The sequence below is a fragment of the Choloepus didactylus genome, chromosome X (assembly GCF_015220235.1).
Source record: "Choloepus didactylus isolate mChoDid1 chromosome X, mChoDid1.pri, whole genome shotgun sequence".
Taxonomy (NCBI): Eukaryota; Metazoa; Chordata; class Mammalia; order Pilosa; family Megalonychidae; genus Choloepus; species Choloepus didactylus.
This window is the reverse complement of record NC_051334.1, coordinates 24,901,449-25,189,806: the sequence shown is the minus strand read 5'-3', so window position 1 is coordinate 25,189,806 and position 288,358 is coordinate 24,901,449. Positions and strand designations below refer to the sequence as shown.

General features: G+C 38.6%; 1 protein-coding gene and 1 pseudogene across 1 annotated transcript; one reads left to right on the top strand and one right to left on the bottom strand.

Moving 5' to 3' along the window:
• Nucleotides 1–1,840: 1,840 nt before the first annotated feature.
• Nucleotides 1,841–2,865, top strand: LOC119522043 (annotated as a pseudogene).
• A 79,008-nt stretch (nt 2,866–81,873) lies between these two features.
• Nucleotides 81,874–202,474, bottom strand: LOC119522042 (histone demethylase UTY-like). Its single transcript, XM_037820762.1, has 2 exons — nt 201,693–202,474; nt 81,874–82,123 (listed from the first exon to the last, which is right to left on the bottom strand). Exons 1-2 carry the CDS (start codon nt 202,472–202,474, stop codon nt 81,874–81,876), a joined length of 1,032 nt encoding a protein of 343 aa, XP_037676690.1.
• Between the last annotated feature and the right edge of the window lie 85,884 nt (nt 202,475–288,358).

The window sequence follows — 288,358 nt, the reverse complement described above, 5'->3', positions numbered from 1 at the left end:
TGATGGGTGGAGGGTGCAGAAGTCGCAGCCTGAAGTCAGAAAAGCAAAGAATCCCAGACCTTGACAGACATCAGTGCGAGGTTCTTAAGTGAAAACTGAGGGGCACCACACCCCAGAAGAGAGGGGACCCCAGAGAGCCCCCCCCCCCACACACACAGGTCCAGGCAGAAGCAGCCATCACCAGGTCTTTGGACTGAGGTGGTGGCCTCAGGTCAGCAGAGGGGAAGTAGTCTACCACCTAACAGGAGTCAAGATAAGATGTTGATTGTGGAACTAAAAGTACCACTGACCCTAGAACAGAGGAGTTACCACAGAGCCCCACCTCTACTAACAGTGCAAGGAAGCCCAGGCATGGCTGTTATTCTCAAGCTCCCTTTTCCTTCCTCCTAGGGGGAGTCTCAGAGAAATGAGGACTTTGATTTAATTATGGCTGACTCAGTTGAGCAGCTGGAGAAGCCCAAGCCCCAGCCAGGAGTCAAAGAAAGGCCTGAATGTTCTGAGAATACCCCTCTCCCCACCAACAGAGTGGTCTGCACAGAGTCCACCCTCTGCCTTCAGCCCTGTAAGACCCTAGGTGGGGTGGATAGAAGTGACTTGTCTGGACTTCCGCCTTTGTTGGTCGTGGGTGTCAACATCTTTGAGTGAGAGGTACGGCCTCAGTTCAAAGGGAGGCGTCTCAGGAGTGGCAGGCCTCAGGAGAGTATCATGAATAAGATATGCTGGGACACTCCACACCCATCCTTCTAGGACAGAGGAGGCCCCACAGAGCCCCCTCCCACCCTGCCTCTTTAACAGGCCTTAGGAGACCTCAGGCAGGGCTGCAAGGCCAAGGTGCCCCCTATTTGGACCTCGAGATCTCAGGGATGTGGGAACTTGGTAAGGGGCGACCTCAGGTGAACAGAGGGAAGATTTCCAGGTCTTACTCATAATCTGGTTGTGAACTCTGAGGACTAAGGAGAACACAGACCCTATATCAATGGGGCACCTCAGAATCCCCCATATTGTCAGATCTGGGAGGTTCAGGGAAAGTTTTCAGGCAGAAGGACTCCTCAATTCCTGTTGAGACTCACAGAGAAGTGAAGGCTTTAATCTGAGAGGGGCAGTTACAAGTTAGCATAAGGAATCTAAGGCCTGCCCAAAAGTTGAACTTTGGATCTTGAGTGAGGACCAGTGGGACCATCCACCATAGGGCCTTAACCTGCCTGTGGCTTGGGAGAAGCTGAGCAGGTGGGGCCACACGTCAGGGTGGTACTGGCCTTGGTATGAGCTGAAGAGAGAGAGGAGCTGCTGGCTCTGCCAGCAGTCAAAGGGGATACCTGAGTGAAGACTGACTGGACCAACCACCCCTGAATAGAAGTGACAATGAAGAATGCTGACCTTCCTCTGCACTCAACCCTTGAAGGGTCATGGCAAGGATATGAGACTGAAACTCCCCCTCACTTCATCATATCAGGTCTGTGGGAGATAAAATCCTTGCTATGAAGGAACAGCCACTGGTTCTGAAGGTGAACAGAGATTACCCCATAGCACAGAAGAGAGGTGGCCCTATTGTCAGCCACTGCTGTCATCCCAGTAAGCCACAGGCAGGCTGCAGCCTAACACTCACTCTGACCTCCTCCACAGGGTTCTCAGGGGACAAGCTGACCAGCAAAAAGGAACCCTGTGGGTTCCTAAAACAGTGTGCTCAGAGAAACCTATAGAGGCAGCCTTCCTTCAAACCACGATAGTATCTCCTGCTGAAGGAGTGCACATCCCCTCATCCTCCCTCCTCCAGTGGGCCCCCACCCCAGCCCCTGCCTCCTGCCCACATTCCTGCCTATTGTCCCTAACCAGGTTCAACATGCCTCATGGTCAGAAGAATAAAATCTGTACCCATAAGAAAAGCCGCCAGGCCCAAGGTGAGACCCAGAGTCTTGAGGGTACTCAGATCCCTGCAGCAGGGGAACATGATTCCACTTCCTCCTCCTCTCCTGTTTTGGAGGGTACATCCAGAGCTCCCCTGCTGTTGGCATTCCCCAGGGGCCTCAGAGAGCCCCATCCCCTACCACTTCCACTAAAGATCTTTCTTGTCCAAGATCTGAAGAAGGTACCAAGTACCAGGATGAGAAAATTCCAAGTTCCCCTCAGGCCACATGCTCCACTGAGAGCTCCTGCAAATATCTCCTAATCAGGAAGGCGAGAATGTTGGTGGAGTTCCTGACAGAGAAGTATAAAATGAAAGAGCCCATCACTAAAGCAGCCATGCTGAAGACTGTCAACAAGAAGTACGAGAATCAATTCCCTGAGATCCTCAGGAGAACCACTGAGTGCATGGAGCTGGTCTTTGGCCTTGAATTAAAGGAAGTCGACCCCAGTGGTCAGTCCTATTCACTTGTCAGACCTCACCAACTAGGGGAGTCTGAGTGGTGGTGGGGGCTTGCCCAGGATGGGTCTCCTGATGACCCTCCTGGGCATGATCTTGATGAAGGGCAACCATGCTACTGAGGAGGAGATCTGGGAATTCCTGAATGCATTGGGGGTGTTTGCTGGGAGGAAGCACTTAATCTTTGGGGAGCCCAGGAGGCTCCTCACCAAAGATTTGGCACAGGAAACCTACCTGGGGCACCGGCAGGTGCCCCACAGTGATCCTTCATGCTATGAATTCCTGTGGGGTTTAAGGGCCCATGATGAAACCAGCAAGAGAAAGTCTTGGAGGTTTTGGCCAAGATCAGTGATACCGTCCCCAGTTCCTTCCCTGCCCTGTATGAAGAGGCTTTGAGGGATGAGCAGGAGAGGGCTGGAGCCAGGGTTCCAGTCAGGACTGGCAAGACTGTCCCGGCCACGGCACGGCCCAGGGCCTCGGCCAGCAGCTCCTCCCACAAGTGAAGTGTGAGGCAGGTTCTTCATTTTGTGGTTGCAAAGGGCTGTCAACATTCTGAGGAGTGAAAGACTAGAGTGAGGCTGGAAGGAACAAAATTCTTATCTTTGTTTACTTTTTCTACATGAATAACTTGTGGGTGTGTATATATATATATTTATTTAGCTTCTGCATGTACATTTATGAAAAACATGGTTCACAGGTTTATTGCTGTTTTGCAGTTTAAGAGTTAGAGTTTTGCTATTTGCAAAACAAACTGAAAACCTTCAATATTTTTCTATCATCCAGAACAAGATAACATGGCACTGGTATAGGGATTTTCATGGAAATGTGAAAGAACCACATGGTAAAATAGGTAGGATCATAAAATAGAGAAGACAAAAGAAAAAGGTGGTCAATTCTTAGTTTGCCTTATTATTTCTGTCTTTCTAAAGTTAAAAGATATATACATGAATCTGTTTAGCTTATTCAAGAATATATGTGAAATTAAATCATAATAAATTATAACTCTTGCTCACTGCTTCTTTTACCCTCAAGCTTTGAACATGTGCTATTTGGAAAGCCCCCTGGCAGTTCTGGGGTTTGTAAGATAAAGACAGAGCCACTGTCCATAGAATCTTACCATAGGAGAAGCAATCATATAAGTAAGACGTTGAGATACTCTCCAGGACCTAAAGGACAATTTAAAAGGAGTGGAGGGGTCCCAGATGAGAGCAGTCAAGTGTAAATGTCCTGAGGCAAGGCCGTTTGGGGCTTTGGGAAACTGCAAGTCCCTCAGAGGGAAGTAATTTTAAATTTGGCTGGGTGGCGGGTTAGATGAGCCTGTGAGAATTGTGTGCAGGGCCAAGCACTCAGATGGTGCATCTCAGAGTTGCAAGACTAAACCTGAAACAGTAAACTGCTCATAGCAGTTACTGTGGTATTGTAGGTAGATTAGAGAGAACTCTCCAAGTGGGCAAGATTCAAGGTGCCCTTTCTCAGTGCAGTTGAACAAAGTACTCACACTAGTTGTTTGATGCACATAATGTTGAGAGTTTCTGAGAACTAAGTGTGATACTCCCTTGAGGTGGGATCCCAGAAGCCGTTGGGCTGGCACTCTTTGCCCTGGGCTAGGAGAATCAGAGTCCACTTATTAAAAGTGCATTTTAATTTGGTTGATGAGTGTAATTTGGCAAAATCTAAACTAGCGCTAGATGTTTGGCAGTGGAGAAATGAATGAAATGAAGGGTGATTAGGGTGGGAAGGCAGCTGGGAAGGAGGGAAGTTCTTGGTCCTCGACACAAATTCTAGAGCCACTGTTTCATTCAGCTGGGGAGACTCTCCCCCCCAAATTAAATAACATATCCTCGAATGGGGGAAATTTTACTTAGTTTTACTTGCTAAGCAGCATTTTGGCTTATTTTGTTTTGTTTTCCAAGAGAATTACATATTCTCTAATGGTTACTGTATTAAAAACAACCAAACAAAAAACCAAAAACCTCTGATGGAAGGATGGTCTCCTCATCTTGGGTCTAAATAAGCACATGCTAACTGCCAATCATTAAAGACCCATTTGCCAGTTACTGTACCAAGTGTTTACATGCATTACATATATTCTAAGGGTTCTACAAGATAGGACTTATCAGACTCACTTCACAAATGAAGAAGTTGCAATTATCTCAAGTTCACATGGCTGGTAAGTGACAGGGCTTGGATTAGATCCCCGGTCTGAATTCCTCTAAAGTGCACTCTGCTCTACTCCTCGCAGCCTGAGGCTGACCTTACATCTCTTAATTCATTTTTCTTCTGACTACTTCAAATCGTATCTCAAATGATAAAAAGAAGTACTTTCTGCCTTAAGTACTGGATTGGAATACATAGCCAGAGCAATAACTATATCAACATAAACGAGGGGTATGAATAAAGAAAATAAAGAGACAATATTCAGTGCCAATATTATCATCTACATATACAAAGTCAGACAAACTCAAAAGATCAGGAGCTCATAAAATCATCCTAGACAGCAACTTCCCTGTGAAAGCCAATAGATTAGAACAGACGTTAAATAAGAGACCAAGTCTGCCTGGTGAAGAGAAGGAAGAGATCAGCATGCTTTTTTCTCTGAGAGCCCACCTCCTGTCCTGGGCTCTTTGCTTTGTGCTGTAGCTTCCCCATTTCACTTTAATCTAGGATGATATAGGACCCATACTCTGCAGCCTTCAAGAGGGAAACTGCTCAAGAGTGTGCAGAAATGGGCAGTATTCCATCAAAGAGGCAGGGCCACAATGAATGGTACTGAGGAGAACAACACCCCAGAATACAGAGGGCCACAGAGACTGGCTGGCACCTGCTCCTGGACCAAGAAAACCCCAGGCAGGGCTGTCAGGCTGAGCATCCCCTCACATATTCTTCAGGATTTTTAGGGACATAAAAGCCTTGGTCTAAGAGGGGTGTCTTCAGGTCAATAGAAGGAGGATCCCAGGTCTTGCCAGGAATCAAAATGATAACCCTCATTGAGGACTCAGGAGATTTGGCCCAGAACATAGGGGTTCCCACAGAGCTCCACCCTTGCCATGTGACAGGAATGACCCTGGAAGGGGAAGCCAGATGTAGCGTCCCCTGCCTTCTCCCTCTGAGGACTCAGGGACCACTTCAGAGGTCTCTGAAAGGTCAGTACCTTGATCTGAGGGAAGCAGCCTCAGGCCAGCCAGGGATGGAATCTGAGGATTTGTTAGGTGTCAAAGTGAGGATCCAGAATGAGGAATGAAGGAACCACCCATCCCGGAAGCCTGGGGGCCCCAGAAAGTAACAGCCCTGCTGCCTGCCCTGCAAGGCCATGGGCACAGTTATCTGGCTAAGGTGCCCTCTCATTTCCTCTGGAGATGTGGGGAGTTTCAGGGAGATGAGGACCCTCTAGTGATAGGGGCCCCAGTTCTGCAGAAGGAGGAGACCCTAACAGGTTGTAGAAGGATTCATGGTGAGGACACTGAGTGGTGATAATTTGATCTTCCCATAACAGAGGGGGCCTCACAGAGACTCCAAATGTATTGCAACCTGACATCCTCTTCTGTGGTCTCAAAGACTTGGGGGACCAGCAACTCTGGAATTGTGGGACCCTACAGAGCAACCCCACCCACAAACCCCACCACCCACCCCGCTATCAGCCCTCAGAATACTTTAACAGCTTGGCCAAATGTAGCTCATCCTGACTTTTAACTAAGAGTTTCCAGAAAGGCGATGGCTTTGGACTGAGGGCAATCGCCTCACATTAGTGGAAGGCAGAGTCTCAGGTGTGGTCAGGAGTCTAGGTAGGGGCCCTGAGTGAGGAAAGAGGGTACCACTCACCCCAGAACAGAGGGGTCTGCATACAGAGCCCTGATGTTCCTGACAGTCCAGGCAGGCCCAGGGCAGAGCTATGAGGCTGAGGAACCCCCTTCATTTCTTCTGGCAATGGGCTCAGGGATGTGAAGTCCTTGGTCTAATGGGAGATGAGCCAGTCCCTAACAAGAACCAAGGTGGTGACACTGAGTGAGGATGACAGAACCTCTCTTGGAACAGCAAAGGCCACACAGAGTCTCACCCCTGCTGTGAGACCTGGAAGACCGGGGCAGGTTGACATGACAAGTAGTCCCACTCATTTCCTTCTAAGGCATTCCACGGAGGTGAGGGACTTGGTCTAAGGGGTCAGCATCAAGTTAGCAGAGGGATTATTTCTAGGTAGTGTCAAGAATCAAGGTGGGAACCCTGAGGACTGAGGGAATGTTTTAATCCCATTTTAGTCACTGAGTTGGTGAGGGAGAGATTCCCACCCTAGGGTTATGGGGATGGCTTAACAACATTTCTCCTCCTGGGTCTGACAGTGTTTTCAGGTGGGAAGAGATGACAACACCTGACCAAGATAAAAAGTGCTGTGCAAACTAAAGTACAAGCCCAACAATGACTGACGGTTCCATCCCAGGCAGCCTTTGCTATATCACAGAACTGGTTAGTTAACTAAAGAGCAGTTAGTTAAAGCTGAACAGTGTCCTCAGTCATGGTTGGAACATTCTGTTCCTGATGCCATCTATTTTAGTTACTTCCTATTACCCTGTTGATGAGAGCAGTGTTCCCATCCCAGGGTTATGAGAATGGCCAAACCCACATCAGCAGCTTATTAGTCACACAGACTCACATCCAGGGGAGGATGACACTGCATGACACACAGAGCCACTTGGGAAAACAGCGAACAACCTGGGGCTGTAGGGAGCAGTCTCTGCAGTATCAAGAGGGTGGGGAGCCTCCTAGTGCCTGTGGGAGGGCATGAGGGGCTTCTTTGAATATTCTGCAGGCTGGCAGGGAACTGGAATCTGCTACTCAAGGATAAGGAGGAATAGTGCCTGGCCCTTGAGAAGGAGGGTTGTTTGACTAGGTATCCTTGTCAGTGGGAGCAGAGGGGGAGGGGAACTTATAAGTAGGCCATTCAAGGTCTTCCCAATTTTACAAGATGTCAAGGCAATACATAATGCTGACCCTTAATTTTAGGCCTTATGGCATAGAGGACCACTGAAACCCTGAAAGCAGGGGTATGCCAGAATCTCTCCCTTACTATCAGTGTTAGTGTACCAGGCAACTCTCACTTCCTCCTAAGGTGTTTCTGGGGATTAAAGGACTTAGTATGAGGTGATAGGCCTGAGGGAAAGAGAAGGACAATTTCCAGGACAAGTCAGGGTGAAGACCTTGAGTAAGGACTGAGGAGAATACCCATTCTAGAATAGAGGGGACCCCACAAAATCTGTCCCCCTCTCAGCCCTGGGAAGCCACAGGCTGGGATAGCCAGATGTGCCACCCTCTCACTTTCAGCCCTGAGAACTCAAGGAGGTGAGAGAATTAGTCTGAGGCTGGTAGACTCAGGTAAGTAGAAGGAGGAGACCTGGCCTTGCCTGAGTGAGGACTAAAAGGGTCACCAATCCCAGAACACTGAGATCCCATAGAGACTTGCCCTTTCTGGTAGCGCTCAGAATCCCAAAACAGCTGTGACAGGATGTAGTTCACTCTGACTTCAACCTCTGGGGACTCAGCATAGTGAGGGCCTTGGTCTGTAGAAGGAGGATTTCCAGGTTGTGCCAGAAGACAAAGTGAGGAACCTGAGGACTGAGGGGTTGAACCCCATAACAACAATGGTACCATATAATCCTTCCCCTATTGTCAGCCCTGGGAGGCCCCAGGCATAGATGTCAGGCAAAGGCATCCCTCACTTCCTCCTCAGGGGAAACAAGGAAGTCACAGCCTTGTTCTGAGGGGAATGGTCCCAGGCCAGAAGAGGGAAGAGTATTATGCCTTCCAAGGAGTCAAAATGAGGACTGCCAGTGAGGTCCCATGGGATCACCCACCATACAGCCTCAACTTGCCTTCTGTGGCTTTCACCTCGGGATACCACAGGCAGGTGTGGCCACATGAGGCAACATTCACTTCCTTCTCTTGGGCCTCAGGGTGATACAGGCCATACTATGAAAAGATAGGCCCCAGGTCAAGAGAGAGAGAAGCCCCAGGCCTTCCTAGGAGTCAAAGCATAGAACCTGAGTGAGGATTGAAGGGACAAGACACCTGTGAATAAAAAGGACAACAAAAAATACAGTCCTTCCTCTGCTTTCAGCCCTTGAAGGCCCAGGGCACTGTCGTCAGCAGCAGCCCCTCCATCACTTCTTCTATCAGAGTTAAGGAAGGAAAGATCCATGGTCTGATGGTAGAGCCACTGGTTAGCAGAAAATAAGTGTCCCAGGACATACCTAGAACCAAGGAGAGTTCTCTGAATAGGAACAAGGAACCCAAAGAACCCAGGACACAGAGGACCCAACAGATCTGTCAGCACTGGGTGTGGTACCTCTAGGAGGGGTAGATGGATGAGGTACCCCTTTACTTCCTCCTTGTGAGTCACAGGGAGTTTTGAGGTATCAACTTCAGAGCAGCAGAGAGGGAGTGCAGGCCCCATCAACATTCAGATCATGATGGTCCTAAATGTGAACAGAGAGGACCCCTCACCTCAGAATGAAGTGGCCCAACTGCCAGGCCTGCTGTCAGTCCCAGTAGATGCCAGGCAGTGCTGGCAGACTGCAGCCTAATGTTCATTCTAGCTTCCTCCACAGGGCTCTCAGGAGACAGGTTGGCCAGGAGAACAGCAGCCTTGTGAGTTCCTAGAGCAGTGACCTCAAGGAAACCCAGAGAATGAGAATGAGCCTTCTTTAAATCCCAAGTCATATCTCCCGGCTGAAAGAGCACACACCATCATGTGCTCACTGACCCAGTGGGCTCGCACCCCCTGCCCTCCTGCCCAAGCTCCTGCCTGCCGTCCCTGAGCAGAGTCATCATGCGTCAGGGTCAGAAGAGTAAGATCTGTGCCCATGAGAAACGCTGCCAGGGCCAGGGTGAGAACCAGGGCCTCAAGGGTGCTCAGGGCACAGCAGCAGAGGAAGGACAGTCCCCTCCTCCTCCTCTCCTGCATTACTTCTCTTTGTATAATCCCCAGAGGCCTCAGAGAGCCCCATCCACCACCACTCCCACTAATGCTCTTTCATGTTCAAGATCTGATGACGGTGGCAAGGGGACAACATGAGAAAAGTCCAAGTTCCTTCCAGGTCCCACCCTCAACTAAGAGCTCCTGCAAAGATCACCCAACCAGTAAGGCAGGTTTGTTGATGCAGTTCTATAACTGAGAGTTAAGAATTAGCAAATAATTATGATTACTGAATCATTATATAGATGCTTTTCTTCCTTTCTCATATATTGTAAAATGACCAAAGGGAAATGTCCAAGGTTGCTGAACTGTGGCCCAGCTGTCTTGATCTTTGATAATGATTATATAACTATATAGCCTTTGACTTATGATTATAAAAACCTTGTGACTGGCCCCCATTTGTACCCCCTAATCCTGCTTTTCAACTTTAGAGCCTTATGATCACAAAAGACATCCCCTAATGTTTTTTAATGAAGGAACTTCAGTCAGCCCAGAACTAACCCATTCCAATTCCTAAACTATCTTGCTAGACAAAGCTGGCTCTAACCAAAATTGGCCTGCCTGACATGCACAGTAGCTTAAACTTTAACTTATAAGTCACCTATACCTCATTATAATACTAAAATTCACACTCATCGTCATATTAAGGCCACCATTTTCTTACATATATTCTGTGACTAAGCATGTAATCAATTTGCGCATGCTCAATAGATCACCTCTAACTACATAATCTAGAGCTATTGTGCTTATTATCCTAAAACCTGCCCATCTTTTGATACTGTAAAACTATCAGAGCTACTGCAATTCAGGGAGACAGAGTTTTAGGCCAATAGGCCATCTGATCTTCTGCATCACAATAAATTCTTTCTTTCTTTGAAGACCTGGTGTCTCAGGAATTGGTTATTTGAGCGCATCGGGCAGAGAACCCACCACTTTTGATCAGTATCAGTTCCTGTTATACAAGTATAAAAAGGCAGACATGCTGAAAAACTGTTAACAGGAAGTACAAAGGGCAATTAATTGCCTGAGATCCTCAGAAGAACCTCTGAGTGCATCCAGCTCAGAATGAAAAGAAGCACTTCACCCGTGGGAAGTCTAGAAAGCTCATCACCAGAGATTTGGTGCAGGAAAATACCTAGAACCCTGGCAAGTGCCTCATAGTGTTCCTCTATGCTATGAATCACTGTGGGCAAGGGCCCATGCTGAAACCAGCAAGGGGAAAGTCCTGAAGGTTTTGGCCAGTGATAACCTCCCCAGGGCCTTCCAGACCCAGTAGAAAGAGGCTATGAGAGATGAGGAGAGGGCTGGAGCCAGAGTTGCAGGCAGGGCTGGCACAACTGCCACAGCCAGAGCATGGTCCAGGGCCTCAGCTAGCAGCTTCTCCCACCCCTAGTGAGATTTGAAGCAGAGAATCTTTGCAGTCAACCTTTTTAGCAGTGGAGGACAGAGGTAGGGCTGGAGGGAACACAGTGTATATCTTGTCTTTAATGTTTCTGTTATAGTTGGGGGTAACTTAGAGATTTATCTCTTTTTTTTGTATTTTTCAAATGGTGTTCCTATGTAGAAGTTTTATTCAGATGGGAAATGATGTTTATAACTGATATGAATCACTCATTTACTACTTTCTCTCAGGTTGAAAAGTTAGAGTTTTGGTGTTTTGTAAAAGAAATTAAAATCCTTCCATCTTTTTGTATGATTCATAACAAGATACCATGGCATTGAAATAAGAATTTTCATGGAAATGTAAAGGAACCATGCAATAAAATAGCTGGTGTAAAAAATAGAGAAAAGAAAAGGAAACGGTAGTTGTTTTCATTTTCCTGGCTGCTAAAGCAAATACCAGGCAATGGGTTGACTTAAACAATGGGAATTTATTGACTCACGGTTTTGAGCCTAGGAGACATCCAAAATCAAAGTGTCATTATATTAGGTGATGCTTTCTCACAGAAGACTGTTGCATTCTGAGGTGGGGGACCCATGATCCTGGGTTCTTGGCTTTTCTTTCAGAGGGCAATGCACATGGTGGCCTCTCCTGGATTCTCCTCTTTCTGGGTTCCCTTGACATTCAGCTTCTGGCTGCTGTCTCTCTGTGACCTTCCCTATAAGGCTTTCAGTAATAGGATTAAGACTCATCCTGACTCAGCTGCACCACACCTTAACCAAAGTAAGCTTATCAATCGGTCCCACTTATAAGAGTTCACACCCACAGGAATGGACCAAGTCTAAGAATTTTCTGGGGTATATAACTCTAATCCATTGCAGTGGTGAGTTCTTGATTTGCCTTATTCCTTTTAATCTTTCTTTTTGTAAAATTAGAAGATGTATACTGGATTTGCTTAGATTATTCAAGAATGGATGAGGAATGTTGAGAAAATATAATTAAAAAGAAAATCCTCTCCCAACCCAGAAAACCTTTCCACAAAGTGTTCTGGTTTGCTAATGCTGCCGTTTTGCAAAACACCAGAAATGGATTGGCTTTTATAAAGGGGGTTTATTTGGTTACAAAGTTACAGTCTAAAGGCCATAAATGTCCAAGGTAGGGCATCAACAATAGGGTACCTTCACTGGAGAAAGGCCATTGGCATCCGGAAAACCTCTTAGCTGGGAAGGCAGGTGGCTGGCATCCGCTTGCTCCCAGGTTGCATTTCAAAATAGCATTCTCCAAAATGTCAGCTTTCAATGGCCATTTTGTCCTCTCTTAGCTGCAGCTCCTCTTCAAAATGTCACTCTCAGTTGCTCTGAGGTCCCTCTGTTTGTGAGCTCTTTTTATAGGACTCTAGTGAACTAATCAAGACCCACCCTGAATGGGCAGGGCCACATTTCCATGGAAACATTCAATCAAGAGGTCACACCCTAATCAAAGGTGTCACTCACAGTTGGGTGAGTCACATCTCAATGGAAACAACCTAATCCAAAGGTTCCAACCTAATCAAGACTAAATACATCTGCCCCCACAAGATTGCATCAAAGAACACGGTGTTTTGAGGGACATAACACATCCAAACCAGCACACAAAGGTAGAAAAGAAACTATTTTTATTACTAAATAAGCATTAAACCACAATGTGTTGCATTACAGGCAATCCACAGAGATTGTTTTTTTGTGGCTAAGTGTATAACATAGACATTCTCAAGATATTTCTGATGTAGGTTTAAATGTGGAGCCAGAAGGCCCCTGGAAGTTATATTAATTTCTTCCCAGGAAATCAGGAGATAAGGGCAATATCTTCCCTGATTACATTGCAAAGATAACAATCCCTTTCTTGAGTGGTGAAATATGCAACAAGCTTATTCAACCCTTTATATGCACTTAAATTTACATATGTTTTAAAAGGACAAAAAAAAAGGCAACTTACAATTACAGGTTTTCTAAAGTCCTTCAGATAAAATTAATTTCATTATTGTTATTTTTATTATTTTAAAATTTGTATTTACCCTTACAGGAATGACATCATGTTAAATAAGACCTCTTACCCATTATCTTTTTTTTTCCTTGACCATTAATTAGCTGTCTCTTTTTTGGATAGCTTCACACTAGTTCTGAGGATGGTAAGAAAGGAAGTCCGAGCCAATATCAATAGAATGTTGTCTTAGTTTGCTAATGCTGCAGAATGCAAAACACCAGAGATGGATAGGCTTTTATAAAAAGGGGGTTTATTTGGCTACACAGTTACAGTCTTAAGGCCATAAAGTGTCCAAGGTAACACATCAGTAATCGGGTACCTTCACTGGAGGATGGCCAATGGCGTCCTGAAAACCTCTGTTAGCTGGGAAGGCATGTGGCTGGTGTCTGCTCCAAAGTTCTGGTTTCAAAATGGCTTTCTCCCAGGACGTTCCTCTCTAGCAAGCTTGCTCTTCTTCAAAACGTCACTCACAGCTGCACTCCGTTCAGTCTCTTTGAGTCAGCACATTTATATGGCTCCACTGATCAAGGCCCACCCTAAATGGGTGGGGCCACGCCTCCATGGGAGTATCCCACCAGAGTCACCACCCACAGCTGGGTGGGGCACATCTCCATGCAAACAACCTAATTCAAACGTTCCAACTTAATCCCCACTATTCTGTCTGTCCCACAAGATTGCATCAAAGAATATGGCTTTTTCTGGGGGACATAATACATTCAAACTGGCACAAATGTTAAAGCCTTGAAGCAGCTATCACATAAGGATGATTGTGAGATGTACTCTAAAGACAAGCAAAAAGAAGAGATGAAGAAGTGGGAGGGTTCAAGATGAGAGCACTCAAGTGTAAATGCTGTGAAGCAAGGGAAGTTTGGGACTGTGGAAACTGCAAGCCCTTTAGTAGGAGATAATTTTAAATAAGATTGCGTAGTGGATTAGATAAGACTGTGAAAATCATGATTCAGGGCCAGCACTCAAATGGAGCTGCTCAGAGTCGAGAGATTAAACCTGAAATGGAAAACTGCTCTTACTTTGGTATTATGGGTAAACCAAGGAGAAATCTCCAACCAAGGCAGAAATAGAAGGGGGCCTTTGCTCTTGTTGACATGGAGTTGAACACTATACACAAAACAGTTGCTTTATATACATTATCTCTAGGCAGTTTCTGAGATATAAGGGTGCTCCTCCCTTGACGTGAGATGCCAAGAAACCTTAGAGTAGGGGAGTCAGAGCCCACTCCATTAAAAGTACACGTCAATTAGGTTATCCTGAGTTTTGTGATATAACCCCATGGGTAGAGAGCAAGTTTTGAAAACCTTTCTGATATTTGCAGCAGAATTTTAATAATGTGTCTGATTTGAGTCTCACTACTGAACACATTACACTGATGAGTGAGCTTGCCTAGGTGGTCAATAACCAAAACCTCCCTTGTAAGATTGGGTGAGGAAAGCTCATAGATATCACTGTGTGGAAAACATCTACTGAACCTGAATTCCTGTTCCTCAAAGCCCCAAAGTCCTTTTAGGAGTTGAAAGTGTTTTTGGTTTTGGTTTTGGTTTTTGGTTTTTGGTGTGTTTTTTTTGGGGGGGGGAGGGGTGGTGGTGGCAGATATGCTCTTTGAATGGCAAAGATAAAATAATTCACCATCTTTCCACTGCCTCTTTTATCAATTCTCTTATCAAGCAAGGGTTTGTTGCCTGACACACACAGAGGCCAACACTATGACATGGGCATTCTGAGAAAAGTGTTTTATTGTGAGGATGACCGGCAGGGATACAGGAAGCAAGGCTCAAACCTGTCTCCCAAATCTGAGAGTTAAGGGAGATTTTATTGGAATGGGAGGCGAAAGGTAGGGAAGGTTTTTGCCATAGTCTAATTGGTTAATTATAGAATTGTCCATATGTGGTAGAGTCGCTATTAGGCTGGATCCTCCTTATTGAAGGACCTCTCACATTTGATTTGCTTCCGATGTCTCCTTGTCCTCATAATCTTGGTTCTAAGGCTGGCAACCTTTGTTCCTGGTGTCTCAAAGGTGGTCTAAAGGACAAGAGTCCATGTTTTGTGCATTCTCAGGCTATATGACCTGTGGTTTAGTTAGATGGCCTGCAAAACAGACACAGAAGTAAAAAGAACAGAGGACAGCCCCATAAACTGGTTTGGGCCTGCCCATGGGTTTCAGTTCTTGCCCCAAAGGAAAATCCTGGGTATTCCTTGTGCCTAATGGCACCTGTAAAAAGTTCTGCATGTTCCTTTTTTTGAGGGTTGTCAGGATTCACAAGTTAAGGTTTGGACCAATAGAAAGAAATGCACTGTCATCCTATCATGACTAGAATTTACTGCAAAGGTCAGTGCACAAAGGGGATATCGAGTGAAGAAGGAAAATCCTCTCTGCTGAGATTTTACAGGATCCTTTTGAAACTTAGATGTGATCCTGTAACAGGAAGTACCTGTCACATAGAAGGCTCTCAAAAAGTTGGAGAATTGCAAGGCAAATTTGTTCTTCTCATAAACCACACCAGAAAATAAATAGGATGGTTTTCATAACAAATTCTAATAATTGTTCTTTATTGAGCACCTACCATGTAACAGTTTAGGGGAGTGACTGCAAGTGCTCATCCATATCCGGTCTTGCTCTCCCTCCTGGGCTTATGGGGGCTCTATATTGCCCAGTCCACCTGTGGTTAAGAAGGGTCCTGGGTGACTAGCCCAAGGCACTGAAGTATGAGCAGAAGCAGTATTTATCATATTCAGTCCAAGGCATTTGATATCCAGTATGCCTTGTCCATGCCTTTTCAGCAGCAAATATGGAATCAGCCTGGATCCCTGGGTTACCTGATAGAGCAGAATCCCTGTCAATCTACCTGGAGAAATAACCTTCTGTTGTGTTAAGCTGTTCAGATTTCAGATTTTGTCTATTACATAGGCTAGCAGTTACTTTATCTGAGTTATACACAGTTTCTATTTCTGTTATCAGGCTTATTTAAATATTTTCATTACAAAGATAAGGGTACATATACAGTCCTTCTGTAGCCAAAACTTCTAACAATTACTAGGAATCATCAGTGTTTGTAGTAGATTCAGTACCTCCTCATTGGTGAACACAATTAACATCTGATGGGTATTAATTTAAAGCTTATGATGATTTTTTCCAACATAGAAGTACTATGAAATATATGTTAAAATATATGAAATATGTCACAATATGAAAATATACCTTGTGCTGGTTTGTATATATTATGTCCCCCAAGAAAAGCCATATTCTTTAATGCATTCTTGTGTGGGCAGACGTATTAGTGTGGATTGGGTTGGAACCTATTGGTTCAGTGTCCATGGAAATGTGACTCACCCAACTGTAGGTGATAACTCTGATTGGATAATTTCCATGGAGGTGTGGCCCCACCCATTCAGCATGGGCCTTGTTTAGTTTACTGGAGCACTATATAAACTCAGACAGAAGGAGCTCACAGGGAGCTGGAGCTGAGATAGACATTTTGAAGATGGCCATTGGAAGGTGATGCAGACATTTTGGAGAACGCCATTTTGAAACGCAACATGGAAGCAAGCAGATGCCAGCCATGTGCCTTCCCAGCTAAGAGGTTTTCTGGATGCCAATGGCCTTTCTCCAGTGAAGGTACCCTTTGTTGATGGACACCTTATGGCCTTAAAACTGTAACTTTGTAACCAAATAAACCCCCTTTATAAAAGCCAATCCATTTCTGGTGTTTTGCATTCAGGCAGCATTAGCAAACTAGAACATACTGTGACTTTTCAACATATATGGGATCACTTTTCTACTATTCTTTTTTTTTTGTGTGCCATATCTGATCTGTCATTAGTCCCAACCAGTGTATTTTAATTCTCAGACATTTTTGTTTGTGCCTTCTGAAATTAATTTAGGATCTTTTCTGTATCTTCCATGTTTCTTTTTTTTTTTTAAAGTTTATGTTATAAAACTTTTTTTTTTATTTTGAAATAAATTCAAAGTTATATGAACAGTTGCAAAAACAATACTAGCCCCATACACAGAATTCCATCATACCCTGACCCCCCCCCTCCCCCGGTAGCTCAATCCACCAACTTTAACTTGCTGTCACATTGCTATTTCTTTCCCTCCCTCCCTATCATCCATCATCTATTGCTCTGTCGTCTGAACATATGAGAGTTAGCTGCACACATCCTTGAGCATTCACTATAATTCACGTATACACTTCCCATGAACAAGAACATTCTTTCATGCAATCCCATTAAGCACAGCTAAGAAGTACAATAGATTCAACAATGATACAAAGCTTACATTCTATATTTCCTTTTCCTTATGTCTCAACTGTGTCCCTTTGAGCCACCTGTCCTCTATCCTCCTGTCCCATCCAAGTTCATCCTTAGTATTCAATTGTCATCTAGTTAGACTGACTTTTTTTTTTTTCACTTGTGGAAACATATATACAGCCTAAATCTTCCCATTCCACTCCCTCCCTAGCCTTTCATTAGTGGGATTAATCACGTTTAGAATGTTGTAATGCTCTTTCCCACCATCCATTACTAGAAATTTCCCTTCACCTCAAACAGCAACCCTACACTCATTTCTTAACTCCCCATTGCCCCTTCCCCCATTTCTCTTAACCCAAACTCTACTTTTCATCTCTATGGTTATATTCTCTGATAATTTCTTTGTGTTTACTGTGGGGCTTAAAATTAACCTCTTAAATCCATATCAGTCTTGTTTTTCTTTGATACCACCTTCACTTCAATAGGACACATAAACTATGTTCCTATACTCCTTCATTCCCTCACCTTTATATAGTTGTCTAAAATTACATATTTTACATTGAGTTCAAAACCACTGATTTGTCCTTAGAGTTTGTGTATTTTATATCATGTAGGAAGTGACTAGTGGAATTACAGTTCAAAAATTATTGACTTCTATTTGTATTCCATTGTGGTTGGAGAATGTGCTTTGAGTATATTCAATTTTTTTTTTTTTTTTAATTTCTTGAGGCTTGTTTTATGTCCCAGCTTATGGTCCCTTCTCGAGAAAGATCTGTGATCACTAGAGAAAAGTGAGTGTCCTGGTGATTTGGGATGTAAGGTACTATATATGTCTGCTAAAATTCTCTATATCTCTTTCTCCTTTCCCTGTCTCTCCTCCAGCAGGGCTCCCCTCAGAATCTGAAGTAGGGCAGGCCTTTCATTGGCAAAGTCTCTCAGCATTTGTTTGTCTGTGAAAAATTTAAGCTCTCCCTCAAATTTGAAGGAGAGTTTTGCTGGATAAAGTATTCTTGGTTGGAAATTTTTCTCTCTCAGAGTTTTAAATATGTCATACCACTGCCTTCTCGCCTCCATGGTTGCTGCTGAGTAGTCACTACTTAATCTTATGTTGTTTCCTTTGTATGTGGTGAATTGCTTTTCTCTTGCTGCTTTCAGAACTTGCTCCTTCTCTTCAGTATTTGACAGTCTGATCAGAATATGTCTTGGAGTGGGTTTATTTGGATTTATTCTATTTAGAGTTCGCTGGGCATTTATGCTTTGTGTATTTATATTGTGTAGAAGGTTGGGGAAGTTTTCCCCAACAATTTCTTTGAATACTCTTTCTAGACCTTTACCCTTCTCTTTCCCTTCTGGGACACCAATGAGTCTTAAATTTGGACGTTTTATTTTATCTATCATATCCCTGAGATCCATTTCGAATTTTTTGATTTTTTTCTCCATTCTTTCTTTTGTTCTTTCATTTTCTGTTCTGTGGGCTTCTCGGACACTGAGCTGTTGTTCGGCTTCCTCTAGTCTTGTATTGTGAATATCCAGAGTCTTTTTAATTTGGCCAACAGTTTCTTTTATTTTCATAAGATCTTCTATTTTTTTATTTACTCTTGCTATGTCTTCTTTATGCTCTTCTAGGGTCTTCTTTATGTAGCTTATATCCTGGGCCATGGTCTTCTTGATGCCCTTTAAATCCTTTGCCATGTTTTCGTTCCTCGATTGTAGATCTTTGATTAATTTTGCAAGGTATACTGTATCTTCCAATATTTTGGTTTGTGTGTTTGGAGTTGGATTCTCCATATCTTCTGGTTTTATCATATGCATTAAGATTTTCTGTTCTTTTTGGCCTCTTGGCATTTGTTTTGCTTGATAGGGCTCTTTCAAGTTGTAAAGAAAAAGGGATATTGATCTAATTTTTCAGGAACACAGTTTGGTGACGTACACTTTCTCTAACTAACCAGCAGATGGCGTCTGTGAGTCACCTATATCCCTCGAGTCAGTTCTCAACCTTTTTTCTGCTTCGTGTGGGGAAATGATTCTTGTGGGTTCAGTTGGAGAACTCAGTTTGGGTGTGTTGCTGGAGCTGTCCGCCCTGAATGTGGGGCGTGTGTACAGGTAGCCAGGGAGGAAGGGCAGTTCTAATGTTCAAATCCCCCAGGATCCCAGAGATTCAAGGCCGCTGCAAAAGTCTAAGCCTTCATTTCAGTTCAGCCCCAGCCTCTCTCTCTTGCTGATCCATAAACCACCGGACTTGGCATAGTGTCCCTGGGTTCTCCGAGCGGATCCCCCCTCCCAGCCGCGCTCCTCCAGTAGCTCAGCCAAGGGAAGGCTGTGCTACGTCATCAGTGCGCGCTGTCCCACAAGGGAAGCCCCGGGCAGCCGGGCCGTGCGGCAGCGCACTCCCAGCCCGAAGCAAAAATGGCCGAGCGGGGCATCTCAGCCCCCCTCCTCCTCACACCGTTCCTCCTTCCCAGCTCTGGGACAACTGGAGGGGCTTTGGGCTGTGGGCACGGCCCCAGGCAGGAGTTTATCCAGCCCTCCAGGGGCTAGCAGCTAGCTGCGGGGTTTCTTTCTGCTTCTGGCTCTCCCCTCCGTTCCCCCGAACCCAATGGTATCTGCTGCGGGCTATCTTCCCGGCCAGACAGCAAGAGGCCAGCCCAGCCCCCTCTTGCTGTGTTTTACTGCGTGGTTCCCACAATTGCTACTGGAGCCGCTCCTTTTTTTTTTTTTAAAACAGCCAGCTGGTCTCCATACGCTGAACCCTGGCTTCCCCAGCCCGCCGCGCGGCTGTGGGTCTTCCAGCCAGCTTACTCACTCGTTTCAGAATGCCGACTCCCGGTTTCACCAAGTATACGGCCCCTCTGGAGCTAGGAGCCCTCATCCAGTTGGTGCATCACTGTAACCAGTATTCTAGGTCACTTTCTGGTTTTTAGCTAGTGTTTTTCACGGAGGCGTTTTTTTTGCCCTGTCTCAGCTAGCCGCCATCTTAGTTCCCCTTCCATGTTTCTTTTTAACATGGTTCATCTTTCCTCTTGTTTCTTCAACATTTGGAATATACTTATAATAACTCTTTTGATGTCTTTGTCCACTCATTCATCTGCATCATTTCTAGCTCAGTTTTGATCAATATAAATTTTTCTTCTCACTATTGGTCATCTTTTCCTGCTTCTTTGCATGCCTGGCCATTTTTATTAAATAGCAAGCACTGTGAACTTTTTCCTTGTTCACACTCATCCAGCACACTTGTGCTGGATATTTTTTTTTCAATAATACATATGCACCATCTTTGTTCTGGGACTCAGTTAAGTTTCTTGGAAACCCTATGATCCTTTCAGTTCTTGCTTTTAAGCTTTGTGGTGTGACCACGTCAGCATAAGTCTAGGGCTGATTGTCATCTTGAGTATTTTCCCTGATGGCCTGAGTATAGTACAGTTTTCCACTCTGACTGGTGGGAACAAGAAGTATTTCCAGCCTGTGTGGAGCCTGGAGTTCTCTCTCTGGGCAGCTCTCTTGAGGTGTGAACTCTAGCCACCTAGTCCTTCTTAGACCTTTAGCTCCATCTCCTCAACTCAGGAAGACTGCCAGTTTTCACCCGAGTTCCTCCTTCCTTCACTGTGGACTCAATGCTGCAAGCTGGGGCAATTAGAGCTTCACCTGCTTGTTTTTTTATTGTTGTTGTTGTTATTGTTTGTTTGTTTTTTGTTTTTTACTCTCTCTGGGCATCACTGTCTTTCATTACTGAATGTCTAAAATCTTGAAAATCGTTGTCATGGATATTTTGCTTTTCTGTATTTTTTTTAGCTGTTTCAGGCAGGTTGTTAAATCTGGTTGCTGCTATTCCGTTATTGTCAGAAGTAGGAGTAGTATAATCCATATTTAAATCCTAAATTATTGTGGCATGCAACTGTCTCAAAAGTACAAACCAACATTTCAAATGCATTCAAATTAAGATTAAGATTGAAACACTTGGTGAACACACTCCAATCTACATATATTCATATAAATATAGTTACCTAAAACTAGGAGAATATAAACCTGCATAGCAAAATATCAGTAATGTTCCCCTCTTGCTGGTGGAAATTTATGTGATTTCTTTATTTTTTATTTATGTTTTCAGTATTTTCCAACACTGCTGAAATATATATGCATTACCTTTATAACATAATATAAATATATTTAAAATGTGATTTAGATACCAAAAATAAATACATATTGCTGGCAAAAGAGACACCCATTAACCACCTCCAGGGGAGGACTCCTACCACTTGGAGGAGAGCAAAAAGATGTCAACCTACTCCAATGCAGGTGTTGGGATCATCAAGAAAGACACAACTTACACAGGCACTGGATGGAACAACATGGCCAGTGGGTTTGGCTCCACAGTTGCTACAGGGGAATGGTCTACATGCATCCCACTCCTGTGTACTGCAGGTGAGGGACCCCACTCCATCCTTGCTAGGAACAGATACAGCAGTGGGGGTGGGCCAGATACCACAAAATGCACCTACATAGCCAAGCGGTCTGCAGGGAAAGTTTAAATATGCTTGGATCAAAGGGGATCCTTTGTGCCAGCAAGCTTCTATCGGCTAGGGTTTAGTTTTATCTACAGGCACTGACAGGGAGAAGGGAGTTAGCCCACAATTATCACCCCAGCCTAAGAGCCAGACTAACACATCTAACCCAGAGCACAGGGTTTATTTGTAGATCAAAACCAAAGCCATTTACTTAAAATCTAACTTTTATTCAAATGTCTCATCCCAATAGGGAGGCTTTCTTATATGCCAGTCCTAGGCTTCCCAGTGGCCAGGCCATTTGCTCATTAATCAGTGAAAATATAGCATGGCTCATTTGCTGGTGTAGCCTGGATAGCCATCCATATTGCATGAAGCTCTGCCCATTGTGCCAAGTATTCTTTACTGTGCTCGGTAACGGACAGGTCTCTCTCAGGTTGGATGGCAGCTATACCCCATTCCATCCTGTTAGAAGTTAAATGGGAGGAGCTATCCGTGACAATGCCATTAAGTGAAGGTAGTTGGGTTGGTTTAAGGTGTTCTGTGTGCCCCACTAATATGGCCCTAACTGCAGCAATTTCCCATCAAGATTTGAGGGTGAAGATGAGTAGGAGTTCACATAGGCAATACATTTATATCAATACTACATTCAGTAGCAGAGGTCATAACAATGGAAGTCTGTAAGGGCCTGAAGGGACCCACCTATGGTCAGGCCTGGGCAAGGGTTCTGGTGGTTGTGGCCTCAGATCACAAATGAGTTTTTCTTTATCCTGGTGCCAAGAGTTGTGGGCATCACAGTCACTTGTGCCCCAGTATCTAAAAGGCCCAATTAATGCAATTTTCCCTCAATCTTCAAGGCAGGAGGTTCTGGGAGCCATGCAAGGAGCTACCACCACTGTTGCCACAAAGTGGAGCCCAAAAAGAGTGTGGTGTGGGCCCAACTGTCTGCCGGACAACATGTAGGCAGTGCTGCCCCGATGTCATTGCTGCTGCAGCTGCTGCTGCTTGAGCGCTGCTGTCTTGGTGGTGGTGACTTTCAAGACACTCTAAAGGAGGGCGTCTACAGTACTGTGCTCCACACAGCACTCTCCTTTACTAACTTCAATGAAGAAGAATGCTGAGCCCTTTGGGATTGCTTTGCCCAGTGGCCTGAAGCGATCTTAGACTGGGTTACCTCACTTCTGTGATGGAGGAGGTAATCTCATTAAAGTTTGAACAATTCACTGTGCTGTGCAGAGTTTATTGGTGTCAAGGATCTTCTTAGTCACAACTCAGCTCATGGGACCTCGGGCAGTCTCTGGTCCCATCATCAGAGGTCTGTGAGCAGTGGCTATGGAACTGCTTCCCTAGCTTTCTTCGAACCCTTTGTTGAATTTCTAATTTGACCCACTAGGCAAACTTGGCTGGGTAATTGATAGCTCAAAAGACCAATGAGCCTCCTCAGAAGCAAAAAGTTTCTGTAAACAGTCCACTAGCACTCCCCAAGACCCATTGTCCTGGCTGACACAGTGCCCTGTGGAATATGTTAGCACTCCCCAAGATCCTCAGACTCTCGCAAACAATCCACTAGTACTTCCCAAGGGTGCTCCGTGGAATCCTTAAGTTTTTTGCTTTCCCAGAATGACTTTGTGTTCAAATGACCACCATGCTTACTGTACTGATTTGTTGAGCTGCCGGGCATCAAAGTGGTCAATTAGGACGATAAGCCAAACTGAAAGTAACAATCAAGACTTTATTCACTCACTGTGACAGTGCAGACAAGAGGCAAAGGGTAAAGATAATGGCTCAGTGTACTACTTTTCCCCATGGAATGGCACCAGAAGTGGATCAGATGACATGCAGCACAGATATTGGAAATCATTTTACTGCTAAGGAGCCCTGAACAAAAGTTTCCTGTTTTTTGTGGGACTGAAGGAGAGCTCTAAGATCAGTTTTTGATATTTGTTTGACCCTAGGAGGGCTCCTCCAATGATCTCATTCCCGGGTTCTCTCCTGCAAACTACACGTTAGCTTGTATCTTCTTGAATTTACGAATCTCCTCCCTATTGCCATTCACTACAACTTCCACTGTTTTTGAGGGTGCTCCTCCAACCCCTGTTGCAGAGGAAGTCTGCAGAGTTCCTCTGCGAAAAGATTAGGAGCTATTTATTTTACTTTTTGTTTCTCTCCCCAAGCAAAATCTATGAGCCAGGGTTCTGGGATTGGGGTGGCCACCTGCACAATTCTCTCTGACTGCCATCCCAACTTTAGGAGCTGAGTGCTCAGTGGAGGGGGAAGGGCAGTAGCTTGAGGTCTCCTGTCTCTCTTGGCATGCACTACCTTCCTTACAAGACGGGGCAAGGGCGATGGGGGCCTCAGTATTCTCAATGGCACCATGTGCCAAGGTAAAACTTGCATTCTGCCAGTGGGGGCCGGTTGGAAAAAGGGAGTCACCACCTCGCCACTATGCTCACTGGGAACTTAGATTCATGAATAGGTAGCTGGGGGACAGGATGAGAAAGGCTCATATCCTGCTTCTCCCTAGAAGAAAGCCTTCCAACTGAGACGGGAGGGAGAGAGTGAGTCCTGTGCACCAATTCTGCCCTTCTGAGCCAAGAGTGGGGAGTGAGGGAGCCGTCTTGGTTCAAATAACATACAGACTCTTGCTTTTCTTAGCAAATAATCATAGGTTTTCTTGAATAGATGTTTCTTCATTTGCTTTATGCCCTTAAGACCATTTTCAGAGGCTTTAAATGTTCTGGTTTTTTTTTTTTTTTTATAATTTTCCATAGTTTCACTGGGGAGCAAGTAGTGGGCCTCTTTATGATGCTATGCTAGAAGTCAATCTCTTATATTTAAAAAAGGAAATTATATTTCCATCTAAAACATATTCTCCCTGACATGACTGAATTTATATCAAAGATTGTATGCAGGCAATATTGCTAGCAAGAAATTACATTGATCACTTTCAATATTATAAATTTTGTGTTTATATGTTTCTAGTCAAAGCTCATAATAAAGAAATTGTTATTTAAAAATATGTTCTTTCTTCACTGCTGCCATTAATTCCAAGTCATGACTGAAATATACTTTTATTTAAGCACTCCTTAATTTTCATAAGAACAATGCAAGGTAAATAAGCATTTCCTTTCATAGGCTCTCATTCAACATAATGTTTCTTAAGTTAACACGTATCTTTCACAAAGTGTATACCATATAAACAGAACTGGGATTTACGCTTGTCATAATTCTTCTCTATTGTAAATGGTGTTATGTTCCTAATTGTTAGATATATTTCACTACATACTTATTTTCTGCATTAACAATTCCTCTATTATAAAGTTTTCACTCATACATTGTCCTGTTAACAAAGTTACTAAAGATTTTGCTCGTGTTGATATGATTCCACATTACTTTTAGGCCTAAGAAATCTTCCCAAGGTATTATCTGTTCAAAGTTCTTTTCTTTTCCTTTTTAGAAGAACCACATACCTATCCTTTCTCCTCCTTTGAGCATTTTTCTTTCTTTATATTTTTAACCCTGACCTTTTTGCTTTCTTATATAATATGGGTTCACACTCTCCAAGAAATAAAAAGGAGAAGTAGCATTTTCCCTATTACTATTTTATATTTCATCTAGCATTTCAGCCTTGGAAATAAAAAAATATTTCTTCTTCCTCCATTTTATCACCTTGTTTCTATAAATGCATTTGCTATGTATCTACGTGATATGCTAGATCTTCCATTCTTTTAAACAGTTACATATTAAAACTAGATCATAAGGTAGTTATAACTATTTTACATGATTACGTTTGGTTATTTTTTCCCTTTATGCCCTTGCTGAACATTGACCATTTCCTTTATTGTCAAAACAGCTGTATACAAAGCCACTTTTGTTCAACATGATGCTTTTTTTAAAAAAATTTCTTAGACTGACATCAGATTTTAAGCTTCTCTGTCACTGCATATCCATATCTCAACAAGAAAATGTCATACTCCTCTACATTTATTGTGATTTGATGGTCAATGTATGGCAATTCTCATGACATCTAACATTACTTTTTCCCCAAGCCCTTTTTATCCTGTATTCTTTGAAAAATGTTTCTATGTCATTTTCTTATACCTTAAATCTCTCCCATTCATAATACTATTTGATTAATTCATTAATATACCTTTACCCCTTTTGTTCCAGAAACAATTTAAGGAGGTTTCCTTTAAAAACATACTGTACTGTAAGATAATATAAAAATTTTAAATCTCAAATGATTAAAAATAAGATAAAAAATGAAGATAGAAATGGTAAGTAGAACCCAAAGAGGAATTTGGTATACAAAATGCTTGTTATGTAGTCCTGTTCATTTGGGGCCTAAATTTGGTCCTAAAGTTTCTAACAGCCAACATCCAAAAGGAGACTCAAATTTGATGAGTTTAAATATGATCAGTAATTTATAATGCCCATAAGATAAAAGCCAAAGTCATTCTCTACCACAGCTCTCATTGCTACTACAGATAGAGAGAGAGAGAGAGAGAGAGAGAGAGAGAGAGAGAGAGAGAGAAGTTTCTCCTGTGGCTCTTTAAACATATGAAGAAGGAACAAGGGAACAATGTTTTCCAGTATACATGGTTCTCAATCCCACCCTTATGGTAAATATGACAACCCTTCACAGGTATAACAGGTGCACAACCATGTGTTGGACTGGCCGGTTTTAGTGGCTCACAGGGATACATGAACCATCTAGGTTTCCAGCCAGTCTCCCTCCAAGAGTCCTCTGTCGAGCTTTTGAGGACTCTCTTAATCTCCTAATGTCTCTTTGCTTTGCTTTTCTTCTCTGTGTGTCCTCTTCTGTTGGCCCTATTCTGCCTCCTTTTGGGAAGGCTCTTGATGATTTTTCTTCTGACTGGCAAGTCTACCTCTTGCCCTAGAGTTTCTTAAGTTTTTCGGTATATGAAGGGACCTAGACCGGATTCTTCACACCTCTTATTGTACAGAGGGGAAACTGCATCCCAGAGGAGGGTCACATGCCTTTGTAAAACTAGATATCAAGCTCTATCTTCATTAGTGTAAAAACCCTGACTTGATAGACTTGAAAATTTTTAAAAAATAATCTGTACGAGCCATTCCCACAGTCATCACATGATCTATTTAGACAATGGTCTGAAGTGTATATATGCAAATATATATAAATAATCTCAAAACGTTTCATTAAAAATACCTGTTTGAGGGCTTACAATAGAATGAATGTCTTGTGTTACTTGCAACATTCTTAGTAACATAAGACATTCATTCTATTGTAAGCCAACAGAGCCATATCACTTCCCTGTGATCCTCTGGAGAGCCACTGAAGCCATGGGGCTGAACTATGGCCTTGGCTTGAAGGAATTTGACCCTACCTAGGCAATTCTATGCCCTTGTCAGCAAAGTGCATGCCAACAAAAATGGGAGTTTGAATTGTGGCAGAGCAATCGACCGATGATTTTCCTGAGAGGTAACTTCATGAAGGGTAACTGTACAACTAAGTAGGAGAACTGGGGGAATTCCTGAATACGTTGGGGCTATAGGCTTAGAAGAATCACTTTATTTATGGAGAGCCCAATAAGATCATCACCAGAGATTCAGTTCGAGAAAAGGACCCGTAGTACTTGCAAGTCCCTAATAGTGATTCTACATGCCATGAATCCCTGCAGGTTCCAAGTGCTCATGCAGAAACCAGCGAGATTAAAGTCTTAGACTTTTGGGCCAGGTCAATGTTACCATCCCCATTCCCATATGAAGAGGCTGTGAGAGCTAAGGAAGAGAGTTGCAGGCAGGCTGGTACTACTGCCACGGCCAGGGCACAGCCCAGGGCACAGCCCAGAGCCACAGCCAGCAGCTCCTCCCACCCCTAGTAAAGTCTAATGCAAGTTCTTCACTTTTTGCTTAAAGAGTCCAGTCAACATTCAAAGTATTGGAGGGTCTGTGTCAGGTTGGAAAAAACATAGTGTATATGATTTTTGTATTTGTTTTATGTGCCATCTTCCTCCCTTCCCCCTCCCTCCCTCCCTCCCTTCCTTTCTTTTTTTCTCTCAGTTTCTTTCTTTTCTTCTCCCTTATTTTCTTTCCCTTTTTTTCTTTCTTTTTAATTTCTAAATGCTTTTCCTGGTAATTGAAGGTTTATGTAGCTTCAGAATGTAAGTTTATAAATCACATAGGTTACCTATTTATTTTTCTGCATCTGTTTTAAGAGTACGAGCTATGGTTCTTTGTAAAACAAATTCAGTAAACTTTCATCTTATTTTACAACTTGGAACTGGATAACATGGCATTCAAGTAGGCGTTTCTTTGGAAATGTGAAAGAACTCAGCAGTAAAATTGTTGGGCTTAGGAAAGAGAGATAAATAAAATGAAAGATAATCAGCTCTTGGCTTCTATAATACTTTTAATTTGTTATTCTTTAATACCAAAGATACATAATTGGATTTGCTTAACTTGTCCAAGAATGTAAGAACAATTAAGTTTTACCAAGTTTGATACTGTTATGGGTTGAATTGTGTCCCCTCAAAAAGATATACTGAAGCCTTAATCTCTGGTACCTGTGCATGTGCCCTTATTTGGGAATAGGGTCTCTGCAGATGTAATCAAGTTAAGATGAGGTCATGCAGGAGCAGGGAAGGCCCTAATATGATATGACTGGTGTCCTTACTAGAAGAGGAGACACAGGCATAGACACATCAGGAGAAGGTCATGTGAAGATAGAGGCAGATATCAGAGTGATACTTCTGTAAGCCAAGAAATGCTAAGGATTGCCCGCAAACACCAGAAGCCAAAAAAAGGCAAAAGAAGAATTCTCCTGTAAAGGTTTCAGAGGGAGCAAGACCCTGCTGACACCCTAGTTCCAACTTCTAGCTTGCAGAATTGTGAGACAATAAATTTGTTGTTTTAAGCCATCAAGTTCATGGTACTTTGTTACAGCAGCCCAAGTAAACAAATACAGGTGCCATGTTCATTGGCTCATTTATTCCCTAAATATTGAGTATCTGCTCTTTGGAAAACACTGCCCTGTTGCTGGGGATGCTAGGATTTTTTCTGATAGAAGTTGGATGTTGGTGAGGTGTTAATGGTAGTCCAGAGGAACCTTAAAAAGATGGAATGAGGAGAAGTTCAAAGTGAGAGCTGTTAAGTGTAAATGCCCTGAGATAAGTCTTTTGGGCATCTGGGAATACTGCAGTTTTTCAATGAGAGTGAAGTTTAAGTTTAGCTATGAGGTGGGTGAGGTAAGGTGGTTGGGGTGGTGAACAAGCGCTAGCCCCTCAAGATGGTGTGTCTCAGACAGTGAATCTAAAGCCTGGAATGCAGAATGGCTCTGTGCTGGTTTGGATGTATTATGTCCCCCCAAACTCCATTATCTTTGATGCAGTCTTGTGTGGGCAGGAAACGTATTGGTGTTGATTGGGTTGGAAACTTTTGATTGGAGGTTTCTGTGGAGATGGGATCACTCAACTGTGGGCGAGATCTTTCATTGGATAATTTCCATGGAGGTGTGGCCACGCCCATTCAGCATGGGCCTTGATTAGCTTACTATAGCACTGTATAAGCTCAGACAGAAGGAGAGAGCTTGCTACAGCCAAGAGGGACACTTTGAAGAATGCACAGAAGCTGAGAGAGGAGCTGAAGCTTACAGAGACATTTTGGAGATGGCTGTTGAAAGCAGACTTTTGCTCCGAAGAAGCTAAGAGAGGACAAACGACCCAAGAGCAACTGAGAGTGACATTTTGGAGAGAAGCTGAAGCCTAAGGAGGAACATCCTGGGAAAAAGCCATTTTGAAACCAGAACTCTGGAGCAGACACCAGTCACATGCCTTCCCAGCTAACAGAGGTTTCCGGGTGCCACTGGCCATCCTTCAGTGAAGGTATCCCCTTACCTCAGACAATTTATGGCCTTAAGACTGTAACTTTGTAACCAAATAAACCCCCTTTATAACAGCCAATCCATTTCTGGTGTTTTGCATTCTGGCAGCATTAGCAAACCAGAACAGGCTCCTAGCAGTTACTCTTGAATTCCAGACAAAATAGGGATGGGGCAAGGTAGGTGTTCCAGGTCCTTGTTCCAGTGCATTTTATTACAGTTAGCAAAGTGATTGTTTTGCATACTCACAAACACATGCTATCTTCCATAAATAAAGAAGGATGACTCAAAGGATGCAACCAAGAATCCACAGGAGAATGCTGACTATATGTGTCCACTGGGATTTCAGAACTGTTATTTAATAACCAGTGAAGCTTTTGTATCTCTGATTTTGCCTGTTTTTAAACAGTAATTTCTATAGTTGTTATCTAATATCTGTCCCATCACTGTACATTTGGTTTGTTGGTACCAATAATTTATCTCTTTTGTTTCACAGGTCCAGAAATAGATGTATTTTGTGCTAAGTTGGTATACTTAGCCACTTAGCAAGAGCCTCTGCACATCGACATGATTTAGATGATGAGATTTGGAGTTTGACCTTGTGTTATAATGGCATCAGACTCTTAGAGATCTTGGGAGAGGGTGAACGTATTTTGCATAAGGAAAGGACCTGAATCAATGGGGACCAGATGGGGGACTGTGGGGGATGGAGTCTAATGTGGTGCCAATGACCCCTACCTCCTAGTACCCATGACATTGTTTTTTCCTTCCCTTAAGTTTGGGTAGGGCCTATGACTTGCTTCTAACAAATAGATTATGGCAAAGGTGATAGAGTGTGACTCCAGTGATTGCATTACATTATATGTCAAAGGAGAGATGTCACTCCCCTGATTACAGACATTATATAACCCACCATTTTGCTAGCAGATAAGTTAATGCTTTCCTGCTTGCCTTGAAGAAGAAAACTGCCATATTGTGACTAGCCTATGGAGAGGACCATGTGGCATGGAATTGCAGGCAGCATTTAGGAACTGAGGCTGGCCTCTAACCAACAGCCAGCAAATATAAAAAAACACCTTAGTCCTGTACACAAAAGCAAATGAATTCTGCCAACAAACTGAGTGGGCTTGGAAGTAGATATTTCTCCAGGTGAGCCATCAGATGAGAACACAGCTCAGCTGGCACACTGATTGTGGCTGGGTGAGACCTTAAAGCAGGGCACTCAACTGAGCTATGCCTAGACTACAGACACACAGAAACTGTGAGATAACAAATCTGTGTTTATTTAACCAGTTACATTTGTAATAATTTGTTATGCATCAATAGGAAACTAATGTAAAAAGAATATTCTAATTTATTTATGCAGATATCAACTATTACTTTTAGTCTTTCTTCTTTCCCTTTGTACCAAGTTACCCAGCCTAAAGTGGTGACAGGCAGAAATAGCCTTATGGAATGTTTGAATAAGTAGGAGTTATTCATTCCTGTCAAGGGTGATGGCAGCTGGAAGGAAGTATGTGGTGCAGAGGTGGGAGCAGGCCTTGTTCTGGGTTGAGAAGCACCTATGGTTCCTATCTTTCCCCAGTTCCCCTGAACTTATCACCCTGTGGGACACCTATTTCTGAGTGATGCCTTCCACATTTAGGGATCAACTGTCAGCATAAAGACTTTCCAACCATTTAGATGGTGAAGAGTCCTCATTTTGACACTTCCAGGACACATCCTGCCTGAATGGTGGTAGTTCATTTTCTTGAGAAAGAGGTCTTTCCAATGAGATCATTCGAAGCTATCTGCCCATTGTGGAATTAGCTCAGGGTCACTACTAGCTTCCAGACCTCTCTCCACTAAGAGTACCCTTGAAGTCAGCAAGGAAAGAAGCCTCTCCCTTGCTCCATTAAGTACTCCAAATCCCAGTTGTGGACCTATACAAGAGGGTATCCAAGCTAAACAGAAGCATATGTTGAACACCTGCACTTGGGCAACAAAGAGAAAGGCCCAGCAACCCAGTTTCCTCACTCCATGAAAGGAGCACTCATCGTGGTGGGAAAGGAGGTAGGACAGTGCTCCCATCTCATGTGGACAAGGTGGAACTGTCTCTAAGTCACTAATGCCTTCTTGGTTCTTTTCAGGGTATCTGTAATCATCAGCACTATATCCCATCTTCACTATGCTCTGGAACAGCCCAGTCCAGGTTACACTTCTTGGAGGTCCAGAGATCAACAATTCAACAGGGGCACGGGAGCAGAGATAGATGCAATGAACAGATCATTAGCAAAGTTAGCTTTTCCGAAGCTACCGCAAAGTCCTAGCATCACTCTTTGAACGTGAAAGGCCATGAAAGTATGGAGGCCAACGATGTAGGGGACATGGGGCTGAAGGAGCTGTCATTTTTCAGAAGGAGTTGCCATCTCTTCTCCTCCTCTCCAGTTCATAACATCCCAGCCCTACTGTTTCTCAACTGACCAATATCCCCGGCCTCTTTTAGTCCTTCTCCATCCAGAGCCCTATGTGACCCATGCTGCTATCTCATTAGTTGATAGAATATACAAAGATTCATTTTGATATTCTCTACTGTTATTTGAGTTTGAACATTTCAATAATAAAAATTTTAAAAGAAGGTGTTAAATGTACTCAGAATTGATTTTTGAGTCTAGTGTGAGGGAGGGCTCCAGTTGCATTTTATTTTCAATATGTGTATCAAGTTATTTCACTACCATTACTTAGTAAGAAGACTATTCTTTCCCCTTCTCTGCAGTGGCAATATTAGTAAATCAGGGGACCATGTACAAGTTGGTGTGTTTTGGGACACTGTGTTCAGTTCCATTGCTCTCTTTGCTTATCTCTGCACCTATACTACACACCACTAGTTAATATAGTGTTTTTAAATAATTCCTAATATCTGGTAGAGTAAGTCCCCATATCTTCTTTTTCTTTTTCAATAGTATATTGAATATTATTGCTAATTTGCAAGTCAATTAAAATTTTAGAATAGCTTGTCAAGTTTCACACACACAGACATTCACACACAAATACTATTGCTTTTTGGGGTGAGGTGGAATTACTGCCATCCATAGATTAAAATTGGGGAAAAGTAATATGTTTACAATATTGAATCTTCCTAACCACAAACACATGATTCTTTATTTGGCTAGGTCTTCATTAATTTTCCAAATTACAGCTGTATTTTCTTCTATAGATTTCTTATGCTTTTCTTATTATATTAATTTTTAGGTACCAGGTACTTTTTTATGGTAATTTACAAATTATGTATTGCTTAATTTCACCTTTATATTGTTTATTGCTGTGCATGTATATGCATACATACATATATATTTATTCAAAAATTCTAATAGTATAAGAAGGGGATATAGTCAACTTGTAATAATTTTGAATACTACATATAAAGGTCTTCAACACTACCTGTATGGAAATCTGAAGTGGTTAAGAGGGGTATCTATAGCCTTAAATATATTTATTAGAAAAAAAATGTTTAAAACATCCAAATGATTCAAAAAGCTAATGAACAGCATATTACACATAAAGAAGTAGAAGATAGGAAATAATGAAAATAAATTTAAATGATGAATTAGGAGACAGTGGAGCCAACTCATGAAATGCAGTTTCTTTGAAAAGATTTATATAACAATTTTCATAAGAATTATCTATTATAAAAGAAAGCAGAAATAAGTGATATTAAGTATGTAAAATTGTAGAAAATATAACTGTAGGAGATTTAAAGATTGAAAGCGAGACTATAAATAAGTTTTGCCATTATTTCAGGATAACACTTGATGGAAAAGGACAAGGTTTTACCTATAGAAGAATTTCAGGTAATAAATGAAAAGGAAAGAAAGAGAATTACCATTCTGCAGCTGCTAATGGATGAATGGAGAAAGGCAATGATCCTCAATGATTGGCAATATCACCAAAGAGAGACAAACAGATTTCATGTATCTCCTAGTGTAATTGCATAGCATCACCTCTGGAGCAGTTTTGCCAACAAATAAACAAATAGCTAAAACTTAATCTGAACAAGCTTCTACCTATAACTATTGGCGATTATTGATTCTGAGTGTCAGGTACGTTGGGTTCATTTTTCTATTCTCTGTACTTCTGTGTATATCGGATAATTTCTACAGCAAAAGGACTTTATTATAGATATCATGACTTGAAATTTGAAAACCCAAGTTAAATGGGACAATTTTAGCAAAATATAAACAACTAAATAGGTTCATAAAGAAATAGAAAACTTTACTTGAACAATACAATCTAAAAATGTAGTTCTACATGTGATAGCTTGGAGACTTTATGGACCCCAGAAAAGTGTGTTCTTAAGTTAATCCATTCCTGTGGGTGTAGATCTATTGTGGGTGGAACCTTTTGGTTAGGTTATTTCAGTTAATGCATGACCCAGGTAGGTCTTAATCTTCTTACTGGAGTCCTTTATAAGATATGAAATACAGAGAAAGGACATAGAAGCTAAGAGAGAAACACAGAAAAAAGCCCCAGAGAAGCTGAGAGAGGAAGCCACTGAAACCAGAAGCTGGAAGCAATGAAACCCAGGAGAGAAGCGAGATATCAGCAGATGTCGCCATGTGCCTGGCAATGTGACAGAGGAACTGAAGATGGCCAGTAGCTGGTATTCAGGGAGAAAGCATCCCCTGTTGATGTCTTGATTCAGACATTTCTCATAGCTGCAGAACTGTACATTTTTAAGTTAGTAAATCCCCATTGTAAAAGCCAACCCTTTTCTGGTATATTGCATTTTAGCAAACTAAAACACTATCCAAGCTACCTCAAAGTGCTCCAGGACCAGTCAGATTTAGAAGCCCATTATGCCAATGGTCAGAGGAAAACTCAACCATGTTATGCAAACTTTTCCATAACATACACAGAGATGGGAAAGTACTCAACCACTTTACCAGGTTAGGTCTCCTTGATCCAAAGACCAGATGAGTATGGTCCAAGAAAACACTTGAGCTAAACTCACTTAGGGACAAATATCCCAAATAAATCCATGGCATATCCAATATAGCAGTGAATTAAATGAAAATAGGCAGGGCATAAGGGAGGCAAAGATGATAGCACATTAAAAATACTGTCAAGTGGGAATCATGACATTAGCAGAAAAAGGAGAAAAAGCATTTGATCATGTGTAGGTAAAGAAAAGTCTTCCATAAAAATTCAACACCAGTTCATGGTATTAACTTTTAGCAAACCAAGATTAAAATGGAGTGCCCATTTTGTAAAATATATAGTAAACATACATAAATGTAAAGTATTACATGCATCCCAATAATGTGAGGAACAAGACACAGATGTATGGTATCAACTCTTCTGGCCCAAACTGGACCATGGCCCCTACACAGCCACAAACAAGAATACCAAAATAAATAAGAGGTAGAAATAAAGAAAACAAAGACATAATAATGGTAACAATATGATACCCTGATTCAAATCATCTAAAGTACACTGCTCACAAATATTCAATTGCATTAGGAATTTAGAAAGCTGGTGCACAGACGATCATTATAGCAAAATCATAAGTCTGGCCACTCAAAATCAATAACTAATTAGAACATTTTTTCAGTTTGCTAAAACTGCCAGAATGCAATAGACCAGAAATGGGTAGGCTTTTAACAATGGGGATTTATTAAGTTACAAGTTACAATTCTAAGGCCATGAAAATGTCCTAATTAAGGCATCAACAAGAGGCTACCTTCTCTGAAGAAAGGCTGCTGGCGCCGGGGTTCCTCTGTCACATAGGAAGGCATATGGTGATGTCTGCTGGTCCTTCTCTCCTGGTTTCTGGTTTCAATAGCTTTCTCCAAAATGTCTCTGGGCATTTTTCTCTCTGCTCTCTCCAAATGTCTCTGCCTTTTATCGTCTCATAAAGAACTCCAGTAAAGGGTTAAGACCCACCTTGAATGGACTGGGTCACATCTCAACTGAAATAACGTAACCAAAAAGTTCCATCCACAATAGGTCTACCCCCACAAGAACAGATTAAAAGAACATGGTCTTTTCTTGGGTACGTAACAGTTTCAAACCAGCACAAACATACAATGGAAAATATACTATGTGCAACAGTAACAATGTCCAAAATATATCTAAAATAAAAGCTTACAGAAATGTACAAGATCATTATGGAGGCAACTATAAAAATTTAATTATTGACATAGGTAAAAGAAATCTCAAATAGAAGAGTATAAATGTTTATTCATGAAGAACAGAATATTGTAAAGATGTCAATTCTACACTTATTTACAGATTTAGTGCCTTATCTGTAGCTGCCACAATGACATGACAACCAAAGCCAGGCTGCTGTTCCCCATGCCCAGAATCAACCCTGGGAAAACTAAAGAAGGAATAACAAAGAACAATATCTACAGCAACATCAAAATGACAAAAATGAGAGACCCTGGAAGGACACTAATTCTGTATTGAGCTAGCACCTGTGTGTGGTCAGGTGGGGGTGTAACCAGAGTTAAGACAGGTCTGTAGCCGGCAATAGAAGGAAGATGACAGGATCAGTTGGATAAATGTTTTAAAGTTCTGCCCTTGTTTCTTTCCAGTGTGCTTTGGGACAATGAATTCTGACTCCTTCAGTGCAGGAAGCTGAGGCAGCATCTCAGACGGGTGCCTGTGCCATGGGGTAATAGGACAGCACAAAAGTTTGGAATAGATAAGCCATTATGACTCCAGAAATTGTGCTAATAACCACTTGAAACCTCTTTAGTGAGTGAGGAGTGGCTTTTTAAATTATTATTTTAATATAATATAAGGAATAGACTAAAATAGAATGCCACCTCATTTCCTCCTTGGAGATTACAGAGAATCAGAGCTCTGTATTGAGAGGGCCAGTCACAGGTTTGCATTGGGAAGAATTTAAGGACTACCAGAGGTAAACTTTGGACCTTGAGTGAGAAATGATGGGACCATCCACCATAGGGCTTTGACCTGCCCGGTATCACCTGTCCTCATCCTGACTTGGAGCATTCCATTTCCCTGGAAGTTACTTCCTTTACCCTGGAAGCCCTCTCATAACCACAGACTATTCTACATAAGAGGAAAATCTTGGATTTTTCTTATGCCTGCTAGAACTGGAAAAAGAGTTTTGCATGTTCAGTCATGTTAAGGGTAGCGGGGACTCAAGTTAATATACTGTCCATGTGCCAGTAGGAAGGAGAACATTCTCATCCTACTGAGACTCGGAAAGTTAGTGCAAAGTTCAGTGCAGAAAGGGACTACTGAGTGAAGATGGTGAACCTTCCACGCTGAGATTTTAGGGGAACCTTCTGAAAATTAGATGTGATGCTTTATTACAAAGCTCTTGTCATGTAGTAGGTTCTGAAAAAGGTTGCAGAATAGTGAGGCAAATTTAGCATTCTCAGAAGGCTACCAATTTTGTGTTTATATGTTTCTTGTCAAATCTCATAATAAACAAAATATATTATTTAAAAGAATGTTCTTTCTTCATTGCTGCCATTAATTTCAAGTCATGACTGAAATCCACTTTTATTTAAACATTCCTTGATTTTCTTAAGAACAATGCAAGGTAAATTAGCATTTTCCTTCATAGGAAACACACAGTGTTTCTTAATTTAACATGTATCTTTCACAAAGTGAAAACTTTATAAACAGAACTGAGATTCATGCCTGCCATAACTCATCTCTAGTGTAAATGTTGTCACATTCCTAGTTGTTAGCAATATCTTGTACATTTATTCTCTGAATTAACAATTCCTCTATTATAATGTCTTCATTCATATATTTTCCTGCTAACAAAGTCATTAATAATTTCTCTCACTTTGATAAATTCCATATTACTTTCGTGCCTAAGATATTTTCTCCCCATGGTATTATCCATTCCAAGTTCTCTTTCTTTCCTTTTTGAAAGAACCACATATCCTCTCTCTTCCTGTGAACATTTTTCTTTATGTTTTGAACCTGGCCCTCTTTCTAAAACTCATTAATCCCTGAGTTGTACCAAATGCTTTTGATCCAAAGGTGATTCTGCAGATTATCTGTCATAGAAGGCATGCACATTATTTGTTTTCTTTTGTCTTCTGCAGTGCAATCATCTTTTTTTTTCCTTTTTAAAATATGGGTTTATATTCTCCAAAAAACATAAAAAGGGATGAATAAATACCCGTATTTTTCCCAATACCGTATTATATTTCAACCAGCACTTCATCCTTGCAAATTCTCCATTTCTTCTTTTTCAACTTTATTACCTTGTTTCTTTAACATGAATTTGCTGTAGATAGAAATGATTTGCTGGCTGTCCCTTACTTTTAAACACTAATGCATTACTACTAGATCATAAGGCAGTGATTATTATTTTATATGATTCTACTTTGTGTTGTCACTTTTTCTCTTTTGGAAAACTCCTTTAACATATATTTCCTGCTGAACATAGACAATTTCCTACACTTTTACTTGTGTCCAAAGCTACTTCTGTTCAATATTCTGTTATTTTATTTGCTTAGACAGACTTTAGACATTCAGGGGCAGAAAAGCCCATGCACATCCATTCTCCACAAGCAAATTTCCTGACTCCTCTGCATTTTACTCTGATTTGATCATCAATATATGGCAATTCTTGTACCATCTAACATAACTTTTCCTCAAGCCCTTTTAAGGCTGTGTTCTTTGAAAAGTGTTACTATGTCATTTTTTCTTCCCTTTACATACTATTTGATTTATTCATTAATAGAGTTGCATCCCATTTCACCCATAAACAATTTGAGGAGGTTTGCTTTAAAAGCATCATGTAGAGTAAGATTATATAAAACTTTAAAATATGAATAATTAAAATTAAAATAAAAGAAAAGAGAGTAGAAATGGTTAAGTAGAAGCCAACAAGGAGGTCAGTACACAAAGAGTTTGTTTTGTAGTCCTGTTCATTTGGGGCCTAAATTTTTCCTATTGTTTCTAATATTGAACATCAAAAAAAGGCACCATTATTATAAGTAATTGATAATGCCTGTAAGAAAAAAAACAAAGTTGTTGTCTAGTTCAGCTGTTCTAGGTACTACAAGCAGTGTGTGAGAGCGAGAGGAATAGACAAAGACAGAGGGAGAGAGAGAAAGAGAGACAATGAGGGGGGGGAGATATCTGTGGCTCCTTAAAAACATGAAGAGGAAACAATGTTATCCAGTATACATGGTTCTCAATCCTACCCTTATGGTAGATATGACAACATTTTTCACAGGTAGCCCAGGTGCACAACTGTGTGTTGGACTGGCCGCTTTTAGTGGCTCAGGAATACATGGACAGTGTACGTTTCCAGCCTGTTTCCCTTATGCTCTGCCAAGCTTTTCATGGGACTCTCTTAATTGAATGTCTCTTTGCTTTGCTTTTCTACTCTGTCTGTCCTCTTCTGTTGGCCTTATTCTGCCTCCTTTTTGGGAGAGCTCTTGTTGATTTCTCTTGTGACAGGCGAGTCTACTATCTGCCCTAGAGTTTCTTAATTTTTTCAGTATATGAAGGGACCTAGACTGGATTCTTTATACTTCTTTTTGTACAGATGGGGAAACTGCATCCCAGAGAGGTCACATACCTTTGTAAATGTAGACATCAAGCTCTATCTTTATTATAATAATAACTCAAGCTTGATGGAATTGAAAATTAAATACATATATATATATATATATATATTTTCTTTTCAGCCATTCCCAAAGTTGTCACATGATCTGTAGTAAAATATAAATCAACTTTCACTGTTTGAGAGGTTACTGTAGAATAAAGAATTGTCTTGTGTTATTTATTGCATCCACTGCTGGCAAGATCCAACAGTGAGATGGATGAATAACAAAGGTTGCAAGCAATATTGTTTATTTCCTTGCATTATTAGAAACATTGGTATACTCTCCCCTTAGCAGATTTTTTCTCTATATCCTTTATTTTTTACCTTCTCCAGCAATCATCACCCCAAGATTATTCATAAGCAATACTATCATATCCCATAGGCTTTTTACAGCCCTGCATTCTGTTTAAATCACTCCCGCTATCAAATGCATATTAACTTCAGGTGGCCCTACCAACTGTAAAGTGGCTGAGAAATGCCTATATGGGAAGAATAACAAGACATCGGTGGACACTACTAATTTGTACCACAATTTGAAGCCTCCCTGTTTATTTTAAACTCTTTACTTTGAAATAATTTTAGACTCACATAGAAATTGTAAAAATAGTACAGATACTTCTGGTCAATCCTTCACCCAGCTTCACCCAAAAACGTCAGTTAACTTAGTGATAGCACATTTATCAAAACTCATAAATTGACATTGGTAAGATATCATTAACGAAATTGCAATCTAAGTCAGATCGCAAAAGTTTTAACATGCACTCATATGGTATGGGGGGAGTGGTTGTAGGTCTATGAAATTTTTCCACATGTATAGATGCATGTAAACATTACCATTGTCAAGAGATAGAAGTGTCCAATCACTACATAGAAAGCCTTTCATGTGCCCCATTTAGAGTCACACTTTCCCCCCAAACTTAACCCATAACAACCTCTGATTTCTTCTCCATCACTATAATTTTGTCCTTTTGAGAATATTATATAAATGGAATATAATGGAATTTTACGGAATTTAAGATTTGATTTTCCAATTGGTTTTTTCACTCAGCACAATAACCTTGAGATCCATCCAGATTGTTTAGTTGTGTGTGTGTATGGTTTTTTTTTCTTTTTTTTTTTTATGGGTGAGTAGTATTTTATCGTATGGATGTAACAGTCTTTTCATGAAAGAGAATTGGGGTTGTCTTTAATTTTGGGATATTACAAACAAAGCTGCTTTTACATTTCCTGTGTGGTGTTCTGAGTGAACATATGTTTTTATTTCTCTAGGGTAAGTTCTCAGAAGGGGTTTGCTTGATCATATGTTAAGTGTGAACTTTAGAAATAGATGCCAAATTGTTCTTAGGTTATCTGGACCATTTTGCATTCCCACTATCAAAGTATGAGAGATGATTCAATTGCTTCACATCCTCACCAAAACTTAGTATTTTCAGTAATTTTTATTTTAGACATTCTGGGATGTGTGTAGAGGAATATTATCATGGCTTAAATGTACATTTTTCCAAAGGAAAGTAATGTTGAATATATTTTCATCTGTTTCTTTGCCATCAAAATATCTCCTCTGGTTAAGTGTGTATTCAAGTTTTATGCCTATTTTCTAATTGGACACTTTGTTTCATACTTTTGAGTTTAGAGTGTTCTTTTCAAAATTTTAGGTACAATTATTTTGATATATATGTGATTTGGGAATATTTTCTCCCTGATTATGGTTCTTCTTATTCTTCTCTTAACAGTGTCTGTCACAGAGCAAAAGGTTTTAATATTGATGAAGTAAAATTTATTGACAGTTTCTTTCATGGATCTAAAGTCCATTCTAAGAACTCTTCATGATGGATGGGGGAGAAGCACGTGCCCTGAAGTTGAGGCAGGTCGTTAGTGGGCAAAGGGAAGCACATGTGAGGGTTGGTAGGAGTACAGGTTTTTTTTTTTTTTGCTTTTTTTTTTAATTGAGATTGTTCACATTCCATACAATTATCCAAAGATCCAAAGTGTACAATCAATTGCCCCTGGTACCATCATACAGCTGTGCATCCATCACCACAATTAATTTTTTTTTCAATTTTTAGAACATTTTCATTACTCCAGAAAAGAAATAAAGACAAAAAAAGGAAACTTAAATCCTCCTATACTCCTAACCACCCCCTCCATTACTGACTCATAGTATTGGTACAGTATATTTGTTACTGTTGATGAAAGAATGTTAAAATACTACTAACTGTAGCACATAGTTTGCAATAGGTATACTTTTCTCCCTATATGATCTTCCATTACTAACTTCTAGTTATAGTGTCATACATTTGTTCTAGTTCATGAAAGAGATTTCTAATATTTGTACACTTAATCATGGACATTGCCCACCACAGGATTCACTGTTTCATACTTTCCCATCTTTTAACCTCCAACTTTCCTTCTGGTGACATACGTGACTCTGAGCTTACCCTTTCCACCACCTTCACACACCATTCAGCACTGTCAGTTACTCTCACAAAGTGCTACCATCACCTCTGTCCATTCCAAACACTTAAGTTCACCCTAGTTGAACATTCTGCTCATAATAAGCAACCACTCCCCATTCTTTAGCCTCGTTCTATATCCTAGTAACTTATATTTCATGTCTATGAGATTACATATTATAATTAATTCATATCAGTGAGATCCTGCAATATTTGTCCTTATGCGTCTGCTTATTTCACTTGAAATAGGGTCCTCAAGGTTTCTTCATCAACCCATTTTTTAAGTCAATTTTTTTCACACCCCATACATTCCATCCTAAGTAAACAATCAATAGTTCCCTGAATCGTCATGTATTTATGTATTCACCACCCTCACCACTATCTATATTAAAGGACATCTCCGTTTCTTCCACAAAGAAGGAGGAAGAGTCAAAGAAGGTACAGAGACAAAAAGAAAAAAGAAAGAGAAAAAAAAATGACAGCTAGGAAGCAGCAAAAGGAAAGACAGCATTAAACTAAAGTAGAATAAAGAGTCAGACAACATTACCAATGCCAAGAGTCCCATACCCCTCCCTTATGTCCCTCCCTTATATGCATTTAGCCTTGCTATATTGCTTTTGTTACATTATAAGAAGCATAATACAATGTTTCTGTTAATTATGGTCTCTAGTTTGCATTGATTGTATCTCCCCCCAATACCTCCCTATTTTTAACACCTTGTAATGTTGACATTCATTTGTTCTCCCTCATGTAAAAACATATTTGTACCTTTTATCACAATTGTTGAGCACTCTAGGTTTCACTGAGTTACACAGTCCCAGTCTTTACCTTTCCTCTTCCTTTCTGGTGACCCAAATGCTCCTAATCTTCTTCTTTCAACCATACTCACAGTCATCTTTGTTCAGTGTACTTACATTGCTGTGCCACCATCACCCAAGACTGTGTTCCAAACCTCTCACTTCTGTCTTTTCCTCTCTGCCTGTAGTGCTCCCTTTAGTATTTTCCGTAGCGCAGGTATCTTGTTCACAAACTCTGTCTTCGTCTGTCAGAAAATATTTTAAACTCTCCCTCATATTTGAAGGGCAGTTTTGCCGGATATAGGATTCTTGTTTGGTGGTTTTTCTCTTTCAGGATCTTAAATATATCACACCACTTCCTTCTTGCCTCCATGGTTTCTACTGTAAAATCTGCACATAGTCTTATCAAGCTTCCTTTGTATGTGATGAATTGCTATTCTCTTGCTGCTTTCAGGATTCTCTCTTTGTCTTTGATGTTTGATAATCTGATTATTCAGTTTCTTGGAGTAGGCCTATTCAGATTTATTCTGTTTGGGGTACATTGCGCTTTTCGGATCTGTAATTTTATGTTTTTCATAAGAGATAGGAAATTTTCATTGATTATTTCCTCTATTATTGCTTCTGTCCCTTTTCCCTTCTCTTCTCCTTCTGGAACACCCATGACATGTACATTCATGTGTCTCACGTTGTCATTCAACTCCCTGAGACGTTGCTCATATTTTTCCATTCTTTTCCCTATGTGTGCTTTTGTGGGTACAATTTCAGGTGTCTTGTTCTCCAGTTCCTGAGTGTTTTCTTCTGCCTCCTGAGATCTGCTGTTGTATGTCTCCATTGTGTCTTTCACCTCTTGTATTGTGCCTCTCATTTCCATGGATTCTGCCAGTTGTTTTTTTGAACTTTCGATTTCTGCCTTATGTACACCCAGTGTTTTCATTATACACTTCATCTCTTTTACCATATCTTCCCTAAACTTTTTTAATTGATTTATCATTAGTTGTTTCAATTCCTGTATCTCAGTTGAAGTGTAAGTTTGCTCCTTTGATTGGGTCATAACTTCATTTTTCTTACTGTAGGCTGTAGTTTTCTGTTATCTAGGCATCTGGTTTCCTTGGTTACCCCAATCAGATATTCCCAGACCAGAATGGGCTCAGATATCAGAAGGGGGCAATATTCAGTATCAGGTCTCCCTGAGGGTATGTCTTAGAAGATTGACACATCCTGTGAGACCTCAAGCAGCTGTGCTTTTCCAAACCTGCCCATCAGGTGGCACCTGTCAGCCCTTAGCTCCTAACTGGTGTAAGGAGGTATGGCCCCCTTAGTCCTTAGTTCCTGTTTTGGCTGTTTTCCCCCAGGTTCTGGAGTCTGGTTCTGAATGGGAGGCCGGTAGTATGGCTGGGCACACCTCTTTCCTATTAGGGAAGATACACCCCCTAGAGAGTTTTCATTTGCATTTCAATAGGCTCTTTGTCTCTCTGACTCTGCTATCTCCACCCTTGTCTGGGTGAGAGAGCTGTGAACTGAAAATGGCTGCGGCTTTCTCCACTGAGCTGCCCAGGTTGAGAGAGAGAAAAAGGGACAGAAAGCCCCCTTCAGGGCCAGTCCACGGTCCCCCCAGCTTCACCTGCTGGCCAGAGATAGCACCTGGTCCTCTGGGCTCTCCCTCCCGGCACAGAGAAGTCCACTAGCTCTTTAAGATCAGTCATCACTAAAAGCCTCTGTCTGCTTGTTGGGGATTTGTAGCTTGTATTGAGCAGTCCACGTTTGCTAATTAAAAACCCCAGTTGGAGGTGGATGGAGGTATATTCGCTTGTTCAGAGAGTGCTGCTGTCTATCACAGTGAGGTTTTGCAGTTCAGGCTGTTGTGGGGGAGGGGCTCTTGGCATGGGTCCTCAGTCCTTACTTACAGATTTTATGCTGCAATCTCAAGGCATTCCTCCCAATCCAGGTTGGTATATGATGTGTGGACAGTCATGTTTGTCCCCCAGCAGTTATTCCAGATTATTTACTAGTTGTTCCTGGTTGTTTATTAGTTGTTCCAGGGGACTAACTAACTTCCACTCCTCTCTATGCCAACATCTTCTTTCTCCCAGAGTACAGGTTTTAACGTTTTGCCCTTGTTTCTTCCCAGTGTGCTTTGGGACAATGAATTCCTACAACTTCAATGCAGGAATCTGAGAAAGCACCTCAGATAATGGGTGCCAGTACTCACGGGGTCATATCAGCATAGCACAAAAGTTTGACTTATTTGAGGTAGTATGACTCCAGCAGATATACTAATCATCTGAAAAGTCTTTACACATAAGTAGTGGCAGTTTTCATTAATATTTTAATAGAATATAGTGAATGGACTAAAAATATCAAATACTGAATATCAGAGTGGATCACACATAGTGATGCTATTTATCTTTGATGGCACTTTTGAGATTATGCACATGTACAGATATACATATAAACACAAAATCACTAGCACATACACTTGGTAGGTATTTCTTACTGCAAATGAGAGTTAAAAAAAATTCACTGCACTGGACTATGCAATGTTAGATAACTGTCAAATACATTAGGGGCTTACAGAATCATCTCAAGAGGACAAGTCTGCCTGGTGAAGAGAAGGAGTAGATCAGCATGTTTTTTCTCTGACAGCCCATCATGTGTCCTGGGACCCCTGTCTTGTGTTGCAGCTTCCCCTTCTGACATCGACCCTGTGATTCTTGACTCATTCTCTACAAAGGATGTAGTTGGGCAAAAGTCAGAGCTTGCAATGAAGTGATGTTATCCATAGATCCTTTAATCAAGGAACACAGTTCCTAGATGAAAATCTCCATGAGAGAGGACTGAGGGAACCACACTCCAGAACAGAGGGGGCCCCCACAGCCTCACCCCTACTGTTCCCTGACAGACTCCAAGCGGCTCCAGGGCCTGGAGTGGGGGGTTGTCTCAAGGCACTGAAGCAGCAGCAGCAGAAACCCCTTCCTCCTCATCTCCCCTTTGCAACTGTACTTCCCATGCTTTTCCTGTTGTTAGGCCACAGAACATTCTCCAGGGCCCTCCAAATGTCAGATGCTCCACATTTTCTCTTGTTGGAGGGAGGGAAAGGGAAAGGGGTCTGATTACTCTAAGAACTAAATCGTTCAAGTAATGACTACCTAGCTACTTCTGGGCTTTCTCTACCCATAATCATATCAAAAAGGATAAAAAAGATTCAACTCTTTGCTCATTTTGAAATACATTTTTTTTTAATTTTCCTTTTGATTCTTTTAGTCTTACTAGTGATTCATAAGCCAAGAAGTAAATTGATAAATCTTCAAGAAAGATTGAGTCTGTGGGAAAATCTAGGCTCAGAAAAATAATTTGTTCATTTAGGCAAGACTGTTCTTTTCTGCCAACACCAAATTTTCAAGAAAGATTCTCTGTTAAAATGATGCCTAACAGAAAACACTTCATAACTTATTTCCTGTGTACAATAAATCTATGGTAATCCTCGTTATGATGAAACCTGGGAGTTTTTGAAGGTCCCCGGTTCCTCAGAAGAGCACTACGGCATAGGTGAAGTGTTATATATCCATGCAGAGCTTCACAATCGAAAACAAAGGGAAAGTGGGAATTCAGAAATGAAGCTTTACCTCAAAGAAACTCTGTACTATATTAAGTAAGTCATCAAGAACTTGCGGGCGACAGAATTGCTTTGGTGATCTCCTAAAAAGGAACTTTCAAAAGTCCAGTGCCTGGATGATTCAGAAAATTTGTCACAGAAGAAAGAACTTGGCAATAGAAAGGTTATCCACCTATTAGAACTATATCCTTTCGGCCAAGTCTAAACATCTGTATGCTCTTTTGTCCATTGGTCTTGGTGGAGCAACATGAGACTTGTCAAAAGCAAAAAACAACAGAAATTTGAACACATTTGGATACAGATGATCATGCTGACCACATTTAAATGAGCTGGAGATTATATTTCTCACTTATGGGATTACCAAGGTAGGTGCAATGGTGAGCAGACAGGCGTAGCTCCCATAATGTAATGACACTTGACCGTACAACTACTTGAGATCTTTTGAATCCTTGGTGGCTGCACGGTGGTGGCTAATCACACTCTGAGAATGCAACACATTGCATAATTTGAAGTTCTCCTCTTATGAGTAATTAGAAGGTTTGAGAATTTCAGAGCCAGAAGGTGCTTTTGGGACCCTTGAGTGGACAGGACATAGTTGGGGGAGTATGACCTTTGGATTCAAGGAACCTGGGTTTAAGTCCAGGCTGGGCAACTCACCAGGAATATAGCATTAATGAGGTCAATTATGTCAATTATATTTAGAGTCTTGATTTTGTAACATGTAAAATGAGGATATTAATACTTCTTGTTTTAGTTTCCTAGGCTGCTCAAGCAAATACCATGAAATGAGTCAACTTGAACAATGGGAATTTATTAGCTTATGGTTTTGAGGCTTAAAGAAAGTCCAAACCAGGTGTCATCAAGGCATTGCTTTCTCCCTGAACACTGTGGCATTCTGGGGTTGGCTACCGGTGATCCTTGGTCCTTAGTTTGTCACATGGCAAAGCACATGGCAGTATCTCCTGGTCTCTCCCTTCTCTTCCAGTTTTGATGATGTTCAGCTTCTGGTTGCTCCATCTGTGGCTTTCTCTCTATTTGCCTGAATTTCATTCTCTTGAATCCTGATTGAGGTGGGCACCTCATTAAAAGGTCTTACTTACAATGGGTTCACACTCACAGGAATGGAATAACTTTAAGAAGATGTTTTTTCTGGGCCATACATAGTTCCAAACCACCACACCTTTCGTAGGAGATAGGAAGTTTAAAACACGAAAACATTGCTTCTTTATGTGTGTGTTTTGTTCATGTGTGCATGCACACACATGCATATGTGCTTGTGTGTTTGTCCTTATAAAATGGTTGAGGTTGTTATAGATTGCAAGGGTGGTTCTGAAGTTAGCAGGAAGATACTGAAGTCTGCAGGTTACCTATGTGGAAGCATTATGTATCAGATTGCAGGTGTAAGAAACCATATGGCCATATAAAACTAGTCCAGCTTCTAATATAGGCAGAAATAGGTTCCCTATGTGTCCTGTTTAGGATGCTTTGAGTGGAAACCTGATTCTGGAAGTTCCCACCTGCTGACCACCCCCCACCCCCACCCCCCAGGATTAAGTAGTGAGAACAGGGGAATCCATTGCATATCAAGGGGAAAACAGAACCAAAGCAGGGGTAGTCTCTGCAATGTCTGGCTCATCCTATGCTTTCAACACTGATTAATGTGTACAATTTTCTTTTCATTTGCTGATGATAAATCTTTGCTTTTAACACTCTGACTGTAAGTGTGCTCTAGAGGGTCTTTTTGCTCAGCCAAGACAACACCTAGTTCACAGAGTTGTTTTGAGGGTAAAACTAGATAATATCCCTGAACAGCCTTGAAAATCACAAAATAAACAAAAAGAGGTGAAGAAAATGCTAATGTATTAACTAATCTCTATTAGAACACCTGCATTTTAATTCAATTTTTCTTCATCGCTTTATTTATACAAGCAGTGATTGTTAATTCTAAGTTAAAGAAAAAGAAAATACTATACATATTATTCTGAAAACTTGTGCGTGGGTAAAGTAGTCTTATATCATGATTTGTAATGGTGTATAGTACTCCATTAGAGGGGCATAACATAGTTCACTTACCCCATTCCCCTTTGTTGGATATTTACATTCTTTCAGTTTTTTCACAATTCTAAGCAATGCTGTAATAAGTATCCTTGTGTCTGTAAATTTATGCATGTATATATGCATATACATATATTATTAAAGAATTTTAAAATATATTTTGACGAATTACCATCTAAAAAGTTGCCAGCAGATTACAAGATGTATATTTCACAATATTCAAGTCAATGATGGCTATTCTCGTTTTTTTGTAATATTTGGCAATTTCATCAGTTGAAAATTATAATTTATAGTGTTTGGATTTGCATTTCTTTGAGTATGGAGCTGTATTTGTTTTTCTTCTCTATTAGCCATTAATATTACTTCCATTAAACTGTAAACTTCATTTAAACTTCCAATAAACTATAAGCTTCATATTTTCTATTCTATTCCCAACATTTAGCACCGTACCAGGCACAGTGTAGCAGTAAATAAATGTTTATATTTGTTTTTTGTAATGATGATTCTGGTCATATTTTTCAGTTGGAGAATTTATAGTTTTTCTTATTAATTCTTAAGAATCTTAATACATGAAATATTAGCAGTTATATAAATATAATGTATATCATATTTTCATATACTAAATAACCCTTTGTACATATGCACACATATTGCTATAATATATTTAACTGCTATAAATGCATATATATATACCAACTATGTATACCTACTATATTATAAATATATGAGATTGTCCACTTGTCATTTGCCTTTTAACTTACATATGAAGTGCACTGTTAAAAATATTTCTAATTATTATTTAGTATAAAATGTCAGCAAACATATCAGTCTTTTATTTTAGTGTAATGCTTTGAGAAGTTTTCTCCTACCCCAAATTATATAAATATATATCCTGTTTTATTCTATTAATCACATGGTTTAAGTTTTTATATTGAATAAAATCCATCTGGTACTTGTTCTAAGGTGTGAGGAGGATTTTGAATTAAAGTTCATCTTTGTCTTTTTATTTCCCACAGCAAGCGCACATCTACCTCTTGGTCCTGATGGACACGCAGGCCATTATTAGCGGCGGCACAAGGTTGCTTTTAAAACCAAAGGTAAGGCAAATACCTGCTGCCAATTCATTATATCTCCTGGTACAACCATGCTCACCAACAACCTGGTCTCTTCTTGTCACAATCCGGGAACCAAAGGCCATGCTGTTGACGATTCGCTGATTTGTTGCCAATTGGCTTTCTTTCTCCCAACTCTGATTTCAGGCAAAGATGCATCAACCAGTCATTAATATCAGTCTATACTTGTTGACCTCCAGTGGAAAAAATAATCCGAATAGCTTCCAGAAATTTTCTAGTGAGCAAGTTGCATTGTCCCTCTGAATGAACTATGGGAAAGAGCGTCACTTTTTATATTATGATGTGGTTATTGTCTCCCATTTTCTGTTACTTTGATATGTTTTTTTTTCCCCTTATTTCTTATGTTTTGTGAGACTTCTAGCAAAAGGTGGGTACAGTTGAGGTCAGGATTAGGGTTAATCCCCAGTATATATGGGGATAGAGTGACAGTGAAGAAAATCAGTCACTATCCTGTATTAGTTAGAGCTAAACTTTTAAACAGAATGATGGTAGATTCATTTGAATTAAATAAGATAGAAGGTGATTTTTCCACCACATAACAAGTAATCCAGACTGGCAGGACCAAACATCTCCACAAGCACTTTCAGGGGCCAGGTTCCTTCTGTCTTTTTACTCTGCCATCCACTGGTTTTCTCTTCTGCATGGTAGAGCTATGTCACTGACACATCCAAATTCCAACCTCGAGCACAGGTGAATGAGAAAGTTTAAGGCAAGCAGCTTTGCCTCTAAGGAGATGACATGAACAGTTGCATGCCAGTGTTATGAGCCTTCTTAGCTGCAAGGGAGTCTGGGAAATATAGTCTGTACCTGAGAAGCATTATGCGTAATTTCGAAGGTTCTATTACCAATAGAAAGAAGATAATAGATATTAGAAGCAATTTAGCAGTTCCCATTAAATTGTCAAGATAACATGTATTTATTGAAATTGCTTTTAAGTTGTTTCCTTTCAAACAAATACAGACATATAATAGCACACAATTGTGCACTTTCTCAACATTTGAGAATCAAGGAGATATATTTTCTCACTAACATTTTTCTTCCTATTCATTTTTAGAATGAGGTCATATTTATTTCAATTCCTAGTTTCACAACTTACTAGGTGTGTTGACCTTGCCTCTTGAACTGAGTTGTTTTTCATCCTTAAATGGTTATACTTAATACCTTGCAGGATTGCTGTGTGACAATTGTGGAAAACTAAGTGAGACAATTTATTATATGATTACATGTGATGATGAATGCAACACTATAATTTCTGTGCTCAAAAGTGGTAGCTATTATTTTAGATGGTCATGTTTCATTGTAATCATTTAAAATATTCACTAGATTTCTTATCTGCAAGACTGTTCCCGTGGCAAATAATATGCATGGTTTGATGAAACTTGTGTTTTGACCTTGTTAGTTTTAGTAGAAGGTTGAGAGTTAAATTCCTTAATGCAACACAGAGAAAATAACTAACTCACACATTGGTTATTAGATGCAGAACCAAATGTGCCAGCAGTCAGTGTAATTCATATGTGGTAAAGACAGCCACTTTAAGACATTTGAGAAATATTTTCCAGTAATTTTCAAAACCTAATATATTCCTGGATTTTTAAAAATCTGTTTGAATATATATAAGAAACAGAGAATGTATTCTGGGAAATTTTAAAACTGTGCATTTATCATATTGATGACTTTGCATTTAGCATTTTTTTCGTAAATATAAGAGAGTGATATAAGGGAAGGAAAAATGTGTACATATTAAACATACAACCTATAAAGCAGGGGACAAAGGACTACTATAACACAATAATGAACTTGTGATTATTGTGCTTTAATTAAAACATTGACTGTTTCTAGATTTAAATAAGAACTCTGAATTATCTTAATAGAAAGCTGTATGTAATATTCTTACACTTATATTCAGGTTAACTTCTGGCATATATACAATGCACTAGATAAGGGATAGAAATAGATTCTATCTTGCATGCCAAATTCTGATCAATGGCTAGTGGTGGCCTGCTGGGTTGTGTTGGTAATGATTCTGAGGTCATGTTTGGCATGAGTGGGAAAGAGCACTGGAATCAGTTAGTGGTGTCTGTTACAGGCACTGCAGAGGAAGCAAAGGCATCTGTTGGGGTTCCTGTTACCTTGCATTAGAATGCAGGCTGCCTCTTCAAGGATTAGTGGAGTGCCTGGAGCAAACGTGTTAACTGTTAGCTCAATTAATAGACAAATGTATACCCTTTTACTGATTTCATTTTCTCTAAAATAAGGTATCATTATGATTTTATTTTAATTATAAAATACTCTCCGTTTCTTTTTCCTAGCCCTTAAGATAATTCATGTCACAATTGACTTATTGAATAAATATGCCCATTTATAAGAAGAAATAGATTATTTTAGAATTGGCAGTAGAATTGACTCTCATTCGGTGGTTCAGTTACTAAGTGAAAGCATATGGTGAAAGTTAAGTATAGTCAAAAGCACACCTCTGACTAAATACCTGCTACACAGTATTGGATGTAGAGTCCTGAGCAGCAGTGCTGTTTTCTCATGCACACCAAACTTTCAGAATTCCTGACTCTAAAGGAAGATAGACAAAGAAAATCTCTATAGAGATACCTTGGCATTCAAACTCTTTTGCCTCTAAGATAGTGATAAAATCCCTAATAGTAAATGAAAGAAGGGAGGAGAATTTGAATGATTAGCGCTCACTTGCTGGATTTACTCCATTCAAATTAACATTAAGCCTCTATCATTTTAATACATATGAAGAGATTTGGATACTGTCTTGAGGACTAAGTGAGATAGTGGAATAGCATTTTATGTAGGCATTAGGTTAGAAAGTCAGTTTACACTCAAGCTGCTGAGTGGTAATGGAGAAAATCATATAACTTCATAGAATGATATGTGTACAAACTTGGCCCTCAACACTACTCCCATATCTTAATTTTTCCTTGTCAGCTTTCTCTCTTTTGCTAACTCCTCCACAGAAGTTATTTCTAATTTTCCCTCTGTGCCTCAAACCTTCCCAGCCACTTTCTCATTAGCTGATGTCATCTCCTACCTAACAAACACAAACCATCCAAATGTAAACTCACCATATGTCTTCCTTCATCTGTCAACATCTCATCTAATGTTCTATCATGTACATAAGGTGTCCTTCTCTCCTGTCTCTCTCTCACTGTGTTTTGTATTCTATTATCCCCCACTTCCTCGGAAGCCTCACCCCATCAGTCATCCACTCTTACCTGAATCTTCAGCGTATCCGTCTCTGACTCTTCCCTAGCAAGCCTGAAAAATGCTCATCTCTCTTCCATCTTAAAAACAGATCCCTTGATCTCACTTCCCTTGCCAGTTCCCACCCTATCCATTTCCTTGTTTCTGCTCTGCAAACTTCAAAAAGACTTTTGCCACACTTCCTTTTCCCATTCCTTACCTCCCATTCACTCCTCAGCTCACAGCAATCTGGTTTCCACTGCTACAAAGTCACTGAAACAGTTTTTCTTATATTACCAATGTCATCCTTGTTGAAATATGATGGGAACTTTTCAGCCTTTTCCTACTGGGTTTCTAGGCATCATTTGACATTGTTGAACACTCCTTTCTTAATGTTCTCTCTTCTGTCAGTCTCCATAACACCATTTTCCCTGTTTTCTTCTTAAGTTATCTGACTATTTACAAATCTGTGCTGCAGACAGTATTTTCTCAGCTAACCCTTTAAATATTGGCATTTCACCTTTAAATATTAGTATTCCTTAGGATTCTTGCTGCAACAGACTTCTAACTCGACGTACTTTCTCTGGACCTAGTACCATAGATTGAAATGTCATCAACATTTTGGGGGCTGATTCTATTGCTTCACTAACCCAGTTATTATTTTCAATCCCCTTTGTTTCTTACCACTTCCAACCTTAAAGGCAATGAAATTTAAGGGAAGTCTCTGGTTGGGAGCTGTGGGATAAAAGTAGAGGAAAATTTGTTGGTCCCATCTCCAACCTTTCCTTCCTTTGAACTCCAGGCATGATGCCTGGATCTGTGGCAGCCAGCTTACCATTAAGAGAACATTAAAAAAAAAAAAAGACCCTAGGTTATAGGAGTACAGAAACCTAAAAAGAGGTGAGATTTTGATGGCTTTTTTAAGCAACTAAAACAATGTGTGAAGCTGCCTGCCTCTGGAGTTGTTTTTATATAAGAAAAACAGACCTCTGTTTTATAAGGCACTATTAGAAATATTTTCTGTTATATGGTGCCTTCCTGACAGATAAAGTCCAAATTGCCGCCCTGAACTCCATTCAGGATAGAGCATTCAGCTGTTGACGCAGCATCTGAGAAATACCTCTGACCTAATAAGTCCTGACTGTCATCTTCTCCCTGCAAAATTGCCTTTCCTCCTGTGCCCTCTTATTAGTGAATGGCACAGAAGCATCAGTGCCATCCTTGCTGTCTCACTTCTGCTTTTTCACTCCCACGTCAAGATCAATAGGATTTTGATAGTACCTCCTAAATATCTCTGACATTTGTCACCTCATCCCTACTCCTGATGTCTTATTTTAGAACATTTCATTGTATTTGTTAAATGTGAACTATAACACTTATACAGATTAGGGCATATAAATACCATACATTATTATAAAGCAATCGTCTTTCTCCCAGTTCCCTCTCCAATGCATTCTCCACATGGTAGCCAGAGTAATGTATCTACACTGTGAAGAGTATTATGCTGTAGACCTATTTTAATGTTACAAAAGCTCCCCACTGTGCTCAGAATAAAGTTCAAACTCTTTAACAACCCATATAATGCACTTCTTGAACCCTGCTCTGGTCAACTTCTCTGGCCTTGTCTCTGGTAGTGACCTTTCTATCTGCCTAGCACCTTGCACTTAGCATTTTAACAGACAGAACTTAACAAATCAGGCTTTACTTTATATCCTCCACCAGATTCTGACCTCCTCCAGGGCAGGAATAATATCTCATTCACTACTCTATACCCAGGGCCTAACACTGCCTGGCCCATAATATTCATTCACAAAATACATGGAGAATCCTGAATGAATGGGAAAATCCCAAGCTTCTCTACAATTAGATCTCTGTAATTTGGCTTTATATTTTAAAATCACTTTGTTAAGTACTAAGTTAATGTTAAGTTTTCATCTCCTAGATGTACAAAGAAATTAAATACAGAAGTGTATAAAGAGGAGAAAATCCTCTTCATCTCTTCTCTAATCCTTCTCCAATCCAGAAGGACCATTTATATCCCTTTTATTGTGTTAAAAAAAGAAAAAGTAGCTTCATGTGTGTTGCACATAGATAGCATCTATATTAGTTTTCTGTTTCTACCATAATAAATTACCACAAACTTATCAGATTAAAACACCACCCATTTGTTAGCTCACAGTTCTGCAGGTCAGAATCAGCATGCATGGCTGGATTCTCTGCTTAGGGCTTCACAAGTCAGCCAACTGTTTTCTCATCTGGAGCTCGGGGTTCTCTTCCAAGCTCATTTCTGTCATTGGCAAAATTCAATCACTTGATGATGTATGATTGATATCTCTATTTCCTTACTGAATGTAGGCTGGGGGCCACTCTCAGCTTCATAAGGCTGCCCACATTTCATCTCATATGGTCCCTCCATCTTCACATCAACAATGGCACGTTGAATCTTTCTCATGCTTCGAATCTTTTTGACTTCTGCCATCAGCTAGAGTTTTTCTGCTTTTAAGGACTCAGATAATTAGATCAGGGCCATTGTATAATCTCCATATCTTAAAGTCGACTGTGCCATATAACATAACATAACTTCAGAAGTGATAGCTCCTCATATTCACATTAGGTCAAGGTATCCTTAGGATTCATATTAGAAATTCTGCCTACCACAGTGTCATTGGCTTACAATACATACTGTTCTCCAAATTCCTTTCTTTTACACTTACAAAATATCTTAGAGATATTTCCATTTTAATTGCCACAATATTTTATAGTATAGATGCAGCTGTGGTATACAAAATCATTTTCCTATTGATAAAAATTTCAATTTCTAATTTTGTTTCATCACATAGTGATAGCATAGTGGTTAAGACCACACATTCTAGGATTGCATATTGTAAGTATATTGAAGTGTTGGCTCCATAGAAGATACATTAAAAATTATTTCTTTCATTTATTAGACTAAAAGTGAATTTTTGACTTTAGGGAAATTATCAAAAGAGCACTTCATAGACAGAGCTAAAGATAGAAATGGTGGTAGGGATGCATAGCTAAACATAGAGGGAATACTTTAAAGTTTAAAATTTACAAATCTAACATTGCTAATTTTTTGCATTTTTTGTTATGAAATGTAGCATATACAGAAAACTAACTTTCAAAGTACAATTTAACAAGTAGAGAGAAAATTTCAAAGAAAAACATTGTTACTTTTAATTTTGATTAACCCTTTGTATCTGATTAGAAGTTACAATATCATAAACCCATGTTATAAAGCTGTTGGTGATGTTTCCATCAGCATTGCCTATGAACTTCAGGGAACGTTTCTTTTTCTGTGTTGTAGTTACTGCTGACATGTCTTTCTAGCCTACTGGCTTAGCTGAGTATAAGTACTGTCTCATTTGTTTTTATTGCCTTCATAGCTTCTGGGACATAAGAGGTGTGCAGGATGTATTTGTTCAAAGTTAAATGAGAACAACGTAAATGGAAGAATCCAGATTCTCTAGATTCTCAAGAGACAAGGGGTGCTACATGGAGACAGAAGTAGCAAATAACAAATTCTGTTATTTGCATTTGACCAACCTATCTGATTGCAGTCTCCAAATACTATCTGCTAATTTTACACTACATGCTTATTTTACTTTCCATGGCTTTGCTCTCCCGCTATCCTAACTAGCTCTCCTACTTTATCTGTGGGATATTAAGGATATTTCTAAAAACTTTTCATTTTGAAAAACAAAGGTAGATTTATAGAAAAGTTGCAATAGTAGTACAGTCACTGTATACCCTTCAGCCAGCTTCCTCCAGTTTTAACATCTTACATTACCATGGGACATTTAAAAAAATAACCTTGGTACAATACTTTATTCAGATTTCATCATTTTTTTTCCACTCGACATTTTTTTTCCTCTTTCAGGATCCAGTCCAGGATCCTTCATTGTATTTATCATCATGTCTCCTTAGTCTCCTTTAAGGATGTTATTTAACCTGTGTCTCAGCATAAATCGAGGATAATATTCATATCAGCTTTATATGTTTCCTTTGACAGAGAAGTGAATGAACAAATGCATAGGGCCTAGGCTATATTATGGCATATAATATTTGCTATAGTGTTAGAAAAAGAGAGGCCATAACTAATCTTGTACTTGACGATTTGTGGGCATATACACTGTTTCTTCTAGATTAGATACTTAGAAATGGAATAGATGGAAAAATATTTACATTTAAAGTTTGGATGCATACAAACAAATTTCCCTCCAAAATGATAGACCAAGATATATTAAATATTCTTTTTCCTATTCCTTCTCTAATAACAGATTATCATTTTCTTGTTTGCTAATTTGATGGGTGAAAAATGGTGTCCTCTAATTCTTTAAACTCAAATATCTCTGGTTTCTAGTGAGAGCATGCATTCTTTGAAAAGTTTATTGGCCATTTGTATTTCTCCTGTGAACTGTCAGTTCATATGCTTTGCACATTTTTCTGTTGGGATCTGTGCATCTCTCTTATTGATTTGTAGTTCTTTCTGTGTTCTGGAAGTTAACTATTGAAATGTTATATGCATTTCAATTATTTTCTCCCAGTTTGACAGTTGAATGTTAACTTTATAGTGCCTTTTTATTTAACTTTGTCTATGGTAGTATTTGTATATGGTAATATTAGTAATCACATTTACTAATATTAATACTTTTCCTTTATGGGCTCTGGTTCTAATGTCTTAGTTAAGACAGCATTATTTACCTCAAGGTTATAGATGTTATTTTAACAATTTTATAAATATTTTAAAGTATTAATTCATGTGGAATTTATTTTTATATATGATATTGAGGAAGGTGGCTTCATCGTATATAAGTTAAACTCTCATACTGTGCCATGCATTGTACCAAATTTCAGTAAAATCATATATTTTAAAAATCAGGCAATTTTATTGTTAGATCATCTGAAATGTTATCCCCTTCCATTAACCCTGATAATCAGAATCACTGTGTTTTAAATTTATTATTAATTTACAAGGATAAATATACTTAGAGAGATAGATGAGAGAGAGAGAACATTCTGAAAGAAAAGCAATCACAAAACACAAGCAAAATTTTGACCATGGCCCTGACAATTATTTTTCATTGATATGTGTTGTATGTGTTTCTCGCTCACTCTCACACACACAAGTACACTCACACATTTAAACTCTCTGAATAACATAAAATTAAGTGTTCTGTTTTATGATTGTGTAAGGTCATTCTTAATGGTAAAAATGTGTGAACTGTGAACAGAATGTCACCTCTTCATTTGGAATGCTAGAAAATTCAACATACTTCTGATTAAAGCATAAGTGAACTGTAGCTTCTGATACATAAACATCTTTATTCATACTACATTAAAATTTAATGTGCAAAAAAATAACATGCAAAAACAAAACAGATTTGACAAAAACTTGGCTTTCCATGTGAACGTGGTAACATTTCACATGCCCATATGATTGTGGAGAGAAGCTTCTCCCAGGGCCTCCTTTACCCTATTCAGCACCATTTTAGAATTTTTTAAAGGCTCCCTCTGGGCAGTTCCCTTATAGCTTGGGGACAGACAACACTTTTGTGTTAAAGTAAAGATGCCCATCTTCTGTAAACCTCGGTTTCATTCAAGGGTGCAGGGCTTAGCTAGCCAAGAGTATGCTGAATTTGTATCCCAACTTAACCCCCATGAACAGGTGCCTGTGTACAGGGCCAAACTGCACAACCTTATGCAGTGGTCCTTATGCCTGCAGCCTCATACTCTTATGATAAGCTCCATTAACTTTGCCAGCCGGAAGGTTGATATACTTGCAGGACATAATCTCTCCTAAAATCAAGTACAGAAAGAGTGAGTAAACTATTAGCTGAGGGAAAATGTCTCAGTCATCTTCATTCAAGACAACCCATTATCAAGATCTGGTATTATCATTGATAATTGATCATATAATCACTGTTAACACTGGTAGAGATACAGCTAATATAAAATCAATCAAAGGAATACATTCACTGTTGTGGGAATAATATCTATTAACTACATATGGTTTTGCATTTATTTCCAGCTACATTTAAGTTCAACTAGTTCTTTGGGTTGACTCTATTATGACTTATTTTACGGCTCCCTGAATGTTGTGATCTAATAATCACTTGACTTAATTATGTGCATGGATAGAAGAGAAGAGTAATGGGAAAAATTATTCTGGGTTAACATGACTAGTGCCTCAACAGGGTCCTAAAGGAAGAGGGAAAATTGTTTGGAATTGTAATTGTCTTCTAAGATTTAAAGGAAATTTCAAGGGCCCAGAGGCTCTCTTTTGTTGATTTAATATCTATTCTGAAGGAGGATCCTAATCAGCCTTTTATAGACCTAGAGAAGATGGAGAATCACAAAAAAGCAAAGACAACAACCCAACAGGCTTAGTAGTCAGCCTCAACATTTCCCTTTTAAAGACTCCCTGAGATACATATCAGTAAATATTTGTTGACTATTGGTTTTACTAGGAAAGGAAATTTGTTTTCTTTCTTCTAGTCTTGACAACAAAATGCATAAAAACTGTGAATATGTTAAGTAGATATTAATTTTTTATGATCACAACCCAGAGTAGATTACTAAATAAGCTACTAAATAAGTCATTTCTTAAAAACTGAACAGTAGTCTTCTGTTTCCTTCCTTATAAAAGTTCTTTGCCTCCCATGAAAAAAAATTAAATAATTCCATTGTGTGAAGCTGAAAGCATTTATTAAGGATCAGTTAAGATTATACGTGACCATAAAGAACACTGGGCATTGCAGTGTAGGGTGGTAGTTGGCCAAAAGGAAGCTGAGGTCCTTTCCTTCAGTTTTCTTTGCTAATGCAACAGTAAATATTCCAGATTCCAGAATTAATCTTCCTCTGTAATCTTCTGCAGCAAGGATTTTTCTTATGCTGTTGGTCCTAAACCTAATAAAAATACTTAATTTTTTACACTTTTACTTTAATTTGAATCCTATTTACCATGGACTCTGATATTTGAGGTAGATGTAGTTTTTTTAACTCTCAAGTATTTATTGGATATTTGGTAACAATAGCTAATGAGTCAATATTTATTTATGTTACTGTTAGTTTAGTATTAATAGATATATTTCCTAAATATTTTTATAATGCAGTAGTGAAAGTGAATTGTAATATTATACACCTCCAATATGGGTCAGCATCTCACTTAAAATGTATAATTCTATCACTGTAATAATGTCAAAAGCAAAGGGAAAATGAGACTGGGTGTCTGGCAGTGCCAAGCCAAGAAATAGTTCATATACAATTGACAGGAGGGTGAATTTACTTTTAAGATGAGTAAAAATCTTTTATTTTAAGGAGAAAGAAGAGGGAAGAGCAGGGTTTTTAAGAATTGACTCCAGCCCATAATAGTGCTTGTGCTGTACATATATCTCACTGGGTAATCCTAACAATTTACTTCATAACGGAGAAATAATTGCCCCAGTTTTAAAAATATAAGGAACAGTCCTAGAGAGGGTGATCAATTGCCCAAGATGGCATACTTAGAGTCAAACTGAGTCAGTCTGATTCCAAATCTATTCTGTTCCCCTACCTCTAGGTCATTTGGGATTGCTGGGGAGGATGGAATGGAGGGTAATAAGGCTAAACATGTGGAGAATCATTAAGAGACTATTGATGTAGATGATGACAAGGGATGCTGAGCTTCTAAAGCAGAGTTGTAGAGGTGGGTGTCAAGAAGAGAGAATGGATATAAGAAATATCTACGAGAACAACTTCATCAGATATGTAGAATATATGGATATCGGAGAACAGGGAGGAAAAAAATGGCATCAAATTTCAGTTTGGGTAATGAAATGAAAGGTGATTTTTATCAAGATTTTAATGCAGAAAAATGTCTCACCCTTTGGATGGGAGGATGAGCAAAATGGTGATTTGATTAATGTTGCTTTTGTTGAATTTGAAATACCCATCTGTCAACTAGATAGAGAACCATGAGGTTGCATAAAAATAAAGCTGACGTAAAAGGTCTGATCTCTTTCACTAGTGGTAATTGGTAACCCATGGAGTATATATAGATTGAAGTAAGAAGATGGTCATGGTAGTACCTTGAGAAACATGAATATTTAAGGCAGGAGTCCGTGGATGGACTCTGAAGGATATATGAATTTCCCTGACTTTAACATTGTGTGTATGTGTGAGGGGTTACCTCCCTTTTTGTAAATAGTGTCCCCAGATTAATTAGATTCTTGAATGCGTATCAAGTGAAAAGATCATCCATGGGCTCTGAGTGTCCCTGCACATGCGTGCTGGGTATGCCAAAGATGAAAAGCCCTGACTGCTCTTTAACCAGGGTTATGTGAACAGGAGCAACTTTGAGGGAGGAGGTAATGTCACATTCCAGGACAAAGAGCGGGTTTACTTACTGCTTGCTCTAAAAAGGAGTGTCATAGTTTGGCAGGCTGCTAAACACACAATAGTTGACTTAAAACAGGAATTTATTGTCTGATGGTTTGGGAGGCTAGGAGTCCAAACTCAAGGTGTTGACAAGGCCATGCTTCCTCCCTAAAGTCTGTTGCTCCTGGTGCTGGCTTGCCACAGTCCTTGGGATTCTTTAACTTGTATCTCTGCTTCCTGTCATGTGGTGATCTCGCTCTCCTTATGTTTGCTTTTCCAGTTTCTGCTGACTTCTGGTTTCTGGCCTCCTTCCTGTGACTTTCTATAACTTTTCTTCAGAAGGCCTCCAGTAATAGGGATTAAGACCCACCCTGATTCAGCTGGGCCATGCCTGTGGAGGATTTTAGAAGATGCTGTTCACATAGGAGTCCACACCTTAACTGATAATGCATCTTCAAAGGGTCCTATTCGCAAATAGCTCACATCCAGAGGAATGCGGATTAAGGTTAAGAACATGCCTTTTGTTGGGGTACATAATTCAGTCTACCACAAGGAGGATTCCTCAAACTCATTGTTCCTCAGTTGTGATGCCATCGCACTGCATGTGGAGCATGAACCTGGGCCTCTTGCATCACCAGCCACCATGGCTAGGGTACTTTGGGGCAAGAGGAACCAACATAAACATACCGGTGTTCATAGGGTTTGCTGTGATGCGCTTTGTCTTTGACCCACAAATCTTGTGTCTTCTGCCAGCATTCATGAAATAGTAACAGGCTAACTTATTAATTCATTAGTTCATAAGTAAAGTAAAATCAAATTCCAGACATGACAAGTTTGAGAGGTGTTTTTTTTTTTTTTAAGTGGGAATGTCAGTGGTGTGAAAATTAAAGTTTAGCCTGCGTATGAACCTGAGAAGTGATGAAATATGAGAGTGTTGTTGCAGAAGCAAAGGAAGTGGGGAATTGCAAAGGAAAAACAAGCAGGAGAGAAAGTGTTGCTCAAACTTACAGAGTTCAAGTAAATAAAGATTGGAAAATGGTAAGTAAATTTGACAGTTAATTCAATTGCAACATCAGAACAGATTCAGAGAAATGGTATGGAAAGTAAATTCCAGAATGACTAGGACAGTGGATCTCAAACATTTTGGTCTCAAGACCCCTTTATGCTCATAGATTATTGAGGACTCCAAGCAGTTTTTGTCTATGTGGGGTACATCTATCAATATTTATATATTAGAAATTAACACAAAGATTTAAAAAATATTATTTCATTTTGAGATAACATAAACCCCATTATATGTTAACACAAATAATAAGTATTTAAAAACCTTTTTTCCTAAAACAGAAGAAAAATATTGAAAAGAGTAGCATTGTTTTACATGTTTGTAAATCTCTAATACCTGGCTTAATAGAAGATAGCTGGATTTTCACGTTTGTTTTTGCATTCAGTCTGTTGCAATATCATTTGTCATGAGGCCTCTGGGAAACGTCAATGTACACTCATGAGAAAATGAGTGAAAGGCTGAATAATGTTTAGTATTGTTATGAAAATAGTTTTGACCTTGTTAACCCCCTGAAAGTTTCTTGGGCATCTCTCCGGGGCCCCTGAATCACCCTTTGAGAACCCCTGGAATAGGAGAAATCTAGGTATTTGTATCTGATACATTGTATTAATAATGCCAGACCACAAAATAGAGGGTAAAGATAGTGCCATAGCATGAAAGGAGCGTGGGGTTCAAAGAAGGGTTACTTTGTTTCATTGGTGCTTTGTTTCTCTGTTAACAAAACCAAATTGTTTTTTATGCAGCATTAAAGCAAAATTTATCTGTTAGAAGACAGTATAGTAGTTGAACTTGGGGAGGCAAGTAGGAAGTGGAAGAGGGCACAAGGAGTCTTCTGGGGTACTGGTACTGACACTGTTTGTTGATCTGAATACCAATTCCACAAATGTATTCAGTTAGTAAAAATTAAAGGGATCACATACTATATCCTTTCCACCTTTACTGTATGTATGTTATACTTTAGTAAAATGTTAAACAGTACAAAAGGAAAGCATAAATGCCAATCTCATTATTTGTACTAATGTTTAAGATTGATGAATAGCTCAATAGACATATGGCTGCAAAAGCATGCATGCACAGTTAAAATTTATATTTGCATTGTAGTACAAAAACTTAGCTTTCTAAATAGTGACTAAGCTGAACATTCATCAGAGTTATGTTACACTTCCGTTTACTTACAAGCTGAATTTTTCTTGGTCAATGACAGTTATTACTGCATACCTCTGAGAGGTCAACTGATTTCATTTCACAGCTCTATTAGAATAGAATCACATCCATCCTTTAATTTTCAGTAAACTTTTTAACTCCGTCAATATTTCTACTTTACAGAATTTCTTAAGGTAGATTCTTGGCTGACTTAACAATTCACTTCAGTGTTACAAAATGATATTAATTAATAGCTCTTATCTGTTTGTATCCACTAATTCCAAGCTCTATATGAATGTGTTGTTGCTGCAATCTGAGAAGATGCCAAAAATAATTTTTTTATATGGCACAGAAAAGTTCCCTGAGGGATGGTTTTCTTATCTATGATTCTCACCTAGTTTGGCCAATTTGCAGGAAAGTCTCTACACCTCTTCAGGGCACATACAAAGCTGTCAATCGGCAGCACTTACACTAACAAGATTTCCTGTTAAAGATAGCACATTTGTCATAAGTAATAGGCTATTGTTGTGGGTTTCTGAGATTGAATATGCTTAACACTTTTGTGAAGGTGGCAAAAAAGTGATCACTCAGTTATCTTGGGTGTCAAGACTATCTTTTTAATGTATCCATGTAAGGTAGAGCCAGTATTTCATAGTTTGTCATGAAACTAGCATTGTTCAAAGTAAAAGCAACTCATTTAATGCCATGACAGTTAAATGAACTAAGAGTCGCACCACTGGACATGTGTTTCAGCAGAGAACCATTTTCTCCTGTTTTAGCACTAGGAAAATGTGCTAAATAACAACAGATAAGTTATATGAAAAGTATAGAATCTTCTTGTCTAGCAATTCCATTAATCCATTGTTTAGTCTTAGAAGATCACTGGGGGTATCTTAAGATAATAAAAGTATCGTAACTATCTTCAATCCATTAAAGGAGCTCATTCTACAATGCCATTACTACCAAGGGTAATCATTCATACCTTCAGATACCTCTTAATTACTTTCAAGTTTAAACTGCATTAATCACCACTCCTTCCTGAATCAAAAAACATGTTGAGATCAGTGAATATCCTGGCAGTGATATTTGCTGGCAGTAGGCTATGGTCTGAAACATCAGTTTACACACACACACACACACACACACACGCACACACACCATGCCAGTTTAGATTAGGAAAAAAACTGTGTTCAGTTTAAACAAGGGTAGTGTGGGTAATGAATTGGGGGAGAAAGAGACAAGATACACAGTTCACTTTTTTTCTTCATTAGAAAAGTTGTGGGTTTACAGAAACATCATCATAAAATACGATTCCGATATACCACCCTATTATCAACATCTTGTATTGGTGTGGAACATTTGTTACAACTGATGATAGCACATTTTTATAATTGTACTATTTACTATATTTTTGCAGTTGTACTATAACTATAGGTTCATTATATCATATAGTTCCATGGATTTTAATTTTTAATTTTTCTTATGTTATCATATATACATTGTAATATTTTCCCTTTCAACCACATTCATATATGCATATATTGCTTATTCTAATTATTTCATATCATACAGTATTTGTGTGATCATACAAATACAATAGAGATCATACAACATACAATATTTGTCCTTTTTTGTCTGGCTTATTTAACTCAGCATGATGTGTTCAGGATTCATCTTTGTTGTCACATGTATCAGAACTTGATTCCTTTTGACAGCTAAATAACATACCATTGTGTATATAAACCACAGTTTGTTTATCCATTCGTCAGTTGATGAACACTTGGGCTGCTTCCATCTTTTGGCAATTGTGTATAATGGGGCTATGAACATCAATGGGCAAACATCTATTTGAGTCCCTGCTTTCAATTCTTTTGGGTATATACCTTGAAGAGGGATTGGTAGTTGATATAGTAATGTTACACCTAAATTTGTGAGGTACTACCATACTATCTTCCACAGTAGCTGCACCATTTTACATTGACTCCAGGTATGAATAAGTGTTCCTGTTGGTCGACATCCTCTCCAACACTTATGATTTTCCATTTTTAAAATAGCAGCCATTCTGATGGGTGTGAAATGGTACCTCATTGTGATTTTGCATTTCCCTGATGGCTAATGATGTTGAGCCATCTTTTCATGGGCTTTCTGGCCATTTATATATCTTCTTTGGAGAGATGTCTATTCAAGCCTTCTGCCCATTTTCTAATTGGGTTGTTTGTCTTTCTGTTGTTTAGTTGAAAGATTTTCTTATACATTTTGGATGTTAAAACGTTATTGGATATGTGGTTTCCAAATATGCTCTTTGAGTAGGTTGTCCTTCCATTTGCATAATAAAGTCCTTTGAGACACAGAAGTCTTTTATGTTGATGAGGTCCCATTTGTCTGTTTTTTCCTTTGTTGCTTGTGCTTTGGGTGTAAAGTCTAAGAAACGATGGCCTAACCACAAAGTCCTGAAAATTCTTCCCTACGCTTTCTTCTAGGAGTTTGATAGTTCTGGCTCTTATACTTAGGTATTTGATCCATTTTGAGTTCCTTTTTGTATAAGGTGTGAGGGGTCTGCCTTCATTTTTTTTGCAGATGGAGATCCAGTTTTCCCAGCACCATTTGTTGAAAGACTGTTCTATCCCAACTGAGTAGTCTTTGTCCCCTTGTCAAAAATCAGTTGACCATAAATGTGAGGGTTAACTTCTGAGCTCTCAATTCGATTGCATTGGTCTAAGTTTCTGTCCTTGTGCCAGTACCATGCTGTTTTTCTTAATAATTCAATTTTATTGAGATATAGTCACATACCACGCAGTCATACCAACCGTACAATCAGTTGTTCACAGTACCACCATACAGTTGTGTGTCCATCACCAAAATTAATTTTTGAACATTTTCATTACCACACACACAAAAGTAATAAGAATAAAAATTGAAGTGAAAAAGAACAATTCAAGTAAAAAAGAACACTGGGTGCTTCCCCCCCCTCCCCCATTTTTCTACTCATCCATCCATATACTGGACAAAGGGGAGTGTGGTCCATATGGCTTTCCCAATCACATTGTCACCCCTCATAAGCTACATTTTTATACAATCGTCTTCAAGATTCAGGGGTTCTGGATTGTAGTTTGATAGTTTCAGGTACTTGCTGTTAGCTATTCCAAGTCATTAGAACCTAAAAAGGGTTGTCTATATTGTGCGTAAGAGTGCCCACCAGAGTGACCTCTCGGCTCCTTTTGGAATCTCTCAGCCACTGAAACTTATTTCATTTCATTTCATGTCAAGGAGATGTTCTCCATCCCACGATGCTGGGTCCAGATTCCTCCCCAGGAGTCATATTCCACATTGCCAGGGGTATTTACACCCTTGGGTGACAGATCCCATGTAGCGGGGAGGGCAGTGATTTCATTTGCCAAGTAGGCTTAGCTAGAGAGAGAGGGCCGCATCTGAACAACAAAGAGGCATTCAGGAGGAGACACTTAGGCACAATCATAAGCAGGCCTAGCCTCTCCTTTGCAGTAACAGTCTTCCCAAGGGCAAGTCCCGTGATTGAGGGCTCAGCCCATCAAACCACCAGTCCCCAATGTCTGTGAACACATCAGCAACCATCAAGGTGGGGAAGCCCAACACCCCTGCATTCTCCCCCAGCAATGTTTACATTAGTGGTAGCATATAATATTTCTGTTATAGTGTCTGGCTTATTTCACTCAGCATTATGTCTTCAAGGTTCATCCAAGTTGTCATATGTTTCAAGACATTGTTCCTTCTTACTGCTGCATAATATTCCATTGTGTGTATATATCACATTTTATTTATCCACTTATCTGTTGAAGGACATTTGGGTTGTTTCCATCTCTTGGCAATTGTGAGTAGTGCTGCTATGAACATTGGCGTGCAGATATCTGTTCGTGTCACTGCTTTCCGATCTTCCGGGTATATACCGAGAAGTGCAATCGCTGGATCGAATGGTAACTCTATATCTAGTTTTCTAAGGAACTGCCAGACTGACTTCCAGAGTGGCTGAACCATTATACAGTCCCACCAACAATGAATAAGAGTTCCATTTCTCCACATCCCCTCCAGCATTTTCAGTTTCGTGTTGTTTAATGGCATCCATTCTAATTGGTCTTAGATGGTATCTCATTGGTGTCTTAATTTGCATCTCTCTAATAGCCAGTGAAGCTGAACATTTTTTCATGTGTTTCTTGGCCATTTGTATTTCCCCTTCAGAGAACTGTCTCTTCATATCTTTTGCCTATTTTATAACTTGGCTGTCTGTACTCTTGTCATTGAGTTGTACGATTTCTTTATATATGCAAGATATCAGTCTTTTGTCAGATACATGTTTTCCAAAAATTTCCAAAAATTCCAATTCCTTTCAGTTGGCTGCCTCTTCCCCTTTTTGACAGATTCCTTTGAGGTACAGAAAATTCTGAGCTTAAGGAGTTCCCATTTATCTATTTCTTCCTTTGTTGCTTGTGCTTTTGGTGTAAGGTCTAGGAAGTGACCTCCTATTACAAGGTCTTGAAGATGTCTCCCTATATTATATTCTAAGAGTTTGATGGTGCTGTCTTTTATATTGAGGTCTTTGATCCACTTTGAGTTAATTTGTGTGTAGGGTGTGAGGTAGGGGTCCTCTTTCATTCTTTTGGATATGGTTATCCAACTCTCCCAGCCCCATTTGTTGAAAAATGTGCCAGTTCAGTGGCTTTGGGGGCCTTATCAAATATCAGTTGGCCATAGATCTGGGGGTCTATCTCCAAATTCTCAATTCGATTCAATTGATCGATATATCTATCTTTGTGCCAGTTACATGCTGTTTTGACTACTGTGGCTTTTTAATAAGCTTCAAAGTCAGGAAATTTAAGTCCTCCCACTTCGTTTTTCTTTTTGAGAGTGTTTTTAGCAATTTGAGGCATCTTTCCTTTCCAAATAAAATTGGCAACTAGCTTTTCCAAGTCTGCAGAATAGGTTGTTGGAAATTTGATAGGGATTGCATTGAATCTGTTGATGAGTTTGGGTAGAATTGACATCATAATGACATTTAGCCTTCCTATCCATGAACATGGAATATTTTTCCATCTTTGAAGGTCCCTTTCTATTTTTTTTTAGTAGAGCTATGTAGTTTTCTTTGTATAGGTCTTTTACATCTTTGGTTAAGTTTGTTCCTAGGTACTTGATTTTTTTAGTTGCTATTGAAAATAGTATCTTTTTCTTGAGTGTCTCTTCAGTTCATTTCTAGCGTATAGAAACATTACTGACTTACGTGCATTAATCTTGTATCCCGCTACTTTGCTAAATTTATTAGCTCTAGTAGCTGTATTATAGATTTCTCAGGGTCTTCCAGATATAAGATCATATCATCTGCAAATAATGACAATCTTCTTCCTTTGCAATTTGGATGCCTTGTATTTCTTTGTCTTGCCAAGTTGCCCTGGCTAGCACTTCTAGCACAATGTTGAATAACAGTGGTGACAGCGGGCATCCTTGTCTTGTTCCTGATCTTAGAGGGAAGGCTTTCAGTCTCTCACCATTGAGTACTATGCTGGCTGTGGGTTTTTCGTATATGCTTTTTATCATATTGAGGAAGTTTCCTTCAATTCCTACCTTTTGAAGTGTTTTTATCAAAAAGCGATGCTGGATTTTGTCAAATGCTTTTTCAGCTTCTATTGAGATGATCATTTGATTTTTTCCTTTTGATTTGTTAATGTGTTGTATTACATTGATTTTCTCATGTTGAACCATCCTTGCATGCCTGGAATGAACCCCACTTGGTCATGGTGTATTATTTTTTTTAACATGTCTTTGGATTTGATTTGTAAGTATTTTGTTGAGAATTTTTGCATCTATATTCATTAGGGAGATTGGCCTGTAGTTTTCCTTTTTTGTGACATCTTTGCCTGGTTTTGGTATTAGATTGATGTTAGCTTCATAAAATGAGTTAGGTAGTGTTCCATTTTCTTCGATGTTTTGAAAGAGTTTAAGTAAGATTGGTGTCAGTTCTTTTTGGAAAGTTTGGTAGAATTCCCCTGTGAAGCCGTCTGGCCCTGGGCATTTATTTTTGGGAAGTTTTCTGATGACTGACTGGATCTCTTTGCTTGTGATTGGTTGGTTGAGGTCTTCTGTTTCTTCTCTGGTCAATCGAGGTTGTTCATATGTTTCCAGGAAATTGTCCATTTCCTCTACGTTATCCAGTTTGTTGGCATACAGTTGTTCATAGTATCCTCTTATAATTTTTTAAATTTCTTCAGGATCCGCAGTAATGTCACCTGTCTCATTTATTATTTTGTTTATATAGGTCTTGTCTCTTTTTTATTTTGTCAGTCTAGCTAGGGAGTTGTCAATCTTGTTATCTTCTGAAAGAACCAACTCTTGGTGTTATTTATTCTCTCTATTGTTTTTTTGTTCTCTGTGTCATTTATTTCTGCTTTAATCCTTGCTATTTCTTTTCTTCTACTTGGTTTAGGATTAGTTTGCTGTTCGTTTTCTAGCTTCTTCAGTTGATCCATTAGTTCTGTGATTTTAGCTCTTTCTTCCTTTTTGATGTATGCATCTAGTGCTATAAATTTCCCCCTCAGTACTGCTTTTGCTGCATCCCATACGTTTTGATATGTTGTGTTCTCATTTTCATTCATTTCTATATATTTAGCAATTTCTCTTGTTATTTCTTTTTTAACCCACTGATTGTTTAGGAGTGTGTTGTTGAACTTCCAGGTATTTGTGAATTTTCTAAGTCTCTGATGGTTATTGACTTCTAATTGTATTCCATTGTGGTCAGAGAATATGCTTTGAATAATTTCATTTTTTTTAAATTTATTGAGGCTAGTTTTATGTCCCAGCATATGATCTATTCTGGAGAAAGTTCCGTGAGCACTAGAGAAGAATATGTATCCTGGTGATTTGGGATGTAATGTTCTATATATGTCTGTTAAATCAAATTCATTTACCAGATTGTTTAGGTTTTCAGTTTCCTTATTGGTCTTCTGTCTGGTTGATCTATCTATAGAAGAGAGTGATGTGTTGAAGTCTGCCACAATTATTGTGGAAACATCAGTTGCTTCTTTTTGTTTTGCCAGTGCTTCTCTCATGTGTTTTGTGGCACCTTGATTAGATGCATAAACATTTATGATTGTTATTTCTTCTTGTTGAATTGCCCCTTTTATTAGTATTTAGTGGCCTTCTTTGTCTTTCATAACATCCTTTCATTTAAAGTCTATTTTATCTGAGATTAATATTGCTACTCCTGCTTTCTTTTGGCTATAGCATGCATGAAATATTTTTTTCTGTCCTTTCACTTTCAATTTCTTTGTGTCCCTGTGTCTTAAGATGAGTTTCTTGTATGCGACAAATTGATGGTTCATATTTTTTGATCCATTCTGCCCATCTATATCTTTTAATTGGGGAGTTTAATCCATTTACATTCAATGTTATTACTGTGAAGGCATTTCTTGAATCAGCCATCCTATCCTTTGCTTTATGTTTGTCAAATATATTTTTTCCCTCTCTCTCTTATTGTCCTTTAATGAGCCAATATTGAATCTCTTTAGTACTGAACCTTTCTCCACATCTCTCTCTCGTTTTTTTGTTTCTCTGTTGGTAGGGCTCTGTTTAGTATCTGAAGTAGGACAGGTCTTTTATTAGCAAAATCTCTTAGCATTTGTTTGTCTGTGAAAAATTTAAGCTCTCCATCAAATTTGAAGGAGAGCTTTGCTGGGTAAAAAATTCTTGGTTGGCAATTTTTCTCTCTCAGAATTTTAAATATGTCGTGCCACTGCCCTTTCACTTCCATGGTGGCTGCTGAGTAGTCACTACTTAATCTTATGTTGTTTCGCTTGTATGTGGTGAATTGCTTTTCTCTTGCTGCTTTCAGAACTTACTCCTTCTCTTCAGTATTTGATAGTCCAATCAGAATATGTCTCGGAGTGGGTTTGTTTGGATTTATTCTATTTGGAGTTCACTGGGTATCTATGCGTTGTGTATTTGTATTGTGTAGAAGGTTTGGGAAGTTTTCCCCAACAATTCTTTCAATGCTCTTTCTAGACCTTTACCCTTCTCTTCCCCTTCTGGGATACCAATCAGTCTTAAATTTGGACATTTTATTTTATCTATCATATCCCTGAGGTCCATTTCGATTTTTTGGATTTTTTCCCCATTCTTTCTTTTGTTCTTTCATTTTCCATTTTGTCGTCCTCCAGGTCGCTGATTTGTTGTTCAGCTTCCTCTAGTCTTGTACTTTGAGTATTCAGAATCTTTTTAATTTGGTCGACAGTTTCTTTTATTTCCATAAGATCATCTATTTTTTTAATTTACTCTTGCAGTTTCTTCTTTATGCTCTTCTAGGGTCTTCTTCATGTCCTTTATACCCTGTGCCATGCTGTCATTGTTTGTCTTTAGTTCTTTGATTAATTGTTCCAAGTACTGCATCTCCTCTTATCTTTTGATTTGGGGGTTTGGGTTTGGGTTATGCATATCATCTGGTTTCTTCATAGGCTTTAAAATTTTCTGTTGTTTTTGGCCTCTTGGCATTTGCTTAACTTGATAGGGTTCTTTTAGGATATGTAGAATTATTCAAAGATTAATCTCTAATTTGTCAGATCTACAGCTTGGTGGCGTAGACTTTCTCTAACTAACCAGTAGATGGTGTCTGCAAGCCACCTATTTCCCTCAAGGCAATTCTTCCTAACTTTGTCTTTGTGGTGTGTGGGAGTCTGATTCTTGTAGGGGTCCCATTGGTGCACCAAGTTTGGGTGTGTTGTTGGTGCTGTCTGCCCTGAATGTAGGGCATGTGTCTGAGCGGTTAGGGAGGGAGAGAAGCTTTAATAATCAAACCTTCCAGGTGTCCCCAGAGATTTAAGGCTGTTGCAAGAGTCTAAACCTTCATTTCAGTCTTGCCACAGATTGTCTCTGCCGCTGACCCAGAAGTCCTTGGTATTGGCATATGGTCCCTGGGATTTCCGAGTAGGTCCCTCTTCCAAGCCGTGCCCTCCTTGGGCCTCTGCTGAGGGAAGGCTGTGCTGTGTCACAAGTGCGTGCCATCCCTCGAGGGAAGTTCTGGGCCGCTCGGCTGTGTAGGTGCGTTCCCAGCCAGCTGAAAGGATGGCTGTATGGAGGTTAATTTCCCCCTTTTCGTACAGCTCCAACTTCCTAGCTCCAGTACAGTTAGCTGTGGGTGTGTGAAAGGCTGTTGTCCTTGCCTGATATTGTGGTGTGTGTGCAAGTTGCTGGAAACACTTCTGTCACACTGGATTTTTTGGCACGGCTCTGGGCTGTGTGTTCCCAGCCCACCGGGAAGATGGCTGTAAGGGGCATGGTTATTTTCCCCTTTGGCTAACCTCTGCCTTTCTCACTCCAAGAGAATTAGCAGCAGGTGCACAAAAGGCTGTCGTCCATGCCAGATATTGAGGCGTACCCACAGCCCATTCCTGCCATGCTTTACTGTGTGGTTCTCGCTGCTGTATCTGCAGCTGCTTCTAGGCAAATCCAAACGCCAACCCATGGTTTCCCCACACCACAGTGTGTCTGCCGGATATTCAGCAGTGTTACTCACTCATTTCAGAACGCAGACTCCCAGTTTCACCAAGTGCATGTTCCCTGTGGATTTAGCAGACCTTATCCAGCTGGTGCATTGCGGGAACTGGTGTTCTGGGTCACTTTCTGGCATTTATCTAGTATTTTTCACAGAGGTGTTTTTTTTGCCCTGTCTCTCCTAACTGCTGTCTTCCATGCTGCTTTGATTATTATAGTTTTGGAATAAGTTTTAAGATCAGGAAGTGTGAGTCCTCCAAATTCATTCTTTTTTTTTCAGGATGGCTTTGGCTCTTCGGGGCCCCTTACCCTTCCACATAAATTTGATAATTGGCTTTTCCATTTCTGCAAAAAGATTATTGGAATTTTGATTGGGATTGCATTGAATCTATAAATCACTTTGGATAGGATTAGCATCTTAACAATATTTAGTCTTTGAATCCATAAACATGGAATGTCCTTCCATTTATTTAGGTCTGCTTTGATTTCTTTAAGCAATGTTTTGTAGTTTTCTACATCCTTGGTTGGATTTGTTCTAAGATATGTGTTCTTTTAGTTTCTATTGTAAATGGAATTGTTTTTCTTGATTTCTTCTTCTGAACTGAATGTTCATTGCTTGGGTATAGAAATACTACTGATTTGGGGGTGTTTAACTTATACCCTGCCACTTTGCTGAATTCATTTATTAGCTCTAGGAGCTTTGTTATATATTTTTCAGGATTTTCTGTATGTAGAGTCATATCTTCTGCAAATAGGGAAAGTTTCACTTCTTCCTTTCCAATTTGGATGACTTTCATTCCTTTTCTTGCCTAAATGGTCTGGCAAGAACTTACAGTACAATGTTGAATAACAGTGGTGACAATGGGCATCCTTGCCTTATTCCTGATCTTAGAGGGAAAGCTTTCCGTCTTTCACCATTAAGTATGATGTTAACTGCAGGTTTTTCAGAGATGCCCTTTATCATGTTGAGGAAGTTTCCTTCTGTTCCTAAGTTCTAAGTTTTTATTTGTTTGTTTTGTTTTGTTTAACAAGAAAGGTCTCTGGATTTTGTCAAATGCCTTTTCTGAAATTCAACTGAGATGATCATGTGATTGTTTTCCTTCATTCTGTTAATATGGTGTTTTACATTAATTGATTTTCTTATGCTGAACCACCATTGCATACCAGGGATAAATCCCACTTGATTGTGGTGTATAATTCTTTTAATGTGCTGGTGGATTTGGTTTGCTAGTACTTTGAAAATTTCTGCGTATCTATTCATAAAAGATATTGGTTTGAAATTTTCTTTTCTTGTAGTACCTTTATCTAGCTTTGGTATGAGGGTGATCTTGGCCTCATAGAATGAATTAGGGAATGTTCCTTCCTCTTCAATTTTTTGGAAGAATTTGAGCAGAATTGAAGTTACATCTCTTCGAATATTTGGTAGAATTCCCCTGTGAAACCATTTGGTCCTGGGCTCTTCTTTTTGGGGAAGTTTTTGATTACTGATCCTTCTATTTCTTCTTGAGTCAAAGCAGTAGTTTGTGTGTTGCTAAGAATTTGTCCATTTTATTTGTATTATCTAATTTATTGGCATACATTTGTTCATAGTATCCTCTTATAGTCCTTTGTATTTCAGTGGGGTCAGTATTAATGTCCGCCTTTTCATTTCTGATTTTCATTATTTGTATCCTCTGTTTTTTTTCTTTGTCAGTCAAGCTAAAGGTTGGTCAATTTTATTAATTTTTTCAAAGAACCCACTTTTGGTTTTGTTGATTTTTCTCTATTGTGTTTCTTTGTTTTTTGGTCTCTATTGCATTTACCTCCACTCTAATCTTTGTTATTTCCTTCCTTCTACTTGCTTTGGGTTTGGTTGCTCTTCTTTTTCTAGTTCTTCCAGTTTCGGAGTTACGTCTCTGATTTGAAGTCTTTCTTCTTTTTTAATATAAGTATTTATAGCTATATATTTTCCTTTCAGCACTCCCTTTGGAGTTTTGGTATGTTGCCTTTTCATTTTCACTGGCCTCAAGACATTTCCTAATTTCCTTTGTGATTTCCTCTTTAACTATTGGTTGTTGAAGAGTATGTTGTTTAATTTCCACATATTTGTGAATTTTCCATATCTTCCTCCTTTATTGATTTCTAGCTTCATTGTGTTCTGTTCAGAGAAGATACAGTGTGTTATTTCAATTTTTAAAAATTTATTGAGACTTGTTTTGTGACCTATCATATGGTCTTTTCTGTAAAATGATCCGTGTGCACTTGAGAAGATTATGTATTCTATTTTTGGGGGAAGAATTCTATATATGGCTGGTAGGTCTAGTTGGTTTAGAGAATCATTCAAGTCTTATACTTGCTTATTGATCTTCTGACTAGAGGTTCTATCTATTATTCAGAGTGGTGTATTAAAGTCTCCTACTGTTAATTTAGAACCGTCAGTTTCTCCCTTCAAAACTGTCAGTATTTGCATCATGTACTTGGGGATCTGCTATTAGGTACATATATATTTATAATTATTACATCTTCTTATTGAATTGACCCCCTTTTCAGTATAGAATTACCATCTTTGACCCTCCCAAGGATTTTTTATTTAAAGTCCTTTTTATCTGATATTAGTATAGCTACACCAGCGCTCTTTTGGTTACTACCTACATGGTATGTTTTTTCCCATGCTTTCACTTTCAGCCTATTTATATCTTTGAATTTAATGTGAGTCTCCAGTATAAAAGTGGGTCATGCATTTTTATCTATTCTACCAATGCCTGCCTTTTAACTGGAGGGTTTAATCTATTTATGTGTAAAGTCACTACTGATAATGTAAGAGTTTCTTCTGCATTTTGCTGTTTAACCTTTGTAAGTCTTACACCTTTTATGTCTCTATTCTTCCATTTAATGCCTACTTTTATATTTATTTGATTTTTTTGTATTTTACCTTCTCTTTTCAATCTGGATATATTTTTCATGTATTTTTCTTGTCATTACCATGGGGATAAAATTTAACATCCTGTGTATATATAGCAATCATTTTTCCTTTGATATCAACTTGACTTCAGTAATATATGCATACACTGTTCTTGTACCCCTCTGTTCTCCCACCTTTTTGTGTGTTTGTTACCACTTACATTTTTGTACACTGTATCTCCAAAACTAAATTCATAATTACTTTTTATGCATGTGCATTTTAGCAACATGTAGAAGTAAGAGATGGTGTTACATACCAATAACACACTACTATAATATTGGCATTTATAATTACCCAAATGGTTGTCTTTACTGCATGTCTTTATTTCTTTATTCAGCTTTGAACCACTGTCTAGTGACCTTTCCTTTCTGTTTGAGGAACTCTCTTTTAGGGCAGGTCTGTTGGTGATGAACTCCCTCAGCTTTTGTTTATCTGGGAATGTTTTAATCTTGCCCTGATCCGAAAGAAAGTCTCACTGGATATAAAATTCTTGGTTGGCACTTGTTTTCTTTCAGCACTCTAGGTATCTCGACTCACTTCCTTCTTGACTCTGTGGTGTTTCTGATGATAAATCAGCATTAAATCTAATTGCGACTCCCTTGTATGTAACAAGAGGCTTTCAGAACTCTCTCCTTGGCCTTTGCACTCGAAAGTGTGATTTATATATTACAGGGTGTATTTCTCTTCATATTTATCCTGTTTGGTGTTCTCTGGGCTTCCTATTTATGCATATTCATGTCTTTTGCTAAGTTTGGGAAGTTCTATGTCATTATTTCTTTGAATATTTCTTCTGCTCCTTCCTTTCTTCTCCTCCTTTGACTCCCATAATGCATGTATTGGTATGCTTGATGTTGTTCCAGAGGTGTCTTAGGGTATTTTTGCTTTTTAAAAAAATCCTCTTTTCTTTCTGCTCCTCACCTTGACTCTTTTCAATTTTCTGGTCTTTGAGTTCTCTGACTCATTCTTCTGCTCTCGAAACCCTCCTGGGAATATTTTATTTCAGTTATTGTGGTCTTCAACTCCAGTAGTTTGGTTTTGGTTCCTTTTAAAAATTTCTGTCCCTTTACTGAGATTGTCATATTATTCATTCATTGTTTCCTGATATCCTTTAGTTCTTTTTCTGTATTTTCCTTCACTTTCTTGAGCATTTTTAGGATCATTTTTGAAAAGTTTTTGTTTGATATAGACACATTATGGGCTCCGTTGATGTTTCCTGGATTTTTATCCCCTTCCTTTGGATGAGCCATCATTTCCTGTTTCTTTCTTTGTCTTGGTACTCTTTTCTTGCACACTGTTCATTTTTATATTTTAAAATGTTAACTCTGGGATTTATTCCCAGAGATGTCTGTTTCTTGATTTTGTAACCAGTTGGTGACAAATCAGAGATTTTCTTGAGCTATAGCCCTCCTATCAGGAAGATCTGTCCAAGGAAAAGATAGTCTGCAGGATCCTTTCTGTCTTTTCTGGGCCTGTGTCTTATCCTGGGCTTGTGCTTCATAGTTGATTTGGAGTTCACCCATTTACAATAGTTTGAATGCCCCCCTGTATTTCCCGGGAGGCAGACCTCCCTCTCCTGGGTGTTTAAAGAAGGCGAGTCTTTTCCCTGAACTCTTTGCCTCTATACTATCTTACACTCCTTTCTTTGTCTCAGACAGCTTTCATCTAGAGGGAAAATTCAGGGTGGATGTGTAAGGGAATGCTGGAAAGGAGTTTCCCAAGTCATTCTTTCTCAAGGAAAACAGGACCAGGGACTTATGAAGGGGGTGCAGACAAGTCCAAAGTGCCCTGTGGGGGGAATCAGGAAGAGCACCAGGAACTTCTTCACGGCTCCCCCAAAGGTGAGCTTTCTTTACCTGCCCAGCAAATGCAGCCCTTCATTTAACTGTTCGCCACAGCTCTGAGGAAGCAGAGTGTCTTTGTCTCCTCCTTCACATCTTTCGTCTGGGACAGGTTGGAACAATGACTTCTATCAGACCTGGGCCACCAGTGATCTGAAGTTGCTAATCAAAAGCCGTGATCAGCAATCAGCCATGTCCACTCCTGGTCTTGGGGAACAGCATTTTTACATGTCTTTCTGTCACCAATGAGTTAGCCTCGGGCTGGAACCCATGGTGGCCTGCCTTGAGAGTGGGGGATGGGCACCAGTGACTACCACACAGAGAGGGCAATTTACTGGTCTTTACCATAATTTGCCAGCCTCTTCTGTACAGTGTTCTACTGGCCTCCAGAGTTTCAAAATACTTGTTTCAGACAGTTCCTGCCTGTTTAATACTTGTTCTGATGGAAGGACTGGATTCTTGTGCTCCCCCATCTTACTACAATCCTCCCAGTGTTCACTTTTGCAGAAGCTTTTATGTTACTGAAGTAATTCCATTAAGTCAATGATCTTCTCTGTGTCAGAGGCAGCTAATTTAAATTGCTATAGCCTGATGTCCTGCCAGTGTGAAATTTCACAGGTAGAAATAGATACAGTAATGGAACCGAATTCTTGAAGTAAACGAATTGGTGTCAAGGGATTTACTTTCAGAAGACTTGAAACAAGTTAATTGCCTAGTCTAAAAAATACATATGGAGTATGTTTGGAAAACATTCAAATTTCAAGATTATGCAAGCTGTAGGAAAGCCAAGAGGCTCTATGGGATAAACCTCCTGCCCCATTCCACTTTATATATGTACTGAGATCTGTAATTCCAGCATTAGCAAGCCTTTACATGTACAGGCACTGGAACAGTTGTTTATAAATGTTTTTATGTATCAGAATCACCTGGAGGGTTTTTTATGACACATATGCCTGGGCTCCACCCTAGACTTTCTGATTCAGTAGGTGTGGAGTGTGGCCCAAGAGTTTTCATTTCTACCACATTCCAGCTGATGTTGAGGTTGCTCGTCCAGGGATCACACTGCGAGAACCAGTGCTCTGGGAAACAGCAAGATCTCCAACGTGTTTCTCAGACTTTACTGTGCACACCAATCTTCTGGTTATGTTATTAAAATGTATACAAATTTCATGGGTACCTTATGAAAATGCAGATTCTTATTTAGAAGGTCTGGTGATGTCACTTTCTCGGTTCTGTGGAAGATGCTTTGAGAAGTAAGGATCTACAGCATTTCTTCTTTCCTCAGTGGAAGAAACTGTAAAGCATGAAGACACTGGTGGGGAAAGGACTGTACAGAGGGAAAGGAGCATGTGCTAAAATCATGGTTAACTCAGAAAAGGGGTGTCATGGTAAAGACAAACTACGCCAACTTCATAGTTTCGCCTTAGTTTGGCACTTTTTCCTCTGAAGCAGTATGGAAGATGAGCCATTTAATGTTATATATTGCATTTATCTGGCTTTGAAAATTAAGTGTTCAGAACCCAATCCAGTAGATTTGAAATAAAACTTTGTTGAGTAACCTATATTCTCTGGGCAGGTTTCTTTATTTTCTGAATTGCAAAAGGAAATCTAATGGGAGCCGTCAAATAGTTCCTTTTTATTTTTTTAACACTAAGCTGAGTTGCTTGTGTGTGTGTGTGTGTGTGTGTGTGTGTGTGTTGCTTTTTCGAACTTCACAGCCATCAATTCTCTAGAGGCAATACCCAGTCTTGAAAGGATCTAGTGGTTACAGATGAATCAGTGCCTAACTACTGCAGAGGCTAATTAGGCACCAAGAAAAAAATGTTTTTAAGTCTTATGCAAATTATGTTTGGTAAAAGATAAAGACAATAATATAAAATTCTTACTCCAAACGTCAAACTAGTGTTTACTGTGGCCTCTATGTTGACATCTACCCCCAGTCTCCAGTGGAGAATTTCAGGTACACACATTAATGCATTTATTATTTCATTCATACATTTTACAAAAATTAAAATTATATGTCTCTTTAAAATATGATGAAAATCTCAGTTTAATTTTTGATTTGCATGTATTTGGAGTATAGGCAGGATGTGCATGTTGATGGAAGCAGTGGTGTCCTACTAACACCCCTAGAGGACATCCCAGCAGTGGTGTCCTAACACCCAGAGGACATCCCACGGCATGCCCTCTGCTCTGGCGTCCTGGGAATTTGCTTAGCTTGTGTTAGCTTGGTAAATTGTACCTGGAAGTGGAGCCTAGTGGAAAGATGACAGCTGCTTAAGGAGAGGAATATAATTGAAGGGTGTGGCATCAAAATGGCAGCAGATGCTGATGGAATGACCCTAAGTAAGACCTAATAAAAGGTGCCTGGAATTCTTCTGAGGAACAGTTCACATCACTAGTTGATATTGAATGTCAATAATAAGATAATTATTAATCAAGATGAGTAATGTAATTCATCTTGATTCAGTTAATATGCTATATTTAATACTACTTATCCAATATAAGTATAGTTTGTATAACTTTTGTATAACTTGACAAAAACAATACTGTAAAAACTAAGTTAATGTGATTTTTTTCCATTTACATAAATTTATGTAATTAAGGTTTTGTTCTTATAGAAATAATGATGTTTGGGCTTTAAGTCTCTGCTTTGAAGGTGTGAGGACAACTATGTAGTATTCACATTATGTTTTTCTTGAGAAATGCCAAATGCTTTTTCGGTATTACTTGTTTATTTTTTGCCTAACTGCTACCTCTTATGATTTATCCTAAAACTAAATATCAGTAAATCTATTACACCATTTTAGTTTTGAGATGCATATGCATAAAATAATGCAATCTATAAAGGAAAAGATGTCAATGTGTTAGAGAAAATTAAAGGGAAATTTCTGGAACCTTGAAGGCCATGCCTAGTTTAGAACAAGAATTAAATCCCAGTGTTTTTAAAATTCTGTCAAGGCAAAATTGTAATCAAATTATTTCTCTGAACTTGTAGATAAACTATGAGCCAAAACATACTTGTAGGTGCTTCACAATTAATCAATTCAATGAAAAGGGCTGGAATACCGTGCCAGATGGCTTGTTACCGTGTGTGTGTGTATGTGTGTGTGTTTGGGTGCTGAGTACTTATCAAATGTAAAATGACAGATTTCAGATGCAACATTTCCTTTTGCCTGGAATTTCAGTTGAAGTCCTAAAGCTGAGGACAATAGGCAGTAAGTATCTTTTACTTTATAGAGAAGTACTGGACACACCCATGTTGTACCTCCTAAAAGAAAGCAGAACAGGTCTGTGTATACGTGAGAAAAGTCTAGAAACTCCAAAGGTGGGTAGAAATAATTTAGTGGGGCAGACGTTTTTCAGTTTAGAAGCTAATACACAATTCTGCTTCACTTTATATAGAGGCACCTGCAAGAAGAGGGGACTGGCTTTTCCTTCCCATGTGGTCATAGAGACTTCTAGGCCCAGCCTGATATAGCATAACAGTGATGAGAAAGTTCTTCAGAGAAGTTATCCTGTTTCCTCTGGAGATGAGGGACATATGTCAACATAGAGACTAGTGCCAGCTCCCTTGCTTGAACATTCTAAAGGCTGATTGGTACAGATGGCTGGAAAAGAACAGAGGAAAACAGTAGAGCAAATCTGAATGCCCCCATTTTGACCCGAGCAAATATATGTTTATTTCCTGTTGAAGAGTTCGCATCCAGTCTAGAGTCCTCTTGAAGGGACCTTGTTCAGGGGAGCTGTTTGCCAGAGGGAGGGGATCCAGCAATAAAATGTTAGGGAGCAAGAGCTCAGAGAGATCAGGAGTGTTAAACCAAAAAGTACATGGCTGACAGAAGGGAAATGTATATTTCAGAAAGCCCCATGGGGGGAATTGCCAAAGAAATCTCAGATAAACCTTATAAAAGATTGGCATTCTGTTGCTTTCCATAATGGAGGGCACAATGGTCAATTTTCGTCAAGAGAGTACTATAAGACCCGGGCCATATAAAACCTGTTGCTTCTCTTCCTCTAATTCTCCCTGATTGTCCATATTAACAATAGGCAGGCTATCAGGCTTGAATACATTTAAAATTGTAGTTGAAATTGGATATAATAATTATATAGTTTTTAATAACTCATTTAAATTAAAGGAAAACCAGGGACTTTTCTTAGAGTGCAAAATAAATACTTGTATTGTTAGTAATAATTTTAATAATTTATATTATTATTATTATTAAGCACCTATTTGCAGGGTATTTTACATATTTTCTGAACCTTTGAAACAACCCTGCACTGTGAGTTTTATTAATCTCCTTTACATGTAAGATCACAGGTCCAGAAAAATTCATTAACTTGCCCAAGTTTATAGAGCTAGTAAATGACCACAATCGAGATTCAAATCCTCCTCTTTCTGACTCCAAAGCTTCATGTGTTTGTCATCCTTCCTTTTTGAGTTCAATTCCCAACTTCCCCATTGCTTTTGGATTTTAAAAATAGCATTCAACTAACACTTATAAATTATATCAGTGGGATGACCAAATTAATTATCTTCTAACCCAGGATATTTTGAGAGTGAAAGGAGGAATATTAAAAATTGCCCCAGGGCTGTAGGCATAATCTGGGCCGTTTGGTAACCTTTTGTATTAATCAAGTTCCAGGTAGAAAAGAGATGACATGCTGGAAATTGCTTAACCGAAAAGAATTCAGGGAAGGAGTAATATGTGGAGATGTGAGTAATGTCAGGCATCTGGTAAGGCGTGGCAGGATTCCCAAGGACTAGCAACAGTAGGCTTGAAAGGGCAGGAAGAAGAGCCGAGCTCACCAGAGCCCTGTGAGAGCTGGAGCCAGGGGTGGGAAAGAGGGGCTGCCTTTCAGAATTGTAGAAGAGAAGGCAGGCAGCTTTGCCACGGCTGGGGTGAGATACTGAGGAAGTGGGCGGGAATACTCATCCCAGCCGCTGTCTCCTCCCACCTTCCAACCTCCTTCTGGTGCCTCTCCTTGGCCAAATCCAACCAGAAGCCAGAGGGCAAGCTGGCTAATGTCCTCATAGAGTTCAGCCTCCTGGGGCCTAGAACAGAGCAGAAAAGTGGGTAGAATGGGTCTAAGAAAAGAAACAGAATAGCCAGTATGTGGGGGCTTTTAATCATCTGGCTTATATTAAACACAAGCAGAATAAATTTAAATACGTAGATGCCTCTGGTCTTGTCCAATATAATGGGATTCAGCATGAAGTTATTCTTACTCCTTTTCCTGCTCTGAATTTGAGCTCCACTATTGCAGATGATCCTGAGAGCAACCCTGCATCCAAATTCTGGTAATTCTTCTTTTTTATTTTGTGGCCAATTTTTATGGCAGCCTGTCTAATAACCAAGTCCTTCTAAGAGGTAATATTATTAGTGATAAAAAGAATGAAACCTGAAGTCCTGCAAACCCGAGTATACCTGAATTCTCACCGTAACTGTGTGACTATATGATCATCACAGTCACTGAGTCTCAGTTTCCTCTTCTGTAATATGGGGGAAATAATACTGACCTCAGTAAGAAATGACATGTGAAATACACTTAGGTGCCTGGAGTTCAAAAATTGGTAGTTTTTGTTATTACTGTTAATATTGTTATTATCATTATTATGATATTTAATTATCCAAGAGAATTGAGTATTCAGTTTTTCCAGTGTGTTGTCCTTAGGCTGACCACCTTTTTTCTTAGATGCTTGACTATCAGCTTTAACAGGATGTTGTCCTCTGCTCATTTGTTGGGATTTCCAATTTGACTTCTCTTCCACCCCAGGATGGCTCAGATTATATGATCTGGCCCTCCCTTCAGCAATAACTAGGTCATCCGGCACATATAGCAATGTATATATGACAGTCACTGAGAAGGAGCAAAGAGTGGAAATGATGGTGGCGATATAATAGCATCCAAGGGAACAAAAAGATAAACTCATTGGCTCATTCAACCCAATAATTTGTTTTTATACCTACAGTAATTCGTAGTTAGCTTAAAATTCTCATTCAGTGTTAGGTTTTATCATGTCTAAGACTAACTTTGAAATTTTGTGGGGTTCACTTGATATATTTATGTATTAATTCATACTTAGGTTCAAGAAAATGTCTGTCAAAAGCATGTAGAGCTATCTGCTTGAACAGCTGGACCACGAGCAAAGAGGCAGGGTAAACAGCTTTGGCTTTTACTCAGTTTTGACTCTAACGTGAATGCATATTCATTACATATTCATTAAGGCTCTTATGGGTAACCTACTAAATTTTTTAAAGTTGTTTTCTCTCTTTCATTCTGTCATATTTGAAAAAGTAAAACAAAATCCCTGAGACGTATTGTTGATCTATCTGTGGAACTCAGAATCTGTTAATTCAAGAGTCACAAATTGAACAAAACACATTTTCTTGTCAGTTTTAGCAGCAATTACTATGTTGTTTAGTATTTATATTATAGTATTCATCTTTGTATTCTTTCTCCCACAAACTCTTCATGTACATCTAACTGAACATCCAGCTCTCTAAAACCGCACCTTTTAAAAGTGACAAGTGAAAACCACTAAAGCCATAGCATTAACTGGCAAGAAGATGTGCTTGTAACAGTATTTAAACAGCATAGTTTCCAAAAGCTCATGATCTTCAGTCATTGCTAACATCTTTTAATCCTTTTCCATCCAGGGCATTGCCAAGTGGAGATTTGGTTAAGTCGATCACTGTAGGTAACTTATAGGTGTACTTTAAAAGGAAGATTATGGAGCCCATGTTTTCAGGAATTACTATTCACAGTGTGTGGTGAATTAATTGCATTGATGGCCCTAATTCTTCACCCTTCCTTGCATCCTTCCCCTTTTCCAAAGAACCTTGCAGTGCCTTCTCTCTCTGAGCAGTCATTCTGCTCCACCCCTTGATTCTGAGCTCTGCCAAGTGACTTGCTTTGATGTTAGCAGACTTGACCCAAAGGGAGGCTTGAAAAGGCACTGACTTGTTTCCACTTCCTCTCTTGCTCATCTGCCTTTGCCTTGAGACCATGCCCACTGGAAACGTGTAAGAGACAACTGAAGAGAACTGAGTCATCTCAATCCACAACCAGCCAGCTCTTAAATGCATAAGCCTCCCAGCTGACAGCCAGACCTCTTACGGGCACAGCTGTGTACCCAGCTGAACCCAGCATGAATTGCTGACCTGCAAAATCATGAGCCAAATACATGATTATTATGGTTTGTTACTCAACATTATTGAGACAATGCATAAGTGATACACAGAGTGTTGTTATCTTTAGGTCTGAGGGGAATTCTGAAAGTAATTGTGATCAGATGAACTGAAGGCACGAAAAGAGGGAAGAAAGAGTCACAGTAAAAATAACTTTTTTTCCCATAGCCTTAGTATGGGAACCTTTGCTTAACAGGTTGGTTCTATTCTTGTCTCGTAGAAGAAAGACGCATTTTACCTAAACAACATGAAGGGAAATAACAAGCCAACATGTTTTATTTAATAGTTACTAAGTCAGAAAGACAAGCATAATATCCTGGGGTGTTGAGACATTATTTTCTATGCATGATCACTAGGCTGCTATACATCAAGAATAATAAACAGAACACCAGTTAAAAGGAACTGCAGGAGGCGGGGCAAGATGGCAGACTGGTGAGCTGTATGTTTTAGTTACTCCTCCAGGAAAGTAGGTAGAAAGCCAGGAAATGCGTGGACTGGACACCACAGAGCAATCTGACTTTGGGCATACTTCATACAACACTCATGAAAACGTGGAACTGCTGAGATCAGCGAAATCTATAGACTGAGGCCAGACACCAGAGAATCTGAGAGCAGCCAGCCCAGCAGAGAGGAGACAGGCATAGAAAAAAAACACGAAAAACTCCAAAATAAAAGCGGAGGATTTTTGGAGTTCTGGTGAACATAGAAAGGGGAAGTGCCCTGAGGAACATATGGAAATCCTGAAGAAAAGCTGATCTCTCTGCCCTGTGGACCTTTCCTTAATGGCCCGGGTTGCTTTCTCTCTTAGCATTTCAATAACCCATTAGATCTCTGAGGAGGGCCCGTTTTTTTGTTGTTGTTTTTTTTTTTGTTTTGGTTTTTTTTTTTTAGTCCTTTTTTCTTTTTCTAAAACAATTACTCTAAGAAGCCCAATACAGAAAGCTTCAAAGACTTGCTATTTGGGCAGGTCAAGTCAAGAGCAGAACTAGGAGAGCTCTGAGACAAAACGCAATAATCCAGTGGCTGAGAAAATTCACTAAACACCACAACTTCCCAAGAAAAGGGGGGTGTCCGCTCACAGCCATCATCCTGGTGGACAGGAAACACTCCTGCCCATCGCCAGCCCCATAGCCCAGAACTGCCCCAGACAACCCAGTGTGACGGGAAGTGCTTCAAATAACAGGCACACACCACAAAACTGGGCGTGGACATTAGCCTTCCCTGCAACCTCAACTGATTGTCCCAGAGTTGGGAAGGCAGAGCAGTGTGAATTAACAAAGCCCCATTCAGCCATCATTTCAGCAGACTGGGAGCCTCCCTACACAGCCCAGCAGCCCAGAACTGCCCTGGGGGGACGGCACTCACCTGTGACATAGCACAGTCATCCCTCAACAGAGGACCTGGGGTGCACGGCCTGGAAGAGGGGCCCACGTGCAAGTCTCAGGAGCCATACGCCAATACCAAGGACTTGTGGGTCAGTGGCAGAGACAAACTGTGGCAGGACTGAACTGAAGGATTAGACTATTGCAGCAGCTTTAAAACTCTAGGATCACCAGGGAGATTTGATTGTTAGAGCCACCCCCCCTCCCTGACTGCCCAGAAACACGCCCCGTATACAGGGCAGGCAACACCAACTACACACGCAAGCTTGGTACACCACTTGGACCCCACAAGACTCACTCCCCCACTCACCAAAAAGGCTAAGCAGGGGAGAACTGGCTTGTGGAGAACAGGTGGCTCGTGGACGCCACCTGCTGGTTAGTTAGAGAAAGTGTACTCCACGAAGCTGTAGATCTGATAAATTAGAGATAAGGACTTCATTTGGTCTACAAATCCTAAAAGAACCCTATCAAGTTCAGCAAATGCCACGAGGCCAAAAACAACAGAAAATTATAAAGCATATGAAAAAACCAGACGATATGGATAACCCAAGCCCAAGCACCCAAATCAAAAGACCAGAAGAGACACAGCACCTAGAGCAGCTACTCAAAGAACTAAAGATGAACAATGAGACCATAGTACGGGAGATAAAGGAAATCAAGAAGACCCTAGAAGAGCATAAAGAAGACATTGCAAGACTAAATAAAAAAATGGATGATCTTATGGAAATTAAAGAAACTGTTGACCAAATTAAAAAGATTCTGGACACTCATAGTACAAGACTAGAGGAAGTTGAACAATGAATCAGTGACCTCGAAGATGACAGAATGGAAAATGAAAGCATAAAAGAAAGAATGGGGAAAAAAATTGAAAAAATCGAAATGGACCTCAGGGATATGATAGATAATATGAAACGTCCGAATATAAGACTCATTGGTGTCCCAGAAGGGGAAGAAAAGGGTAAAGGTCTAGGAAGAGTATTCAAAGAAATTGTTCCCAATCTTCTAAACAACATAAATACACAAATCATAAATGCTCAGCGAACTCCAAATAGAATAAATCCAAATAAACCGACTCCGAGACATATACTGATCACACTATCAAACACAGAAGAGAAGGAGCAAGTTCTGAAAGCAGCAAAAGAAAAGCAGTTCACCACATACAAAGGAAACAGCATAAGACTAAGTAGTGACTACTCAGCAGCCACCATGGAGGCAAGAAGGCAGTGGCACGATATATTTAAAATTCTGAGTGAGAAAAATTTCCAGCCAAGAATACTTTATCCAGCAACACTCTCCTTCAAATTTGAGGGAGAGCTTAAACTTTTCACAGACAAACAAATGCTGAGAGAATTTGCTAACAAGAGACCTGCCCTACTGGAGATACTAAAGGGAGCCCTACAGACAGAGAAACAAAGAAAGGACAGAGAGACTTGGAGAAAGGTTCAGTACTAAAGAGATTCGGTATGGGTACAATAAAGGATATTAATAGACAGAGGGGAAAAATACGACAAACATAAACCAAAGGATAAGATGGCCGATTCAAGAAATGCCTTCACGGTTATAACGTTGAATGTAAATGGATTAAACTCCCCAATTAAAAGATACAGATTCGCAGAATGGATCAAAAAAAATGAACCATCAATACGTTGCATACAAGAGACTCATCTTAGACACAGGGACACAAAGAAACTGAAAGTGAAAGGATGGAAAAAAATATTTCATGCAAGCTACAGCCAAAAGAAAGCAGGTGTAGCAATATTAATCTCAGATAAAATAGACTTCAAATGCAGGGATGTTTTGAGAGACAAAGAAGGCCACTACGTACTAATAAAAGGGGCAATTCAGCAAGAAGAAATAACAATCGTAAATGTCTATGCACCCAACCAAGGTGCCACAAAATACATGAGAGAAACACTGGCAAAACTAAAGGAAGCAATTGATGTTTCCACAATAATTGTGGGAGACTTCAACACATCACTCTCTCCTATAGATAGATCAACCAGACAGAAGACCAATAAGGAAACTGAAAACCTAAACAATCTGATAAATGAATTAGATTTAACAGACATATACAGGACATTACATCCCAAATCACCAGGATACACATACTTTTCTAGTGCTCATGGAACTTTCTCCAGAATAGATCATATGCTGGGACATAAAACAAGCCTCAATAAATTTAAAAAGATTGAAATTATTCAAAGCACATTCTCTGACCACAATGGAATACAATTAGAAGTCAGTAATCATCAGAGACTTAGAAAATTCACAAATACCTGGAGGTTAAACAACACACTCCTAAACAATCAGTGGGTTAAAGAGGAAATAGCAAGAGAAATTGCTAAATATATAGAGACGAATGAAAATGAGAACACAACATACCAAAACCTATGGGATGCAGCAAAAGCAGTGCTAAGGGGGAAATTTATAGCACTAAACACATATATTAAACAAGAAGAAAGAGCCAAAATCAAAGAACTAATGGATCAACTGAAGAAGCTAGAAAATGAACAGCAAACCAATCCTAAACCAAGTAGAAGAAAAGAAATAACAAGGATTAAAGCAGAAATAAATGACATAGAGAACAAAAAAACAATAGAGAGGATAAATATCACCAAAAGTTGGTTCTTTGAGAAGATCAACAAGATTGACAAGCCCCTAGCTAGACTGACAAAATCAAAAAGAGAGAAGACCCATATAAACAAAATAATGAATGAAAAAGGTGACATAACTGCAGATCCTGAAGAAATTAAAAAAATTATAAGAGGATACTATGAACAACTGTATGGCAACAAACTGGATAATGTAGAGGAAATGGACAGTTTCCTGGAAACATATGAACAACCTAGACTGACCAGAGAAGAAATAGAAGACCTCAACCAACCCATCACAAGCAAAGAGATCCAATCAGTCATCAAAAATCTTCCCACAAATAAATGCCCAGGGCCAGATGGCTTCACAGGGGAATTCTACCAAACTTTCCAGAAAGAACTGACACCAATCTTACTCAAAATCTTTCAAAACATTGAAGAAAATGGAACACTACCTAACTCATTTTATGAAGCTAACATCAATCTAATACCAAAACCAGGCAAAGATGTTACAGAAAAGGAAAACTACCGGCCAATCTCCCTAATGAATATAGATGCAAAAATCCTCAACAAAATACTTGCAAATCGAATCCAAAGACACATTAAAAAAATCATACACCATGACCAAGTGGGGTTTATTCCAGGCATGCAAGGATGGTTCAACATAAGAAAATCAGTCAATGTATTACAACACATTAACAAGTCAAAAGGGAAAAATCAATTGATCATCTCAATAGATGCTGAAAAAGCATTTGACAAAATCCAACATCCGTTTTTGATAAAAACACTTCAAAAGGTAGGAATTGAAGGAAACTTCCTCAACATGATAAAGAGCATATATGAAAAACCCACAGCCAGCATAGTACTCAATGGAGAGAGACTGAAAGCCTTCCCTCTAAGATCAGGAACAAGACAAGGATGCCCGCTGTCACCACTGTTATTCAACATTGTGCTGGAAGTGCTAGCCAGGGCAGTCCGGCAAGACAAAGAAATAAAAGGCATCCAAATTGTAAAAGAAGAAGTAAAACTGTCATTGTTTGCAGATGATATGATCTTATATCTAGAAACCCCTGAGAAATCGACGATACAGCTACTAGAGCTAATAAACAAATTTAGCAAAGTAGCGGGATACAAGGTTAATGCACATAAGTCAGTAATGTTTCTATATGCTAGAAATGAACAAACTGAAGAGACACTCAAGAAAAAGATCCCATTTTCAATAGCAACTAAAAAAATCAAGTACCTAGGAATAAACTTAACCAAAGATGTAAAAGACCTATACAAAGAAAACTACATAACTCTACTAAAAGAAATAGAAGGGGACCTTAAAGATGGAAAAATATTCCATGTTCATGGATAGGAAGACTAAATGTCATTAAGATGTCAATTCTACCCAAACTCATCTACAGATTCAATGCAATCCCAAACAAAATTCCAACAACCTACTTTGCAGACTTGGAAAAGCTAGTTATCAAATTTATTTGGAAAGGGAAGATGCCTCGAATTGCTAAAGACACTCTAAAAAAGAAAAACGAAGTGGGAGGACTTACACTCCCTGACTTTGAAGCTTATTATAAAGCCACAGTTGCCAAAACAGCATGGTACTGGCACAAAGATAGACATATAGATCAATAGAATCGAATTGAGAATTCGGAGATAGACCCTCAGATCTATGGCCGACTGATCTTTGATAAGGCCCCCAAAGTCACTGAACTGAGTCATAATGGTCTTTTCAACAAATGGGGCTGGGAGAGTTGGATATCCATATCCAAAAGAATGAAAGAGGACCCCTACCTCACCCCCTACACAAAAATTAACTCAAAATGGACCAAAGATCTCAATATGAAAGAAAGTACCATAAAACTCTTAGAAGATAATGTAGGAAAACGTCTTCAAGACCTTGTATTAGGCGGCCACTTCCTAGACTTTACACCCAAAGCACAAGCAACAAAAGAGAAAATAGATAAATGGGAACTCCTCAAACTTAGAAGTTTCTGCATCTCAAAGGAATTTCTCAAAAAGGTAAAGAGGCAGCCAACTCAATGGGAAAAAATTTTTGGAAACCATGTATCTGACTGATATCTTCCATATATAAATAAATCCTACAACTCAATGACAATAGGACAGTCGGTCCAATTATTAAATGGGCAAAAGATATGAAAAGACAGTTCTCTGAAGAGGAAATACAAATGGCCAAGAAACACATGAAAAAATGTTCAGCTTCACTAGCTATTAGAGAGATGCAGATTAAGACCACAATGAGATATCATCTAACACCGGTTAGAATGGCTGCCATTAAACAAACAGGAAACTACAAATGCTGGAGGGGATGTGGAGAAATTGGAACTCTTATTCACTGTTGGTGGGACTGTATAATGGTTCAGCCACTCTGGAAGTCAGTCTGTCAGTTCCTTAGAAAACTAGATATAGAGTTACCATTCGACCCAGCGATTGCAGTTCTCAGTATATACCTGGAAGATCGGAAAGCAGTGACACGAACAGATATCTGCACGCCAATGTTTATAGCAGCATTATTCACAATTGCCAAAAGATGGAAACAACCCAAATGTCCTTCAACAGATGAGTGGATAAATAAAATGTGGTATATACACACGATGGAATACTACGCGGCAGTAAGAAGGAACGATCTCGTGAAACATATGACAACATGGATGAACCTTGAAGACATAATGCTAAGCGAAATAAGCCAGGCACAAAAAGAGAAATATTATATGCTACCACTAATGTGAACTTTGAAAAATATAAAACAAATGGTTTATAATGTAGAATGTAGGGGAACTAGCAATAGAGAGCAATTAAGGAAGGGGGAACAATAGTCCAAGAAGAACAGATAAGCTATTTAACGTTCTGGGGATGCCCAGGAATGACTATGGTCTGTTAATTTCTGATGGATATAGTAGGAGCAAGTTCACAGAAATGTTGCTATATTAGGTAACTTTCTTGGGGTAAAGTAGGAACATGTTGGAAGTTAAGCAGTTATCTTAGGTTAGTTGTCTTTTTCTTACTCCCTTTTTATGGTCTCTTTAAAATGTTCTTTTATTGTATGTTTGTTTTCTTTTTAACTTTTTGTTCATACAGTTGATTTAAAAAAGAAGGGAAAGTTAAAAAAAAAAAAAAACAAGGAAAAAAAAAAGATGCAGTGCCCTCTTGAGGAGCCTGTGGAGAATGCAGGGGTATTCGCCTACCCCACCTCCATGGTTGCTAACATGACCACAGACATAGGGGACTGGTGGTTTGATGGGTTGAGCCGTCTACCACAGGTTTTACCCTTGGGAAGACGGTTGCTGCAAAGGAGAGGCTAGGCCTCCCTAGGGTTGTGCCTAAGAGCCTCCTCCCGAATGCCTCTTTGTTGCTCAGATGTGGCCCTGTCTCTCTAGCTAAGCCAACTTGAAAGGTGAAATCACTGCCCTCCCCCCTACGTGGGATCAGACACCCAGGGGAGTGAATCTCCCTGGCAACGTGGAATATGACTCCCGGGGAGGAATGTAGACCTGGCGTCGTGGGACGGAGAACATCTTCTTGACCAAAAGGGGGATGTGAAAGGAAATGAAATAAGCTTCAGTGGCAGAGAGAATCCAAAAGGAGCCGAGAGGTCACTCTGGTGGGCACTCTTACGCACACTTTAGACAACCCTTTTTAGGTTCTAAAGAATTGGGGTAGCTGGTGGTGGATACCTGAAACTATCAAACTACAACCCAGAACCCATGAATCTCTAAGACATTTGTATAAAAATGTAGCTTATGAGGGGTGACAAGGGGATTGGGAAAGCCATAAGGACCACACTCCACTTTGTCTAGTTTATGGATGGATGAGTAGAAAAATAGGGGAAGGAAACAAACAGACAAAGTTACCCAGTGTTCTTTTTTACTTCAATACTTCAATTGCTCTTTTTCACTCTAATTATTATTCTTGTTATTCTTGTGTGTGTGCTAATGAAGGTGTCAGGGATTGATTTGGGTGATGAATGTACAACTATGTAATGGTACTGTGAACAATCGAAAGTACGATTTGTTTTGTATGACTGCGTTGTATATGAATATATCTCAATAAAATGAAGATTAAAAAAAAAAAGACATAATGCTGAGCAAAATAAGCCAGGCACAAAAGAGAGATATTGTATGTTACCAGTAATGTGAATTCTGTGAAAAATGTACAATGTTTTATACTGTAGAATGTCAGGGACCTAGAGATACCAATTAGTGGAGGGGGAATGATAATCTAATAAGAACAGATAAACTATGGAGGGTAATCTCAATGTTATGGGAATGCTCAGGAATGATTATGGTTTGTAAACTTTCTTGGATATAGTAAGATCATGTTGCAAGCAATAGAGTTATTTTAGGTTTTTTTTTTCTCTTATTCCTTTGTCTTCTTAGGGGTTGTTAATTTTCTTGGGGTATGGTAGGAACATGTTGAAAGCAATGTAGTTATTTTAGATTATTTGTTTTTCTTACTCCTCTGTTTGGACATGGTTTATTAATTTTCTTGGGGTATGGTAGGAACATATTGGAAGCAAAGTAGTTATTTTAGGTTATTTGTTTTCCTTAATCCATTGCTTTGTTTGAAATGTCGTGGGGTTTTTTTGGTTGTTGTTTGCCTGTTTGTTTTTAATTTTTTGATAAACAAAGTTAAAAAATTGAAAAAAAATCAGTAGAAAAATGGGAGTAAAAACTAAATGACAAATAGGGTGGGATGGGGGGATGGTTTGGGTAGTCTCTTTTCACTTTTATTTTTTATTCTTATTCTGATTCTTTCTGATGTAAGGAAAATGTTCAGAAATAGATTGTGGTGATGAACGCATAACTATATGATCATACTGTGAACAGTTGATTGTATACCATGGATGACTGTATGGTTTGTGAATATATTTCAATAAAACTGAATTAAAAAAAAAAAGGAACTGCAAATCCATCAACAAATTCAGAACCTCTTTTGTACTTGTCAGTTAACCAGGAAACTCAAAATAAGTGGTTCAATGGATTTTTAAAAAAAACTTTTAATTTTGAAATCCTTTAAAACTTGCAGGACAGTGATAACAATAATACAAACCTCATACAGAGGACTCCAATATACCCCTATCCCCCCAGGCATCCAAATCTACCAATTTTAGCATTTTGCCATATTTGCTGTATCATTCTATCTGTGCATCAGTCTGACAGTTTGTCTCTGTATCTATCCATCTATCTGTCTATTTATAAATCCGTTCTCTGAACACTTGAGTACAAGTTGTATACTTTAAGCTCCTTGAGCATTTAATGCTGCCATATGCATTGTCTAAGAACAAGGATATTCACATATGTATCCACCTTAAGTTCAGTTATCAAGTTCATTAACACTAATATAAAGTTACAGTCTATATTCCAAACTTTTCATATGTCCTAATAATGTCCTTTTGGGCTTTCTCTCCTCTCTTGTAAATTCCCATCCAGGATCATGTATTGCATTTACTTGTTTAGGTACTCTTTTTTAAATTGTGGGACTATATATAAAGCATAAACCTTCCCATCTCAATAACTCCCAAACATACTATTTGGTAGGATTAATCACATTCACTATGTCATGGTACCCTCACCACTCCATTACTAATCAATGGATGCTTTAGTTTGTGGGGAATTTATTGCATATTAAGAATGGCTTCCATTTACCAAGACTGTGAGCTTTGTGAAAATTAATCTCTCTGAACCTCAGTTTCTTCATCCATAAAATAGGGCTAATACTTTTACTTATCTCATGAAATTATTGTAAGGGCTAAGAAGACTATGTGTGTAAAACCTTTAGTCCAGTACTGGGGATAAGGATAGGTACATAGTAAGTGTTAGCTGTCATTGTTTGTTTGTTTTTTTTTTTTTTGGTACAATTATCATTTTTATTATTAATAAATACTGGTGAGCAGAACATGAAAAATTGTTTTCTCATTCATTGGATCTCAAAATGTTGGTACTGTGTTAAACTCTGCAGCCATATAGGGCAAGTCTTGTAAAAAATAGATACTTAAATCTTAATAAATTCAGAAATAGAAGTATATCCAAGAATAGTTGAAACACAGAGGAAGGAATGATATGCACATCAGGAAATACTTAAGACAGGAGGTGATATGAATACTGAGCTCTTAAATATTCATAGGAATTTATCAGATAGACATATGAAGCAGAAGGAGATTTTGTTAGGGAGAAATGGCATGTAAAAAATAATTAGGTTGAAAGAACTTGGCATGTTTAAACAACTCAGACAGATGAGAACTATGTGATCACAAAGGTTGTTGTATCACATGCTAGAATGTTGGAGTATACCCCGCAATTTTGGCAGTGTTGGAGGGAGGACATTACCGAAGAGTTTTACAAGGTGTTGATTCATATGACAGTAAAATGAATATTTTAGCAGTAGGCTCAAGGATAGATTTGAAGAAGCAGAGATTGAAGGAAGGGAGGCTGACTGGGAGATGATTGCATTGGTCCAGGTGAGAGATGATGGCTGCCATGTTTAAACTACAGAAGTAGGGGAAGTGAAAAGAGAAGTGGATTGACAGATCTGATGAATGATTGGATGCGGAGAAGGCGTGAGAACAATTTTTTCCCCAGCTCATGGGATTATTCATTGAGATAGGTAGCATACCCAAGAAAAGGAGCAGGCTTTTGTTGAAGCAAAGAAGGAGAAATGAGAGGGCTGTGCCAGAAACTCAGTTGTACATCCCTGGAATTGGTTTGTCTGTATTATGCTCATTTTAGATTTCAAGAAGACAATGATTTAAGTTGGTGGATGAGCAATTAGATATGAGCTTCCCATTATGACATCCCTAAACTGTGGTTTTATACCTAGAAATGCAAGATGATTCATAAAAGGGAAGCAGACAGGACTGTTTAATTCTTAGCATGGATCCCTAAATAACAGAACCTGATTCCTGGGTTAATGAGTTGATAATTTACTTGGGAGATAGAAATCTAAGGCAACATGAATTAGGAAAGGGGAATTCAGACAAGTAAAGATGTGAAGCAAAGTTTGGGTTACCTTCCTGGCTACCATTTTATGATAAGGCAAGAACAGGAACTATAAGTTGCTCAGCAAGTATGTTTGCTGTGTACCCAAGACTTCTCTGCATAGGCTGTGAGGTGAAATTCTGTGATTCACTGCTCATCATGTGGTGTAGTGTCCCATCCAAGTACGGCAGCAGCGAGAAGAGCTAGAAACTGGGCATTGGGTTGGTCTACCTGACTGTGTGACAGGAGCCAAGTGGAAGAATCTAGCCCTTCTGAGGCAAATGACTGATTGGCCCCTCTCTGAAGTAGTGTAATCAAAAAGACTGAATGCATAATCAGAAGGAAGGAGGCAGTGGAATCTGAGGAGGCTCATAAGATTAGTGTTTATGTTCAATACCATGTATCAACATAGGGCAATCTGAAAACCTTAATTGTGAGTGAAAAATAAAGCTGTAAAATTATAATAGAAAACCATTTTCATGAAGTTTAAAATACCAAAACAATGCAACATTTTATATGAGTGCATGCAAATGTTGACAGAGTATAAAGAAAATCATAGGAATGATACATGACAATGCCAGCAAAGATATTACCTGTGTCAAGAAAAAGAGGACTATGATAAGGATAAACTATATAGGAATCGTTAAGCGTATTTGTAATGTTTTTTTTTCTAAATTTGGTTCAGTGATTCTGAGTGTTTTATGCTTTATGTATACCTTCTTTCTATAATGAAATAGTTCATTAGAAAAATGAAATAATAAGAGCCAAAACTTATGGACATTCATGTAAAACTGTATAAAAAGTAAAGAAAAACAAGTAGAACAATAAAAATAAAACTTGAACATACCAAAGAATGGCAGGAAAGAAGCTAAAAGAAACAATAAGAGATCATGTAAAGTAGGGAAAAAAATAGGATTGCATAAATATATCTAAACATATTAATGATTACTCTGAAAATGTATAATCTAATTTCACTATTTAAAAGATAGATTCTCATATTGGTATTTAAAAAAAAGCAAAACCCAGCTGTATTGTATTTATAAAAGATGTTTATAAGATCGAATGATGGTACAAATTGAAAATGAAGGGAAAATGATATCCTAGACATAGGCCAAGAGAGAGGAGGAGGCAATAGCAGCGATCTAAATAAGAGACAAAACATTCAAGGTCAAACAGGGACAGATGGATAACAGCTGTTAAAAATTCCACAAGTGCCTTAACATAAAGAGAAAATAATGATTGTGATGATATCTGCATCTAACTACACAGTTCCAAAGTATGCAAAGCAAATGTGAGACACTCTTTCAAAATAGAGGAACTGGACAAACAAATAATGCCAGCAAGAGGTATTACAGATGGTGAGAAGAAAGAATGGAACTTAACAAATTGACAATTGGTATTCCTAAAGAAAAGATAATAGTAACTAGCAGAAGCAATGATAAAAGATTTATCAGAACAATCCATGTGAACTCAAGGAAAACATCAGCGAACTGTATGTGACAAAATTATGAGAAGGCTCACAAATTGTATGTGACACAATTATTGAAAATCAATTAAATTGAAAGCATATCCTGACTTTTTAAATTTCAAAGATGGGAGAAAAAGGTTATACAAACATTCAGCGGGAATTTTAAGTTACACACAAAAGAAAATGAATCTGACTCCTCCAAATATTCTTTTTCAAGGTAACACATACCAGAAACACTAGATTTTGAGAGAAAAATATTTTTTCTATGTATCTATAAACAGATAAGTATAGATCATATGGTAACATACAAAACATTCGCTTTGGCATACAAGGGCTCAGGCATCTGTCATTACCAGAGCTCCCTTCTGGACAAAACTCTCGAAGACTGAACATGGGTTCAAAGTTGCAGACTCAGCAATGAAATCTAGTTTCAAAGATGGGAAATGAACATTAAAATCATTTAAACATAAATTTAATTAGCATTTCATATGTACAGTTAGAAATAGAATATGTTAATTCTCAAAAGGCAACATTCTATGTAATAATATGATGCATAGATTTAGATTTCATAGCATAGCAACAAACCCCGGACATGAAATAGGTGTAAGTGTCATAATTTTACTTTAATTTTCTGTAATCCATAGTATACTTTTCTGACTTGCTTCTAGTATGTTTAATAATTTTTGTTTTAACCTTTTTGAGGTTTGTCTTTAATTTTCTAATTCTTACTAATTATTTTTATTTTAAAAGATGATTTGCAGTTTAAAAGATGCAGGTACATTGTGATGCAGTGTAAGCACCTGATAATTATTTGCCATTTTTACATGTCTCTTTTAAGTTCATTTACTGATAACATGATAATCCTCTTCAATCAGCAGTTTCATAGAATTGCATTAGTTCAACGCCCAAAGCTTCTGCAGTACCATTTCTGTTGTTTAGCCGGCTTTTTGCCTGAAACTCCTACTACTTGTGCCTACTGTAAGAAAGATGACAATTATAGTAAAAAAAAATAGAAGCACTAAAAAAAGTTGCCGTTTTTCTGAATCTTCATTGTAGGTTGTATTTTCTATTGAAATTCATTTTTTGAAATTAGTTATTAAACAGAAAATATATAGTATCAAGATCAACTGATTTTTAAGTGTACTAGGTTAAAAAAAAGCATGTTTTCATTAGAGTTTGCAAAAATAAAGTTAGGGATGTATGTCTTAAAACTTATCTACAATGATGATGTTTATCATTTCTGTCCATATTTCATTGGTCAGATGCAGCCACATGGCCCCACCTAACTGCTAAGAAGCAGGGACATGTGTGTGTCTCAAAGGAAGAGAATAAACTTGGATATTGTTGAGGAAGCATTCGCTGCCACATTTTTAAAATGTTTTCTACCATCAGGATGCATCCATTATATTTAAGCGGTTGACCAAATCAGAAAATTGGATTTTGTCATCTACTTCAGAAACACAATAAGAAGGCAAACAGTAGTTTTTACTTAGAAAACTGATCAGGCAAGCAGTTAGACTTCATGCCAAGCCTTTCATATACTTAACTCAGTACATCTTTGTCCTAAATCTCTTCCACTGAAAACAGGAAAAAAAAAATATCCTCTACTCTTGGGAATCCATGAGCCTTCTTTATGATAACAATGACATTTTTTCCTATGAAAATTTCCCTGAATTTATAGGGCTTTTAAATTATTTTGGACCAAAAGTTCTTTGTAGAAATGATTTAAGTTTTCCATGATTTGGCATTTAAATTATTATCTGATGGCAAACACATAATGATCTAGGTTATGCGTAGGCCCTGGGCTCAAAGGATGATGAAGCAAAAGAAAATAAGCTACAAGTGGTATTTATTCTTTCTCTGTACAGAATTAGTGTGATTTAAGGGGTACAGCAATGGTCAGTGATAATGCTGCAATTAATGGCTCTCAGATGTAGAATTCATACTCCTGGCTCAGGGCTGAGCTTCTATGTGAAAAATGTAACCATTTTACTCTTATATGACTGCATTCTCTTTTAAATAAGGGGTTATCTCTCTGCCTGTTTCGGTGAATAAAGGTTTAGTGAAAGATATCCACAGCTGTTTGTTTATGCATTGTCTATGGCTGCTTTCCTGCTGTAAAGGCAGAGTCAAAAGAGTAGCTGCCACAGAGAACATAGGTGGCAGGCAAAGCTAAAAATATTTACTGTTTCAGCCTTTACTTAAAGTCTGGGGACCCCTGCTTTCAATCCATGAAGTGTGAGCGCTGAGTTCCCTTTCACCATTACAAAGCTTTCATTTACATCCCACAGCAAACAAACTAAAAGCTATTACAATCTAAGTCTAACACCTGGTTAACAATGTCAGTTGTTCAGATTCAAAAAGATTCAAACTGAAATTGAATTAAGGAGGATTAGGAAACCTTATTGAACCAGACCTCTTTGTAATGATTTTCTGCCCATGGAGGCCAGTTTCGAATGCATTTTATGGTTGTCTTACGTTTATAAATATGTGAACACAAAGACAAATTGCTTCTAAAATTAAGGTTTTTTGTCTCAGATATTTCCTACCCCAAATGATGTAAGTTTTTATCATTGTAAATAGTTGGAAAAATATGTATAAAGGAGCTTTAAAATGTGGCATAAATCTTACTGCTACCTGAAACATGGTTTAAATAGTGGGCCTGAAAGGAGTTGCTAAAATAAGGCTTTGCATCCTCAAACCTGTTTGTGCATTAAATAATGCATTAGGCAGTTGAATTTAAATGGCACATTTTGAGGGGCTTAATTTCCATTTTAATCAGAAGCATTAAAATTGTATATAGCATTTTATTCTTTAAAAAATATCTAAAAATGTGGTGCAAACCATTCTTATCATATGAATTTATATAAAAGGACATTGCTAGGACCATTAAAAAGCAGCAAATGATGTTTCATTATTTAAGGTCTTCTCACTTAACTATTAAAAATTAAAATAAAAAACCATAATGACAAATGCCAACTTCGGGCTAAAAATTACAATGGATGAGTTTTGTTTCCCTCTGAGATAACACATATTTTATAATGTAGTATCAGTCTACACCAGGTTATGATTTATTTATTTTTGTTAAAGTTGGGGCTTCTCCATGCTAGGCCCCATATTACAGTGATGGAAGTGGCAGACCTAATCTCTGCTATCTTGGCACTAACAACCAAGGATTAAAGGCAGGTACTAAACTGGTCTCCATAAACCAGATGGGAGTTTTGAAGGAGAGCTGATTGCTACATTGCTACAGAAGGGATAACCAATCCAAGTTTAGGCTAGAAGTCACGTGAAAACTTTTTTATAGCAATGTCTCTGATCCTTTACAGCAGCATTAATGATTAACATGAATTAAGATGCAAACTAAAATGTAAATATGTGTTAGGTTTTTCGATTGGGAAGAGAAGACACCAAAACATCAAAGGAGCTTTATTGTCTGGCCGTATGCAGGCGGGCTGAAGCCTAAGATGGTGACAGCCCCAGGCGAGGGGAACAGTAAGGCTTGTATAGGATGGTTGGCAGGAAGTTCTTTGTCCAGGGTTGGGGAGCTGGCAGGTCCAGGTTGGCAGTTTCTTAGTGGCTACTTTGGGGAAGTGGGGTACCTTCAGATTTCCATTGGCTGGTTTGAGAGCGGGATCTGGGGAGCCGGGTCTTGGGAGCAGGAAATCTTAAAATTTTAAACGTTATTGCAAACTTGCGGGATTCCGAGGGTGGGGGTGGGGGGTGGTGGCTCATCACAGACTTGCAGAATTTCTAAGGGCAGGGGTGGGGTGATGGCCCAGGGCCTAAACCTAACAATATGCATGTGAAAAATTTTAGTTAAAGCCTGTGTTTGGAGACTGCCCTGTAAACATGTTGCATTGAACTCCTAGAGTTCAGATAGCTTTGAGGGATGGCCACATAGTCTAAAAAGAAATCCATCAGAGGGCAGCCTTGGCCAAAACTATGAAATAGATGATTTGCTGTCAACATTCCCTGCCACCCAACTTATGATCATTTTCCTATTTGAAGTTTCCCCCAGCTGTTTATTAGCTTTGTGCAGCAGCCATAACTTTTTAGGGCAGTGTTTCTAAAAATATTTTAGTAGACCAACTACAGCAGACTCAGTGGGGTGCTTGTTACAATATACCATGTAGATTCCTCAGCCAAATTTCTTTCAGTCTTAACTATATGATATTCTGAGGGAGGTGGGCCTGGGAATCAGACCTAGAAAGTAGGCTGATGGCAGGAGGAGCATTCTCCCTTGGAATTAGATGTTGCTATTTTAAGAGAATTCTTTATGAGAAAATTACTTAACCTGGAGTACATTGTCAAATTGGTAGAATTTCAGGTGAATTGGGAAGGCTATATTGATACAAGGGAGGGGCTTTTCTTGTATTTATCTACTTATGGTGCAAATTAGGTATTTGGAGGCTCCACACTCACTGCAGCTACACATGTGACTTTGACTCTACCAGCTTAGATTCCCCTTCTGTGGGTTGCCTAAAAGAAATTTTCTAACATGGTAGGTTAATAGCATATTTTCCTACAAGTTTATGCAGTATTTTAGAGATTTCACACATTTTTCCGTTTTTAGGAAAGCAATGAATGTTAGGTTAGTGTGACATTTCTTACCATGTCAGAGTGGGAGAACTGAATGACTGGTTTAAATATTTTACATAATTGTGTACATGGGCCCTGTGACTTTGGATATGGTTATTTCCTTATGTACTTCTTTTCACCAAATACAGTTTCTCTCATAAAACAAAATCTTCAACTGCTTTTTTTCCACTATGTAAACCATCTAGAAATATAGCAAGCCAGTTGAATTATTGTTGCTACAAATAAAGCCATTTTGTTTAAAGTTGTTTTTGTAGAACATCATTTACTGACAAACTGGTGAGAACCAACTAAATTGAAACCTAGACCAGTGTATTCTATGAAGATTAAGAAATAAAGCAAAAGGGGAGCTTTATTAGTTGACTTATCAGAATAAGGAGAAAGAAATTCCTATAGTAAATGAGAAAAAAAGGCTATTAGAATTGTAATTTTTATGTGTAACCTAGATAAAACTGCCTGGGAAATTAAAAATGGGAAAAGAATCATTAATATATTGAACACTTACTGTGCTGTGTACTTGACACCAATGATCTCATTTAATCTTCATAATAACCCTGGGATGAGTGTGTTCTTAATTTCACAGTTTGTAAATGACAAAATGGAGACACAAATATTAAACTTGCCATACTCTGTATCCCATGAAGTTTTACTTATATGCTGCCTGGTGGCTTAGAAAAATGGTGGATAGCCAACGTCATTCAGTGCTACAAACAAAATCAATACAATTGCTGAGGAAGTTTGCATTTCACTAGCTGAAATGGAGTACTGCTTTTCTTTAACCAACTCAATATAGTGAATGAGATCATTGCCAATATAATATAAAAGTAAATCCAAGTAGTATAGTCATTTTGACTTCAAAATTAAGTGATTGAAATATTGTCTCCTTAAAACTAAACTGAAGAAACAAATTAAGAATTTAAGGATATACTTTTATGTAAATTAATGGTTTTATTTTCTTTATTGATTTGTCTAATTATTATTGCATCTTTACTTTTAGAGCTTAATTGAATGTTATGAGCTTCTTTAAAACATATTTTGTTTCCAGTCATGATTTCTGTGGAAAGATAATATTTTTTAATCTATTTTCTCTGATTTTTTTCCTTATGCAACCAGAATACTCCACTCCTCAGGGAATTTAGTGCTATATCTAGAGACCAAGAGAGAGTCACTGTTTAACTTCTGAAATCTAATAGTGCTTCACAAAGCAAATTTTTAGGAAAAAGTGTTTTGAAAACCAGGTTTTCATTTGCAAGAGTCAAGCACTAGAGAGGGAAAAGAAAAAAAACCCAGCTAGGCTAAAGATGGAACCTGAGCCAGTGGGCGCCTGTGACCAGTTTCCAAAATTGAATTCTGGAACTGCATAAGCTTCCATTTCTAGGGTCAGGATTAGTTGCTGTGGAAGAGGAGAAATGGAAATGTTGTATACAGGCAAAGAATGTTCCCTCTTTATCTTGAAGTTTCCACATGGCCCATTTGGGTTAACAAGTTCTGTGAAAGCTAGTCAACAGCATGGGGTAGAGGATTGGGATAAGGATGACCTTAAAACTGGAAATCTTGGCAGGGATCAGGGATATCCAAAGCAGGTACTTCCCCATATCCAAAGGCAGTGCAGAAATAGCTGTAGCTTTTATGTTAACCAATATCCAGAGACCATGTGGGACAAGACCTTTCAGTGGAGGCCACTGGGGTATATAGTACTGACTGTTCACCCCTGATGACATATTAAAATTCTCACTGTCCCCATATACTATTTTGGGAAAAGGAGAAACCTTGGAATTCCAAAGAGAAACCTTGGAATTTGCTCAATACAGACCACATTAATTCTAAAGAGGCTCACATGTAAATTGGAGATGATTAAAATGTCAAAGAAATCAAGACTAGTTAGAGGTGACAACAAGTGCTTTATTCAAAACTACTGCAATAGGGAACCCTCAAAAGAAAGTGACTCCCTGATCAAAATTTATTTGGGTTGTTGCTGATATTCTCACAAACATTGAGGACTGACTGCTTGGGATGTGCAGCCCTCTATCATGGGACTTGCCCTTATGAAGTTCATTACTGCAAAGGAGAGGGTAAACCTGCTTATAATTGTGCCTAAGAGTCTCCCCCTGAGTGCCTCTTTGTTGCTCAGATGTGGCCCCCTCTCTCTAACTAAGCCACCTTGGTGGGTGATTTTGCTGCCCTCCTCCCTATGTGGCATCTGACTCCCAGGGTTGTAAATCTCCCTGGCAATGCAGGATATTACTCCTGGAGATAAATCTGAACTGGGCATGATGGGGTTGAGAATATCTTCTTGACCAAAAGGGGGGATGCGAAATGAAACAAAATAAAGCTTCAGTGGCTGAGAGAATTCAAACGGAGTTGAGAGGTCACTCTGGTGGACATTCTTACGCACTATGTAGATAGTATTTTTTGGTTTTAATGTATTGGAATAGCTAGAAGTAAATACCTGAAACTATCAAACCCCAACCCAGTAGCCTTGACTCTTGAAGACGATTGTATAATAATGAAGCTTACAAGGGGTGACAGTATGATTGTGAAAACCTTGTGGATCGCACTCCCTTTATCCAGTGTATGGATGGATGAATAGAAAAATGGGGACAAAAACTAAATGAAAAATAGGGTGAGATGGGAGTGATGATTTGGGTGTTCTTTTTTACTTTTATTTTTTATTCTTATTCTGATTTTTTCTGGTGTAAGGAAAATGTTCAAAAATAGATTGGGGTGATGGATGCATAACTATATAATGGTACTGTGAACAGTTGATTGTATAGCATGGATGACTGTATGGTATGTGAATATATCTCAATAAAATGGAATTTAATTAAAAAAATTATTTGGGGGTTGTTAAGGGGTAAGGGTCAGAGTAGAAAAGTACCAGGAGACCCAGTTTGCTGACTGAAGAGTGTTCATACATTGTGTCCTGTTTCAGTATTTCTGTGATTTTAAAAATTATCTAGCTGTGGTTCACGACGGTCCATGTAATCTGATTGCCACCATCTCTTCCTAGGTATTTATTACTCCTCAGAATTTGTGGCAAATACCTGTTTTTTATCAATTTCTGAAGCTGCCTTTAGGCACAGAATTTCAATTCGAAGTCCATGAGTAGGAAAGCACAGTTTTTTTACCAAGATAATTGTAAGTAGGAATATTACAATTTTTCCCACTTACAGATTAGAAATAAGAACTCATGAGCAAAGTGAATTCTATTAAAGAATTTTATTTTAAAATTAATATTTCTATATATCAGAGTCTGTAACAAAATTTTAAAACTGTTAGGTTTGAAATCAATGGTAATCATGTTTTAGTCAAGCATGCTTTTGCTTTATTTTTGAGGAATATTGAAGCATGCATAATGTGGTATTCTACAGTCACATACACTTTTGATTATATGTGTAGATTATCAAATCAGATGTTAAAGAGTAAACTCACTTCTTAAATGCTGAAACTTCATAAAGAGATTACTTATACAATGGCTTTATGTAAGAGACAGTTTTAGGCTTAAATTTAAAAATATATACATACATATACATATGAGAAAGAATGGGAGTGATTATAGTGAAATTTTCAATTATGTTCCTGGTGGGAAAATTGAGGTATTTTAAAAATACAGTTCTGTATTTTTCCTATTGCAAAAGATTTGCTCTTTCTAAAAATAAGTGCTATGGTAAAACTTTTAAAATAACTGTCTCCAATTATATTCTGATTCTTTGAATAGTTTGATATTTATGATGTTTTATTGCTTATTTCTTATCATGAAGGACTTTCAAATTATCTTTAGATGGAAATTTATATATCAATAAAGAGTAAAGATTGCTACAAACACTGAGTAAAAATGTTAGGCCACAGATTAATACATATTATACAATACTATTTTTATATGGACCAAAAATATGCAAAATCAAACAGTATATTTTTAGCAATACAAACAAATGTGACAAAACTATTTTTAAAAAGTAAAGAAATGAGGCCATCTGGCACATCTACTTCTGGAAAGGAGAACTAGAAAATTATTACCAACCTTTCTGTGATGAAAATTAAAAGAATTGGGGGAACTTTTAAAAGTAAATTCATAAACATGTCAAATAGCTAACAATAGAATAAGAAATTACCAGAGCAAGATATGTGTGTGTGTGTGTTTGTGGGGTGGGGCAGGGGGTTAGTTTGCCAGATCTGTGATAAATACCATGCAATGGGTTAGTGTAAAAATATATGACTATATCGTCTCATGGTTTTGAAGGCTAGAAGGCTTTCTTCCTCCTGGGTTTATTAGAGTTCTGGTGCTGACTTGCTGGCAACTCTTGGGGTTCCTTGGCTTTATCTCCTCTTCCCATTATGTGGTGATGTCTTCTCTCTCCTCTCTTCTGGATTCCTGCTGACTTCTGGGTTCTGGCTCCTTCCTGTAGCTTTCTCTTTGTAAATCCTCCAGTGTTCTGGATTAAGATCCACCCTCATTCAGTTAGGTCACCTTAATTAAAAATAACATCTTCAAGAGGTCCTATTGACAGTGGGTACACATCCACAGGAATGCAGATTAAGATTATGTACATGTCTACATTTGGGTATTTAATTCATTCTACCACAGGGGAGATTACAAGAATCAACAGAGGTAAGCTTAGCACTAAAAGTAATTTTTCTCCCTGAGAGCATTTGCTGCTTGGAAAGAAACAGCTGTGAAAGTGAGCTGCAGCTTTTAGTGACCTTGTGGAAGATAAAGAAGCACATAAAAAACAAGACACCAACGTGAGAACCAGGAGAACAGACAGACCACAGAAATCTGAAAGATATTAGAATTATCAGAGTATAAAATAACTATGATTTTTATAATGTATTAAAGAAAAGCTACAAAATATATGCAGGGAACAAATAACTATGAACATGACATAACATATATGAAAAGAAACAAAAAAGAATTACCAAAACAGAAGAAGAAAATAATTAAAGTCAAGTATTAAATTATGTTTAACAGATTAACTCAACTGAAGAGAGAATTAATTAACTGGAAGCAGGTCAGAAAACATGTAAAAAGAGAATTAATGGAACTGGAAGATAGGTCAGAAATATTTGCAGAATACAAAACAGGAACAATAATTAAAAATGCAAAATAGAGGATAAAATAAATGGAAGCAGTAAGAAGCTGTGATTTATGATTAATTTCAGTCTGAAAGAGGGAAGAGAAACTATTTAAAGAGATAACAAGTGAAAAAATTTACCAAAACTGATGAAAGATGCCATACCACAGATTCAAGTAACCAAATAAATCACAATCACAATCAAACACATATAAGCACACGCATACACACACATACTCTCTCACACACTACATTCAGTGGCATAGCTTAATGAAAGAAAGAAAAAAAAACAAAAAGAAGCTTTGAAAATCATCTAATGAGGAGGATTGTGGGAAGATGACTGAGTAGGAAGCTCAAGGAATTAGTACTTCCACCAAAACAAATATTTAACTGATAGGCTGTGTCTGAATCAACTATTTTGAAACTCCAGAGTCTAGTAGAGCACTGTGCAGCATCCAGGGGAGAGCAGGAGGAGGAAGTTGATAAATTGCATTAAATACCTGTGAATTTCACCCCCTGTGCAGTGGCTACCATCCCCCATTTCCTGCCTTGTGGCAAGCAGCAGTGGGGTCTGTAGTCCCTACTTGGTGTGGAGTCAGCTATTATGGGTCTCTGGCCTTGTTCTGGCTGGGAAATACTAACCTAGGAAATTCCTGTCTCCCCTGCTCCAGAATTTTCTCTCCAGGCAAAAGCAGCATGGGACAGCTAAGGCAGTGAAAGAAACAATTAAGTCATACAGTTCTGGGCAAAGGCAAAACTGCTTTAAGTCCTACATTAGAGCATCTAGGAGATGGAGAAAGTCTGTTTCATAGGGAGTAGAGGAGGCATTGAAATTCCTGTGAAAGGAAATCTCCTAAGGACACTAGCAAGCAGAAGCCCAGGACAAGACACAGGCTCAGAAAATACCCTATGCTTTGCTTCTGTCTTAGGCTGATCTCCTCTGTAGGAGGGCTGAATGCTGAAGGATAGCACCAGCCAATACAAAGCCAATACAAAGCCAATTTGAAAAGATGGTGAAAGGTTATTTTTGTTTGTCTGTTTTTGGCATTGGTTTGTTTGGTTTTCTTACCTTCTGATACTCAAGGAAATCTGTTACAACATGAGGGATACATAGTGAAGTAACAGGCAGCTCATGGACTAAATCCCAGAGTTAACACTTTAAGTTATTAAAATGTGCAATCTGCAACAAAAGATTTAAGGCAAACAAAGAAATAAGAAATGATGGCTCATCCAAAGGAACAGGATAAAAATCCAGAAAGCAACAAGAAGACGACCAGACTGTGGGCATACTAGACAAAGCCTTTTTAAAAAAATGATCCTGAATATGCTCAAGGAAATGAAGGAAAATACAGAGAAAGAACTAAAAGATACCAGGGAAACAATGAAGGAACAGTATGAGAATCTTGATAAAGAGAAATATTCAAAAAGAGCCAAACAGAACTATTGGAGTTGAGGACCACAGTATCTGAAATGAAAAATTCCCAGGAGAGTTTCAACACTAACAGAAAAAAGAATCAGTGAACTTGAAGACAAAACAATTGAAATGAGTTAGGCAGAAGACCATAATGAAAAAATAATTAGAAAAAGTGAAAATAGCATAAGAGTCCTGTGGGACACCATCAAGCGTAGCAATATATGCATTATGGGAGTCCCAGAAGAAGAAGAAAGAAGGGGTCAGAAGAATATTCAAAGAAACAATGATAGAACACTTCCTAAATTTAGCAAACGTGAATATGCACATCCAAGAAGCCCAGTGAGTCCCAAATTGGATAAACATGAAGAGAAAGATGCCCAGACACAGGCTAGTCAAACTGTTGAGTACAAAAGACAAGAACTTGGAGAACCTAAGATGGCAGCTAGATGAAACAGGGCAAAAAAAAACACCTCTGTGAAGAATACTAGCTAAAAAGCCAGAAAGTGACCCAGAACACCAGTTCCGCGATGCACCAGCCGGGCAAGGGCTGCTAAATCCACAGGGACCGTGCATTTGGTGAAACTGGAAGTCTGTGTTCTGAAGCGAGTGAGTGAGCCGGCTGAAAGTCTGGTGGCTGCACTGCAGTGTGGGGAAACCATGGGTTGGCATTTGGAGACAGACTAGTTTTAAAACAAAGAACAAAAAACAAAAAACCTGGGAGCGGCTGCAGGTATGGCGGTAAGAACCATGAAGTGAAGCGCAGCAGGAGCAGGCCTTATGAACGCCTCAATATCTGGCATGGAAGATAGCCCTTCCCACATCCGCTGCAAATTGTCTTGGAGCCAGGAGGGCAGAGGGGAGCCAAAAGGAGGAAGAAACCACGCCCCTTGCAGCCATCTTCCCAGTGGGCTGGGGACACTCCTGCCTGGGGTGGGAGCCACAGTCCAGAGCCACGCCAAGAAACCCAGTGTGATGGGGATTGTTTACCGCAACACCGCACACACACCACAATATCAGCCGTGGACAGTGGCCTTTAGTGCACCCACAGCTAATTGTCCTGGAGCTGAGAAGGCAGAGCTGTGCAAAAAGGGGGAAATTAACACGCCGCATTCAGCCATCTTTACAGCAGGCTGGGAATGCCCCTGTATGACCCGGCACCCCAGGGTTTCCCTGGATGGCCAGCGTGCACTTGTGATGTGGCACAGCCTTCCCTCAGCAGAGGTCCTGGTAGAGCACGGCTGGGAAGGGGAACCCGCTTGGAAATCCCAGGCACCCTACGCCAATACCAAGGACTTCTGGGTCAGTGGCAGAGATGATCTGTGGCAAGACAGAAATGAAGGTTTAGGCTCTTGCAACAGCTTTAAATCTCCAGAAACACCTGGGAAGTTTGATTATTAAAGCTGCCCTGCCTCCCTAACCACTCAGACACACGCCCCACATTCAGGGCGGACAGCACCAACAACACACCCAAACTTAGTGCACCAATTGAACCCCACAAGAAACAGACCACCAAATACCACAAAGACAAAGCTGGGGAGAACTGACTTGAGGGGAATAGGTGACTCTCAGATGCCACCCGCTGGTTAGAGAAAGTGTACACCACCAAGCTGTAGATCTGACAAATCAGAGATTGGTGCTTTTCAGATCCTGAAAGAACCCTATCAAGTAAAGCAAATGCCAAGAGACCAAAAACAATAGAAAATTTTAAAGCATATGATAAAACCAGACGATATGGAGAACCCAAACCCAAACACCCAAATTAAAAGTTCAGAAGAGACACAGTACTTGGAGCAAATGATCAAAGAACTAAAGACAAGCAATGAGAGCATGACACAGGATATAAAGGACATGAAGAGGACCCTAGAAGAGCATAAAGAAGAAATTGCAAGACTAAATAAAAAAAATAGATGATCTTATGGAAGAAAAAGAAACTGTTGACCAAATTAAAACGATTCTGGATACGCATAGTGCAAGACTAGAGGAAGCTGAACAATGACTCAGCATCCTTGAGGACCACAGAATGGGAAATGAAAGAACAAAAGAAAGAATGCGGAAACAAATCGAAACAATCGAAATGGACCTCAGAGATATGATAGATAAAATAAAACTTCCAAATATAAGACTTATTGGTGTCCCAGAAGGGAAAGAGAAGGGTAAAGGCCTAGAAAGAGTATTCAAAGAAATTGTTGGGGAAAAATTCCCAAACCTTCTACACAATATAAATACACAAAGCATAAATGCCCAGCGAACTCCAAATAGAATAAATCCAAATAAACCCACTCCAAGACATATTCTGATCAGACTCTCAAATACTGAAGAGAAGGAGCAAATTCTGAAAGCAGCAAGAGAAAAGCAACCCACCACATGCAAAGGAAACAACGTAAGACTAAGTAGTGACTACTCAGCGGCCACCATGGAGGCAAGAAAGCAGTGGCATGACATATTTAAAATTCTGAGAGAGAAAAATTTCCAACCAAGAATACTTTATCCAGCAAAATTCTCCTTCAAATTTGAGGGAGAGCTTAAATTTTTCACAGACAAACAAATGCTGAGAGATTTTGCTAATAAAAGACCTGCCCTACTTCAGATACTAAAGGGAGCCCTACCGACAGAGAAGCAAAGAAAGAAAAGAGAGACAGAGAGAAATTTAACAGACATATATAGAACATTACATCCCAAATCACCAGGACACATATTCTTCTCTAGTGATCATGGATCTTTCTCCAGAATAGACCATATGGTGGGACATAAAACAAGCCTCAATAAATTAAAAAGAAATTAATTTATTCAAAGCACATTCTCTGACCACAGTGGAATACAAATAGAAGTCAATAACCATCAGAGACTTAGAAAATTCACAAACACCTGGAGGTTAAAAATGAGGGGGAGATTAAAACATTCCTGGATAATCAAAAGCTGAGGGACTTCATCAACAGATCAGTCCTATAAGAAATGCTAAAGGGAATTGTGCAGGCTGAAAGGAAGGGACACTAAACAATTGACTAAAACCACATGAAGAAATGAAGATTTCCAGTGAAGATCACATGGTAAATATGAATACCAATACTATTGTATTTTTGATTTGTAACTCCACTATTTACTTCCTACAGGATCTAAAATACATAAAGTGTAATGATAAATCAGTGGTTTTGGACTCAATGTAAAATATGTAATTTTTGATAAGAACTACATAAAGGTGGAGGAATGATGGAGTATAGGAACATAGTTTATGTGTTATTGAAGTTAAGTTGGTATCAAAGAAAAACAAGATTGTTAAGAGCTTAAATTTAAGCCCCACGGTAAACACAAAGAAAGTATCGGAGAATATGACCATAGAGATGAAAAGTAGAGTATGGGTTATGAGAAGTGGGGGAAGGGGCAATGGGGAGTTAAGAAATGAGTGCAGGGTTCTGTTTGGGGTGAAGGGAAATTTCTAGTAATGGATGGTAGGAAGGTGATGGCATTGCAACATTCTAAATGTGATTAATCCCACTAATGGAATGCTAGGGAGGGGTTGGAATGGAAAGATTTAGGCTGTATATATGTTTCCACAATTGAAAAAAAAAGTCTAAATATATAATGACAATTAAATGTCAAGGATGATCCTGGATGGGATCTGAGGATGGAGGACAGGAGGCTCAAAGGGACACAGTTGGGACATAAGAAAAAAAAAGGAAATATAAAATGTAAGCTTTGTGTCAATGTTGAATTTCTTGAACTTCTTAGCTGTGCTTAATGGGATTGCATAAAAGAATCTTCTTGTTCATGGGAAATGTGTATGTGAATTGTTTGTTTTAAGGATGTTTGCAACTTGCTCTCATGTGTTTAGAAGACAGAGCAATAGATGATGCATGATAGGGAGGGAGGGAGGGAAGAAAGAAATGGTGGTGTCACAGTGCGGTCGCAGTTGATTCGTCTGGGGGAGGGTGGCGGCCGGTTGCTAAATCCTAGGCTCCCAGGATTGCTCCGAGGGTACCGGCGGCGGGGGCTCTTTCCCGGAGGCGAGGGCGAGGCGGGGGACTTGGCCAGGTCCCCGGCGGGAGGCGTGCAAGTATGGAGGGCGGCGAGAAAGGAACAGGCGGGACACGTTTCTTTTAGGATGATGAAAACCAAGAGAGAGAGAGCTTTATTGGGGGAGAGTACAAGCTTATATGGGGCGGTTTAGAGGGCGGGGTAGCTGTAAGGGTTAAAGGCTTGGATTGGTTCTGAGAGGACGCGGAAGCTGTTTGTCACGGGCAGGAGTTGCTCTGGCAACGGTGCATGCGCACTGGTGGTGGGGGAGTTGCTCTGGCAATGGGGAGTGTCCGGGCAAGATAACGGGGTGGGGAAAAGGCGGTTCCCTCTGGCAAGCCTCCCCTAACACTGGTATTTTGGGTGAGGAAATGGGGCCTGCCTCCGGCCTCACTTTCCCAGGCCCGGGGGGCTGTGGAGGGCGCACTCACCCGTACCCACTACCCTCCCCAGGGGTGGATCCGGTCCCCCAGCCCAGGCCCGCCAAGTTAAAGCACGTAATCAGTGTCCCGCATTTCCCCCTTCTTTTCTAATTAAAGGAAGAAGCTTACCGGAGAGGTCCGCTAAGGGATGAGGGAAGGGGGGAGGTCGGGGAGGGGAAAAGGGGTTGACGGTGGCTCAGCGAGGCTGGAGCTCGGCGTTGGTGTGGCGCCCGGGCACTCGACAGGGGCCTTGCTGCTTGCGGGATGGACGAGGGTGGGGGGTTTAAAGTTGGAGGTTCAGAGAAGCTGGAGCTCGAGGTTGGTGCGATGTTCAGGCGATCGAGAAGGGCCTCGCGGTCGGCGGGTTGACCGGTGGCGGTGAGGTCGCGGAGGGTTGGTTGTCATCTCGGAGTAGGGAGCGTCAGAGGTGGCGAGTCGCTGGTACTGGACTTGCACGAACGAGGAAAAAATAGCATCCGTTTGTTTCCTTACAAGCTGGACAATTCTGCGGATAATGCAGGGTCCTAAGGTGAGAGCTAGAATAATCATTAGTAGGGGGCCGAGGAGAGGGAGGAGGTATGGGAGGAGGGGGGTAAAGATGTGGGACCAATAGCTGGTGGCTTCACGGTCTCTTTTGCGTTGTTCCAGTCCCTCTCGGACCTTTTTTAGGCTGTCCTCGGCGAGACCTGTGGAATTGGCATATACACAGCACTCTTCTCCTAGGGCGGCGCAGAGGCCTCCTTCTTTGAGGAGGAGAAGGTCGAGACCTCGGCGGTTTGGAGCACTACCTCAGAGAGGGAATTGACAGAATTTTTAAGATGGGAAATAGCGTCTTGTAGGTGACGAATGTCCTCGTCAACAGCCGCCCGGAGGTGAGTTAGGGCCGAGCCTTGACTGGCTAATGCAGCGATTCCGGTGCCAGCGCCTGCAAGACCTAGGAGGGAGGCAATCGTGAGGACAGTGATGGGTTCTCGCTTTTGCTGAGTGGCAGGAACTGCAGTTCTTTCCAGGCGGAGGAAGAAGTCTTCCTCGCTGTGGTATAGGACCCTAGGGATAAGGACAATTAGGAGGCAAGTTTCATTAGTTGTATTGAGGGTTTGCACGTTAAGGCAGGGGGTAAGTCCTGTAGAGGAGCAGAGCCATTGAGAGGAGTTATGAGGAATGAGAAATTTGGCAGAGCTGCTGGGAGATGAGTAGCTGGCACAGGCAGTGAGGCTGGGAGAGTTACTGGAGCGAGGGCAGATGCACTTTCCTGTAAAGGAGACTGAATGAAAGGTTAGGGGGACGGCAGAGGTATTCCAAATACATTTCGAGGGGCTGTCCTCTGTGTTTTCTGAAAAGGAGAGGTTGGAGGCGACTGGCTCATACAGGGAGGAGGAGGTGGAGAGGCAAAGCCAACAGGAGGAGGTAAGATTGGGGTTGGAGGAATTCACTGAGGTGAAGGCCGCTTGGATAAGGCCGAGGAGGGGAGAGAAGTGAGAGGGGGGCAGAAAAGGTTGGGGTGGTGGGGTTGGCGATGCGTTGTTTGCAGCTGAGGTGCGGCTGGTTGGAGCTGAGGTGCGGCTGGAGAGCTGTGGAAAAAGGGGGTTAATGACTTTATTGGGACCAATGGCAGAGGGGTTTTTTTTATGAATAACAAACACTGGCGAATTATAGGGACTAGTAGAAGGCTCTATGTGGCCAGCATCCAATTGTTCTTGGACAAGGGCTTGGAGTGCTACTAATTTATGCGTGGGAAGGGGCCACTGCTCCACCCATATAGGTTCCTCAGTATCCCACTGCAGAGGAACGGGCGCTGGAGGTGTTAAACGAGCAGTGGCGCACATTATTGGGGGGGGCTGCGTGGTAAGCACTGCCCCAGAGGCAGCGAGGATGTCACGGCCCCATAAAATTTGGTCTATGGTGTGTAGAAATAACGGGCGGAAGGTGCCTGAGTGGCCCTCTTCATCCTCCCACTTAATGGGCCTTATGGCCTGAAGAGAGGTGGAGGTACCAGTGGCTCCCACTACCGAGGGACCATCGAGAACCATGCACATGGTGGCATACTGAGCGGGCATGCAAGAGACCTCTGCCCCTGAATCGAGCGTGCCCGTGTACCATTGCCCCTCTATTCTTAACTTACGAGTAGGCTTTTCTGGGGTGATAGGGACTGTCCAGAGAAGCGTTTTACTGCCGGTGAAGTGATTAGTTTTATTAGAACCGGCCGGCACGCTGCCTCTTAGGGGCGGGGCTGAGGCTTGCCCCACTTGGAGTTTAAAGCTTGCTCAGTGCCCTGGCGCTGACTGCCGTCAGGGCACCAGGGATAGCAGAGGTTTTTTAAGCTATTCTTGCTAAGATCTCTGGGGCTGCTCTTGCAGTCGCGCGCCCAGTGATAGCCACGCTGGCAGCGTGGGCAAGGAGTGGGAGGGGGGCGCCCATTACGCTGCATGAAAGGTAGGCGGTTGATTTCTGCATTGGGGCACTCCCGTGCAAAATGACCGCTCTGCCCGCACTTAAAACAACCGGTGGTGGCGGCTAAGGCGGCAGTGACAGTGCCAGAGACAGCCTGGGCTAGGGACGCGGCAGCTGGGTCAAAGGCGCTGCAGGCGAGAACCCAGTCATCTAGACTTTTTTCCCTCAAGGGGAGAATGGCTTGCTTACAGGGGGGGTTAGCCCCTTCTAGAATGAGTTCTCGGGTGAGAGCTAGCTGGGCTTGGGGGTTGCTAACTTTTCTAGCGCAGGTTTCTTCGACTCTGGATACGAAGGTGGCGAAAGGTTCGTTTGGCTCCTGGAGGAGCTTGGTAAAGCTGTCAGGTCGACGGGCAGAGCAGTTGGCAAACGCGCGTAAGGTGATGCCTCTGAGGATAGTCCAGAAGGTGGCAGGGACATTAATATAAGCAGACGCATTTAGAAATGCTCCCGTGCCTAAATAGGCTTCGGGGGGATGATAGACTCCAGTGGCTGCGTCTTGCTCACTTTGCTTAGCTGCTTCCGCCTGGAAGTGAGCACGCCAATCAATAAACTGGCCGGGGTTAAGAATGGAACGGGCAAGCGAGGCCCAGTCTTGGGGGATGCAAAAGTCCATGCCGAGATCCTGCAGTATTTGGGAAGCGTATGGGCTACCCAACCCGTCCTCCTTGACGGCCCTGCGAAGCTGCTTAATAGTATTAGAGTCAATGGGATACCAGTCATACGGTTTCTGTGGTGTGGGGGTAAGGTTAAGAGGAAAGCAGCGAAAGGCACGAGAGAAAGGAGGACGCGCTTGCAGAGGGCTTGGCGCGGGAGTGGGGGTAGGGGGAGCGTTGCCCCAAGGGTTGCCTTGAGGTGTAGAAGGCAGCCAGGGGTTGTTAGTCGGCAGGGTGGGAGGAGCGGCGGCAGCTGCCGGTAGCGGCTCCGAGGGGGAGCTCGCCGGAGGGGGAGGCGGAAGTGGGAGGCCCCAAGAGTCGCAAGACGGCGGCACAGTGGGAGTGGCTAAGGCATAAGATGGTGGACTAGCTCCACCCTGTGAAAGGGCGGGGCCCAAGGCATAAGATGGCGGACTAACTCCGCCCTGTCAAAGGGCAGGGTAAAGCGCATGCGGTTTCCGGCCCAGCTTAGGGCTGACGTCATCGCCGGAGCACTTCCTCCCCTCGATGGAAGAAGAAGGAGGAAGTTCGCCATCTTGGCGAGGCTTAGTATTGCTTTGTTTTTGGGGGGTGATTTCGAGTGCGTTGTTAATTTGCTCGACTAAGGATTCTGTGTCTGAATCGTGGTCTACATTAGTATCGCTGTCTGAATCTGTTGGCTGGGTTGATAGGGCCTCCTTGGATTTAATGGGGCCTCGATCAGGGGGGAGGGAGCCTTGAAGGCAGGAGCGGACGGTTATTAAGGTGGGGAGCAGGCCGGGAGGGAAGCGCTTGCTCTCATGTTCCATGGCGTTGGTGACCCGATCAATAAGGCGATCATAAGTAACAGGGTCCCAAAGATGGCAAGTGGTAAGCCATGGGTTAAAGGGCAGCAGGAGGTCCCAGTATACCTGCAGCTGCCGGACAGACACTTTACAGCGATGTGTGTCTAGGAGACCCGCCAGAGCGCGAACTTGGGGTGCTTGGCGTGCAGATAGACGATTACCCATAGCGGAGTGAGAAAAGAGAAAAAAAAGGGGGGTTGTTTATTGAGTAAAGAAAATGAGGTAAATCGTGGCCGCGAGGCTGAAAGAGACGGTGAGAATAGAAGGCAGGACCCTCCAGTAGCGAGAGCAGTTTGGGGGGGCAGTTGCAAAGAGGCACACCGCGCTAAACAACGAAACAAAGACACAGAGGACCACAGCAAAGTAATGGAGGGGAAGAGGGAAAGCTACTGGAGGAAGAGTGTTAGGAGGAATGTGGGGGATATAGGAAGAGAAGATGAAAGTTAGTCGGGGGCAAGAGTTAGGTTAATGCGGGAAAGGAAGAGCGGCCCGGGCGCGGAGCGGCGTGGGAGGGGCGGCTCCGCGGGGCGGCGAGGGAGAGGCGGCCCTTACTTTGCAGGCGAGGAGAAGGGAAGCTGGAGAGGCGTCCGGGCGAGCGGGTGGTTTTACTGGACCGCTGTGTAGAGAGGACTTTTAATTCCAGGTGCCCCACGTTGGGCGCCAGTTGCGGTCGCAGTTGATTCGTCTGGGGGAGGGTGGCGGCCGGTTGCTAAATCCTAGGCTCCCAGGATTGCTCCGAGGGTACCGGCGGTGGGGGCTCTTTCCCGGAGGCGAGGGCGAGGCGGGGGACTTGGCCAGGTCCCCGGCGGGAGGCGTGCAAGTATGGAGGGCGGCGAGAAAGGAACAGGCGGGACACGTTTCTTTTAGGATGATGAAAACCAAGAGAGAGAGAGCTTTATTGGGGGAGAGTACAAGCTTATATGGGGCGGTTTAGAGGGCGGGGTAGCTGTAAGGGTTAAAGGCTTGGATTGGTTCTGAGAGGACGCGGAAGCTGTTTGTCACGGGCAGGAGTTGCTCTGGCAACGGTGCATGCGCACTGGCGGTGGGGGAGTTGCTCTGGCAATGGGGAGTGTCCGGGCAAGATAAGGGGGTGGGGAAAAGGCGGTTCCCTCTGGCAAGCCTCCCCTAACACTGGTATTTTGGGTGAGGAAATGGGGCCTGCCTCCGGCCTCACTTTCCCAGGCCCGGGGGGCTGTGGAGGGCGCACTCACCCGTACCCACTACCCTCCCCAGGGGTGGATCCGGTCCCCCAGCCCAGGCCCACCAAGTTAAAGCACGTAATCAGTGTCCCGCATCACAGGATGTTAAAGTTGTTGGAACTAGGTATCGGGGTAAGGGGGTCAGTGTATGCTGGAGTTCTGTGTATGGGGTTTGTGTTGTTTTTGCAACTGTTCCTATCAGTTTGAATTTATTAAAAAAAAAAGACAAGAACTCTAAAAGCTGCAAGAGAAAAGAAAATTTTTATGTACAAGGGAGTCCAAACAAATTAAGTGCCAAGTTTTTATCAGAAACTATAGAGGCAAGAAGGCAATGTGGTGAAATTCTTAAAGTGCTGAAAGAACACAATTTCAAACCAAGAAATTTTTATTTGGGAAGACTCTTTCAAAAATGAATGAAACATTAAGGCATTCCCAAGCAATCAAAAATTGGGTATGTCTTCACTAGATATATCCTATAGGCAATGCTAAAGAGAGTTCTTTGGAATGAAAGGAAAGGACAGTCGACAGTAGATTGTAGTTACAGAAAGATGTAAAGACATCCAGTAAAGGTAACCATACAGGTAATGATAAATGCCAGTACTATTAATTGTATTTTTTGGGTATATAACTCCAGTTTTAAATTTTACAGTTTCAAAGATGCAACTGATTAATATTAATGATAAATCTATGGTTTAAAAATACAATATATAAAGATATAATTTGTAACAAGAACACAAAAGGGTAGGGGAAAAGTGGAGTATAGAATCAGGGTAGGTATGTGCTATGGAAGTTAAGTTGGTATCAAATCAAATGAATTGTTATAGATTTCAGAAGCTAAATTGTAGCCCCATTGTAACCACAAAGAAAATATATGAAAATATATACACAAAGAAATGAGAAAAGACTCAAATAGTACAATGAAAAAAAAATATTTATGAAAGTAGGTAATAACAGAAGAATTGAGGGACAAAGAATGTATAAGACTTAGAAAGACCATGTAGTAAAATGGCAGAAGAAGGACTTGCTTTATCAGTAGTTACTTTAAATGTAAATGGGTAAAACTCTCCAGTCAAAAGGCAGAGATTGGCAAAATGGATAAAAAAGCATGACCCAACTATATGCTGTCTGCAAGGGACATACCTTTAATTCAAAGACACAGGTACACTGAATGTGAAAGGATAGAAAATATGTATCATGCAAGTAGTAACCTAAAGAGAGCTGTGGTTGTGATACTGATAGAAGATAAAATAGACTAAGTCAACAATGGTTCCAAGGGACAAAGAAAGTCACTACATACTGATAAAGGGATCAATTCAATTGGAAGATGTAATTGTAAAGATAAATATGTAGTATATATGCACCTAAAAGCAGAGCCCAAAAATACATGAAGCAAATATGAACAGATTTGAAGGATAAATAGTTCCACATTAATAGTAGAAGACTTCAGTACACCACTTTCAATTATAGATAGACCATCTAGACAGAATATCAGTAAGGAAATAGAAGAACAGTACTATAAACTGTACTATAAACCAACTACACCTAACACACATACATAGGACACTTCAGGCAACAGCAACAGAATCCACATTCTTCTCAAGTTATGGATCATTCTACAGAATAGACCATATTGTAGGTCACAAAACATGTCTCAATAAACTAGAAATATCAAAATCTATAAAGAATCTACTCTGAACATAATAGAATGAAGCTAGCAATCAATAACAGAGGGAGAACTGGAAAATTCATAAGTTTAAGGAAATTAAACAACATATTCTTACCCAACTAATTGATCAAATAAAAGATCACAAGGGAAATTAGGAAATATCTTGAATTTCCTAATTCAAGGAATTAGAATGAAAATGAAAATATGACATACCAAAACTTATGGAATGCAGCAAAGGCAGTGCTGAGGCAAAGTTATAGCTGTAAATACTTACATTTAACAAGAAGAAAGATAAATATCAGAGACTTAACCTCACAACTGGAGGATCTAGAAAAAGAAGAGCAAACTAGATGCAGAGCAAGCAGATGGAAGGAAATAACAAAGAGTAGAGTGGAGATAAAGGAAATAGAGCAAATCAACAACACCAAAAGCTGGTTCTTCGAAAAGATCAATAAAATCAATAGACTTAGCTAGACTAACAGAAAAAAAGAGAGACTACACGAATAACTAAAATTAGAAATGAATGGGGGGACATTACTACTGACCCCACAAAATATAAGCATTGTAAGAGTATAGTATGAACATTTGTTCACCAACAAATTAATAACCTAGATTAAATGGAGAAATTCCTAGAAATGCAAGATGAAATAGACAGTCTCCCCAGACAAATAACAAGTAAAGAGATTGAATCAGTAATTTGTAAACTTTCAAACCAGGAAAAGTCCAGAACCAGATGGCCTCACTGGTGAATTTTACCAAACATTCCAAGAAGAATTACACCAATCCTGCTCAAACTCTTCTAAAATTTGAAAAGGAAGGAACATCTCCTAATTCATTTTGTGAGGCCAGTATCACCCTAATACCAAAGCCAAATAAAAATACCACAAGGAAAGAAAATTACAGACCAATATCCTTTATGAATATAGACGTAAAAACCCTCACGAAAATACTAGCAAATCGAATCTAACAGCACATCAAAATAATTATGCACCATGATCAGGTGGAATTTATCCCAGATATGCAAGGATGGCTCAACATAAGAAAAATCAAGTAATGTAATACACTGCATGAACAGAATGAAGGAAAAGAATCACATGATTATCTCAATTGATGCAGAAATGGAATTTGACAAAACCCTGCACCCTTTCTTGATTTTAACACTAAGAAATCTAGGAATAGAAGGAAACTTCCTCTGCATGATATAGAGCATTTATGAAAAAACCCAGTGCTAACATCATATTCAATAGTGAAAGAGTGAATACTTTCCCTCTAATATTGGAAACAAGGAAAAGTTGCCCACTGTCACCACCGTTACTCAACATTGCACTGGAAGTTCTTGCCATCACAGTTAGACAGCTAAAAGATATAAAAGCCATCCAAACTGGAAAGGAAGAAGTGAAAATTTCCCCATTTGCAGATAACTTGATCCTATATGCAGAAAATCCTGAAAACTCTGCAGAAAAGCTACTAGTGCTGATAAGTGAATTCAGCAACATGCAGAGTACACCACCAACATCCAAAAATCAGTACTGTTTCTATATACTAGTAATAAACAATCTAAAAAGGAAATTAAGGAAAAAATCCACTTATAATAGTATCTAAAAGAACTAAACATTTAGGAATATATTCAACCAGGGATATAAAGTACTTATACATGGAAAACTACAAAACATTGCTGAAAGAAATCAAATAGCACCTTAATAAATGTGAGGACATTCATGTTGATGGATCGGAAGACAAAATTTTGTGAAGATGTCAATTTTACCTAAAACAATTTGCAGATTCAATGCAATCCCAAACAACATTCTAGTAGCCTTCTTTGCGGAAATGGAAAAGCCAATAACCAAATGTCTATGGAAGGGTAAGACAGCCAAAACCGTCTTTAAAAAGAAGACTGAATTTGTATGGCTAACACTTCCTGATTTTAAACCTTACTTCAAAGCTATAGTGGTCAAAACAGCATGGTACTGCCACAAGGACAGACTTATAGACCAATGGAATTGAATTGAGAGTTCAGAAATAGACCCTCACATCTATGGCCAAATGGTTTTTTGACAAGTGTGCCAAGTCCATTCAACAAATGGTGGTGGGAAAACTAGATATCCATATGCAGAAAAATGAAGGTGGACACCAACCTCTTACCATATGTAAAAATTAACTCAAAATGGATCAAAGACTTAAATATAAGAACCAGAACTATAACTCTCCTAGAAGAAAATGTAAGGAAGCATCTTCTGGACCTTGTGTTAAGTAATGGTTTCTTAGACTTTACACCCAGAGCATGAGCAACAAAAGAAAAAAAATTAGGTAAATTGGACCTCATCAAAATGTAAAACTTTTGTGTATCAAAGGACTTCATAATGAATGTAAATATACAACTTACAACAGGAGAAATTATTTGGAAACCATGTATCTGAGAAGGGTTTGATATCAAGAATTTATAAAGAACTCCTACAACTCAACAATAAAAAGACAACCAAATTTAAAAAGGAAAAAGTCTGGAATAGACATTTCCCCAAAGAAGATATACAAATGGCCAAAAGCATGTGAAAAGATGTTCGACATTATTACCCATTATGTAAGTGGAAATGAGGTATCATTTTACACCCACTAGAATGGCTACTATTAAATAAGTGAAAAATAATAGTGTTGGGGAGGATGTGGAGGCGTAGGAACATTCATTCTTTGCTGATGGCTGTATAAATAGTGCAGTCAGTGTGGCAAACAGTTTGGCAGTTCCTCAGGAGGCTAAGTATAGAAATACCTTATGATCTGGCAATCCCACTACTAGGTAGACATCCAGAAGCACTGAAAGCATGGACTCGAGCAGATATTTTCACACCAATGTTTATGGTAGCGTTACTCATTATTCACGGGTGTCAAAAGATGGAATCAACCCAAGTGTCCATCAACAGATGAATGAATAAACAAATTGTAGAATACACATACAATGGACTATTATTCAGCTTTGGAAAGGAACCAAGTTCTGATAAATTCCACAACATGGATGAACCTTGAAGAGATGTTGAGTGAAATAAGCCCGACACAAAAAGACAAATACTGTATGATCTCACTGATTTGAAATAATTAAATAATTAGAATAAGCAAATTCATAGAGTCAGCAATAGGATACAGGTACCAGGGGCCAGATTGGAGTTAGGGAATGGGAAATTGATTCTTAATTGGTGCAGGGTTAATGTTTGGGTTGATGGAAAGGTTTTGGTAATGTATAGTGGTAATGGTAATACAATGTTGTGAACATAATTAACACCACTGAATTATATATCTTAATGTAGTTAAAATGGAAAATTTTAGTTTCTGTATATTTTGCTAGAAGAAAATGTTTTTAAAAAATTTAAGCAACCCTAAGAAAACTGTGGACTATAATTGATATTACAATTATAATCTTCCCTCATCAACTGCAACAAAGGTGCCACACTAATACAAAATGTTAAAAAATGGGGTGGGTTTTTGGAAACACTACATTTTCCTCATGATCTTTCTGTAAACCTACAATTCTCTAATAAATAAAATCATCTAATGAAAATCAGATAACTCTCAAAAGAGACACAAACTTTGAAGTGATTTCTCAAGAGCCACCATGAATTCAGAAGACAACAGAATGATTTTCTTCACTTTCTATAAAAAAAGTAAACCATGTATCCAGGGAAAACACTCTTCCACAACAAATATTAAATAAGGACAGTTTTGGAAAAACAAATTAAAAAAAAAAGAAGGTAAAAGTAGAATTTGCCACCAGCAGACCCAATCTAAAGGAAACAGCAGAGATTCACAAAGGAATGAAAACTAAAAAAAAAAAAAAAAATTGAATAAAACAAAAATAATAAAGTCTGGTCTTAAAACATATAAAATAATAATGTACAATAAAATAGTATATAAGTCAAATTACAGCTTAATTAAATTGTTCTGTTTATTTTTTAATTTTCTCAGAGCAGGATGAAGTTATCTATTAACATTTTGTCATAAGATTTTAAAAAGTAAGGGCATGATAAACATGTAATTTAGAATAGCAGTTAACTTCTGTAGGAAGCAAGATGAAGATATAAAATAGGGCTACAGATAAAATCGTTATGTTCTAATTCTTAAGTTGGATGGTGGGTTCTTGGTTACTTATTTTATTATTGTGCTTCTTAATTTATACATATTTCGCATAAATTTTAGTATGTATCAAATACTACATAATTATATAAAAATTACCAATAATATTGGCCAAAAATTGAAAATTGTATTACACAAAATGTTGGTCAAGCAAACTAAGGTATGAATAAAAGAATTGAATTTTGAGAAATTTGTCAACCAAATATTTTAACAATGTGTATAACACAAATCAAGTTATCTCATATTATTTTGATGATTTTTTGAGTATGATTAATCCAATTTACTCAACTAACGTTCCTCCAATAGATTCTAATCTCCTTTGCCTGAAAGATATAACAATGTTTTTTTCTATTCTCTTCAGACATAACACATTCTGGGAAAGCAATGCATATTTCATAAATACTTATATAATTCTGGATATATCCCTCACCAATGTTGCAAACTTAGCACCAAGTAAAATCAGCAAATGTGTGTCCTACTTTAGAGTAAATGAGTGCATTGCTATAAATATACTTTAATTTATGGATAGACATGCTCATGCCAAAAAGATAGTATATTTTCATCATTTTCATAAATAAATGTGGACTGGTAGACTTTATATCTTGTTTATGTCAAACATATAGGAGCCATTTATATGGAAATTAATTCTTTTTGCTTATCTGTTTGATATAAAATTAAGTTTGTTTCTGCTTATATTCAATTGTAGTGTTTGCTTTTCACCCTTTTTATTTAATGTCTTCTGAATATAAAATATAGGGTTCAAAACTATTTTATACTATACGTATATGCACACACAAAAGTGATGAACTCTTCTATATAAATGCAGGTATACATATAGTACTTGGTTGATTTCAACAGTTTATTATAATCTATAGCAATTAATGCATGTAGTTTTTTTTTAATTAAATTCAGTTTTATTGAAATATATTCACATACCATACAATCATCCATGGTATACAATCAGCTGTTCACAGTACAATCATATAGTTATGCATTCATCACCACAATCTATTTTTGAGCATTTTCCTTACATCAGGAAGAATCAGAATAATAAAAAATAAAAGTAAAAAAGAACACCCAAACCATCCCCCCTCTCCCACTCTATTTTTCATTTAGTTTTTGTCCCCGTTTTTGTACTCATCCATCCATACAGTAGATAAAGGGAGTGTGATCCACAAGGTTTTCACAATCACATTGTCACCCCTTGTAATCTACATTATTATACAGTTGTCTTCAGGAGTCCAGACTACTGGGTTGGAGTTTGATAGTTTCAGGTATTTACTTCTAGCTATTCAAAACATTAAAACCTAAGAGGTGTTATCTATATAGTGCATAAGAATGTCCACCAGAGTGACCTCTCGACTCCATTTGAAATCTCTCAGCCACTGAAACTATTTTGTCTCATTTTGCATCCCCCTTTTGGTCAAGAAGATACTTTCAATCCCACGATGCTGGGTCCAGATTCATCCCCAGGAGTCATATCCTGCGTTGCCAGGGAGCTTTACACCCCCGGGAGTTGGGTCCCATGTAAGGGGGAGGGCAGTGAGTTCACCTGCCGAGGTGGCTCAGTAAGAGAGAGAGAGAGAGGGCCACATCTGAGCAACAAAGAGGCACTCAGGGGGAGACTCTTAGGCACAATTATATGCAAGTTTAGCCTCTCCTTTGCAGTAACGAGTTTCATAAGGGCAAGTCCCACAATAAAGGGCTCGGCACATCAAACCGCCAGTCCCAATGTTTGTGACAACATCAACACCTGTCCATCGAGGAGGTCCAACACTTCTGCACCTTCCCTCAGCTTCTGGGGGGGGGGCTGTAAATATATTTTTTATTCTCTGCCCAAATTACTCTGGGATGTGTCACTATTTCACTCTAACCTATACTAACCTACCGTGTCTCACTTCCTATTCGAAGTTCCATGTAATTGTGCTGTTTGAACAAACTGACTGTAGAGTTATACTGCTTAGAAAATATAGATCCTGCCCAAATAGACATCTCTTCTCTTGGTCTCACATGGAAGTTCAGGTTTTGAAACATGCTCAGTTTGACCTTTACCATTTTGCCCGGTTTGCCCTAGTCTTAACCAGATCCAATGCATGTAGTTTTTAACAAAAATTAGTTTCTAGGTTCTCATATAATCCTTTGTACACTACTTTATTCATCATCCTAGTGAGAATCAAAACTCCCTTACAGGTTATTTTAACAATTTATTGTAGTATGCTGGTATCTCATTTATTGGCAGAAACTCATCTAGGAAACTCACTAATTTGGAACACAACCATAGATACAAAGATACTTGGAAAAAACTTCCATGTTAAATTATTTTGCAAATAATAGTTTTTTAGACACTCTCTGGAGAATAACATCACCAGCTCTCAAACAGAGCCTATTTACTCAGAATTTAAATTTAATTATAACAAACTTGGATATTTTGTTTCTCAGAGGAGAAAATATTAAAAGTAGAAAATTGTAGTGTATAAGGGAGTAGAGGAGCTATCAGGATGCAGTCATAGCAACTCTCTGAGATAGCTTTAGGCTAATAGAGGGAGGACTTAGACTTAGAAAGCCTTTAGAAAGTACAACCCACTTGTGAACCAATGACTGTTTTCCCTGTCAAAAAAGAACAAAAGGAATTAAACAAGTAAACACTAAATTGGAAACATAAGTAAGTGAACATAATTCTATTACAAATTCATCATATAACCACAGAGAAAAATTAATAAATCATTTTTTGTATCCAGGACTATGATTAGATACTTAGTGAATATTTTTTAAGTTCAAAAATCAATCTACAGTTGAATTTTGAATCTTACATATTAAATTCATTGCTGGTTATGATATTAGCATAGTGATTCCAAACTACATTGTATATATCTTGGGGTAGTGCAAACGATTAATATATTGATGTTACTATAAACCTTATGGGTTTTAATAGGGTATTATAAACCTAGTTTCTCACTGAGGGAAAAGAGAGATACATCTAAGGAATGGGATAAAGTGAGGAAAAGCCTGTGGGGTTGGATTTGAATTAGAGATATTAGTGTGACTTCCTTATGTGTATATTCTATCTCTGTCTGCTGAAAGAGCCTAGAAGCAATGACACCCTTTGTAGTGAGCACCCCTGTATCAGTCTGGGACCAATCAGGAGACAGAACCATAGTGTGGGTTAAAGAGGGGAAGTTGAATAAAAACAATTATTCAGCTATAATAGTAGAGTGACTATAATATACGGAAGCTCTCCACGGTGCCTTTGGGCTGAGTACATAGGAAAGGACAAACTTGGAAGGGGGGCCCCAACCCACAGCCAGGTTTCAGACCTTGTTGGTAAGGTGTAGTCCAGCCAACTAGAGAGCAGAGAAGCTCTCTGGTTTGCCCAGGCTGAAGTTGGTAGGCAGTCCCTGAACAAGCAGGAAGCAACTCTTCAGAGTATAGGCGAAGGACTGGCAATCAGCAGGTGATCTGCAACTGGTGGCTTGTATGTGCAGAGTAGGAGAACCTTCCGAACTACAGGTGAGCAGCCTGGGCGCCTGCAGAGGGAATCAGCTGGCCCAGGCAGGAAGCCAACGAGGCACCAGTTTTGCCAGGCCTAGGGTACAAGGTTTCTGGGAGACCACTCGCTATGGATGTGTGGCTGGGCAGAGCTCCATCGGATGTCCACCCACCCATACCGCTGGTCCACATGCAGCAGGAGGACTCTATCCTCCAGCATCCCTCTTTTCCCCTCTACTGAGAAAGGTTAGCATCATGTTCACTTTGTAGGAGGAATGCTTAAAAGAATTCTATTACCATGGAGCATATGTTAAAGTGTACAACTAGAACTGAGAAACAATGTATCAATAACTGTTACAACATCTAATACTCAAATTTTTGTTTCTAAATCCCATTACTCACTAAAAAAGAATCAGGGCTCCTTTGAGAAAGACTGAATCTAAGTCTGAAATAGGGAAAGAACTAAGTGAGCTTGGAACTTGTGGAAACAGAAGCCAAGAGCATGTTCAAATATCAATGGGGCATGTCAAAAGGGGCCAGGTTTAAAGGCTCCCACTGACCAAATTTGGTTCAATTGAGCATCAGAAAGGATATTGGCAGTAAAGGCTATACTCAGAGAATTGGGGGAAGCCCACTGAGTCCCTAGTAATACTTCAACAGAGGGAATGATGAGGAAAGGAAAGTTCTTTTAATAAGAAGGTCAACTAATAAAAGCAGAAGGAATAAAATAGAGTCACAATTAGCAATGAGCAAAATGAAGATTTAGGCAGGGATCACCAAGGGATGATAAATGTTCTGAATTAGTTAAATTGGACTTTAGGTTTGGGTTCTGGGTGGAGGTCAGGTGTGATGCAATGGGAAACTGAGGGCATAAAGCATGAGAAAAGTTTGTTACAGGTCCTAGAAAGGGGGAGTTACCATGATGGGAGTAAATGGGAAGTGTGAATGGCTCAGGGTGGGTTGGGGTGGCTTGGGGTGGCTCAACAAGTAGAGCAAGAGGGATCCATGGGCTTGTGCCCTTACTGTGGTCCAGGGGTGGAGGTTAGTAGATTCTCTGTGGGGGTCAAGGATTGGTTGGTTTAAAGCAAAGGTGCACAAAAAGGGGAAAAGGAATGAGGAGTCCCAGGGTGCTAGTAGAGGTTAGCTTTTCATTAGGAACCTGCTGGGGGTTTTGAGTGTGGGTGGTATGGGAGGTGGCAGCAGATGTGGGATTGTACTCTGGGGAAAGTTTCTACCCCAGGGCTGAAAAGCTGCTATTTACTAGGCCAAAGGTCAATGTTAAGGCAAAGTGGCTTAGCAAAAGTAAGGTGGATGCCAAGGCAGCACATACAAAATTTTGATAGTTATAACACTAAAACCATTGGGAGAAAAGTTGTTGGGGAACTGAATATTCACAAGACCTAAAAGTGTCACCCCACATGTTGTGTATTATTGCAAAAGGAAAAGGGTACTTGCGGTCGCAGTTGATTCGTCTGGGGGGGGGGTGGCGGCCGGTAGCTGAATCCTAGGCTCCCAGGCTTGCTCTGAGGGTACCGGCGGCGGGGGCTCTTTCCCGGAGGCGAAGGCGAGGCGGGGGATTTGGCCAGGTCCCCGGCGGGGGGGCGTGCAAGGTGTGGAGGGCGGCGAGAAGGAACAGGCAGGACACGGTACTTTGAGGGATGATGAAACCAAGAGAGCTTTATTAGGGGAGAGCACCAGCTTATATTGGGCGCTTAGGGGGCGGGGTAGTTGTAGAGGTCAAAGGCTTGGATTGGTTCAGAGAGGGTGCGGAGGTTGATAGACAAGGGGCGGGAGTAGTTCCGGTGACTGTGCATGCGCACTGGCGGTGGGGGAGTTGCTCTGGCAACGGGGAGTGTCCAGGCGAGATAAGGGGGTGGGGAAAAGGCGGTTCCCTCCGGCAAGCCTCCCCTAACGGTGGTATTTTGGGTGAGGAAATGGGGCCTGCCTCCGGCCTCACTTTCTCAGGCCTGGGGGGCAGTGGAGGGCGCTGTCGCCCGTGCCCACCACCCTCCCCAGGGGCTGATCAGGTCCCCCAGCCCAGGCCCGCCAAGTCAAAGCACGTAATCAGTGTCCCGCAGGTACTTATATTTATGATGAGTAAATCTGGAGAACTCCAACTTAGCCACCTTATCAACATAGTCCCAATAATGGGGCAAGCTGACATTATGTGCCTCCTTGAGATAATGCAAAGGAAAGTACACAACATCTCTGTAGAAATCTTACCAAAAAATGTTTAATCTGAATCTAATCATGTGGAAACAATTAGATGAATCCGGATTGTAGGACATCCTATAAAACAGTTGACCTGGATAATTCCATACTGTGATGCCATGGAATACAAAGGGAGTTGTACACTTCTAGATCAAATGACACCTTAGTAACATGCTGACTAAATACAATGCAGAAGCCTAAATTTAAATATATGTACATGTAAACATTATTTGGAATAATTGGAAACCTAAGTGTGGTTTACATGTTAGGTAATATATCATTGCTATATCGATACATTTATGTTTGTGATAATGATGTGGTTATATATTTTGTTCTTAAGAGATCCATGCTGATATATTTATGGGTAAAGTGTCATGATATCTGCAATTTATTTTCAAAATATGTGTGTGCATGTGTTTACATGCACATCTCTCTCTCCTCATAAACTTTATGGCATTTGTGGGCATGGACCATCACATACTTTTGTTTTTTTGCATAACTCACAAGACATAGTGTATTTCCTGGCACTCTAAGAGCTACAAAACTAAAGCAAAATAAAATGTAAACACTCTTTGGAATTGGCAAATTTACACTCTGAGACATTCAGTAATTTCAGCTGCGACCAAAACAAAATATTTTCACTTTAGAAAAATTTTTGATTCAGAAGGGTGAGGTTAGATATCCCAGTGATGGCTGCCAAACTCTCTTTAGGATTGACAATGGGAGGAAATGTGATTTTGGAACATACCTATCTCCCTTATTAGGAATTTGTATGACTCGTAAAATATGTGCAATAATGATTTCACAGTAGTTGAATTAAGACTGCTGTTACTGTACTGTGTGCTTTTGCTCCGTAATTCCTTTGCTACAAAATTTCACTTTCTCGGGAGGTAGCTTTCCATTAAAATTATTTTTCTCATTGAAATGAAATGAAAAGCTCCCCTAACATGTCTTTTGTAAATGTAGCAATTTTATAACATGTCTACAGATTCATTGACCCATCTCCCATCAAGTAATGAGGTCTATATCCTCTCCCCTTGAATCTTGGCTGTTCTTAGTGATTCACTTCTAAACAGTAGAATACAGTGAAGGTGATATGACTTCCAAGGTTAGGTCATTGCACACAATGCTGCTTCCACCGCACTCACTGGGGCCTGTACTTGTGGAGTCTTGCACTGCTGTGTAAGAAATCTGACTACCCTGAGGTCCGCATGCTGTGAGAGAGCCCAGGACACATGGAGATGCTCTGGTAGTACTTTGATCCCCAGACCCAGCTGAGGTCCCAGCCGACAGTCCGCATCAAGCACCAGAAGTGAGAATGAAGACACGTCCAGATAATTCCAACCCCTGGCCATTGACTCACCTCCATTATGGAGTCTCCCTCGCCAAGGCCCTAGGCATTTTGGAACCCAGCCAGGCCATTCTCGGTGCACTCTCTGAATTTCTGGCCACTGCCTCCGTGAACATTTTACTATAATCATTTTAAGCTTCTGAATTTGGGGTTATTTGCTACATAATAGTACCTGGAAGAGAGGATCAAGTTAATGCTTTATCTTGCTGGAGGAATTAGTGACAAAGCTTTTATTTTGTGTAGTACTTTATCATCAGATCTAGGCAAACTACAAAACTACACCAAAGCAAACTGGGTTTTCCATGCAAGACCGTATGATCACAGGGACCTTTAGATACTTGTGTAACTATACTAATCTTCCACCCAAGTTCATATAGGCTTATAAGCAGCATCATGGCAACCAGGTTGACAGGTGGTTGACCACTCATGCATGTGCCCTTGCTTGAACAATCAACACTACTGACTGAATTTCATCAACCCCCAAAGCACACTGTAGAAGCTTTGTCATTTGTAATCAGCATTTTCTAATTGCAAAGGCAACCGTAACTTTTAAAAACTAATTTTATTGAGATATGATTCACATACCACACAATTCACCCATTTAATGTGTACAATTCAGTGGTTTTTGGTATATTCACTGATATGTGCAACCATCACCACAGTCAGCTTTAGGCCATTTTCGTCATCTCAAAAAGAAACCCTGTACACTTGAACTATCACTGTTACATACCTATCTCACCCCCAGCCCTAAACGACTGCTAATCTCCTTTCTGTCTCTATGGATTTCCCTATTTTTGACTTTCATATGAATGGATCTTACAGTAGGTGTCTTTTGTGACTGGCTTCTCTCACTTAGTATGATGTTTTCAAGGTTCATTCACACTGTAGCATGTAGCAGTACTTCAGTCCTTTTTAGGGCTGCATAATATTCCCTTGATTGTATATACCATTGTATATACCACATTTTGTTTATTGTTTTGTCCATTGATGGACATTTGGGTTGTTTCCACTTTCTGGCTATTAGAAATAATGTTGCTATAAACATTTGTGTACAAATTTTTGTGTGGATATATGTTTTCATTTCTTGTGGATATATCTGGGAGTGGAATTTCTGGGTCATATGGTAACTTTATGTTTTATCGATGAACTGCCAAACTATTTTCCAAAGCAGCTGCCCCATTTTACATTCTCCCCAGCAGTGTGTGAAGGTTCTGGTTTCTCCGCATCCTCACCAATACTTATTGTTACCTGACTTTTTTATTTTAGCCATCCTAATGGGTGCAAAATGGTATCTTACTGTGGTAGCATAAGCTTTTTGTTTGGCAATGCTTACTACACGTTGGATAGAATTTCCAAAGTGATATAAGAGAACTAATTCTTGTTCTCTGATATTTAACTTAAATAGCTGTCAAAGTGATTTCCTGTCTTGTCCCCTCTAATTAGATTATACACTCCTTGAAAGCAGAGCCGTGTCTTTCTCAGTTACAAATCTATAGTAGTACCTAGCTGAGCTCAGCATTTCCCTGTAGGTGATCAAGGTATAATTGGGTTAGTAAAATTCTAAACAAGGATAGCCGGTGTTGCTGTTGTTGCTGGTGGTGGTGTGGTATGCGGTGTGTGTGTGTATGTGTGTGTGTGTTGAAGAGCAAAAGTAAACCCATGTCTTAAATGGTATAATGAAAAAAAAATGCCTCATTTAAATTTCTGCTGCTAAAACAAATGAGTGGACCTAACAAAAGAAATTTATTACTTCATGGTTTCAAAGGCTAGAAGGCTTGCTTCCTCCTGGGGTTGGTATTTCCTGTCTGGCTAGCAATCTTGGGGGTTCCTTGGTTTTTATGCTACATTCAATGCACATGGTAGCATCTTCTCCTTTCTCTCCTGGGTTCTGTTCACTTCCAGCTCTGGCTTCTCTCTGTGGCTTCCTTTCTCTGTGGACTTCTCTATAAGGTCTCCAGTAATTGGATTAAGACCAATCCTGATTCAATTGGGTGGCACCTTCATTAAAAAGAACATCTTTCAAAGGTCCTATTTACACTGGGTTCACACCCACAGGAGTGGATTAAGATTAAGAACATGATTTTCTGGGGTACATAAAACTTCAAGCCACCGCATGCCTGTTTTTTCCGTTTCTACAGGAGAATCCTGACAAGTCTGTGCTCATAGCCAAGGCCTGAAAGAGTCATTCCAACAATTTTAAAGGCTTTTGGGAAGTAAAATTTTGGAGGGTATCACTAAGAAAGGGAGACATTCACTTTGAAATGTATGCACTTTGGAAAACATTGACTTTAAAAAAACTTGAGCTCATGTATATTCCTTTAGAATTTTAAAACAAAAATTGATACTCTGCACATCTTTAGATTAAAATGGTCTTTCGGATTTCACCCTTTGAATGCCAAGAATAATATTTATAGCAGAGACAAGTGTGGTACAAAGGGGTTTGTGATGGCTTTAGGATTACAATTTTTTCATGATTTTGAAATTCCATTCAGAAATCTAGGGAAGTCACTCACTAAATACCTGGAACTTATCTTATACCCTTGTAGACATTTTGTATTAAGTTATTGATAAATTCTAATACAATTATAAAACCATAGGAGGTTTGAAAAAAAAAAAAAACCTTAACAGTGCTGTTTCTTACCCCTTTGCCAAAGTTTAGCCCCCCCCCCCCACCAGTTCATCTTTACATTACTGTAAGGGTCCTGCTGCCTTCTTTTTTGCAAACCTTTTTCAAATTGAGGTATAATTGACATACAGTAAAAATTCACAGATTTCGCCTATTCAGTTTGGATGAGTTTTTGACAATTTGCCAAACTCATGTAACCACCACACATAGCAGGCTGTAAAACATTTCCATTACCACATAAAGTTCCTTCATGCCCCTTTCCAGACCTATTCTGCCATTAATGCACTCCACTCTTGGAATCAACAACTTTCTGATTTCTGTTGCTGGAGATTAGTTTTGCATGTTCTAGTCCTTCATATAATAAAAGCCTACAGTATGTAATATTTTATGTCTGGCTTCTTTTACTGAATAATGCCTGTGAAAATCATCCATGTTATTGTTTGCATGAGTATTTTATTCCTTTTAGTTGCTCAGTAGTATTCCATTGTATAAATATAACACACTTTTTCATTCATTCACCTCTTGATCGTTTAGGTTGTTTTTAGTTTTTGATTATTATGAATAAGGCTTCTAGGAATATTGTTTTACAAATGTTTTATGGGCATGTATTTTCATTTTTCCTGGTAAATACCAAGAAGTAGAGTGGTCAGATTTTGATATCAGGATCATGTTGGATTCATAGAATGAGTTGGGAAGTGTTTACTGCTCCTTTAATTTCTGTAAGTGTTTGTGTAAGATTTCTTCATTAACTGAAAGAATTTACTGGTGAAGCTTTCTCTGCATCAGTTTCTTTATATGAAGGATTTAGTTATGAATTTAATTTCTGTAACACCTGTAAAGATATGCACATTTTTATTACAACTTATATTAGTTTGGGTAACTTGTTTTTTTAAGAGACTTTTTCCATTTCATCCAAGTTATTGTATTTATTGGCATAATGTTGTCTTTAGTATCCCTGGTTATTTTCAAGTCACTGACAAGTAATTGCAACATTTGGGCCATCTCTGCATCTGCATCTACTTATATTGAGTATTTTCTCTTTTGATCACAGATCATACTTTTTCTTCTTCCTGTTTTTCATAATTCTTTATTTTATGCCAGGCATTGTGTATAAAAGAACAATAGAGAATGAAATAATACTATTATTTAACTCCCAAATTGGGTAAGCCTGTTTTGTCAGTTCAGTGGAGTGGGTGACAAATTCATTGTAACCTGTTTTTGAGCTGGACTTGGACTTTGGGGCAGCTTTAGTTAGATTCAATTCTTTACTATCTTTCAGTATTTTGAGGGTGGGAATCAAGAATTTTAATTCAACAAATATCGTGAGCACCAGTTAAGGCACTGAAGTTTCCATTATGTTTTTAAAGCCGACAGTCATCTTTCTAAAGTGGAGGAGATCACTGTCTGCTTTATGGCCCAGCTTTCAGATTTTTGGTACCTTGTAAAGTTCTCTTTGCTTACCAGTACCCTCCACAGGATTTCTGCACATCAGGAGATCGCTCCATCCTGCTGCCTCACTCCCCGTTTTCAGCAGTTGATATTCTGCTTTGGTAAACCTGAGGTGCCTTGAAGGATTGTTTTTTGTTTGTTTGTTTGTTTCAGTACACTTGCCCTGCACTAAATCTTTGGCAGGCAGCTAGAGTTCACTTGATGAGTGTTTGCTGTGCCTTAGAGTGAATTCTCTCATTTCTCCTACTCTGAACTCAGCCATTAGGTGACTGCTGTCTAGCACTTGGAGAACACAGCACACCTTAGAGATAATCTCTCTTAGTCCTTTTTCCTTGTTACAGTGTACTACTCTTATACATTGGGCGAAGGCCTGTTAAAACTAGCTGGGAGGGCAGGGCATTCTCACTCTGTGACTAGAGCTCCTCAGGATTCTAATATATCATGTCATCCCACTCACAGCCATTAAAGGCTCATTAAAATTTGGCTGGTTTCTCCTTAATCTCATCTATGGCAAGTTTTTTCTCCTTCCACTGCTTTATCATGGTGAAGGCAAACGTGTACCTCTTGTCTTCTAAGAACTTGTCACTTTCTGGAATTTAGTCTACATGGGTTTATTTGCATCCTCAGCTCTCTAATAGGATTACAAATTATGCATGTTTAGCTTATTCTTTTTTAATGCAATTTTATTGATACATATTCACACACCATACAACCCATCCGAAGAATACACTTACTAGCTCACAGTATCATCACATAGGTGTGCATACATCCCCATGATCAATTTTAGAACATTTTCATTACTCCAGAAAAGAAAGAAAAAGAAAAAAGAAAACCTGGGGGAACCTAAGATGGCGGCTAGGTGAGACAGGACAAAAAAAAAATCTCCGTGAAAAATACTAGAAAAAAAACAGAAGGAGACCCAGAGTACCAGTTTCAGCGATGCGCCAGTTGGATGAGGCCTCCTAGCACCACAGGAGCCGTATGCTTGGTGTAACCAGGAGTCTGCGTTCCGAAATGAGTGAGTAAGCCAGCAGGAAGACCCGCAGCCGTGCTGCAGTGTGGGGAAGCCGGGGGTTGGTGGCTGGAGACAAACTGGTTCTTTAAAAAAAAAGGGGGGGGGGGCGGAACCCAGGAGTGGCCACAATTGCTGATGGTGGAAACCGTGCGGCGAAACATGACAGGAGCGAGCTGGGCCGGCCTCTCTGTGTCGGCCGTAGAGGATAGCTCGCGGCAGACACCCTCGGGACCAGGGGAGTGCAGGGGAGAGCAGGAGGGAGGGAGAAGCCCCGCGGCTTGTAGCTAGACCCCAGGAGGGCTGGATAAACTCCTGCCCGGGGCCGTGCCCACAGCCCAGAGCCCCGCCAGTTGTCCCGGAGCTGGGAAGGAGGAACTGTGCCAGGAGCGGGTTGTGGAGACACCCCATTCAACCATTTTTGTGTCGGGCCGAGAGCGCCCCAGCACCGCAGGGTGGCCCGGGGCTTCCTTTGAGGGATGGCGCACAGTTGTGACATAGCACAGCCCTCCTTCAGCAGAGGTCCTGGAAGATCACAGCTGAGAACGAGGACCCGCTCGGAAAACCCAGGGACGCTGCGCCAAGTCCGGTGATTTGTGGGTCAGCGAGAGAGAGGGTGTGGGATGGATCCGAAATGAAGGTTTAGACTCTTGTGATGGCCTTGAATCTCCAGGAACACTTGGGGGGATTGAATATTAAAACTGCTCTGCCTCCCTGGCCACCCGGACACACGCCCCACATTCAGGGCAGACGGCTCTAGCAACACACCCAAACTGAGTTCACCAGCTGAACCCCACAAAAATCATTTCCCCACACACAGCAGGGACAAAGTTGGGGAGAGCTGACTTGAGAGGTATAGGTGACTCACAGACGCCACCTGCTGGTTAGCTAGAGAAAGTGTATGCCACCAACCTGTGTTTCTGAAAAATTAGATTGGCACTTTTTTTTTTTAACAACTCGAAAGAACCCTATCAAGCAAAGCAAATGCCAAGAGGCCAAAAACAACAGAAAATCTCAATGCATATGATAAAACCAGACGATATGGAGAACCCAAGTCCAAACAACCATATCAAAGTATCAGAAGACACCCAGTTCTTGGCTCAATTAATCAAAGAACTACAATCGAGGAACGAAAACGTGGCAAAGGATTTAAAGGACATCAAGAAGACTATGGCCCAGATATAAGCGACATAAAGAAGACCCTAGAGGAGCATAAAGAAGACATTGCAAGAGTAAATAAAAAAATAGAAGATATTACGGAAATAAAAGAAACTGTTGGCCAAATTAAAAAGATTCTGGATATTCACAATACAAAATTAGAGGAAGCTGAACAAAGACTCAAAGTCCTAGAAGCCCACAGAACAGAAAATGAAAAAGCAAAAGAAAGAATGGAGAAAAAAATCAAAAAAATTGAAATGGATCTCAGGGATACGATAGATAAAAAAGAAAACCCAAACCCTCCCATACCTCTCATCTCTGCGTTATTGACTGAAAGTATTGGTGTGGTATGTTTTTTACTGCTGATGAAAGAATATTAAATATTACTATTAACTATAGTCCATAGTTTGCAATAGGTATATTTTCTCTCATATATCCCTCTATATTAACTCCATATAATATTGTCATACATTTGTTCTAGTTCATGAAAGAACTTTTTTATATTTGTACAATTAATCACAGACATTGTCCACCACAAGAGTCACTGTGTTACATATTCCCATGTTTTAACCTCCATCTTTCCTTTTGGTGACGTACATGACTCTAAACTTCCCCTTTCAACTGCATTCACACACCATTCAGTACTTGTTAATTATTCTCACAATAATGTGCTACTGTCACCTGTATCTATTTCCAAATATTTAAGTTTGATCTAGTTGAACATTCTGCACATATTAAGCAACCAGTGCCCAGTCTTTAGCCTCATTCTTTGTCCTGGTAACCTATATTCTGTATTTTTGTCTGTGAGTTTAGATATTATAATTAGTTCATATCAGTGAGATCATACAATGTTTGTCCTTTTGTGTCTGACTTATTTCACTAAAACATAATTCTCAAGGTTCATCCATGTTGTTGTATGCGTCAGGACTTCATTGCTTCTTACTGCTGAATAATATTCCATTATATGTTATATACCACATTTTTTTTGTTCATTCATCTGTTGATGGACACCTGGGTTGTTTCCATCTTTTAGCAATTAGGAATAATGCCGCTGTGAACATTGGTGAGCAAATGTCTGTTCGAGTCCCTGCTTTCAGATCTGGGTATATCCTGAGTAGCAGGATTGCTAGGTTGTAAGGCAACTCTGTATACTTAGCTTCCTGAGGAACTGCCAAACCGTCCTTTACAGTGGCTGTACCATTTTACATAACCACCAGCAATGAATAAGTGTTCCAGTTTCTGTGCCCTTACTCTTAATGGTTTCTTGAAGCAATGGTTTCTTGAAATTTTCTGTATACTACCCAAAGTGGAAGTCTCTGCTGCTTCCTTTAAAAATACCTATCAAATATAGTTTACTGCTCCTCTTAAGCAGCTATTCCCTATTCCAATAGCTATTACTCGTAAGTATCCAAGTTTTTCCTCTGCACATAAATTCTGAATGAAGGCCTTGGACATGTTTCTATCTCAGTGTCTGACAGAAAGCAGGATAATGATATCTTCTTAAAAATAGCAAAACTGTGTGGCATTTATTATCTTACAGTTTTGTCAGTCAGAAGTTGGATACAGGTCTCATTGAGCTGAAATCAAGATGTGGGCAGGGCTATGTTCCTTCTTCAGTTTCTAGGGGAGAATTTATCACCTTGACTTTTTCAACCTCTAGAGGCTACCCTCGTTCCTTGGCTAGTGGTCCCTTTCCCCTTTTTCTAAGCCAGAAAAATTGCATCTGTCTGTGAATGTGGACCCGGCATCGTGGGACTGAGAGTATCTTCTTGACCAAAAGGGGGATGCAGAATGAGACGAAATAGTTTCAGTGGCTGAGAGATTTCAAATGGAGTCGAGAGGTCACACTGGTGGACATTCTTATGCACTATATAGATAACACCTCTTAGGTTTTAATGTATTGGAATAGCTAGAAGTAAATACCTGAAACTACCAAACTCCAACCCAGCAGTCTGGACTTCTGAAGGCAATTATATAATAATGTAGATTACAAGGGGTGACTGTGTGATTGTGAAAACCTTGTGGGTCACACTCCCTTTATCTAGTGTATGGATGGATGAGTTGAAAAATGGGGACAAAAACTAAATGAAAAATAGGGTGGGATGGGGGACATGATTTGGGTGTTCTTTTTTCACTTTTATTTTTTATTCTTATTCTGATTCTGATGTAAGGAAAATGTTCAGGAATAGATTGTGGTGATGAATGGATAACTATATGATCATACTGTGAACAGTTGATTGTATACCATGGATGACTGTATGGTTTGTGAATATATTTCAATAAAACTGAATTAAAAAAAAAACAAAAAAAAAACTAAAGGACAAATGGGGTGGGATGGGGGGATGATTTGGGTGTTCTTTTTTCACTTTTATTTTTTATTCTTGTTCTGGTTCTTTCTGATGTAAGGAAAATGTTCAGAGAGAGATTGTGGTGATGAACCCATAACTATGTTATCATACTGTGGACAGTGGATTGTATATCATGGATGATTGTATGGTGTGTGAATGTATTTCAATAAAACTGAATTTAATAAAAAAAAGAATAAATGTACAGTTATATATTACAAAAAAAATTTGCATCTTTCTGACCCTGCTTGCATAGTCACATCTCCCTCTTGACTTTCCACTTTTGCTTCCCTCTTTCTCTTATAAGGATCCTGATGATTGCGTTGGATATAACTGGATAACACGAAACAGTCTCTCAATTTTAAGTCTAGGGGATTAGCAATCTTAATTCCATCTGCAACTGTAATTCCTCTTTGCCATGTGTATTAGTTTCCCAGCTACTGTAACAAATTACCAAATACTGGATGGCTTAAAACAACCACAATTTACCTTCAGAGGCTAGATGTCTGAAATCTAGGTGACAGCAGGGCCATGCTCTCTCTGAAATCTCTAGGGAAGACTCCTTCCTTGCCTCTGCCTAGCTTCTGGTGGTTGCCAGCAGTCCTGGGATTTCCTTGATTTTAGATGGATCACTCCAATCTCTGCCTCTGTTGTAATGTAGCCTTATCTTAATTTGATTACATCAATAAAGACTCCGTTTCCAAATGAGATCATGCTCACAGGTTCCTGGGATTAAGCCTCCAATGTATCTTTTGGGGGGACTTAATTTGACTCACAAGAGGATATGGGTATCTCTTAGCACCCATTATTCTGCCTACACATTCTTCACCTCTTATCTTCCAAAAATCTCAGAAAGTGATTAGGTGTCCTTTCTTCAAGAATCCCGCAGTCTAATTCTTCAGGAGTTTGCAGCTACTATGATTAACTCTAATTTTACTCTCATGAAAAACCTACCATGATTTAAGAAAAAAATCTATAAGTAAAGATAACATCATCCCGAAACCCTAAGGTTTAAATCATTTTTAGCAATATTAATAATTTTCACTGGATAGATATGTTTTCTATACTTTTTTTGTACATAAATATACAAATAAAATGCATATAGAAATTTAACCTTAAATTTTCATAAATAAATGAAAAAGTAAAAGTAAATTATAAATCAAAGCACTTACTTTGTCAAATAATATATTGGCAAGTCATGACTAACATGAAGTATTGTATCGCTCATATTTTGTTCTGGAGACATACTATGGGGTAAATAATATGCTGAGAATTGTCTGGAAGAAGCAGGTCATATTTTATAATATTCCAAGCATTTTAATGGAGAGCTATTTATCACGGTTTTCTATTATCTCTTGGTATTTGAACCATAAAGGTAATTAACTAGGAATAAGTGAACCGAATAATATGCCTACTCCCGTCCATCCTTTATCAGCGTGACTTTATGGTGCACAGTGGTAGGAGAAATGTTTTAGCTGGGAGGCAAAAAAATAAAATAGTAATGATTTTATTATTGAATGCTTTTATGCCTCGGAAACAATGATTCAATAATGTGAGCCAGGCCTTGAGACTTAAAGCTGTCAGGGTCACACCTGAATTGCATGGCAGTTCCTTTGCCAGCCCCAAGCATTCTAACTCAAAACTTCTATTTGGAACTATCACTAAAATCACTCACGTGTTTAAATGACACCTCACACTGTTGCACACTATTTATCATGCTCATTTATTATAAGGATTGATGGCTAGAATTAAATTTATAAGATATTATCTGTGAGACCCTTGACTATTTACAGAATGATTAATTAGAAATAAATATAATAGCAATAAACTCTCAATACAAATAGCAAGCTTTCATTTGTTTGTTTTTTTCTAATTTTGAGGAGCACAACATCCAGGAGATTATTGTATAGTAAAATGCAACAAAATAACCTGAAGGATGAACTCATCTTTTTTTCCTTGAGGAGGGGGAACTGGGAGTGGGAAGAAGGGACATATAGATGCAGGTCATGAAGAGAAAGTAGAAACTAAAACCAAAAGAAAGGAGCCAAATAATTTAATTAGGTCCCACACAAGCAAATGGTTTACTCAACTAATCTCAGGGATATTTGACATCTGTTTAAAGTTAAAGGTCAAGTATCAGGGAATAGGGAGAGAAAGGAAGAAAGGGTACAAAAATACAGATCTAGGGCCATCATTCAATGATAGCCCCATACTTAATACAACTGTGGAGCTTTGTATCTGGCCTCATACCTGGATTTTCTTTTTTTCTTTGTCAGGGAACAATTCAGGCGAACGCATTTCTTGTCATTCTAATGTGTGGCCTGTCTTAAAAGTTTTGATATTAATCTATAATTTAAAATTTCTGAGTCCAAATCACAGAATGAGAAAACAAAAGAGTCATGTATATCAGTGAGCATTAAAAGGAGTTAAATGTGTGTAAAGATTTAATTAAACTTCAGGGTTTTTTAGACTGTCTCTCACACAGGCCAGGTGATATTGTGGGGAATAGGTGCACATCTAGTTAGAGGCATCAAGACATGGCAAAGGAAGTCAGATTATAGAATATTGTAGAACATTATAAAAGTAAAGTATATTATTTCAACTTGCTGGAGAAAAATCAATACATTGCTAGATTGACTTTTTAAATTTTAACCCTTTTGTTTGGCTTTGTTCCTGTCTAGCACCTAAAAAATTGCTTGGCATGTCAAGAGTCAATTTAGAAAAACAGATATAGAAACAATTGTTATGAAAGTTCTACCATTCATAATTCGGGGTGATGGTGGTGTAATACATAAAAACAAGGCCATCTGGTTTTTTATTCATACCACTATGGCAAATGATATCTAAATACAATAACAAAAGTTGTTAATATAGTAATTATATATAACTGTAAATTTCCTCATTTTATGACCTTTATTATTTTTATTCAAACATAATTATTTGTGATATAATGATGAATATATATACATTAAAATATATGCTGCACATGAATTAGCAAAAAGAAAAACCATAATATGCTTGTGTTGTTATTAAAGAATGTCCTTTGCTTAGAAAGCAGTTTAAAAAATCCAAGATCTGTAGTTTCAAATTATTAGGTGTTTATTCATATCATAAAATAATAATATGCTTTTGAAAAGATATAAAAAGTGGTTCTTAGGAAGACCTCCTGAAATTAATTTAAAATATGATTTAATTCACAGACACACACGCATGTCAATCAGTACCCAACCTTTACAGAAGCACTCATGTTGTACACAGTAATAATAACCTTTTGATATTTGTCTGGATTTGCATAGTATATTTTTTGAAAAATTCATTTTTTCATTAGAAATAGTTTTCAGTTTTAAGCAAAAGTGAGCATGCTAGGTGTGTTAGAAAACCACAAAAGTGACATGATTACTATAACATGATCCAATTAAAAGTGCAAAGTCATTGTCATTCTACTCAGCAAGCACAGTTTTTGTTTTTTATCCCAATATCTCATTCTGTTTAATGGCATCAGCAGTTCTGGTTTTTCCCTGGGACATACATAAGAAGACATAGAGCTCCTGTTTTCTAATACGCAAGAAACACGTTACATGTATAGTCATTCAGCTATGTTTTTCATTGGGTAATACTGTATTCTGCATTTGCTTACTTTTTGTGTATTATCTACATTTCTCTTATCATAATCACCAGCTTTCTGCTCTTTCATTATTTTGCATGCTAAATATTAGGGTTTTCCATCCCCCATTGCTATTTTTGGAGCTTTCAATGTTTTAATCACTTTTAATTTAAAAACAAACTTACATATTTTATCTTTCTTGATTTTTATCACATCTCTTACAGTGTTTTCTAATAGTCGGACAAAATGTTACCTTGAAAATGCAATCTGATATGATGTTTAAATAAAAGCATCCAATTTTACTTTTATTCTTTTAGTTCCAATGGCACTACACAATTGTAAATATTCTTGAACTTCTCCCAGGGTTTTCCCTCCGTTAAAACATGAAATTCTCTAAGATGGCTAGCATAATGTGTTCTACTTCAGGCATTTTCTGACTTAACATGAGAAAGAATGTAGTATGGCAGAAAAGTATGAACCACACAGATTTAGGTTGAATTCCTGTCTCTTAACAATTAATAGTTGTGCCAATTAGGACAAGTTTATTAATTTTTCTAAACCTCATATCGTCCTCTCTAAACTGAGAAAATAACATGCCCACTTTCAGGGATCTTATGAGATGTAAATGAGAGAATGTATATAAAGGACTGAACAATAGTAAAGCTTTATCAAAATGAAATGAGTAAGGTCCAAAAAGCTCCCTGAGATACTGCACTGTCTCTCCATGACTTAGCACCCCCTCCAATATTTCATTTTGAAAAAATTAAAATTTAGAGAAAAATTCAAAGTTTTATGGTAAACACCTGTATAGCCCTCCATGGGTTGTACCATTAACATTTACCTATATTTTCTTTATCATCCATTCATACCTTCATCCATCAGCCCACCTTATTCGTCAATGAATTTCACAATAAATTGCAAACTTCTCTACAATTCTACCCTATATATTACAGCATAAATACCATTTTTTTGTTTGCAGTTAACTTCTTTTAGGTAAAAACCACACACAATGAATTGGACCAATTTTACGTGTACATATATTGAGTTTTGTCAAATGCATATACTTATGTGACTTAAACCCTTATCAAGATATAGCACATTTTCCCTCAGTTCCCTTCTCAGTCAATCCCATCATGACTTTTTTTTTTTAATACATGGATGATTCAGAAGCAACTTGTACCACTCCTGGCCCCACCTCTGACTATAAGACAACAGAAAGAAGCTGAAAGGGTTAGGTGGACCAGCAGAGGACTGGAGTTTTCAAAAGAACAACATCAAAGCTGGAGGTCTTGAGACAGGATATGATGATTATAGTGGGGGTCAGCAGCTCTAGATGCCAGTGTTTGCCCAAAGAGGAGAAGATTCCAGTCAGTTCAGAGAAGACAAAGCACCACCATCTTAAGGTAAGTAGTTCAGTGTTGCTTCCTTTCTGTAGCAAAAGCACAGCTATATGAGACTAATGTTAATCAGTAGATTGGTGTAGTCATAAATATAGGACACTACTATTAAAACATTCCTTTAACGTGAATTATTAAGTAACTAGGATGTCCCAAATATAAATATGGCTTTCCTCAAGTAAAATTGATCCCCTTCTTCATGGTAGTTACCACCACCGGGCATGCATGCTCATCTATTTAGTTGTTTCTGTGTGTTGGGCCCCACTACAGTGGGTTCTTTCTATTTTAGTCATTGCTGTATTTCCTCAGCCTAGAATTATGATTAATATAGATATTGTTAAATAATATTGGTTGAACCAGTTTACAGCTGACTGGGGAGAAAGATACACAAGTAGTTTACTCACATAAAAATTACTTCCCTTTCTTTAAGAATTAGTTTAATTACTGTTTTGTCCTAATAAAATATATACATAATGATGTTATCATACATATATACTAAGCTATAACCAGGCATTATACAATGTTTTATCGTATTAAACCCACAAAGAAGGGCATGATTCTACTCTAGGCCAAGTGAATTTTCTAGATAATCCAAATTTACCCTTTAATACTAAAATCTTAAATTGAAAAAAAAAATCTTTCTAAGACGCATTTTAACAATACCATGATGACTAATAAAATATATCAAAATTAATTGTAACCTCTTTGTAAAAAATAAAGGTTGTAAGGATGCACATCAATTGTTTTACCATGTTAAAAGGGAACTGTAATTTAGGGGGTTTTAGAATATGTGTGACTCACTATCCCCACCCTCAAAGTACTCAGATTGCTCTTCTGTCATTTTGTTTACCTCCTTCAGAATATTATACTTGTTTTCTACTTTCTCCTGCACTTTTAGTTTAGCAGTTATTAATCTTGATAATCATCAGTATACTGGTTAAAAGATAACACTTCATTTTTTTCTCATCATGTCTTTCAGAGAGCAGACTTAAAAAAGTTTTTATGTAGTCCAATTCATTTTTTTCCTTTCATAGATTGTGCTTTTTGTGCCCTCTCCACAAAAAAATCCTCACAATCCAAAGTCACAACCACTTTCTCTTACGTTTTCTTCCAAGAGCTTTATAGTTTTAAGTTTTACATTTTTAAGCAGTTTTATTGAGATATATTCTCATACCATGCAAGCCATCCAAGGTGTACAATCAGTGGCCCTTAGTACAGTCAGAGTTGTGCAACATTAATCCAAAAAGAAAAACCCCACACCCCTTAGCAGTCACCTCTCTAGCCCTCTTTCCTTCTCCAGCCCTACATAACCACAAATCTAATTCTGTCTCTATAGATTCCTTTGTTTTTAAAGAATACTAAAATATTGCTGCTGACTATAGTCCATAGTTTGCATTAGGTATATTTTTCCCATGCACCACCCTATTATTGACACCTTGTGATAGCGACATGTATTTGTTTTAGTTCATGAAAGAACATTCTTATTTTTTGTACTATTCACCACAGACATCATCAACCACAGGGTTCACTATGTAATGTAGTCCCATGTTTTATCCTCTAGCATTCCTTCTAGTAACATATATAACCTGAAACTACCCGTTTCATCCACATTCACACACACAAAATACAGTACTGTTAATTATGCTCACAGAAATGTGCTACCAGCACCTGTATCCATTTCCAAACATTTACAATCAACCTAAATAGAAATTCTGTGCAAAATTAGCATCAGCTCCCTATTCTCTAACCCCATTCTATCACCTGGTAACTTATATTCTAGATTCTAACTTGATGAGTTTGATTATGTTTAGTTCATATTAGTGAGATCATAAAATATTTGTCCTTTTGTGTCTGGCTTCCTGAACTCAACATAATGTCCTCCAGGTTCATCCATGTTGTCGCGTGCATCAGGACTTCATTCCTTTGTGCAGCTGAATAACAGTCCATAGGATGTATATACCACTCTTTGCTTATCCATTCATCAGTTGATGGATACTTGGGTTATTTCCATCTTTTGGTAACTGTGAAAATGCTGCTATGAACATTGGTGTGTAAATGTCTGTTCACATCCTTGCTTTCAGTTCTACTAGGTGTATACCTAGTAGTGGGATTGCTGTATCATATGGCAGTTATGTACTTAGCTTCCTGAGGAATGGCCAAACTGTCTTCCACAGCAGCTGCAACATTTTACATTCCCACCAGCAGTGAATGAATGCTCCTCTTTCTCCTCATCCTCTCCAAATATTGTAGCTTTCTGTTTTTTAGTAGTGGTCATTCTAGTAGGTGTGAAATGATATCTCCTTGTGATTTTGATTTGCATTTCCCTGTAGCTAGTGATGTTGAGCATCTTCTCATGTGCTTTTTGGCCATTTTTATTTCCTCTTTGGAAAAATGTCTGAATCTTTTCCCCACTTTAAAATTGGGTTCTTTGTCTTTTTATTGTTGAGTTGTAGGATTTCTTTATATTTTCTGGATATTAAACCTTTATTGGATATATGGCTTCCAAACATTTTCTCCCATTTCACAGGCTTCTTTTTCACTTTCTTGACAAAGATCTTTGAAATGCGAAAGTTTTTTAAATTTGAGGAGGTCCCATTTATCTTTTTTTTTTCATTGCTTGTGCTTTGGGTGTAAAGTCTAAGAAACCATTGTGTACCACAAGAACTTGAAGATGCTTCCCTATTTTCTTCTAGGAGTTTTATGGTCCTGATTGTTATATTTAGGTCTTTGATCTATTTTGAGTTACTTTTTGTATAGAGTGTTAGGTAGGGGTCCTCTTTCATTCTTTTGGATATGGATATCCAGTTCTTCCAGCACCGTTTGATAGATTATTCTTTCCCAGTAAGGTGCACTGGGCAGCCTTGTCAAATATCAATTGTCCATAGATGTGAGGACCTATTTCTGAACTCTCAATTCAATTCCATTAGTCAGTATATTTATCTTTAGGCCAGTACCATGCTGTTTTGACCACTGTAACTTTGTAATATGCTTTAATGTCAGGAAGTGAGTCTTCCAACCTTTTTCAAGGTGTTTTCAGCTGTTTGAAGCCCCTTACCCTTCTAAATAAATTTGATATTTGGCTTTTCCAATTCTACAAAGTAGGCTGCTGGAATTTTGATTGGGATTGTGTTGTATCTGTAAATCAATTTGGGTAAAACTGTCATCTGAATGATATTTAGTCCACTAAACCATGAACATGGAATGTCCTTCCGTTTATTTAGGTCTTCTTTGATTTCTTCAAGCAACGTTTTGTAGTTTTCATTGTACAGGTTCTTCATATCCTTGGTTAAGTTTATTCCTAGATATTTTATTCATTTAGTCACTATCATAAATGGATTTTTTTCTTGATTTCCTCCTCAGATTACTCATTACTAATATATAGAAACACTACTCATTTTTTGCGTGTTGATCTTGTAGCCTACCACTTTGCTGAACTCGTTTGTTAGCTCTAGTAGCTTAGTTGTAGGCTTTTGGGGACTTTATATATACAGGGATCAAGTCATCTGCAAATAGTGAAAGTTTTACTTCTTCCTTTCCAATTTTGATGACTTTTATTTCGTTTTCTTGCCTAACTGCTCTTTCTAGAACTTCTAGCACAATGCTAAATCACAGTGATGACAGTGGGCATCCTTGTCTTGTTCCAGATCTTAAAGGGAAAGCTTTCAGTCTTTCATGATTGAGTATGATATTAGATGTTGCTTTTTCATATATGCCCTTGTCATGATGAGGAAGATTCCTTCTATTCCTTTCTTTTGAAGTTTTTTTATTAAGAAAGTATGCTGGATTTTGTCAAATGCCTTTTCTGCATCAATCAAGATGATCATGTGGTTTTCCTCCTTCAATTTGTTAACGTAGTGTATTACATTAATTGATTTTCTGCTGATGAACCACCCTTGCATGCCTGGGATAAAACCCACTTGATCCTAGTGTATAATTCTTTTGATGTGTTGTTGAATTCTATTTGCAAGTATTTTGTTACAACTATATTCATTAGAGAAATCGGTCTGTAATTTTCTTGTAGTATCTTTATCTGGCTTTGTTATTAGGGTAATGTTTGCTTCATAGAATGAGTTAGCTAGTATTCCCTTATTGTGAATTTTTTTAAAAAGTTTGAGTAGGATTGTTATTAATTCTTGGAATGTTTGCTAGAATTCACCTATGAATCCATGTGGTCCTGTGCTTTCATTTGTTGGGAGGTTTTTGATGAGTGATTCAGTGTCTTTACCTGTAATTGGTCTAGAGAGGTCTTGTATTTCTTCTAGTCAGTGTAGGTTTTTCTGTGTTTCTAGGACTTTGTCCATTTCCTATAAGTTTTCTAATTTGTTGGCATACAATTGTTCATAGTACCCTTTTATGATTCTTTTTATTTCTGTGGGTCAGTATTGAGGTCCCCTTTCTCATTTTTAATTTTATTTATTTGTATCATGTCATTTTTTCTTCTTTGTTGATCTAGCTAAGGCTTTGTCAATTTTATTGTTCATCTCAAAAACCCAACTTCTGGGTATTTATGCTCTCTCTCTTTTTTTGTCTTCAATTTCATTTAATTCCTGCTCTAATCTTTGTTAATTCTTTCCTTCTGCTTGCTTTGGGATTAGTTTGCTGTTCTGTTTCTAGTTTCTCCAGGTGTGCAGTTATGTCCTTGATTTTAGCTCTTTCTTCCTTTTTAATGTAGGTATTTATGGCTATAAATTTCCCTCTCCGTTTTCTCTCGTAAGTTTTGATATATTGTGTTCTTGTTTTCATTTGTCTCAAGATATTTACTGATTCCTCTTGCAATTTCTTTGGCCCACTGATCGGTTAAGAATGTTTCTAAATATTTGTGAATTTTCTAGTTCTCTGGCTGTTACTGATTTCCAGCTTCATTCCATATGGTAAGAGAAAGTGCTGTGTATAATTTCAATTTTTTAAATTTGTTGAGACCTGTTATGTGACCCAACATGTGTCTATCTTGATCTTGAAGTCTTGAGAAGGACATGTATATTTTGTTATTTTGGGATGTAGTGTTCTGTATATGTCCTTTAGGTCTAGTTCATTTATCATATTATTCAAGTCCTCTGTTTCCATATTGATCTTCTGTCTAGATGTCCTATCTGTTGATGACAGTGATGTACTGTAGTCCTAAACTATTATAGAGACATCTATTTCTCCCTTCAGTTTTGCCAGTGTTTGCCTCATGTATTTTGGGGCACCTTTGTTAGGTGCATAAATATTTGATTGTTATTTCTTCTTGGTAGCTTGCCCCTTTTATTAATATATACTGCCCTTTCTTATTTCTTATAACAGTTTTACATTTACAGTCTATTTTATCTAATATTAGTATAGCTACCTCAGCTCCTTTTTAATTACTGTTTGCGTGGAATACCTTTTTCCAACCTTTCACTTTCAGCCTATTTCTGTCCTTGGATCTATGGCAAGTCTCTTGTAGGCAACATATCAATGGATCATATTTTTTTTTCAATCTGTCAATTTGCATCCGTTGGGGAGTTTAATCCATGTACATTCAGTGTTGTTACTATAAAGACAGTATTTACTTCAGCCATTTTATCTTGTGGCTTTTATATGACATATCTTATTTTTGTCTCTCTTTTTACCCTGTAAGTTACCATTACTGATAATCTTTATTTCCATACTCTCCTCCAAGTCTCTCTCTGGTCTTTTCCTTTCAGTCTACAGAACTCCCTTTAGTATTTCTTGTAGGACAGGTCTCTTATTGATGAACTCTCTCAGTTTCTGTTTATCTGTGAAAATTTTAAACTCTTCCTCATTTTTGAAGGACAGTTTTGCCAGACAAAGAATTTTTGGCTGGCAGTTTAACTCTTTCAGTACCTTAAATAGATCATACCACTTCCTTCTCACCTACATGGTTTCCAATGAGAAACTGGAACTTAGTCTTATTGAGGATCCTGTGTATGTGATGAATCGCTTTTTTCTTGTTGCTTTCAGAATTCTCTCTTTATTCTGATTAGAATGTGACTTGGAGTAGGTCTATTCGGGTTATTCTTTTTGGAGTACATTTCACTTCTTGAATATATATATTTAAGTCTTTCATAAGACTTGATAAATTTTTGGCTATTATTTCCTCAAATATTCTTTCTGCCCCTTTTCCCTTCTCTTCTTGTGGGACACCCATGACACATATGTTTGAGTGCTTCATGTGGTCATTCAGTTCCCTGAGACCCTGCTCAATTGTTTTCCATTTTTTTTTCTCTATATATTCTGTCTGTATGATTTCAGATGTTGTTTCTTCTAGTTTTCTGATCCTTTCTTCTGCCTGTTTAAATCTGCTTTTGTATCCCTCTAGTTTATTTTAATCTCTTCAGTTTTGCCTTTCATTTCCATAAGTTCTGTTATTTTTCTTTGCATGGTTTCAAATTCTTCTTTATGCTCACCCAGTGTCTTCTTAATATCCTTAATCTCTGTAGCTATATTTTCCTTCATCTCCTTCAATTGATTCTGTAGATTTGTTTGAACATCTTTGATTAGTTCCAAATTCTGTGTCTTCTCTGACTTAGTTTTTACTTTTTAATTTTTTCCTTTGACTGGGCCATATCTTCTTGTTTCTTAGTATGGCTTTTAATTTTTGCTGATGTCTAGGCATCTGATTCTCTTGATCAGTTTGCCTTGATGGTCAGTTTCTCTCTCTTCCATGGGTTTTATTGTTTATTGGCTTTGTGTTAATGCTCTTCTTTGACAATTGGTTCAACTTATTCTAGAGCTTTAGAATTGCCCATGTTTAACTGATGAAAACAGTGCCAGGGTCCCATGAAGGGGGTGCAGGCCAGTTCCAGTGTGTCCTGGGGAGAGGATCAGGAAAGAAGCCCCAAAGCCTTTTTTTGTTGGCTCCTTGAAGCTGCACTTTCCTGGCCTTCCCAGCAGATGGCACTCTTTGGAAAACTATTTCTCACAGCCCTAATGAGGAAGTGTGTTTTTTAACCTCTGCAGGCTCCACCCCTGGCAGGTGCATTGTTGAAACAATGTCCATGGGGAACCCTGTCCAGGGCAGGCTAGAACTGCAGTTCAGAGCCAGGACCCAGTGTTCCAAACTCACCAATCAGAAGCCATCCTTGGCACTCCACTTTGCACTCCACCCTCCACCCCACCCTCATTCCTTGGGCGGAAGGGCTCTGGGGAGGAAGGGCTCTATGTCCCTCTCTGTGTACAACTGCTTGCCTTGAGTGTGGAGGTGGGTGCTGGCCACTGCTGTGGTGTGATTCACTCATAGTTTTTTCTCTGCAGCTTCTCAGGCTTCCCATCCTGTTCTTTTCTGGATCTTGTGCAGTGCTCCCCTATCCTCTGGAGCCCCAGAACTGTTGTTTTCAGGTAGTTTCTGCCTATCCACTTGCTGCTTTTAGAGATGTGTATACTTCAGCTCTCTATTCTGTCATCTTCCTGGAAGTTCTCTTTAGTTTTACATTTATACCTATCATTGATTTTGATTTAATTTTTGCCTTTGGTATGAGATAAAGTTAAAAAAATTGTTGTTGAATAGGGATGTATTAGATCATTACTGAAAAGATGCTTCCTCCATTATATTGCCTTTTCTCCTTTGTCATTGATCATGTATGCATGGTTACATTGTCTCTGCACCATATATTAACCATATGTGTGTGCCCACTTTTGGACTCTCTGTTCCTTTATATTGATATATATGTCTATCTATAAGAGTTCTTGGTCACTGTAGTTTTACAATAGGTGTTATGATCAGGTAGTGTGAGCCTTCACATCTGTTCTTTTTAAAGTCATTTTGGCATTTCTGGGTATTTGCATTTCCATATACACTGTTTTTCTTTCTCATATTCCTGAGCTGTTTGGTAACCAATGTTTGAAAACTGTTGTCTCACCTATTTGGTTTGGATTCCAATTGTTAAAAGTAGGAGGGTAAATCCATTTCTTGTTTTGACCAGAAGCAGATGTCGGCTTTTCTTTTAATATGCAAATAAAATCACTTTAATCCTTACTCTGCTAGCTACCTAATATCATATCACTTCCTGAGGTTTGTTCAGGAATCAAGAGGAGAATCTTTCCATGTGTGCCAGTTTAGAAATATTATATCCCCCCAAAAGCCATGTTTTAATCCAATCTTGTGGGATATTTGGATTAGGTTGTTTCCATGGAGATGTGACTCACTCAACTGTAGGTGACACTTTTGATTAGATTATTTCCATGGAGGTGTGGCCCCACCCGTTGAGGGTGGGTCTTGATTAGTTTACTGGAGTGCTTTAAAAAGAGCCCCACAGGCCCAGATGGTCACTGATGCTTTGAGATGCTAGCCCAGAGTTTGCTCTGGAGAAGCTAAGAGAGGACAAAATGCCCCCAAAGCACCTGAGAGAGATTTTTGGAGAAATGCTTGGGAGCTGATGCTTAGAGATGCTTGGAGACATTTGGAGATTCTAGCCCAGAGACATTTTAGAGAAAGCCATTTTGAAACCAGAAATCCAAGTCAAAGGATCAGCAGACGCCAGCCATGTGCCTTGCCAGCTAACAGAGGTTTTCTGGATGCAATCAGCCATTCTTCAGTGAAGGTAGCCTCTTGTTGATACCTTTATTTGGACATTTTCATGGAGACACTAAGCTAAAGATGAACAAGAGCTGATGGAAGAGCTGAAACACAACTCGGGACCAGCGGATGACAGCCACATGCCTTCCCAGATGACAGAGGTGTTCCGGATGCCGTTGGCCTTTCTTCAGTGAAGGTATCTTCTTGTTGATGCCTTAGTTTGGACACTTTTATGGCCACAGAACTGTAAATTTGTAACCTAATAAATCTCCTTTATAAAAGCCAATCCGTTCCTGGTATTTTGCATAATGGCAGCATTAGCAAACCAGAACAGATTTAGGCTTGCTGGCTGAAGAAGTGAAGGTTCTCTCCCTTCTCCCTAAAAAACCTTCAACTGATTGGATTAAAGGCATCTGAATGAATTCTCTTATGTAGAAGACATGCCTTTTGTTGATATAATCAGCTGCAGATGCAGTCAATTGACTGATGATTTCATAAACCAGCCTTCTGGTTTATTAACCAGCCACAAATGTCCTTGCAGTAACGGTTAGTCCAGTGCTTGCTTGCCCTATGGAATTTTCACTAGTGAATCCTGCCCTACAGAATTTGGACTCGTGTATCTCCAGAGTTGAGTGAGACATTTTTATAAAATTTCATAGTTACAGATATCTCCTGTTAGTTGCTTCCCTAGAGAACCCTAACTAATACACCATGTCATAATTTTGCCTTCTTACCTTGCTTTTTACACTCCTGCAAAGTTTCTCCAGCATCCCTTATGGCTGCCATGTCAACACTTTATATATTCTACTTCTCTCTAGACTCTCCACTTCCCCAAATGAATACATTCCTTCCTCCAGTTCCTATGGTAGTGCTAAGAACAAAGCTGATACTAGAGTTGCAGTGATAAACAAACCTTTACTCAAAGATGGATGTAAAAAAGACATTACAGAAGGGCCAGAAACTTTGCATATCAGATAATACCATTTCTGATGTTTCACATGGGGAATTCCTTACTGAGTTTTTTTCCCTTAATCTTGGCTCCCTATATTAGAATTCTTCTCCTTGGAATCAATAGGTGTCTAATCATTTCTCTCATATCCTCTTTTAAATCATTTCCAGATTCTTTCAGTAAGCTGGTCTCTCAGATACCCGGAAAAATAAAGGCATTCTTTTAAAATTCCTCAAATAAAATAACCATGCTGCATTAGTGTTCAGAGAAATATTGTCTTGAACTTTGCCAGTTTGGCTTTTTCTTTAGCTTTATTTCAATAAGGCCCTTTAAACTCACTTCCCTAAATAAAAGCACTTTCCTCAAAAAATGATTTCAGGATGACATCTTTAGCAATACACAGAGCCTTTTGAAGTGGCAGTTTTTCTTACAGAGCCTCTCAGGTCCCAGATCAATTTCTTAGGCAGGATTAAAGATCAAGGGACCTGTGCTTTTTTCCCTAAATGTATATGTGTATTTTCCAGAGATGGAGAGAAGGGTTATTTTCCTCTTTCCCAGGCAAACAAAGGGATAGCAGTGTTTTTTGCCTTCCATCACATTATATTGCTTTAGGACACCAATTTTGTAGGGAAATGAAAAATTGACTCTAGTCCTTTCTATAAATACAGTTTAAAAAATAATAGGATATTATTACACTTTGACAGCTTGCCAAATAGGTTTGCTTAAAAACTAAATCACCTGTTAAACAATAGGAACTTTGGTGTAACAATATAAATGGTTTATATATGCTATTTTCTGATTAACATGTGTTTTCTCTCCCACTGGGATTAAAGTAGAAAGTCTGTGTGTTTGAAAATAGACCCAGCTGTCAAATAATTAACTTTAACACAATTGGAAACTAAATAAGCATGCTATTGCTTTTCTCAGGCTTTTTTGTCTTTCTTCAGATTTCTGCCATTTACTCGTTAATTGCAGTTTCAGGGCATTTTAGAAAAATATACAAAATCCTCTATAAGTATTTTATATAAGTACAAATTTTGATCCAAAATTTTTTCAAACATACTATTTCCCATTCATTAAATAATTGGATTTGTGAATGCTGCAATTTTTCTCGAACACTAAATTTAAGAATGACAAAGGTTTTGTCTTCAGCCTAGACTTTCTCTCTGGTGACCTTATTCACTTTGACATTTACTATGACCTCTTTTCTCTAAAGGTCTTAACTCACAATTTTAAAGACTTATTTTATGTCTCTGTCTTCTTCTTGAACAACATTCCAAACACTAAAACTCATTCTTGTTCCTAATAAAGTTGCTTTTCCTCATTATTTTATTAAACTGATCAATCAATAAATAAAATAAAATTGTCATGCTTTTTGCTGTTACCCCAGTATAAGACTTTAGAATCAGTGGTGTTTTCTTTTCCCCAACCCTCATATACTATTAGTTATCTACTGATGTAGCATTTACTTCCCTGTCTCTTTCCCATCTACTCCCTCCTTTCCTCTCCCACTCATCCTTGTGCTACAGGCCTTATTCACTTATGGATTATTACAGGAAACTCTCTACTGGTTTCCAAATTCAGTCTACACAAATCAACTGGATATGTTAATTGTAGTTTATTAAATCTCTACTGTGATTATAAATATGCTCAAGGATTCAAAAGAAAAGAGGAACATAATGAGGAGGGAAATGGAAGATATAAAAATAACCCAAATTAAACTTCTACAAATGAAAATTATAACATCTAAAATAAAAATTTCACTGTATTAAATTACAGCTGAATAGACCTGCAGACATAATAATAGACATAATAAACAACTATCCAAAATTAAGCTGAGAGAGAGGGAGGGGGAGAGAAAGTGAATAAATCAACAGCCTCAGTGAGTGGTAGAGCATATGTGTAATTGGAGTCTCATAAAAAAGAGGAAAGCAGCATGAGAATGGGGTGGGGTGGGGGAGGTAAGGAAAGAGAGGAGTATTTAAAGAAATAATGCCAGAACCTAAGATGGCGACTAGGAGAGACAGGGCAAAAAAACACCTCCATGAAAAATACTGGATAAAAGCCAGAAAGTGACCCAGAACACCAGTTCCAGCGATGCACCAGCCAGACAAGGTCTGCTAAATCCACAGGGACCATGCACGTGGTGAAACTGGGAGTCTGCATTCTGAAACATGTGAGTGAGCTGGCTGAAAGTCTGGTGGATGCACTGCAGTGTGGGGAAACCATGCAGTGAAGCCTGGCAGGAGCGGGCTATGCCAACGCCTCGGTGTCTGGTGTGGAGGATAGCCCTTTCCACACCCGCTGCTGATTGTCTCGGGGCCAGGGGAGCAAAGGGGCACCAAAAGGAGAAAGAAACCATGCCCCTTGCAGCCGTCTTCCCGGTGGGCTGGGGACACTCCTGCCTGGGGCCGGACCCATAGCCCAGAGCCATGCCAAGGGTCCCAGAGTGACGGGGAGTGTTTCCTGTAGCACTGCGCACATACCACAGTATCAGCCGTGAACAGTGGCCTTTAGTTCACCCATAGTTAGTTGTCCAGAGCTGGGAAGGCGGAGCTGGGCGAAAGAAGGGAAATTAACATGCCCCATTCAACCATCCTTACAGCAGGCTGGGAACAAACCTACATGGCCAGGCGGCCCAGAACTTCCCTTGAGGGACAGTGTGCACTTGTGACGTGGCACAACCTTCCCTCAGTAGAGGCCCTAGAAGGGCATGGCTTGGAAGAGGGACCCACTCGGAAATCCCAGGGACCGTACGCCAATACCAAGGACTTGTGGGTCAGCGGCAGAGACAATCTGTGGCGAGACTGAAATGAAGCTTTAGACTCTTGCAACAGCCTTAAATCTCCAGGAATGCCTGGGAGGTTTGATTGTTGAAGCTGCCCTCCCTCCTTAACCGCTCAGACACATGCCCCAAATTCAGGGCAGACAGCACCAACAACACACCCAAACTTGGTGCACCAATTGGACCCCACAAGAATCAGACCCCCACACACCACAAAAACAAAGTTGGGGAGAACTGACTTGAGGGAAATAGGTGACTCGCAGATGCCATCTGCTGGTTAGTTAGAGAAAGTGTACGCCACCAAGCTGTAACTCTGACAAATTAGAGATTAAACTTTGAATAATTCTATGTATCCTAAAAGAACCCTATCAAGTAAAGCAAATACCAAGAGGCCAAAAATAACAGAAAATTTTAAAGCATATGAAAAAAACAGATGATATGAATAACCCAAACGCAAACACCCAAATCAAAAGATCAGAGGAGAAACAGTACTTAGAACAATTAATCAAAGAACTAAAGACAAACAATGAGATCATGGCACAGGATATAAAGGAGATGAAGTAGAGCATGGCACAGGATATAAAGGAAATGAAGAAGATCCTAGAAGAACATAAAGAAGAAATTGCAAAAGTAAATAAAAAATAGATGATCTTATGAAAATAAAGGAAACTGTTGATCAAATTAAAAAGATTCTGGATACTCATAGTACAAGACTAGAGGAAGCTGAACAACGAATCAGTGACCTCTAGTACGACAAAACAGAAAATGAAAGAACAAAAGAAAGAATGGGGAAAAAATTGAAAAAATCAAAATGGACCTCAGGGATATGATAGATAAAATAAAATGTCCAAATATAAGACTTATTGGTGTCCCAGAAGGGGAAGAGAAGGATAAATGTCTAGAAAGAGTATTCAAAGAAATTGTTGGGAGAAAACTCCCCAAACCTTCTACACAATATAAATACACAAAGCATAAATGCCCAGCAAACTCCAAATAGAATAAATCCAAATAAACCCACTCCAAGATGTATTCTGATCATACTGTCAAATACTGAAGAGAATGAGCAAGTTCTGAAAGCAGCAAGAGAAAAGCAACTCACCACATACAAAGGAAACAACATAAGACTAAGTAGTGACTACTCAGCGGCCACCATGGAAGTGAGAAAGCAGTGGCATGACATATTTAAAATTCTGAGAGAGAAAAATTTCCAACCAAGAATACTTTATCCAGCAAAGCTCTCCTTCAAATTTGAGGGAGAGCTTAAATTTTTCACAGACAAACAAATGCTGAGAGATTTTGCTAATAAAAGACCTGCCCTACTTTGGATACTAAAGGGAGCCCTACCGACAGAGAAACAAAGAAACGAGAGAGAGATACGGAGAAAGGTTCAGTATTAAAGAGATTCATTATTGGTTCATTAAAGGACAATAAGATAGAGAGGGGAAAAATATATCTGACAAACATAAACCAAAGGATAGGACGGCTGATTCAAGAAATGCCTTCACAGTAATAACGTTGAATGTAAATGGATTAAACTCCCCAATTAAAAGATATAGATTGGCACAATGGATTAAAAAATATGAACCATCAATATGTTGCATGCAAGAGACTCATCTTAGACACAGGGACACAAAGAAATTGAAAGTGAAAAGATGGAAAAATAGTTCATGCAAGCTACAGCCAAAAGAAAGAGGGAGTAGCAGTATTAATCTCAGATAAAATAGACTTTAAATGCAAGGATGTTGTGAGAGTCAAAGAGGGCCAGTACTTACTGATAAAAGGGGCAATTCAACAAGAAGAAATAACAATCATAAATGTTTATGCACCCAATCATGGTGCCACAAAATACATGAGACAAACACTGGCAAAACTAAAGGATGCAATGAATGTTTCCACAATAATTGTGGGAGGCTTCAACACATCACTCTCTTCTATAGATAGATTAACCAGACAGAAGACCAATGAGGAAACTGAAAACCTACACAATCTGATAAATGAATTGGATTTAACAGACATATATAGAATATTACATCCCAAATCACCAGGATACACATTCTTATCTAGTGATCACGGAACTTTCTCCAGAATAGACCATATGCTGGGACATAAAACAAGCCTCAATAAATTTAAAAAGATTGAAATTATTCAAAGCACATTCTCTGATCACAATGGAATACAAATAGAAGTCAATAACCATCAGAGGCTTAGAAAATTCGCAAACACCTGGAGGTTAAAAATGAGGGGGAGATTAAAACATTCCCGGATAATCAAAAGCTGAGGGACTTCATCAACAGTAGATCAGTCCTATAAGAAATGCTAAAGGGAAGTGTGCAGGCTGAAAGGAAGGGACACTAAACAATTGACTGAAACCACATAAAGAAATAAAGATTTCCAGTAAAGATCAGATGGTAAATGTAAATATCAATACTACTGTGTTTTTGATTTGTAGCTCCACTCTTTACTTCCTACAGGATCTAAAAGACATAAAGTGTAATGATAAATCAGTGGTTTTGGACTCAATGTAAAATGCGTAATTTTTGACAAGAACTACATAAAGGTGGGGGAATGGAGGAGTATAGGAACATAGTTTATGTGTCCTATTGAAGTTAAGTTGGTATCAAAGAAAATGAGATTGTTATAGACTTAAGATGTTAAATTTAAGCCCTACGGTAAACACAAAGAAAGTATCAGAGAATATGACCATAGAGATGAAAAGTAGAGTATGGGTTATGAGAAGTGGGGGAAGGGGCAATGGGGAGTTAAGAAATGAGTGTAGGGTTTCTGTTTGGGGTGAAGGGAAATTTCTAGTAATGGATGGTGGGAAGTTGATGGCATTACAACATTGTGAATGTGATTAATCCCAGTAGATGGAATGCTTGGGAGGGGTTGGATTGGGAAGTTTTATGCTGTATATATGTTTCCGCAATTGAAAAAACAGTCTAAATATATAATGACAATTAAATGCCATAGATGATCCTGGATGAGATCTAAGAATAGAGGAAAAAAGGCTCAAAAGGATACAATTGGGACATGAGAAGAAAATGAAATATAGAATGTAAGCTTTATATCAATGTTAAATTTCTTGAACTTCTTAACTACAGTTAATGTGATTACATAAATGAATATTCTTGTTCATAGGAAATGTATATGTGAATTATATTATTCAAGGATGTGTGCAACTTGGTCTCATATGTTCCGAAGACAGAGCAATAGATGATGGATGATAGATAGGGAGGGAGGAAGGGAGGGAGGGAAAGAAAGAAATGGTGATGTGACAGGATGTTAAAGTTGGTGGATCGGGGTATTGGGGAGGGGGGTCGGGATATGCTGGAGTTCTGTGTATGGAGTTTGTATTGTTTTTGCAACTGTCCTGTAAGTTTGAGTTTATTTCAAAATAAAAAGTAAAATAAAAAAGGAAGAATGCCAAAACATTCACAGATTTGAGAAACTATATACGTATAGATCCAGGCATTTCAGTGAATCACAAACAGGATGAACACATACATACTCACACATGTACACATACATACACATATACACCAAGGCACAATATAATAAAATTGCTGAAAAACAGTGATACAAAGAAAAAATTAAAAGCAGCTTGTTGTTCCACTCCTAGGGATTTCCCCAAGACAGCTCATCCAGGCAGTAATTTTGCATTTTTGGGTAAAAAAGCCTGCTACTGCACTGATTGAAGTCCATGATTATTTGGCCTTAAAGAGAGATAGAGAGGGTCCTATTCTTTGAAGTATGAGACTCCTGGACAGGCTATAAGAATTCGAATCCTGTTACTGGCAAAAAGAAAATGTGCAGCTGCTTTCAAGAATTAGACAACATTCCATGTGAAAGTAAAGTTTGGAATAATGTTGAGTTGCCCAAGTATCACCCTGAATAGGAGTCCCATAGATTCTTCCCTGTATAAGATGTACATCGGGAATTGATTACATTGAATTGTTTTATCTAAATTTCTCCTAAATCACAAAACATTTTAGAATTTGGTTGCTAAATTATGGGAAAAGGAAAAAAAAAGACTTGAGCTGTTGGAACAAGGATGACTAGTCTGAGAAGACTTTTGAGAGTAAGGATGCTATTTAGGTTATCTTGAGTCAACAGTTCCTAAAATGCTGTCTGATACAGTAAATATTTGCTGAGTGTGAGAAATGTATGAGAACTGTTCTGGCTGTAGGGATGATCCTAAGACCCAAGGATGTGAATCAATACGCAGTAAGATCCAATGTCACTCTCCAAAGAATGCCAGAAACTAGTTGGATGGATGGTAGTTCTATGTCGCAGGGAATTGTTTTAGCATGAAGCAACAATCCAGACAGTGACTGGAGGTATTTAGAAAGCAGAATTCAATTACTACTCTAAATAATTCCTTCATTTATAAATTTCTCTTCAAAAATCACCGGAAAGTGATTTTTTGCACCAGTCCATGACAAAATCCTGCCAAATGAACTGATAAAGTAAGATGAGGGTTTCAGATCTAGAGTTTGGCGGGTATAGTGTATCTTGTAGTATGTCAAATACTAATTGAGTACAGTAGAATTAATTCCACTCTCCATGTTCTTCTGAGAATAAGACCCTTGCACACTCAGGCAAGAAACTCTCAGGACTGAGTGATGAAGCTGAATTTCCAGATTGGTGGTCTACAAACCCTGCAGTGGGGAGTGGAATCCAAGATTTGGATAGGATAAAACTGGAGATGAAGCTTGTCACGATTTGGGATAGCCAGGAATCTTTCTGTGCATGTGTGTGTGTGTGTGTGTTTCATATCGCCCCTAAATTCTATAACATTTTTTTAACTTGACTTCACTAACTTTTGCTTTTCTTCACTAATCTCACTTATTCCATGAAATAAGTTTGGATGCCTATTCTGTGAAAAAGGGATTCTCGCATTCTGCCCTTGACCAACCTCTCCCATCCCCTTTCATAACTATAGCACCTTTAACCAAAACTCTTCTTGATTTAATAATTTATCTCTTCAGATTTGCTTAAAATGGCACAGATTTTCAGTTTCCTCTCCCAAGTCTCAACAGTTGAAGTTTGTTGCCACCTAATGTTCTGTATGCAATTAATTAGGGCTTAATTTTAGAGTCTTGGGAGGACTCTCAGGTTCCAAGGAGCTCTACATCTTGTCATGCATGTCTATATGGAATTGCTAGGTTATACTTGGCATTTCTTCTCTGCTGTAAGAAATCCAGACCAAGTTATGATTTTTGCTGTCAGCTTATGGATAGGGAACTATACCCATTTACCTTCTTTTCAACACGTAACCTTTTCTAATGGATTGTGAAGTATAATCATGTGTAATTAATTCCATTGTCTTCCATTTGAACAAAATGCTTTGAGTTTAATATATTTTTAATAATTATCAATCTTGTTATACACTTGAAAGTCCTTCTTTGTTTCTGTCATTAATGGAGTAGAAGGTTATCTTAATCTGTGTGCATCTATTTATGTAGCGATAAGTAGAAATATATTCTAAGGGAGATAGTTACAATGCAGTCCTAGATGTATTTGTTATTTAAATTACAAAGCATGTATTTGCCTTAAGGACCAACTTACAGGCTTTTTTGTTTGTTTGTTTTTAATTTCAAGCAACTGGACAACTATGTATTTTTTTTTTTTACAATACAGGGACATATCTGATGTAAGATTGAGTCATCTTTAGGTTTTAAGAGTCATGTAAAAGTCTTGCATTTTTGCTAGATTTTTAAAGTGATTCACTACTATCTCAAACTATACATCATTCTAATCCAGCTGTGTATGACATTTTAGACTGATGGGGTGAAAGTCACAAGTCCTATGAGGCTCAGTTCCCAACAGATCTTTAAGTTTCAAGGCTATAATTCAGTCTGATTGCAGGACCCAAACTTTAATGATCCCGGCATATGTCTGCATAGGCTTAAGACTTTAAAACCTTTACCCTTGAGTCCTAAATTTATTTTTGCAAACATCCATGTTACACTTATTTTAGGACCTTTAAGCTGTAATGACAATAACAGTAGTAGTGGTAGAAGTATTAATATTGATACTAGGCTGATAAGTATAAGAATAATGCAGGTGTTATATTTTAATTTCAGGAAGCCTTTTATTTTCAGAATTACCAAGGATGCATGTTTAGGAACCTCCTATGATTCTCATCCAAGTGGCAGATACTAGGATTGTTTGTTGCAGAGCATATGATCTCATGAGCACATAATCTGTGTTGTCACATGAGCACATAACCTGTATCTTCATAATATAGATTAATAGATCATTTTCATTTTCACATCATGCTGTAGAACATGCTCCAGGTTTCTTTCTCTCAAGGCATTCTGTTTGAACTTATAACAATGACTTGAACAAAGGCAGAGAACGTGAAACCGTGTTCAGGGAGAATGTAATAATAATATAATTGACAGCAGAAACAACATTCCAAACATATTGGAATAAAAACCGAAGTCCCCAAATGAAATTTAACTGAGATAAATGTAGAGCCTTTTAATTTGATTTTCAAATAATAATTACTCAAGGTAGAAGATCAGTAAGAAGTGGATTGACAACAGTCAAAAAGCCAAAGAGCATAATATTTCAATTGTCAAGAAATTCAGTATGACACAGTTCCAAAAAAAAAAAAACAAAAACAAAAACCAAACCTACAAATAATAATTAAAAAAAGCTAACATGGAATAAGATTACTTTACAGAACTAGTATCTGAAATAAGTGAACTGGTATCTCACTATTTTATGTTGATCAGACTGGATCATAAGTTTTTGTGTTCACTTCTAGTACTACATTTTAACAGACTCTTTGAAAAGCCATAGGTATAAAGAGAGGAGAGCATAAAATAGCGGAAATACATGTGAGGATCATTAAAATAATTCAAGAAAATGAGTCTGAGTAACAGAAATACAAGTTACCAAGTACCACAAAGGGAGAACAGAAAGAATGTCGATCATAGAATGACCCTTCCTTTTATAAATGAAGGGAGTTTGCCCTAGATACCTTGTCAAAATCAGAAGGTGCTTGTTTCAAACCCATGCAGAATTTCATGACATGGATAGTATTCATTTCCAACACAGCATACTGTGTTTTCAGATAGCTTAAGAACTGCTGTGTGGAAGCAGAGGTGGACAAATATAACTGGCAGATGATAGACTGGAAAAAGATAGAAGTTTCTCCTGAATAATTCACAAATGCTTTGGCCAGCAGTTCAACTGCTTGCATTTATCTTATGGATATACTTGCAGAAGTGGACAATAGAAACAAATCGCTGCTGCAGAATTTTTTGTCATAACAAAATAATAATAACAATAATAATGATAAAGAAACAGCCCACAACAGGCTTGTATCAACAGTATACACCTCTACTGATGGAATAATATTTAGCTGCTAGACAGGCTAAGGCTGAAGAATCTGGAATTCTTTGAAGAGAGAAAAGGAGATCCAAGGCAGACATAATAGTTCTATCTTGAATATCTAGAAAGGTGACCGAGGGGTGGGACAGGAGCTAAATAAATCATTGTCATCAGTATGAATGAAATATGTGGAAGTCATGTGGAAGCAAAATAACTCTTGTTCCCTTTGGTTCCAGAAGGTCAAAAGAGAACCAAGAAATGGAAAATGCATTGAAGTAAATTTCAGGTGAATTATAGGAAAGTTTTTTTCAATATTTAAAACTGGCCAAAAAATGGTATAGTAGTTTAAGAAATTAGTGTTCTATCCCTGGATGTGTTTAAGCCTAAGATGAGTATGCTTATTATGATGCAAATAATATGGACGCACTTTAAAAATTAACTGTGTGGTTAGACTAGGAAACTTAAAGTACGACATTCTGCCTTGTAGACTGGCTCGATCACCGATTAGTTATGCCATCTTGGGCAAATCATATAATAGTTAGAACTTGAATTCTTCGTCTCTAAAATGGGAGTTTAAAAAAGAGAAGAAAGAAATTGGAAGATTCTTTTTGCCCTTTTCAGCAGTAAAGCTTTACATTTTATTTTGTCGTTCAGTGTTAAATTAGTGATAGCTCAACTGATTACATTTCTACAGTGCCTATTATCTCAATTCACATGCAGCTCAACTATGCATGGGGAAGAGATAATGATTCAACTTAATATGCTCATCCCTAGGAGCAATACAATGGGACTCTAGTTGCAGCACAGCTGCACAAACAATTTTAGGATCCTGAGGGAAGGGTGTTCTCAGTGAAACTCAGTAGGGGAAAAAAGGCGCTTTAGGTTAGGCATCAGAGCCAGAAGTAAAGATGGCTGGAATGACATCTCTCACCCTCTCAGCACCATTTTTATACAAGTCCGGGGGCCCTGGGTCTGCTGGTATTCCACAGAAGCATTCCATTACTGGCTTTCTCTTGATCTGTTCCTCTTGCCCTCTCGAGTTTTCGAGTAAGGTGCATCGTGTGAGAAGATGCTTTTGTAATGACAGTGAGAGTTTACTTGCTAATTGCTGTGACCCGAAGCAGAACCAAAGTCCTCTTGGTGGTAGTGGTACAACACAGAACAAGGCCTTGGGAATGAGCCATCATAAAGGAGGAGTGAACAAAATAAGCACCAGATCCTGGGTCTTTAATCATCCTGTGGCCTTGGTGGCTTTGTGACTCAGAATGTATAATTTTCTGTGGCTCATATTTGATGTGTTGATGTGGATGTGTAAGAGAAAAAAAAGCAAAGGACAAATAATGAGGAAACAAGGAAGTGCAAAAATGCTGTGCCTCCATGATGCTGTAGTTCCCTTAAAAGTAATCTCCTTGTTGTTTTATGGGCTATAAAAAAATCTTTGAATACTTCATTCTCTCACAAATTGCTCCTTAGATTTAAGTGTGGGCTCATAACAATGAAATATTTAACAACAAAATGTCTTTTAATGGATTAACTCACTGGAGGTCTGCAACACTCTGCATATCTAATTAGAGACTGGCAAAGGGGAGGGAAGATGTAAAGAGCAGAGGGCAGCATGTTCAGGAACTTGCTATGATTCTCATCCAAAGGCAGAGGATTCATTTTCAGCGTTCTGTAGGTTTGAAGTACTGAATGTGAATGGGTGAGAAAGAGGAGGAAAAATAAGACTTCTTAAAAATATTAGGAAATTTTATGGCATGGATTTCAATTGTGTTTTTTTTCCTTTTTAGTGTTTTTCATGACAATGAGCTCCAATATCACATGAGTATAGAATAACCTACAATATTAAGACATTGACCTTACCATATTTTTATGACAGTAATTAACCCTCTGTTTGGCAAAGGAGATGTGATATAGTGAACAAGATTTTAAGTAGAAGGCCAGGTTTTAAGTACAAGCCATCGTGCTTAATTATTGTTTGAACCAAGGCAAGTCACTCAATTTCTCTATGCTTCAGTTTACTCATCTCTAAAATGTGTATAGCATCCCTTTATTTAACCTCATGTAGATAGTATTATAGATTTATTAAACATTTTAATAAATGTTTCTTTGAAAGCACTTTTTAAAATGCAGTTTTATTGAGATATAATCGTATGACATATAATCCATAATCCATCCAAAGTATACAATTAATGGCTCACAGTATCATCATATAGTTGTGCATTCATTGCTACAATCAATTTTAGAACATTTTCATTACTCCAAAATAAAGAAAAACGTGAAAATAAAAAAGAACACCCAAAATATTCCATACCCCTTATCCCCCCCATTATTTATATATATTTTTGTCTTCATTTTATTACTTATCTGCCCATATACTAAATAAAGGGATTGTCAGTCACAAGGTTTTCACAAAACATGGTCCCATGATAAAAGCTATATAGTTATACAATTATCATCAAGAATCAAGTCTACTGGATTACAGTATTACCTTCTAGCTATTCTAATATGCTGGAAAAAAAGGAGTATCTATATAATGCATAACAGTAACCTCCAGAATGACCTCTTGACTCTATTTGAAATCTCTTAGCTACTGAAACTTTATTTTGTTTTGTTTCTCTTCCCCTTTTTGGTCAAGAAGGCATTCTCAATCCAACAATGCTAGGACCAGTCTTATCCTTGGGAGTCATGTCCCGCATTGCCAGGGAGACATACTCCTGGGAGTCATGTCCCACGTAGGGGAGAGAGTAGTGAATTTATTTTCAGAGTTGGTGAAAGCACTTTTTAAACCGTGAAGTTTATGTAAAATTCTAAATATTTATTGAGTCCCTCTGACAGAAAAATAATTGAGGAAATAAATTTTTAAAATCATAATTCATTCAGTCTATATAGAATAAGCCCTTAGATCTGTTAAACACTTTAATAATTGGCTTAATTTTTTACTTTTAATCTCACTTATTTTTGAGAGCATTTTCCTGGATTATTGACAATATTGAAAATATATTGTTAACTCTTGGTTATTTGGTACAAATCTTAAACTGATAATTAAATGGTCGTAATCATAAAACATGATCTTCTACAGAAATGTAACTGGAGAGTGTATATCTCCATTGATGAACAGAGGCCACACCTTATTCAGTTATTGTCGCCAGCCCTCCGCATGGGATTTCTGTTATAGAGTAGTTTTCTAAGAAGTGGCTAAGTGATGCTGATAATGGCTCTTCCTAGTTTACAGAGCTCTTTCATATTCGTTATTTCATTTCACAATCACCACAACCCTGAAAATCACAAAATGGCAAGATTTAAAGGGCTTGGTGACACCTAATACTAGTCATTAATTTATCATTTGAATTTCCCTTACACATTCTGTGCCAGTTGGTATATATTATGTCCCCCAGAAAAAGCCATATTCTTTGGTGCAATCTTGTGGGGGCAGATTGATTAAGCTTTTTGATTAGGGTGTGACCTCTTGATTGTATGTTTCCGTGGAGCTGTGACCCACTCAGCTGTGGGTAATACCTTTGATTAGATTATTTCCGTGGAGGTATTCCCCTGCCCATTCAGCGTGGGTCTTAATTAAATTACTGGAGTCCTATAAGAGCCCACAGACAGAAGGAGCTCAGTGCTGCAGCTGAGACATTTTGGAGATGGCCTTTGAAAACAGACTTTTGCTAGCCCAGAGTTTGCCTGGGAGAAACTTAAGAGAACACCCCCAGACACCTAGAGAAGAATGTCCTAGGAGGAAGCCATTTTGAAACCAGAACCCTGGCGCAGACCACAGCCATGTGCCTGTGCCTTCCCAGATAACAGAGGTTTTCCAGACACCATTGGTGTTCTTCAGTGAAAGTAGCGTATTGTTGATGGCTTTGTTTGGACACTTTTATGGCCTTGGGACTATAACTTTGTAACCAAATAACCCCTCTTTATAAAAGCCAATCCATTTCTGGTATTTAGCATAATGACAGCATTAGCAGACTGGAACACCTTCTTACCAGCTGCGCATCCAGTTTATTTCCAAACACTTGTGATGGTGGGGTACTTCCTACTTCCTTTTTGGGGGTTTTCATTTCTTCACTTCTTAGCCACTGGAAAAGTTGCTTAAATAACATAATCTCTCTGAACTTCTGTTTATAACAGTGGAGTAAAATGAACGTAAATACCAATTCATGGGGCTACTGTAACAAGCATATCAAATAAAATTTCATAAAGGAAAGTTCTTTGACAATGGGAAGTTTTCTTATAAAATTAAAGTTCCGTGATCATATCATATATCAAGTGTGGACAGCTTTGGTGGTGATATCATTCTAGCTTTTCTGTTACTGGTTCTATAAAGCATAATGTCACCTCCACTGTGAACTCTTCCTTCAGTCTCCCAGGCATAGTGACAGCTTTGTTTCATACATTTTGTTATGTTCCTACTATAGCCCGTGTCACTTTGTATTGCAGTATATTCATTCATGTATGTGTCTCCAAAATAGACTCAGAAATCCTAAATATTAAAATTGTCTTATTCATGTCTGTGTCTCCAGCATTTTGCGTAGTCCCTGTCACACAATAGGTATTTAATGGATGAAAGAATGATTCAATGAATAAATGGTGTGAAAACACTTCTCCCCCTAGCTTCTACCCACTAACCTCAGTTTAACCTCTAACAATTTGAACTTGAAGATGCTTGAAGATTTTACAGGGTTTTTTTTTAAATTAACAATACTATATCAGAATTACACTGCCTATTTTATAGTTTAAGTTTATAGTAAGATTGATGAGTTATCAACAAAAAATGACCTCTCAGTAAATATGCTATGTTGCTGTCATAGTGTGAACAAGAAACTGCATTTGGTTTTATCAAGCCATCAACTATCAGCAAGCTTGAAGACAAGAAAATTGAAATGAGTCAGGCTGAGGAACAAAAATAAAAATAAAAATAAAAAGCAAAAATAAACTCAGAGACCTATGAGACACCATCAAGCATACTGTGCCAGTTTGGATGTATTATGTCCCTCGAAAAGCCAAACTCTTTAATGCAATCCTGTAGGAACAGACAGATTAGTCTGTTGATTAGGGTGGAAATGTTTGATTGAATTATTTCCATGGAGATATGGACCAGCCCATTCAGACTGGGTCTTAATTAAATCACTGGCGTTCTATAAGAGAGCTCACAGACAGAAGGAGCTCAGAGTGGCTAAGAGAGACTTTTGGAGAGATGTTTGCTGATGCTTTCAGATGCTTGGAGACATTTGGAGATGCTAGCCCAGAGTTTGCTCCAGAGAACCTAGGAGAGGACCCTGATGCTTAAATGCACAGCAGCTGAAGAAGCTAAGAGAGACAAGCTCAGAGACATTTTGGAGAAAGCCATTTTGAAATGCAACCTGGGAGCAAAGGACCAGAGACACCAGCCACATGCCTTCCCAGCTGATAGACGTGTTCTGGACACCGTCAGCCTTTCTTCAGTGAAGGTATCCTCTTGCTGATGCCTTAGTTTGGACACTTCTATGGCCTCAGAACTATAAATTTGTGACCTAATAAATCCCCTTTATAAAAGCCAATCCATTTCTGGTATTTTGAATAACAGCAGAATTAGCAAACTGGAACACATACCAATATACATATTTTGGGAATCCCATAGGCAAAAGAAGGAGAGAAATGAGCAGAAGGGATATTCAAATAAAAAATAACAGAAAACTGCCCAAACTTGGCAAAAGACATGGATATGAATATTTAAGAAAGCCAACAAACACCAAACACGATAAACTTAAGAAGAAATATGCCCAAGACACATGGTGGTCAAACTGTTGAATGCAAAGGACAAGGAAAGGTTCTGAAAGCTCCAAGAGGAAAGCAGTGTGTACAGTGAAGTACCAATTAGACTAAGTGCCAATTTCTCATCAGAACCCATGGAGGCAAGAAGGAAGTGGATTGAAATACTTAAAGTGCTGAGAGAAAACAATTGCCAAACAAGAATTTATATCTGGCAAAACTTACTTTCAAAAATGAGGGGGAGATTAAGAAATTCCCAGATAAATCAAAGCTGAAAGAATTCATTACCACTAGACCTGCCCTACAAGCAATTCTAAAGAGAGTCCTTCAGACTGAAAAGAAAGGACACTAGACAGTGTATCAAACAAGATAATGAATTAAAGACCACTTGTAAAGATTATCATATGGGTCATAATAAATGCCATTAATATTGTATTGTAGTTTTTGGTATGTAACTCCACTTCTTACAGGTGCTAAAATGCAAATGCATCAAAAGTTACGACAGATTTATGGTTTTGAACATACAATGTATAAGGATATAATTGTAACAAGTACAAAAAAAGGTGGAGGGATGGAGGGGTAGAAGAACATTGTATGTGTATGCTATTGATGTTAATTTGGTGTCAAATTAAAAAGTTATTGTTATATATTGGGATGTTAAATTTTAAACCCATCATAACCACAAAGAAAATATATGAAAAATATATCCAGAAGGAAATGAGAAGGGGCTTGATATGGTACAATACAAAAAAGCAAATAAACATGAAAGTAGGCATTAACAAACGACTTCAGGGTTAAAAAAGGTGTTAGACTTACAAAGATAAAATAGCAAGATGGTTTAAGAAAGTCTGGCATTTTCAGTAGTTACTTGAAAGGTAAATGGATTAAACTCTCCAGTCAAAAGGCAGAGATTGGCAAAATGAATTAAAAAAAAAAAAGGCACGACCCAACTATATGCTGTTTACAAGAGACTCGCCTTAAATTCAAAGACGTATGTAGGCTGAAAGTGAAAAGATGGAAAAAATATACCATGCAAGTAGCAACCTAAAGAGAGCTGGGGTAGCTATACTGATGTGAGATAAAATAGACTTTAAATCAAAAACTGTTAAGAGAGACAAGTTCATTATGTTCAGATAAAAGAGTCAATTCAGCAGGAAGGCATAATTATAGATATATATGCACCCAGCAGTAGAAACCCAAACTATGTGAAGCAAATATTGACATATGTGAAGGGAGAAATAGATGCTTCCATATTAATAACAGGAGACTTTAATTTACCACTCTCAATAATGGATAAATGTCTAGACAGAAGATCAGTAAGAAAATAGAAGACTTGAGTGGTACTCTAAACCAACCAGAACTAACAGACATATGCAGAACACTCCACCCATCTGCAGCCACACACTTCCTTCAGTAATTGGTAGCTGTTCTCTTTTTTTACTTTGATTATGCTTGCCAAAAATATACCTATTTTCTTAGACTCATCACATAAGCTATTTTGGGCTCTGATGATCATTTTTATTTTATGTTTGTTTTCTATTTCATTTGTTTTTGCCCCTTTTTTATTTCCTTCTAATATTTGATGGCTAATTGTGCTGTTCATTTCCTGTCTTTTTATGTTAGGTGTTTAGGTTATTTTCATTCTGTCTTTTTTTCTAACATAATCATTTTTGGCTCTAAATTTCTCACTAAGATCTACTTTAGTAGCATCTTGTAAGTTTGATGCATATTATGTTAATTTCATTTCCAAATATTTTCTAATATCATATTATTTTTCTTTGATCCATGGGTTGTTTGAAAATATGTATTTTTTAATTTCCAAGGTCATGGATATTTAAACTTACATTCTTATTTCTAAAAATTTAAAATTCAATTGCATTGTGGTCAAAGAGTGTGATCTGTATCACTTGAAATTTGCTGAGAGTTGCTTTATCACTTAGTACATGATTAGTTTCCTTAAATATTCCATGTGTTCTTGAAGCTAAATGAAAAAAAAATTTATTTATTATCCTGTATGTGTTCATTAGATCAACCTTCTTAATCTCCTGTTATATGATCTGTGATATATTCTTGATGTATCAATTACTGAAGAAGGGGTGTTGAAATCTTCTGGTATGTTGATATATTTGTCTATTTCCTCTTAAATGTCTATTAACTTTTGGTATTTTGCTATGAAACCATGTATTATATACACGCAGTTTAGAAGGTTATGTCCTCTTGGTGAATTAAAACTTTTATGATTCTGACCTGACCCTCTTTATTTCAAGTAATTCTTTTTTTCTGTTTGAGTCTAGTTTGTTTGCTATTCATATATCCATACCAGCTTTTCTTTTCATCAGAACTTGCCTGATATGTATGGTTCTACCCTTTTAGTTTCCAACATGTATAACCTAATGTTTTTAGGGTGTCTTTTATAAACATGTGACTAAATTCATGACTGAATATCTTTACTTTTAACTGAATAATTTTGTCCATATGATTTATTATGATTATCTGTTCATTTTTTATCTTTATTATGTTTTCTATGTGTCCTGCTTTTGCTTTTTTTTAAAATTATCTTTTTCCTTTCTGCTTTTATTTTTTATTGTTAGAGGCTCTTTTTCTTCCATCACTTCATTATTTCCTTCCACTATTTTACAATGTATACTCTGTGTAATCCACCAGTTCTTACTTTTCATATTTTAAGCACTAATTTCAAGGTAAGCAAATATCCTCGCTATTGTGTTGCTTTCCTATTCTATACGAAAGGTTTATTCCTCATTTAACATCTTAGTGAAGATAAAGCCTTCCTATTAGACTCCCTGGCTTGGGCACTCCATAGATTTTTTTCCTCTCTCCTAATCCTGATCAGACAACAAGAAAAAAGCTCAGGGTCACTAGGCTTTTGCAGTTAACCCCACCTCCAAAACTCATTTCAACACTCATCTTCCAGTTTTACCATTCTCACTTTGTTTTGAACTTGAAATAATCCTTTAAAAAAATTTTCACAGCTTGGAAGGTATTTAATTGTTTTCTTGCATTTCAGTAAAATCTTTCTAGCTGTTTAGGATGGTTCAGGATATCAATCCATCATATCACCAGAAACTGATATTCTTCAGAAGAACTTTTTAAAATTTCTGTCTTGTGAGAATGGGGCAGTCACGTTTAAAAACTTTAAATATAATTTTGTCTATAGATTTCTCAGTATCTTTTATTGAGACTTTAAAATATTAACATTTACAAATTAAAATTACCCATGGGATCTTTTATATGGCATTTGATTTGAGCTGTTCCAGGGTGGAATGAGGTAATGTACTTCTGAATCCTTCAGGAAATGGAATCTCCTGTTCAACTCTTCTTTGAATATGAATGCCCTTTCTGATTCCAGAGGGAGTCAGAAAAATGAAAGGCATGTTTATGGAAGTTAGAACCCAGAAAGTAAAAGTTGATGATCTAAGAAGTAGCAGCAGTGCAGGAACTGCTGGAATTGCCACCAGACAGCCTTCCTTGACAAAATTGAAAATCAACCATGTGGACTGGAAAGACTATAATAGTATTTTTCACACTGACATATGATCTGAATTTAGAGGCTTTTGCAGATATGGCCAATCTTTTGTGATTAGGGTCACCTCATTGTTAATCCAGTTCTACTTCTGAGCATGTAATAAGGACGTAGCTTAAACTTTTTGCTAGAATGGTAGATAGGATGGTGACAGTTTGTTCTAGTTAGTATTAGATGATACAAAACGTATCCCATCACCAACCTCTCTTAATTAAAATGCCTAGTTTGCCCTACAGGATTTTACGTTCAATACATTGCATGCCTGGAGAAATAGATTCTGTGTTGCTGAAAGAATTTTTTGAGAAAGGGCTGCTGAAATTCCAGAAATCAATCCTAAATGGACAGGTAGTTGGTCCTAAAATCTGGCTGCTCTGTGATTAATAAAACTGGTTGGCAGCAAAAAAAAGAAAGTGCTGGAGATTTCTATGCTCCATAAAACTGCTCATTAAATCACGCTTCATACGAAATTGATTGTGACAAAAGAGTTTTCTTTGCAGATATCCTGGTTCTTTCTGATGGGAGAAAATCACAATTGTGAAAGCACATATGTATTCTCACACATTTTTCCCTGTCAAAGGCAGACAGAAATTCAAACGGAAGGCTAATTTTCCTGAGGATAAATCAGTGCTGTTACTCTGTAAAGTGAAAAATTCAAACTGGGGCCATCTTGTTTAAATTAGGGCATGGAGCAGTGTGCAGAAGGATTCTCATGTTTGTTGCAAAAATATCATAAATAATTTAGTTAAAAAGTAAAACAGTTGGAAAAATCCATTAGCTATACACATTAAGAACTTTTGGAATAATTGAAGGATTAGCAGCACCAAAATAATGACTGTTTCATAAAAATGGATTGCTAACTTTATTTCGTATAGGCACACCCACAATAAAAATTGCCTAACTTGCTAAAAATTTTATTCATTTTAAACGGTCCAGATCCATATTTCTAAACCAGTATAGTAAGCAATACATAAGGCAGAACTGGGACTCCCTTTTTCTGTATGACTTAAATGTGTTCAAATAGTTCTTTGATCTTTATTTGTGAATATTTCTTGAAACTGTGAATTCAAGTACTTTTTCCCATGCTATCCTAGTAACAAGTGGACTGGCTGCTATACACTTAGATGATTACATAACCTTTTGTTGAATACAACCCAGCAGCACCCAAAAGAACCTTGGCATTCTCCAAAGAAAATGAGGATCAATATCATAAATCTTTGGTGAATTAAACTTTTAGGCAAGCAAGGCAAATCACCAGGAAAGCAGCTCATATCAGGACTTTTCCTCTGTTCTTAATTTTTATGTGTTTTGGAGACAGAACATATTCAGTCTGAACCTTTTGTAATCGTATTTCCATAATTTGCAGAAGGCCTTTATATGCATGCTTATGAAGTGAATATATAAATGTAAATAAACCCCATTTTTACTAATTTCAAGGTTTGGTGCAAAGGAAAAAGAGGAAAATCAGTGAATATTATATGAAAAAGATGAAAATCTGTAAAGAAAGAAATTTCATTTTTAATCTCTGAGGGTTGCTGTTCTCTGATTGTGCATGCTCCACTACCTATGTTCATAATGTTTTGATTTTGTTGATTTTCCTTTTTCTGACTGATAGAAAAGGTCGCAGCCAAAAGAGAAATACATGTCCCAAAACTCCAGCTCCACATTACCTCCTCTGTGCAGCCTATGTCTGTTTTCTCAGAGTTAATCATGTTATTTTGGTAGTATATATCGCTTTTGTTTATGTTTATTTTCTTTTTTGTTATTTTCCATTCATACAGGTAGATATCAGGTGTTCTTCCTCTTTGCATTGCTGGGGAAAGAGGAAGGGAGACAGGATAAATGTAAAGTAGGAGAAATCAAGTGCTGTCTTTCCTTTTCTAAATAGTTATACATGAATGGGAGCTTCACCTTCGTAATCTTAATAAGGTTAAGGCCTGCATTACCTAGAACGCTATGGTTGTCTCAGGAGTGATCTCCAATTGTGAAAATTATTTTCTGATTGCATGATACCAATAACAGGCAACAGTTTACATGGAAGAGACAAATGAAGCTGCATATGTGTATATATATTTATATTCCTGAGAGTTGGGGAGAACATTAGAGAAACCAACCCTGTGTGTGTGCATGGATTTTCCCCTAGTAGCTCTGCTAGGCTAAGCAAGTGAATAACTTTTGCTCCAATACTATTTTCATAAAAATAAATATATTCTTTGTCTAAAGAAAATATGTTGAAAAGAAAAAAAAATCCACTTGATTTCTCTGTTTACTCTGAATAATTAGTAGTTTGGCAAGAAGGGGAAGTTTGTGGGGAGATGGGATCATTTTTCCTCCTCCTTGGGGGTAATAATTAATGAAAATGGTACCATGTTCTTTTTGATGCTGGCTGGTCTCTGAAAGGGTAAAGTCCAGTAAAGGTGTGTGTATCCTACCAACATGATCTATGGCGGAATGAAAGGCTTTATGATGGTCATAAATCTCACAGCCTCTGAGTAAAAGTCCAGAGCAGGCGCTTGATGCCATCTGCCTGACATATATAAATGACGCATTTTCTGCCGGAGCCACAGCTCATCTCCATAATCCACACAACTGCTGAGAAGACAAAGTGAGAAATGCAGTCTATCCGATGCCGTGGTGGAAACAAAATAAGCTGCAGTTAATCATTTATTGACCTCCCCAAATAATCAGCCCGGAAGGTAAATACCAACAGTGGATTGCAATGATCCAGGGAATTTTGTGGGAAATCTTGCATTTATAAATAAAATCATGAACAACGACCAACACTGGCATCTTTTTGAAAGCATCAGTATTATACACTTCTTGTATTTCACTAGAATTTCATCCTAAGGAATGAAAGTTCACCTTATTTGTGAAGCTATTACAATAGTAACATAACTTTGGTTTAAACTTTCAGCAGGTACTTTTTCTTAAAGAACACCCAAAACTCCCAATTCAGTTGAATTTTACAACCGAACAAAAGATTGCTGTAGAATTTCAATTAATTTGCTTAGTCTGGGAAGTTGGCAGTTCATGGTATGTGTGACAGATGATAGAAGATCATTTTTGGCCTATGGAATTGGAGAGACATGCTAATAATATGGAAGCACCCTCCATAACATCCCACTATTTCATCTGTCTTCCCAGTGTTAAATTCCCAGCAAAGGTCTCTGTGACAGTGAATGCTCAGGAAACCAAGCAGTGGTCTGCTTTCATCTTAGAAAGGATGGTAGTCATTCTTCAGTGAGGTGAATTTTTTTCCACAGCCCCAAACCTCATCTTCCCTTCTTTCATGCTGTTTCCTCCAAACTAACTGTCCTCGTATCTCACACTATTGAGGAAGTAAACGAAGGCTGGGAATGTGCACAAGGAAAAGTTGTTGACTTCCCTTTAGGCAATGATTAAATGTATGTTTAAATGGAAGAAGCTAGACAAAATGACTTTCTAATTTACCAGACCCCATACCTTGTAATTAACCTTTCTACATTCAAATACATTTTGTTGTTTTAGAGATCGCATCTATTTATGGTTTTAATCCTCTGTCTCATACTTGGAACAGGAATACATATTTGATATAATGCAAAATGTGTAATAGGTATACACATGTTCTAGTTTGCTAATGCTGCAGAATGCAAAACACCGGAGATGGATTGGCTTTTATAAAAAGGGGGTTTATTTCACTACACAGTTACAGTCTTAAGGCCACAAAGCGTCCAAGGTAACACCTCAGCAATCAGGTACCTTCACTGGAGGATAGCCAATGGCGTCCGGAAAACCTCTGTTAGCTAGGAAGGCAGCTGGCGTCTGCTCCAAAGCTCCGGCCTCAAAACGGCTTTCTCCCAGGATGGTCCTCTCTAGCAAGATTGCTCCTCTTCAAAACATCGCTCCCAGCTGCACTCAGTTCCCTCCCCCCGAGTCAGTTCATTTATATAGCTCCACCGATCAAGGCTCACCCTGAATGGGCGGGGCCACGCCTCCATGGGAACATCTCATCAGAATCATTACCCACAGCTGGGTGGGGCACATTCCAAGCAAATCCAGCCATCAACCAAACGTCTGCCCCACAAAACTACAAAGACAATGGCATTTGGGGGACACGATACATTCAAACCGGCACAGCTCACCAGAGGCTGATTTCAGCAGAAGAAGGTTTTAATAACCAAGTGGATAAAATGACCCATTTGGTGGATACCAATCAGCCTCTTTCCTCAGCAACTCCTGTCATTGCCCAGTGGGCTCATGAACAAAGTGGTCATGGTGGTAGGGATGGCGGTTATGCATGGGCTCTGTAACATGGACTTCCACTCACCAAGGCTGACCTGGCCACAGCCACTGCTGAGTGTCCAGTTTGCCAGCAGCAGAGATCCACACTCAGTCCCTGATATGGCACCATTCCTCGGGGTGATCAACCTGCTACCTGGTGGCAGGTTGATTACATCGGACCACTTCCATCATGGAAAGGGCAGCGATTTGTTCTTACTGGGATAGACACATACTCCGGATATGGGTTTGCCTTCCCTGCATGACATGCTTCTGCCAAAACTACGATACGTGGACTTACAGAATGCCTCATCCACCGTCATGGTATTCCACACAGCATTGCTTTGGACCAAGGAACCCACTTCACAGCAAATGAAGTGAGGGGATGGGCACATGCTCATGGAATTCTGTGGTCTTACCATGTTCCCCATCATCCAGAGGCACCTGGGTTGATAGAACGGTGGAATGGCCTATTGAAGACTCAATTATGGCGCCAACTAGGTGGCAATACCTTGCAGGGTTGGGGTAGTGTTCTGCAGGAGGCTATGTATGCTCTGAATCAGTGTCCACTCTATGGTGTTGTTTCTCCCATAGCCAGGATTCATGGGTCCAGGAATCAAGGGGTGGAAACAGGAGTAGCACCACTCACTATCACTCCTACTGATCCACTAGGGAAATGTTTGCTTCCTGTCCCTGCAAGTTTAAGCTCTGCTGGTCTACAGGTCTTGGTTCCAAAAGGAGGAGTGCTTCCACCAGGAAACACAAGAATAATCTCATTGAACTGGAAGTTAAGACTGCCGCCTGGCCACTTTGGGCTTCTGATGCCTCTGAATCAACAGACAGGTAAGGGGATTACTGTACTGGTTGGGGTGATTGATCCTGACTATCAAGGGGAAATAGCACTGCAACTACACAATGGAAGTAAAGAAGAGTTTTCCTGGCATACAGGAGATCCCCTGGGGCGTCTCTTAGTACTACCATGCCCCATGATTCAAGTCAATGGAAAACTGCAACAACCCAATCCAGGCAGGACTACCAATGGCCAAGAAACTTCAGGAATGAAGGTTTGGGTCACCCCACCAGGCAAAGAACCACGGCCAGCTGAAGTGCTTGCTGTGGGTAAAGGGAACATGGAATGGGTAGTGGAAGAAGGTCGTGATAAATATGAACTACGGCCACGTGACCAGTTACAGAAACGAGGACTATGATGACATGAATATTTCCTCCTCGTTTTGTTATGATTATGTTTGTATTTGTCTGTAAAGCAAATATTTTTCTTTCTTCTCTGTCTTATCCCCTTATCATATCGCATAAGCTGTAATGTTCATTTTGAAGATATGGTTTTAGGTGAGGTGTACAACTGCCAAGTTGACAAGGGGTGGACTGTGATGGTTGGGTTCATGTGTCAACTTGGCTAGGTGGCCTAGCTGTCTGGTTAAGCGGGCACTGGCCTGACGATTGCTGTGAGGATATTTGAGGCTGGTTAATAAACCAGTGGTCTGGTTTTTCGGATCATCAGTCAGTTGACTGCAGCTGACTGATGACTCATCAAGGGGCTTGCCTTCCACAATGAGAGAATGCAGTTGGCTGGATTTGGTCCGGGTGATCAGTTGGAGGCTTATAAGCCGGACGGTTAGAGAACCTTCACTTCTTCTTCGGCTGCTCAGTGAAGCATTTCCTGGGGAGCTCGTCAAAGTTGCCGGTTCGTTTCCTGAGGAGTTCGTCAAAGTTGTCGGTTCGTTTCCCGAGGAGTTCGTCGGACATCTTCCTTGGAGTTGACAGTTTGTTGACTGCTCTGCAGAATTTGGACTCGTGAGTGCCCACAGTTGCATGAGTCACTTTTACAATTTGATAATCAGAGACATCTCTCATTGATTCTGTTTCCTAGGAGAACCCTAACTAACACATGAGCATTCCAATGGGACACAAATATCTTCATGTTGTTTGCCCACTCAGAAATGTGTATCCACATACCCCTTCCCCAGACTTCTTTGTCACCAATCTTCCAATCATGTTCCTTCCAAGTCCCTGACCATCCAGGCAAACCATTAGCAACAGCCCAGGAATCAGTATACAGACGTACCTCTGGCCAGTTCTCCTTCCAAGCAAAGTGAACAACCAGGTGCACTGCTCGAAGTTCTGCCCACTGGGAGGATTTCCCCTCACCACTGTCCTTCAGGGATATCCGAGAAAGGGGCTGCAGTGCTGCAGCTGTCCACTTTCGGGTGGTACCTGCATATCGTCTGTAAACCAGGCCCGAGTCTTCTCTTCCTCAGTCAACTGACTGTAAGGAACTCCCCAAGATGCCATAGCTGTGGGCTGGGAAAGAGAAGGTAAGGTGGAAGGAGTGGGGGCCATGGGCATTTGGGCCACTTCCTCATGTAACTTACTTGTACCTTCAGGACCTGCTTGAGCTCTGTCTCCTATATACCATTTCCATTTTACGATGGAGTGCTGCTGTGCACGCCTAACTTTATGACTTGGTGGGTCAGATAACACCCAGCTCATGATAGGTAACTCAGGTCTCATGGTAACTTGGTGGCCCATGGTTAAGCGTTCTGTCTCTGCTAAGGCCCAGTAGCAGGCCAACAGTTGTTTCTCAAATGGAGAGTAGTTATCTGCAGAGGATGGTTAAAGCTTTACTCCAAAATCCTAAGGGCCTGCGTTGTGATTCTCCTATAGGAGCCTGCCAAAGGCTCCAAACAGCATCTCTATTTGCCACTGACACTTCCAGCACCATTGGATCAGCTGGATCATATGGTCCAAGCGGCAGAGCAGCTTGCACAGCAGCCTGGACCTGTCACAGAGCCTCATCTTGCTCTGGTCCCCACTCAAAAGTAGAAGCTTTTCTAGTCACTTGGTAAATGGGCTGGAGTAGCACACCTAAATGAGGAATATGTTGTCTCCAAAATCCAAAGAGGCCAACTAAGCGTTGTACCTCTTTTTTGGTTGTAGGAGGAGCCAGATGCAGCAGCTTATCCTTCACCTTAGAAGGAATATCTCGACAGGCCCCACACCATTGGACACCTAGAAATTTTACTGAGGTGGAAGGCCCCTGTATTTTTGTTGGATTTATCTCCCATCCTCTGCCACACAAATACCTTACCAACAAATCTAGAGTAGTTGCTACTTCTTGCTCACTAGGTCCAATCAACACGATATCATCAATGTAATGGACCAGTGTGATGTCTTGTGGGAGGGAGAAATGATCAAGATCCCTGCGGACAATATTATGACATAGGGCTGGAGAGTTGATATAGCCCTGAGGTAGCACAGTGAATGTAAACTGCTGGCCTTGCCAGCTGAATGCAAACTGTTTCTGGTGGTCCTTGCTGACAGCAATTGAGAAAAAAGCATTTGCCAGATCAATAGCTGCATACCAGGTACCAGGGGATGTGTTGATTTGCTCAAGCAATGATACCACATCTGGGACAGCAGCTGCAATTGCAGTCACCACCTGGTTAAGCTTACAATAATCCACAGTCATCCTCCAAGACCCATCTGTTTTCTGCACAGGCCAAATAGGAGAGTTGAATGGGAATGTGGTGGGAATCACCACCCCTGCATCCTTCAAGTCCTTAAGAGTGGCATTAATCTCTGCAGTCCCTCCAGGAATTCGGTGTTGCTTCTGGTTCACTACTTTGCTAGGCAGGGGCAGCTCTAGTGGCTTCCACTTGGCCTTTCCCACCATAATAGCCCTCACTTCAGGAATCAGGGAACCAATGTGAGAATTCTGCCAGTTGCTGAGTATATCTATTCCAATTATGCATTCCGGCACTGGGGAAATAACCACAGAATGGGTCCGGGGACCCACTGGACCCACTGTGAGACGGACCTGGGCTAAAACTCCATCAATCACCTGACCTCCATAAGCCCCAACTCTGGTGGACCAGAGTGACATTTTGGGTCTCCGGGAATTAATGTCACTTCTGACCCGGGTCTAATAATCCACGAAATATCTGATCATTTCCTTTTCCCCAATTCACAGTCACCCTGGTAAAAGGCCGTAGGTCCCCCTGGGGAAGGCTGGGAGGAAGATAAACAGTATAAATTTTTGGCAATGTGACAGGGTCCTTCTCCAAGGGTACCCGGCCTTCCCTTCATTCAAGGGGCTCTGGATCTGTAAACTGTCTCAAGTCTGGGAATTGATTAGGGGGCCGTGACTCTCTGTTTTTGTAATTCAAGGGAGACTTTTGTTCATGTGACCTAGAATTCTTCTGCTTATATAGTTCAAACAAGAATTTAGTTGATTGTCCATCTATTTTACTACTTGGTACTCCATGATCCACTAGCCAACGCCATAAGTCTCTGCGAGTCATATTATTTTGATTGCTGCTTTGAGCCTGTTTTCCATTATGGTAGCCCTGTCCACCTTGTCTGTGGTGATTAACCGCAGCCACTTGGCTTCTGCTGACTCGGGACCCGATTATCCCCATTGTGTTTAAGGATTCCAGCTCAGTGACAGCAGTTCCTGCAGTAATATCTGACCTACAGAGAAGGGTGACTACAGAGCTCTTCATGGATGATGGAGCTAGTTTCACAAATTTATTCCTTACAGTCCTGGTAAAAGGTGTGTCCTCTGGAAATTCCAGGGCTGTGTGAGCAGGTCTTCCATGATAAATCCACTCTAACATTCCAATCTCTCTAAGCCTTTGAATCCCCTCCTCCACATTGTACCAGGGCAGTTCTGGCATTTCAGCCTCTGGTAATGCCGGCCACCTTTTGATCCACATTTCAGCCAGCCACCCAAACAAACTGTTGACACCCTTTCTAACCCCTCGAGCTACAACATTGAATGCAGAATCTCTGCTTAGTGGGCCCATATCAGTAAATTCAGCCTGATCCAACCTTATATTCCTTCCACCATTATTCCACACTCTGAATATCCATTCCCACACATATTCCCCTGGTTTCTGTCTATATGAGTTGGAAAACTCATACAGTTCTTTTGGAGTATAGCGTACTTCCTCATGGGTCACACTTTGTACCTCACCCTTTGGGGCTTGTTGGAACTTGAGCCTAGTTATAGGTCTTGAAGCAAAAACTGGTGGTGGGGGTGGGTCATGAAAAGAGTTAGAATTATCTCTCAAGCCATTCACCTCAGGACACTCTGTTGCATTTTCATCTCTTAAAACAGGATTAATCTCTCCAGACAAAAGAGTGAGGGCTGCTTCCTCAGGGGAGGTGATCACAAGATTAGCAGGCATTGAAGGGTTAATCTCCTTAGGTGGGAGTTGCCTGGCAGGCTCCTTAGGGCAGACTGGAGGTAGAGAAGCTGTTTCCCCAGGACATCCCTCTACAGGTAATTCTAACAATGACCCAGCAGAATCCAGGGTTCCAGTGTCCTTACTGTCATTATTATCAATCCATATGTCCCCATCCCAAGTTTCCGGGTCCCATTCTTTTCCAATCAATGCCTTTACTTTAACAGCAGACACCCTGAAAGGTTGAGATTTTAGTTTACGCTGTAAATGTGCTACTCGCACAATAAGAGACTGCATCTGATTTTCAGAAACCTCCAGTCTGCGGGCACAGGAAATAAGATTTTCTTTCAGGGCACAGATGGAACCCTTTACATCTGTCATACGACATTCACGTTTTGAATTTGAAGCCTTTAGCTCATCCCTTTCTCTTACAACTGTATCCAAAGTATCTAAGAGCAGCCAGCCAACATCATTATACCTCTTAATACTGCAAAACTCTGTGAAAGTGTCAAAAACACTGTCACCCAGATACTCGCTTTGTACTAGAGCACAATTAGGAGAATCAAATGGTGCTATTTTGCATATTTCCTTTCCCAACTCCTGCCATGGACTGTTAGTGCCCTCTTGATTATTGGAAATAGAGTCATTAGTGCCTCTGAATCTAATCAGAATAGAAAACAAATTGTAAAAGCCCATTTTAAGATTCCATTTCTCAAGAACTACTTCCGGTACGAAGTTGTATTAGTTAGGGTTCTCCTTGGAAACAGAATCAATGAGGGATGTCTCTGATTATCAAATTGTAAAAGTGACTCATGCAACTGCGGGAGCGCACGAGTCCAAATTCTGCAGAGCCGTCAACAAACTGTCAACTCCAAGGAGGACGTCCGACGAACTCCTTGGAAACGAACCGACAAGTTTGACGAACTTCTCGGGAAACGAACCGGCAACTTTGATGAACTCCTCAGGAAACGAACCGCCAACTTTGATGAGCTCCCCAGGAATGCTTCACTGAGCAGCTGAAGAAGTAGTGAAGGTTCTCTAACCGTCTGGCTTATAAGTTTCCAACTGATCACCCGGACCAAATCCAGCCAATTGCATTCTCTCACTGCGGAAGCACGCCCCTTGATGAGTCATCAGTCAGCTGCAGTCAATTGACTGATGATCCGACAAACCAGCCCATTGGTTTATTAACCAGCCTCAAATATCCTCACAGCAATCGTCAGGCCAGTGCCCGCTTGACCAGACAGCTAGGCCACCTAGCCAAGTTGACACATGAACCCAACCATCACAACACATATGTACATATATTTATTTGTATTCTTATTAGCAGTCTAGCAGTTATTAACAGAGAACAATTCTAATATCTCAGGATTTTTTGTTGGGAAATAAAAGCTCATATTTTGGCCAGCTCAGGTAAATGTTTTAGGCTTCAGACATAACATTCAGCCCCTTATTGATGGCAGTGGAACCTTAGATACTTTCACATTTTATGACTTAGCTTGAATGCAAAAACAATTGAATAGATGACCACGAAGACCCACAGCTAGTACAACATTCACTTCAGCTCTTATCTGTAATCATGTGTGTAGAAAGATATTTTGCACAGAGAGGTAAAAATGGGCACATTCAAGTTACCCTAGGTATGATATGATACATTTACAAGACTGAAGTTAGTGATGCCGCCTGATACAATAAGTAGTCAGTTGTTTATCATCAAAGATATTCTTTTTTTCCCTTTAGAATTTTTAAATTATATTCTCAATCTAGTACTTGTGCATAGATGTTACTTTTCTGTAGATTTCCAACACCTACAGCACAAGGAACAGGACTTCAGCTCTGGTTTTATCTCCCAGGGGACCACAGGACTTCATATATGCTGCTGTGCACTAACTCTTGCTGACTACTAGGTTGTTTAAAAAGCAAAGGATTAGACCTAAGTCCATTCTTTTCTTGTCACATCTTGACAGCAATGGAGAGAGGCTTTTGCTTGTTAGCATAATCGCACTTCCTCACTCCTACTGGCTCTATAGGGGCACAAAGATGTTCCCTTGTACTGCCATGCCAAACACTCCTACACATTCTCACCCCTACTGCCAGCCACCTGCCAGGTCAGATTCAACATTCTGCATGCTCCCAAGAATCCCTCTGGCTCTGCCAGGTGCCGCTTGCCAACTATTAGACCTTGGACCATTAGCATTTCCAGTGGGAGAACTGGGTAGAAAGAAGCCCAATGTTGAAAGTTGTTGGCTATGCTTTTAAACAATATATATTATTAAAAGATGATGCCCTGACAGTGAGTTTTCTATGGAGAAACCGGTGAAACTAGGTCAACAAATATAAACTATCCAGGCAGGCAAACCACACAGTAGAGAAATAAAAATCAGTTGAAAGATGGTCCAAATATCCAAAAAGATGTGCTATGTAGCTGCATCTTATATAATATTCTATGTGAAAATAAGAATAAATAGATCTTTTTACTTAGCTATTTATAATTTAATTATGCATGGTTTTAAATTATAAAAAATTTCAAACATGTAAAGAACACAGAAGAAAATATAACAGAAATATGTGTGCCCACCACTGTAGATTGAACAGATGATGCCCTCATGCCATATAAGCTTTACATCTTTGAAGAAAAGGAGTAAAGTATTTCCAATTATAAATGTAATATAAATTCATTATTAAAAATTTAGAAAAAAGAAAAATACAAAGTAGAAAAACTGTAATCAAGGTAGTCTTATATTTTGAGGTATGTTATACCTGTTTTTAAATTTGGATCATATGGTAAATGTTTTCCCATGTAAAAGTATTATTTTATAATATGATTCTCAGATTTTTTGATCTCATAACTGATTCATTTCTTCCTCTCAATCCCCACATCCAACCCTTCAACAACACCCACCTGCTGTAACACAAATGCAAGTGCAAACTGCATGCTTTCTTCCTTCACTGTCTTTAAAGTTTAAAGATATTTTCTGAATGCAGAGTGGTCCATGGGCCAGCAGTGCCCCCATCACCTGAGAGCCTGTTAGAAATGGGGATTCTCAGGCCCCATCTCACACCTACAGATCAGAATGTGAACTTCAACACCATTCGTGAGAATCACATGAGCAATAAAGTTGGAGAATTCCTCTAGTAAAAATTAACACCATCTTTCATCTCATTAGGCTTCTAAAGAAGCTTGTCTCCCTGATAACTTCTTTTCCCACACTAAACCCCATTCTCCTCTCCTTAACTAAAGTAATTTTTCTAAAGGGTTAAATCAGTTAATATTTCCCTGAGAAAACTCTCCAATGATTTGCACTGGGCTTAGAACAAAATTCAAATTCTTTAGCAAGGTTTGGTGATTCCCTTCCTACCTGTCTCTGACTGGGAAAATAAGACTGTTTCTTTGATGACTACTGACAGTTGGGCAACTTTTACTGTTTTCCTTGGGAAACAGTAAAAGTTCTTTGGGTTTTTTTCTTTTAATGAAGTATCATTAAAGGAACTCATTTTCATGAGTTCATGGAAATTTTTCATCTCATTTTCCTGTGTGTCTGTTGCAATGCTTATAATTTTCTAATTAATTACTAAAATTTTGGTGAATTTTATGTATCTTCTAAAAGAATATCCATTTTCCCCCAAATATTAATTCAATAATGTTTACTGTTTATAATCACCACTTTTTAAAAACTATGTACTCAATTTTTACATGCCTGGATATCTCTCTGGGTCTTCTAGACTCTGTCAGTTATGGAATTAGTACCAGACTCTTTTAAATATTGTAGCTTAACAGTCATTTATAATAATTGATAATGAAAAAAAATTGCACCATACTTTATTTTTTTTCAGAAGTTCCTGACTATTTTAATGACTTTTTTTCTGATAAACTTTTAAAATCGTGTTATCAATAACTAAAACAAAATGAATAGATTTATATTTATATTGCATTAAACTTACATAGTAGTTAAAAGTGGGAAATTAAAGGTTATGTATGTGTTACTAGCATAAAAGTTTTAAAAACTCCTTGGAACTGTACAACACAAACAGTGAACCCTAACTTAAACCATGTACTATAGTTAATAGTACAATTATAAAAATGTGCCTTTATCAGTTGTAACAAATGTTCCACACCAGTGCAAGATGTCAATAATAGTGTGGTCTATGGGAATCCTTTATTTTAAGCATGATTGTTCTGTAACCCACAACTTCTCTAATAAGTAAAAAATAAATAGTTAGAAAAAAGGAAAAAACAAAAAAACCACCTGGCCATAGTAGTTGGGAAACAAGGAAATAAAAAGATAAGTAGTTCCCAACAGGAACAAAGTAAGAAAACAAACAAATCCTACATAGTAACTTTGGAAGAATTGTAATCTTTATGTTATGTAGACTCTTTAATCCAGAGGCAAGTATTTCATGTTCCTTGGTAACATGTTGCACTTTTCTTTATAAACTTAATGTGTATTTCTGTTACATGTGTGCCTTGAATTCTGAGTTTTAACTGTTATTTCAAATGAGTTACTAAATGGGCTTTTTTAAAATTTACTTAGTTTATTTTTAATTTTTAAAATTCTTTTTAATTTTTATTTTGAAATAATTTCAAACATGTAGGATAGTTGCAAATACAATACAAACCCCATACAGAGAATTCCAACACCCCCCCATCCCCAGATATCCATATCTACCAATTTTACGTTTTGCTACCTTTGCAATACCTTTCTTTCTCTTTCCTTCCTTCCTTCCTTCCTTCCTTCCTTCCTTCCTTCCTTCCTTCCTTCCTTCCTCTCTCCATCCCTCCCTCCCTCCTCCGCCTCTCACTTTCTTTCAACTATATCTATTATCTTCCTATCAATTATCTATCTACCCATTTATCATCTTCTGAACATTTGAGAGCAGGTTGCATGTATCATACTCCTTGAACTCATAACACTTCCATGTACATTTCCTACGAACAAGGATATTCACTTATGTCATTAACTGCAGTTAATTCAAGAAAATTAATATGGATATAAAGCATAAATTCTATATTCCAATTTTTCCTTATGCCCCCTTTGAGCTTTTCTTCTCCATTCTTAGATCCACTCCAGTATCATATATTGCTTTGATTGTCATTAACTCTTAATTAACTTTTTTTAAAAAATTAACTATGTCCAAAAAAAATTTTTTTAAAAGATATACAATAAAGAAACATTTCAAACAAACCATAACACGGGAGTAAGAAAAAGACAACTAACCTAAAATAACTACTTTACTTCCAACATGTTCCTACTCTAGCCCAAGAAAATAACCTAATATAGCAACATTTCTGTCAATTTGTTCCTACCATACCCATCAGAAATTAACAAACCATACTCATTCCTGGGCATTCCCAGAATGTTAAATTTACCCATGATAACTTATCTCTTCTTATTGGGTTATCTTTCCCCCTTCATTAATTGCTCTCTATCGCTAGTTCCCCTACCTTCTACATCATAAACCATTTATTTTAGGAGTTAACCTCCAAGTGTTTGTGAATTGTCTAAGTCTCTGGTGTCTATTGACTTCTAATTGTATTCCATTCTGGTCAGAGAATGTGCTTTGAATAACTTCAATTTTTTAAAAATTTATTGTGGCTTGTTTTATGTCCCAGCATATGGTCTATTCTGCAGAAAGTTCTGTGATCACTAGAGAAAAATGTGTATCCTGATGATTTGGGATATGATGTTCTATATATGTCTGTTAAATCAAATTCATTTATCAGATTGTGTAGGTTTTCAATTTCCTTATTGGTCTTCTGTCTGGTTGATCTATCTATAGGAGAGACTGATGTGTTGAAGTCTCCCACAATTATTGTGGAACCATCCATTGAATCCTTTAGTTTTGCCATTTTCTGTCTCATGTATTTTGTGGCACCATGATTGGGTGCATAAACATTTATGATTGTTATTTCTTCTTGTTGAATTGCCCCTTTTATTAGTATGTAGTGGCCTTCTTTGTCTGTCATAACATCCTTGCATTTAAAGTCTGTTTTATCTGAGATTAATATTGCTACTCTTGCTTTCTTTTGGCTGTAGCTTGCATGAAACATTTTTTCCATCCTTTCACTTTCAATTTCTTTATACCCCTGTGTCTAAGATAAGTCTCTTGTATGCAACATATTGATGGTTCATTTTTTTTGATCCATTCTGCCAATCTATATGTTTTAATTGGGGAGTTTAATCCATTCACATACAATGTTATTACTGTGAAGTCATTTCTTGAATCAGCCATCCTATCCTTTGGTTTATGTTTGTCAGATATATTTTTTCCATCTCTCTCTTAATGTCCTTTAATGTACCCATACTGAATCTCTTTAGTACTGAACCTTTCTCCATCTTTCTCTCTTCTTTCTTTGTTTCTCTGTCGGTAGGGCTCCCTTTAGTATTTGAAGTAGGGCAGGGCTTTTATTAGCAAAATGTCTCAGCATTTGTTTGTCAGTGAAAAATTTAAGCTCTCCCTCAAATTTGAAGGAGAGTTTTGCTGGATAAAGTGTTCTTGGTTGGAAATTTTTCTCTCTCAGAATTTTAAATATGTCATGCCACTGCTTTCTCGCCTCTATGGTGGCCACTGAGTAGTCACTACTTAGTCTTACGTTGTTTCCTTTGTATGTGGTGAATTGCTTTTCTCTTACTGCTTTCAGAACTTGCTCATTCTCTTCAGTATTTGACAGTATGATCAGAATATGTCTTGGAGTGGTTTTTTTTTTGATTTATTCTATTTGGAGTTTGCTGGGCATTTATGCTTTGTGTATTTATATTGTGTAGAAGGTTTGGGAAGTTTTCCCCAACAATTTCTTTGAATACTCTTTCTAGACCTTTACCCTTATCTTCCCCTTCTGGGACAGCAATGAGTCTTATATTTGGATGTTTTATTTTATCTATCATATCCCTGAGGTCCATTTCAATTTTTTCAATTTTTTTCCCCATTCTTTCTTTTGTTCTTTCATTTTCTGTTCTGTGGTCCTTGAGGTCGCTGATTCATTGTTCATCTTCCTCTAGTCTTGTACTATGAGTATCCAGAATCTTTTTAATTTGGTCAAAAGTTTCTTTTATTTCCATAAGATCATCTGTTTTTTATTTACTCATGCAATTTCTTTTTATGCTCCTCCAGGTCTTCTTCATGTCATTTATATCCTGTGCCATGCTCTTCTTCATGTCCTTTATATCCTGTGCCATGCTTTCTCCAAGTACTGTGTCTCCTCTGGTCTTTTGATTTGGGTGTTTGGGTTTGGGTTATCCATATCATCTAGTTTTATCATATGCTTTAAAATGTTCTGTTGTTTTTGGCCTCTGGGCATTTGCTTTACTTGATAGGGTTCTTTTAGGATGAGTAGGATTATTCAGAGATGAATCTCTGATTTGTCAGATCTACAGCTTGGTGGTGTACACTTTCTCTAACTAACCAGCAGATGGCATCTGCGAGTCACCTATTCCCCTCAAGTCAGTTCCCCCCAACTTTATCTTTGTGGTGTGTGGGCGTCTGATTCTTGTGGGGTCCAATTGGTGCACCAAGTTTGGGTGTGTTGTTGGTGCTGTCTGCCCTGAATGTGGGGTGTGTGTCTGAGTGGTTAGGGATGAAGGGCAGCTTTAATAATCAAACCTCCCAGGCGTTCCTAGAGATTCAAGGCTGTTGCAAGAGTCTAAAGCTTCATTTCAGGCTCGCCACATATTGTCTCTGGCACCGACCCACAAGTCTTTGGTATTGGTGTATGGTCCCTGGGATTTCCGAGTGGGTCACTCTTCCAAGCCATGCCCTTCTAGGGCCTCTACTGAGGGAAGGTTGTGCCATATCACAAATGCACACTGTCCCTCAAGGGAAGTTCTGGGCCGCCGGGCCGTGTAGGTTTGTTCCCAGCCTGCTGTAAGGATGGCTGAATGGGGCATGTTAATTTCCCTCTTTTCGCACAGCTCCACCTTCCCAGCTCCAGGACAGTTAGCTGCGGGTGCACGAAAGGCTGTTGTCCACACCCAATATTGTGGCATGTACCTGTGTTGCTGGAAACACTTCCTGTCACACTGGGTTTTTTGGTGCGGCTCTGGGCTCTGGTTCCGGTGCCAGGCAGGAGTGTTCCCAGCCCTCTGGGAAGATGGCTGCAAGGGGCATGTTTTTTTTCCCCTTTTGGCTCACCTCTACCTTCCTCGCTCTGAGACAATTAGCAGTGGGTGTGCGAAAGGCTATCTTCCACGCCAGATATTGAGGCGTTCGCACAGCCCATTCCTGCCGCACTTCACTGTGTGGTTCTTGCTGCCGTATCTGCAGCCACTTTTGGGTTTTTTTAAAAAAGAACAAGTCCAAATCCAAACACCAACCGTTGGTTTCTCCACATCACAGCTTGGCTGCCGGATATTCAGCGGCTTACTCACTCATTTCAGAACACAGAGTCCCGGTTTCACCAAGTGCAAGGACCCTGTGGATTTAGCAGACCTTGTCCAGCTGGTGCATTGCTGGAACTGGTGTTCTGGGTCACTTTCTGTCTTTTATCTAGTATTTTTCACAGAGGTGATTTTTTGCCCTGTCTCTCCTAGCTGCCATGTTAGGTTCTCTCCCACTTACTTTATTTAAATTAGATAATTAGATTTATCTATCTAGGTATTTTTCTTATATTATTTACTTCTAAATATAATTTCAATTCTACCACTTTACTGAATTCTCTAGAAATAGTTTTTGTTAAAATCTCCTGGATAATTGGGTAGATACTTATATTGTCTGAAAATAATGCTATACAATCACTCTGATCACATCTCAATTTTTGAGTTTACATTATTAAAATGGCCTGAATTTTTGAAGAATGATAAATAGTAGAATTGCTGGGCTCCTTTTTGGGGGGAACTGATTTTAATGGATGTTTTTTTCAGCGTTCTGTCATTGGTGTGATTTTTAATTCTTAGTTGGAGGAAGGTATTCTCTGTCATGATTAGGAAATATCTTTATCTTATGACGAGTTTATCAGGAATCTTCCTTTCCTTCTCTTCCGTTTCCTGCCTTTTTCTTAATTTTCCTTTCCTTGCCTTAGCATTCTTATCCTTTTTTAGAGCCATGATTAGATTTTTAATTTCTTCAACACCCTTCTTTTCAGTGCTTCCTTTAACCTACTGATATAATTAATTATATTGATAAAATTCCTGTACTCCTGAAATACCAACTCAGTCTTGGTATGTTCTTTTACTGATATCAGACTGGATTGAATTTCTTTTATGTGCACCAAATTCTATGCTTTTCTGGTGCCTCCCAATTTTTTTTTCTTCTTTACTTTAATGATCTATTTTGCTTTGCTTTTCCCTCAAAGAATTTGGAAGTTATGCTGTTTATTTTGTTTAATTATACTTATCTTCTTTTAATTTTAAAAACTGAGAGATATCTGCTGACAAATCCTAATGAAAAATGAGGTATTTGCATTCATATACTTCATTTCCTCCTGTCATCCTGGGATTTGGTTTTTTTTCTTTTTTGTTCTGCTTTATTATATTCAAATGACTAGGTTTTTATTTTGTAATTTCCCTTTAGGAATTATAATATTAGATTCTTTTTTTACAGTAAGTAAAATAGTAATATATATTTCAGACAATTTTAGCTGGATTTAAGATTCATCATCAATACTTCAGTTAATTAAGTTGGCTGAGTAATGACCTCACATAGATTTTCCAAGAATTGTTTGTGGCTGCTACATCTTCTGAATCCTTGCATATTTGAGAACATTTTATCTTGTTACAAATGAATGGAAAATTGCATAGGTATAGAGTTTTTGGGTCACAGCCTTTTTCTTTAAAATTTTCTCTGCTGTCTCAGTAGTGCACATTGTCAGTTGCCTGACTAGTATCCATTGCTTTCTTCTTTCCTAACTCTTAATTGTGTTCATTTATTCCACTCTCCCTACCCCTCGCCCCCACAGCCCATCCTGAGCTTCTGATTGGCCTGTGGTGATCTTATAATTATTGACAGTGATTGGGTCAGGGCTTGGTATGTGACTCAATTCTAGCTAATAAATCATAAATGTACTGGAGAATGCTGGGAAAAATTCATCACCCCTTAGCCAAAATGACAAGAAGAGAGAGTCTCTTGTTCCCCTAAACGTCTTTATGTTTGGCTATGCCTAGAATTCAAGGTCAAGTCTGATATCTTTCCCCTTGCTTTTCTGTAAGTGTGCTTCTAGGATTTGATTTTTTTTATCCGTCAGTTTTAGCCATTTTAGCATAATATATTTGCATCTTGATCTCTGTTAATTATTCAGGGAGCATGAGACATGTTGATTGTTTTAAATAACTGCTCCAAGCCTTCCTCTATTTCAGGAAATCTGTCCTCTAGTATTTTAGGATTTATTTATGATCTCTTCTTCAAAATTTTGGGAATGTTGTATGTTTGGTCTTCCTTGTGGTTCTACATATCTGCCATATTTTTTCACTTTTTGATCTACCCTTTGTAGATATATTTTATGTGATTTTATTAAGCTTGTTTTTAATGTTTCCTATCCCTATCACTTTAAATAAGTCCTCACATTAATTATTACATCCACCGTATGAGGTAGGTACTGATGGTCCTCTTACCTATGAGATCCATTTATAGAAAATGAAATTAAAGAATAGATATGCCAAATAATTTTCCCAAAGAAATATTATCAGTTAGACATGCAACCATGATTCAAGCTCAAGTCTGTCTGACTCTGACTCTGAAATCTTAAATACTTGGGGTCTGAGAAGCAGGGTAGTGTAAGAGAGAGGATTCTGGAGTCATACTGCCTGACTCAAACCATGCTTTTAATATAAAATATATGATGTGATATGATATAATTGTTAACAAAATATAATAGCCTATAATATAATGCTTCCCAGCAGCAAATGTTTACCAAATGATAAGTTGATTAATTAGTATCTTTTATTGCATCTCTGCTTCCTAAGTAGGGAGACTGTTGAGTTACAGTGACCAGGCTGGCTCACTGTCTCTATACATCTCCAACCTCTTTCACAGGATCCCTTCCCATTTAGCCACTAACCCCACCATAATTTGATGAAAACTGAAAGTATTTTGGAGTCAGATATACCTGTTTTCAAATCCTGACTCAAACACCGTGTAGCAGTATCTTTGGACTAGTCATTTGCTTCACAGAGCCTCAGTTCTTGTACCTTTTATAACAGATGGTGTCCATGCTTCACCCATATGCCCTGACTGCTGGTTCCCATGCATGTTTTACAACTTCCTACTACAGATACCTTCCTGAGGGCTTTCTTGGACTACAGGAGCATGTTCAGTTTGTGTATGGAACAGAACAGAAGTGCTGGGTTGTTGGTGTCCCTAGACATAGGCCTCAGAAAATGGTGGCTATAAGTTGGAGGTTAACGACCTAGATTCCTCACCCCTTGGATGGGGTAACCATGGGGCATGTTCTACAATATTATTCAGACATCCACTTTGTGATTGAACTCCAGTTGCTCACAATAGTGACCTGCTCATTAATGTACCTTTTAATGGCTTACTTGCCTTCCCAGCTAAGACACCTGTATCTGTGAATAGTAATGGTAATAATTATAACACACATTTAATTGAGCATTTAATAATATAGGAGACACTGTAGTAAGGCCTTTATGTGCATTCTCATTAGCCAATTGAGAACATATTATCATCTTAATTTATAAGGTGATATAACTGAATCACAGAATGGTAATAACTTGTCAAATCCTACAGCTCTGTGCTAAAGTGAACCAAGACACTAATTCCAGAGCCTTGTACTCTTTGGTCATTGTACTATATTTTCAGCTAGAATGGTGGAAAATAGCCATTGTCTAAGATGTAAAAATTAGCTGAAACAAGGCCTTGTAAACCTTAGTTTTTCTTTCCAATAAAGGAAAGAGAAAGGATTTATAAACATGTTCGGATGGATGGTCTGAGATTAGGGTCATATTTGTGTTGTTGGAAGATCACAGGAGGGAGGCAGGAGAAGACTAGTTAGAGGTGCTTGCAATAGTTTAAGGAATGGTTGACTCTGTTAAAGAAATAGCAGTGGCAATGGAGAGAAGGAGATGACTTTTAAAGACATACAGAACATAGTATTAGCTGTACCTTATGATGCATGGTTGGTAGCTGTGAGAAGAGAGAATGGCCTCAGAACTTTCCAGGTTTCTGACTTAAGCAACCAGGCAGCTGAAAGTTATGTTTACTGATTTGGAGAGCCCAGAAAAAGAAACTGTTTTAGAAGGGAGTATAGGTATACTTAAGAAGTACCAGTAAACAATAAATTATAATATGGAGCAAAATACATTAACATAGGGTAAATACATTTGGGACATGATCAGTGAAGGAAGAGAATTCTAAGCTGATAAATGAAGAATGAAAAGGTACTAACTATATCCCTCCATGTCCTATACATATCTTGGCTACATTTATAGCCTTTTTGGAAGCTACTTCTCTCACAGTTTTTAACATGTTATAATCTGAGGCGACTTCTCTTCAAAGTTTAATGCCTTAAACTTCTAATAACAAAATCTCTAATAACATTAAACATGTAGAGATTAATAAAATTTAGTATAGCCATCCATCTCTTCCTCCCTCTGATTCTCCCTTCTCCACTGACAATGTAAATACTCGTTCGCATATCAGATGAAAGTTAAAAGGCCAGTCAAATACAGAGCAGTCTTAAAGCACACTGAAGACCAAAATCTTAAAGCACACTTCAGCCAGAAGTCATTCAGAGAAATGCCTTCCAGCCTATTCCTCCTATTCCAAAATACCAGAATATTAAAATTTATTCTAGAGATTTGATTCTACATTGGCAGACATATGGGATTTTCTCTTCAATGAAATGTGTGCCCCAATATTATTCTCAGGACTAAGATTTTTCTGTCCTAGGGAAGGTCCTAAAGGTCAGTGCAGAGACCTACACAGCATACCTGCATGTGGCAAGTAAGACAATAGACCAGGGTACCTGGTTGATTCACACTCATCATAGGATGGGCTTTAGCCATGAGCAACCCTGCCATCAGCCACCTTTGAAGATTCACACTTCAAAATCCATTAGTACTCAATTCCTAGGCAATTTGTTTATTATACCAGTATGTTAGACAGAATTATCCACCCCCTCCTTTCCCCCACAAAGATGTCCATTTCCTAGCTCCCAGAACCTGTGAATCTGTTACCTTACATGGAAAAAGGATTTTGCAGAGGTGATTAAACTAAGGATTTTAAGATGGGGAGATTATCCTGGATTATCTGGGTGGGTTCAGCATAATCACATGGGTCTTTGTAAGAGGGATGCAGGGAGATTGGTGTTGATAAGAGTAAATGTAGGTGCAGAGGCAGAGGTCGGAAAGGAGAGAAGATGCTACAATGCTGGCTTGAAGATGGAGGAAGGGGCCACGAGCCAACAAATGTAGGTGGCCTTGAGAAGTTGGGAAAGGCAAGGAGCTGGATTCTCTTAGGGTCCTCAGAAGGAATGCATACCTGTGAACACCTTGATTTTAGCCCAGTGAAACTGATTTCAGACTTCTGACTTCCAGAATTTTAGGATAATAAAATCGTGTTGTTTTAAGACACTAAGTTAGTGGTAATTTGTTATCACAGTAATTAGGAATCTAAGGTAGTGGTAATTTGTTATCACAGTAATTAGGAATCTAAGGCAACCAGCAGATTGCTGGTTGTGACAGACAGTGGTGTTGTTCAGGTGTTCTGAAGAGTCATTCTAGCTGCATTGATACATCCTACTGTGGAATGCAATCTACCAAATATTAAGTGCTACTTTTAATTCACATAGTTTTTTATGTTTTCTGTATATTTTCTGGATGAAGGAACTAAGTCATGCCATAATAAAATGTAATAAAGCACCCAGTAAAATTACTGAGAAGTGTCTGCCAGCCTTAGTGCTATGTTGTCCAATCCAGTAGCCACAGTGGCCATATCCACTCAAGTTTAAATTAAATAAAATGAAACTTAAACTTTGTTCCTCAGCTGCACTAGCCATATTTCAAGGTCTCAGTAATGTGTGGCCAGTGGCTACCATATTGGACAGTGCAGATTACAGAATATCTCCATCACCATGCTGCTCAGGAACACCTTTATGTTTTTCCTATTTAGCCATAGAATCTCTCATGATTCCCACTTCCAGAATGGACAGTGAAATCTTAAAATTGAGAGCACATTTACACTGATGATAATTTCAAATTTTTATTTTAAAAGGCCTAAAGCAAAACATCAGAGCATAAATTATAATGACTTTCTGCCTCAGCAAAAAATAAATTGACATCTGGAAAATCAGGAGATAACAAGAGTGTACAGCTAACATGTAAGAGTGTCAAAACACCTTTGAAAAAGTGAAAACAGGAACAACAACAACAAAAAGGAATCTGGCAAGAAAGAATCAAAACCCAAAACTGGAACTAAGCAGTCATTGTAAATTAAAGGAAAAAAATTAAACTCAAACATATAGACACACACACTCATACACTGACACACACACACACACACACACACATACACATGTTGGTTTCCCTCCTTCCTTGGAGAGGATGGCAAAGGGTCATTAGAAAGCATTTAAACAACCATGAATTCTACTTTAAACAGAAATCATTAGTTCAATTGCCTTGGTTTTTAGAAAAATCTCCCTGTAATAAAGTAATCAGGTGAAACCAGGATCTCTTAAGCTATAAAGGAATTAATACTGACTCGTGGAGTTTTTGTACATACAGGACTGAAGCTGAAATTATGCATAAGGGAATCTCATTATAATGATGGAGAAGTGGGCAGAGCTAATACATAACTTGCAACTACATCTGCAGCATATGGCTTTTTTGCTGCACGGTAACATTGATGTTAAGGAGCATGCATTGCAATAATGCAAAAACCTTGTTACCAGAAGTTTTAGAGGAAACAAAGGAGATATACAGAAATGCTTCAGGCTGTCAGAATAGCTGGGTGATGGTAGGAAGATGAACATTACCACCTAAAGTGATAACTACAATGTCTTGAGGAGGAAATGGGGTTTCTGGCTTGGGGGAGAGGAAGCATAAAGTTGTGCTAGGGTAGGAAAGGAAGACTAGTTCTGTAAATGAGTAAGTGACAAGATGCGGACTGGAGTAACTCAGATGGAGGTGCTACCAAAAGGACACTGAAAGACATAATGCAGAAGCAGCCTGTCACGTGTAGTGAACAGTTAAACAACCGAGGTCTTCTGGAAAAGCAATCAACAGCTGAACTTGTTTTCTTTGAGGACCCATCTAGCTGCCTAAGGACAGCAAACTGCAAGTGACATCAGCTGCTGGGGAATAGCAACTGACTCAAAAAGAAGAAAACAGTTCATTATTTTCAAATGTCTGTAATTTCTTCTTTCCGCTTTTTCATATTTAAGTCCTTTTTCCGACTTTCATAGATGAAATCAGTATATGCATCAGTTTCCCTTTATGCAAATACAATAGCATGATAATAATTACATATATATTATTGAGTTATTCTTTGACAGGTAGAGTGATGGAGCATTTAGAGGGAAGCTTTGCCTGAGCAGACCTAGGTTAAAGCAGGATACACTACAGATCCCTGAAGAAGATGGTTATGATTTTTTTGTGTGTGTGTTCACTGAACATTTTATTTACTAGTTTTCAGAGTAAACAGTGGATGTATAAAATAATCTAAAAGAAACTTTTAAAGTACCATCATAAACTTATGAAATGCAAATATCTGATGAGTTTCAAAATATTTGCAGTTATTGTTCTTATTGAAGCTCAACTTATCCCATTTGTGGCTAACACTATTTCTGAGCCTATAACATGACTTCAAAAGGTAGCTCAATATTGCTTATTTCTGTCATAAAAAGGAATCTAGGTTCTTTTGAATGGAAATGATATTTGAAACCACATCTAGGGTATTCACTACTATTGAGCAGATCATTGTTTTTAGATTTTCCTGGTGTATCCAATAAGGAAATGTTTTCTTTCACTTTTTAAAGACATAACATTTCACAAGTGAATAATAATATATCAAACTAACTTTTAAGGATATGGTTTTAATTAATTTTTCCCTTTTGCTATTTATTTTCCCTATCTGCTGCCAATGTTAGCTTCCAATGACATATTATTATTATTGGCTGTACACAAACATACATATTCATTTGTACCCATAGAATGGATTTATAATAGCATAAAATATTATCATTAAAAACAGTGTTTTTGGAAATGGTGTTTTGTACTTAGATAAAATCTGACCAGGGATGTAAAGACAACTTAAGAGTGCTGAACAGTTAGTTATTTTAAATAATTTCTTTCCGTATGGTTATTCCAACAAATAAAAAGTACACTTCACTTGTTTAATTGTACTTTTGATTTAGACATTTTAAAATTTATCTTTTTCTGATAATGGTGTAAAAAGATACAGAAAGCTCTATAGTCAAACACACAAAGCAATATGTAAATTCAAAAGGTTTTCCTCTACTCCAGTCCATTTAATTATGCTCTTTCCACCACATTCTTTGAGATGACTAATTTTTTATCATATTTTTTATTGTGGAATATAACATATATACATGGAAGTAATAACTTTCCAACTGCAATATAACAAGCAGTTAGAAAATTTCAGAGAGTATTATAGGTTATAGTTCGACAGTCTCAGTTATTTCCTTATTATGAAATATACACAAAAAGGTAAATCTTTCAAAGTATGATTTCACAAGTAGATATAAAAGGAAATTTCCAAAGTTGTAATGAGATATAGTATCATAGTAATAGTTATTTCCTTATAGTGAAATATAACATATATATAAAAAGGTCTAGCTTCAAATTAGAATTTAACAAGTAGCTGTAGAACAAATTTCAAAGGATGCTAAGTCTTAAGAGTTCCACCATTTCAATTTTTAACTTTTAGCTATTCTAATACCTTAGCAACTAAGAAAAAGGAAATTATATAAATATTTAGTATTCTTAATCCTTCTTAAATTCCATCTTATCGGTTGCTACTCCTTCCTCTAGTTTAATCACTTAAGGAATCTGCAGGGATTTCTAGGCAGTGACCACCCTAACCTGATGTCTAGGCAGTGACCACTCTAACCTGTTCATGTTGGAAAGGGGTGTCAACTTTATGAGCAAAGGGGACACATCTAGCTGATGTTCAAGAGGCTATAGCCTCTGGGTTTTATGACACAGCTGGCATGGGAACACTCAGAAACACTGAAGTTTCTGAAGAATAAACTCAGTGATTGCAACTTTTATCAGGTCTCACATAGGAATGTGAGTATCCTTTAAGGTTTTGGGAATTAACTATCCACTTGGGCTTATCTTACTATAGTCATTTGGCATATCCAGGGGAAGCTTGCGTAGGAGTAACCTCCAGGACAGCCTCTTGACTCTATTTGACTTCTCTTATCCACTAAAACCTTACTTTGTTGCCTTTCTTTCCCCCTTTAGGTAAAAAAACAAACGCATTCTCAATCCCTCAATGTCAGGGTCATTCCTGGAATCCATGTCCCACATTGCCAGGAAGGGTCATTCATCTTAGGGATCCTGTCCCACATTGGGGGGAGGGTGATGAATTTATTTGCAGACTTACGCTTAGAGAAAGTCCACGTTTGAGCAACAAAAGAGGTTCTCTTGAGATGACTCCTAGCATAATTATAGGTGGGCTTAACCTCCCCTTTACAATTACTGTAAGTTTCACAAGCGAGCCTCATGATTGTGGACTTTACTTATAAAGTAGGGTGCTCCTAAATTCACAAAGTATATCTTATGTTCATGATAATCCATCCATATTGACTGCTCTCTCCAAGTTCTGTGGATTTGGGGGCCTTATCAAAAATCAGTCAAGTGTACATCTGGGATCTATTTCTGAACTCTCAGTTTAACTCCATTGATAGTCTATCTTTATGCCAATACCCTGCTGTTTTGACCACTGTAACTTTACAGTTGGTTTCAAACTCTGGAACTCAGAGTCCTCCCACTTCATCCTTCTTTTTTAGAATGTTTTTGGCTATTTGAGTCCCCTTTCCCTTCCAAATAAATTTGATAACTAGCTCTTCCAAGTCTGTGAAGTAGGTTGTTGCAATTTTGATTAGAACTGTGTTGAATATTTAGATCAGTTTGGGTAGAGGTGACATCTTAACAATGTTTAGTCTTCATATCCATGCACATGGAATATTTTTCCACCTATTTAGGTCTTTTTTTATTTCCTCTAGTAACATTTTGTAATTTTCTATGTAGTCATCTTTTACGAACTTGGTTAAGTTTATTCACAGGTACTTGATTATTTTAGTTGCTATTGTGAATGGAATTCTTTTATTGCCTCTTCAATTAGGTCATTGCTAGTGTATAGGAACATTGCCAACTTATGTGCATTAATATTATATCCCACCACTCTGCTGAACTTTATTAAAAGCTCAAGCAGCTTTGTGATTGAATTTTCAGGCTTTTTCAAATATAAGATCGTATTATCTGCAAATAATGAGTTTCTTCCTTTCCAATTTGAATACCTTTTATAGCTTTGTCTTGGTGAACTGCTCTGGCAAGAACTTCTAGCACAATGTTGAATAACAGAAGCATCACTGGGTATCCTTGTGTCATTCCCGATCTTAGGGGGGAGGCTTTCAGCCTCTCACTGTTGAGTACTATGCTGGCTGTGAGTTTTTCATATATGCCCTTTATCATATTGAGGAAGATTCCTTCAACTCCCACCTTTTGAACTGTTTTTATCAAAAAGAGATGTTAAATTGTCAAATGCTTTTATAGTGTCTAGCGAGATTATCATTTGATTTTTCCCTTTCATTTTGTTAATATGTTGAATTACATTAATTAATTTTATGTTGAACCACCCTCAGAAATGAACTCCACTTGGTCATGGCGTATAATACTTTTGCAGTGCCTTTGGATTCAGTCGGCAAGCCTTTTGTTTAAGACTTTTGCATCTGTATTAATTAGGAAGATTGAACTATAGTTTTCCTTTTTTGTGGTGTCTTTATCTTGTTTTGGTATCAGAATGATATTAGCTTCATAAAAAGAGTTAGGCAGTGTTCCTTCTTCTCCAATTTTTTGAAAGACTTTGAGTAGGAATGGTGTAAATTCTTTTTGGAAAGTTTGGTAAAATTCCTGTGAAGCAATCAGGCCCTGGGCTTTTATTTGTAGGTAGATATTTGATGACTGATTGGATCTCTGTGCCTGTGATTGATTTGTTGAGGTCTTCTCTTTCTTCTTGGGTCATTCTAGGATGTTCATGTGTTTCCAGGAAGCTGTCCATTTCCTCTAAATTGTCTAGCTTATTGGCATACATTTTCTCATAGTATCTTCTTTTGACTTTTTAAATTTATTGAGGATCTGTAGTAATTATCCTTTTCTCATTTCTAATTCTGTTTATTTAGGTCTTCTCTCTTTTTTACTTTATCAGTCTAGCTAGGAGTCTGTTAATCTTACTGATCTGAAAGATCTAACTTTGTTGTTGTTGTTCTCCAGCTCATTTATTTCTGCTTTCATCTTTGTTATTTCTTTTTGTCTACTTGCTTTAGGGTTATTTTGCTGATCACTCTCTAGCTTTTTCAGTCGTTCAGTTAGGTCTTTAGTTTTAGCTCGTTATTGCTTTTCATTCTTTGACTGTTTTCAGTGTAAGATCAAATATATCCAAACTAAATGACAGAACGCTATATACTGTGCATTACTTGGGTGTGTGTGTGTGTGCAGACGCATGCATTTTCCACCTCCACAATATGCAATATTTTTATGGAGATCTTTCCACAAAAGTATAGAGAAGTAAACATATTCCTCATTTTCTTCAACAGGTGACTTTTGGGGTTCATACAGGTGGGCAATATGAAATTGAATTTCAGCACTAGACAAAGTGCAGGGATTACAGTCAACCAAAGCTAACTGAAGATGCTTTAAACTAGACTCATAGTCTGTGTTCACTTTGAACATAATCCCAAGTCGTAAATGAATTTCCTTGGCTCGACAAAAGTTGGGATCAATGTAAAGCACCTCCTGAAATGCTTTAATTGCCCACTGAAATGCACTGTAATAAAAGTAGACCAAACCAAGCCCATATAAAAACACAGCATTCTTCCAGTAGTCAGATTGCAAACTATAGTATCTCTGATAAGCAGATAATGCTTTTGGATAATCTTCCAACAAGAGGTTGAAGTGACCTAACTGACAAAAGAAATCAGACTCCACTTTTCCTTCAGCTTTTAAAATTAAAGATTCGTAGTAGCGAACAGCCTTGTCCAGTAAGGTTTTTGCCCTGGCGTCATCTTCGTGAAACCTCACGAACCCGAACAGGCGGCTGTCTAGTCCTTCTAGCGCTTCCATCTCCTCAGCTGTCAGGCTGGTAGTCCGCTCCTCGCTCTCGCTGCTTGCTTTTCCCGCCGCCATTTTCTTTTTCTCATCACCGAAAGCTGTCGCGGCGGTAGCGAGCAACACTCCGCAGGATTTCATGAAAACGCAACAAATTTACAACTCCAACGCCGCTACCCCCACCCCCACCACAATCAAATGCTGGTAACAACAGCTTCGTTAGACTAATACAGAAACTTCATAGCCGCCTCTTCCGTCGCGGACAGCAACGACGAAAACTCCCAAAGTGATGGCGAGGGCGGCGGCTGAAAGGGCCGCAGGGCCGGAATGGGGTGGTACGGTTCCTAGAGCACACGTCAATGAAGACCGAAATGCGCGGATCTGTGGACACCAGAGGAATTCGTTAGGTTTACAAACTTTCCAGGCACCACGACAAAGTTGTTACAATTTTTCCACAATGTGAAGGCCACGCCGCTGCCGTGAGCCCCCAGCACCACGGGCTCAGCCAATCTACGGGATAATCTTTTTTTGTCATACAGACTCCTACAATAGTCATTCGGCTAGTCAATTTCGTATTAAACTCAGAATGAGCAGAGAGTTTATGTGGACGTGGGGAATGCAGAACTTCATTGCCCTGAAATAGGTAAAATGTCGGGATTTACCTGCACACCAAAATGATTCCCCATTGCTTCTTATTTTTTTAAATAAGCTTTTTGTTTTAGAATAGTTTTAGAATAGACATTTCTCATATACCACACATCCAGTTTTCCCTATTATTAACATCTTGCCATAGTATGGTATATTTGTTATAATGAACAGTAGTGAATATGTTGTTATTATTATTGACCAAAGTCCATACTTAAATCAGATTTCCTTAGGGTTTTTTTTTATCTTCATTTTATTGAGATATATTCATATACCACGCAGTCATACAAAACAAATCGTACTTTCGATTGTTCACAGTACCATTACATAGTTGTACATTCATCACCTAAATCAATCCCTGACACCTTCATTAGCACACACACAAAAATAACAAGAATAATAATTAGAGTGAAAAAGAGCAATTGAAGTAAAAAAGAACACTGGGTACCTTTGTCTGTTTGTTTCCTTCCCCTATTTTTCTACTCATCCATCCATAAACTAGACAAAGTGGAGTGTGGTCCTTATGGCTTTCCCAATCACATTGTCACCCCTCATAAGCTACATTTTTATACAACTGTCTTCGAGATTCATGGGTTCTGGGTTGTAGTTTGATAGTTCCAGGTATCCACCACCAGCTACCCCAATTCTTTAGAACCTAAAAAGGGTTGTCTAAAGTGTGCGTAGGAGTGCCCACCAGAGTGATCTCTCGGCTCGTTTTGGAATCTCTCTGCCACTGAAGCTTATTTCATTTCCTTTCACATCCCCCTTTTGGTCAAGAAGATGTTCTCCGTCCCACGATGCCGGGTCTACATTCCTCCCCGGGAGTCATATTCCATGTTGCCAGGGAGATTCACTCCCCTGGGTGTCTGATCCCACGTAGGGGGGAGGGCAGTGATTTCACGTTTCAAGTTGGCTTAGCCAGAGAGAGAGGGCCACATCTGAGCAACAAAGAGGTATTCGGGAGGAGGCTCTCAGGCACAATTATAGGGAGGCCTAGCCTCTCCTTTGCAGCAACCATCTTCCCAAGGGTAAAACCTGTGGTAGAGGGCTCAACCCATCAAACCACCAGTCCCCTATGTCTGTGGTCATGTTAGCAACCATGGAGGTGGGGTAGGCGAATACCCCTGCATTCTCCACAGGCTCCTCAAGGGGGCACTGCATCTTTTTTTTTCCGTGTTTTTTTTTTTTTTTAACTTTCCCTTCTTTTTTAAATCAACTGTATGAACAAAAAGTTAAAAAGAAAACAAACATACAATAAAAGAACATTTTAAAGAGACCATAACAAGGGAGTAAGAAAACGACATCTAACCTAAGATAACTGCTTAACTTCCAACATGTTCCTACTTTACCCCAAGAAAGTTACCTAATATAGCAACATTTCTGTGAACTTGCTCCTACTATATCCATCAGAAATTAACAGACCATAGTCATTCCTGGGCATCCCCAGAACGTTAAATAGCTTATCTGTTCTTCTTGGACTATTGTTCCCCCTTCCTTAATTGCTCTCTATTGCTAGTTCCCCTACATTCTACATTATAAGCCATTTGTTTTATATTTTTCAAAGTTCACATTAGTGGTAGCATATGATATTTCTCTTTTTGTGCCTGGCTTATTTCGCTTAGCATTATGTCTTCAAGGTTCATCCATGTTGTCATATGTTTCACAAGATCGTTCCTTCTTACTGCCGCGTAGTATTCCATCGTGTGTATATACCACATTTTATTTATCCATTCATCTGTTGAAGGACATTTGGGTTGTTTCCATCTCTTGGCAATTGTGAATAATGCTACGAACATTGGCGTGCAGATATCTGTTCGTGTCACTGCTTTCTGATCTTCCGGGTATATACCGAGAAGTGCAATCGCTGGATCGAATGGTAACTCTATATCTAGTTTTCTAAGGAACTGCCAGACTGACTTCCAGAGTGGCTGAACCATTATACAGTCCCACCAACAATGAATAAGAGTTCCAATTTCTCCACATCCCCTCCAGCATTTGTAGTTTCCTGTTTGTTTAATGGCAACCATTCTAACCGGTGTTAGATGGTATCTCATTGTGGTCTTAATTTGCATCTCTCTAATAGCTAGTGAAGCTGAACATTTTTTCATGTGTTTCTTGGCCATTTGTATTTCCTCTTCAGAGAACTGTCTTTTCATATCTTTTGCCCATTTTATAATTGGGCTGTCTGTACTATTGTCATTGAGTTGTAGGATTTCTTTACATATGCAAGATAACAGTCTTTTGTCAGATACATGGTTTCCAAAATTTTTTTCCCATTGAGTTGGCTGCCTCTTTACCTTTTTGAGAAATTCCTTTGAGGTACAGAAACTTCTAAGCTTGAGGAGTTCCCATTTATCTGTTTTCTCTTTTGTTGCTTGTGCTTTGGGTGTAAAGTCTAGGAAGTGGCCGCCTAATACAAGGTCTTGAAGATGTTTTCCTACATTATCTTCTAGGAGTTTTATGGTACCTTCTTTTATATTGAGATCTTTGGTCCATTTTGAGGTAATTTTTGTGTAGGGGGTGAGGTAGGGGTCCTCTTTCATTCTTTTCGATATGGATATCCAACTCTCCCAGACCCATTTGTTGAAAAGACCATTATGACTCAGTTCAGTGACTTTGGGGGCCTTATCAAAGAGCAGTCGGCCATAGATCTGAGGGTCTATCTCCGAATTCTCAATTCGATTCCATTGATCTATATGTCTATCTTTGTGCCAGTACCATGCTGTTTTGGCAACTGTGGCTTTATAATAAGCTTCAAAGTCAGGGAGTGTAAGTCCTCCCACTTCGTTTTTCTTTTTTAGAGTGTCTTTAGCAATTCGAGGCATCTTCCGTTTCCAAATAAATTTGATAACTAGCTTTTCCAAGTCTGCAAAGTAGGTTGTTGGAATTTTGTTTGGGATTGCATTGAATCTGTAGATGAGTTTGGGTAGAATTGACATCTTAATGACATTTAGTCTTCCTATCCATGAACATGGAATATTTTTCCACCTTTTAAGGTCCCTTCTATTTCTTTTAGTAGAGTTATGTAGTTTTATTTGTATAGGTCTTTTACATCTTTGGTTAAATTTATTCCTAGGTACTTGATTTTTTTAGTTGCTATTGAAAATGGTATCTTTTTCTTGAGTGTCTCTTCAGTTTGTTCATTTCTAGGATATAGAAACATTACTGACTTATGTGCATTAACCTTGTATCCCGCTACTTTGCTAAATTTGTTTATTAGCTCTAGTAGCTGTATCATCGATTTCTCAGGGTTTTCTAGATATAAGATCATATCATCTGCAAACAATGACAGTTTTACTTCTTCTTTTCCAATTTGGATGCCTTTTATTTCTTTGTCTTGCCGGAATGCCCTGGTTAGCACTTCCAGCACAATGTTGAATAACAGTGGTGATAGCGGGCATCCTTGTCTTGTTCCTGATCTTAGAGGGAAGGCTTTCAGTCTCTCACCATTGAGTACTATGCTGGCTGTGGGTTTTTCATATATGCCCTTTATCATGTTGAGGAAGTTTCCTTCAATTCCTACCTTTTGAAGTGTTTTTATCAGAAACGGATGTTGGATTTTGTCAAATGCTTTTTCAGCATCTATTGAGATGATCAATTGATTTTTCCCTTTTGACTTGTTAATGTGTTGTAATACATTGATTGTTTTTCTTATGTTGAACCATCCTTGCATGCCTGGAATGAACCCCACTTGGTCATGGTGTATGATTTTTTTAATGTGTCTTTGGATTCGATTTGCAAGTATTTTGTTGAGGATTTTTGCATCTATATTCATTAGGGAGATTGGCCGGTAGTTTTCCTTTTCTGTAACATCTTTGCCTGGTTTTGGTATTAGATTGATGTTAGCTTCATAAAATGAGTTAGGTAGTGTTCCATTTTCTTCAATGTTTTGAAAGATTTTGAGTAAGATTGGTGTCAGTTCTTTCTGGAAAGTTTGGTAGAATTCCCCTGTGAAGCCATCTGGCCCTGGGCATTTATTTGTGGGAAGATTTTTGATGACTGATTGGATCTCTTTGCTTGTGATGGGTTGGTTGAGGTCTTCTATTTCTTCTCTGGTCAGTCTAGGTTGTTCATACGTTTCCAGGAAATTGTCCATTTCCTCTACATTATCCAGTTTGTGGCCATACAGTTGGTCATAGTATCCTCTTATAATTTTTTTAATTTCTTCAGGATCTGCAGTTATGTCACCTTTTTTATTCATTATTTTGTTTATATGGGTCTTCTCTCTTTTTGATTTTGTCAGTCTAGCTAGGGGCTTGTCAATCTTGTTGATCTTCTCTAAGAACCAACTTTTGGTGATATTTATCCTCTCTATTGTTTTTTTGTTCTCTGTGTCATTTATTTCTGCTTTAATCCTTGTTATTTCTTTTCTTCTACTTGGTTTAGGATTGGTTTGCTGTTCATTTTCTAGCTTCTTCAGTTGATCCATTAGTTCTTTGATTTTGGCTCTTTCTTCCTTTTTAATATATGCGTTTAGTGCTATAAATTTCCCCCTTAGCACTGCTTTTGCTGCATCCCGTAGGTTTTGGTATGTTGTGTTCTCATTTTCATTCGTGCATATATATTTAGCAATTTCTCTTGCTATTTCTTCTTTAACCCACTGATTGTTTAGGACTGAGTTGTTTAACCTCCAGGTATTTGTGAATTTTCTAAGTCTCTGATGGTTGTTGACTTCTAATTGTATTCCCTTGTGGTCAGAGAATGTGCTTTGAATAATTTCAGTCTTTTTAAATTTATTGAGGCTTGTTTTATGTCCCAGCATATGATCTATTCTGGAGAAAGTTCCATGAGCACTACAAAAGTATGTGTATCCTGGTGATTTGGGATGTAATGTCCTGTATATGTCTGTTATATCTGATTCATTTATCAGATTGTTTAGGTTTTCAATTTCCTTATTGGTCTTCTGTCTGGTTGATCTATCTATAGGAGAGAGTGATGTGTTGAAGTCTCCCACAATTAGTGTGGAAACATCAATTGCTTCCTTTAGTTTTACCAGTGTTTCTCTTATGTATTTTGTGGCACCTTGATTTGGTGCATAGACATTTACGATTGTTATTTCTTCTTGCTGAATTGCCCCTTTTATTAGTATGTAGTGGCCTTCTTTGTCTCTCAAAACATCCCTGCATTTGAAGTCTATTTTATCTGAGATTAATATTGCTACACCTGCTTTCTTTTGGCTGTAGCTTGCATGAAATATTTTTTTCCATCCTTTGACTTTCAGTTTCTTTGTGTCCCTGTGTCTAAGATGAGTCTCTTGTATGCAACATATTGATGGTTGATTTTTTTTGATCCATTCTGCGAATCTGTATCTTTTAATTGGGGAGTTTAATCCATTTACATTCAACGTTATAACCGTGAAGGTATTTCTTGAGTCAGCCATCTTATCCTTTGGTTTATGTTTGTCATATTTTTCCCCTCTGTCTATTAATATCCTTTATTGTACCCATACCGAATCTCCTTAATAATGAACCTTTCTCCAAGTCTCTCTGTCCTTTCTTTGTTTCTCTGTCTGTAGGGCTCCCTTCAGTATCTCCAGTAGGGCAGGTCTCTTGTTAGCAAATTCTCTCAGCATTTGTTTGTCTGTGAAAAATTTAAGCTCTCCCTCAAATTTGAAGGAGAGCTTTGCTGGATAAAGTATTCTTGGCTGGAAATTTTTCTCACTCAGAATTTTAAATATATCGTGCCACTGCCTTCTCGCCTCCATGGTGGCTGCTGAGTAGTCACTACTTAGTCTTATGCTGTTTCCTTTGTATGTGGTGAATTGCTTTTCTCTTGCTGCTTTCAGAACTTGCCCCTTCTCTTCTGTGTTTGACAGTGTGATCAGTATATGTCTCAGTGTGGGTTTATTTGGATTTATTCTATTTTGGGTTCGCTGAGCATTTATGATTTGTGTATTTATGTTGTTTAGAAGATTTGGGAAGTTTTCCCCAACAATTTCTTTGAATACTCTTCCTAGACCTTCACCCTTTTATTCCCCTTCTGGGACACCAATGAATCTTATATTTGGACGTTTCATATTATCTATCATATCCCTAAGGTCCATTTTGATGTTTTCAATTTTTTTCCCCATTCTTTCTTTTATGGTTTGATTTTCCATTCTGTCATCTTTGAGGTCACTGATTCGTTGTTCAACTTCCTCTAGTCTTGTACTATGAGTGTCCAGAATCTTTTTAATTTGGTCAACAGTTTCTTTAATTTCCATAAGATCATCCATTTTTTTATTTAGTCTTGCAATGTCTTCTTTATGCTCTTCTAGGGTCTTCTTGATTTCCTTTGTCTCCCATACTATGGTCTCATTGTTCATCTTTAGTTCTTTGAGTAGCTGCTCTAGGTGCTGTGTCTCTTCTGATCTTTTGATTTGGGTGCTTGGGCTTGGGTTATACATATCGTCTGGTTTTTTCATATTCTTTATAATTTTCTGTTGTTTTTGGCCTCGTGGCATTTGCTGAACTTGATAGGGTTCTTTTAGGATTTGTAGACCAATTGAAGTCCTTATCTCTAATTTATCACATCTGTAGCTTCGTGGAGTACACTTTCTCTAAGTAACCAGCAGGTAGCGTCCTTGAGCCACCTGTTCTCCAGAAGCCAGTTCTCCCCTGGTTAGCCTTTTTGGTGAGTGGGGGAGTGAGTCTTGTGGGGTCCAATTGGTGTACCAAGCTTGGGTGTGTAGTTGGTGTTGCCTGCCCTGTATATGGGGTGTGTTTCTGGGTGGTTAGGGAGGGGGGGTGGCTCTAACAATCAAATCTCCCTGGTGATCCTAGAGTTTTAAAGCTGCTGCAATAGTCTAATCCTTCAGTTCAGTCCTGCCACAGTTTGTCTCTGCCACTGACCCATAAGTCCTTGGTATTGGCGTATGGCTCCTGAGACTTGCAAGTGGGCCCCTCTCCCAGGCCGTGCACCCCGGGTCCTCTGTTGAAAGATGACTGTGCTATGTCACAGGTGAGTGCCATCCCCCCAGGGCAGTTCTGGGATGCTGGGCTGTGTAGGGAGGCTCCCAGTCTGCTGAAATGCTGGCTGAATGGGGCTTTGTTAATTCACACTGCTCAGCCTTCCCAACTCTGGGACAATCAGCTGAGGTTGCAGGGAAGGCTAATGTCCACGCCCAGTTTTGTGGTGTGTGCCTGTTATTTGAAGCACTTCCGTCACACTGGGTTGTTTGGGGCAGTTCTGGGCTATGGGGCTGGCGATGGGCAGGAGTGTTTCCTGTCCACCAGGATGATGGCTGTGAGCGGACACCCCCCTTTTCTTGGGAAGTTGTGGTGTTTAGTGAATTTTCTCAGCCACTGGATTATTGCGTTTTGTCTCAGAGCTCTCCTAGTTCTGCTCTTGACTTGACCTGCCCAAACTACAAGTCTTTGAAGCTTTCTGTATTGGGCTTCTTAGAGTAATTGTTTTAGAAAAAGAAAAAAGGATTAAAAAAAAAAAAAAAGGCCCTCCTCAGAGATCTAATGGGTTATTGAAATGCTAAGAGACAAAGCAACCAGGGCCGTTAAGGAAAAGTCCACAGGGCAGAGAGATCAGCTTTTCTTTGGGATTTGCATATGCACCTCAGGGCCTGAGCTCTGCCTTTCCCCTTTCTATGTTCACCAGAACTCCAAAAATCCTCTGCTTTTATTTTGGAGCTTTTCGTGTTGTTTTTTTTTTTCTCTATGCCTGTCTCCTCTCTGCTGGGCTGGCTGCTCTCAGATTCTCTGGTGTCTGGTCTCAGTCTATCTATGGTTGGAGTTTGGATCAGTAGAATGAGTTTCCGATAAGGGCTGCCACTGCAGTTCTCCCTTCTGCTTCCCGGAGCTGACAGCCCCTCCTCCCACGGGACTGAGCCTGGCAGGGAGGGGCGCGGGTCCCCTGGCTGCAAAAACTTACAGATTTCGCTGATCTCAGCAGTTCCATGTTTTCATGAGTGTTGTATGAAGTATGCCCAAAGTCAGATTGCTCTGTGGTGTCCAGTCCACGCAGTTCCTGGCTTTCTACCTATTTTCCTGGAGGAGTAACTCCATAGGGTTTTTGTTTTGTTTGGGGTTTTAAAATTTTTTTTAATTTTTTTTATTAGACAAGTTGTGAGTTTACTGAACAATCATGCATAAAATACAGGATTCCCACATACCACTCTACCACAGACACCCTGCATTGGTGTGGATCATTTCTTATAATTGATGATAGCACATGTTAACAACTGTGCTATTAATTAAATTCCATGGTTTAACATAAGGCTCACTGTTGGTGTACTGTTGTTCCATGGATTATTTTTTTAATTTTATTCTGTTACCGTATATAGCATTTCCTCCTTTTAATCATATTCAGACATATATTTCAGTGCTGTTAAAATTCACAGAGTTATGCAACCATCACCACCATCCACTACCAAAACATTTCCGTCATTCCTGATAGGGACCCTGTACATTTTAAGCCTTAACTTCCCATTCCCTATCCTGCCCCCTTTCCCTACCTGTTCCCTGGAAATCCTATATTCTAGATTCTGATTCTGAGTTTGCTTATTCTAATTGTTTCAGGTCAGTGAGATCTTACAATATTTGTCCTTTTGTGTCTGTCTTATTTCACTCAATATGATGTCTTCAAGGTTCATCCTTGTTACGTGTGTCATCACTTCATTCTTTTTTATGGTTGAATAATATTCCATTGTATGTATATACCACATTTTATTTATCCATTCATCAGTGGACATTTGGGTTGCCTCCATCTTTTGGACATTGTGAATAATTCCCCTATGAACATTGGTGTGCACATGTCTGTCTGAGTCCTGCTTTCAATTCTTTCGGGTATATACCTAGTAGTAGGTTTGTCAGGTCATATGGTAGTTCTATACTTAGCTTTCTGAGGAATCACCAGACTGTCTTCTAGAGCAGCTGTACCATTTTACATTGCCACCATTAATGAAAGAGTGTTCCTGTTTCTCCGCATCCTCTCCAACACTTGTTAATTTTCCATTTTTTTCATAGCAGCTATTCTAATGGGTGTGAAATGGTATCTCATTGTGGTTTGGATTTGCATTTCCTCATGGCTAGTGATGTCAAGCATGTTTTATGTGCTTGCTGGCCATTTATATATCTTCTTTGGAGAGATGTCTGTTTGAGTCTTTTGTCCTTTTTTAAATGGGGTTGTTTATCTTTTTATTGTGAAGCTGAAGGATTTCTTTATATATTCTGAATATTCATAATCTGATTTGTGGTTTCCAAATATTTTCTACTGTTGTATATGTTGTCATTTTACTTTAATGACCAAGTCCTCTGAGGTACAAAACTTTTTCATTTTGATGAGGTCCCATTTATCTGTTTTTTCTTTTGTTACTTTTGTGCTTTGGGTGTAGTGTAAGAAACCATCACTGCCTAACGCAAGGTCCTGAAAACGCTTCCCTACATTTTCTTCTAGTAGTTTGATAGTTCTAGCTCTTATATTAAGGTCCAATCCATTTTGAGTTGGTTTTTGTATATGGTGTGAGGTAGGAGCCTTCCTTTTTTTTTTTTTTTTTTTTTTTTTTGCAAATGGAGATCCGGTTTTCCTAGCACCATTTGTTGAAGAGACTATTCTTTCCCAATTCAGTGATCTTTGCCACCTTGTCAAAAATCAATTGGTCATAAATGTGAGGTTTGATTTCTGAGCTCTCAGTTCTATTCCACTGGTTGATACATCTTCCTTGTGTCAGTATCTTGCTGTTTTTATTCCTGTGGCTTTGATACTGCCAGAAGGACACATTTATCTTATGTATTTCTCATGATTAGACTGGGGTTATGTGATTTGTTGAGAAAGACCAAAAAAGTAACATGCCGTTTTCATCACATCATACCAAGGGTATATACTATCAATATGACTTATTGTTGACGTGAACCTTGATTATTTGGCTGAGGTAGTGTTTGTCAGTTTTCTCCATTGTAAAGTTACCCTTTTTCACATTTCCATACTGTACTTTATGGAAGGAAGTCGATATTCCTAGCCAACACTTAAGAAGTGAAGAATTATGCTCCATCTCCTTAAGGGCAGAGTATCTATAGAAGTTATTTAGAATTTTTCTGAATAGGGATTTGCCTATTCTCTACCCTTTATTTATTCATAAAGCATTTATTTACAGCAGTATGGGATCATGGATATTTATTTTATACTTTGGATTATAATCTGATACTTCTATATTTATTTTGCTGCTCAAATTATTTCAGCTTTGGCTTTTGGAGCTATTTCAGTTGGCTCTTGTGTCCCCTTGACATACCTCCACCGATGTAGTTTTGGGTTTTGTTGTTGTTCTTGTTTTTAGCACTTCCTTACATTCTGAAACTACACAATGCTCCATGTGTATCTTGTATATTTTCATCCCATGTCCTGGAATCAGCCATTTCTCCATGGAGCCCTGGTTCCTTTTATTGGAGAATACTATTAGAAACTAAGATCCAGGTGCTAGGTGTACTTGTTTCTACTGGGGTTTCATTGCTTAGGCACTCTGCGCTGACAGAGCAGGGAACTATATGTGTGTATACAAACCTGAGTATATACACATATCTATAAATATTCCTGTAAATAAATATATTTGTCTGTTAAGCGAATTCATAATGATGTGTCTGATGTGATTTGGAAAGCCATATGGACCACACTCCCCTTTGTCTAGTTTATGGATAGATGAGTAGAAAAATGGGATGGGGGGGGAATATACCCAGTGTTCTTTTTTGCTTTAATTTTTATTTTTATTATTTTTGTTTGTGTGGTAATGAAAATGTCAAAAATTAATTTTGGTGATGAATGCACAATTATGTAATGGTACTGTAAACAACTGAATGTACGCTTTGTTTTGTATGACTGCATGGTATGTGAATATATCTCAAAAATGAGTTAAAAAAATAATGATGTGTCTGACTCTAATCATTACTACATGGATCATTCTAGCCTTATCTGCTTGTTCATCTGTAACCTCCCTCTCTTTCAGGGAGAATGATGCTTCCCACCATCCATGATCCATTTATTAATTGTCTACTTCCAGTATCCATATATAGTAATAACAGAATCATTAACCTGAGCCCCCGTGGGAAACAACTGTATCAACTTAAGTACATTGCTTTCATACAGTACAGTCTTAGAGACTCCACTTATTTCCAAAGTTATTTAGGTCAGCGTGTTTTGCCCCCACCCCCTTCACCCAACTTCAGAGAAGTTATTTCATACATTCATAACACAGTTACATTGTTTTGTCACATTCTGAATTCCACCTGCAACAAGCCTTGTATATGTGGCATAAATCTCATTTAATTGTGGTGTATAATTCTTTTTATATGTTGTTGGATTTGATTTTTAAATATTTTGTTGAAGATTTTTGCATCCAAGTTCATGAGAGATACTGGTCTCTAGTTTCTCTTTCTTGAATTGTCTTGAATAGTAGGGTAAGGCTGGTCTCACAGAATGAACTAGGTAGCATTTCCTCTGCTTCTGTTTTCTGGAAGAGGTTATGTAACAGTGGTATCATTTCTTTCTTAAATATTTGGTAGAATTCATCACTGAAACCATCTGAATTTGGTGCATTTTTTTGGGAGGTTATTAACTGTCAACTCAATTTTAATAGCTATAGACCTATTCAGATTCTGTGTTTTATCTATAGTTTGTATCTTTCAAGGGATTGGTCAATTTCATCCAAGTTATCAAATTTGGGGGCATAGGGTTGTTTATATTATTCTTTATTATTCTTTTAATGTACATGGGATCAGTAGTAATGACCCTTGTTTCATTTCTGATGTTGGCATATTGTACGTATTATTTTTCATCTTGATTGTACTGGCTAGAGGTGTATAAATTATATTGGTTTTTTTTTCAAAGAACCAGTGTTTGCTTTTGTTGATTTTATCTATTGTTTTCCTATTTTCAATTTCATTTATTTCTGTTCTTATTTTTATTATTTATTTTCTTCTGCTTACTTTTTGCTTAAATTGTTCTTCTTTCCCTACTTTCCTAAGGTGGAAGTTTTGATTATTGAGGTTTTTTTTTTAATTGACTTCTGGGCTTTCTTCTTCTCTAATATATACACTTATTTTTATAAATTTCCCTATAAGCCCTTTTGCTGCATCTCACAATATTTTCCCTCTAGCATTATATTTAATTTTTTTATTAGAACAGTTGTAGGTTTATAGAAAACTCCTGCAGAAAGTAGAGACTTCCTATATAACTCCCCTCACATACACAGTTTTACCTGTTATTAACATTTTGCATTACTGTGGTACCTTTATTAAAATAGATGAAACAATGTTTATATAATTATATTGTTAACAATGACCAATGGACTGTATTTGGGTTCCCTCTTTATGTATTACCTGCATCCCACAAATTTTGATAAGTTAAATTTTCATTTAGTTTCAAAATATTTTTAATGTCACTTGAGATTTCTTCTTTGATCCATGTGTATTTCCAAATTTGGGGGAAATTTACTCTTTCTTTTATTGATTTCTATTTTAATTCCTTTGTAGTCTGAGGGCATACTTTGTATGATTTGTATTCTTTAAATTTCTTAAGAAGTGTTTTATTGCCCAGAATATGGTGACTGTTCCATATGCATTTGAGAAGAAGGTGTATTATGCTGTTGTTGGTGAAGTATTTTATAAATGTCAATTAGATCAAGTTGATTGATAGTACTGTTAGGTCAATTATACCTTTATTTATTATCTGTCTGCTGGAATTGTCAGTTACTTATAGAGGTGTGTTGAAATCTCCAACTATGGTAGTGGGTTTGTCTGTTTCTCCTTTCTGTTATATCTTATTATACCTCTCATAGCTTGACACTTTTAGGGTATTCACATTAAGGACTGTTAGTCTTCTTGGAGAATTGACCCCTTTATCATTACCTAATACCCTTGTTTATCCCTGATTATTTTCCTCATTCTGAAGTCTGTTTAGTCTGAAATTAATATAGCTACTCCAGTTTTATTTTGATTAGTTTTGGCATGGTGTATCTTTCTATACCCTTTTACTGTAACCTGTCTTTGACCTATCTGAATCTTTATATTGTTCTTTTTGAGTTCCAGGAAACTTTTTCTTTGGAATGCTACAATTGAATTTCCTTAACGTGCTTATTAGTTTTATGTTTAAAATGTCATCTGCTTAGCACTTCTGTTTTATTAGAAAACAACTTTTATGTGCCATGTTTGCCCTTCTAATTTTGTTGCTGGCTCCTCTTAAGCGCATTGCTATTTACTTTTGCCTACGTATTTCTCTGTTCACCCTATGCTGTCACATAAAGCTTTTGGGCAAATATGGTTGCCAGGCAAAATGTAAGTATCAGTACTGTTCCGGATAATATTAACAGTCTAGTTTCAAGTGACACATTACATCAAAAAGTGGGTAGGAGAAGAAATTGAAGTAAAGGAATTCTAAAATATTTTATTTTATGTAGGCGAAATCCCAAAGAAGCTATGCACCTTTGACTTGGATAATTAGAAAAAATATATTAAAGTATATTATTAAAACTGTAAAGATAACAACTACACTGAAAACAGATGAAAAGCTATCAAATCCACTGTGAAAAAATAAGAATAAATAAAGCCTGTCTAGGTTTTGGTAAATATGAGACATGAAGTTGAAAAACTATGTAAGTTCGGAAAGAAGCAGAAAATCATTATCATTTGCAATTGACAGCTTCATACCTAAAAATATGAAAGCTAATAAAAAATGCTTAAAATGGATTTTAAGAAATCAATAAATTGACAATTTAATTTCAATAATCAATAAATTATACAGAGGAAAAAGGATTCCATTCAAAGTAGCCAGCACAAAACTAAACAGAATCAGAACAATTTCACCAGCATCAGCAATTTCAACAATAGCAAATGTTATCCCAAAGTTTTATCTACAAAAAATATTAGGGACATAACAAAGAAAAATTTGAATAACATGAGTAAAAATTTGCTAATACACAAAAAGTAGGTTTAAATGAATGGCAAGACATACCATGTAACTGAATGGAAAGAGAATAACTGATTCTTCGTAAATTAATTTACTGCTTTAATTTAGGCCCTATTAAAATTCATTTTGAAAAGCCCAGTTGTGAATATAGATGTGAAAATTTCCAAATGAAATATTAGTAAATTATATCCTCTAGAGGATAAAAAAATTATAATACAATGTGACCAATTTGAGTATATTATAAGATTGTAAGGGTAGTTTAACATTAGCTATCTTCAAAGATCATTCTCCACAATAACAGATTAAAGGAGAAGAACAATATTTTTACTCTATAGAGGCAGAAAATGTGATAAAATTCAACACCCTTTGGTGATAGGAGCTCTTGGCAAGCTAGGAATAGAAGTGAACCTCCTGAACCTGATAAAGGAAAACTACCAAAAACTAGAGCAAAGCATTCCTTATAATTAAGAAACATTAGAAACATTCTCTACAAAGTCAGAAGCAAACAAGAAAGGCAAAAAGAAAACCCATTAGTGCTGTTTCTAGTCATTATTTTTTATTTTTTATTTTTTTAAGACATGAACTTTACTGGAGGACTTAAGTACAGGAGAAATCAAACAGCTCCAAAGGCAGCGGTTCAGAGTATAGAAGTAGTGCTCTGCAGTTAAGTAGGAATCAACAGGGCCAGTTATAGGGGCTCAAGACAAAGACACTCTATTAAGTATAAGAACATGGGTACAGCAAGGGGTCTCGTGATGAAAAGATTGCTGTCAAAGTACACAGGGGAGAAAATTACAGGTTGCTTTGTAGATAACAGTAAACATGATAACATTTTAAAGTTTCCAGGAACAGGGAGGGTATAGATTAACATCCTGCACAGAAGGCGTCTGTTTTCTTGTGTACATTGACCATCTGTACATTCTTTTCTCCTTAGGGAGGGCAGTTAAACTTTGATTAACTGTTTTAGGTCACATAGGCTGCTGCAGGCTTGAGTTTCACAGAAACCTAGGGAACGGCCGGGTTCTGGGCTCCCACAATCCACACTCACACAGCAGTCTGCATTGACCATAGGTCACACATTGCATCCATAGCCCACAGCAACAATACAGTAAGCAACAGAACATGAGAAAATTAGCATATAGAGAAGGAAAATCCATTAACAAGTAGCATCATGGCCAAGATAAAGAATTAAGCCATCTTGACAAAGGGTCATCAGCCAAATGTTCAATATTTTGTATATAATTTTGCATATGATTTAAAGCTTTTGTGATGTTTTTAGAATTATTAGGTATATATACACAATATTGGATATTTATTAGAGCACAGGTACCATCTTGAATGTCACAGAGGATATCTGGATCCATTCTATTTTGTAAGAATATAAAATACCTTTCTAAGTTGTGTAGTTTCTTCATCTAATAGTGATATAGTTGATTTTGATTCATTAAGTGTGTGAGCAGTGTAGTTAGCTAAAGTAGCCATGTGTTTTTCAGTTACTATGATGGCTCCTCTTGAAACAAATATAGCTAACAGATAACACCACCAGGCAGTCTGCTTTATTTGATATCTAGTTTTTACCGTTTCCCAAATTGCTGGGTTTGTGCAGTAGAGAGTCATAAATTGTAGCTGGCACATAGGGTTGCCCCTGTGTGTATCGTCCAATTCAATCATAGGACAAGTAAGTCCAGCTGTTTTGCTCAAAGGTCCAGAGCCACCCTTTAGGAGAAGGGTAGGCCCAACTTTTATTAGTAGCACTTTGCCATTGGAAGTGGCTGATGTTCTGCAGACAGATGGTTACATTGCAGAGTTCAGGAGGCAGCCATCCCATGTCTTTATATCCTTCAGTGCACTCCATGCACATTGGAGTCACCTTGTCTACATTTACAGTTTCAGCAGTAAGCCATCCTAACCCATCAAAAACTGAGTATCGCGGTAATGGTCAGGACTTATTAACTTGTTCCCAAACTAGAGAATATATGTATGATTACATTACAGACTTAGAAGGTAGAGGTTTTTTTGAGGAAGAGAAAGAAAAGAAGTCCCTCCAGTGTTCTCAATGTCAGCATCCTGTCCCACATTGTCCAACCGGCAGCACCAACAGTCCATGGAAGCCCAGAGGCACCCAAAGATGGCAGATCAGTGCATACCCAGCACTGAGACCTGTTGTGTGAATAGGTTACAGCAGAGGCCCACTGGAGAAATGTATTTCTTACAGTGCTATGGGTGAAAAGAAAGCTGTTTATAGGGAACAGTGAGGGGCAGGTTTTGATGATCTAACAATATACAAGCTAAGCTTCCATTTGTAGATAAAAGGGTTCCAGGTGAGGGGGTTTTAAATACCATATATTCCCCCCTGAAATTGCAGAGAGCCCTCTAGAGTCAGATGTACAGTCAGTTGGGGATAAGGAATGTCCACAAAGTCATGCATACTATTCCTTGGGGTATGGGAGATCCCAGATTAGTGATACAAATAACCTTTGGCATTTTATGTATTATCTGTGACATAATATTTAAATTTTGTATGATTCCAATACTCCATGGACTTAGGATTCCCAACCACCGAGGCTGCATTGGCCAGAACCGTGGTCAACTGACTTTATTTTCTCCAGTTTTTAATGCTTGTGGCAAGGCAAGAGCAAGTTATTACCTTGTTGTGGCTGTAGCTTCACTGGTCCCTTTACCTGTATTCATAGGGCCTGCATGGGTCCCACTGTTACTAACTCAAAGGGAGCAGAGGCAGTGGCCCATGGTCTTGAGTTGAGACTGGTTAGAGCTGGATACAGTCCCCAGGTCCATTGCTGCAAAGACTGGTTATCATCTTTTAATTGTCCTTTTAAAAGCCTGTTCATTCTTTCAGTTAACCCCGCTGCCTCACAACTAAGGCAGGTGAAATGTCCATAAAATGTCATGTTCTGTGGCCCAGGCTTGTGTCAATTGTCTGGTAAAGGGAGTTCTCTTATCACTGTCCACATGTGTGGGGACCCTAAGAAAAGCACTTCATTTTTCTAGGCTATGTATTATAGCTCTTTGGTTAGCTTTCGCCACTTGGAAGGCCAGTAACAGTTCAGTGGCTGTTTCTATGACTGTAAAGGCATACTTTGCCCCTTCAGCTAGAGGAAGAGGTCCAGTGTAATCTACCTGCCACCAGGTGACTGAGATCTGCTCGCAACTGATGTGGCTGACAATTCTTGGTTATCTCAGTGAGCAGGAGGAGCAAGCATCCATGATGTCCTTCAGCTGTTGTCTTGTGATGGGCAGCTGGAATTGTTGTACCAGTCTCCATAGAGTTCGGTATCCATGGTGTCCTAGTTTTCTGTGAAACCACTCAGCAGCCTCTTGTGATGTTGACTCTAGGCTACAAATCTTTGCTAGAGCATCTACTTCAATGTTGCCTGGTCAAGAGTCAGTGTTATGAGTCAAGATGTAAAAAACCTTATGCTTGTGGCAGGCAGTTCAGACATCTTCCCACGTTTCTTTCCCCTATAAGGGGTGGTCAATGATGGGCCATTGTTCCTGCTTCCGTGTGACCATCCACACCATCAAGCCTCAGTACACAACCCAGTTGTTAGTACAAATGGTTAGTGCATCTCCTGGTTCATGAACAATGACCATACAGCTTTTAATTCAGCCCACTGATTGCATAGTCCCAGTTTCCAACCATACAGTGTCAGTATTAGTCAAACAGCTACTGCCATCCAGGTGCACATTGCCCCAGTGCTGATCCATCAGTATACCAGGTAGAATCAGGTATATTTCCACATCCATCAGCAGTCGGCACAGAGATAGCCATCTCAGGAACATCAGCAAGGAGGTGTAAACGTTGCTCTACCACATAGGAAACTGGTCCTAGAATATTGTACCTGTCTGCGCTTAAAGGGCTGCTGTTGAAAACAGTGTTGCAGCAGATAAGCTTTCCATCTGGTCACAGTGTTAAGCTGAGAACTTCCCGAGTGGGGTTTGGTGGTGGTGTCATGCCCACCCCTGTATGGGAATGGCTGTCCATAGCATTACAGGACATTTTTGGGTCAGTCCTTCAATTTGCAGTAATGCATTATAGGCAGCACAGTTGTTTTTCTTAAGAGCTATACTGCAGTTCAGCTCCTTTCCATAGTTGAGACCCAAAATCAGTGGGAACCTGTTTTGCCTGTTGCCTTTGTCGCAAGCCCTACCCAAAGCCGATTTTGGTATTGGCCACATCCAATTCACAAGGCACATTTTGATCCACCTCCCTTAGGGCTTGAGCCTATGCAATAGCTCATTTAGCTTTTTCAGAAGCAGCCTGCTATGGAACATCCTATTCCTGTGTTTTTCCTTTTTAACCAGGGTATAAACAGGTTTTAGGATTTGTGCTAGATGGGATATAAATGATCTTCAATAACCCAGTAAACAAAGAAAGGCGATTAATTGTTTTGGAGTACGTGGAGTGGGATAACTTTGCACTTTCAACAATGGCTGAGGGAATAATTTTAGAGTTACCTGACCAGACAACACCCAAGAATTTGACAGAACATTCAGGCCCTTGTGATTTGTCCTGATTCACTTCCTATCCCTGGTTTTCAAGGTGTGCCACTACAGCTTTAATGGCGGTTTCTCATTCTGCAAGAGAGTTACTGGTCTGCATAAGATCAACAATGTAATGGAAAAGGGTGACCTCTGCCGGGGTTTCCATGTTTTTAAATTGTGGGCTACTAAACTATGGCAAATAGTGGGACTATGGAGGATCCTTGCAGTAGGAAAAAGCAAACCTTGAAAATCTTTAGGAGAAAATCTAAAACAATGTTATTTCTGACCTTGAGTTAAGAAATAGTTTATTAAGCTAACCAAAAATAAGTTTGCTAAATCCAACTAAATTAATATTAGGAATGTTTGTTAATGAAGACTGTGAAGAAAATAAGAAAAAAATAAAAGCAACACAGAAGCTAACCATAACACATATAACTTACTAAGTATTAGTCTTTAGAATGCATGAAGAATCCTACTAATCCTGAGAAAAAAATAAGCATCATAACTTCCCCAAACATAAATAAACCAAACACATGAACAGGTATTTCACAATTATGACCAATATATACCATGCAGTCAGCAACATGAAAATTTAAGACTATGTCATAACCTGGGGTCCTCAAAAAGCCTGAATAATATGAGTTACTTTTTTGGACAGTGCAATCCCGTCTAGCTGGAGTGCAAAACAAAGAGAACAAAACAAGGAAGCAAAGAGCCTATATTGAGGCTGTATTAGTGAGCTGGTTGTGGCTGGGTGTGACATTCATTACTCAGTCCTGTAGGATTGTCCTCTGAGAAGGTGTTTAACTGTATCTCAGGTTAGTCCATCTGTGGAGTGGAAGTGGGGAAGGAGAGAGTGTACCCACCAGTTCCCATATTGCCTGGTCAAAGTTCAACCCATGGGGCACATGCATGGCTATAGAGCAGAGACCCATTAGCATCCCACAATTTGGCATCAACTTGAAATTCCCAGGCTGTAGCAAAGGTATGTAGCAGAGTGCTATTATTTTATGCCTGCTTGAAACGGATAGAAGGGCACACTGCCTGTCCAGGAGCAACAGAAAAAAGAGATAGTGATGGTGAGAGGATCTAAAGTGGTTCGTAAAAAGTACCTGATAAATATACAAGATACCATTTTGTACCCGCTATATTAGCAAAAATTAAGAAGTCTACCTACTTCAATTGCAGGAAAAGACATAAAACAATGGTATTATGTTATATGTTGCAGTATACTTCTCTAGATAATTGAGAACTGATCTTGTAAAGTTGAACATTGATATTCCTATGACCCAGCAAATAGCCCTAGGTATATGAAGGAGAAAAACTCTTACTTGTGTTTACCAGGAGACAATGTGCAGGAATTTTCATAGTAGCACAATTAACAATGGCAAAATCAGAAAAAGTCCAAATGTCCAAGAGACAGAAAAATAAATAATTTTTGTGTTATCATCTCAGTATGAAATGTATAGTGGTGAAAATCAGTCACCTCTGGTTCTACACAACTATATGAATGGATGTCAGAATCATAATATTAAGGAATTACAGAGCAAGTTCCAGTACTATTGGGATCATTTATGAAGCACAAAAAAAAGCAAAACTATATATATGTATAATCATATATTTATTTAATAAAATATGTAATCATATATATCATATACATGATTGCACATGTATACCTATATATACTTGTGTACATATACAGATATACATATACATGTGTATGTATATATGTATATGGTTGAATTATGTCCCTCAAAAAGATATATAGAAGGTCTAATCCCCAGTACCTCTGAATATGACTTCATTTGGGAATAGGGTGATTGCAGATGAAATTAAATTAAGATGAGGTCATGCTGAAGTAGGGTGGGCCCCTAATCCACTGTGACTGGTGTCTTCATAAGAAGAGGAAGAGAGACAGACACAGGGGAGAACCCCGTGTGACCACTGAGGCAAACATTGAAGTGCTGCAACACCAAGCCAAGGAATGCCAAGGATTGCCAGCAAATACCCAAAACTAAGAATAAGCAAGAAGGGGTCTCCCCTACAGATTTCAGAGGGTGCTTGGCCCTGCTGACAACTTGATTTCAGACTTCTAGCCTCCAGACTGTGAAGCCATAAATTTCTGTTGTGCTGAGCCCCCAGGTTGGTGGTAATTTGTTACGGGAGCCCTTGGAAATTAATACTACACTTGCACGCGTGCACACACACACGTATGTGTAGGTATATATGAATGTATATACACGATTATGTGTTTGTGTTTACGTATGTGTGTGTATACGTGTGTGGCACAAAGGTCAATGCAAGTTGGTCATATTCTCATTTTACATTTGGGGTGTAAGTTCATGAGTATTCATTGTTTTGATTTAGAACTTACAGATACACACACCTGCAAATACACAGATATATATATACATACACACATTCTTTTTTGCATGTATCATAACATTTTAAGATATATTAAATAAAATAATTGTTTAAATCTGTACAAAAAAAGCTTAAAACAAAAATGAGATAGCCAGTAAAATGTTTACAACAAATATAGAAAGTTAAGTCTAAATAATCTTAATACATAAAGCTCATATAAATTAATTTTAGAAGTGTGTTCTAGGCTGTGTTAGGTTGGGATATGACCTTGGATAAGGCCAATTCCCTGTGGTCTCTGACAGTTCCCAGGGCTGGAGGTACACAGTTGTGAGCTGTCGACAGCCAACACTCCCAGCTGCTAGAGGACTGAGTGTTTCAGCTCCAAAGGAAGATCTAGGCAGTGCAACATAGCATCAACTCCATCTTTTTCCTGACAAGATTGCAAAGCAATTCATGTCTCCTCCCAAGCTCAACTCACAATTTAACATAGAAATAGGGTAGGTCAGAGAAACCAAAATGGAAAAGGGCTCATGTATAATTTTGTAAAACTGTACGATTAAAGTTAAAAGGAGAAAAGTAATGCAAATAGATAAACTGGAAAAAAATGAGTAAACCAATCCAAATATGACAGTATTTGAAATAAAAAGTAAATATGTTTTCCTAGCATTTTTAAACACAGAGCCCTCGGATTGGATTTTTTAAAGTCCAGAATTGTCTACAAATAGGTACATAGTAATGTTGAAAATAAAATGCATATATATAAAGAACTCTAGATGGATATAAGACCTAAATGTGAAAGATACAGGTCTAGAAGTAACAGAAGAAACTGTGAGAGAATATCTTTTTGGGGCATAAAAGATAAATAAGCTAAAAAATAAAGCACACATCATTGGATTAAAATGGATTTAATTAAATAAAAACTGGATGTTTGTTTTCAAAGAAGAATACTATTATATGTATCAGGATGAAGGTATTTTGCAGTGTTTACAACCTCAAGGGATTAGGATCCATAATATTCAAGGAACTCCTGTATGTCTATAGGAAAATGAGCAAAGTGTAGGCAATTCATATATGAAAAGATGCTCATCATCACTACAAATAAAACAAAAGGGCAAGTAAAAAAGGAGATGCCACTCAACACCCATCAGATTAATAAAATTGGAGATTGATTAAGATAAAGGTTTTGCAAGAATGAGAAATGGGCCCCTGTTAGAAAACTGACAGAAGCTTTCTGGAGAGTAATCTGCCAATACCGAATGAAATTATTAAATATGGACTCTATTTTCTGTTGGGAGGTGAGGAGCCCCCCTACTGAAATAGACAGTGTGCTTTTCAGTCTGGCATATTGTTGAATCTTCTTTTGAAATCTCTGGTTAACCTGGCAAAATTGCCTGTTATTCTTTTGCCATCCATTCTGTTTCAAGCTTGTTTGGAGGTGTTTGTAGGCAACTGCAGTTAATCATTTTCCCTTAACCAATTAAAGATCCTCCTCTCGCATCTTTCCCTGAAGACAGTTTTGGGAGAGTCACACAGGATCAGTGAAGGAGGAGAGAGGGATACCCTTGTAACAGTGGGATCAGCCAAATTATCCCTCGTAATAAACAGTGACAGAGTTGGATTTATGTTACTTTTCATGTGCTTATAGAGCTCGTTAATATACCTAAAGGGTCACTACAGTAATGACTTCAGGATTTGGACAAGCAGTTGAAATTCAAGTTGACATTTAAAGGTATATCATATCTCTATAACAGTACATTTAAGCAGAAATTTTTTTTTGTTTAATTTACGTCATAGTTTATTATTGGTTCAAAATCTTAATCAAAATGTTTATTAGTTTACTCTCTGGAGAATTCTAAATCAAAAGGCATCTTGATTTTCATCAATTTGTGAATTAATTTGTGAATTGATTTTATTTAAGCTCAGAAAACATCAGCAGATGTTTTGTAAACCTTCATTTATCATTATCTGTCAAAGGATAAATAATATGTTTCTTTAAAAATAGAAGTTTTGTAAAGAAAGAGTAAGTCTGTGCACTGGAATCTGACTCAGGATTCATCCTAGGAATTAGTGCTTAGTATATTCTCCTTTTTAAAAAAATAGGATAACATTACTAACATGAGTTTACAGTCCTTGAATATACAGCCTAATTTTCTCTGAAAAATTTCACATCTCTTTTTCATCCGTGAATACTGTAATTTCACATAGATGTCAGATTAACTAAATAATAGTGATGGACCAAAACCAAATCAGGTGCCAAGTCTCATTCATCAATTATCTAACCATTTTTCATATTTTGATCAGCTTTTATGAAGTATCACTCAGAGTCTAAAAAACATCTTTAGTAAATTCCATCATGTCACTTTTTAAAAAGTAATTTTAAAGTCATGGAATCTAAGGCAAAATACATACATTTTCTTTGTCTAGACGTATGCAATCTATTATTGTATAAACAATTGTGGGGATTCAAAATTATTTTTAATAAATGAGTTTATTTCACAGTTTCCAAAAGGGCTTGGACCAGGACATGTTATTAAATTTAATTTGATAAAATGATTGTTTTATTTAGTTTAGATCTATGAGAAATTGTGTCATCTTAAGACAGTGATCTTGTGCAACACTGAATTATACACTATGCCCACACACAGACAGACACACACACAAAATTTAATCTGACTGACCCTTTTCTGAACAGTGAGGAACCAAAATAATTTTTATTGTTAAATTCTTTGCCCATACAAATGACAAACATTTGTTCTGCCAAGAGCAGAAATTGTTTCTCTTTTCACTAAGGCTTTTGTTTTTCTTAGAAAATAATGCTTTTATTTCCAGTAGAGTTGGTAATTATAAAATCTCACTCCTGATAGCTCAGTTCAAAAATGGTTATGGTATTGGCATAACAGATGAAAAAAATTAAAGTAAGAAGCATCTGTTTCTCTGCAAAGATAAGTTTTAAAATAGTTGGGATTAGAGTACAGTTTTGATGATATTCATTAAGAACCTATAAAATCCACTCACAAAACAGATCATTAAGTTATTATTATGTTTTTTTAAAAATGTGGCACAGGCAACCTGTGAACATAGCATTTCCTAGCTATCTGTCTTCATCCAAATTTGACCTTAGCAATAAAGTTGTGTTAATGCCAATAGAATGTAGATTTAATGCGAGTTTTGATATTTTACTAGAGTGGTAAAAATCCTAAGTGTCCACTAAGGTTAAGTTCTGGTACCCCAAAGCAGAAGATCTCATGTTGTAATTGCCGTTTTCCTTTTACTTCACTCAGTGATCTATTATATCAATTTTGTTCAGAACTGGAAATTGCGTTGGTAGAATGAGTAATAAAACAATTTTTATGCAGTTAATTCTCTAATAAACCAAAAAATCAAGTAACTATTGAAAACTGACAAATCAGAGAAAGAACTAGTTCTGTGGCGATAATTCAATTTAGGTGACTATGTCTAAGTCAGCACTGGAAAACAAAAACCCTCAAAGAAATTCCGTGGCAAACACAGGCTGGCTTGCTACCTAGGTAGGTAAGCTAAATCTGGAGTAAGGACAGTGGGCAGGCAAAAAGGGAGAAGCTAGAGAAGTTTACTCGACCATTTTTCAGTTTCCCTTTATTGGTTTTCTGTAACTTTTCTCATGGTTCTCATGAAATGCAGGCTGTCTCTAATTCCCATACATTTTCCTCCTTTTAGGTGTCCACCAAAATGTATACATTCTCTATGCCATATGCTCAGATAGTGTCTTGAGAGTGAATATTCTAGACAACATAGTCCTTGTGCTTCTCGGCTCTGTCTTATTTGGTGTACCCCAAATCAGAAATTTCAGTTAGGATATACAACTTAAAATTTATAGTTGTTTGGGTGGTTTTTAATACATCATGTTCTGACTAGCAATTCAGAAGTTTGCTCCAGCAAAACCCAATCACTCAATTAAAATTTATTGAATGATTATTTTTATCAGAAATGAGAAATCATAAGCAATGCATTATGGATATTGTTTATGCAGTATCCCTATGGTTGCAGAACCATAATCAGCAAATACATGCTGAAAGCTCTTGGCTCTACATAGAGAATGAACAGCATTTATTTGTTTTCCATTAAAATAAAATATTTAAGATAAATCTAGATCATTTTTATGCTCTGTTTTAACCTATATTTTAATTAATGTATCAGTTTCCTATTGCTGCTGTAAGAAAATACCACACACTTACTGGTTTAAAACAACACAAATGTATTTTAAAGTTCTGGAGGTCTTCAATCTGAAATGGGTCTCACTGGGCTAAAATCAGAGTGCCAGCCAGACTGCGTTCCTTCCGGAGGCTCTAGGAGAAAACCCATTTCCTTGCCTTTTCCAGCTTCTAGAGGGTGCCTGTATTACTTGGCTTAAGTCTCTTCCTCCATCTTCAAAGCAGGCAATAGCCAGTTGAGTCTTCCTCACATCGCATCACTCTGACACTACTGTCATCACATCGCTTTCTCTGACTCTGACTCCTATTTCCCTCTTCTGCTTTTAAAGAACCTTGTGATTGCATTGGGCCCACCCAGGTAATCCAGGATAATCTCACTATTTTAAAGCCATCTGATTAGCAACCTTAATTCCCCTTTGCCATGTAACCTAATGTATTCATAGGTTCTGGGGTTTGGAACATGGATATCTTTGGGGATCATTATTCTGCCTACTGTAATTACTAACTACTAGTTCAATTTTGGCAGATAAGAGAGATAATATTATATAGTTAGGATTGGTTGAAATTTTAGCATGAATTAGTCCAATTATATTGGTTACAAACCATCTTCAAAGGGTATTTTAATTCCATTCCCTAACCCACTCCTAGACCCCCTCAAACCACAAGAATCAGACTTGGTGTTTAGTCATCCAGTTGTCATCTGGAGAAGTATTTGGCTTCTTGGAAGTGGTCTGCTAGGGACTAGGAGTTTGATGTGAAATTCAGCAGGGGTGAAGAAGAAGGAGAATGTTTACCCCTTACTCATCCTGCAGTCTTCAATTGGTCATTCTTTTTCATCTGTCTTTCCAGAGGCCAGACAAATGCAAAAGAGTAAGCCCTAAGAATTCAATTAAGTAGCCCTGAAGCCATATGTACAACAGAACAAATCAGCTACTTAAAAAGTCTCAGCGTTTTTTATTTGAATTCTGAGATGCACTTCCTCCAGACACGGTTCTATATAAAATTTTGAAACTGCAAATGATAAATGTGACAGGGCTCTATTTTACAATTTTAAATTAAATTAACCATTATATTATTAATAGAAACTTCGATATCTGCATCAATAATTTTTTAAGATTTATCTTAACTAAGATAGAGAGGAAAATGGATTGCTGACACTTTATGAATGCTAATTGAAATGCCAACACCACACTTTCCTTAAAAAGATATTTTGTCACACTTTACAGAGGAAGAGATAATTTCAGAATTTAGAGCACTTTGTGGGTTAAAACAGGGGTGGGATTAATTGCAACAGGAGAGAGACGAGCCAGTTTAAATATAACTAATTAGGAGGTGAATTTTATAAGGAAAACATATTGATAAATTGGACATTTCTGATTCTTTTTTGTTCCTCTCTTCTAGCAAAATACAGAGTCATTGGATAATTATTGAATGTTTTAACAATTAAATTAGATGTATGCCAGTATAGACTGAAAGTTAAAACTCCAGGAGATACCTATATCTTTATCTCTTCTTTAAATTTACAGCACTAAATATTATACCTTGTTCAAAGCATGCATTTTTACTTGACTAGCTGAATGAGATGGAATTAGCATTGTATTTCTGATAATAAATAAGTCTAAATTTAGAATTTGTACATTAAACCATTCATTATGTTTCCACTTATATAGCATCTCAGAACCAAAGATCTTAAATGTATTCTGTGCATGAATTTCATATCTGTTTATATCTGATGAAAGAGATGGAAATGAGTCTTTCACTTCACCATCTCAAATGACAGCCTGCATGTTGTTAACCAGATGAAAAGAGAAAACCTCTGTCAATTGTTTAGCACTTCCCAAATAACTATATAAATGTTATAGAGTGGATACAATATCGGCACAATTTAATAACTAGTATTTACTTTTCATTTGGAGGATTTGGCATCACATAGCTGGCAAGTCAATAGCAATCAGTGAAAAGAACATCTGCCTCTTGACTCCTGGTTCAGCATTGCAAGCAATGGCAGTTGGTAGCACTAGAATTGAAAATATATACTAAGAATGATTTTGAGGCAGTAGGCAAAGGACATTCATTTCATGACAAGAAAAATAAATGAGAAATCTACCAAGACAAGCAGAATAATTTAAAAGCACAGGATGTGTTCCATTTTGAAAACCACTTTCTACCTAAATATGTATAAAGTTGGACCCGAGTAAACATCAGTGGCCAATACGTGGATTTTCTTTTATAAATGGGCACAAATAGTGTAGTGTCAGGACTTCGAGATATCTCCTTTTTCACTAACATTGCTGTTTTAAAATCTGATTCCAGAAAAGGATAGGATTTTGGTTACTTAAGCTGCAGGGTGAATTACGTCAATGTGTTACAATTCCTGGTAATATTTACTGAGATACAATGCCTCATAATTGAAAGAGCACCAGCATTACAATCAGAAGGATGTGCATGTTAATCCCAATTATGCCACTTAATTAGCTGTGAGACCTTGAGAAGATTTATTTACTTCACTGAACTTGTTTCCTTTCTTGAAAGTAATGGTAAATAAGGTCTACTTTATAGCAGTGTTGTGAGAATTAAAAGTGATATTGAATTTCAGATGGCTTTCTTATATAAGAATTCAGCAGATGTGGCTATTAATATTGTTGTCTTACTAATATTATTTTTGTTATGTTTATTCTTCTCATCATGTCTTTTCACCTTAGTGCAGCCTTGGGAAAGTTACTTATTCTTTTGTTGCCGTAATCTCCAAATGTGTAGAATGGAGATAATAACACTACCTAGTCCTGAGTAATATGAGGTTAAACGAGTTAATGTATATATATATATCACATAGTAGAATACTCTGCATGCCAGAAGTGCCATGTAAATGTTAACCATTGTTATTAGCTATAGAAAATTTACATTCTGTAAGCATCAGTGAGAAGATTGGGGAACTATTTGAGAAGTATAAAAATTCAGGCAACTTAAATGCTGATTTCTTCTGCTTACGCAGAAGCTTGATCTCAGTGGCCAGTTCTGTAGTGTTTAAAGCCTGCAGCATCTTCTCCTAGATCCCGAATTAACCAGATGAAACAAAACAAAGGAAAAGATTCAAAACTAGAAATATGGACAAATCTCATGGTTTAAAGTCTAAATGTCAAGCATGAACATCTGAATCACAGTGTTATGCAATTACAATTATTGAAGATATTTTGGAAGTTTGGCAGTGACACCCTCCACCCAATCACCGAGGAGACCGTTCCAGAAAACCGTTGTGAGATATTTTAATCTCTTCCCCTATAGGCATCCTGTTACACCCTCTCCAGGGCATCTTGCAACACCTTCTCCCTGCCCCTGTCAGAAAAATAAGTGCTGTAGTGAGTTATGGTTACTGGTTGAAGTCAGCTATGTCTTTTCCTGTGTTAGGCTCTCAGAATCTCTGGTTGAAAGCGATGATTATTTTCACCTTTGGTATTTGGCAGACATTTTCTTTTAATTCTGTTTATTCATATCAATTCTCTTCTGAATAATCATACTCTAAGTATATATGTCATTGTTAAGTTGGAAACTTATTAATAAAACATTTGAAGATGAAAATCCTGTGGAGATGGATTAAGGTGACTTGTTCACAGCTGAGATTTAATTTCAGAGCTTAATTAGGCGTTTTGTCCACTAGATATATAATGTTTTCTTTTGGGGGCATAAGAAATTAAATGACTCACAACAATTGACATTGAAGGGTATTAAATGTTTACAATGATAGGACAAAGCTTCTACTAAGTGAATAATTAAGAGTATTGGCCAGGTGGCCATTTAATTTAAGTTTCTCAAATTAACAGGAACTACTTAATAACAAAATAGGATGTGTGGAGTCATGGAATATGTGCTGGATTCTTTTTTATCTAAGTTTTCTTGGAGTAAATTAATATTTCCCTTGGCAATAAGTTAAAGGAAGATGACTTGCACAATTTTCTTAATGAAGGATTGACCCAATTATTTGCCATATTCTTTGGAAAATAATGTCATGGCTGCTAAGTTTTAAAGTATACGAAGGATTATTTTCCATACCATGAGTATATAGACATTATGTGCAGCCATTGAAGCAATAGTAAAAACATGATTTTAAAAATTAAGTCAGGTAGCAGTTTAAGAACTTAAAATAAGCCAGATGTTACCATAATTATCTCACTTTATCCCCCCTCCCCCAAAACCACCCTGTTATTGATACTGTACTAGTGCGTTTTGCACATTAAGAAACAGACTTAGACAACTTATGTGTCCATGGTGACTCAGGTGATAAGCTGGGTAGAGCTGGGGCTTGAAAACAGATATGCTTAAGTCCAGACCCTCCACTCTGGACTGCTAAGGCACAATTTATGTGGGCACCATAGGCTGTTTAAAGATGGATAGAGACATTGTGAGTCTAATTCAACCATTGAGACTTTCAAAGAAAGGGCAATGGAGAGAGTGCTTGTCTGGTAAGGATGTCTTTCTTTATTCTCTTTAACTTATGCAGTTGCATCGTAATGGATGAGATGGACCTGTATCTTTCTCCCCATTTAGAAAGAGTTCACTTGGCCACTTAATATAACTAGAATGTACTTATTGGAGGTACTCATAGTTGCTTAATTCATGGCAATCGTCTTTACATCCACATTCTCATTTCAGAAATCAAGTGTATATTTACTGCCAGATTATTTATTCCACTATGAACACAATTCTGGGACCACTCTTGTTAATTGTTTAAGGTTAAAAATAAATCAAATCAATTTGTAATAATAATAGGCTGTATTCTAAGCTGTCTATATGCTATAGAAATATAAATAATTCAACTGTTCAGAAAATCTCTGTGGCCCACAGAGAAGGAAATATACAGGGCAGCAAGATAAAAGGTTTATTTTCTAGCTGAGTGCTACAAGTTTCCCTATTGCCTCTAGGATCTCAAGCAACAGAAATCAATTTTGTGGGTATTACCAACAGGCCAGCTCCCCTTATAGTTTAACACTTTGTATTATGGCTTTTTCTCTCACCGATGTGAAAATCGTTACAAGCAGTACTTGTTTAGCAAATTTTGTCGGCCTGATGACAAGATAGGGTGAATGTGCACTGAAGGAACTTGCAATTTAAAAATATTTGATAGTTGGTCCAGGTATCATTTATTCCCTCTTTTGAAAAATCCATGGAAGAAATTCCTGAAAATACATACTTTTGTTTGTCCTCTCTTATAGATTTGTATTAAAATTGCTTGCACTTACGATGATCATTGACAGATTATAACTTTTATTTTGATTGTTACTATCATAATATGGTGGAATTTTAATTTCACATTCCTTTGAAATTTTCTTCAAGGTGCACACTTTAAAAAGGAAGGCAAATTTGAGGATGACTGTGGCTAAAAATCCCATATATGAAGCCACTGTCGTGCTTGAAAGTCAGATTGACAAAGAAAGAGCTCATTTCTATTCTGCGTGGAAACTCAAGAAACCCTCAAACAGATAGGAGAGTACCTTCCCAGGCCTACATAGTCATTCAATAATCCATTTAACAAAGTTTAGTACCTACGCTGTGTTTAGCACTGGTACTATGTAGCAGAGGCTAACAGTGTTCCACCAATATCCCTTTGGCATATGCCATTTCAGTGCATCTCAGCAAACTTCGGACTGTCTGTACTTTTGACTCTGAGGGCTCTCTCTGGCCTCTGAGGCTCACCCTGCCTTCCCACAGCCCATGCTGGAGGTGCAAGCATATTAGTGCAATCCATGCACCCACCCTGCAAGCAGCCAGTATTTACTCCAGTTCCCTCACCTCCTTGGTGGGATACCTCTGAGGTGTCATCCTGCACAGCCTCCCTGAGCTCTCTGGGCAGATTAAGCTTCATTTGCCCACAGTGGTAACTGGCCTGAAAACCTACCTTTTTTGACTTTCCTCCCATCCCTGCCTCACTTTCTCACTCTGCTACTGGTTGTTGTCTGTGATAACCTCCCACTCAAATCTTTGTCTCAGATTCTGCTTTTGGGGGATCCCAAACCAAGATATGATACAAAGATAATGAAAGCAAGATCCTTCATAAAGAGATTGGGAAAGAATAGTCAGAGAACCAGCAGACAGTAGTGATTCTGAAGCTGAAGGAAAATGAAGCTTCACAAAAGGTTCAAATAATTTAAGTCCTGCAGTGTTCATAGCACTGGATTTAGTCCTTTGGGGGTTCTTGGTGATCTTTGTGCAAGTATGTGGCAGCCATGAAGACTGGCTGCTCAGATCTCCTTTCAAGAGAGACCCTGCTGGAAAGAATGTAGTTGGCCAAAAGCCTCCAGTTGCCGTCCCATTGGGATCTTCCACAACATTCATGTCAAGGCCACCCTCTCCTATGTGATGTAGCTGCATCCATCAGGGGTCTGCCAGAGAAGCAGAACCAGCAGGATATTGACTGCAAGGAATTGTCTTATGTGATTGTGGGGGTTGGCTAGGCAATCTGAAATCCATAGGGTAGCCTGTCAGGAAGGGCAGGGCAGACTGTCAAGAAGAGCAGGCTGGAAACTCAGCGGCAGCGCAGAAGTGGAATTTTTTCTTGCTCAGGGAAACCTCAGTTCTGCTTTTAAGGCCTTTCAGTTGATGGGATGAGGCCCACTCAGACTATTGAGAATAATCTGTTTTACAAATGTCAGCTGATTGTAGATTTTCATCACATCTACAAAATACCTTCACAGCCACACCTAGATTAGCATTGGATTGAATAACTGGGGACTATAGCCTAGCCAAACTGATACATGAAACTGACCATCATAGCAGGGGTACTAGAGGTAGGCTATTTCTTCACAATGAGGGACCCCTCCAGTGGGGCCTGGTGCTCCCTGTTAGCCTCGCTGAGGCTTTCTCAGAGCTGTACTGAAATCTGTGGCTCATTCTATCCCACCCTTCTTCCTCTCTTCCTTCATTTCAGATATCAGACTTGCATCATTATCTGAGGCTCTCCTGCCCCCTGCTCCCTCTCCCCTTATCTTTCACAAACATTTCCCCTAATAAATATCTTGTACTTCAAATCCTGTTTTGTCCCGTGCTTTGAGGAGAACCAACCTTACTCAGGAAATGGTCTGAGAAAGCAGGTGGTGAAGTGAGGTTTGGGAACTGAAGAATTCACCACCCAGCTGGCAAGAATACCATGCCCAGTGCTTTGTGAGGCACAGATAGTCCCTGGAAAAGGGTAGCAGCCCAAATGTTAAAACTTTCACTTGTGCTGACCTACAAGAATGTCCCAGGGGAAGGGAACATCCTTGCTGGTATGATAATTCCAGCATTTGAAAGTTATGGGAGGAAAAATGCATACAAGGACAGTGAGGTTGGTTGATTATTGTTCAGCTGTATTAACACTTTGCAGAGGGGTAATGAGAAACTGAGGGTAGTTAACAAATGAAGGCAAAGCATGTGAATGCTAAGTGAGAGCTTACATATCTCTCCTATATGACTGGCCTAGGCCTACCCACAATGCCAGACTGAGAAGGGTATGATGAGCAAGTGCTCAAACCCCTTAGGAGTGAGGGTTGAAGGCACACTCCATAGCTGCCACAGTCCACCTCTTCCATCACACAGATCCACTTCTGCACACATGTTCAGCAAGAGCTCCTCCAAAGTTGCTGTGAGCTTCTTTTCTGAAGTTTCAGAAACTTAGAAGAGGGAAGTTAATGAGACAATCTATAGCCACCTAACCTATTATGTGAGGTCCCATCATCCCAATTGCTTACAGCTAACCAAACTCTGTGACAGTCTCTGGTGGATGTTTTAGTTTGCTAAAGCTGACAGAATGCAACATACCAGAAATGGACTGGTTTTTACAATGGGGATTTATTAACTTACAACTTACATTTCTGCAGCCATGAAAATGTCCTCAAGAACCAGCATGAGAGAAAACAGTGCCCTAAGGAGAGATCTTTTTGGAAGAGTTTCTCTCCTATGATGAGGACACTAAAATAACAATGCTTTTGGCTGGGAAGAATGGCATGGGGAATAGAGTAAGAAAAAATTCTGGAGTAGCAAGCCCTATCCAGAAGAAACATATCGGGTGTGTTTGTTTTTATATAAGCAATACATACTAATATGTATCCTAAGGGAATATTCAAAATATGTGAAACTCATGCATGAAGGTATCCCTCATAATGTTGGTTACAGAATGGGAAAAATGGGAATTACTTAAATGTCTAATAATAGAAATATACCTTATCAAACACAACAGAATATTATCCAGCCACTAGAAACAATCTTAGGAAGCTGATACAGTAATGCAGAGAAGTGCTTTGCTATATATATTGTTCAATTCAAGAGTAGAGCTAATTCAAGAAATAGATATACAGTAAAAAAAAAAAAAAACAATGTTAATAGAAGGTGAACCAAAACTTTACACACTGAGTTGTTAAAATTTATTTTTCCCTTTACATTGCAGTGCCTGATGAACTACATGAAATGCACAATTTAAAAAATGATTAATAACATTGAGCAACGGGATGATTTGGAAATAGTCACGAATTAGACGGATTTTAAGTGGATTTATAGAACTTCAATTAAGGTCTATAGGTTATATTATAAGCAGCTTTCCTTGTGTGCTCATAACATACACACATACACACACACTATCATCATCATCTCCCAATCTATGCATTAATGCCTTATAAAAATATTATCTGTCAGATGGAAACTGCATATTTGGATGTTCTATTGAAGGAAAAATTGCTCCCTCAATAACAGTTAACATGTACATGATCTTGATATTATCAGTGGCTATTGTGTCTATTAAAAAAAAGGTGTTATTAGGAAGTAGAATTAGGGCCAGAGAATATCTGACCAGGGAGATATTTGAGAAAATAATGTAAGGGCTCCAGATAATTATCAAACATATGCTCCTCAGAAGAAGAAAATTGCATAAATTGTTATGTCTTACCTCAATTTATCCCACTTAACCTGAAAATTTCACAATAGTGTGTATACTTGCAGAACACTGTTTTGCACTTAGATTTTATTTTCAAGATGTAAAAATTAAAAACCCCAATATCAAATGTACAAGAATATCCACTTTATATTTAAAATTAGTTTCTTCTGAACAAGAAATATTTCTCATGCCTCTCAATCTAGATGAACTCTGAACAGATAGTTGAAGTTTATGAACTTCAGTTATACATTTCACCAGGAAAAGAATGGAAATGCAGATTCATGGGAAATAGTTTTTTCTTTTCTTTTTATTTAATGGCTTCAATTTCCTTGCTGCAAAATGAGAAAAGTAAAATGCTGAATGAGAACCTATCGTGGAATGTCCTCACTAAGGAATCCCTCCTACAAGCAAAGTGGAGAAACTGAGCTCATTCCTTCAATTAAAGGTCAATGTACTGGTTTGCTAAAGCTGCTATTATGCAAAATACCAGAAATGGATTGGCTTTTATAAATGGGATTTATTAGGTTACAAATAACCTAAATTCTAAGGCCATAAAAGTGTCCAAACTAAGGCATCAACAAGAGGATACCTTCACTGAAGAAAGGCTGATGGCACCCGGAGCACTTCTATCAGCTGAGAAGGATGTGGCTGGCATCTGCTGGTCCTTTGCTCATGGGTTCTGATTTCAAAATGGCTTTCTCCAAAATGTCCCTGGGCTTCTGTCTCTCTTACCTTCTCTCTTTCAGCCTCTGTGCATCCTTGCTTGTTCTCCCAGGGCATTTCTCTCTAAGTGTCTGGGAGGTCCTCTCTTAGCTTCTCCTTGACAAATTCTGGGCTTCATCTCTTAGCTTAGTATCTCCAAACTTCCTTCTGTCTGCATCTCACACCATCTCCAAGCGTCTGGGTCTGTGTTGGTTCTTAGCTTTTCCCAGGGGCAAACTCTGGATTACATATCTCTCCAAAATGTCTTTCTCAGCTTCTCTGAGCTCCTTCTCTCCATGAGCTATCTAAAAAGACTCCAGCAAATTAATCTCTTGATGGGTGGGATCACACCTCTGTGGAAATGATGGGATCAAAAGTTCTCACCTACAATTGGGTAGGTCACATCTCCATGGAAACAACCTAATCAGAAGGTCCCACCCTAATGAAAAGACTGCTAAGTCTGCACCCAGAAGATTGCACTAAAGAACATGGCTTTGGGCGGGCAGAATAGATTCAAACCAGCGCAGTCAATAAAGCAGGATTTTAGAAAAAATTTCTGAAGTTGCAAAGTTTCTCACGGGGGAAATAAAAACCCAAGGGAACTGGGCTGAATGATTGTCTCCATTTTTAATGTAATGTTTAAGAATCATAAGTGCAGTCCAAATCCATCCAGATTCCAGAATGCATAGTGCCCACGGGGAAGTGCTCTGGAAGTGGACGAAACATTTGGTCACTTTTCTGCCTATGAAATGAAAAGAAAAATCTATGTTTCTCAAAGTGGATATTTTATCATTTCTGTTCAAATAGCCAGTAGTGGAATCACCCTTCCTCCTATCCCAGAGAATCTGTTAGCAAAGTTCAGAACATCCTAATTCCCTCAGTTCCTTTTTTTTTAAATAGAGAAGTTGTAGGTTTACAGATAAATCATGCAGAAAATACAGAGTTCCCATATACCCCCCTCACACAGATTCCCTATTGTTAACATTTAGCATTAGTGTGGTGTCTTTATTACAATTGATGAACTAATTATACTATACTTACAATTTAACTATACTCCATAGTTTATCTTAAGGTTAAGTGTTTGTGTTGAATAGTCCTGTGACTTTTTAAAAATTTTATTGTAGTAACATGTATATAACCTAAAATTTCTTCTTGTAGCCCCATTCAAATATATAATTCAGTGGTGGTAATTATATTCACAGTGTTGTGCTACCATCACCACCATCCATTACCAAAACTTTCCATCACCCCAAAAGGAAACTCTGTGCTGATTAAGCATTAATTCCCCAATTCCGGTTACCACCCTGGCCCATGGTGACCTGTATTCTACTTTCTGACTCTATGAATTTGCTTATTCTAATTATTTCCTATCATTGAGATCATATAATATTTGTTGAAAAAAGTCTGGCTTATTTCATTCAACATGATGTCTTTAAGGTTCATCCTTGTCGCGTGGATCAGAACTTCATTCCTTAACATGACTGAATAATATCCCATTGTACGTATATACCACATTTTGTTTCTCCATTCATCTGTTGATAGACTCTTGGGTTACTTCTATCATTTGGCAATTGTGAATAAAGCTGCTATGAACACTGCTGTGCAAAAGTCTATTTGAGTCCGTCCTTTCAGTTCTTCTGGGTATAAACCTAGAATTGGGATTGCTGGATCATATGGTAATTCTATATTTAACTTTTTGAGGAACTACCATACTGTTTTCCACAATGGCTGCAACATTTTACATTCTCACCAACAATGAACAACTGTTCCTATTTCTTCACATCCTATGCAACACTTCTTATTTCCATTTTTTTTAAAAAATAGTAGCCATTCTGACATGTGTGAAATGGTATCTCACTGTGGTTTTGATTTGCTTCTCCCCAATGGCTAATGATATTTAGCATTTTTTCATATGCTTTCGGTCATTTCTATATCTTCTTTGGAGAAATGTCTTTGCCCATTTTTCAGTTGGGTTGTTTGTCTTTGTGATGTTGAACTGTGGGTTTTTTAATTATAAATTCTGGATATTAAACCCTTATCAGTTTTACGGTTTCCAAATATTGTCTCCCATTCTGTATATTGTCTTTTATTTCATGATGAACTCCTTTGACGCAAAAACTTTTAGTTTTGATGAAGTCCCATTTATGTATTTTTTCTTTTGTGCTGTGTGTTTGATGTAAATCTAAGAAACCATTGCCTAGCACAAGTTTGTGAAGATGCTGCCCTATGTTTTCTTCTAGGAGTTTTATAATTTTGATTCTAATATTTAAGTCTTTGATTGATTTTGAGTTAATTTTTGTGTGTAGTGAGAGGTAGGGTTCCACCTTCAATCTTTTGCATATGAATATCCAGTTTTCACAAAACTATTTGGGAAAAGACTATTTTTTCCCCATTGAATGGACTTTGCACCCTTGTCAAAAATCATTTTGCCATAGATGTGTGACTTTATTTCTGAACAGGCATTCTGATGCTTTTGGTTTATATGTCTGTCCTTATGCTGGTATCATGCTCTTTTTTTAATTCATTTTCATTGAGATGTATTCACATACCATGCAGTCATACAAAATAAAGCAAACATTCAATTGTTTACAGTACCATTATATAGTTGTGCATTCATCACCAAAATTAATTTTTGACATTTTCATTACCACACACATAAAAACAGTAAGAATAAAAACCAGAGTGAAAAAGAACAACCAAAGTAAAAAAGAACACTGGGTGCCTCCCCCCACCCCCAATTTTTCTACTCCTCCATCCATAAACTGGACAAAGGGAAGTGTGGTCCATATGGCTTTCCCAATCACATTGTCACCCCTCATGTAATACATTTTTATACAATCGTCTACAGGATTCATGGGTTCTGTGTTATAGTTTGATAGTTTCCGGTATTTACTGCTAGCTATTCCAATTCATTAGAACCTAAAAAGCGTTGTTTATATTGTGTGTAAGAGTGCCCACCAGAGTGACCTCTCAGCTCCTTTTGGAATCTCTCTGCCAATGAACCTTATTTCATTTCCTTTCACATCCCCCTTTTGGTCAAGAAGATGTTCTCCATCCCACGATGCTGGGTCTAGATTCCTCCTTGGGAGTCATATTCCACGTTGCCAGGCAGATTCACTCCCCTGGGTGTCTGATCCCACGTAGTGGGGAGGGCAGTGATTTCACCTTTCAAGTTGGCTTAGCCAGAGAGAGAGGGCCACATCTGAGCAACAAAGAGGCATTCGGGAGGAGGCTCTTAGGCACAACCATAGGGAGGCCTAGCCTCTGCTTTGCAGCAACCGTCTTCCCAAGGGTAAAACCTGTGGTAGAGGGCTCAACTCATCAAACACCAGTCCCCTATGTCTGTGGTCATGTTAGCAACCATGGAGGTGGGGTAGGCGAATACCCCTGCATTCTCCACAGGCTCCTCAAGGGGGCACTACATCTTTTTTTTTTCCTTGTTTTTCTTTTCTTTTTTTTTTTTTAACTTTCCCTTTTTTTTTTAAATCAACTGTATGAAAAAAAAAAGTTAAAAAGAAAACAAACATACAATAAAAGAACATTTCAAAGAGACCATATCAAGGGGGTAAGAAAAAGACAACTAACCTAAGATAACTGCTTAACTTCCAACATGTTCCTACTTTACCCCAAGAAAGTTACATAATATAGCAACATTTCTGTGAACTTGTTCCTACTATATCCATCAGAAATTAACAGACCATAGTCATTTCTGGGCATCCCCAGAACGTTAAATAGCTTATCTGTTCTTCTTGGATTATTGTTCCCCCTTCCTTAATTGCTCTCTACTGCTAGTTCCCCTACATTCTACATTATAAACCATTTGTTTTACATTTTACAAAGTTTACATTAGTGGTAGCATATAATATTTCTCTTTTTGTGCCTGGCTTATTTCGCTCAGCATTATGTCTTCAAGGTTCATCCATGTTGTCATATGTTTCACGAGATCGTTCCTTCTTACTGCCGCGTAGTATTCCATCGTGTGTATATACCACATTTTATTTATCCACTCATCTGTTGAAGGACATTTGGGTTGTTTCCATCTCTTGGCAATTGTGAATAATGCTGCTATGAACATTGGCGTGCAGATATCTGTTCGTGTCACTGCTTTCCGATCTTCCGGGTATATACCGAGAAGTGCAATCGCTGGGTCGAATGGTAACTCTATATCTAGTTTTCTAAGGAACTGCCAGACTGACTTCCAGAGTGGCTGAACCATTATACAGTCCCACCAACAGTGAATAAGAGTTCCAATTTCTCCACATCCCCTCCAGCATTTGTAGTTTCCTGTTTGTTTAATGGCAGCCATTCTAACCGGTGTTAGATGGTATCTCATTGTGGTCTTAATTTGCATCTCTCTAATAGCTAGTGAAGCTGAACATTTTTTCATGTGTTTCTTGGCCATTTGTATTTCCTCTTCAGAGAACTGTCTTTTCATATCTTTTGCCCATTTTATAATTGGGCCGACTGTACTGTTGTCATTGAGTTGTAGGATTTCTTTATATATGCAAGATAGCAGTCTTTTGTCAGATACATGGTTTCCAAAAATTTTGCCAAGGGCAAGTCCTATGGTAGAGGGCTCAGCCCATCAAACTACCAGTCATCTATGTCTGTGAGTACATCAGTAGCCATCGAGGTGGGGAAGCCCAACACCCCTGCATTCTCCACCAGCTCCCCAAGGGGGGTCTGCATATTTTTTTCATTGTTTTTTTAATTAACTCTTTTTTTAAATGAACTATATCAAAAAAAATTTTTTAAAAAAAGATATACAATAAAAAAACATTTCAAACAAACCATAACAAGGGAGTAAGAAAAAGACAACTAACCTAAAATAACTACTTTACTTCCAACATGTTCCTACTCTACCCCAAGAAAATAACCTAATATAGCAACATTTCTGTGAACTTGTTCCTACCATACCCTTCAGAAATTAACAGACCATAGTCATTCCTGCGCATTCCCAGAACACTAAATTTACCCACGATAGCTTATCTGTTCTTATTGGGTTATCTTTCCCCCTTCATTAATTGCTCTCTATTGCTAGTTCCCCTACATTCTACATTATAAACCATTTATTTTCGGAGTGTGTTGTTTAACCTTCAGGCGTTTGTGAATTTTCTAAGTCTCTGATGGTTATTGACTTATAATTGTATTCCATTGTGGTCAGAGAATGTGCTTTGAATAATATCAAATTTTTTTAAATTTATTGAGCCTTGTTTTATGTCCCAGCATATGGTCTATTCTGGAGAAAGTTCCATGATCACTAGAGAAGAATGTGCATCTTGATGATTTGGGATGTGATGTTCTATATATGTCTGTTAAATCAAATTCATTTATCAGATTGTCCAGGTTTTCATTTTCCTTATTGGTCTTCTGTCTGATTGGTCTATCTATAGGGTTGAGTGATGTGCTGAAGTCTGCCACAATTATTGTGGAAACATCCATTGCTTCCTTTAGTTTTGCCAGTGTTTGTCTCATGTATTTTGTGGCACCATGGCTGGGTGCATAAACATTTATGATTGTTATTTCTTCTTGTTGAGTTGCCCTTTTATTAGTATGTAGTGGCCTTCTTTGTAAGGCATTTCTTGAATCAGCCATCCTACCCTTTGGTTTATGTTTGTCAGATACATTTTTTCCCTCTCTATTATTGTCATTTAATGAACCAATATTGAATCTCTTTAGTACTGAACCTTTCTCTGTATCTCTCTCTCCTTTCTTTTATTCTCTATCGGTAGAGCTCCCTTTAATATCTGAAGTAGGGCAGATCTTTTATTAGCAACATCTCTCAGCATTTGTTTGTGAGAAATTTAAGCTCTCCCTCAAATTTGAAGGAGAGCTTTGCTGGATAAAGTATTCTTGGTTGGAAATTTTTCTCTCTCAGAATTTTAAATATGTCATGCCACTGCCTTCTCGCTCCCATGGTGGCCACTGAGTAGTCACTACCTAGTGTTATGTTGTTTCCTTTGTATGTGGTGAGTTGCTTTTCTCTTGCTGCTTTGAGAACTTGCTCATTCTCTTCAGTATTTGACAGTCTGATCAGACTATGTCTTGGAATGGGTTTATTTGGATTTATTCTATTCTGAGTTTGCTGGACATTTATACTTTGTGGATTTATATTGTGTAGAAGGTTTGGGAAGTTTTCCCCAACAATTTCTTTGAATACTCTTTCTAGACCCTTACCCTTCTCTTCCCCTTCTGGGACACCAATGAGTCTTGTATTTGGATGTTTTATTTTATCTATCATGTCCCTGAGGTCCATTTCTATTTTTTAAATTTTTTCCCTATTCTTTCTTTTGTTCTTTCATTTTCCGTTCTGTGGTCCTCAAGGTTGCTGATTCATTGTTCATCTTCCTCTAGTCTTGTACTATGAGTGTCTAGAACCTTTTTAATTTGGTCAACAGTTTCTTTTATTTCCATAAGATCATCTATTTTTTTATTTACTCTTTCAGTTTCTAATTTATGCTCTTCTAGGATCTTCTTCATGTCCTTTATATCCTGTGCCATGCTCTCATTGTTTGTCTTTAGTTCTTTGATTAATTGCTCCAAGTACTGTGTTTCCTCTGATCTTTTGATTTGGGGGTTTGGGTTTGGGTTCTCCATATTGTCTGGGTTTAACATATGCTTTAAAATTTTCTGTTGTTTTTGGCCTCTTGGTATTTGCTTTACTTGATAGGGTTCTTCTAGGATATGTAGGATTATTCAAAGACAAATCTCTAATTTGTCAGATCTATAGCTTGGTGTCATACACTTTCTCTAACTAACCAGCAGATGGTGTCCACGAGTCACCTATTCCCCTCAAATCAGTTCTCCCCAACTTTGTCTTTGTGGTGTTGTGGGGGTCTGATTCTTGTGGGTCCAATTGGTGCACCAAGTTTGAGTGTGTTGTTGGTGCTGTCTGCCCTGAATGTGGCGTGTGTGTCTGAGTGGTTAGGGAGGGAGGGAAGCTTTAATCATCAAACCTCCCAGGTGTTCCTGGAGATTTAAGGCTGTTGCAAGAGTCTAAAGCTTCATTTCAGTCTCGACACAGATTGTCTCTGCCGCTGACCCACAAGTCCTTGGTATTGGCGTGTGGTCCCTGGGATTTCTGAGTGGGTCTCTCTTCCAAGCTGTGCCCTTCTAGGGCCTCTGCTGAGGGAAGGTTGTGCTATATCAGAAGTGCATGATGTACCTCAAGGGAAGTTCTGGGCCGCCGGGCCGTGTAGGTTCATTCCCAGCCTGCTGTAAGGATGGCTGAATGGGGCATGTTAATTTCCCTCTCTTTGCACAGCTCCACCTTCCCAGTTACGGGACAATTAGCTGTGGGTGCACGAATGGCTATTGTCCACACCCGATATTGTGGCATGTGCATGTGATGCAGGAAACACTTCCTGTCACACTGGGATTTTTGGCGCGGCTCTGGGCTGTGGTGCTGGTGCCTGGCAGGAGCATTCTCAGCCTGCCGGGAAGATGGCTGCAAGGGGCATGGTTATTTTCCCCTTTTGGCTCACCTCTGCCTTCCTCACTCCGAGACAATTAGGAGCAGGTGTGCGAAAGGCCATCTTCCATGCCAGATATTGAGGCGTTCACACAGCCCATTCCTGCCACGCTTCAGTGTGCAGTTCTCGCTGCTCTATCTGCAGCCACTTTTGGGTTTTTTTAAAAAGAACCACCCCATCTACAAATGCGAACCCACGGTTTCCCCACACCACAGCGTGGTTGCTGGATATTCAGCAGGCTTACTCACTTGTTTCAGGATGCAGACTCCCGGTTTCACCAAGTGCACATTCCCTGTGGATTTAGCAGACCTTGCCCAACTGGCGCATTGCTGGAACTGGTGTTCTGGGTCACTTTCTGGCTTTCATGTAGTATTTTTCACGGATGTGTTTTTTTTGCCCTGTCTCTCCTAGCCGCCATCTTAGGTTCTCTCGCTCTTTTGATTACTATAGCTTTATAGTAAGTTTTATAATCATAAAGTTTGAGTCCTCCAATTTTGTTTTACATTTTCAAGGTTTTGGCTATTTGGGACCCTTTTTTAAACCTTCCATATAAATTTGATGACTGTCTTTTCCATTTATGGAAAGAAGGCTATTTGAATTTTGATTTGGTTTGTTGGAATCTGTAAATTGCTTTGGGTAGAACTGACATCTTAACAATATTTAGTCTTCTAACTCATTCCTTTTAAAGGACACAGAATGTCCTTTCATTTATTTAGGTCTTCTTTGATGACTTTGACAATATTTTGAAGTTTTCCATGTGCAAGTCCTTTATGTCCTTGGCAAATTTATTCCTAGATACTTGATTCTTTTAGTTGCCATGTAAATGCATTTTTTTCTTGATTTTCTCCTCACATTGTTCATTACTACTATATAGAAACCATACTGATTTTTGCATGTTGGTCTTGTATGCTACTGCTTTGCTGCATTTGTTCGTGGGCTCTAGTGGCTTTGTTATGTATTTTTAAGGATTTTCTGTATATAGGATCATGTCATCTGCAAATAGGGAAAGATTTACTTCTTCCTAATTTGGATGCCTTTTATTTCTTTTTCTTGCCTAATTGCTCTGGCAAGACTTTCCAGTACAGTAACATAACAGTGGTGACATTGGGCATCCTTATCTTGTTCCTGATTTAGAGGAAAGGCTTATAGTCTTTCACTGTTGAGTATGATGTTAGCCATGGGATTTTCATATATGCCCTTTATTATGGTGAGGAACTTTCCTTCCATTCTTATTGTTCTGAGTGTTTTCATCATAAAGGGTGCTGGATTTAGTCAAATGCCTTTCCTGTGTCAATTGAGATGCTCATGTGGATTTTTTCCTTCATTCTATCAATGTAATATATTACACTAATTGATTTTCTTATGTAGAACTACACCTTGCATACCTGGGATAAATCATGGTATAATTCTTTTAATGTGCTGCTGGATTCTCTGTGTTAGCATTTTTTGAGGATTTTTGCATCTATATTCATGAGGGACATTACAAGAACTACTATTATTATAAAGATATGGCACATAGTGTAATGCAAATGTTCAATGAATATTTACTGCACAAATTAGTTCATAGAGAATTCAGGTTGGGGAAGTTGGGAGAAGCCTCTCTTTTTGTCGTTTTAATTGACAAAAGAAAAGACAAACTGGAACTTTATGAAAATTGGATCTGTCTTCTGATGATAAACTTCACTTAGTTGTCTTGTGAGCCGTCAATTCAACATGATATTATACTAATTAATTTCCTCCATAAACGAACACTTATTTCTGATTTTGTCTCAGTTTTGAATACCATTATCATCCAATTTCAATTTCAAAATTCCAGAGAGGCCTGGGGAACTCCAGATAGAGTGTTATAACTGTCCATGGGAAAAGTAATTATAGCCTGATTTGGGGTAGTAGCACTATGTATAAGGGACCAATTAAAGAAATACTGCATTAGAAGATTTTCTGTAATGAAAAGCTACTCCCAAATTCCTGACTTACAGAAACTGAGAGATAATACATATTTATTAATTTTTAAACCACTATTTTTTTTTGGGGGGGGGGAGGCAATTTGTTATATAGCCATAGATAATTAATAGAGTATTTTTATTGGATAATTGTTTTGTATCACTGGATCTAGCAATATGCTAAGATAATATCTTTTCTGAATGTTCCATGTCAAGGCCTCTGTGCCACTTAGTAAGGAAGGTTTCCAGTGTCAAATTAAAGTGGATTCTTTTTAAATCCAGCAAATAATTCGATCATAGTTTCAGTATTTTCAAAATATTCAGTCATAATGTCTATTCTGTCTATTCCACTTCTCTCCTAGCCAGGTACCTCTATTCTTAAGTCCTAGTGTAGACTAATTCCCGTCTTACAATGCTGGATGGCTGTCATGCCAGGGCTTCCTGCACTTATCTCCTGGGGGTGTTTCCACCCTTTCCTTAGAAGAAAGAGTAGGGGAGGAGTGGTTAAAATGTGGCTGTCATGATCTTTTATGAGAATCAAAGGGAGGAGGCTGGGATTATTTTTTCACATGGTAAATCTTTACTTCATTTGAAATCCCACTGCTGTTTTTTACTCCATAAAAATCATTACTTTAAATAATATTTATTTCATATGCCCTGTGTGTGCAGTCTATTTTCTGTAAGTTCCATGGAGCGGAAGCTAGCTGGGAGGTTTTAGTTTGGGGTCTCTCAAAAGGTTATTGTTAAAATGTTGGCCAGGGCTTCAGTCATCTGAAGGCTTGACCGGGGCTGGAGGATCTACTTCCAAGGTAGCTCACTCATGTGGCTGGCTGAGTATCAGTTGGTACTGAATATTGGCTGGGGACTCAGTCTCCACCCTCATGGGCCTCTCTCCAGGAATGCTTGACTGTCCTTTTGACATGATGCCTGGCTTCTTCCACATTAAGTCATCCAAAAAATCACAAACGGTAATGGAATAAGAAATGGAGGTTTCAGATGTTCAATAGGAAGTATAAGATGAGTAGAGGAATTGAGATTACTGGTACAGAACTAACTTGGGGGGAGCAGAATGAGATTATGGGCTGGTGCAAATAGCTAATTGTTCATCATCAACAGAGGAAGTCATAGGCAAATTGTCAAGTTAATAAATCAAAAATGGTCACATAATCATATTTAGAAATGAGGCAGTAGTCATAAACTGAAAGCAGAAACTGTTCACCTAGATTACTTTGGGGATAGTATGAAGGTTGAGATGATTGAAGACAGTGATTATTGATTTTATTATGCATATTTCTGTACTATTTAATTTTAAAACCCATGCGTGAATGACTGTGACAAAATTATTAAAAGGTGATTTCTTAAAGAATGAATAAAATAAACTATTTTTCAACAAAGGAATTTAAACAAAGTATCAAATAAGCCTTTAGATTGACATTTTATTTCTCTGTATGCAAAACCTTTGTTTCCTGTTATTGAGGAGTGGATTGCCAGGATTTTCTCTTGCTTTCTGGCACTCAATGGAAGTCACATATATCGCCCAGATAGGATCATACATACAAACAGCTAACATTTATTGAACATTCAGTATGTTAGTTACCATGCTAAACTTTTCATATCAATCAATACGTTTAATCTTCAAGGAGATTATTTTGTAGCTTGTCCAGTGACTCACAGGTATTAAGTGCCAGACTCAAGAATCAAGACTAAAGAGTGAAACACCTGTCTTTCTGAACAAAGAACAGATGTTCTGAATCTATTGTCTTAAAAAGAAAATTGGGCAAAAAGGTACAGAGACTGGAAAGAGGGAGCAGTTATAAAACCATAGACATGGTGTTAAGTTTTGGAAAGGTGTGAGACATTGTTCTGATGTTCAAAGAGGTAGTTTCAGCAGAGGACTCTTGGATAATACCAAATTGAACAAGTCTTTCCTCAAGGAAGAATAAAAATTTCTGTGGAAAATCATAACTTTTTCACATGCACCCTCCTTCATCTCTGAATCCATCCCACACTTCCTGCAGGAAGGATATTTTTAAAACAAAACTATGAGTATGCCATTGTCTTTGGTAAAACGTCAAAATACACTTATTACCTGCACAGTAAAGCTGAGGTCCTTAGCCTGGAACTCTCCTTCGTCTGGCAACTTCTTACCTTGTCATGTCCTATTCCACCTCATTCTGCACAATGAATAGCAATTTGCTTATATTACACAAGTATGGCCTGCTATTTCAAGTCTTTGTACTTTGCTCATGCTGTTTTTTATACTAAAAACACTCTGCTTCCTTCTTCATTTTTCTGGTTTTTATTTGCTCTCAAAATTCAGTTCAGGCATCAGCATCTCTTGTTAGGTTTCCTCCCTACTTCTCACCATCGCCTGTTCCCAGTCTGGGTTCCCATACTACCCGATGCATAATTTTATCCCTCACCTACTATCCTGTACCGAAGGTGCCTCTTTTTGTGTTGACCTCACAAACCAGATCATAAGATATGTGTGTCGACCTCACAAACCAGATCATAAGATATGTAAGGATGGGAATATATCTCCTTTATATTTGTATCCCAATGCCTAGCAACATATCTTGTGCATAACTTGCATGCAGTAAAATCTGATTATATTTCCCAGGATGTCCTTGTTTAATAAATATTTATTTAGTGCTTATGAAATGCCAGGTACTGAGGCTTAATCACTGCCCATAGGATGTTCACAGATTAGTGGTAGAGGAAGTCACATAAATCATTTCAACCAATGTGATATGGCAGCACAGATAGGGTTGTTAGGTATGGGGGATGGAGTTAAGGAAGAAAGCAACTATCTTTAAATATCATTGGTTAAATAGAGTGGAAAGGTACCAGCACTATTACCTTTAAGTTACTGAGAATTCTGCAAATCACATTTTAATATGACCTTATCAGACAAGATGTTTACTGGACAGTGTCCCCTTAAGTCAGACCATTGATTCAATGCCACAGGAACAAATAATTATGGAGGTTTCTATATAGCTGTCATTTTGATTCACTGGCACCATGTTGGTATACAATGAATTTTGCTTTCATTGGTCCCTTGGTTCTTTCTGTCCTTCTGGAAACACAGTTGAACAAGAAATAAATTCTGGTTTGATCAAATGATCAAATGATAAGAGGTTTTCCATTTTGATTTGCACAACTATCTTTGGAGAAAAGACCCACAAAAGTAATAAGCTATGTGGTCATCTGGCTTCACATTTCCTGGCGCTCTCCTGAAATCTAGGAGAGCATATGTGAATGATCATCCCTGGTCATGTTTTTCCAAACAGGAAGGGGTGAATAATTTGAACTGTGACACTCTGAAGGGTAGACTTCATGATCATGCCAAGTAAATAGGAAAAACTTAAGATTCAAAATTCAAAACCTATTGAAAATGAAGCATTTTGACAAATATAATTACATACTATGACTTTGAATGTACCACTTAGCTGATCTCCACAATCAAGACCAATGCTGTATGTATTATCCAAATTGAATATAATGTGAAAAGTTCACTGTGACTTTTAGTAAGTTTTAATTATGGGGAGTAAATTTTAATAGGCTTCTCAAACAACCTGAATTATACCGTATATTTATGCTGTGTCTTTGTCAATCACCTACTTCCAAACGTATCTCTATCACAAGTACTTCACGTTCTTCCTTATGTAGACTTTCAAATTAATTCTGACTATTGGTTTATCCTACACCAATTTCTCATAAATTTCCAAAATCTTTTAAAGATTTAGACTCATGCAGACCAGATTATACTTCATCACCAAAAAGCCCAATTGTGTATACTTCACATTATATATTAAAATTTAGATTTTCCCTATGGTCCTGAACTAAAGCCTTTTTTTTTTTTTAAATATACTGGAGCATTTCTTTGGGAGGCTGCTTCTGGAGTCTTAAAATAATAGTAATTTTAAAGCAGCTTTAGTGCTTATGTAGTAGAAACACAGGAATGCTAAGAGTGGTTTCCATCATTTCTCTTCACCCTGACACAGTTGTAAGAAGGTTTATGAAGTTTCACTTCAGTCTCAGATACTCCCACTCCTACCCCATCAACGGGAAATTCTAGTGAAACATTGCTAAGGCAAGTATGCTGTAATGAAGAAGTAAAGTTAAAAGATGGTATAGAAAAATGTCCACTGGTCATTTTAAAGTTGTACTCTAGCAAATCCTAACCTGTTAAAGAAAAAGTGAAGAAATATATCTCTTAGGAAAAATATTACCAAGGATCTTGATCAATATGTATTTGTGAGTTGTAACTAATCTCATGTTCTGTTTCCATCCATATGGAGATCACCTATGCCACTGAAATTCATACTCTGCAGTTTTGCTTACCAATTATTTGACCATTTAATGAAGCCGTTTCTCAAATACAATCATTGTTTTAATTCACTCAGTTCTTCTGGGAAGCCAAAATACTTGAGCGGAAGTTCAATAGCGGATAATGCATTATCAAGTCATTTAAATCATGCCATCAATCACTGAGCAAGGAAATAAAGTACCTACTTTGTTCTAGTCAATGTTTTTGGTATTGACACAGAGCCCAGGAAAGTTGCATTATCAAAAAAGTTTCTTTGGAGAATAGGACCTTTTTTGGTATTATTTTATTTTGTTTGCAGAGATGTGTTCAGAAACATCCATGGGTAGCATTTTACCAGAAAATAATCTGTCTTTTATAGGTTGACGTGAAAATATTACTGCATTCTAAAGCATTCAGTATGGAACAAGTATCTCAGGCAGTAAAAATCTGTTATATTATACAATGGACTGATGAGTTGCAGAAAGATGTCATAGATTTTGAGATTTGCTTCCCTGTTAAAAATATTTCAAAAATATCCTTGATATCAGAAAAAAATTCAGTTAAACTTGAAATTATATTTAAATGTAAGGGAAAGCAGCTCATAATTAGCATAAACATTTGGGAAGATTGCTGGCAGATAGTTTTTCTATCCTGTTAGTTTCACTGCCTAAGGCTAAGCTATCAAGCCTGACCTGACCATTTTAGCGGCTGACAATAGATGTGGAGAAAGTTTAGTTGGGGGTCTAAAAATACTCCTTTCATAAAAGCCAGAACTACATTTTGAGAACACAGACATAGAAACATTTCTTTGTTTCTCCTTTCCCTATTCGCTCTGTATCACTAGTGATTTAGTTAATTAACACTTCATCCAAGGATTACATCTCCTAGAGGTTCAGAAGAGTGTGAAATTGCCCTACTGCAATGACAAGGATGAAGGAATAGCTATTACTTTACACTTGGGTTTAAATTTTAATGTTTTTAAAATTTAATATTTTAAAGAAAACTTTATTCTGGTAATACAGAGGAAGATTACTCTATGATAGTGATTCTCAAAGTGAAATCCCCAGACCAGCAGCATTGCCGTCATTTGGGAGCTTGTTAGAAATGCAAATTATTGTGCCCCATCCCGGACCTACTGAATCAGAATCTCTGGGACTGGAGCCAAGCAATCTGCATTTTAACAAGCCCCCCAGATGATTTTGATGCCCACTAAAGTTTGACAACCACTGGTCTATACAACTCCCTCACTGGGTTGCATGTGAATATTTTAATTAGGAATACAAGAAGGCTTAGGTTAAATTATTGGTTAGTAATTTAAATCTTTTCATTGCTTTGGAATGTAAAACAGACTAGTTCAAACCCTATAAACACTATAAAAATGGAAACATGCAAATCACATTTATGCATGCAACTGTTAGATATATTGATTTTTTCCCAGCTGTTTCCCTCATGTTGCATATGAGGAGACAAAGCCAGAATACCTGGCTGAAAATGAATTAGAACAATGAAAGTAAAAGATAGTATTAAAAACCTGATAAATTCTACAACATACAATGTAGATATAAAACAGTAAGGGTTGCAAAATGGCCCACATGGTACCAAAATTACCAATGGGCAAAATATTCAGGGTTAATTAATAGTCATTGTGACCACTTTTTTTTTTTTTTTACCAAAGTATCATATTGACCACCTTGCTTTCAGCCCAAATTAATTCAATTGGATTATATATTCAGACCAGGCTTGTGAAGCCTATTCCAAAACCTCTACAAATGCTAAAGCCAAAGCTCCATGCAAAACATTAAAATGATTCTGAATTTTTGAGTAAATGCTACATTAGGACCAAAAAAAAAAAAAAAAAAACTGAAAAGGACAACAGTCATGTGCCCACCTAAACCATGAAAACATAGTCTATAGCAAAACATCTTCATTCCTAGTTATAAAACTGAACACTGTCTTCAAATTCATTTACCCAAGGACATAGAGTAATAAAGCTTTCAATTCGATGTGGTTCTTCGGAGAGTTCATGTTCTTCCAGTTCTTTCTGGATATTCCTTTACTTTTCTGTTCAGGATCATAGCATAAATAAAGCAAAATCCTTTGATTTGCTTTAAAGCATTTTAATTGTGGGAATTCATTTTGTGTGCCTGATTGTGTTTTATGATTTATAAAATACATAATACTTTATAAAGGGTGTTCTTTGTATTATACCATTTTTCCTCACAGCAAGACTGTGAGATAATATTTTCATTTTTGGATGAGAAAACTGAGGCCATGAGAGCTCAAGAGCCTTGCTGAAGATCACCCAACTAGCTAACCTTCAAAGATTTGATTTACTTTTAAAACAGTACTCTTTGTACTGCATCCTAGTTGTCTTGTTCAATTATGGGCCTCAATGAGCATATATGGTAACTGGAAATTGAAAAATAACTCTACTCAGACCCTCCTAGACAGTATTAGTCATAGAGTCAAGTTAAAATTCCTGGAGGGTGGGGGACTATTATAGTGTCTTCTTAATAAGTATACTGTGATTCTGGCCTCTTTTAGTTACAAGTGTCAGAAATATAGCCCAAATTAGCTTAAGATAAAATGGATTATTGTCTCCAGATCTCTGCTCATCCTCAGCTGAGTACAGATATGTGGTACCCAGCCTCCAAGATGACCCCCGATGATCACCATCTTCCAGTATTCATACATTTTTGTAGTCCCCTACTACACTGAATCCTACCTGGCCCCGTGTGACCAATAGAAAATGGCAGAAGTGACCATGTATGCCTTCTGAGGATAGGTCATAAAAGGCATTGAAGCTTCGCTGGTGGCCTCTTGAATGGTTCCCTCTGGGGGAAGCCTCTCACCAGGCTGTGAGGAAACTCAAGCAGGAGGAATCTTACAAGGATAGGAACTGAGGCCCCCAGCCCACAGCCAGCCATGTGAGAGAGCCATTTTAGGAAATGGATCCTCCAACTCCAGGCAAGGCTTTAGATGAGTGCAGTCCGGGACTTATTTGACTGCAACTGCATGAGAGACCCTGAGCCCCTTCCAAATTCTTCATCCACAGATGCTATGAGAGATGATAAATGAATATTATTGTTATAAAGCCACTGTGTTTTAAGATGATTTGTTATCCAGCTCTACTAACTGATACAAGTTGCTAAAAGATTATATTCAGGAATCTATCTCTTGCCTTCACTCAGTTCTGTTTTCCTCCATATTGGCTTCAATCTCAAGCACATTCCCTCTCTATGTTAGGTCCAGGTTCTCATTTTCTTTCCCAATAGTTGCAGCAAATATCCCAGGTAGTGATCCCATTAGGCCATCTTTGGACCAATAATTAAAGTCTATGGGAGGCAGTGTTCTAATTAATCAGGACTACCCACTCCCCTGGGAATGGGATTTGAAAATTCTCATCTGAACCACACAGGCAAAGAGTAAGGGAAGGGTGATTTACCAAAGGGAAATTAAATTCTGAAACCAAAATGTGGAACATATATAGTTGGCCAAAAACACTGTACTTAAACTATACAAGTGTAGAATATAAATGAAGAAAAATAAGGTACTATACATAAATACTTTTAATTTAAGATACTAAAAATAAAAACAGTAAATTATCTTTGCTTTCAAAGTTGTAATCAAGGACATAATTCATCATTTTTAGTTGTAGAGAAACAGAAAGAAGGAAAGAAAGAATGTAAACCAAGTAATAAATCATTTTTCTTATCTCACTAAGGGCATTAATAACCAAAATAAAACAATAAATACACCCCTCTCCCCTACACAAACACATCTCAATTGTTAAGTTATGCATTGTACTCAAGGGTGTTTTAATCCATCCTTTTTGAAAGAACAGCATTAAATTAATTGGGTAACTTTGCTTGGTGGTCAAGCATGATGTTAATGAGATTGAGATTATGGTTCAAATTTTGGCCATAGCCAATTACCTTAGCTGTGTATATCACAGGTCTTGAGGAGAGCTGGGAAAAATATTTGTAAGGCAGGCTGTCTCTGCTTCAGGAAAAATTACCTGCAGTAGTTGTCACAGAGTTGAGGATCAAAAGAAAGATTATGGCATGTGAAAGTACTTTATAAACCATCAAGCACTAAATAAATTTGAAATTATTATAGTGACAAGATACAGCTAGTAAACATATATCACATGAGAAAGGATTGATCGTTCAGCTTTACTCTTTTGTTGTTTGCTGGTGTAGGTATGTTGGTTTTGTCTGTTGTTGCTTTAAAAAGGAAAGGAATAAGTAAAAATATATATATAACAGCTAGATTGTACTATCAGGCAAAGAGTAGACTAGTAATTTCCAAAAGAAAAAAGTTTTTGATTTTGTTGAGATGTCAATTGTAATACTTTGTTTCATTAAATGCGATTCTGGCTGTGTCTCAAACTCCCCAGTTTACATTTCTCTGTATATTATCAGAGAAAATCTTTATGTAGTGTTGGGTATGTGCAAAGTACTGTGGGAAATGTTAGAACAACTAACTACTTGTAATTATTAGATATGTACCTTGCCATCAAGGAGTTTACCATATAGACCATTTTATCTTTTCCAATTAGATGGTAAATACCTTTATGACAGTAGCGATATCCTATTCATTTCTGTAGATTAATTTCCACATCACTTAGCATCATGCTTTATTTGTAGAATGAGTTTACTTATGCAAAGACAACTAAGTCTGCACTACACTCAAATGTATAGCAATGCTACAGAAACTCAAATGTGTCTGAGCTCACAGATGGAGTGAGAAATTTGTGCAGAAGTTGAATGACAGGTTTGTTTCATGGGTGTAGAACTGGAGAGGACAAACAGCATTCTCAAGTGTATCACAGCAACCTCTAGAATAGATATTCTCATCTCCATTTTCCAGATGAGGACATTGATGTTCAGAGAGCTGAAAAAAACTTGCTTAGTATCACAGCTTATAATTGATAGAGCTAAACTTCAGGTTTAGTCAAAAGGAAGTAGGTATGGAAGTGAGAATGAATAGACCTATTTCCCTGGACCATAGTTCTTATAAGGACAGTAGAAGCAGCTCATTTTAGAGTGTAGGTGATAAATAGTCAAAGTAAGAATTGAGTGGCATGCTAAAATTTTTGAAATCCATTCTATAAGCAGTAGAAAGACATTCAAGATTTCTGGGTATTGTATGACAAGTGCAAAGCCATGATTTAGAAAACTCAATTATCCATGATATTTGGAATGGCCAAGATATAGGAAAGTTTTAAACAAATTAAGAGACTGTTATATGCGGGTGACTGAGCTTGTACCTCAACTTACCAGGCCTGGGCCAGGGGACCTGATATCACCCCCTGGGGAGGGTAGTGGGTACGGGCGTTTAGTGCCCTCTGCAGCCCCCCCGAGCCTAGGAAGCGAGGTCAAGGCAGCTCCCTTTTCCTCACCCAAAATGCCACTGGCAGGGGAGGCTTGCCGGAGGGAACCGCCTTTCTCCCAACCGCCCTTTCCCCACTTCCTTATCTTGCCCGCACACTCCCCTGTGCCAAGGCAACTCCTGCCACCGCCAGCGCACATGCACCGTGGCTGGAACAACTCCCGCCCGCTGCAACGGCTCCTGCGTCCTCTCAGAACCAATCCTAGCCCCTCTCCCTTCAGTATTGCCATTTAAGGCTACTTCACCTCCTTTCCAGCCCTGCCCTTCTTACCAGCCTATATAACCTGTGATCACCCCTGAATAAAGTCTCTTTGGCGCATACTCCTACTGGATGAAGAGTGTCTTGTCCTTATCGCCGCCCTCCACACCTTGTACGCCTCCCGCTGAGGACCTGGCCAAGTCCTCCGCCTCGCCCTCGCCTCCGGGAAAGAGCCCCCGCCGCCGGTACCCTTTAAGCAGCCCCGAGAGCTGAGGGCTCAGCTACCGGCCGCCACTCCCCCCAGAAGCAGTAACCGCGACCGCAACTGGTGCCCCGTGTGAGGAACGTCTCCACACAACAGTTCGGCAGGTCGCCCGCTCGCCCGGACACCTCTCCAGCTTCCCGTTTCCTCGCCTGCAAGGTAAGGGCCGCCTCTCCTTCGCCGCTTCCGGAGCCATGTGAGGTTCACCGCTCCGAAGCCGCTCCTCCCTTCCCCCACGCTCTCTTCGTCCTCTTGTATGCGCACTTCTATGACCCCCGTTCCTCCTAACGCTCTCCCTCTTCCCCTCCATTACTTTGCCGTGGTTCTTTGTGTCTTTGTCTCCTCATTTGGCGCCGTGTGCCTCTTTGCAACCGCCCCCCCCCCCCGACTGCTCCCGTTGCCAAAGGGCACTGCTTTCCGCTCTCGCCGTCTCCTTCGGCCTCGCGGCCACGGTTTATCTCATTCTCTCTGCTCGGTAAACAACCCCCCCTCCTCCCCCCTCAGCTATGGGTAATCGTCTATCTACGTGCCAGGCACCTCAAGTTCGTGCTCTAGCGGGTCTCCTAGACACGCATCGCTGTAAAGTGTCTGTCCGGCAGCTGCAGGTATACTGGGACCTCCTGCTGCCCTTTAACCCATGGCTCACCACTTGCCATCTTTGGGACCCTGTTACTTATGATCGTCTTATTGATCGAGTCACCAACGCCATGGAACATGAGAGCAAGCGCTTCCCTCCCGGCTTGCTCCCCACCTTGATAACCATCCGCTCCTGCCTTCAAGGCTCCCTCCCCCCTGATCGAGGCCCCGTTAAATCCAAGGAGGCCCTATCAGCCCAGCCAACAGATTCAGATAGCGATACTAATTCAAATCATGACTCGGACACGGAGTCCTTAGTCGAGCAGATTAACAACGCGCTCGAGGTGACTCCCAAAAAGCAAAATAACACTGCGCTACGCCAAGATGGCGAACTTCCTCCTTCTTCTTCCATCGAGGGGAGGAAGTGCTCCGACGATGACGTCAGCCCTAAGCTGGGCCGGAAACCGCATACGCTTTACCCCGCCCTTCCACAGGGCGGAGCTAGTCCGCCATCTTGTGCCTTGAACCCCACCCTTTCACAGGGCGGGGCTGATCCACCATCTTGTGTCTTAGCCACGCCCACCGCGCCGCCATCTTGCGACGCTTGGGGCCTCCCACTCCCGCCTCCCCCTTCGGCGAGCTCCCCCTCGGAGCCGCTACCGGCAGCTGCCGCCGCTCCTCCCACCCTGCCGACTAACAACCCTTGGCTGCCTTCTACACCTCAAGGCAACCCTTGGGGCAACGCTCCCCCTACCCCCACTCCCGCGCCAAGCCCTCTGCAAGCGCGTCCTCCTTTCTCTCGTGCTTTTCGCTGCTTTCCTCTTAACCTTGCCCCCACCCCACAGAAACCGTATGACTGGTATCCCATTGACTCAGATACTATCAAGCAGCTTCGCAGGGCCGTCAAGGAGGACGGGTTAGGTAGCCCATACGCTTCCCAAATACTGCAGGATCTCGGCATGGACTATTGCATCCCCCAAGACTGGGCCTCGCTTGCCCGTTCCATTCTTAACCCCGGTCAGTTTGTTGACTGGCGTGCTCACTTCCAGGCGGAAGCAGCTAAGCAAAGTGAGCAAGACGCAGCCATTGGAGTCTATCATCACCCCGAAGCCTATCTAGGCACGGGAGCGTTTCTAAATGCGTCTGCTTATATTAATGCACCTGCCACCTTTTGGCCTATCCTTTGGGGAATCGCCTTACGAGCATTTGCCAACTGCTCTGCCTGTCGGCCTAATAAATTCACCAAGCTCTTCCAGGAGCCGAGTAAGCCTTTCGCCACCTTTGTCTCCAGAGTCGAAGAAACCTGCGCTCGAAAGGTAAGTGATCCCCAGGCCCAATATTACATGTGCCCATCCTCAAATCCTGGAAAATCATACTGCAATTCCCCCAACGAGTACTACTGTGCATACTGGGGGTGTGAAACATTAGCCACTAATTGGAAGCCTCCTGTTCCTAATCAATACCTTACCTTAAGGTGGACCCCTCCAGGGTGCAAACTCCCTACAGTTAACTGGCTCGGCCAAGAAAGTGAGGGATCCTGCACACATCTTAATCTTACAGTGCAGCTCCCCACTAATCCCTCCTGGTTACTCGGTCAAACTTGGGGCTTCAGAATCTATGAAAAAGAAGTCGACCCAGGATCACTTATTCTCATAAAAAAAGAGGCTGCAAACCAACCAGGCCAAAATACTGCATTAAAAACACCCTCTGGCATAGGTCCCAACCAAGTCATTAACCCCCTTTTTCCACAGCTCTCCAGCCGCACCTCAGATGCAAACAACGCATCGCCTACCCCACCACCCCAACCTTTTCTACCCCCCTCTCATTACTCCTCTCCCCTCTTCAGCCTTATCCAAGCAACCTTCACCTCACTAAATGTCTCCTACCCCAATTTTACCTCCTCCTGCTGGCTCTGCCTCTCCACCTCTTCCTCACTGTACGAGCCCGTTGCCTCCAACCTCTCCTTTTCAGAAAGCACAGAAGACAGCCCCTTGGAATGCAATTGGAATACCTCTGCCGTCCCCCTAACCTTTCATTCAGTCTCCTTTACAGGAAAGTGCATCCGCCCTCGCTCAAGTAACTCTCCCAACCTCACAGCTTGTGCCGACTACTCATCTCCCAGCAGCTCTGCAAAATTTCTCATTCCTCTTAACTCCTCCCAATGGCTCTGCTCCTCTACAGGGCTTACCCCCTGCCTTAACGTGCAAACCCTCAATACAACTAATGAAACTTGCCTCCTAATTGTCCTCATCCCTAGGGTCCTATGCCACAGCGAGGAAGACTTCTTCCTCCGCCTGGAAACAACTGCAGCTTCTGCCCCACTGCAAAAGCGAGAGCCCATCACCGCCCTCACAATTGCCTCCCTCCTAGGTCTTGCCGGCACTGGCACCGGAATCGCTGCACTAGCCAGTCAAGGCTCCGCCCTAACTCACCTCAGGGCAGCTGTTGACGAGGACATTCGTCACTTACAAAACGCTATTTACCATCTAAAAGATTCTGTCAATTCCCTCTCTGAGGTAGTGCTCCAAAACCGCCGAGGTCTTGACCTTCTCCTCCTCAAAGAAGGAGGCCTCTGCGCCGCCCTAGGAGAAGAGTGCTGTGTATATGCCAATTCCACAGGTCTCGTCGAGGACAGCCTGAAAAGGGTCCGAGAGGGACTGGAAAAGCGTAAAAGAGATCGTGAAGCCACCAGTTATTGGTCCAGTTTTTTCACTCCCATCCTCCCATACATCCTTCCTTTTCTTGGCCCCCTATTAATAATTATTCTAGCTCTCATCTTAGAACCCTGCCTCATCCGCAAAATTGTCCAGCTTGTAAGGAAACAAACGGATGCCATTTTTTCCTCGTTCGTGCAAATCCAGTATCAGCGACTCGCCACCTCTGACGCCCCCCACTCCAAGATGACAGCCAACCCTCCGCGACCTCAACGCCACCGGTCAACCCGCCGACCGCGAGGCCCTTCTCAATCACCTGAACATCGCTCTCGCCTCGAGATCCAGCTTCTCTGAACCCCTGAACTTTAAACCCCTCACCTTCGCCCAGCCCGCTGCAGCGAAGCCATTGTCGAGCGCCCGGGCACCACACCAACACTGAGCTCCAGCCTCGCTGAGCCACCGTCAACCCCTTTTTCCCTTCCCTAACCTCCCCCTTCCCTCACCCTTAGCGGGCCTCTCCGGTAAAGCCTCTTCCTCTAATTAGAAAAGAAAGGGGAATTGCGGGTGACTGTGCTTGTACCTCAACTTACCAGGCCTGGGCCAGGGGACCTGATATCACCCCCTGGGGAGGGTAGTGGGTACGGGCGTTTAGTGCCCTCTGCAGCCCCCCCGAGCCTAGGAAGCGAGGTCAAGGCAGCTCCCTTTTCCTCACCCAAAATGCCACTGGCAGGGGAGGCTTGCCGGAGGGAACCGCCTTTCTCCCAACCGCCCTTTCCCCACTTCCTTATCTTGCCCGCACACTCCCCTGTGCCAAGGCAACTCCTGCCACCGCCAGCGCACATGCACCATGGCTGGAACAACTCCCGCCCGCTGCAACGGCTCCTGCGTCCTCTCAGAACCAATCCTAGCCCCTCTCCCTTCAGTATTGCCATTTAAGGCTACTTCACCTCCTTTCCAGCCCTGCCCTTCTTACCAGCCTATATAACCTGTGATCACCCCTGAATAAAGTCTCTTTGGCGCATACTCCTACTGGATGAAGAGTGTCTTGTCCTTATCGCCGCCCTCCACACCTTGTACGCCTCCCGCTGAGGACCTGGCCAAGTCCTCCGCCTCGCCCTCGCCTCCGGGAAAGAGCCCCCGCCGCCGGTACCCTTTAAGCAGCCCCGAGAGCTGAGGGCTCAGCTACCGGCCGCCACTCCCCCCAGAAGCAGTAACCGCGACCGCAGTTATATCATTTATTAAGTAATGAGTGCCTGCAATAAAATATGCAAAATTCTTAATTAATCCCATGTCCCTTGTCACACCCCAAAAACCAAATGTTTCAGTTTAATATTGTCTGTGCTTAAGGATACAATTGATCACCTCTTAAAATACACAAAACAAATTATTATTATTTTCATAACTAAAGATTTAACTTAAAGCCTTATTTCTTTTATTATTTGACAAATCCTCTTGCACACATAAACACACACGTGTGTGTGATATATTAAAATGCAAAGATCTTAACCACTATCTTGATACGTTGCACAGCATTAACTCTATGAACAAGATTCTTTTCAAGGTTTATCTTCATTCATACCTTTTACAATGATAATTTTTTGGCAGAATGAAGTTTTTGGGCAATTTTACAAAAACACTAATCAGTATTAATTGGGAAAAGCTATTCTCTCAAGTTATAAGTTTTCTTCATATTAATTTTTTTAGAACTTATAAACTATTGATACAGCCCACCTATGTATTTTGAATGTATATGAACTTATCATAATTTATCATGATGTAGCTTAGATTGTAAAAGGATATCTCTAGTCGGTGCATTGAAATCAGCTCTTTGGGGACAAAGGCAGAAATAGAGAGACCAGATCTTACAGTAGAAAGCTGATAAATTATCATAAATTCTAGGGAGGTAACTATGGAGAATTGAACTGCTCAGCTTCCAGATACAATTTGAAGATAGAACCAGCATGATGTGGTGATGAAATGGATGTGGAGGATGAAAAAAAATAAAGAATGGCTTTAATAATGTTGGCCTGAGTGATTTGAAGACTATAATTGCTTTGAATTGAGGCAGGTAGGGATAAGAGTTTTAAGAAGAGTCAAGAATTTGAACATATTGTATATGAGATATATAGTAAATATCCAAATGGAGAGATACATAGACATTTGGATTCAGTAGTCCAAGTTCAGTAGAGTTCATGAGAAGGAGCAGGCCTGAAGATATACATGTGGGAAACATCAGTATATGCAGTATATAGAAATTAAAACCTTGGGATGGAAGAGACCTAGGAAGTGAATATAAACTCCTCTCAAATATCATACCCTTGGTTCCAAGTAGATGTGTTCATGATCAAGTTTCACGATCAAAGAAACTTCCTTTATTATAGATCTTGCTAGCAATGGATGTGATGGAAATGGCTCACCTGTTTCTGGACTCAAATTTTATTACAATTGTCAATATATCTCAAAGTAGGGCCTCCAGATATTTTAACAGACATCCTGTATTCTCATAACATTTAACCCCCTTCATCTCTGTAGTAATCTGATATCTGCTTTTCAGTGTTTTACCTTCTGCAAGATTGTATATTAAAAACAGTGTTTTTTTTTTTTCCATTGGCTAGCCCATTAAAAGCAAGGGGCCATTATTAACTCAATTGCAACACCATGATTGTAGATATATCAAGTATGAAACAGATGAAATATTCAAATTGGGTAGTTTGAGGGGTGTTTAATGAAAGCACAATTTACAATGGTATGGAGAGGATGTAGGAAATGCCCCAGGACAGTTGCCATGCTCTGGTGCTAATCACTGTAGGGTAAAATGTTATCACCCTATGCTTGAAGAGATGAGAAGAGCATGACATTTCCAGAACCTGGAGACAGAGAGCTGTGTGTAGAAGGGCAACGGACAGGAGAAAGCAAGAATAAGGTTAGGCAACCAGCTGCATGGAGAGAGGAGAAATACCCTAATTTCTCATTTTTCCTGCCTTCCTATCTGTGGGTTCTCCTATCTTCTAATAGCTCCAGTTGACCACCCAACAAACCCAAAGATCAAAACACTCCATACAGCAGCCTCCTGGGGTAACATAGCAAGGCAGTAAAGGTGAACAGTGGATCTGGAAGGGCAGGTGAAACATCCAGCTGAGTAGAATTTTAATCATTGAGGACTTAAAACATTTCAGGTTAGCATCTACTGATGAGAATAGTACAAGGTTACTTTTCCTATATTAAGTATTATTTCCAACTTACCTTACTTGACCATCTTACTGTAATTTCCAATGCAGAATAGTCAGACAGAATTTTAACAGACTGTTAACACAACAGAGCAGGAGTTGTAAATGGTAGAAAATATCAAATAACTGGGTAACTGAAGACTTGTTTCATAATAATAGATTGACTAAAATTATACATTGCTGAGCTGCTACTGACTAGTTCATAATCAATTTTCAGACATAGATAACCAGATAGAAATTTACAGTAGTAAAGCTGACTTGGTTAGATGTGGTCTTTGTGATGATTATTCCATTAGGCATGTTAATTTAAATATTAAATTTAATTAATTTAGTTGCAAGTTTTGAATGATACTTGTCATGTAAGGACTAAGAGGCTGCCAGACAACAATGGATTTATTCCTTTAATTGCCTAGTTAAGAAAGATCCTGTAAAATTCTTCCCAACTGTAATTTAAGAACAAGAGTTTTTCATTATTTTATAAAAGTCATTAAATATGATGAATTTTTATTAACAAATTCATATCTTAAAAGATTGTAACTTTATTTGAAGATTAAATTTTCTTGGCTACAGAAAAAATTACAGCATGTTAATAGGTTAAGTATAAATGAATGAAGAATAAAAATTATTTTCCCTGGGAATTCATATGGCAAAATCAGGTAGTAAATTATATCATGGAACATGTATTCCTTCCATAAACTAAATATTAATAAATGTTATAATATGTCCAGCTATAACTCAAATTGAACATACTTTTTTTCAGTATTCACAAAGGAGGAAAATAAATGTATTTGACTTGTCAATTTATTTTAAAGAGCTAAAGTTGTTCTTAACCCTCATAATTCAGGAGGCCTTGATCATGACCCAAGTTGGAAACATCAGCACAGACATATCATTGCATGGAAGGATTTAGGAATTGGTGGTGCCAAGGCTAAGGAATCAGCCAAGATCTTTTTAGGGGTAAAAGGACCAAAGATCAAATAGGACTGGATCTCCACTTCTGGTAGTGGCTTGAGGATTAATTAGATTTAGAGCCATGGACTGAATTCTTCACTGATACTAGGACCAAGTTACCTACCTGATGAAATCAGTGACAGAAAGGTACCTTTTATCACTCTTCTAATGGTAAAAAATTAATAGTAGAATACAGCGAGGCAATACATGCAAGACCACCTGTCTCAATCCTTCAGAAAGGAAGTTTTAAGTCATCCCACAAGGTCGAGACTCAGAATTTGTTGAAGTTTTATCTACAGGAAAAGGGAACATAAAATGTATAGGAAAATAAGGAACTTATAATACGTAATCATGTGAGCTGTTGCTGAAAGGAAGACTGTAGTCATGCATTTTATTTATTAATATAAAATATTTTTCTCCCTCTCATCTCTTGCCATTTTATGTATAAAGTTCATTGTTGATAATTTACTTTATAATTGAAATGCTAAATAAACTAAAAGATATCACATGGGAATAATAACTGAGCTAATAAAGCAACATATATCACCCAGAAATGGATAGAGTTATTTATGGGCAAAGTGATCATTAATTGTTCTAACTGGGAAGTTGTTAGAGTCAAAGGAGATGTTAAAATAAAAAATTATGGCTTTAAGAAAATTTGACTTTTTGTGTTAGTGAACCTATAACATGGTTCTATTTAAAAATTATTTTGCAAAATTATTTCTAAAAGAAAATAACACATATCTGCTCAGGATTTTAACTATAACTGTTTCTAATTCTGTGTCATTAGTATTTTTCTAAAGAATGTATTTGTTTCTATGTGGTCTTTTTTAGAATTTTTTCAAAAAATTATTTGCACCTTTGTGTTTCATGGCTAAAAAATTGGAGGTGGTGACAACCTAAAATGCTTCTTTGTAGACTCTAATAATTTTAATTGAGAAAAGTGTCTATACTGGTGCTGAGTGCCTGGTATTCTCAGAGCAAATTCTGCTAAATTTTTGGGCCTGTTTTTCATGCTGAAAGTTGTAAATAGTTCATTGCAAATATTTTATTTTTGCATTCATTCTGAGTAACTTTCTTTGCCAAATATTTTTGCAAGACAAAACTCATCAAATAAGGTGCTTTCTTCTATGCTGCTTTTGAATATTCACAGTAATATTTTATCTACAGAGAGGAGTAACCACTGAGCTCTTCAGGGATGACGGAACTGCTCTCACAAATTTTTTCCTCACAGTGTGGGGAAAGGTGTGTCATTTGAACATTCTTGGGGTGGGTGAACAGCTCTCACATGATAAGTCCACTCTTACATTCCAATCTATCTAAACCTTTGTATCCCTTCGTCTATGTTATACCAGAGAAGTTCTGACATTTCAACTTCAGGTAATGTTGACCGCCTTTTGGTCCATGCTTCATCCAGCTACCCAAACAAATGCTCAGAGCCCTTTCTTACCCCTTGAACTACCACATCGAATCCAAACTGTTTGCTTAGTGGGTCCTTGTCAATAAATTCAGCCTGACCAAATTACCAAATTTTATGTTTCTTCCACCATTATCCCATGCCCTTAATATCTATTTCCACACATATTCCCCTGATTCCTGTTTATATAAATTGGAAAAATCATGGAATTCTTTTGACGTGTAGTGTAGCTCCTCATGGATCACAATTTGCGTCTCACCCTACTAGTCCTGTTGGGCTTCAGTGTAACATAGGTTTGGAAGAAAAGATGATTGGTGGGAGTGGGTCTTGGGAGGAATTAGCAGTGGCTTGCAAGCCAGTTACTTCAGGTCATTCAGTGGCAGTTGCACTAAGGTTGATCTCTTCAGAGGGAATTGTGAAGGCTGTTTTCTCAAAAAAGAGAGTTACAAGTTTATAAAGCACAGCAGTGTTAATCTCTTCAGGTATAGGGTGGATGGCTGATTCTTAAGGGCAGACTGGAGGTCAGGTGGCTGATTCTTCAGGTCTGGCCATTACGGTTTTATCTGGCCAAGACTCAGCAGAATCTAGGATTTCAAGGTACCCATGATCATCATTATCAGCCCATATGTCCCATTCAAATTTTCAGAGTCCCATTCCTTCAGTGCCCTCACTCTAAGAGTAGACACCCTGCAAAGTTAGGAATTCAGTTTATTCAGCCACTCACACAATGAGCTCTGGGTCTGGTTTTCAGAAATCTCAAAGACTGCAATAAAAGAAATGAGTTTGTTTCATGTCCTTCATGCTGTGCTTAAGCTGGGAATTTGAAGCCTTGACCTCGTTCTTTTCTTTGACAACTGTATTCACAGTATTTAGGGAAAACCAGCCAACATCATTATACTTTTTAACACTACAAAACTCTTTTATGTTATCAAATCCACTGTCACCCAGAGCCTTGTCTCTTATAAGCATTTGAGTAGCAGGATCCAATGGTGATATTTTGCATATGTCTATTGTCAGTTAACACCCTGGACTTTCACTGCCATCTTGATCATTGGAAGTAGAGTCATTGGTGGCTTTTAATCTAATCAAATTAGATAATAAATTCGGAAAATCTCAGAATCATGTCAGAAATGTAATCCTTAAGACTCAGGTTTCTCAGGAATGACTTCTGATACCATAGTCTTTTTTAACAGGGTTCTGCAGAGAAACTAAACTGACAGTGTATAAATATATGTATGTGTGTGTGTGTGTGTAAGTATCAGATTTATTATAGGACTTGGCTCACACAGCCATGGGTATTTACAAGTCAGAATTCCATAGGACAGGCTGCAAGTTGGGAATGGCAACTCTGATACGGTTTCAATTAATTCCCCAGAAGAAGGTAGCTAGCTGAAGGAGAGAGAGAAATTCTTCTTTCTGACCGCTGAAATCGTAAGTTTTCCCATAAAGTTCTTCAACTGATTGTATGCGAGTTCTCTCATTGCTGAAGGCAATCTCCTTTGTGGATTGTAGATGTGATCAGCCATAGATGCAGTCAACTGACTAATGATACCCTTATTGTAACAATCTGGCCAGTGCTTACTTGACCAAACAATTCAACACCATAACCTAGCCGTGTTGACACATGAACTTAACCATCACAGCTTTCCTATAGATTTTGGAGATAATGCAAGTTAAATTTAGTAGAATCTTTTAGAAAAATGTTACATTAACAACATATATGGTGAAATGATTTTCAGTAGTGGAGTTTGAATAATTGAATATCCATGTACGAGAGAGAGAGAGATGTAAATCCAATATTATAAAATGGTACATCTAATTTGGACAACAATTTGGCAGAGTTGAAAGTAAACATACTGTATGATCCTGCCATTCCACTTGTAGAAGAGAAATTGAAGCATATATCAGTACAGAGATTTGTACATGAATGTTCATAGCAGCATTTTTTTTATTACCCCCAGACTGGAAACAATCTAAATCTCCATTAACTGGTGAATATATTATCAAATGTTATCATATACATTCAATGGAATACTACTCAGCAGTAAAAAGCAGTGGACTATTGATACATGCGACAGCATGGATGGATCTCAAAATAATGTGCAGTTAGAAAAACCAGAAAAAAAAGAGTTTATACTCTAAGATTCCATTCATATAAAAATTCTAGAAGGTGAAAACTAAACTATAGTGATAGGAAGCACATCAGTACTTGCCTGGAGATAGGAAAGGTGGTCATGGGCAATGAGGGGCTGAGGAGAGGAAATACAAATAAGCATGAGAAAATTTTGGGAGTTGATGTATGTGTTCATTATCTTGATTATGGTCATGGTTTCATGGGTGTATACACATGTCAAAATTATGCAGATTTTACATTTTAGATATGTGCCAGTTATTGTATGCTCAATATACCTCATCAAAGCTTCTAAAAATGCAGTCGCTAGATTTAGTCATCTAAGCTACTGGTAAGTGAGGTGATAGCAAAGTCAAAAATAACAAGAGAATTTACTAACACATTTGATTAAATAAAATAAAAACGTGTCAGTCTCGAAAAATACCAGTAAAAGAGTCAAAGGCTATTGACAATTTGATTAAAAATATTTGTAATATATATGTCATACAATATGTCGATATTTTTTAGGTATGAAAAGTGCTTAGATTGAAGGATGAAATTAAATGGAATATTAAAAGACATGGTATGCAAATCAGTAGAAATAAAATAAATCATCAATAAGCATATTTTAAAAATTCTACCTCACTAGTTGGAAAAGAAATGTACATTTAAAACTCATAAAGCATTTCTCAACCAAACTGTCAAAAATGTATAGAAATAATGTTAGTACCTTGTGTTATCCTTATAGTGGATATTTGGTTGTTCCCATATATCAAAGGGAAATTAGTACAAAATTCCTAGTGTTCTATTTGTCAATATATCTCAGAGTCTTTAAAACACTTTATCAGCAATCCTACTTCTAGAAAATCACCCCCCAAAATCATTATGGATATGTCTACGTATAAATATTTAGCAGCAAATACATAAGAAAACAACTTATGTATCCAAAAATAAAAGATTAATCTGGTGCATGCATAGGATGGAATACATTGCAGCCTCATGTTTATTGACATTCAAATAGCATGGCATAATATTTAGAATGCAGATTTTGAATGCAGACAAACTATGACACTGCTGAATACTTTCATATTTCATTATGATGCATAAGTTGTAAACCAATCTAAGTCTCAGCTTCTTGTGTGAAGATGGTGATAATTACAGCACTTATCTTACAGGCATCTTCTGAATGTTAAGGTTGTAGAAGGAGTGGTCATAGTGCAATGTCTGGCCCTAGTGTGAATCACAAATGTTAGCCACTACCATTATGTGAAAATGTTTAAAACACTATTTGTTTTTCATTTTTATAAATAAGTATACACGTATATTAACAGTAGTTACCTCTGAGTCTTGGAGTTATAAATAATTTTAAGAATCTTCTTCTATCACTGATTTTACAGTGAGTGAGTAGAAAATGTGCCATTTAAAAATTTCTTTAGTAAATTCATGAAAACATACATTTTGGTAAAGTGACAAAAATAATTTCAATGATGTTTAATAATGTTCAGTTTGGAGTATTTGGGACTATCAGTAATTTTTAATATCTTTTTTTCCAAAGTTTCTAAAATTTTGTACATTTATAAATAGGAAAAGACAGTAAATAAAAGATTTATTAATATGTCAAACATTTAATTTGAAAATGCACTTAATTGGAAAATTAATGTTTTAAGTTCATTAAAGGGATAAATTAATTGTTAAATAAATGCAGTAAAAATGCCATATTTTTAAGTTCCTCCAAAGAGTCAGATACCATAAAAATAAATTGTGGGTTTTAATTCAATAAAATATTTTGGATTGATTTTAATAAATAGTGATCAATCAACATGTCCTCTGAACTTATTCAGGTACTTTTGGACCTTTAAATAGAGCAGGATCCAATTGCCAATGAAATTGTTTCCTTATTTATAATAAGGAATTAATATAAAATAGGGTTAATAGATTTTCCTAACTGCCACCATAGGATGTGGTGATTAACATAAAATAGAATATGGAGAAAAGTCCTGATAAAATAAATATCCTACAGAAATATAAAGCATTTTTATCATGCAAATCACCAAATATATGTTCCATATTCTGTCAGTAATGGATTAGTTAAAAACCAACTGGATTAGTTAGGATAAAGGCTAGCTTCTATAACAAAGATAAAAAATTACAGTGGCTAGAGGTAGACAGAAATGTATTTTTTTCTCATACGAGCTGGAGATCTAGGGTGGAGCTATGGCTCAGCTCGATGAAGATATTCAGTGATGAAAGTACCTTCCAACTTGGTATCGCACCATCCCACAGCATGTAGCCCTCCTCTGCACGGTCAGTGTTCACTACCTCATTTGTCTTCCAGCCCATGTGAAAAGGAAAAAGAGGAAGTCCAGATCAAGCAAAAATTGTGTGTGCTTATATGTTACTAGTGAGAACTTAGTTATATGGCCACACATGGCTGTAAGGGAGAGAGGGTGTATAGTTTCCTATTGGGTTGCCCTATTTAATCAGGGAGAAGTGTACAACAGATTTAAAGGGGACAACATAGCAGTCTGACACATGACCCTACATAATGCATCTGTACACTGTTTGAATGAATTTCCTGGAATTCATGATGAAATTTGCTTTGTGCCCACATACAGACATACCTCAGAGCTACTGCAGGTTCAGTTCCAGACCACCGCAATAAAGCAAGTATTGCAATAAGGCACATCACATAAAATTTTTGGTTTCCCAGTGCATGTAAAAGTTTGTTTATACTATACTGTAGTCTACTAAGTATGCTATAGCATTTTGTCTAAAAAACAATACCTATGTCTAAAAATTAATACCTTAATTTTTAATGTAATTTTATTGAAATAAATTCACATACCGTATAGTCATCCAAAGTGTACAACAGTTGTTCACTTTTATCATACAGTTGTACCTGCAACACCACAATCAATTCTTGAACATTTTCATTACTCCAAAAAAATAAAAATGAAAATAAGGATAAAAATAAAAGTAAGAGACCGCTCAAAACATCCCATACCTTTCCTCCCCCCATTTAATTTTTTTTTAATTTTTAATTTGAAATGTATTCACATACCATTTGAGTAAATTGACCATACAAGTTAAATTATATAATGTGCTACAGAAAATATAGATTTTGCAACATATAACCATCTCTTCTTTTGGTCCCACACAGTAAGTCCCAAGTCAAGGCTTGATTTATTAAGTAGTGGGTTCCTATCTTGACTTAATATATATTCTATCCCAAGATAAACAGTCAATTTCTTACATTATCTTCACTTAGTTGTACAATCATCATCACTCTCAACTTGAAACAGTTATTGTAATGTAATACATTCCAGAGCTCTTATTTGCTGCTAATTATTCATTCCTAGTATTAATGCATAGTTGGTAAGATATTCCTATTAAATACAGTCATTAATATGTAATGGATAGTTTTTCCATACCACTCTGTTGTTAACCCTCTGCAGCAGGGTCATACCTTATAAGTATATCATGTTAACACTTATTTAGGTTTGTGGTGCTATTCTCTGGGTTACTTGCCTTTAAAGAACCATTTATGAACATGTTGATCTTCAGTGTGTCACTGACATTTATAATCCCATTAATGAACCATAGTCACTCCTGACCATTCCTATATCATTAACATCACCCTCATTATCACCTCTGTACATATTAGATTATTGTTCCCCCTTCACTAGGTTCTGACTATCCCTAGATACCCTATGTTCTACTTTTTAAGACACCTATTTTACATTTTTCACAGAGTTCACATTAGTGATAACATACAATATCTCTCCTTTGGTGTCTTGCTTATTTCACTCAGCATTATGTCTTCAAGGTTCATCCATATTGTCATACGTTTTGTGACCCTGTTCCTTCTTACTGCTGCATAGTATTCCATTGTGTGTATATACCACATTTTGTTTATCCATTCATCTGTTGAAGGATGTTTAGGTTGTTTCTATCTCTTGGCAATTGTGAACAATGCCTCTATGAGCATTGGTGTGCAAATATCTGTTCGTGTTACTGCTTTCAGATCTTCTGGGTATATACCAAGACGTGAAATTGCTGGAACATAGGGTAACTTGATATCTAATTTTCTGATATCTAGTTTTCAAACCGTCTTCCAGGGTGGCTATACCATTATACATTTCCACCAGCAATGAATAAGAGTCCCAGTTTCTCCACATCCTCTCCAGCATTTGTAGTTTCCTGTTTGTTTAGTAGCAGCCATTCTGATTGGTGTGAGGTGATATCTCATTGTGGTCTTGACTTGCCTCTCCCTAATGAGTGAAGATGAACATTTTTTCATGTGTTTTTTAGCCATTTGTATTTCCTCTTTGTAAAAATGTCTTTTCATAACTTTTGTTCATTTTATAATTGGGCTGTTTGTACTGTTGTCGTTGAGTTGTAGGATTTCTTTCTATATGCAAGATATCAGTCTTTTATCAGATACATGCTTTCCAAATTTTTTTTCCCATTAAGTTGACTGTCTCTACCTTTTTGACAAATTCCTTTGAGGTACAGAAGCTTTTAAGTTTGAGGAGTTCCAGTTTATCTATTTTTTCTTTTATTGCTTGTGCTTTGGGTGTAAGGTCTAAGAAGTGACCTCCTAATACAAGGTCTTGAAGATGTTTCCCTACATTATCTTCTAGGAGTTTTATGGTACTGTCTCTTACATTGAGGTCTCTGATGCACTTTAATTTTGTGTAGGGTGTGAGGTAGGGGTCCTCTTTCATTCTTTGGGATATGGATATCCAGTTCTCCCAGCCCCTTTTGTGGAAGAGACTCTTATGTCCCAGTTTAGTGGATTTGGGGGCTTTATCAAAGATTATTTGACCATAGATCTGGGGGTCTATTTCCGAATTCTCAATTCAATTCCGTTGATCGATATTTCTATCTTTGTGCCAATACCATGCTGTTTTGACTACTGTGCCTTTATAGTAAGCTTCAAAGACAGGAAGTGTAAGTCCTCCCACTTCATTTTTCTTTTTTAGAATGTTTTTAGCAATTCAAGGCATCTTTTCCTTCCAAATAAATTTGATAACTAGCTTTTCCAAGTCTGCAAAGTAGGTTGTTGGAATTTTGATTGGAATTGCATTGAATCTGTAAATCAGTTTGGGTATAATTGACATCTTAATGACATTTAGCCTTCCTATCCAAGAACACAGAATATTTTTTGATCTCTTTAGGTCCCCTTCTATTTCTTTTAGTAAAGTTGTGTAATTTTCTATGTAGAGGTCTTGTACATCCTTGGTTAAGTTTATTCCAAGGTACTTGATTTTTTTAGTTGCTATAGAGAATGGAATCTTTGTCTTGAGTGACTCTTCACTTAGGTCATTTCTAGTATATAGGAACATTGTTGACTTTTGTGTATTAATCTTGTATCCCACCACTTTGCTTAATTTCTTTACTAGCTCAAGTAGCTGTGTTGTCAATTTCTCAGGGTTGTCCAAATATAAGATCATATCATCAGCAAATAATGACAGTTTTACTTCTTCCTTTCCAATTTGGATGCCTTTTATTTCTTTCTCTTGTCAGATTGCTCTGGCTAGAACTTCTAGCACAATGTTAAATAATAGTTGTGACAGCGGGCATCCTTGTCTCATTCCTGATCTTAGAGGGAAGGCTTTCAGTCTCTCACCATTGACTACTATGCTGACTGTGGGTTTTTCATATGTGCCGTTTATCATATTGAGGAAGTTTCATTCAGTTCCTCCCTTTCAAAGTGATTTTATCAAAAAAGGATGCTGAATTTTGTTGAATGCTTTCTCAGCATCTATTGAGATGATCATTTGATTTTTCCATTTTGATTTCTTAAGGTGCTGTGTTACATTGATTTTCTTATGTTGAACCAACCTTGCATGCCTAGAATGAACTCCACTTGGTCATGATGTATTAATTTTTTAAGGTGTCTTTGGATGTGATTTGCAAGTATTTTGTTGAGAATTTTTGCATCTATATTTATTAGGGAGATTGACCTGTAGTTTTTCTTTCTTGTAGCATCTTTATCTGTTTTTTGGTATTAGAGTGATGTTGGCTTCATAAAATGATTAGGTAGTGTTCCATTTTCTTCAATTTTTTGAAAGAATTTAAGTAGGATTGGTGTCAGTTCTTTTTGGAAAGTTTGGTAGAATTCCCCTGTGACACATCTGGCCCTGGGCTTTTCTTTGTAGGAAGCTTTTTTTTTTTAAATTCGGTTTTATTGAAATATATTCACATACCATACAGTCATACATGGTGTACAATCAACTGTTCACAGTACGATCATATAGTTATGCATTCGTCATCCCAATCTATTTCTGAACATTTTCCTTACATCAGAAAGAATCAGTAAGAATGAAAAATAAAAGTAAAAAAGAACACTCAAATCATCCCCCCATCCCACCCTATTTGTCATTTGGTTTTTGTCCCTATTTTTCTACTCATCCTTCCATACACTAGATAAAGGGAGTGTGATCCATAAGGTTTTCACAGTCACACTGTCACCCCTTGTAATCTACATTATTATATAATCATCTTCAGGAGTCCAGACTGCTCAGTTGCAGTTTGATAGCTTCAGGTATTTACTTCTAGCTATTCCAATACATTAAAACCTAAGAGGTATTATCTATATAGTGCATAAGAATGTCCACCAAACTGACCTCTTGACTCCATTTTGAAATCTCTCAGCCACTGAAACTGTTTTGTATCATTTTGCATCCCCCTTTTGGTCAAGAAGATATTCTCAATCCCACGATGCTGGGTCCAGACTCATCCCCAGGGCTCGTATCCTGTGTTGCCAGGGAGATTTAAACCCCTGGAGTCAGGTCCCACTTAGGGGGAGGGCAGTGAGTTAACCTGCCGAGGTGGCTCAGTTAGAGAGAGAGAGGCCCACATCTGAACAACAAAGAGGTACTCAGGGGGAGACTCTTAGGCATAATTATATGCAAGTTTAGCCTGTCCTTGGCAGTAACGAGCTTCGTAAGGGCAAGTCCCACGATCAAGGGCTCAGCACATCAAACTGACATTCCCAATGTTTATGACAACATCAGTGCCAGTCCAGGTGAGGAAGTCCAGCTCTTCTGCACCTTCCCCCAGCTCCTTCGGGTGGGACGGGGAGGGGGGAGGCTGTAAATATATTTTTTATTCTCTACCCAAATTACTCTGGGATGTGTCACTATTTCACTCTAACCTGTACTAACCTACTATATCTCACTTCCTATTCAAAGTTCCATGTAATTGTGGTGTTTGAACAAACCAACTGTAGAGTTATACTGTTTAGAAAATATAGATCCTGCACCAAATAGGCATCTCTTTCCTTGGTCTCATATGGAAGTTAAAGTTTTAAAACACGGTCAGTTTCAGCCTTTACCTTTGGCCTGGTTTGCCCTCATCTTAACCAGATCTGCTTCATTCATGTCACTAATTGAGGTCTGGGCTCTTTTTTAGCTTTTTTTTTTTTAACAGTTGCTGTATGCACTAATACGGACATTCATATCTGCTGAGCTCTAGCTCTGAGTTTCAGGTGTCTCAGAGATACGCATTGTTCCGAAGACCAATCAGATTATACACTAAGGGATCAGCATCTCAAAGTTTACAGACAGGCATTACAATTCAGGAATAGAGTTAACTGCTGTAAGAGCTTTTAATCTGAGGACTATTACGATGATCATGTCCACGTTAGGCTATGTTCTAAGATTCAATTCTGAGTTTACACATTGTAGTTAGTCCATATTGGTGAGGCATTATAGTGTTTTCCTTTCTTTCTGGTGTGCTTCACTCAAATACTGTGTACAGGATCCATTCACCTCGTTGTGTGTCTCACAGCTTCACTCCTTCTCGTAGTTGCTCAATGTTCCATTGTATGCATACTCCACAGTTCACCATTCTGTTCCTCAGTCTATATGCCCTTACATCACCTCCACCCATTGCAAATCATGATCACTGTCTCCATGAACACCAGTTTGCAAATGTCCATTCATGTCTCTGCTCTCAGATCTTTAAATGACATACCCCATAATGAGGTTGCAGGACCTTATGGTCCTCACATACTTAACTTTTTGTGGAACCACCACACTGACCTTCAGAAAGGCTACACCATCCTACCTGCTCATCAACAGTAGATAGGTACATCCCTCTTGCCATGTTTTCTCCAACACTTTTACTCCTATATGTTTTTTCCTACTATTTTATAGAATTGTATCCACATACCATACATTTATCCACAGTGTACAATCAGTTGTTCATGGTATCATCATAAAGTTGTACATTTATCACCACAGTCAGCACTTGAACATATTGATTACTACAAGAAAAAAAATTTTTTAGCAATAATAAAAAAATGATTAAAAAGAAAAATAACATGTCATACAATACAATATAATAGTAAGGACAGAAAATAACACCATTACCAAGAATCCCATATTCCTCCCCTATAACCCCCTCTCATATACACTTAGCATCTGCATATTGCCTTTGTTACGTTTAATGGAGGTATATTACAATGTTACTGTTGACCATAGACTCCAGTTTGCTTTGATTATGTTTTTTCCCCAAATACCATCCCTTTTTTCAACACTCTACATGATTTGACATTCATTTGCTCTCCCACATGCAAAAACATTTTTATATTTGTATATTTAGTAATAGTCATTGGCCACTCCAGTTTTTGCCAAGTTATACAGTCCCAGTCTTTATCATCTATCTTTACCTCTGGTGTCATACATTCTCCTATCCCACCTCTTTCAGCTTTACTCACAGACATCTTTGTTTGGTGTACTTACAATACTGTGCTACCATCACACAATATTATGATATCTATTTCTGGATCAATACAATCAATCCTAAACATTCCGTAGTCCTTCAGCATCAAATGGCTGGTCTCTGCTCTCTTTCTATCTCCTGGTCACCTGTGTTGTCAGCTTTTAACTCCCAAAGTTTGTTCATTAATGTCTGTTCATATTAGTGAGACCATACATAATCTGTCCTTTTGATTCTGACTAACTTCACTCACATAATGTCCTCAAGGTTCATCCACATTATTATATGATCCATGTCTTTGTTCTGTCTTACAGCTGCATAGTATTCCATCATGTGTATATATCACAGTTGGTTTATCCACTCGTCCTTTGATGGACATTTGGGCTGTTTGCATCTCTTGGCAATTGTGAATAATGCTGCAGTAAACATCAGTTTACAAATGTCTGTTTGTGTCTTAAGTTTCAGTTCCTCTGAGTATACCTAGCAAAGGAATAGCTAGGTCATACGGCAAATCTATATTTAGCTTCCTGAGGAACCTCCACACTGTCTTCCAGAGTGGTTGCACCATTCTGCATTCCCACCAACAATGAATAAGTGTGCCTCTTTCTCCACATCCTCTCCAGCACTTTTTATTTTCTGTTTTTTTTGGATAATGGCCATTGTGGTATGTGTGAGATGATATCTCATTCTGATTTTGATTTGCATTTCCTTAATAGTCAGTGAAGTTGACCATTTTTTCTTACGTTTTTGAGCCATTTGTATTTCCTCTTCAGAAAAATGTCTGTCCATGTCTTTTGCCCATTTTTTAATTGGATTGCTTGTCTTTCTGTTATTGAGATGCAGGATTCCTTTATATATTCGGGATATTAAACCCTTATCTGATATGTGGTTTCCAAATATCATCTCCCATTGTGTAGGTTGCCTTTTTACTTTTATGACAAAGTCCTTTGATGTACAAAAGTGTTTAATTTTGAGGAGATCCCATTTGTCTATTTGTTCTTTGGTTGCTCGCGCCTTGGGTGTGAGGTCTAAGAAACCACCTCCTATCACAAGATCTTTAAGATATTGCCGTACATTTTCTTCTAAGAGTTTTATGGTCTTGGTGCTAATGTTTAGGTCTGCGATCCATTTCGAGTTAATTTTTGTATAAGGTGTGGGCTAGGAGTCCTCTTTTATTCTTTTGGAAATGGATATCCAGTTCTCCAAACACCATTTATTGAACAGGCTGCTCTATCCCAGTTGCTTTGACTTCACTGCCTTAGCAAAGACCAGTTCTCCATAGACATGAGAGTCTACTTCTGAACACTCAATTCGATTCCATTGGTCGGTATATCTGTCCTTATGCCAGTACCATGCTGTTTTGAGCACTGTAGCTTTGTAATATGCTCCAAAGTCAGGTAGTGTGAGACCTCCCACTTTGTTTTTCTTTCTCAAGATATTTTTGGCTATTCAGGGCATCTTGCCCTTCCAAATAAATTGGTTATTGGTTTTTCTATTTCTGTAAAGTAAATTGTTGGGATTTGAATTGGTATTGCATTGAATCTGTAAATCAGTTTAGGTAAAATTGCCATCTTAACTATATTTAGTCTTCCAATCTATGAACATGGTATGTTCTTCCATATTTTTAGGTCTTGCTCAGTTTCTTTTAGGAGTTTCGTATAGTTTTCTATGTAAGGGTCTTTTGTGTCCTTGGTCAAGTTTATTCCTAAATACTTGATTCTTTTGGTTGCTATTGTAAATGGGATTTTTTTTTGATTTCCTCTTCTTGTTACATATTACTTGTGTGTAGGAACACTACAGATTTTTGTGTGTTGATCTTGTAGCCTGCCACTTTGCTGTATTCATTAATTAGTTCTAGTAGCTTTGCTGTAGATTTTTCTGGATTTCCTACATATAGAATCATGTCTTCTGCAAATAGTGAAAGTTTTACTTCTTCCTCTCCAATTTGGATGCCTTTTATTTCTTTTTCTTGCCTAATTGCTCTAGCTAGAACTTCCAGCACAATGTTGAATAACAATGGTGATAGTGGGCATCCCTGTCTTGTTCCTGATCTTAGAGGAAAAGCTTTCAGTCTCTCCCCATTGAGTATGATGTTAGCTTTGGGTTATTCATATATTGCCTTTATCATATTGAAAAAGTTCCCTTCTATTTCTACCCTTTGAAGTGTTTTCATCAGGAAAGGATGTTGAATTTTGTCAAATGCATTTTCTGCATTGATCAACATGATCGTGTGGTTCTTTTGCTTTGATTTATTGATGTGGTATTTTACAGTAATTGATTTTTTTGTGTTGAACCAGCCTTGCATACCTGGAATAAATCCCACTTAGTCATGGTGTATAATTCTTTTAATGTGTTGCTGGATTCGATTTGTGAGTATTTTGAGGATTTTTGCATCTATATTTATTAAAGAAATTGGTCTGTAATTTTCTTTTTTTGTAGTATCTTTGTCTGATTTTGGTATTAGGGTGATGTTGGCTTCATAGAATGAGTTAGGTAGCTTTCCCTCTTCTTCAATTTTTTTGAAGAGTTTGAGCAGGATTGGTATGAATTCATTCTTGAGTGGTTGGTAGAATTCACATGTGAAGCCATCTAGTCCTGGGCTTTTCTGTTGTCCAGTTTATTAGCATACAGTTGCTCATAGTATCTTCTCATTATCTCCTTTATTTCTGAAAGGTCAGTAGTTGTGTTTCCTTTCCCATTTCTGATTGCATTTGTTTTGCATCTGCTCTCTCTTTTTAATTTTTTTATTATTTATTTATTTATTTATTTTTTGGTTAGCCTAGCTAGGATTTCATCAATTTTGTTCATTTTCTCAAAGAATCAGTTTCTGGTTTTGTTGATTTTCTCTATTGTTTTCCTGTTCTCAATTTCATTTATTTCTGCTCTAATCTTCGTTATTTCTTTCCTTCTGTGTGCTTTGGGGTTTATTTGCTGTTCTTTCTCTAGTTCCTCCAGGTAGACAGTTAATTCCTCAATTTTTGCTTTCTCTTCTCTTTTAATACAGGCATTTAAGGCAATAAATTTCCCGCTCAGCACTGCCTTTGCTGCATTCCATAAGTTTTGATATGTTGTGTTTTCATTTTCATTTGCCTCGAGATATTTACTAATTTCTCTTGTAATTTCTTCCATTACCCATTGGTTTTCTAAGAGGGTGTTGTTTAGTCTCCATATATTTGTGAATTTTACAATCTTCTGCCTTTTATTTATTTCAAACTTCATTCCATAATGATCTGAGTAGTGTTTTTTATAATTATCAATATTTTTAAATTTGTTGAGACTTGCTTTGTGACCCATGTGGTCTATCCTAGAGAATGTTCCATGAGCACTTGAGAAAAATGTGTATCCTGCTGTTGTGTGATGTAGTCTTGTATAAATGTCTATCAAGTCTAGTTCATTATCATACAATTCAATCTCTCCGTTTCGTTGTTGATCCTGTGTCTAGATGTTCTATCCATTGATGAGAGTGGTGTATTAAAGTCTCCAACTATTACTGTGGAGTTATCTACTTTTCCTTTCAGTGTTCTCAGTGTTTGCATCATGAATTTTTGGGAACTCTGGCTTGGTGCATAAGTATTTATGGTTGATATGTTTTCTTGACGAATTCACCCTTTTATTAATATATAGTGTCCTTCTTTGTCTCTTTTAATTGTTTTACTTTTGAAGTCTGCTTTGATATTAATACAGCTACTCCTGCAATTTTCTTGTTGCCATTTGCATGAAATATCTTTTTCCAGCTTTTCACTTTCAGCCTATTTTTGTCCTTGTGTCTAAGGTGTGTTTCTCGTATAAGCATATAGATGGGTCCTGTTTTTAAATCTGTTCTGCCAGTATGTGTCTTTTTATTGGAGAGTTTAATCCGTTAGCATTTAGCATTATTATTGTAAGGGCAATACTTTCTTTTATCATTTTGTCTTTTGGATTTTATATGTCATGTCTTATTTTTTCCTCTCTCTCTTTTTACCCTTCCTAATAATCTTCATTTCTGTACTCTTCTCCAAATCTCGCTCTCCTGTCTTTTCCTATCAGGCTGCAGCACACCCTTTAGTATTTCTCTTAGCACCAGTCTCTTATTCACAAACTCTCTGAATGTCTGTTTGTCCTGAAATATTTTAATCTCTCCCTCATTTTTGAAGGACAGTTTTGCCAGATATAGAATTCTTGGTTGGCAGTTCTTCTCTTTCAGTATCTTAAGTATATCATACCACTGTCTTCTCACCTCCATGGTTTCTATGGAGAAATGCATACATAGTCTTATCGAGCTTCCCTTGTAGGTGATGGATTGCTTTTCTTTTGCTGCTTTCAGAATTATCTCTTTGTCTTTGACATTTGACAATCTGATTAGTAAGTGTCTTGTAGTAGGTCTATTGGGGTCTATTCTGTTTGGGGTGCACTGTACTTCTTGAATCTCTTTCTCTGTCTTTCATAAGAGTTGGGAAATTTTCAGTGATTATTTCTTCTATTATTCTTTCCGCCCCTTCTCCCCTCTCTTCTCTCTCTGGGATACCCGTAACATGTATATTTGTGCATTTCATGTTGTCATTCAGCTCCCTAAGACCCTGCTCATATTTTTCCATTCTTTTCACCATCTGTTCTTTTGTGTGTGTGAATTCAGATGTCTGGTCTTCTAATTCACTGATCTTTTCTTCTGCCTGTTCAGATCTATTGTTGTATCCCTCCATGGTCTTTTTCTTCTCCTCCATTATGCCCTTTATTCCCATAAGTTCTGCCATGTGCTTTTTCAAGTTCATGAATTCTTCTTTATGGTCATCCATTGCCTCCTTATAGCTTTCATCTCTTTTGCTGTGTCTTCCCTCAGTTCATTGACTTGATTTTTGAATTGATTTAGCTTTGTTTGAACATCTCCAATTAGTTGTTCCTTCAGTTCATTGAATTGATTTAACAATAATTGCTTCAACTCCTTTCTCTTGGTTTAACTATTAGTTTGTTCCTTTGTCTGGTCCGTATTTTATTTTTGTGTTTCCTAGTATAGCTCATTATCTTAAGCTGTCTAGGCATCTGACTTTCTTGATTAGTTTATTCTCGAGCTTGTTTTCATTCTTTTACCTAGGGTTTTCTTGCTGGTTGGCTTTGTTCTCTAACCCTTGCTGTTCAGTTCAGCCTATTCTAGACCTTTAACTTAGATTTTGTTTAGTTGATCGGAGTTTTTCAACTCTTGTTTTTCTATTTCTTGCCCTGACTCTATGTAGCCTTCTTGTGTGAATGTCTCCTTAGATATGGTCAACCCCAGGCAGGTTTTCCCAGTCCATAGAGGCCCAGGTCTCAAGAGTTGGGTATGGAATTTCTTTGAGAATGAGACCCTCCTGTGAGGCCTTTAGAGTCTATGCTTCTCCTATGATGTCCAGCAGGTAGCACTTGCCAATGCGCAGTTACCACACCAATGTAAGGAGGTGTGGAGCCTTTAGTTCTCCTGGTGACCCTGACCCTGTCGGGGATGTGGCTGACTGAAGCTGGTTTCTGAATTCCAGCCCCTGGGGTCTGAGTTCCCAGAATGAGGGCTGCCACTGGAGCTTGACCACTCCCCCCTTTTCTTGGGAAGTTATTGTTTAGTGAATTTTCTCTACCACTGGACTTATTTCTTTGTCTTTCTGAGCTATTATAGCTCTGCTCTTGCCTGGGCCTAAGTTGCAAGTCTTTGAGGCTTTCTGTAATGGGCTTCTTAGAATAATTGTTTTAGAAAAAGAGTAAAAGATAATAAAAAAAAGGAAAAAAGAAAAAGAAGCTCCCAGTATGAACTGTTTACAGTCCTTGCAGATCTAATGGGCTACTGAAATGGTAAGAGACAAGAAGTTGAGGGCCATTAAGGAACAATTAAGAAAGCAGAGAAACTGGCTCTTCAGACAAGGTTCCTGGCCCTCTGGATTTGAATATGCACCTGATTCTATTTGAGCCCTGCCCTTCCCCTTTCTATGTTCACCAGAACTCCAAAAATCCTCTGCTTTTATTTTGGAGTTTTTCGTGTTGTTTTTTTCTATGCCTGTCTCCTCTCTGCTGGGCTGGCTGCTCTCAGATTCTCTGGTGTCTGGTCTCAGTCTATCTATGGTTGGAGTTTGGATCAGTAGAATGAGTTTCTGATAAGGGCTGCCACTGCAGTTCTCCCTTCTCCTTCCTGGAGCTGACAGCCCCTGTTCCCACAGGACTGAGCCTGGCAGGGAGGGGCGCGGGTCCCCTGGCCGCAAAAACTTACAGATTTCACTGATCTCAGCAGTTCCACATGCTCATGAGTGTTATATGAAGTATGCCCAAAGTCAAAATGTTCTGTGATGTCCAGTCCATGCAGTTCCTGGCTTTCTACCAACTGTCCTGGAGGAATAACTAAAATCCACACCTCACCACTCTGCCACCTTGCCCGTCCCTCCTAGTTATTGACTTTTAATTGTATTCTATTGTGATCAGAGAATGTGCTTTGAATAGTTTCAGTCTTTTTAAATTTATTGAGGCTTGTTTTATGCCCCAGCATATGCTCTATCCTGAAGAAAGTTCCATGAGCACTAGAGAAGAATGTATATCCTAGTGATTTGGGATATAATGCTCTATATATGTCTGTTAAGTCAAATTCATTTATCAGGTTGTTTAGGTTTTCAGTTTCCTTACTGGTCTTCTGTTTGGTTGATCTATCTATAAGAGAGAGTGATGTATTGAAGTCACCCACAGTAATTGTGGAAACATCTATTGCTTCTTTCAGTTTTGCCAATGTTTGTCTCATGCACTTTGGAGCACCTTGATTGGGTGCACAAACATTTATGATTGTTATTTCATCTTGGTGAATTGTCCCTTTTATTAGTATATAATGTCCATCTTTGTCTCTTATGACATTCTTGCATTTAAAGTCCATTTTTTCTGAAATTATTATTGCTACTCCTGCTTTCTTTTGGCTGTAGCTTGCATGGAATATTTTTTCCATCCTTTCACTTTCAATTCTTTGCATTGGTGAGTCTAAGATGAGTCTCTTGTAAGAAACATATTGATGGTTCATGTTTTTTAATCCATTCTGCCAATCTATATCTTTTAACTGGGGAGCTTAATCCATTCACATTCAATATTATTACTGTGAAGGCAGTTCTTGATTTAGCCATCTTATCCTTTGGTTTTTATTGTTTTTATTTATCAGATATATTTTTTCCCCACCTCTCTCTTTATTTCCTTTAAGGTACCCTTACTAAAGCTCTTCTGCTCTGTGCCCTTATCTAGACCTCTCTCTCCTTTCTTTTGTTTTCAGCTCTCTTCAGTATTTCTTATAAGGCAGGTATCTTATTAGGAAATTCTGTCAGCATTTGTTTAAACTCTCCCTCAATTTTGAAGGAGGGTTTTGCTGGATAAAGAATTCTTGGCTGGCAATTTTTCTCTTTCAGAATTTTAAATATGTCATACCAATTCCTTCATGCCTCCATGGTGCCCGCTGAGTAGTCACTACTTAGTCTTATGTTGTTTCCCTTGTATGTGGTGAATCTCTTCCTGCTCTCATAACTTTCTCCTTCTCTTCAGCATTTTACAATCTGATAAGAACATGTCTCAGAGTGGGTTTCTTTGGATTTATTCTATTTGGAGTTCATTGGCCATCTTTCCTTTGCATATCTATGTCATTTAGCAGGGTTGGGAAATTTTCCCCAACAATTTATTTCAATACTCTTCCTAGTCCTCTTCCCTTCTCTTCCCCTTCTGGAACACTATTGATTCTTATATTGGTGATCTTCATGTTGTCCATCATTTCCCTGAGATCCGTTTCAAATTTTTCAGTTTTTTTCACCATTTGTTTTTTTGTGCTTTCACTTTCCAACACACTGTCTTCAAGTTTGCTCTACTACTTCAAATCTGGTGTTATGTATCTCAAGAATCTTTTTAATTTGATAAACAGTATCTTTTAATTCCATAAGATCTGCTATTTTTTTTATTTACTCTTGCAGATTCTTCTTTATGCTCTTCTAGGGTCTTCTTCATGTCCATTATATCCTGAGCCATAATATTGGTATTTGTGATACCTCTAGGCTATGCACACCACAGGCTTCCATGGGGTAAGAGTGGGCACCATCACAAGCCAGCTAAATCCCGAATTCCCTCAGTGAATCTCTTGGCCATGGTGCTGTGAAAGCGTGTCTCTCAGCTAGCTGCAAGATGGCTGCTCAGGGAGTGGAAAGCTACTCTCTTCTGTGATCATCCACCTGCTGCAACAGCTAGACCCTGGCACGGGGGCTCTTGGCTGTGGGTCTGTGAAGGTTATCACCCACACCAGGAACTGAGGCAAGTTCCTGGGACATGGAAGTTACACCCTGCTGTGCTTGACTGCAGTTCCGGCTGCCCATTTGCTGGTGGCTTTCCGGGCCAAACACTCACCCATCTCCGAACACAGTCACTCGTTTTCTCTCCACCACGCTCGACTGTGGCTCCAGCTGCCGGTTTCCCAGTGGCTCTCTGGGCCAAACACTCACCCATCTCTGAATGCAGTCTCTTGGTTTCTCCAAGTACATAGTCACTATGGGTGTAGAAGTCCCTGCTCAGCTTGTGGAACCCTGGAGCTGCTATTCTGGAACAATTTCTGTCCTTTATCTAGTGTTTTTCATGGAGGAGAATTTTGCTTTGTCTCTCCTATGCCACCATCTTGGACCCCCACTAATACCTTAACTGAAAAACATACTTTATTGCTAACCATCACCTGAGCCTTTCACAAGCCATAATCTTTTTGCTTGTGAATGGTCTTGCCTTGATGTTGATGGCTGTTGACTGATCAGGGTGCTGGTTACTGAAGGTTGGAGTGGCCGTGGCAATTTCTTAAGATAAGACAACAAGAAAGTTTGCCACATTAATCAACTCTTCCTTTCATGAAAGATTTCTCTGTAGCATGCAATGCTGTTTGAAAGCATTTTGTCCATAGTAGAATTTCTTTTAAAATTGAAGTCAAATCTTCTCAAACCCTCCTATTGATTTATCAACTAAATTTATGTAGTATTCTACATCATTTGTTGTCATTTCAACAATGTTCACAGCATCTTCATCAGGAGTAGATTCTGTCTTAAGAAACCACTTTCTTTATTCATCCATAGCAAGCAATTCCTTATCCATTCAAGTTTTATCATGAGATTGTAACAGTTCAGTCACATCTTCAGGCTCTACTTCTAATTCTGATTTTCTTGCTGTTTCCACAACATCTGCAGTGACTTCCTCCACTGAGGTCTTGAATCCTCAAAGTCATCCATGAGAGTTGGAATCAACTTCTTCCAAACTCCTGTTAATGTTGATAGTTTGACCTCTTCCCATGAATCACGAATGATCTTAATGATATCTAGAATGGTGAATCCTTTCCAGAAGGTTTCCAATTTATGCTGACCAAATCCTTCAGGGGAATCACTATTTATGGCAGCTGTAGCCTTATTAAATGTATTTCTTAAATAATAAGACTTGGAATTAGACTCCTTGATCCATGGGCTGTTGAATACATATTATATTAGCAGGCATGAAAACAACATTCATCTCATTGTACATCTCCACCAGAGCTCTTGGGTGAGTAGGTGCATTGTCAATGAGCAATAATATTTTGAAAGGAATCTTTCTTTTTTATGAACAGGTTTTAGTATTGGGCTTAATCTTCAATAAAGATCTTCTAAATCTTCAATAAACCATGTTGTAAAGAGATGTTCTGTCATCCCGACTTTGTTTCATTTATAGAGCACATGTAGATTTAGCATAATTCTTAAGGGCCCTAGGATTTTTAGAATGGTAAATGAGCATTGGCTTCAATGTAAAGTCACCAGATGCATTAGGCCGTAACAAGAGAGGCAGCCTGTCCTTTGAAGCCAGGCATTAATTTCTCCTATGTAGCTATGAAAGTCCTAGATGGCATTTTCTGCGAGTAGAAGGCTGTTTTGTCTACATTGAAAATCTGATGTTTAGTGTAGGCACCTTCAGCAATTATCTTAGCTAGATCTTCTGGATAACTTGCTGTTTCACCTTACACTTTTATGTTATGGAGACGGCTTCTTTCCTTAAGCCTCATGAACCTACCTCTGCTAGTTTCCAACTTTTATTCTGCAGCTTCCTCAACTCTCTCAGCCTTCAAAGAACTGAAGAGAATTAGGGCCTTGCTCTGGATTAGGTTTTGGCTTTAAAGAATGTTGCAGCTGCTGTGATCTTCTATCCAGACCACCAAAACTTTCTCCATATCAGCAATAAGGCTGTTTCGCTTTCTTATCATCTGTGTGTTCATTGGAATACCACTTTTAATTTCCTTCAAGAACTTTTCCTTTGCATTTATAACTTGGCTAACTGTTTGGTGGAAGAGGACTAGTTTTCTACCTATCTCAGCTTTTGACATGCCTTCCTCACTAAGATTAATCGTTTCTAGCTTTTGATTTCAAGTGAGAGATGTGCTACTCTTCCTTTCACTTGAACACTTAGAGGCCATTGTAGGGTTATTAATTGGCCTAAGTTCAGTAGTGTCCCAGGAAGTAGGGAGGCCTGAGGAGAGGGAGAGAGACTGGGAAGCGGCCAGTGTGTGGAACAGTCAGAACATGCATATTTATTGATTAAGTGTGCTGTCTTATGTGAGTGCAGTTCGTGATGCCCCGAAACAATTACAATAGTAACATCAAAGATCACTGATCACAGATCTCCAAAACAGATATAATAATAATGAAAAAGTTTGAAATACTGTAAGAATTACCAAAACGTGTCACAGAGACACAAAGTGAGTGCCTCCTGTTAGAAACATGGCACTGATTGGCTTGCTTGATGCAGGGTTGCCGCAAACCTTCAACTTGTAAAAAATGCAATATCTGCAAAGCACAATAAAGCAAAGCACCAGTAAAACAAGGTATACTTGTAATATTATTTATCTTTTTCTTTATGTGGATTTTCTTCATTAAACATGCTATGTTTTAGTATGATACAAAAAGTGTAATTTTGACAAGTCTCCTGCATTATACGGGGATTTCAACTCTTCTGGTAACAGGAACTATGCTCAATTATCACATTTCTTGCTTTGCAATATCTTGCTCTGTGGAACTTTGTGAGAACTATAGAAGAAATTACTGTTTGAAGTTGGGAGTCTGTAAGGGATAGAGAAAAAAATAGAGAGTTCCTTCAGAGATAAATACATTTTATACGGAAAGCCTGTAATGCTGCTTAAAGATTTGGCAAAATGCCCAAGAGGTAGTTTAACATGCATTTGTAATGGGAGGTTGCTTTAATACTGTTCATGATGAAGCGATTCCTTTGTTAAAGGGCTTTCAAATTTGAATGAGTATGCCCTGTGTTTTACCATAGGAGGCCTTCCTTTCCTAGGAACTCATGTTCATTACTAATGCATGCGTGGAGACAGACCTAACCTTGATTTCTCAAGGAAAAAAAAAAATACTCACCCTCAATTTGAAAAATGGACTTAATAGATCAATCCATTAAACCTTTCGTTATTCTTGGGTATTATTGCCAGGATTAGGAATAACCTCACACTACTGAAAACTCCCTCTGTTTCAGGAAGCATGTGGTTTGGGACAGAAGGTCTCCAATCTAATTTCAGAATTTCCATGGTTGCTGTAAATTACTTTGGGCAGAAAGGTGGTAGCAGATAAAGTTCCTGTGAAAGATAT

Coding starts and splice junctions, on each gene's coding strand:
- LOC119522042 (XM_037820762.1), bottom strand. CDS start 202,474: ATGAAATCCTGCGGAGTGTTGCTCGCTACCGCCGCGACAGCTTTCGGT. Junction 82,124..201,692: donor ACACACCCAAGTAATGCACA/GTATATAGCGTT, acceptor GCTCTGTTCTAG/GCCCCAGGAGGCTGAACTCT.